The 288358-nt window shown below is 43.3% G+C and overlaps 1 protein-coding gene across 1 annotated transcript; it reads right to left on the bottom strand.

The window, feature by feature from the left end:
- Positions 1-69482: 69482 nt before the first annotated feature.
- TMEM200A (transmembrane protein 200A) lies at positions 69483-228829 on the bottom strand. The gene is made up of 3 exons (XM_040429129.1): positions 228683-228829; positions 227813-228167; positions 69483-73202 (listed from the first exon to the last, which is right to left on the bottom strand). The coding sequence occupies exon 3, from the start codon at positions 73184-73186 to the stop codon at positions 71729-71731; it is 1458 nt and encodes a 485-aa protein (XP_040285063.1). The 5' UTR covers positions 73187-73202; positions 227813-228167; positions 228683-228829; the 3' UTR covers positions 69483-71728.
- Between the last annotated feature and the right edge of the window lie 59529 nt (positions 228830-288358).

Raw genomic sequence — 288358 nt, 5'->3', positions numbered from 1 at the left:
ATATAGATCAGTGTGCAGGGGCAGCTGTCATGTGTATAGATGTAGCAGAGCTGGGTGTGCTGGGGCAGCTGTCATATATAGAGATATAGTAGAGCTGAGTGTGCTGGAGCAGCTGTCATGTGTATAGATGTACACTGGCTATAACAGCTATAACAGAGTCTACAGTAGAAGTCTCATATTTTTTCAGGCAGTGGCTATGTGGCTTTTATAGCTGTGTGGGTAAGTGCTTTGTCTCTGATACAGAAGGTTGTGGGTTCTAATCCCAGCAGACACATCTCTCCCTCTCCTGCTACAACACAGCACAGGCAAGGCATCTGTATTGCTGTCCTGAGGATGGCAATACAGATGACTATGCTTGGGATTTGCCGGATTGGAATCTTGTAAATGAGAAGCGTGCAAGTTGTGACATGAGAAGCGTGCAAGTTGTGTCTATAAAGTACGGTATTAAGGGCGCTGCCGGGAGGCGAGCTGCTGCCGTCCTGCATGTCGTTACAGTGTGGTGTTTCTGACAGCGCCCCGGTCCAAGAAATGTCCCTGGCCGAGAAAATCCATCCCACCTCACAGGTCTGGCATATCAAGGTGCTGATTAGACAGCATGAATATTGCACAGGTGTGGCTTAGACTTCCCACAATAAAAGAACACTCTGAAATGTGCAGTTTGATCACACAGCACAATGCCACAGATGTCGCAACGTGTAAGGGAGGGTGCAATTAGCATGCTGACTGCAGGAATGTCTACCATAGCTGTTGCCCGGGCAATGAATGTTCATTTCTCTACCATAAGCCGTCTCCAAAGGCATTTTCAGAGAATTTGGCAGTTACATCCAACCGTCCTCACAACCGCAGACCAACGTGTAACCACACCAGCCCAGCACCTCCATATCCAGCATGTTCACCTCCATGATCATCTGAGACCAGCCACCCGGACAGCTGAGTGTATGTCCGCAAAAGGAATCCACACCGTCGCATTTACAATCAAGAAATTTGGCACACAGGTACATCAGATGCCCGGGGAGGTTTTAGACCGGGTCTCAGCTCTCTAGGACGTACAGTTCCTGAGATATTCCCAAAAAATGCATTAGCAAATAGAAGCCTGGTCACATGACCCTCATCAGCCAAAAGAAGCTCGCAGGCCCTTAGTCTCCACATGCACACAGTTTTAAACCAGGTTTCCATAACAACCGAGCCATTTTTCTTCACTGCTGCAGGGCGCTGTGGATGACACAGTTAAGGGAGCGGACTGCTGTGGAGGTCACAGTTCAGGGGCAGGTAGGGTGGCCATTCAGTCCACCCTCAAAAGACGGACTTAAAAACCCCGCCCCTTTCCTGCTGAGCCACGCCCTGGCCTGGTTAGGCCACGCCTTTCACTCCACAGCCGATGGGGAGTGAAAAAATAAAGGTAAAAATCAACTTCTGTCAGCTGCAGGGGTGGGAGGGAGGGTAACTTTCTCTCTGCAGCTCACGCTGAGACAGCACAGTGCTGCTGTCTGAGAGTGAGCTGTTCAAAAGGACATCCCTGTGTCCATCCAGGCCCTGCGCCGGACAGAGGACAGGGAGTCTGAAAGCCAGACTGCCCGGCCTAAAACCGGACCTCTGGCCACCCTAGGGGCAGGCTGCTGTGGCGGTCACAGTTAAGGGGACGGTCTGCTATGGAGGTCAGTGTTAAGGGGCATACTGCTGTAAAGGCCACTGTTAAGGAGGCGGGGTGTTGTGGAAATCACTGTTAAGGAGATGGGGTACTGTGGAGGTCACTAATAAATGGGGCGGCTGTTGTGGAGGCCACTGTTAAAGGGGCGGGCGCTGTGGAGGTCTCTGTTAAGGGAGAGGGGAACGGTGGAGGTCACAGTAAGGGGACGGTCTGCTATGGAGGTCAGTGTTAAGGGGCGGGGTGCTGTAGAGGTCACTGATAAGGGGGCGGGGTGTTGTTGAGGTCACATTTTAAGGGAACGGAGCTCTGAGGAGGTCCCTGTTAAGGGGGCGGGAAATTGTGGAAATCTCTGTTAAAGGGGAGGGCACTGTGGAGGTCACTGTTAAGGGAGGAGGGGACTGTGGAGGCCACTATTAAAGGGGCAGCAGGGTACTTTGAGTTCACTGTTAAGGGAGCGGGGAACAGTGGAGGTCACTGATAAGGGAGCGGGGTACTGTGGCAGTCACTTTTAAGAGGCAGTTGCTGTGGAGGTCTCTGTTAAGGGGCCGGGAATGGTGGAGATCACAGCTAGGGGGACTATAACCTATGGTCAGTGTTAAGAGGCGTGTGCTGTAGATGTCACTGTTAAAGGGGCAGGCTGCTGTGAAGGTCAAAGTTAAGGGGGGGCTGCTGTGGACATCCCATTTTAAGGAGACACGGCACTGTGGGGGGGGGGCAGTGTTAAGGGGTGGGGGCTGTGGAGGTCACTGTTAAGAGGGAGAGGTACTGTAGAAGTCACTGTTATAGTGGATACTGTAGATATCTTTTAACAACACACACAAAAATTAAATGAAATAGATGAAATCTTCATACTGTCGCCACTCACAGACATGTGATATTGGATCATTTTCCTCAATAAATAAATGGCCAAATTTAATATTCTTGACTCCTTTGTTAGATTTGGTTATCCTTATATACTTTTAGGACTTGTGTAAAAATCGGTTGTAGTTTTTAGAGATGAGCGAATCGAATTTGACGAAGTGGAATTCGATCCAAATTTCATGAAAAATGTAATTCGTCCCGAAGCCAAATTTCCTCGCGCTTCTTGGTAACGATTCACATTTTTTCTAAAATGGCTGCTGCACATGTTACAAACTGAAAGTAAGAAGCCCAGGAACGAGGGAGCACCCACAATGCCATGCAGACAGCCAATCAGCAGATAGCCAGCCCGTGTGATGTCACAGACCTATAAAAAGCCGCCTCATACCCGGTATCCACCATTTTACAGTGAACTTAGTGCCGGGAGAGACGTTGCAGGCACTAGGGACAGTGTTTAGAAAAGACTTTATACACCAAAAAAATAGCTAGGGCAGTGCTAAAGCCCGCCCATTAGTGCCGGTGAAATCACAGGGCTATCTGCTAGGCTGAAGCCTCTGCCTAGCATTCCTATGGTAAGATACGGGTGAGACACAGATCTGCTGAAAAAGGCTTTTTCCTGCGTGATTCAGCGCAGGGCAAGGGAGAGCATCAGAGCATAGAAAGCTTCGAAGCTCCACTCCGAGGGGCTGCCTGGGTGAAGAAGGGGGTATATTTGGGTTCAGCTCTGAACCTGGGCAACCCCTCTGAGTGTGTTTTGTACTAACATTGTCTTTTATCAATTTTTGTATAGTGCAAAGACATACACTGTTGAATCAAATTATTATGACTACTTCCTACTTTCAATGTTGACACCATGTAGCTCATGTAGGAAGTCATGTGTCGTGAGCTGGCTTGGTTGTATACAGTGGGGGAAATAATTATTTGACCCCTCACTGATTTTGTAAGTTTGTCCAATGACAAAGAAATGAAAAGTCTCAGAACAGTATCATTTCAATGGTAGGTTTATTGTAACAGTGGCAGATAGCACATCAAAAGGAAAATCGAAAAAATAACTTTAAATAAAAGATAGCAACTGATTTGCATTTCATTGAGTGAAATAAGTATTTGAACCCTCTAACAAAAAAAGACTTAATACTTGGTGGAAAAACCCTTGTTTGCAAGCACAGAGGTCAAACGTTTCTTGTAATTGATGACCAAGTTTGCGCACATTTTAGTAGGAATGTTGGTCCACTCCTCTTTGCAGATCATCTCTAAATCCCTAAGGTTTCGAGGCTGTCTCTGTGCAACTCTGAGCTTGAGCTCCCTCCATAGGTTTTCGATTGGATTAAGGTCCGGAGACTGACAAGGCCACTCCATGACCTTAATGTGCTTCTTCTTGAGCCACTCCTTTGTTGCCTTTGCTGTATGTTTTGGGTCATTGTCGTGCTGGAACACCCATCCACGACCCATTTTCAGTTTCCTGGCAGAGGGAAGGAGGTTGTCGCTCAGGATTTCACGATACATGGCTCCGTCCATTTTCCCGTTTATGCGAATAAGTTGTCCTGTGCCCTTAGCAGAAAAACACCCCCAAAGCAAAATGTTTCCACCCCCATGCTTGACGGTGGGGACGGTGTTTTGGGGGTCATAGGCAGCATTTTTCTTCCTCCAAACACAGCGAGTTGAGTTAATGCCAAAGAGCTCTATTTTGGTCTCATCAGACCACAGCACCTTCTCCCAGTCACTCTCTGAATCATTCAGGTGTTCATTGGCAAACTTCAGACGGGCCTGCACATGTGCCTTCCTGAGCAGGGGGACCTTGCGAGCCCTGCAGGATTTTAATCCATTGCGGTGTAATGTGTTTCCAATGGTTTTCTTGGTGACTGTGGTCCCTGCTAATTTGAGGTCATTAACTAACTCCTCCCGTGTAGTTCTAGGATGCTTTTTCACCTTTCTCAGAACCATTGACACCCCACGAGGTGAGATCTTGCGTGGAGCCCCAGAGCGAGGTCGATTGATGGTCATTTTGTGCTCCTTCCATTTTCGAACAATCGCACCAACAGTTGTCACCTTCTCTCCCAGCTTCTTGCTAATGGTTTTGTAGCCCATTCCAGCCTTGTGCAGGTCTACAATTTTGTTTCTGACATCCTTGGACAGCTCTTTGGTCTTTCCCATGTTGGAGAGTTTGGAGTCTGCTTGATTGATTGATTCTGTGGACAGGTGTCTTTTATACAGGTGACTAGTTAAGACAGGTGTCCTTAATGAGGGTGACTAATTGAGTAGAAGTGTCTAACCACTCTGTGGGAGCCAGAACTCTTAATGGTTGGTAGGGGTTCAAATACTTATTTCACTCAATGAAATGCAAATCAGTTGCTATCTTTTATTTAAAGTTATTTTTTCGATTTTCCTTTTGATGTGCTATCTGCCACTGTTACAATAAACCTACCATTGAAATGATACTGTTCTGAGACTTTTCATTTCTTTGTCATTGGACAAACTTACAAAATCAGTGAGGGGTCAAATAATTATTTCCCCCACTGTATATAGGCTGTCTGCACACATATCCTTCATTGCTGTCATGGGTAAAAGGGGCAATTTATCAGCGTTGCAAAATTATTGACTTTCGGACTTAAGACTAGGGATGAGCGAACCCGAACTGTAAAGTTCGGGTTCGTACCGAATTTTGGGGTGTCCGTGACACGGACCCGAACCCGAACATTTTCGTAAAAGTCCGGGTTCGGGTTCGGTGTTCGGCGCTTTCTTGGCGCTTCTTGAAAGGCTGCAAAGCAGCCAATCAACAAGCGTCATACTACTTGGCCCAAGAGGCCATCACAGCCATGCCTACTATTGGCATGGCTGTGATTGGCCAGTGCACCATGTGACCCAGCCTCTATTTAAGCTGGAGTCACGTAGCGCCGCACGTCACTCTGCTATGATCAGTATAGGGAGAGGTTGCAGCTGCGACGTTAAGGCGAGATTAGGCAGATTAACTCCTCCAAAAGACTTCATTCTGTGATCGATCTGCAGCTGTGGATCATTGAAGTGCTATTATTGACTTGCTCACTTTTTTGAGGCTGCCCAGAGCGTTTTTAGATCACTTTTTTTCTGGGGTGATCGGCGGCCATTTTGTGACTTGTGGTGCGCCAGCACGAGCTATCACCATCGATAGTGTGGTTATTTTGTGCTATATCCTACATCAGCTGCAGGCTGAGCCTGTGTCACCGAAGTGCATTTAACCATCAACAGTCTGGTTATTTTTTGGCCATATACTACATCAGCTGCAGGCTGAGCCTGTTTCACCCAAGTGCATTTAACCATCAACAGTCTGATTATTTTTTGGCCATATACTACATCAGCTGCAGGCTGAGCCTGTGTCACCGAAGTGCATTTAACCATCAACAGTCTGGTTATTTTTTGGCCATATATTACATCAGGGGCAAGTTGAGCCTGTCACCCAGCGCCTAAAAAATAGACATGACATTTCTATTCAACCAAATCTGCACAGTTTTAGCTGGTCAAGTTATTTGTAGTGACCGTCAAAGCAGACTTTTTATTCTGGGTTGAAAAAGCATTCCCAAATTTGCCATTCTGAAAATAACTAGTTTGTGGTATTTCAGGCCTACTTGAAATCTATCCCAAAAAGAAAATCTTACATTGAAGTTATTGATAGTATCATTCAGAAAAACCTAAGACACACGCTAGCGTGCTGATAGAAGTGTCATTCTGTGATTAAACCTATAACTGTCACACAGCGCAAAAAAAAACAGGTCTCACATCTCTATTCAACCAAATCTGCACAGTTTTAGCTGGTCAAGTTATTTGTAGTGACCGTCAAAGCAGACTTTTTGTTCTGGGTTGAAAAAGCATTCCCAAATTTGCCATTCTGAAAATAACTAGTTTGTGGTATTTCAGGCCTACTTGAAATCTATCCCAAAAAGAAAATCTTACATTGAAGTTATGGTTAGTATCATTCAGAAAAACCGAAGACACACGCTAGCGTGCTGATAGAAGTGTCATTCTGTGATTAAACCTATAACTGTCACACAGCGCAAAAAAAAACAGGTCTCACATCTCTATTCAACCAAATCTGCACAGTTTTAGCTGGTCAAGTTATTTGTAGTGACCGTCAAAGCAGACTTTTTGTTCTGGGTTGAAAAAGCATTCCCAAATTTGCCATTCTGAAAATAACTAGTTTGTGGTATTTCAGGCCTACTTGAAATCTATCCCAAAAAGAAAATCTTACATTGAAGTTATTAATAGTATCATTCAGAAAAACCTAAGACACACGCTAGCGTGCTGATAGAAGTGTCATTCTGTGATTAAACCTATAACTGTCACACAGCGCAAAAAAAACAGGTCTCACATCTCTATTCAACCAAATCTGCACAGTTTTAGCTGGTCAAGTTATTTGTAGTGACCGTCAAAGCAGACTTTTTGTTCTGGGTTGAAAAAGCATTCCCAAATTTGCCATTCTGAAAATAACTAGTTTGTGGTATTTCAGGCCTACTTGAAATCTATCCCAAAAAGAAAATCTTACATTGAAGTTATTGATAGTATCATTCAGAAAAACCTAAGACACGCTAGCGTGCTGATAGAAGTGTCATTCTGTGATTAAACCTATAACTGTCACACAGCGCAAAAAAAAACAGGTCTCACATCTCTATTCAACCAAATCTGCACAGTTTTAGCTGGTCAAGTTATTTGTAGTGACCGTCAAAGCAGACTTTTTGTTCTGGGTTGAAAAAGCATTCCCAAATTTGCCATTCTGAAAATAACTAGTTTGTGGTATTTCAGGCCTACTTGAAATCTATCCCAAAAAGAAAATCTTACATTGAAGTTATTGATAGTATCATTCAGAAAAACCTAAGACACACGCTAGCGTGCTGATAGAAGTGTCATTCTGTTATTAAACCTATAACTGTCACACAGCGCAAAAAAAAACAGGTCTCACATCTCTATTCAACCAAATCTGCACAGTTTTAGCTGGTCAAGTTATTTGTAGTGACCGTCAAAGCAGACTTTTTGTTCTGGGTTGAAAAAGCATTCCCAAATTTGCCATTCTGAAAATAACTAGTTTGTGGTATTTCAGGCCTACTTGAAATCTATCTCAAAAAGAAAATCTTACATTGAAGTTATTGATGGTATCATTCAGAAAAACCTAAGACACACGCTAGCGTGCTGATAGAAGTGTCATTCTGTGATTAAACCTATAACTGTCACGCAGCGCAAAAAAAACCAGGTCTCACATCTCTATTCAACCAAATCTGCACAGTTTTAGCTGGTCAAGTTATTTGTAGTGACCGTCAAAGCAGACTTTTTGTTCTGGGTTGAAAAAGCATTCCCAAATTTGCCATTCTGAAAATAACTAGTTTGTGGTATTTCAGGCCTACTTGAAATCTATCCCAAAAAGAAAATCTTACATTGAAGTTATTAATAGTATCATTCAGAAAAACCTAAGACACACGCTAGCGTGCTGATAGAAGTGTCATTCTGTGATTAAACCTATAACTGTCACACAGCGCAAAAAAAAACAGGTCTCACAACTCTATTCAACCAAATCTGCACAGTTTTAGCTGGTGAAGTTATTTGTAGTGACCGTCAAAGCAGACTTTTTGTTCTGGGTTGAAAAAGCATTCCCAAATTTGCCATTCTGAAAATAACTAGTTTGTGGTATTTCAGGCCTACTTGAAATCTATCCCAAAAAGAAAATCTTACATTGAAGTTATTGATAGTATCATTCAGAAAAACCTAAGACACGCTAGCGTGCTGATAGAAGTGTCATTCTGTGATTAAACCTATAACTGTCACACAGCGCAAAATAAAACAGGTCTCACATCTCTATTCAACCAAATCTGCACAGTTTTAGCTGGTCAAGTTATTTGTAGTGACCGTCAAAGCAGACTTTTTGTTCTGGGTTGAAAAAGCATTCCCAAATTTGCCATTCTGAAAATAACTAGTTTGTGGTATTTCAGGCCTACTTGAAATCTATCCCAAAAAGAAAATCTTACATTGAAGTTATTGATAGTATCATTCAGAAAAACCTAAGACACGCTAGCGTGCTGATAGAAGTGTCATTCTGTGATTAAACTTATAACTGTCACACAGCGCAAAATAAAACAGGTCTCACATCTCTATTCAACCAAATCTGCACAGTTTTAGCTGGTCAAGTTATTTGTAGTGACCGTCAAAGCAGACTTTTTGTTCTGGGTTGAAAAAGCATTCCCAAATTTGCCATTCTGAAAATAACTAGTTTGTGGTATTTCAGGCCTACTTGAAATCTATCCCAAAAAGAAAATCTTACATTGAAGTTATTGATAGTATCATTCAGAAAAACCTAAGACACACGCTAGCGTGCTGATAGAAGTGTCATTCTGTGATTAAACTTATAACTGTCACACAGCGCAAAATAAAACAGGTCTCACATCTCTATTCAACCAAATCTGCACAGTTTTAGCTGGTCAAGTTATTTGTAATGACCGTCAAAGCAGACTTTTTGTTCTGGGTTGAAAAAGCATTCCCAAATTTGCCATTCTGAAAATAACTAGTTTGTGGTATTTCAGGCCTACTTGAAATCTATCCCAAAAAGAAAATCTTACATTGAAGTTATTGATAGTATCATTCAGAAAAACCTAAGACACACGCTAGCGTGCTGATAGAAGTGTCATTCTGTGATTAAACCTATAACTGTCACACAGCGCAAAAAAAAACAGGTCTCACATCTCTATTCAACCAAATCTGCACAGTTTTAGCTGGTCAAGTTATTTGTAGTGACCGTAAATGCAGACTTATTGTTCTGGGTTGAAAAAGCATTCCCAAATTTGCCATTCTCAAAATTGTGGTGAACGGGAACAATGAGGAAAACATCTAATAAGGGACGCGGACGTGGACATGGTCGTGGTGGTGTTAGTGGACCCTCTGGTGCTGGGAGAGGACGTGGCCGTTCTGCCACAGCCACACGTCCTAGTGAACCAACTACCTCAGGTCCCAGTAGCCAGCAGAATTTACAGCGATATTTGGTGGGGCCCAATGCCGTTCTAAGGATGGTAAGGCCTGAGCAGGTACAGGCATTAGTCAATTGGGTGGCCGACAGTGGATTCAGCACGTTCACATTATCTCCCACCCAGTCTTCTGCAGAAAGCGCACAGATGGCGCATGAAAACCAAGCCCATCGGTCTGTCACATCACCCCCATGCATATCAGGGAAACTGTCTGAGCCTCAAGTTATGCAGCAGTCTCTTATGCTGTTTGAAGACTCTGCTGCCAGGGTTTCCCAAGGGCATCCACCTAGCCCTTCCCCAGGGGTGGAAGAGATAGAATGCACTAACGCACAACCACTTATTTTTCCTGATGATGAGGACATGGGAATACCACCTCAGCACGTCTCTGATGATGACGAAACACAGGTGCCAACTGCTGCGTCTTTCTGCAGTGTGCAGACTGAACAGGAGGTCAGGGATCAAGACTGGGTGGAAGACGATGCAGGGGACGATGAGGTCCTAGACCCCACATGGAATGAAGGTCGTGCCACTGACTTTCACAGTTCGGAGGAAGAGGCAGTGGTGAGACCGAGCCAACAGCGTAGCAAAAGAGGGAGCAGTGGGCAAAATCAAAACACCCGCCGCCAAGAGACTCCGCCTGCTACTGACCGCCGCCATCTGGGACCGAGCACCCCAAAGGCAGCTTCAAGGAGTTCCCTGGCATGGCACTTCTTCAAACAATGTGCTGACGACAAGACCCGAGTGGTTTGCACGCTGTGCCATCAGAGCCTGAAGCGAGGCATTAACGTTCTGAACCTTAGCACAACCTGCATGACCAGGCACCTGCATGCAAAGCATGAACTGCAGTGGAGTAAACACCTTAAAAACAAGGAAGTCACTCAGGCTCCCCCTGCTACATCTTCTGCTGCTGCCGCCTCGGCCTCTTCTGCTGCTGCTGCCGCCGCCTCGGCCTCTTCCTCCGCCTCTGGAGGAACGTTGGCACCTGCCGCCCAGCAAACATGGGATGTACCACCAACACCACCACCTGCGTCACCAAGCATCTCAACCATGTCACACGGCAGCGTTCAGCTCTCCATCTCACAAACATTTGAGAGAAAGCGTAAATTCTCACCTAGCCACCCTCGATCCCTGGCCCTGAATGCCAGCATTTCTAAACTACTGGCCTATGAAATGCTGTCATTTAGGCTGGTGGACACACACAGCTTCAAACAGCTCATGTCACTTGCTGTCCCACAGTATGTTGTTCCCAGCCGCCACTACTTCTCTAAGAGAGCCGTGCCTTCCCTGCACAAACAAGTGTCCGATAAAATCAAGTGTGCACTGCGCAACGCCATCTGTGGCAAGGTCCACCTAACCACAGATACGTGGACCAGTAAGCACGGCCAGGGACGCTATATCTCCCTAACTGCACACTGGGTAAATGTAGTGGCGGCTGGGCCCCAGGCGGAGAGCTATTTGGCGCACGTCCTTCCGCCGCCAAGGATCGCAGGGCAACATTCTTTGCCTCCTGTCTCCTCCTCCTCCTACTCAGCTTCCTCCTCCTCTTCTTCCACCTGCTCATCCAGTCAGCCACACACCTTCACCACCAACTTCAGCACAGCACGGGGTAAACGTCAGCAGGCCATTCTGAAACTCATATGTTTGGGGGACAGGCCCCACACCGCACAGGAGTTGTGGCGGGGTATTGAACAACAGACCGACGAGTGGTTGCTGCCGGTGAGCCTCAAGCCCGGCCTGGTGGTGTGCGATAATGGGCGAAATCTCGTTGCAGCTCTGGGACTAGCCGGTTTGACGCACATCCCTTGCCTGGCGCATGTGCTGAATTTGGTGGTGCAGAAGTTCATTCGCAACTACCCCGACATGTCAGAGCTGCTGCATAAAGTGCGGGCCGTCTGTTCGCGCTTCCGGCGTTCACACCCTGCCGCTGCTCGCCTGTCTGCGCTACAGCGTAACTTCGGCCTTCCCGCTCACCGCCTCATATGCGACGTGCCCACCAGGTGGAACTCCACCTTGCATATGCTGGACAGACTGTGCGAGCAGCAGCAGGCCATAGTGGAGTTTCAGCTGCAGCACGCACGGGTCAGTCGCACTGCGGATCAGACCCACTTCACCACCAATGACTGGGCCTCCATGCGAGACCTGTGTGCCCTGTTGCGCTGTTTCGAGTACTCCACCAACATGGCCAGTGGCGATGACGCCGTTATCAGCGTTACAATACCACTTCTATGTCTCCTTGAGAAAACACTTAGGGCGATAATGGAAGAGGAGGTGGCCCAGGAGGAAGAGGAGGAAGAGGGGTCATTTTTAGCACTTTCAGGCCAGTCTCTTCAAAGTGACTCAGAGGGAGGTTTTTTGCAACACCAGAGGCCAGGTACAAATGTGGCCAGACAGGGCCCACTACTGGAGGACGAGGAGGACGAGGATGAGGAGGAGGTGGAGGAGGATGAGGATGAAGCATGTTCACAGCGGGGTGGCACCCAAAGCAGCTCGGGCCCATCACTGGTGCGTGGCTGGGGGGAAACACAGGACGATGACGATACGCCTCCCACAGAGGACAGCTTGTCCTTACCTCTGGGCAGCCTGGCACACATGAGCGACTACATGCTGCAGTGCCTGCGCAACGACAGCAGAGTTGCCCACATTTTAACGTGTGCGGACTACTGGGTTGCCACCCTGCTGGATCCCCGGTACAAAGACAATGTGCCCACCTTACTTCCTACACTGGAGCGTGATAGGAAGATGCGCGAGTACAAGCGCACGTTGGTAGACGCGCTACTGAGAGCATTCCCAAATGTCACAGGGGAACCAGTGGAAGCCCAAGGCGAAGGCAGAGGAGGAGCAAGAGGTCGCCAACGCAGCTGTGTCACGGCCAGCTCCTCTGAGGGCAGGGTTAGCATGGCAGAGATGTGGAAAAGTTTTGTCACCACGCCACAGCTAACTGCACCACCTCCTGATACGGAATGTGTTAGCAGGAGGCAACATTTCACTAACATGGTGGAACAGTACCTGTGCACACCCCTCCACGTACTGACTGATGGTTCGGCCCCATTCAACTTCTGGGTCTCCAAATTGTCCACGTGGCCAGAGCTAGCCTTTTATGCCTTGGAGGTGCTGGCCTGCCTGGCGGCCAGCGTTTTGTCTGAACGTGTATTCAGCACGGCAGGGGGCGTCATTACAGACAAACGCAGCCGTCTGTCTACAGCCAATGTGGACAAGCTGACGTTCATAAAAATGAACCAGGCATGGATCCCACAGGACCTGTCCATCCCTTGTGCAGATTAGATATTAACTACCTCCCCTTAACAATATATTATTCTACTCCAGGGCACTTCCTCATTCAATACTATTTTTAATTTCATTTTACCATTATATTGTGGGGCAACCCAAAGTTGAATGAACCTCTCCTCTGTCTAGGTGCCGGGGCCTAAATGTGTGACAGTGGCCTGTTCCAGTGGTGGGTGACATGAAGCCTGATTCTCTGCTATGACATGAATACAGATTCTGCGCTGGCATAAGGCCAGATTCTCTGTTACGGGACCTCTCTCCTCTGCCTGGGTGCCTGGGCCTAAATGTGTGACAGTGGCCTGTTCCAGTGGTGGCTGACGTGAAGCCTAATTCTCTGCTATGACATGAAGACAGATTCTGCGCTGACATAAGGCCAGATTCTCTGTTACGGGACCGCTCTCCTCTGTCTGGGTGCCGGGGCCTAAATGTGTGACAGTGGCCTGTTCCAGTGGTGGGTGACGTGAAGCCTGATTCTCTGCTATGACATGAATACAGATTCTGCGCTGACATAAGGCCAGATTCTCTGTTACGGGACCTCTCTCCTCTGCCTGGGTGCCGGGGCCTAAATGTGTGACAGTGGCCTGTTCCAGTGGTGGCTGACGTGAAGCCTGATTCTCTGCTATGACATGAAGACAGATTCTGCGCTGACATAAGGCTAGATTCTCTGTTACGGGACCGCTCTCCTCTGTCTGGGTGCCGGGGCCTAAATGTGTGACAGTGGCCTGTTCCAGTGGTGGGTGACATGAAGCCTGATTCTCTGCTATGACATGAATACAGATTCTGCGCTGACATAAGGCCAGATTCTCTGTTACGGGACCTCTCTCCTCTGCCTGGGTGCCTGGGCCTAAATGTGTGACAGTGGCCTGTTCCAGTGGTGGGTGACGTGAAGCCTGATTCTCTGCTATGACATGAATACAGATTCTGCGCTGACATAAGGCCAGATTCTCTGTTACGGGACCTCTCTCCTCTGCCTGGGTTCCTGGGCCTAAATGTGTGACAGTGGCCTGTTCCAGTGGTGGGTGACGTGAAGCCTGATTCTCTGCTATGACATTAAGACAGATTCTGTGCTGACATAAGGCCAGATTCTCTGTTACGGGACCTCTCTCCTCTGCCTGGGTGCCTGGGCCTAAATGTGTGACAGTGGCCTGTTCCAGTGGTGGGTGACGTGATGCCTGATTCTCTGCTATGACATGAAGTCAGATTCTGTGCTGACATAAGGCCAGATTCTCTGTTACAGGACCTCTCTCCTCTGTCTGGGTGCCGGGGCCTAAATGTGTGACAGTGGCCTGTTCCAGTGGTGGGTGACGTGAAGCTTGATTCTCTGCTATGACATGAAGACTGATTCTGCGCTGACATAAGGCCAGATTCTCTGTTACGGGACCTCTCTCCTCTGCCTGGGTGCCTGGGCCTAAATGTGTGACAGTGGCCTGTTCCAGTGGTGGGTGACGTGATGCCTGATTCTCTGCTATGACATGAAGACAGATTCTGCGCTGACATAAGGCCAGATTCTCTGTTACGGGACCTCTCTCCTCTGCCTGGGTGCCTGGGCCTAAATGTGTGACAGTGGCCTGTTCCAGTGGTGGGTGACGTGAAGCCTGATTCTCTGCTATGACATTAAGACAGATTCTGTGCTGACATTAGGCCAGATTCTCTGTTACGGGACCTCTCTCCTCTGCCTGGGTGCCTGGGCCTAAATGTGTGACAGTGGCCTGTTCCAGTGGTGGGTGACGTGATGCCTGATTCTCTGCTATGACATGAAGACAGATTCTGTGCTGACATAAGGCCAGATTCTCTGTTACAGGACCTCTCTCCTCTGCGTGGGTGCCGGGGCCTAAATGTGTGACAGTGGCGTGTTCCAGTGGTGGGTGACGTGAAGCTTGATTCTCTGCTATGACATGAAGACAGATTCTGCGCTGACATAAGGCCAGATTCTCTGTTACGGGACCGCTCTCCTCTGGCTGGGTGCCAGGGCCTAAATGTGTGACAGTGGCCTGTTCCAGTGGTGGGTGACGTGAAGCCTGATATTCTGCCATGACATGAATACAGATTCTGCGCTGACATAAGGCCAGATTCTCTGTTACGGGACCTCTCTCCTCTGCCTGGGTGCCTGGGCCTAAATGTGTGACAGTGGCCTGTTCCAGTGGTGGCTGACGTGAAGCCTGATTCTCTGCTATGACATGAAGACAGATTCTGCGCTGACATAAGGCCAGATTCTCTGTTACGGGACTGCTCTCATCTGTCTGGGTGCCGGGGCCTAAATGTGTGACAGTGGCCTGTTCCAGTGGTGGGTGACGTGAAGCCTGATTCTCTGCTATGACATGAATACAGATTCTGCGCTGACATAAGGCCAGATTCTCTGTTACGGGACCTCTCTCCTCTGCCTGGGTGCCTGGGCCTAAATGTGTGACAGTGGCCTGTTCCAGTGGTGGCTGACGCGAAGCCTGATTCTCTGCTATGACATGAAGACAGATTCTGCGCTGACATAAGGCCAGATTCTCTGTTACGAAACCGCTCTCCTCTGTCTGGGTGCCGGGGCCTAAATGTGTGACAGTGGCCTGTTCCAGTGGTGGGTGACGTGAAGCCTGATTCTCTGCTATGACATGAAGACTGATTCTGCGCTGACATAAGGCCAGATTCTCTGTTACGGGACCTCTCTCCTCTGCCTGGGTGCCTGGGCCTAAATGTGTGACAGTGGCCTGTTCCAGTCGTGGGTGACGTGAAGCCTGATTCTCTGCTATGACATTAAGACAGATTCTGTGCTGACATAAGGCCAGATTCTCTGTTACGGGACCTCTCTCCTCTGCCTGGGTGCCTGGGCCTAAATGTGTGACAGTGGCCTGTTCCAGTGGTGGGTGACGTGATTCCTGATTCTCTGCTATGACATGAAGACAGATTCTGTGCTGACATAAGGCCAGATTCTCTGTTACAGGACCTCTCTCCTCTGTCTGGGTGCCGGGGCCTAAATGTGTGACAGTGGCCTGTTCCAGTGGTGGGTGACGTGAAGCTTGATTCTCTGCTATGACATGAAGACTGATTCTGCGCTGACATAAGGCCAGATTCTCTGTTACGGGACCTCTCTCCTCTGCCTGGGTGCCTGGGCCTAAATGTGTGACAGTGGCCTGTTCCAGTGGTGGGTGACGTGATGCCTGATTCTCTGCTATGACATGAAGACAGATTCTGCGCTGACATAAGGCCAGATTCTCTGTTACGGGACCTCTCTCCTCTGCCTGGGTGCCTGGGCCTAAATGTGTGACAGTGGCCTGTTCCAGTGGTGGGTGACGTGAAGCCTGATTCTCTGCTATGACATTAAGACAGATTCTGTGCTGACATAAGGCCAGATTCTCTGTTACGGGACCTCTCTCCTCTGCCTGGGTGCCTGGGCCTAAATGTGTGACAGTGGCCTGTTCCAGTGGTGGGTGACGTGATGCCTGGTTCTCTGCTATGACATGAAGACAGATTCTGTGCTGACATAAGGCCAGATTCTCTGTTACAGGACCTCTCTCCTCTGTCTGGGTGCCGGGGCCTAAATGTGTGACAGTGGCCTGTTCCAGTGGTGGGTGACGTGAAGCTTGATTCTCTGCTATGACATGAAGACAGATTCTGCGCTGACATAAGGCCAGATTCTCTGTTACGGGACCGCTCTCCTCTGTCTGGGTGCCGGGGCCTAAATGTGTGACAGTGGCCTGTTCCAGTGGTGGGTGACGTGAAGCCTGATTCTCTGCTATGACATGAAGACTGATTTTGCGCTGACATGAAGCCAGATTCTCTGCTATGGCATGAAGAGACTGATTCTCTGCTGACATGAAGCCAGATTCTTTGCTATGGCATGAAGAGACTGATTCTCTGCTGACGTGAAGCCAGATTCTCTGCTATGGGACCTTTGTCCAATTGATATTGGTTCGTTTTTATTTTTTTAATTTTAATTTTAATTCATTTCCCTATCCACATTTGTTTGCAGGGGATTTACCTACATGTTGCTGCCTTTTGCAGCCCTCTAGCTCTTTCCTGGGCTGTTTTACAGCCTTTTTAGTGCCCAAAAGTTCGGGTCCCCATTGACTTAAATGGGGTTCGGGTTCGGGACGAAGTTCGGGTCGGGTTCGGATCCCGAACCCGAACATTTCCGGGAAGTTCAGCCGAACTTCTCGAACCCGAACATCCAGGTGTTCGCTCAACTCTACTTAAGACCACTGTATTTGTGACCACTGAAGTATTAAAAAAACTGTGCAGTTTGTGAATATCATCTGCTGATGTGGTGAAAGTGTATCATGAGTGGACAATGGCACCATTGTGAATAAGCAATGTGGAAACTACAGAGCACCATGTGCCATTCATGTGACAGTTTAATGTCAGCTACGGAGGTGCGTGAGTGTGGACCAAAACGCTACATTGTAGCAGCTCACCGCCAAATGAACCAGAGGCTACCAGATGTGTGTCTAAAACAACAGTTCAGCAATCCACACTGTATATGGAGTCCCAAAGCAGACAGATGACCACTGCACCACTGCTAATTAAGTTGCATTGGTAGGAAAGGTTAAAATTTTCACTGTAGCATCGGAATTGGACCTCCGCTGATTGGAAAACATTTGGCTTCTTTGGTGAGTTATGCTTCATTGAATGGATAGATGGATGTTGGTGTTTCAGGATAGAAACATCAGAGAACAAACACTCTGCAGCCATTGCTGGAAGAACACAAGCTGGCGGTGGAAGTGTTATGGTCTGTGGACTGTTTTCATGGCCTTGTCTGGGTCCACTTATCCCCATGAAAGGCACTCAAACGATTTGGGCAAGAATACATCCTTGCAGATCACATACACCCATACATGCTGATTGTCTTCCCTGGGGCGGATGGGATCTTCTAGCAAGACAATGGCACATGTCAACCGGCTAGAAATATGTGACATTGGCTGGAAGAGCATGGCCAAGAGTTTCAAGTACTACCCTGGCCCTTTAATTCGCCAGATTTTAACCCAATTGAGTATCTGTGTGATTTTAACCCAATTGAGTATCAATCGATTGTCATGCACGCACCCTCCAGCAGCTTTTTGGATGTACTGCAGTCAGCATGGCTCTAAATACCTGTGACAACCTACCAGCACCTTATTAAAGGGTTTCTGTCATGAGAAATAACGTTATGTAGCTGACTGACATTAGTGATGGGCTAATGTCAGCAGAACATAACTGTATGCTTTATAACTCCCTGCCTGCCACCGTTCTCTTAAAAAACAGACTTTTATAATATGCTAATGAGTCTCTAGCTGCTATTAGGGCGTTGATTCAGCACCTAGAGGCTCAGTCTACGCACCCTTTGGCACGCCCAGGTCCAGTTGATTGACTTTCGAGTTCTCCTTCCTTCGACGCAGGCGCAGTGAGGAAGTCGGCAGCAGGAGCGCGTCCGTCACTCACTGCGCCTGCGCCGAATACTAAATGGGATGGCGCAGGTGCGGGATTTACGGGACGATGAGGAGAACTCGAAAGTCAATCAACTGGACCTGGGCGTGCCAAAGGGTGCATAGACCGAGCCTCTAGGTGCTGAAGCAACAACCTAATAGCACCTAGAGGCTCATTAGCATATTTTAAAAGTCTTTATTTTAAGAGAATGGCGGCAGGCAGGGAGTTATAAAGCATACTGTTATGTACTGCTGACATTAGCACATCGCTAATGTCAGTCAGCTACATAACGTTATTTCTGATGACAGAAACCCTTTAACCACCTCCGGACCGCCTAACGCAGGATCGCGTTCCGGAGGTGGCAGCACTGCGCAGAGTCACGCATATATGAGTCATCTCGCGATGGCCGAGATTTCCTGTGAACGCGCGCACACAGGCGCGCGCGCTCACAGGAACGGAAGGTAAGAGAGTTGATCTCCAGCCTGCCAGCGGCGATCGTTTGCTGGCAGGCTGGAGATGTGATTTTTTTTAACCCCTAACAGGTATATTAGACGCTGTTTTGATAACAGCGTCTAATATACCTGCTACCTGGTCCTCTGGTGGTCCCTTTTGTTTGGATCGACCACCAGAGGACACAGGTAGCTCAGTAAAGTAGCACCAAGCACCACTACACTACACTACACCCCCCCCCCCGTCACTTATTAACCCCATATAGACTCCCTGATCACCCCCCTGTCATTGATTACCCCCCTGTCATTGATCAACCCCCTGTAAAGCTCCATTCAGACGTCCGCATGATTTTTACGGATCCACTGATAGATGGATCGGATCCGCAAAACGCATCCGGACGTCTGAATGAAGCCTTACAGGGGCGTGATCAATGACTGTGGTGATCACCCCATATAGACTCCCTGATCACCCCCCTGTCATTGATTACCCCCCTGTCATTGATTACCCCCCTGTAAAGCTCCATTCAGACGTCCGCATGATTTTTACGGATCCACTGATAGATGGATCGGATCCGCAAAACGCATCCGGAGGTCTGAATGAAGCCTTACAGGGGCATGATCAATGACTGTGGTGATCACCCCATATAGACTCCCTGATCACCCCCCTGTAAGCTCCATTCAGATGTCCGCATGATTTTTACGGATGCACTGATAGATGGATCGGATCCGCAAAACGCATCCGGACGTCTGAATGAAGCCTTACAGGGGCATGATCAATGACTGTGGTGATCACCCCATATAGACTCCCTGATCACCCCCCTGTAAAGCTCCATTCAGATGTCCGCATGATTTTTACGGATGCACTGATAGATGGATCGGATCCGCAAAACGCATCCGGACGTCTGAATGAAGCCTTACAGGGGCGTGATCAATGACTGTGGTTATCACCCCATATAGACTCCCTGATCACCCCCCTGTCATTGATTACACCCCTGTTATTGATCAACCCCCTGTAAAGCTCCATTCAGATGTCCGCATGATTTTTACGGATGCACTGATAGATGGATCGGATCCGCAAAACGCATCCGGACGTCTGAATGAAGCCTTACTGGGGCGTGATCAATGACTGTGGTGGCCAGAGAGCCGGCTCCAGAGGCCAGAGAGCCGGTTTAAAAAGTAAGAAAAAAGAAAAATAACATGCCCAATTTAAGAACAGACCACATAAATAAAAACATATACATAATTTAAACACCCCATATAAGGAGAAGAATGTCAAATATCAAGGAAATGAAAGCAAAATGCAACTCCGGTGTGTTGGATGATGTATATATATGATGTATATGAGGTAACACGTATGCACCATTAGATAGGTCATGAGGGAAAGAACATCTTGATTTATGACCTCCTAACTGAGATACATTAGGAAAAGGAGGATTAACTGGAGAGTAAACCCAAACCTTTAACATACAATTAGGAAAAATGTGGATAGATGAAGACTTTGGCAAGAAAGGTACTAATATAACACTGAAGATATGTACTGAATAGAAATTGAATATAGTACCAGCAGGAAGAATGAATGACCACAGAAATAATGAAAGGCCAGGGTAATCCAGCTAAGAGTCTGCGCCTGCGTGGACAACGCAACAGTATAGAAGCGCACTGTCAAAGCCTAAGTCCACAAGCATGCGCGGATCGGGGAGGTAAAAAACCTAATGACAGTAATGTATAAGTTCTCGCGCATGCGCGAGAACAGCGGAGGTCTCGCGGTGACACAGCAAGGGACGAGCATAGCGACGTGACATGCAAATATAAGTCATGATCACATGATGGGGGCGTGAATAAATTATAATGCGGTGCGGCACGATCCTAGTGACGCGATGAATATCTATGAGTCACTAGCATATGACGGACTGGAGCCAATTAAAAAAGAGGGTGTGAATAAAGGAAACATATGGGTATGACGTACTTGTGAGGGATTGGAGGCTGAAAGCATGTGACCCAGGGCGAGCCTTCAAAGGCTGGACCCCGCCCCCAACACTCACACCTGCATCATCCCCTGAAGACGCTGTGTAACAGCGAAACATGTCGGGATGCAGTGTGTGTGAGAGTTATTTTTTTTAGGCAGTGATATGCGGGAGAAGCTCTAACTACTAGTAAAATAAAGATACTTTTATAGCAGCAGCGTACCATAGGGCTTAGATCTAAATAGATGCAGTTTGCATAGAAGGCAGTGGTTATAAGGAGTGTATAGGAGATGGAGAGAGACTTATATGAAGCGAGAGGAGGAATAAAGTAATAATAGGTGACACCACCAGTGCACCAACACTATACATGTCCCTATATACCTAAGGGAATGATAATAAATAATAGATCCTGACGCTCCGCTAACATATTGTATCCCTTGAGAGGGTAATAAATAACAGAATCACCTCTCCTCACCCTCCCCTCCCCCTGCCCCTCCTTCCCCTGTTCTCATTACGAAAAGGAGAAAAAGAGTCATTTTTTCAAGAAGGTCGCATGAAATGCTATGTACTACTATAAGAATATATATAACCAAGAGCAAAGAATATAGAGCCTTCCCGCATCACTGATATTTTTAAACACGTATTTAGCATAGTAATAATATGGAGATTTGAATAAAAGGTCAGTATTTATTAATAAGACTTAAATAAAAGTGAAGTTTTAAAAAGAAAAACAGTACTTGATCCAAGAACGTAAATAGGTCCCTAGGGACCACTAGCTAGTAAATGTAAAGTCTCAAACGTTGACAAGTACTGTGAGGTCAAAAGCTATAAAAATTTGTAAATGAATAGTGGGACATATCCCAACACAATATAGACCTCTCTAATTACTGCAAAAATTGACAAGCCAGCTAGGTGATATGGCAGGGTTCTTGTCCAATCAGCCTAATAGCCAAAATTATCTCCTAGAAGCAAATAAAGTGTTCTCCACAGAGAGTCTCCCCATCAACACACAGGATATAACCCAGGCATTTAGAGAAATTAATAGAACTTATAAAAAGTACATTAGATCGATTTGGGAAATCACAAGCTTAGAAACCTACCTACAACAAAAAATTGTGTACAGGGGTATGAGAGTGAACATTATTCCCAACTCACATCAGGAAGACGTAGAATTTATTAGAGGTTGGGAGTCATTGCTAACGGAGAACTCACTCCGCATGCAAGCGTACATTTTAGAACACGAGAAAAAACAGCTAATAAAAGTGGTAGCCCAGCTTGAGAAAGAGACACAAGAGATCCAACAACTAAGATCTCAGCCGGAATTCAGTTCCCTGGAAGTTAAATTACAAAAAAACGTTGAAAGCCTACAAACTGAGGTGAAAGAGAGGAAGCACAGGAAGTACATCAGGGATAAGCGAGACTTCGAGACAGGCCAGGTATATAACAAACCAAATAGTCAGTCACTATATACTGGTAGAACTGAGTACAAACAATATACAGATATATCTGAATCTGAAGCGTCTGAGTCAGAAGGAAGTCTCCCCCAGATAAACAGGAGAGGCAGAGGCAGGTATAGGGGGAAATACCAACAAAGGAGAAATCCACAATCAAAAAATAGTAATCAAGAATGGCAGCAGAGCCAATATCGGGTCCAAAATATTCAAGGACCAGATATAAATCCACAAATATCCTCCTATTCATCACAACCTACCTCTGCGTCTACAACCATGTCGCTTCCACAAACAAATATGCCCCAGCTAGTGGCACCTACTGCCCAGGTTCCTTTTTTAATGACGGGGATACAACTCAGAGACCGAGACAAATGGGGGTACAGTCAGAAAATGTAAATAGGAATACGGAAATGCAGATTATAAATAGGTCCTCCGTAGTGTTAAAACCTGAGCACGAATCATTGATACGGAAGGGACTGTCGTACACCCCCACTCCAAAATTTGAGTTCTTTACGTGGGTGAAAGACATCCACCTATTTGCTCGGAAACTAGCTCTACATAAAGAGTTTAAAGACAAAGAGGAACATGGGTATGAGTTGACAAGTGGGGAAAAACAAGCCCTAGAGACCCTAGAAGAACTATCCAGGGAAGGAGCAGGCGAGATAATAAGACCGGTCGCCCCCTTCAGTAAAATGCGACCTAAATCTAGATATACTCCGTCAATAGCTAGATTTGCAAACATTCAGACATTTGTGAACCTTGTAACAGATGATCTAGAAAAGATAGAAAAGAAGAAAAATGAAATGGGGGAAAACCTGTCTCCTGAAGAAAGAAATGCCATCAGTGAAATTACGGAACGACAGGATCTTACAATAAAACCGTCAGATAAAGGGGGAAATATTGTATTAATGAATACAGAGGAGTATATAGGGATGGTGATGAGACTACTAGGAGATAACACCACCTACAAAAAATTAGACAGTAACCCCACAGAAAGATACAATAAAGACCTGAAAAAAATATTGATGGAAGCAAGAGGGAAAGACCTGATTACAAAAGAAGAGTACAAAATCCTCTATAAACCATATCCAACAATAGCGACGTTCTATGCGTTGCCGAAAATACACAAAAAACGGGAACCAATACCCGGAAGACCAATCGTTTCAGGGAACAACAATATATGTGAGGGCATAAGTGCCTACGTAGATGCCATTATAAAACCTTTTGTGCAGACTCTCCCCTCATATCTTAAGGATACGAGTGATACAGTTATGAAATTGCGAGAAATTCATGTGAATGACAACACCTTGATAGCAAGCCTAGACGTTGAGGCTCTATATACAAGTATCAATCACGACCTAGGGATTAAGGCAGTAGAATATTATTTAGGCACGAAAGGCACACAATTCTATGAGCACAATAATTTTGTTATCACTTTATTATGGTTTTTACTTACACACAATTATTTTATTTTTAATGGCCAATATTATTTACAGGTTACCGGCACCGCGATGGGGACGGTATGTGCACCTAGTTTTGCCAATTTATTTTTGGGGTGGTGGGAAGACAAACAAGTCTTCACTGATAAGAATGCACATCACACGGAGCATATAATGTACTGGGCTAGATACATAGATGACATTCTGATATTTTGGAATGGCACCATATCACAGTTTGAGACATTCACTAGAGACCTCAACGTAAATGACATCGGCTTGCAATTCACAAATGAGATAAATAAAAATAGTATTAATTTCCTCGATCTAAAGATCAATATAGAAAATGAGGGTGAAGTGACGACTGAAATATATAGGAAGACCACAGCCAGCAACAGTCTCCTTCACTGGGAAAGCTGCCACCCTAAACCTCTAAAAAGAGGTATACCAGTCGCACAATATCTGAGAGCGAAAAGAAATTGCACAAACGAGACAGCTTTTGAAGAGGAATGCAAGATACTGTATCAGAGATTCCTAGAGAGGGGATACCCTAGGAAGGTGCTCTATAGAGCCTATAATAGGGTCAAGAAGATGGAGAGGGAGAGTTTGTTCAAAAGAAAGGTACCAAAAAATGATAAAACAATAAGATGTATAGGCACTTTTGATTACCAACACCAGAGAATATATGGGATACTGAAAAAATACTGGCATATATTGACCTCAGATAAAGATCTAAAGGAGGTGCTGCCCAAAAACCCATCGGTGACATATAGGAGAGGACAAAATCTAAAAGATATCATGGTTCATAGCCATTTCCAGAAAAAAACGAGCACAAAAAAGAACTGGCTATCCACACAGGGGTCATACCCTTGTGGGGGATGCGTATTTTGTAAATACATGGTGCCAAAGAAAGAGTTTATGAACCCACATGATGGGAAAAGGTACACCATCAGAGAGTACATCAATTGTAAAAGTACTGGCGTCGTATACGCAATACAATGTAGATGTCCAAAAATTTACGTTGGAAAAACGATACAGGAATTGAGGAGGAGGATTTCGAAACATCTAAGTACCCTCAACACTGATGATGACACACCCCTAGTGAGACATATAAATAAATACCACAAGGGAAATCCAGCAGGTCTAGAAATTTGGGGTATACAGAAGGTCAAATTGGGCCCTAGACAAGGAGACGTAGATAATAAACTACAACAGGAAGAGGCAAAGTGGATATACCGGCTGAAATCCCTGTCACCAATAGGAATAAATGAAGGATTTACCTTCCAACCTTTTCTATAAAGCAATTTAGCAGTAAAAAGAAAAAAGTAAAAGAAAAATAATGAACGATAATAGATTCAAAGTATTTCCAGATTATTAACAATAAGGCTATGTATATAGATTAGGTAGAGGGGCAAAAGAAGATCATCCGTGAATAGAAAAAGATGTATATATATATAAATAATAAAAGAAAAGTGAAAAATTTAAAACTTTTAAAAAAAAAGAAATAAAAAAGAATTAGGAAACTTTTTAAAAAATAATTCTAAAAAAATGATTAACAATATAGGATAATACTTACCATACGAACGGATGAAGGGGTCCAGACCTGTGGAGGTTCATCCTGGAGGCTCATCTTGAAGTGGGGGGAGTCCTTGGAGATGAAAGTATGGATGAGGGGTTACGGCCCTAAAATAAATGTGGTGTGAGCATGAGTAGTTAGTGAAATCAAAATAAATGATAAAACATTATACTCCACAAAGTAAACATCTACAAAAGAGACATCAAAACAAGTCCAATACTTCCCCCTATTCCTATGAGTGTATATAGGAATAGATATAGGTATATACATGTACATACATACCATGAGAATGAAATAGTAACCCCAAGGCTCCAGAGGCCAGAGAGCCAGTTTAAAAAGTAAGAAAAAAGAAAAATAACATGCCCAATTTAAGAACAGACCACATAAATAAAAACATATACATAATTTAAACACCCCATATAAGGAGAAGAATGTCAAATATCAAGGAAATGAAAGCAAAATGCAACTCCGGTGTGTTGGATGATGTATATATATGATGTATATGAGGTAACACGTATGCACCATTAGATAGGTCATGAGGGAAAGAACATCTTGATTTATGACCTCCTAACTGAGATACATTAGGAAAAGGAGGATTAACTGGAGAGTAAACCCAAACCTTTAACATACAATTAGGAAAAATGTGGATAGATGAAGACTTTGGCAAGAAAGGTACTAATATAACACTGAAGATATGTACTGAATAGAAATTGAATATAGTACCAGCAGGAAGAATGAATGACCACAGAAATAATGAAAGGCCAGGGTAATCCAGCTAAGAGTCTGCGCCTGCGTGGACAACGCAACAGTATAGAAGCGCACTGTCAAAGCCTAAGTCCACAAGCATGCGCGGATCGGGGAGGTAAAAAACCTAATGACAGTAATGTATAAGTTCTCGCGCATGCGCGAGAACAGCGGAGGTCTCGCGGTGACACAGCAAGGGACGAGCATAGCGACGTGACATGCAAATATAAGTCATGATCACATGATGGGGGCGTGAATAAATTATAATGCGGTGCGGCACGATCCTAGTGACGCGATGAATATCTATGAGTCACTAGCATATGACGGACTGGAGCCAATTAAAAAAGAGGGTGTGAATAAAGGAAACATATGGGTATGACGTACTTGTGAGGGATTGGAGGCTGAAAGCATGTGACCCAGGGCGAGCCTTCAAAGGCTGGACCCCGCCCCCAACACTCACACCTGCATCATCCCCTGAAGACGCTGTGTAACAGCGAAACATGTCGGGATGCAGTGTGTGTGAGAGTTATTTTTTTTAGGCAGTGATATGCGGGAGAAGCTCTAACTACTAGTAAAATAAAGATACTTTTATAGCAGCAGCGTACCATAGGGCTTAGATCTAAATAGATGCAGTTTGCATAGAAGGCAGTGGTTATAAGGAGTGTATAGGAGATGGAGAGAGACTTATATGAAGCGAGAGGAGGAATAAAGTAATAATAGGTGACACCACCAGTGCACCAACACTATACATGTCCCTATATACCTAAGGGAATGATAATAAATAATAGATCCTGACGCTCCGCTAACATATTGTATCCCTTGAGAGGGTAATAAATAACAGAATCACCTCTCCTCACCCTCCCCTCCCCCTGCCCCTCCTTCCCCTGTTCTCATTACGAAAAGGAGAAAAAGAGCCATTTTTTCAAGAAGGTCGCATGAAATGCTATGTACTACTATAAGAATATATATAACCAAGAGCAAAGAATATAGAGCCTTCCCGCATCACTGATATTTTTAAACACGTATTTAGCATAGTAATAATATGGAGATTTGAATAAAAGGTCAGTATTTATTAATAAGACTTAAATAAAAGTGAAGTTTTAAAAAGAAAAACAGTACTTGATCCAAGAACGTAAATAGGTCCCTAGGGACCACTAGCTAGTAAATGTAAAGTCTCAAACATTGACAAGTACTGTGAGGTCAAAAGCTATAAAAATTTGTCAATGACTGTGGTGATCACCCCATATAGACTCCCTGATCACCCCCCTGTCATTGATCACCCCCCTGTCATTGATTACCCCCCTGTAAAGCTCCATTCAGACGTCCGCATGATTTTTACGGATCCACTGATAGATGGATCGGATCCGCAAAACGCATCCGGACGTCTGAATGAAGCCTTACAGGGGCGTGATCAATGACTGTGGTGATCACCCCATATAGACTCCCTGATCACCCCCCTGTCATTGATCACCCCCCTGTCATTGATCACTCCCCCTGTCATTGATCACCCCCCTGTCATTGATCACCCCCCTGTCATTGATCACCCCCCTGTAAGGCTCCATTCAGACATTTTTTTGGCCCAAGTTAGCGGAATTTTTTTTTTTTTTTTCTTACAAAGTCTCATATTCCACTAACTTGTGTCAAAAAATAAAATCTCACATGAACTCACCATACCCCTCACGGAAACCAAATGCGTAAAATTTTTTAGACATTTAGATTCCAGACTTCTTCTCACGCTTTAGGGCCCCTAGAATGCCAGGGCAGTATAAATACCCCACATGTGACCCCATTTCGGAAAGAAGACACCCCCAGGTATTCCGTGAGGGGCATATTGAGTCCATGAAAGATTGAAATTTTTGTCCCAAGTTAGCGGAACGGGAGACTTTGTGAGAAAAAAATTAAAAATATCAATTTCCGCTAACTTGTGCCAAAAAAAATTTTTTTTCTATGAACTCGCCATGCCCCTCATTGAATACCTTGGGGTGTCTTCTTTCCAAAATGGGGTCACATGTGGGGTATTTATACTGCCCTGGCATTCTAGGGGCCCCAAAGCGTGAGAAGAAGTCTGGTATCCAAATGTCTAAAAATGCCCTCATAAAAGGAATTTGGGCACCTTTGCGCATCTAGGCTGCAAAAAAGTGTCACACATCTGGTATCTCCGTACTCAGGAGAAGTTGGGGAATGTGTTTTGGCGTGTCATTTTACATATACCCATGCTGGGTGAGAGAAATATCTTGGTCAAATGCCAACTTTGTATAACAAAATGGGAAAAGTTGTCTTTTGCCAAGATATTTCTCTCACCCAGCAAGGGTATATGTAAAATGACACCCCAAAACACATTTCCCAACTTCTCCTGAATACGGCGATACCACATGTGTGACACTTTTTTGCAGCCTAGGTGGGCAAAGGGGCCCATATTCCAAAGAGCACCTTTAGGATTTCACAGGTCATTTACCTACTTACCACACATTAGGGCCCCTGGAAAATGCCAGGGCAGTATAACTACCCCACAAGTGACCCCATTTTGGAAAGAAGACACCCCAAGGTACTCCGTGAGGGGCATGGCGAGTTCCTAGAATCTTTTATTTTTTGTCACAAGTTAGTGGAAAATGCTGATTTATTTTATTTTTTTCATACAAAGTCTCATATTCCACTAACTTGTGACAAAAAATAAAAACTTCCATGAACTCACTATGCCCATCAGCAAATACCTTGGGGTCTCTTCTTTCCAAAATGGGGTCACTTGTGGGGTAGTTATACTGCCCTGGCATTCTAGGGGCCCAAATGTGTGGTAAGGAGTTTGAAATCAAATTCTGTAAAAAATGACCAGTGAAATCCGAAAGGTGCTCTTTGGAATATGGGCCCCTTTGCCCACCTAGGCTGCAAAAAAGTGTCACACATCTGGTATCTCTGTATTCAGGAGAAGTTGAGGAATGTGTTTTGGGGTGTCTTTTTACATATACCCATGCTGGGTGAGATAAATATCTTGGTCAAATGCCAACTTTGTATAAAAAAATGGGAAAAGTTGTCTTTTGCCAAGATATTTCTCTCACCCAGCATGGGTATATGTAACATGACACCCCAAAACACATTCCCCACCTTCTCCTGAGTACGGCAATACCAGATGTGTGACACTTTTTTGCAGCCTAGGTGGGCAAAGGGGCCCATATTCCAAAGAGCACCTTTCGGATTTCACAGGTCATTTTTTACAGAATTTGATTTCAAACTCCTTACCACACATTTGGGCCCCTAGAATGCCAGGGCAGTATAACTACCCCACAAGTGACCCCATTTTGGAAAGAAGAGACCCCAAGGTATTCGCTGATGGGCATAGTGAGTTCATGGAAGTTTTTATTTTTTGTCACAAGTTAGTGGAATATGAGACTTTGTATGAAAAAAATAAATAAAAAATCATCATTTTCCACTAACTTGTGACAAAAAATAAAAAATTCTAGGAACTTGCCATGCCCCTCACGGAATACCTTGGGGTGTATTCTTTCCAAAATGGGGTCACTTGTGGGGTAGTTATACTGCCCTGGCATTCTAGGGGCCCAAATGTGTGGTAAGGAGTTTGAAATCAAATTCTGTAAAAAATGACCTGTGAAATCCGAAAGGTGCTCTTTGGAATATGGGCCCCTTTGCCCACCTAGGCTGCAAAAAAGTGTCACACATCTGGTATTGCCGTACTCAGGAGAAGGTGGGGAATGTGTTTTGGGGTGTCATTTTACATATACCCATGCTGGGTGAGAGAAATATCTTGGCAAAAGACAACTTTTCCCATTTTTTTATACAAAGTTGGCATTTGACCAAGATATTTATCTCACCCAGCATGGGTATATGTAAAAAGACACCCCAAAACACATTCCTCAACTTCTCCTGAATACAGAGATACCAGATGTGTGACACTTTTTTGCAGCCTAGGTGGGCAAAGGGGCCCACATTCCAAAGAGCACCTTTCGGATTTCACAGGTCATTTTTTACAGAATTTGATTTCAAACTCCTTACCACACATTTGGGCCCCTAGAATGCCAGGGCAGTATAACTACCCCACAATTGACCCCATTTTGGAAAGAAGAGACCCCAAGGTATTTCGTGATGGGCATAGTGAGTTCATAGAAGTTTTTATTTTTTGTCACAAGTTAGTGGAATATGAGACTTTGTAAGAAAAAATAAAATAAAAATAAAAATCATCATTTTCCGCTAACTTGTGACAAAAAATAAAAAGTTCTATGAACTCACTATGCCCATCAGCGAATACCTTAGGGTGTGTACTTTCCGAAATGGGGTCATTTGTGGGGGTTTTCTACTGTCTGGCCATTGTAGAACCTCAGGAAACATGACAGGTGCTCAGAAAGTCAGAGCTGCTTCAAAAAGCGGAAATTCACATTTTTGTACCATAGTTTGTAAACGCTATAACTTTTACCCAAACCATTTTTTTTTACCCAAACATTTTTTTTTTTATCAAAGACATGTAGAACTATAAATTTAAAGCAAAATTTCTATATGGATCTCGTTTTTTTTGCAAAATTTTACAACTGAAAGTGAAAAATGTCATTTTTTTGCAAAAAAATCGTTACATTTCGATTAATAACAAAAAAAGTAAAAATGTCAGCAGCAATGAAATACCACCAAATGAAAGCTCTATTAGTAAGAAGAAAAGGAGGTAAAATTCATTTGGGTGGTAAGTTGCATGACCGAGCAATAAACGGTGAAAGTAGTGTAGGTCAGAAGTGTAAAAAGTGGCCTGGTCTTTCAGGGTGTTTAAGCACTGGGGGCTGAAGTGGTTAAGTTACTCCCAGCTCATCTCGCTGTTATCCATGCTGCACACAGTGGTTACTCTGGATATGAGCTGTTATGCTGTTATTTAATCTGTGATCTACAAGGACACCCAAATCCTTCTCTATAAGTGACTCTCCCAGTGTTACATCACCTAGGAAATATGAAGCACAGAGATTATTACTACCAAGATGCATAACTTTACATTTATCCACATTGAACCTCATTTGCCAAGTTGATGCCCAATCACTCAGGGTGTTCAAGTCAGCTTGTAGTATATGGACATCTTCCATAGACTGTACAGTACTACATAGCTTAGTATCATCTGCAAAAATAGAAATGGTGTTATTAATCTCGTCCTTGATATCATTATAAATAAATTAAATAATAGCGGACCCAGCACTGAACCTTGGGGTACACCACTTACCGTATAACCCGGGACCATTCAGAATATGCATCATTGACCACAACTCTCTGGACGCGGTCCTTCAGCCAGTTTTCAATCTAATTACAAACGATACTTTCCAAGCCTATAGACCTTATTTTACCTATTAAATGTCTATGAGGGACAGTATCAAAAGCCTTTGCAAAACCCAAGAACACTACTCACCTCCTCGTGAGGGTCTAACCAGTATGGTCAGTCGCATATTATTGTGGTGCACCTTTTTTCTGTGATTTATGTATTTTTATATTTTCATCCGTACATTATTTCATCTTGTGTAGGATGCTTTTGTGGTGCATGTGGTCCGCTGCCGGCATCCTCCATTGTATGCATTTTTGCTTGGGATTGCCGTTAGCAATGGATCACATGCAGAGGAATTGTTCCCCCGATTATAAACACGCTACAGTGTTTGGGGTTGAGCATTTTCTCCCATTTAGGCCACTTTATTCAGTGATTTTTCTTTACATGTATTGAATGTGCTAATACTAAAAAAATCTGGTTAGTCTGACAACTTATGTCCTTGATAAACCCATGCTGGTTATGACTTATGATATTTTTTACAGTCACATACTCCTGTATATAATCCTTTAAAGAGGATTAATCTTACCCAACCAGGCATATAGCCTAGTTGGGTTGATGATGCTGACCAAAATTATACCTTTCTTTCTTTCAGGCTATATGCCTGGTAGGGTTGGTGACACTGACATCAATGATACCTTTCCCCTGGTGCTCCATAATGACGCTCCACTACCGTAGTTCATGCTCTCTGCTTTTAGATTGACAGCGCTAGACCCTTTGGTCTAGTGCTGATTCTGTACCTGCGCACCCGTGCCCAGAACGGCGCATGCACACAACATATTCAGCTTTATTCCAGACTTGTAAAGATGCATAGTGCATACACGCCATCACGGCATGGGTGCGCAGGCGTGGGACTTACTATATGCCTTGTAGGGTAGGGTTGATCCAGGTGACAGAGCCTCTTTAAGAGTCCTTCAAACATTTTTCCCACAATAGAAGTTAAACTTACTGGTCTATAATGGCCTGTGAAGGAAGTGGAGCCCTTTAAGAATATGGGCACCACATTTGCCTTGCGCCAGTCACTTGGCACTGGCTCCTCCACTTAGTTTCGCTTTGTAACATGTGCAGCTGTTCTAGGAAAATCTGATTCGTTACCACAAATTGCGAGGAAATTCAGATTCATTGCAAATCAAAGTTTTCCTAAACTTCGGACCGAATTCCACTTGGAATGCTTTGCTTCGCTTAACGCTAAAGACTGCCTTCAGCAACATTGTATCTAAATTCAGTCACTTAATGTGCTGCCTGCCTATAGCCTAAAGCTATGCACATCACTGGTGGCTGGCTGCTGGTGTTCTTGCCTGGCTTGCAGAGCAGAGGTGCGCTTGGAGGTAGCAGCAGCACCAAAAGGAAAAAGAGGAGCTGCTATGCCTCCAGTGTGGTCCTAAAAGATCCAAGAAAATAATCTGAACCCAATGGTCACACACTCTTTTTATGTCATATATTACTACTACACTCACTACTAAGTCTTCTCTGAGCAATGAAAGTCTTGTCCATTTGCCAGTTACCCTTTCTGAGATGAAAACTACAAAGGGTGCATGTCCTCTTTTATTTTTTATATTTTACCTGGTCAAGAAATGCATCCAACTATCCTCATTTTTGTATTCTATTATGGTTATATAGTAATACAGAGATACCATCTATGATTCAGTATAACTAGGTGATTTCTTGCTATTAGCTCAATGTATAAAATAGTATATTTAGACATAGATACACTACTTATAGCTGGCACTCCATTCAAGTAGAATATTATTGTGAAAAATGAACCAACAGGAGCAGAAAACATTTAGAAAGACACAGTTACATATATACATATATAAGCAAGAGGAGAAATTGATGTGGAAGTAAAAAAGAAAAATGCCCAATTTGCATAAAACAGCCTATATTTGCTTAGGGCACAGTACTCAAGGCTAATTTATGGTTGGTATGGGATCCTTTGTAAAACATTAATTGTGTCCCCTCCCAATTTTTGGAATGAACATACACAGATATCATGGGTTTATTTAGCAAAATTCTGTATGGCCTTATTAAGTGGAAAAGTTTTTTGTTTATAGAATTTTTTATTAACAGTTGTATAGATGACTATCCCATTCTAAGTTTATAATACTTCTAGCATTATAGCCCCAACAGCTGCATGCTATTATTAAGATAACTTGTAGTGTGAATAATACATACATATGATTGAGGTGTCTTTCACACGTCAGTGAATCACATACATGTGCTGTGCACACATACCCATTGACTTCAATGTATGTAATCACACATCAGTGGTTTTCCACGGACCATGGGTCCATGGAGACACCATGCACAGTACAGTCTATGGGTCCATGAAAACCATGTTCGCAATACGGATGCCATCCATGTTTGGTCCATGGTTTTCATGGATCGTTGCTAGGAGATGCTCTGGGAATTAATTTCAACCTAGCAGTGTCCACAGAAGATTGATGACAGAGGGCAAAAGGCAAACACACAGATTCTTCACAGACATCTTCACAGATAAACCACTGACCATCTTCTCAATTACAGTTGCAAGAAAAAGTATGTGAACCCTTTGGAATGATAAGGATTTCTGCACAAATTGGTCAAAAATGTGATCTGATCTTCATCTAAGTCACAACAATAGACAATCACAGTCTGCTTAAACTAATAACACACAAAGAATTAAATGTTACCATGTTTTTATTGAACACACCATGTAAACATTCACAGTGCAGGTGGAAAAAGTATGTGAACCCCTAAAATAATGACATATCCAAGAGCTAATTGGAGTGAGATGTCAGCCAACTGGAGTCCAATCAATGAGATGAGATTGGAGGTGATGGTTACAGCTGCCCTGCCCTATAAAAAACACACACTAGTTCTGGGTTTGCTATTCACAAGAAGCATTTCCTGATGTGAATGATGCCTCGCACAAAAGAGCTCTCAGAAGACCTACGAATAAGAATTGTTGACTTGCATAAAGCTGAAAAGGGTTATAAAAGTATCTCCAAAAGCCTTGCTGTTCATCAGTCCACAGTAAGACAAATTGTCTATAAATGGAGAAAGTTCAGCACTGCTGCTACTCTCCCTAGGAGTGGCCATCCTGTAAAGATGACTGCAAGAGCACAGCGTGGACTGCAAATGAGGTGAAGAAGAATCCTAGAGTGTCAGCTAAAGACTTACAAAAGTCTCTGGCATATGCTAACATCCCTGTTAGCGAATCTACGATACGTAAAACACTAAACAAGAATGGATTTCATGGGAGGATTCCACAGAGAAAGCCACTGCTGTCCAAAAAAAATCATTGCTGCACGTTTACAGTTTGCACAAGAGCACCTGGATGTTCCACAGCAGTACTGCCAAAATATTCTGTGGACAGATGAAACCAAAGTTGAGTTGTTTGAAAGAAACACACAACACTATGTGTGGAGAAAAAGAGGCACAGCACACCAACATCAAAACCTCATCCCAACTGTGAAGTATGGTGGTGGGGGCATCATGGTTTGGGGCTGCTTTGCTGCATCAGGGCCTGGACGGATAGCTATCATCTAAGGAAAAATGAATTCCCAAGTTTATCAAGACATTTTGCAGGAGAACTTAAAGCCATCTGTCCACCAGCTGAATCTCAACAGAAGATGGGTGTTGCAACAGGACAACGACCCAAAGCATAAAAGTAAATCAACAACAGAATGGCTTAAACAGAAGAAAATACACCTTCTGGAGTGGCCCAGTCAGAGTCCTGACCTCAACCCGATTGAGATGCTGTGGCATGACCTCAAGAAAGCGATTCACACCAGACATCCCAAGAATATTGCTGAACTGAAACTGTTCTGTAAAGAGGAATGGTCAAGAATTACTCCTGACCGTTGTGCACGTCTGATCTACAACTACAGGAAACGTTTGGTTGAAGTTATTGCTGCCAAAGGAGGTTCAACCAGATATTAAATCCAAGGGTTCACATGCTTTTTCCATCTGCACTGTGAATGTTTACATGGTGTGTTCAATAAAAACATGGTAACATTTAATTCTTTGCGTGTTATTAGTTTAAGCAGACTGTGATTGTCTATTGTAGATGAAGATCAGATCACATTTTATGACCAATTTGTGCAGAAATCCATATCATTCCAAAGGGTTCACATACTTTTTCTTGCAACTGTATGTCAACACAGTGAACAAGGCCTTATAGTGAACTTATTTGTTATAAATTCAATCTTTTTTGGGTTTTGTTTTTACAGTGTTCACTATGCGCTCCATTCTCACAGGGCAGATCGGCAGCCCTTGCAGACTGCTTGTGTGAATAGTGCTGGCTAATCCAAGGGCAGCAGGAAATTTCTTGGGCTACTACAGTGTGCATTGGGTAGTCTGAGAAGTAGATGTCCATCTTTGATGACAGAAGAGGAGCCTGGGAATTGACAGACAAGCAGCTGAATACATGAAAAGGAGGGCCACCAGTAAGTGTCCTGTTCATTCCCAGTTAATGTGATATTTTTTTTTCTTGAACCAGAGGGTTGTTTTAAGGGTTCACAAAAACTACCTTTACACCTTACTTTTTGGTGTGTTTAATTGTAAAAAAAGAAAAGGTTTCTATTCATTTTTATGACTCAACAGACTGTAGAGTAGAGTGTAATGTAGGTTCTTAGTAGTTGCTTGGTCACATGAAGGGGCCTTTGACACGTACCCATTTTTAGAACATAGTAGTAAAAAAAGCAAAGCAGTTACAAATACAGAAGTATCTCCCAATGCAGTTTTGCAATGTGGTGAGGAATTTGTAACAGTTGTCACAAATCCTGTGACCTACAAATAGCCACCTGTTTTTCCTGCAGCAGCTGACTAGATCATGTATACATGTCTATGGAAACATGTCACATGCAGATTCAGAAAAGTAATCTTGACTCAGGAACGGTATTGCCCAAAAAAATAAGTAGAACCTTAAAGGGGTTGTCTCACTTCAGCAAATTGCATTTATAATATAGAGTAAGTTAAAATAAGGGACTTTCTAATGTATTCTGATTGTCCATATCACATTATACACTTCTGGTTTCCATGGTTACAACCACCCTACAATCCAACAGCAGTGGATTGCAGGGTGGTTATAAGGCTACTTTCACACTGGCGTTTCTGGGTCCGCTTGTGAGATCCGTTTCAGGACTCTCACAAGTGGCCCAAAACGGATCAGTTCAACCCCAATGCATTCTGAATGGATAAAGATCCGTTCAGAATGCATAAATTTGGCTGCGCTTGGTCTCAATTCCACTTTTCAGGCTGACAACAAAACGCAGCTTGCAGCGTTTTGGTGTCCGCCTGACGATGCGGAGCCAAACGGATCCGTCCTGACTTACAATGTAAGTCAATGGGGACGGATCCGCTTTCACTGACACAATATGGTGCAATTAAAAATGGATCCGTCCCCCATTGACTTTCAATATAAGTCAGGAAGGATCCGTTTTGACTTAGACTTTTCTTGAAAGAATAATGCAAACGGATACGTTCTGATCGGATACAAGCGTTTGCATTATCGGTGTGGATCCGTCTGTGCAGATACAAGATGGATCCGCACCGAACGCAGGTGTGAAAGTAGCCTAACAATGGAAACGAGCAGTGTATAAAGTGATTAAAAAATTTATCTAGCCAGCAAAGGAAGCAATATGGATAATAACAATACATTAGTAAGTGCCTTTTATTAACTTCTTCTACATGATAAATGCCATTTGCTGAAGGAAGACAACCCCTTTAAAGTGGTTGTGCAAGAATGGGGGAGGGGATTGGCAAACCCCCGCACTTGACGACTTCCGTCTCCTTCGCCTCAAGGCCTGCGATGCTCTGTTGGGCTCCCATCAAGTCAACATCTGGTTTGACATTGCCACAGCTAACCACTGGCCGTAGTGGAGCCCAGACATGCATCATGTGACAACTTGTCATGACGTAAGGGGAGCCGGTGGACCATTGCAGGCCTGGAGGAGAAGGAGCGGAAGTCGTCAAGTGCGGGGGTTTGCCAACCCCCTACCCCATTCTTGCACAACCACTTTAAAGGGGTTGTCTTCCTTCAGCAAATGGCATTTATCATGTAGAAGAAGTTAATACAGGTCCTGCTAAGTGGTGGGGGGGAGGTATTTGAAAAAGTCCACACTTAGGCCCCTTTCACACGGGTGTTGCGGGAAAATGTGCGGGTGCGTTGCGGGAACACCCGCGATTTTTCCGCACAAGTGCAAAACATTGTAATGCGTGTTTGGTACCCAAACCCGAACTTCTTCACAGAAGTTCGGGCTTGGGATCGGTGTTCTGTAAATAGTATTATTTTCCCTTATAACATGGTTATAAGGGAAAATAATAGCATTCTGAATACAGAATGCATAGTAAAACAGCGCTGGAGGGGTTAAAAAAATAATAATATTTTTTTAACTCACCTTAGTCCACTTGTTCGCGGCCCAACATCTCCTTCTGGCTTCATCTGATCTCTGTGCAGCAACAGGACCTTTGGTGACGTCATTCCGGTCATCACATGATCCATCACATGATCTTTTACCATGGTGATGGATCATGTGATGACCGGAATGACGTCACCAAAGGTCCTGTTGCTGCACAGAGATCAGATGAAGCCAGAAGGAGATGCCGGGCCGCGAAAAAGTGGACTAAGGTGAGTTAAATTTGTTTTTGTTTGTTTTTTAACCCCTCCAGCGATGTTTTACTATGCATTCTGTATTCAGAATGCTATTGTTTTCCCTTATAACCATGTTATAAGGGAAAATAATAATGATCGGGTCTCCATCCCGATCGTCTCCTAGCAACCGTGCGTGAAAATCGCACCGCATCCACACTTGCTTGCGGATGCTTGCGATTTTCACGCAACCCCATTCATTTCTATGGGGCCTGTGTTACGTGAAAAACGCACAAAGAGGAGCATGCTGCGATTTTCACGTAACGCACAAGTGATGCGTGAAAATCACCGCTCATGTGAACAGCCCCATAGAAATGAATGGGTCGGTATTCAGTGTGGGTGCAATGCGTTCACCTCCCGCATTGCATCCGCGCGGAATACTCGCTCGTGTGAAAGGGGCCTTATTCTTTCACAACTCCTTTAATATTCCTTTATTTTCATACTATAGTTCACCCATTTGATGGACAAGATGCAAACAAATAAAAAATAAAACAGTTGAAACATCTTTCTGACTTTGAATAGTGTGTATCCAGAATTATTTTATTATAACAAGTTGAGCAGCTTTGCAAATTCTACCGTTTTTCTAGTGCTAGTTTCAGTGCAGAACTCTCCCAGCATCTCTTGATCAGTATGTAGACAGAACTTGCTTCCTTCTACAAAGTGTCATCTTTATACTAGTCATTGTGCAGCAATTTGCTGTAGGAGAAACTGTCTCAGTGCAGTAAGGTCTCTTTCACACGAGCGTGACGGATTGGATGCGTTCCGAGTGCGTTCCGTGAAACTCGCACCATCTTGCAAGCAAGTTCAGTCAGTTTTGTCTGCGATTGAGTTCAGTTGTTAAGTTTTTTCCACGCGGGTGCATTGCGTTTTGATGCGTTTTTCACGCGCATGATAAAAAAAACTGAAGGTTTACAAACAACATCTCGTAGCAACCATCAGTGAAAAACGCATTGCATTGCGGATGCAATGCGTTTTTCACTGAAGCCCTATTCACTTCTATGGGGCCAAGGCTGTGTGAAAAACGCAGAATAAAGAACATGCTGCGTTTTTCACGCAACGCAGAACTGATGCGTGAAAAAAAAGCTCATGTACACAGACCCATTGAAATGAATGGGTCAGGATTCAGTGCGGGTGCTATGCGTTCACATCACGCATTGCACCCGCGCGGAAAACTCGCTCATGTGAAAGGGGCCTAAGGCGTGTGAGGGCCAGACAAGATGCGGGTGCGTTGCGGGAAAATGCACGATTTTTCCACGCGAATGCAAAGCATTTTAATGTGTTTTGCACAAGCGTGAGAAAAATCGACATGTTTGGTACCCAGACCCGAACCCGTACTTCTTCACAGAAGTTCGGGTTTGGGTTAGGCCCCTTTCACACAAGCGAGTTTTCCGCGCGGGTGCAATGCGTGATGTGAACGCATAGCACCCGCACTGAATCCTGACCCATTCATTTCAATGGGTCTGTGTACATGAGAGTTGATTTTCAAGCATCAGTTCTGCGTTGTGTGAAAATCGCAGCATGTTCTATATTCTGCGTTTTTCACGCAGCCCTGGCTCCATAGAAGTGAATGGGGCTGCGTGAAAAACGCATCGCATCCGCAAGCAAGTGCAGGTGCGATGCGTTTTTCACTGATGGTTGCTAAGAGATGTTGTTTGTAAACCTTCAGTTTTTTATCACGCGCGTGAAAAACGCATCAAAACGCATTGCACCCGCGCGGAAAAAACTGAACAACTGAACGCAATCGCAGACAAAACTGACTGAACTTGCTTGCAAAATAGTGCGAGTTTCACTGAACGCACCCTGAACGCATCCAGACCTAATCCGTCACGCTCGTGTGAAAGAGGCCTTAGGTGTTCTCGCAAGCAAGTGCGATTTTCACGCAGCCCCATTCACTTCTATGGGGCCTGCTTTGCGGGAAAAACGCACAATATAGAGCTTGCTGCGATTTTCATGCAACGCACAAGTGATGTGTGAAGATCACTGCTCATGTACACAGCCCCATTGGAGTGAATGGGTCCGGATTCAGTGCAATGAGTTCACCTCACACATTGCACCCGCACGTAATTCTCGCCCGTGTGAAAGGGGCCTAAGGCTTATTTTACATGAGCAATACGGATTGTGCCAGGATCTGTTTAGGGAAAAAGTGACGGTTTTGCAGTGTTTCTGTTTTTTCCGTCCCGATTGTATCTGGATTGCATCAGGGTGCCTTCCATATGTCAGGCAAGCTCCATTCATTTCTATGGGGCCAGGGTTGTGTGAAAAACGCATAATGTAGAACATGCTGCAATTTTTCAAGAACACAAAGATGATGCTTTAAAAATGATGCTCATGTACACAGTCCAATTGAAATAAATTGGTCTGGATTCAGTCCGGATGTATGCGTTTGTTACATGCATTGCATCCGAATGGAGCACTCACTCTGGTAAAGAGGCCTGAGGCTCAGTTCACACCATGTTTTTCCATACAGCTGCCATAGTCTGGAAACAATCTGGGGCTGCTGAACTTTCAAAATAAAAGGATACTCAAAAAATCTATACTTTAGTTTACACAATATTTTAGAACTGAAGTTAAAGGGATTGTCCAGCCGTTTATACTGATGACCTATTGTCAAGATAGATCATCAATATCTGATCGGTGTGAATACGACACACGATACCCTGACGATCAGCTGTTTGACGAAGAGGTGGCGGACAGTCCATGGGAGCACGGCTTCCTGGTCATTACATTACACTATGTCTTGGAAGTACAATGTAATGATAAATACTCGCTCCATTCACAGGAGACGACGCGCAATGTAATGAACAGGAAGCGGTGCTAGCATAAAGCGGCGCCTCCTCGTCAGACAAGACAACCCCTGTAATGGAAGGTTTATGCAAATGTATGAGTATACATTTTAATTTGTGTATATGGTATACATTGTATGGTATTCAGTCAAGTAAGAAAACCAACTGGAAGGATCCTGGTCTGGGAAGGGATTTGATTCCAAAACCCAAATAAATGCATGAAAAGCTAAATAGCCTCACTATTAGCTTAGCCTTTCACTGATAGGCCATAAAAAACCCTTTATTTCACATTTTAAAATCACCAAATGGGTAAATGGGTTAGGGAAATGAGTGCATTGAAATATTTGATATATAAGCAATGCCCTATGTATTCCCTAATTCATTTCACTCGCTTTAAATAACAAAGTCCACTATATGTAATACCCAGGACCTGGGGATCGGATTCACAGCCCCAATATACACTATGTATATTCACAGCAATGGCATGGTATGCTTTGAAACAAAAAATTGCACCACTAGTTTGTTTCACTGATAACATGGCATCATCGGGGCATAGGGCACAGGCGGATCTTGTTATTATGGACTATTAATAAAGAACTGGTTTATGTGAACCCCCTACCTACCCCACACCGTAATAGTAAATCACAGTGAGCTAGTTGGCTGCGTTTTCCGATACAGTTAAAAAAAAATAAGTATATGGACATCTTGAAGCTTGGCAGAGGCCAAAAGCATGTACTGTATATGTGTCAAATATAGGACTCACATGCAGTCTGCACAGAGACTTACTGCCGGCCATAATCATGGACAAGCTTGGCATTTCTGGTGCCTCAAGCAAAGTTATGTCTGGATGCCCTAATCAGGACAGCTAGCCAGGAATTGCTGTTTTTGGCAGCGGTTCCCTGTCTGTCCACAACTGAATCTGCGTCCTTAGGACATATTTACAGTTGAAAGCTGTGGCCAGGGATGATTCTACTTCTAAATGCATATTTAAATTGGACATTACATACAGCACCACATGTCTCTTACATACAGTGATGTCTCCCCTGATGTAGATATTCTATTTCCTTATTTTCTCCATTAGGACCAGACCAAATTATTTTGACCATGTCTCGTCTCTGCACTTTTCCATCATCATCATCCTCCTCATCTTTCTGGTGCCCCAACAGTGTTATCTTGCTGCCACCTACAATACTGTGCCAACTGTGTCCCCAAGCAGTGCCTCTGTATTATTATAAAATCCTCCAGCAGTGCCCCCTGTAATTATAATGCCCCGGAATAATTGCACTGGTATACAAATCCCCATAGGCTTCAGGCCTAGCCCATCCCCCACCATCAAATAGAGCTGACGCCTGTCAGCGGGCCCAGAAGGGCCCCTTACCGGCAGGGGCCTCGCGCAATTGCATGGTTTACGTGATTGTCAAGACCAGTACTAGCCACAATGCATTGCATTACTAAAGTATTACTATGAATTATTGAAGCAATCAGGGTATTGTATCGCATCTTCCAGTCCTAAAGAAAAAAAAAAATAATCAATAAAGCATACAGAAAAATAAAAAAGTATAAAAAAAATAAAGACTGGAAAAACATTTCACCCAGTACAAAATCACTTATTATGGGATAAAGACTAATATAATGTACAAAATGATGCATCATGTATTTTTTTCTTTTGTGTATCCCACCTCCCTTGAAAAGGAATAAAAATAATCAAATACTCAACTGTACCTAAACAAATTATACTGTAAAAAAGAATCTTACATTCGCATAAAAAAGTAAAGCAAAAAAAAAACAACTACGGTATATCAATTTGTTAAAATCATAACGGCCAGTAGAATGTACATAGTCATTCACATCACAAAGTGTTTTTCCCAACCCTCCAAAAAAGATTAATGCTAATCAATACATTAGATGTAGATGAAGTATTGACTATGGAAAAACTTCATTAATACCCTAACAGGTGTAATTCAATACTTATGTGAAAAGGGGGTACAGCTTCCATGTACTTGAAGGTGGAGCAGCACAATAGCAATGTAAGCCTCAAAAATGGATGCAAAAGACTTCCCAACACAGACAATTTACTGGTTTTTATTGTTCTTTTTCACTCCCTGCTTTCTAAGAGTAAAATCCTTTTTACTTTTTTGAGGGACAAGCAGTAGTTTCTAATGTCAACATTTAATATTCCATATGATGTATTGGGAAAATAGAAAAAAATACTAATTGGGTGGAATTGGAAAAAGAAAATAATTGCAACATTGCTTTATACATGTTTATAGTGTTCACTGTGCAGACAAATTGACGGTACATTTTTTTTCCTGCAGGTCACTATGATTAAATTGGCAACATTTGTATAGTTTTTGTTGTTTAATACTTTTAAAATATATACAGTAAAATAGTTTATCTTTACATTGCTATAGTATGACACCCATAACTTTTTTTTTTTTTACATTTTTATCTATTTAGCTGTGTAAGGGCTCCTTTTTTGCTGAGAAATCTGTACTAATTATTGATACCTTTTTGAAATCCAGTGACTTTTGATGACTTTTTATTCAAATTACTTCTGAGGTGAAGCAACCAAAAAACAGCAACTCTGCAATTTTGAATTTTTTTCTATTAACGTGAACTATACAATAGTTCAGGAATTTTTTGGTGTGAAAATACAGAGGCTGTTTATTTTTTTTAATTATTATTTTATTCCTTATTTTTATATGTAAAATGGTAAAAGTGGGTGATATGCATTTTTACTTTATTGTTTTTGTTTTATATTTAAAAAAATAATAATTTAACTTTGTTTTTAGCCCCCCCCCCCCCCTTCCTGAATTGCAAAATTGCTATGTAGGAAAGGCTCAATAAGAATTTTACTATGGCAGGCCTAGGAGCCTTCACACTTTCCACAATCTCCTTGTAGGTGAGCCATTCAGGCATAGAAGGGGGCCACCGCTATTCAAATTACCTCTGAGATACATTGGTTGAAACTGATCATGACATCTGAGGGGTTAAAGGTCTATGATTGGCATTGTCTCTGATTACAGACAAAGAAACAAAACGGTCCTCTGACCAAAAACTCCCTTTAGGGGTCCTAACTATATATGTATCTAAAACTACATCTTTTATTATATTCACTTAAAACTGCTATTATAGAAAAGAAAAAATGTGTATGATTAAAACTATCAGGACTAAGCAGAGGGTCTCAGTTTTAACACCAGTATATGGCAGTACTAAGATATGTGCTTTTTGTTGTAACACTGTGTTTGATAATAAATACTGCTTGTTGAAAACAGAGTGGTGTGTAGTTTATTATTTTTATAATATCAACAACTCCATATATAATCTTTTTGTATATTCACTTTTACACCCTATATGGTATTGCGGTGTATAGTGTAATGTGTTGTTGGTAACAGAAACAATATGTTCTGGGGGTGGTTATTATGGGGGTGGTTATTAGCAGTGTGATTCAACTGCGATATTGATCGTTTGATGTACTATCACCTACACATTTATAATCCACTACTATGTTAGTATAACAGTAGTCCGTTCAGTGCTTTATTTTATAGCACTATTTTGTTAATAAACACTGTTTTCAAGGGACAAACAGTGTGTTATAATTATGTGATATCAACACCCCCACATGTAGCCTTTTAATGTATTGACATTTACAGCCTGTTTAGACTTGCAATGTATGACACATTGTGCTTTGGGGGTGAAAGACTCACAATATAATGCTACTGCAGTATTCACCGCTAAGTGTGTTATTACATGTGCACTGATTGTACACTCTGCTAGTTCACATATGCTATGTGGATTGTGATTTCAAGCACTGAGCGGATTGGTCACATACACAGTTCACTACACACACAACACACTATCCATCTAAATTTTCCTATTAATTCCAATTGGTGCTCTCTGCTATTCCCTGTCTAAAATACAACAGCAAACACTACCCCTCCCGACATGTTTCACCGCTGCTTGCAGCTTCGTCAGGGGAGTGGGGTAATAGCGTTCGCGCGCCTTGATGCGCCCTATTAAATAGCCTACCACCCCTCCCTCTTAGACATTCTCCTCTAATGTGCGCTCCCCATTGGTGTTCGATACAGGCCGCGCGTCATCAATGCTCGCGCACCCTGTCTCCTCCCCCCTGTGTCACTCGCCTCCTCTCCCGCACCTGTCTCCTCCCCTCTCACGAACATACGGCGCCTCCAGCACCGCTGAGAGGGGAGGAGAGATCGCAATCACAAGACCAAGAATGCAATAACACTTGCATTGTCGCCTGTATGCCCTATGTCATTAGATGCTTTGTAACAGTTGGCCATGTAATTATCAACGTCAGAGCTCAGCATCAGAGCCACCAGCCTCATAATAATATTAATAGGGGTAAATTAGAAGAAAATGATTATTTCAGCTCTGGTTCTCAGACTATATGATTACGGTGGCATAAACCTAATATACGACATGAATATAATGGCATGATCCTAATATAAAAATATAAATATAATTATAAATAGCAACCAGTGAATTAAGATATACTATGTCCTAATATACAAATATAAATGTAATTATAAATATTAACCAGTGAATTAATATATACTATAAACATTATATCTAAGTACTACATATGTGATTTGTGACTAAAATTGGGATTTCATTTATATTACAAGCTACAATTTATGAAATTACGTTATTCTATCGTTATTTTATCATCCATTAGTAATCTCTCCACCATTTGATGATATTGTAACAGAATATTATTCTATCCTATTTTGGATCCTTTGTCACTAGCTTTTATGACGATGTCCTTATTCGTTTTTTAATTCATCAAGTGCACATACCTCCTCAGATATCAAGTTTGATGGAATTGCATCTGTTTCTATTCTCAGGTTATTAATCTCCTGAGTCACCATACCCTCAAACGTTTCTATGTTTTAATATTGTGAGAAGGCTGGGGTCCATTTGGATCAAGGCTTTAGATCTGTTAGTGGAGGTTCAATCTCAGATACAAGGCCCTCACTTTCTACATACAGACTCTCCAGAGACCTTATCGTCTGTTGTTCCTTATGGATCAGTTTATTAGTGTCATAAATAGTGCTCAAAAACTGTTTGTGCAGTGCCAACTTTCGTGCAAATAAATTAATATCTTTTACCCAAGTAAATTTATCCAACTGTGGTACCGGTGTGAATGTGAGTCCTTTTTGTAATAATTTGATTTGATTTGTTTCCATTAGTGACATTGTAGAAAAGTTAATCACTTGAGCCCTATTGTATTCCTCAGCCAATATGTTTACAGCACTCACTCCTGTTTGGGGGGTAATATCACCTTGCATGATAGGGCCCCCTCTTCCTAGAGTAGGATAGACCCCCATATTCTCCTCTACTTGGCATTGAATCCCCATTTTTCTTGGTCCCTCAGTTGGACTTCAGTTTGTCCTAAAATAGGGGTGGGGGGACTATGGGTGGTGTTGCAAATAGGCTTGTATTTGTCTGTCCTGCCGCTCCAGGACCCAGATTCTGCTGTGTAGAATTTACCGATGAGCCCACTGCTGTTACTGCTCTAGACCTCCATATATTGATATAACAGCCGAGTAATTTAAACATATATAGATAGTAAGTAGGGGAATTCGAATAATGCTCCATATACATATACTAGTGAGTATATAGTGTAAAATTATGGAATTTTCAAATAAATAAAGAGTGCTGTCCTGTTGCATGACAGCTGTATCACTTAATGAGGACCTATCACCACTCCTGAGATGCCTGCTTTAATAGCTTCATGCATTCCCAATGTAATAACAATGCTGGAACGTCTATTCTTATGTCTCTATGTTATGCTATTCCTTTATTATTTCTACTAGAAGTTATGGATGAATTGCTATTAGTCTTAAGTAAGGGTACAGATGGGTGGAAACCAGATGGGAGTGTGTACCTGCACACCCCCAAATTGCAGGTACACACCCTCAAATTGTTACCTCCCCTCTGTACCCTTACTGAAGGCTAATAACAATTTGTTCATAACTGCTAGTAGAAATAATAAAGGAATGGCATAACATCGAGACATAAGAATATATTCTCCAGAATTGTTATTACACAGGGAATGCATGATGCTATTAAAACTGGCATGTCAGGAATGGTGACAGGTCCTCTTTAACCTCTTCAGGACACACGACGTACCGCCGCCCGGCGGGCGGTCATCGGAACCCGGTGCCTGCTCAAATCATTGAGCAGGCACCATGGCTAAATGCGCGGGGGGATCCCGTGACCCCCCCCCCCCCCCCCCGTGTCGGCAATCGCCGCAAACCGTAGGTCAATTCAGACCTGCAGTTTGCGGCTTTACCTGCGGTTTGCGGCGGCGTGTGGCAGTGCCATCGGGTCCCCATGCGTCTGTAGGGGGGACCCGATGGCATGGAAGGCAGAGCGATTCCTAAGGAAGGCACCGCGCTGCCTTCCGATGACGAGCCTGTGAGATACAGCCCCATGGATCTCACAGGCCGGAAGCTGTGTGAGTAATACAGCCAATGCATTCCAATACAGAAGTATTGGAATGCATTGTAAAGGATTAGACCCCCAAAAGTTCAAGTCCCAAAGTGGGACAAAAAAATAAGTGAAAAAAAAAGTTGAAAAAATAAAGTTTCCCCACCCCAAAAAATTTAAAGTTTCAAGTAAAAATAAACAAAAACATCATTTTCCCCAAATAAAGTAAAAAAAAAGGGAAAAAATAGGGAGAAAAAAAGTATACATATTAGGTATCCGCGTCCGTATCGACCAGCTCTATAAACATATCACATGACCTAACCCCTCAGATGAAAACCGTAAAAAATAAAAAATAAAAACTGTGCTAAATAAATATTTTTTTGTCACCTTACATCACAAAAAGTACAACAGCAAGCGATCAAAAAGGCTTTTGCCAACCAAAATAGTACCAATCTAACTGTCACCTCATCCCGCAAAAAATGAGCCCCTACCTGAGACAATCTCCCAAAAAAAAAAAAAAAAATATGGCTCAGAATATGGAGACACTAAAACATCATTTTTTTTGTTTTAAAAAAGCTGTTATTGTGTAAAACTTACATAAATAAAATAAAAAGTATACATATTAGGTATCACAGCGTCCGTAATAACTTGCTCTATAAAAATATCACATAACCTAACCCCTCAGGTGAATACTGTAAAAAACAAACAAAAAAAAACCGGTGTAAAAATAGCCATTTTTTGTCACCTTACATCACAAAAAGTGTAATAGCAAGCGATCAAAAAGTCACACACACCCCAAAATAGTGCCAATAAAACCGTCATCTCATCCCGCAAAAATCATACCCTACCCAAGGTAATCGCCCAAATAAATTATGGCTCTCAGACTATGGAAACAAAAAATAAATCATTTGGTTTCAAAAAAGAAATCATTGTGTAAAACTTACATAAATAAAAAAAGTATACATATTAGGTATCGCCGCATCCATGAAAACCTGGTCTATAAAAATATCACATGATCTAAACTGTCAGATGAATGTTGTAAATAACAAAAAATAAAAACGGTGCCAAAACAGCTATTTCTTGTTACCTTGCCTCACAAAAAGTGTAATATAGAGCAACCAAAAATCATATGTACCCTAAACTAGTACCAACAATACTGCCACCCTATCCCGTAGTTTCTAAAATGGGGCCACTTTTTTGGAGTTTCTACTCTAGGGGTGCATAAGGGGGGCTTCAAATGGGACATGGTGTCAAAAAACCAGTCCAGCAAAATCTGCCTTCCAAAAACCGTATGGCATTCCTTTCCTTCTGATCCCTGCCGTGTGCCCGTACAGCAGTTTACGACCACATATGGGGTGTTTCTGTAAACGACAGAATCAGGGCCATAAATATTGAGTTTTGTTTGGCTGTTAACCCTTGCTTTGTTACTGGGAAAAATGGATTAAAATGGAAAATTTGCCAAAAAATTGAAATTTAGAAATTTCATCTCCATTTGCCAATAACTCTTGTGGAACACCTAAAGGGTTAACGACGTTTGTAAAAATCTGTTTTGAATACCTTGAGGGGTGTAGTTTCTTAGATGGGGTCACTTTTATGGAGTTTCTACTCTAGGGTTGCATCAGGTGGGCTTCAAATGGGACATGGTGTCAAAAAAAAACAGTCCAGCAAAATCTGCCTTGCAAAAACCGTATGGCATTCCTTTCCTTCTGCGCCCTGCCGTGTGCCCATACAGTAGTTTATGACCACATATGGGGTGTTTGTGTAACCTACAGAATCAGGGCCATAAATATTGAGTTTTGTTTGGCTGTTAACCTTTGCTTTGTAAAAGTAAAAAATATTAAAATGGAAAATCTGCCAAAAAAGTGAAATTTTGAAATTGTATCTCTATTTTCCATTAATTCTTGTGGAACACCTAAAGGGTAAACGACGTTTGTAAAATCAGTTTTGAATTCCTTGAGGGGTGTAGTTTCTTAGATGGGGTCACTTTTATGGAGTTTCTACTCTAGGGGTGCACCAGTGGGGCTTCAAATGCGACATGGTGTCAAAAAAACCAGTCCAGCAAAACCTGCCTTCCAAAAACCGTATGGCATTCCTTTCCTTTTGGGCCTGCCGTGTGCCCGTACAGCGGTTTACTATCACATATGGGGTGTTTCTGTAAACTACAGAATCAGGGCCATAAATATTGAGTTTGGTTTGGCTGTTAACCCTTGCTTTGTAACTGGAAAAAAATTATTAAAATGGAAAATCTGCCAAAAAAGTGAAATTTTGAAATTGTATCTCTATTTTCCATTAATTCTTGTGGAACACCTAAAGGGTTAACAAAGTTTGTAAAATCAGTTTTGAATACCTTGAGGTGTTTAGTTCATAGAATAGGGTAATTTTTTGGTGGTTTCTATTATGTAAGCCTCGCAAAGTGATTTCAGACCTGAACTCTAAAAATTGGGTTTTTGAAAATTTCGAAAAAATTTTAAGATTTGCTTCTAAACTTCTAAGCCTTGTAACATCCCCAAAAAATAAAATATCATTCCCAAAATGATCCAAAACATGAAGTAGACATATGGGGAATGTAATGTAATAACAATTACTATGTATTATAGAAGTAGAGAAAGTATTTTTTTATAAATAAAAATGAATATTTTTTTTACTTCATTTTACCAGTGTCATGAAGTACAATATGTGACAAAAAAAACAATCTCAGAATGGCCTGGATAAGTCAAAGCGTTTTAAAGTTATCACCACTGGTCAGATTTGCAAAAAATTGCCTGGTCCTTAAGGTAAAATAATGCTGTGTCCCTAAGGGGTTAAAGGGTTTCTGTCATGGGAAAAATCTTTATGTAGCTGACTGACATTAGTGATGTGCTAATGTCAGCAGTACATAACAATGTGTTTGTTAACTCCTTGCCTGCCGCCATTCTCTTAAAAAACTGACTTTTATAATATGCTAATGAAGCCTCTATGTGCTATGAGGGCGTTGCAGCAGCACCTAGAGGCTCGGTCGACTCGCCTTTTGGCACGCCCACGTCCACTTGATTGACGTCCTTCTTCTCCGCCTCGTCCTCTTAATCCCGCGCCTGCGCTGTCCCGTTTAGACTGAGCCTCTAGGTGCTGCTACAACGCCCTCATAGCACCTAGAGGCTTCATTAGCATATTATAAAAGTCAGTTTTTTAAGAGAACGGCGGCAGGCAGGGAGTTATAAAACACACTGTTATGTACTGCTGACATTAGCACATTGCTAATGTCAGTCAGCTACATAACGATTTTTCCCATGACAGAAACCCTTTAAACACAGACAGCAATGAAGTAGGGACAGTAGACATATGATCCACGATGCGTATACGCCATTGAATATATATTGTAGAATCACGTAATTTCATAAATTGTAGCTTGTAATATAAATGAAATTTATAGTCAAAAATCACATATGTAGTACTTAGATAAAATGTTTATAGTATATCTTAATTCACTGGTTGATATTTATAATTATATTTATATTTGTATATTAGGATCTTGCCATTATATTCATGTCGTATATTAGGTTTATGCCACCATAATCATATGGTCTGAGAACCAGAGCTAAAATCATCATTTTCCTCTCATTTACCCCTATTAATATTATTATGAGGCTAGTGGCTCTGATGCTGAGCTTTGACTGCCCCCCCCCCCCCCCCCCCTCATATCCCCATACCATGGATAATTACATGGCCAACTGTTACAAAGCATCTAATGACATAGGGCATACAGGCGACAATGCAAGTGTTATTGCATTCTTGGTCTTGTGATTGCGATCTCTCCTCCCCTCTCAGCGGTGCTGGAGGCGCCGTATGTTCGTGAGAGGGGAGGAGACAGGTGCGGGAGAGGAGGCGAGTGACACAGGGGGGAGGAGACAGGGTGCGCGAGCATTGATGACGCGCGGCCTGTATCTAACACCAATGGGGAGCGCACATTGGAGGAGAATGTCTAAGAGGGAGGGGAGGTAGGCTATTTAATAGGGCGCATCAAGGCGCTCGAACACTATTACCCCACTCCCCTGACCAAGCCGCAAGCAGCGGTGAAACATGTCGGGAGGGGTAGTGTTTGCTGTTGTATTTTAGACAGGGAATAGCAGAGAGCACCAATTGGAATTGATAGGAAAATTTAGATGGATAGTGTGTTGTGTGTGTAGTGAACTGTGTATGTGACCAATCCGCTCAGTGTTTGAAATCACAATCCACATAGCATATGTGAACTAGCAGAGTGTACAATCAGTGCACATGTAATAACACACTTAGCGGTGAATACTGCAGTAGCATTATATTGTGAGTCTTTCACCCCCAAAGCACAACGTGTCATACATTGCAAGTCTAAACAGGCTGTAAATGTCAATACATTAAAAGGCTACATGTGGGGGTGTTGATATCACATAATTATAACACACTGTTTGTCCCTTGAAAACAGTGTTTATTAACAAAATAGTGCTATAAAATAAAGCACTGAACGGACTACTATTATACTAACATAGTAGTGGATTATAAATGTGTAGTACATTAAACAATCAATATCGCAGTTGAATCATACTTCTAATAACCACCCCCAGAACATATTGTTGCTGTTACCAGCAACATATTACACTATACACCGCAATACCATATAGGGTGTAAAAGTGAATATACAAAAGGGTTATATATGGAGGTGTTGATATTATAATATAAAAAAAACTACACACCACTCCGTTTTCAACAAGCAGTATTTATTATCAAACACAGTGTTACAATAAAAAGCACATATCTTAGTACTGTCATATACTGGTGTTAAAACTGAGACCCTCTGCTTAGTCCTGATAGTTTTAATCATACACATTTTTTATTTTCTATAATAGCAGTTTTAAGTGAATATAATAACAGATTATAGTTTTCGATACGTATTAAGGCCGATTAATTGGCCTGTATTTGTGGGAGGGGCGCCCTGCCCTATATCTGGCACGCACCTTTCTCCAGAGGGGACGGACGGCAGCAGTGTTCCTGTTACAGCCGGCGGCGTCAGCATCTCCTAGGCGACAGAGCGTCACCTCCGGTCGGCGCTTCCTCCTGCAGTCCAGCGTCCTGTTCCTCCTCGTGCGGCGCGTGAGTAGCTGCTGCCTCAGCGCAGTATCGGCTCCTTAGTCCGGTCGGTGGGGTCGGTCCCTCTAAGGTATGAGAGGGACATCCCCACACCGGAACGGCAGTCTGGCAGCACGCCCCGCTCCCACGTGACTTGCACGCAGGTAGCAGGAGTCAGCGGGACTCTGTTCGTATATTTGCTGGGGCTACTCGCATTAGGCTCTATCTTTCTGCATTGGGGGAGGCTTGTAAGGGAGTAAGGACGGGGGGAGGGGGGGGAATGTCAATGAGGAGGCTAGTCTTTGAGGGCGGAGTTTCAATCTGCCTGATTAATCACAGCCTAGCTGTTTTTAACTTTTCTGTCAAGACGAATTTTGTATAATCACCATGACTGTTATATGGGGGTCAAAGTCTGGCACGGGCCGCCGTGCTGTCAGTTAGGTAGGGGGTTAATGCCATACAGCGTGATGGTGATGAGTTGTTGGGGGTAGTACCCCCAGTAACAGGCGCCCCTAGACGTAGGCCAGCAGGGGCACGCCAGACCCTTCACATTGTATGGCATTTTATTTCATTGTTCTGTTTCAGATGGGCAGGTTTCTCATTTGCCTGTCTTCATACACTTGTCGCAATTTGCTTGCTACATAGATAGCTGTGTTTTTATTTTTGCATATGCACGTCAGCCGTTCAGCCAACTCCGTGAGAACCCCGGCAATCTGACAATCGTGTCTCGTCAACCAGCTTCGGGTCACTTGAACGCAGGCGCAAGCGTTGTTAAAAAAAAAATATATACTTATTCTGCTTAATTCATGCGGATAGGTCTATTTCCACGGTTGGTTCCTTGTGTTCTTCTCATATCAGCATCGTGTCCTGTTTTCGGTAAGGTCCTCCTTCTTTGTCTCCAATTTATTTTCCACTGTCGCACGTCTCCTCTTTCTCCGTACCTCAGCTGTCAGGTGGTCACCAGGGTCAGTTACCTTTGCATGATGGTTTCTGCAGTGGCGGTGGTGGTGTCAAGGCACGGGTGGTAGTCAAATTGTTGCTAAACAGTGGTAGTGACGGTCCGTCTTTTTGCTTGTTTTACAGTCACAGAGAGCATGTCAGCTAGGTTGCCGGAAGACAAGTTGGTTAGGGTCCGCGCAGTCATTCACAGTTTCGTCACTGGTAGGGTCACCACCAAGGTGGAACTGCAGTCGTTGTTAGGCATGTAAATTTTGCGATGCGCGTCATTCCTCAGGGTAGGTTTTCGTAGCCAGATTGTTACCACTCCTCTCAGCAGCCCCCTGTCAGGATAGTCCAGTGTTCCTGGACAGTCAAGCGCAAGCGGATTTGAGCATGTGGGACCACTTCTTGAGTCATTGGAATGGCGTGTCCATGTTTGTCCCGGCGGTCTCGCACAACTCCCCAGTCATATTCTCCAACAGCGGGGTCAGCACTGGTTTCGCTGCTATTTTGGCCCCCATTGGCTAAATGGGGCGTGGCCGGAGGAGATTTGCGAGGCCACGGGAATTTCCAGTCAACGGAGGCTAGGGACCTGTATCCCGTGGTGGCAGCAGCGCATGTTTGGGGTAACCATTGGACAGGCCGTACCGTGGTCTAAATGACCAAGACCTCCCAGTCAGGTCCCCCTACCCAGGTCAAATTCTTCCCCCTCATCTCACAAATGGGGTCCGGTCCACGTCCTGCAGGAATTGTCAGGGGCACTGGCTGGTCGCGGCACTAACACCCCACTGTTACCCTTCGGGACAGCAGCGTTGTCCACCTCCCAATTCATAGCGCATGCGCGTATACTGGTGGTCAATCTAGGTTTTGACCCCCTCACGGTGTCAGGGCATTCGTTCAGGATTGGGGCAGCCTCGGCCGCTTCAGGAATCAGGTGCCAGCACACATTATCTGTAAGTTGGGCCGGTGGCGCTCGTCTTGTTACAGCCGTTATGTTCCGAACCCCGTTAGCGAGATTTCTTGTGCCTTTCAGAATTTGGCGTTGTAATGCGTCAATGAACACGCTTTGTATTTTTATGCTGGGTTTTTGGCCTCTTTCAGGTGTACTCTCGACGGAAGCGGTTATGGCACAACTCAAGCCGCTAGTTCTGTTGGGGCGTACATTAGGGGGTAGGTTCTTTCACACATAGCCCCGACCACAAATATATAGTTAGGACCCCGAAAGGGATTTTTTGGTCAGAGGACCGTTTTGTTTGTTTGCCAGTAATTATCCCGAGGGTCCTAGCAAGGGCCCAAGTGTGTGTCCCTATTTATAGACACTGCCAGTGCTGAGCTCCCGAGTAGGCAATGTCATCTGCTCTTGAATGGGTTGAAAGCCAGACTCCTGACCATCACTTGTAATCATTAATTCCAGAAGACATTTTTTTCACCTAATGCTACAATTCAACTATCAAATTGGCTGTAATGTTGAAACACTACATTATAGTGCCCCCCGGAACAATGCCAGAAGATGCCAGTACCAAATAGGTTAAGAAATGACAAGCTCAGAGTCTTGTCTACAAATGCTCACAGTTTAGAGAATAAGATAAATTAACTTGAGTCTATAATGGCATCTGGGAATATAAATTTTGTGGCTGTTACTGAGAAATGGTTCAATGGGAGTAATGACTGGGATATAACAATACCAGGGTTCTCTCTATATAGGAAAGACAGAGAAGGCAAGAAAGGGGGAGGGGTGGCCCTGTATGTGAAAGATAGCATAAAATCTAATTTAATACAAGTCAGCGAGACTAATTTAGAGTCAGTTTGGGTTACGTTGCAGCTTGATAATCATAAGGTAACTCGTGTAGGTGTGATATATAGACCACCTAGCCAAGTCAAAGAATTAGATGATCTACTAGTTGAGCAAATAGCTAAAATGACATTGAAAGGGGAAGTTATCATTATGGGAGACTTTAATCTTCCTGATGTAAACTGGAAAACCAAAATAGCTAGTTCGGCCAGGAGTACAGATATTCTAAATTCCCTACTAAAATTATCTCTACAGCAAGTAGTTGATGAGCCAACCCGGAAGGAGGCCATTCTAGATTTAGTATTCACAAATGGGAATTTGGTATCTGATATTACTGTAGGGGAAAGCTTGGAATCTAGTGATTACCAGTCAGTGTGGTGTACTATAAGTACAGTGACTGAGTCACACCACACAAAAACAAAAGTTTTAGATTTTAGAAAAACTGACTTTTCTAAAATTAGATTAGTGGTATGCGAATCCCTATCAGACTGGAACAGTTTCAATGGAGTCCAGGAGAAATGGGACTACTTAAAAGTGGCACTATTGAAGGCAACAGATAATTGCATTAGGCTTGTCAGTAAAAGCAAAAAAAGGAAGAGACCACTGTGGTACTCAGCAGAAGTGGACAAAATCATTAAAAACAAAAAGATAGCATTTAGTAATTATAAAAATAAAAAAAAAGAAGATAACAGGCAAATTTATAAGATTAGGCAGAGAGTGGCCAAGCAAGTTCTAAGAGCTTCTAAAGCGCAGGCAGAAGAGAAATTAGCTCAGTCAGTGAAAAAAGGCGATAAGACATTCTTCAGATACATAAATGAAAAAAGGAAACTAAAACAAGGAATTGCCAAATTAAAAACAAAAGAAGGAAGGTATGTGGAAGAAGATAAAGAACTAGCTGACTGCCTCAATGAATACTTCTGTTCAGTTTTTACAAAGGAAAATGAAGGAAAAGGACCTCAGTTAGGAAGGAAGACTAATACATCTTTTGATGCATGTGTCTTTACAGAGGAAGTGGTTCTAAGTCAGCTGTCTAAAATTAATACAAATAAGTCACAGGGGCATGATGGGATACACCCAAAGCTATTAAAAGAGCTTAGCAGTGAACTAGCAAAACCATTAACATATTTTATTTAACCAATCACTGGTAACAGGAGTTTTCCCAAACAATTGGAAATTAAAAAATGTTGTGCCCATTCACAAGAAAGGTAGTAGGGAGGAATTGGGCAACTATAGGCCAGTAAGCCGGACATCAATAGTGTGGAGATTAATGGAAACCCTACTTAAGGAGAAGATTGTGGAACATCTAAAATCCCATGGATGGAAAGATGAAAAACAGCATGGGTTTACCTCAGGGAGATTATGTCAAACTAATCTTATTGATTTTTTTGATTGGGTGACTAAAATAATAGATGGTGGAGGTGCAGTAGACATAGCTTATCTAGACTTTAGTAAGGCTTTTGATACTGTCCCACATAGAAGGCTTATCAATAAATTGCAGTCTTTGTGCTTGGACTCCCATATTGTTGAATGGATTAGGCAGTGGCTGAGGGACAGACAACAGAGGGTTGTAGTCAATGGAGTATATTCAGACCATGGTCTTGTTACCAGTGGGGTACCTCAGGGATCTGTTATGGGACCCATATTGTTTAATATCTTTATCAGCGAAATTGCAGAAGGCCTCGATGGTAAGGTGTGTCTTTTTGCTGATGACACAAAGATTTGTAACAGGGTTGATGTTTCTGGAGGGATACACCAAATGGAAAAGGATTTAGGAAAACTAGAGGAATGGTCAAAAATCTGGCAACTAAAATTTAATGTTGATAAGTGCAAGATAATGCACCTGGGGCGTAAAAACCCAAGAGCAGAATATAAAATCAGTGATACAGTCCTAACCTCAGTATCTGAGGAAAGGGATTTAGGGGTCATTATTTCAGAAGACTTAAAGGTAGGCAGACAATGTCATAGAGCAGCAGGAAATGCTAGCAGAATGCTTGGGTGTATAGGGAGAGGCATTACCAGTAGAAAGAGGGAGGTGCTCATGTCGCTCTACAGAGCACTAGTGAGACCTCATTTGGAGTATTGTGCGCAGTACTGGAGACCATATCTCCAGAAGGATATTGATACTTTGGAGAGAGTTCAGGGAAGAGCTACTAAACTAGTACATGGATTGCAGGATAAAACTTACCAGGAAAGATTAAAGGACCTTAACATGAATAGCTTGGAAGAAAGACGAGACAGAGGGGATATGATAGAAACTTTTAAATACATAAAGGAAATCAACAAGGTAAAAGAGGAGAGAATATTTAAAAGAAGAAAAACTGCTACAAGAGGAAATAGTTTTAAATTAGAGGGGCAAAGGTTTAAAAGTAATATCAGGAAGTATTACTTTACTGAAAGAGTAGTGGATGCATGGAATAGCCTTCCTGCAGAAGTGGTAGCTAGATGGGCCAAATGGTTCTTATCTGCCGACACATTCTATGTTTCTGTTTCTAACACTGGGTGAAAAAAATTATCATATTTTGATATATTCTTTGGACTGCAGTTTCTTCTTTATGAACATGGGTATAAATGTTATACCAACGTAGCCAAAGGGATCCGTCTAATGAACTATTTCCAATGACATTTAGCAGAATGAATACTGCTCGTATTTACACTGTCCTATTCATCTGAATAGGGATTGCAGAAATCCATGTGCTTGTAGCCAAACCAACCCCATTTAAATTAATGGAATTGATTTATAATTACAGAACTTTTTTTCAAAAAATCTACCATATATGAATATACTGTATATATTGGGTTCCTTAAAGGAGTTTTGCCATCCCATACAATTTCGGCATATTGCCAGGATATACCTCAATTGTCTGATAGGTCCGGGTCCTACCTCTGGGACCCACACCTACAACGAGAACGGAGCGGGGAAATTAATGGAGGGAACACTGCGCATGCACATCTGACCTCCATTTATTTCAATGGGGACGCTGAAATAGCTGAGCGCTGGCTCGGCTATTTCTGTCTGCCCCATACAAATGAATGGGAGCAGGGGCCGCGCATGCGCAATGCACTCCCGTTCACTTGTATGGGAGCAACGGGGAGCAGCACCTGGTGGTGGATGGACCCTGGGACTATGCTCAAGACAGGCCATGGTTTCCACAGTGCTGTGTCTGAAGGGAAATGGTTACCTGTCTCGTTTCAATGGCGATGCTAAAGCCTGATGATGGGTCCAATCTGGACCCAAAACGCATTGCAAATTAACTAATAAAAGCACTTTTTGCATCTACACTGTACCCTGATTGCATCTTTGAGGTAGTCCTGTGAACTGAAGTTCCGTTCTTCTCTTCTGAATTCCTACAACTGTAAACTAGAGTATATAGTTGTCATGTCTGGTTGCCTAGTGCCCTTCATTTTTGAAATGTGGCATAAATGTGGAAAAAAAACATTACTTTAAGAAGCATACTGCAAAGTGTAAAGCCACTTGAATCAACTGTAAAGATGCAAAGACTCTCAAGAGTATTAGTAAAATGTCAAATTTGATTAACGAATGATCATGGCATAAATGACAGAAAAACACATATCCCTGGAGACTGAGTTGTTAGTATTTCATTTCTCAATTAGGCAGTGCTTGAATAATAAACTTTCATCATGACATTTTCTGCTATTGATCAACATGCTAATCAAGGCTGTATGCTAAAGGAACTGTCACCAGGAAAGTCACTGGTAAGCCAGGCACAGGTAAGAACGTGATAGAAAGAGTCACCATGAAATTCACTCAAGCAAGTCTTGTAGGGCTAGCTGAGCTGAATGTAATTATACCTTTCACTTAGTAGTCAGTTGCTTCATTCTGGAGAAAAAATACTCCATATGCAAATGTGCAGCAAAATGTACCAAAGGCTGGTCCAAGCTACTGTGTGCACCCTTGCTCTTCCTGCTTCCTTTACTAGGCTGGAAGAGAAAGCAGAAGGAGCAAGGGTGCACAAAGAGGTTTCAGCCTGCACTTGGTTCACTTAAGGCCTATTGCACACGACCGTATGGCTTTTTCCGTGTTTTGCGGTCTGTTTTTCACGGATCCGTTGTTCCATTTTTTCCTTCCGTTGTGTCTCCGTTTCTGTTCCGTTTTTCCGTTCCGTTTTTCCGTATGGCATATACAGTATACAGTAATTACATAGATAAAATTGGGCTCGGCATAACATTTTCAATAGATGGTTCAGCAAAAAACGGAACGGAAACGGAAGACATACGGATGCATTTCCGTATGTGTTCCTTTTTTTTGCGGACCCATTGACTTGAATGGAGCCACGGAACGTGATTTGCGGGCAATAATAGGACATGTTCTATGTTAAAACGGAACGTAATAACGGAAATACGGAAACGGAATGCATACAAGTACATTCCGTTTTTTTTGCGGAACCATTGAAATTAATGTTCCGTATACGGAACGCAAAAAACGGCCAGTAAATGGGAAAAAAAACCCGGCCGTGTGCAAGAGGCCTAACTGCTCACCTGCTTATGGATAAAAATACGTTTTCTCCTGATGGAAGCAACTAATCACTAAATGAAAGGTATTATTACATTTAGCGGAGCTAGTCTACAAGACATTGTGTTTGGACCAATTTCCTAGTGAAAGGTTTTATCATGCACTTTTCCTCAAATAAAAAAAATATATATATATAAAACAAGGTTAAAAATGTGCTTGAAACACATAAAAGCGAACAAAAATCAAAATTATATTTTAAGCTGAAAAAGTGAACATTTACCGTAGACCTAGGGTCTTTTTACATGGGCCAATAAGATACCTTAAAAATTCAACATTGGCAGTATAACCATTTGATTATCGGTCGTTTTCTGGGACTTCACACTGACCAATGCAAACTGAAAGGGTGACAAGTGACTGTTAGCACAATTGTTTTTCCTCATTCAGTTTGCATACTGTGAGCAGCACATCCCCTATTTACATAGGGCAATGTGCTACCTACCAGCAATAATTTTTATGCCTGCATTAAAGACCCGATCCTGGTTGGTGAAGTGTTTAGATGGGCCAATGATCATCCCAATTAACGTTCCTTCCTACAAATGTTTGTTCCAGACCATTGGCCTGTGTAAAAGGGCCATGAGATCTAATGCACATAGGTACATTACCTCCTTGTACGACCTACTAGTTGTATAAAACCGAAATACAACATCCATAGCTGTTTGTGGGGACCTTCTGCACATTTGAAAGCCTCTATTTCCATATGAAGGCCTACAAAGTTTTTTTTTTTTTTTTAAAGAAACAAAGATCATGATAATAATAAATAATAATAATGCTCCACTGGATTCAGGATTATGGCAGCGTTCTTCTCTATAAATAACAGCAATTATGGCAAAAGAGAAAAGGGAGAGGCGCTCATAGGGTGGTAAGCGATGATACGCAGATAACGTGATGAATAAAATGTGCTCAACTTTGGGTGTTGTGCAGGTGTAAGCGCACAACAGGTTTAGACACACAATAGGTTGGGAGGGTGAGGGAGGTCCGTGCTACCGGTACCCGTTCAGTCCCTTTGGATGGAGTTGCCAAAAACTCCTAGGGATTGTAAGGGTTGAGAAGAGTGATTTGTGTCCGAAAACACACAATAGGGTACCTCTTTGGCGCACAGGAACGACCACAGTTTGAATGGTGGTACAAAGATTTGTGTGTTATGTGCTACTGTATGGTACCTCTGTACAGAACTATATTACAGAGGTATGTCCACTAGAATCTTTATTTATAGAGAGTGATTTGTGTCCGAAAACACACAATAGGGTACCTCTTTGGCGCACAGGAACGACCACAGTTTCAGGTTTTTGGGTAAAGATACTATTTATTGTTCAGTTGACAACGCGTTTCGGAGTTTATAACTCCTTTTTCAAGTCTTGGGGGCGCCCACAGCAAGGGGCAACAGGCAGAAGGTGGCCGGGTGGCTGGGAAATCCTTCTGATGTGTGCTGCTGCTGTATCTGGAGCGACGCCAGATACAGCAGCAGCACACATCAGAAGGATTTCCCAGCCACCCGGCCACCTTCTGCCTGTTGCCCCTTGCTGTGGGCGCCCCCAAGACTTGAAAAAGGAGTTATAAACTCCGAAACGCGTTGTCAACTGAACAATAAATAGTATCTTTACCCAAAAACCTGAAACTGTGGTCGTTCCTGTGCGCCAAAGAGGTACCCTATTGTGTGTTTTCGGACACAAATCACTCTCTATAAATAAAGATTCTAGTGGACATACCTCTGTAATATAGTTCTGTACAGAGGTACCATACAGTAGCACATAACACACAAATCTTTGTACCACCATTCAGGCTCCAGGCACTCAGCTCTATGTATGGGGTCATGCACTCAAAGTGTCTTTGGCACATCAATTTCTGATGAAGCTAAGGTATTGTACTAAATAAGAACCTAGGCTGTTTACATGTGTTTATTCCTCAGGTCCCTGAGGTTATCTTTACCATCTCTGTATGTCATGATTCGAAACTGCCTGAACAGCCTGTGCATGAAACACACAAAAAAGACAAAAATACCTCACAGTCACAATTATTTCTGTATAGCTGGAACAATATATTTATTCATATATTTTTCAAAAAAATAGCAAATGTATTAAGAACACAAAACATATGTAGATTGAAATTCTCATTAATAAAATATTAGGCAAAGTTAGTATAATACACCATGCTTTTGTTTTAGCAAATAACAATATGCCTTTGTTTTCACTGGAAATACTGCTGATAAGAAAAATGTTGAATTTAATAAATCAATATAAATCTCATTTTAAATGGTAAGATAAGGTTTTAAAAGGGAAATTGTTACATTTGACTTGTACAGAGTCATAGGAACATGTTTTCATATACGTTTTTACATACAAATATTCCCTTGGCATATGAATATATATTTTCTAAAAGTGAGTACCACATTGGTTCTCAAACTCCCGCTTTAATAAAGCAGTTTTATTTCAAGGCTTTAAAGGCTACCGTATGTATACCATCAGGGCAATTTTCTATTGTATTTTACTAATTTTAAGCTAAAATCTTTTTTTCAATTGGTCTTTATTAAAAAATGTTCAGCCATTTGTGAGATACAGGGTTAATAATTTGTCTGTTTGCAAGTTGTCACTTTTTATGTTTTCTTAAAATCCCGCCATCTGTGTAGCTCTTATGTCTGAATTCCTGACCTTATAAACACTTATTTAAGCCATATTCCTATCAGTTTGATAGGAAATGAGCAATAATGAATGTATATGAGCTCAGGAGATCAGAACCACACATAAGCTGTGAGATGGCGGGATTCAAAGAAAACCAAAAGTAACAGCTTACAAATAGACTGATTTGTAACCCTTGTTGCTAAGAAACGGATGAACATTTTTAATAAAGACCAATTAAAAAAAAGATTTTTAGCCCAAAATGAGTCATATGCAATCATGAAAACACTTACCTTGAAGGAGTCCATAGCCTTTTATTTCAACGGTGACATTATGTGATTTGTATTTAAAAGCAAACCCCATGGCTTCACATTTTTATATAAGTGGTCCTATGGTTTTCTATAAAATAACCAGCAAGCCTCATCTCCAGCAGCAACTCCATAATGTAAAATCAGTACATCCCATCAAACTGATTACAGGTTGAGGTGTAAGATTAAAGCAGTGGAAAATATATAGTTTTTTCTCTTTAAGTTGGATTCGAAAAAATACACATTTCATCATTTTTACACTTTATTTTACTATACTGCTACTGTGTTTTACACTCTTAATTATTAATGCACAGTGTACTCTTTTAATGGTTGTTACAGCATATTTACACAGCCATATTTGAGGTCAGTATTATTATTTTCCATTTGTTTTGTATTTTTGTCCAAGAACTGGATTAAATTCCAACAAATTGAAAAAGATGATGAATATGGGTGTGTAAAAGACCACTAAATACCTGAGCATTTCATGTACAACACTATCAAATACTAAGCAATACAGTATAGGAGTCTCCTTGCTTACCTGTTCTCTGGGCTATACAGATCCTGAGATATCTTGTGCACAACATGATTCTGTGATACTCTGTCATGAGATACCTATCCTAAATGTGTCTATGTGTGGCCAGCCAATGGTTATAATTTGAATTTCTTCCTGTTAAAAGGTTTGTCTCACCTGAGACATTGGGAGCATATCGCTAGACTATGCCCCCAATATCTGATAGGTGCAGGTCCCACCTATCTTTATAACGGAGCCTGCAAAGTGAAGGAGGGCCATTCTCTATTTGTTCCTATTGGAGTGCTGAAAATAGCTAAGTAGGCTATTTTTGGCAGTCCCATTGAAATGAATGGGAAGTGCACCACGTAAGTGTGGCTAACGCTACATTCACCTCTATTGGGCTGATGGAAATAGCCAGGCATGTGCTCGGCAATTTCCCGTGCTCCCATATGAATGAATGGAGGGCAGTCACGAATGCGCGGTGAGCCATCCTTCAATTTGCAGGCTTCTTTCTAAAGATAGGTGCTGGTCCCAGCGGTTGGACCCGCACCTATCAGACATTGGGGATATATCCTATCAATATGCCCCCAATGTCTGAGGTGAGCTAGCAATAGTTTGTTGAATTTGTTTCATGAGAAAAAGGAGTCCTTAACCAAATTAGAGCTAATGTGTAATTAAAGAAAATCATCCATTTGAACCTGCATTAAAGCCCATATTTGACTTTCTTCTGTGAGATATGACAAATTATTTGGGAAGGGTCACTTTGCAGCTGTCCTGCCCAGGTTACTGATGGTTTTCTTTCAGTAACTAAAAAATTGCCGTGCTTGTGGTTGTTCAATGGCTTAAAGACTGTTAAAACAGATGTGCAATATAAGGTCCTCAGTCATCAAACAGTTACAAAAGTCATTATAGAGGCTAATGAGAGCAATATTCTGCCCTTTAGCCACCCACCTCCCATGTATGTATAAATAGGCACATCCTTGCTTTCTCCGTTGATACTTCTTTGCACATTCCTTCCTACCCCTTTACCCCTATACAATGGGCTTTTTCTTGGATCAGTAAAATGGAAAGACATTATACTGAGGTATGCCCACAAGGCTATTAATATAAATTTGTCTTAAGATGCCTATTTAATTCAACAGATATGTTTTTTCTTAATGTGCACCCTGGCTACATCTGTGTAAAATATTTTAAACAAATAACTGGAAATACACTTTACCCTGACATCCATGCAAAAAGATAATGCAATCCCTGAAGTTATAGGTCTATGGTTATTAACTATTTTGTCTGTGTGTCCTTCAATTTCAAGAAACTTACCTGACTATACTGTACTTTAGCAACCAAAGCTGACTATGCACTAAATATTTTGGACAGACAATAAGGAATCAGACCATATTCTGTTGGCAGTTGATTTTTTATGACATGAAGGTGCATGACTCAAGCCATTTAAGGTCAGATTTATCTACAGTTTGATCTGTGTTGAATGTTTTGTATCACTGTTTGGTGCAGTCATTAAAAAGTTGCTTTGTCAAATGTACATTTAAAGGAAATGTGAGGTTCACATGGTATTTTGCAAAAATACTAGAAAGAACATGTTCTTGTATGAAACTTAAAGAAGCATGTGTTAAGAGATCTAGTACAGGAATGTAACAAAGCAAGATGCTTTGAGAAAATATAAATTGGAAATATATTTTAATGCCATAACTAATAGGTGCAAAAGTGAACATTAAACTGAAGGCCTTTGATATTTTTTGGAATGTCCCTAAGACATTGTGATAAAATATCATCAATAAGATCTCCACAAACCAATCTCCTTCAGCTTTCATCTTGAAGGTTCACAGATCTCTAATCATGTTAATTGGTTGAAATTAGTAAAACTCTAATGCATATACAATTTTGCTCAAGGACGACAGTTTGTATATCATACAATATCTACAGATGGGCTTTCACAGTAATATCCTAGCAGAATTATTAGTCTGGTGATGGTCATGATGGTATCTGTGAGCCTATTTGGAGATTGCACAATTGAGTAGATGAATACTGCTCTCCATTCCTTTGCCTATATGACTTATTTTTCAAAACAATTTGGCATTTTAGTGATATCCCAATCACAGTTGTAGAGGGGCCTACAAGAATCCATATGACAAACCTGCAGGGCTAGACAATATCGTATGGTTATTGGTCAATCAAGGGCATAATCAAATTGGACATATTTTGTCATCCAACTTGAGACCATATCTAACCAATTTTTTTTAAATACATGGAATAGTTGCTGTTGATATCATCCTGTCAAATATATTTAAAGGATATAAATGCAGATGCAAACCCTGTATAGAGTAGAGGCACTGTATATACTAAACCTCAGAAAGACAGGCGGCAATATGAAAAATGAAAATATCAGTACAAAGATAAATAAGAAAGAACATATAAAACAGATTAAATAATTTACTAACATTAATGTGCAATTCTTCAAAAAAAATGGTAAAGCTTTTGAAATGAATCCATTAAACCAGTACTATTTTATCAGAGGTTTGGAAATAAACCATATGTAATCAGAGTGATATGCAATAGAGGAGAATTTCATATGCCACTCTTGATCCATTTTGTACTTGCGTGAGAGGTGCTTAATTTTTTAAAAGGCAAAAGCTTCTTATTAAATTAGGTGCATCTCTGGTGTTACAGTAAGTGAACAACCATAAGCTGCTGTAGATTTTTTGCTATATTTGATGCCAGTTACTGGGGTAAATTCAGCAAGATTGCTGAAATACGGAGGCCATGGCCAGACGGCTTAATCTGTTCACAGAATCTGAAAATCTTCTTCAGATATTTTCTAGCAAAGTCTAATTTGGCCTTTCTGTTCTAGAGAGTTACCATTGGTTTCCATTTGCAGCAAAGTCTAAATTGGCCTTTCTGTTCTAAAGAGTTACCATTGGTTTGCATTTGCAGTTAAAGGGCATCTTGTACCTATGAAAGTGGCTGACCTGTTGCATGTGCTTTTGGCAGCTGAAGGCATCTGTGTTCATCCCATGTTCATATATGCCCACATTGCTAAGAAAAAATATGTTTTAATATATGAAAATGAGTCTCTAGGAGCAACGTTGGTATTGCTGTTATTCCTAGAGGCTCTGCATTTTCTGTAACTACTGTACGCCCCTCTGCACATTAACTGAGAGGGCCAAGTCTAGTTTGGAGTTCTTCCAGAGATGGTGGGAAGACACAAGCTGCCCTCTACTGCACACAGAAATTGGAAAAACTAGAGGACAATCTTCTTCCTAACCTTCTCTTATTTCTTATTTACTCAGAAGCAGCGCCAAGATCATAAAGGACATTGCAGAGAGGAACCAACCTGCATGGTTGTGAATAAAGCACCTAGGAAGTTTATATGTCAGCCCATATATCTCTAGAAGTCTGTTTGTCTGTGTGTGCTCCTGCTCACTCTTTCCCCTCCCCTCTACATAGACTTGCATTGACATGTGTAATTTGACCCTCCTGTGGATCTTCTACCATCTAGGACTAAATTAAGGCATTTTTCTAATTGAAAAGCAACTAGTGTTTGTGTGGGGGGGAGGGTAAACATTATAACCAGACATTTCTCACTGATAAGATATATTATAAGGTTTCTTGTGGTAGCTTATACTATTTAGTTATGCAAAGTTGTATAAAAAGTTATTGACCATTTAAAGTTAAGTTAAAACTGAAAATCTACACTTCCCACATATTGATTGCTTTAATTAAAATCCAATATGGTGGTGTACAGAGGGTATATTATGAAAGTTATGTCACAAGCCAAAATTCTTCTGAACCTGCCTGTATTTATGAAAATGCCCAGTAATGGTTTTAAATAATATTACATTTCAAGAAGAGAACAATCTGTGTTTAACCCATTTAAAAATAACCAAATAGACATGTAGCTAAAAATCTGGTACCAGGGTTCAGGGTTCAGTATATAAACTGATCAATAAACACCCTATGACTGCTGAGGCTTTGCTGACCATGTATAAAACATTCCACTCCTTGTACACTAACATGTTGCCTTTAGGTTTTATTGGATTTAAAATAAAGCTTAAACCAAGTAGTTGAACCAGATTTACTTGCACACAAGTACACCTACACATTATTAGTATCATCAACTAGCAGGTGGACAATGTATGGTTGATCTAGTGTACTTAGTTCAGATGTTTTGGGGTTAAATAGAGTTTTTGGGCACAACAACAAGAAAACTTCTAGGCATGGTCTATTAACTGTTATTTTTCTGTTCTAAGAATCTTTGGATAGTGGATAGTGTGTAAATTTTGATTCACTGAAAGACCACTTAAATTTGCTGACCAACCAAGGCCTGATATCACTGACATTGCACATGATGTATCTCCTTAGAACACAGCATTTTAGTATACTTTGCTCACCAAAAGTTAGCTAAGAGCTAAGAAGTATTCAAGTCTTTATATCCTTAAATTAGAGTTTCAATTTGGGCTTTAAAAACAATAAGCTAATATAAAAAAAAAAAAAGTTTGCTCAAAGCATACATGTTAAATCAATGCCCTGAGAACATGTCCCGAAAAGTCACAAAATCAAATGTTTGCTACATATGCGCTCATTGCCGGGGTTACCAGATAGCGCTGCTGCCCCAATTAACAAACAGCATCTCCAACACCAAATGATGAATATGCCCTAAGGCATAAAGCATCTTGTCTTTGCAGATGCCCAACTAGTAAATTTGCAACTTCCTCTCTGCAACTTGTAAACTTACAGTTGATAGACTACATATATTTTGCGCCTGGCCTGCAGTCAAATAGTAGTTTGTAATGTACTACACAATAAGATAAGAATTTGTAAAATACATAAGTAGCAAAATATGTGGGGCCCATTTACACAGGCCGATACACTGGTCATTGCCTTCTAAAATTCACATGCAGCAATAATCACTGCTGTATGGGGATGGATGATCATTTGTCTCTGTACAGTTTCAAGGGCGATATTTTGCCAATAAACAATGATAAATGATTTGATTAGTCAGCAAAATAGTTTTTGCTCATTTGTTACCTGATCAACGCCACAGTTCCAAGGGGCCAGTGTCAGACTGGGGTACCTAGGGCCCACCAGTAAAATTTATTTTGGGGGCCCACTATATGGATAAATTCAAATATAATAAATAATCTAACAAGTTTTTATTATGAACACAGGCTGGTTGAGGTGCTGTACATTGAATATATGTATGTAGTACAGTAAGTCTACTGTGTTATGTACCACTTGTGCAGGAGATAGTAGAGTAGGGGCCCACCTTGCTTAGGGGATTCCCCTGTGCCCCTATGGGCCAGTCCGAGCCTGCATGGGACAATAATTCAAAATGAGAATTTCGTACAAACCCTCATTCTTGATAATTGGCCCAATCATTTGTCCTTGTAAATGCGCACAGATCATTTTACTAAGCCATGGACTGTTCAACATGGAGCCACTAATTATAAAATATTACAGAATTGCTTGCCCACTGCAGTGCTAGGGCTTTTCCCAACAAATGACTAGACCCAGCTGAGAGATTTTTAGTACAGCCATTTTGTTTTGTTAGGTTATCCAAATAATGTATGTGTCTTTTTGTGATGCATGGTGCCTTTCTTCTACCATTGTATGGCATTATTTTTTACATTATTGTAGGTAAAATGTTTTAAAAAGTGTTTGCTTTTATAGTTTTATTTTTAAAATTTGATAAACTAGACTTTAGCGAAGCGATCTTCAGATGCTTATTCAGAAGTCACTTCGTTCAAAACTTCAGAATAATACTGTACGGAGATTCGTCTCCGTACAGTATTAGAATGTCTGGGCTCCAATGAGCCGAAGTAAGTTATTCACAAAGTCATGTGTGACTTCATTGAATAACTTCGGTAGTTGATTTTAAAAGTGGAACACTTGAAACTAAACTTGGCTTTGGTTCCGAGGTAGTAGTTATTAGCTCGCTTCACTCAACTCTAATCAAAACCTTCAATTTAAATCTAAAATAAATAAATGTCTTCAAATAGGTTCCCCATCCCCGTATGATTGTTTTGATGGCTCGTTAAAGGGTGAAGCTAATTTTATGGATTGAACTTTTATACAAATTATACTTATGAATCCGGAGTATTAATTACATTAGTTTCCCTGCAACTGGTGATGCTATAAATTAGTGTTGAGCAAATCAAAGTGAAACAAATTGACTTTGATCGAAATTTCAGGAAAAATTATATTTGCCACAAAGCCAAATTTCCTGGTGCGTCATGACAATGACTCAATCCTGAAATGGCAGGAAAAAAATTACATACTCACTTAATCCATTTGCTCGTGTAGAGGCCATTGCGGCCATTTTGATTGAAGAAAACACACCAAATCTTGCACGCGCCGACATTTGAAGTCATCACGCAGGCCAGGCGCGGTGACGTCATGACGTCACCGTGCCTGGTCAGCGTGATGACGTGGAGACATCACCACATCAGTGCACTCGAGATTTAGTGCGTTTCTTCAATCAAGATAGTCACAGCGGCCTCTCCACGAGAAAATGGATGAGGTGAGTATTTTTTTTAACCCCTGATTAGCCCCTGAAAGTTCTCAATGTTACTGTCAGATATTGCTATCAGCGTGGAACACGGCATCTGGGTGGTTCAATGATGGGGAAAGAGAGGTGCGGCGTGATCGCCATTCCCCCATCATTGCGTCTGCTACATACAATGAAATGCAATCTGTGACAACGTAATTCGTAACAAATCGAAATTCTTTGTGAACTTAAGTGAAGCAGTCATATCAAATTTTTACTAGCTTCACTCATCTCTACTGTAGATACTGTAGATTACATTAGAAACTAATGCTCTTTTTCTTCCATTTTAGAGCCAATCTTTATCTTTTAATACTCAGCAACTATCCCTTATAAAGGGCACATGATCACCAAGACTTGTACTGCAAGCTGTGTATACCACATACTCATACACACAGGAGTAGGAACCATTTCTGATGATAACATGATTTTCTATTTAATTTCCTAATATTTTCTAAAAAGAGACTCCAAATACAAAGCTTCATTTCAAATATTAAAAGTGACATTTTTAATTATAAAAAAAACAACTGTTCATGTATTACATGTAAAGCAATGTGGTCTTAAATGTAAAGCAATGTGGTCATTTGTGATTTAAAAGCAACACTCAATTTCTAAAATTATTCTATATATTCAAATAATTTTTTTATGAAAGTATTTTATTAATATGTAAAAATAATGATATGTAAATATAATGATATTCTTCTATATGAAATGGGTTTTATATAAATAAATTATTTGATATTTCACTACACTATATTATATCTTATGTTCAGGAGATTAATGTTACAGCTTTCTAACCTATATACAACAATATCAGCAGGATATCATCTGAATATAAGTTTTCATACTTGGAGTCATACACCGCTAACTTGACACTCATACATGTTATTTCATATTAGGATTAGATTTCATTATATTGTACTTTTCAATTTTGTTTAATAAAAGCACAAAAGCATTAAAAAGGCAATCTAAAATGAGTCCTTTAGTTTTTCATATCACCAAATGATTGGATTTAGTCATTTCCACATTTGGATACATGGAACTTGTTGCCGTAACAAATTAATCTAAGCAATTCTAGATAATAGTTAAAAACTCCATAAATGTTTACAGTGTGACTTTGGTAAGACGTGTCCATATAAGTAGATGACGATAGTTACAAGATTCCATGGGAACATTTCTTTGGCTTACCCAAACTATATGAATCACTGTCTTATTCATATGATCAATATGTAACATCTACCAGTAGAAAAAAATATAGCTCTACACCAATAGAAAGACTTACATGTATGAATAATAATAAAGGAACACTTGATATAATAAGGTAATATAAACACCCATATAAAAGGATTTGGTAATATCCCCCATTCAATCATTCATAAATATACTAAATATAGGGCCACAGTTCATTGTAGGGATTTCCATTGACCTCATCAACATATTTCTCATGATGCAGCCAGCATAGCAATGAGAAAATTCTCTGAAGACTTTCTGAGGGTAGAAAGTTATGTACCCAAAATGATCAATTAGTTTTGAGTAGTTGGGGGAAATTTAAACTGTAAACCTTTATCTCAAATGGTTGCATGCAACTAAAAAGCCCATAAGGGGTATGTGTGTTGGGACAAAATGTGTTCATGACCAGAACTCCAACATTTGCTGGAACAAATTAGGTGTGTTACAGCCACACTTATGCTAAGATGTTTTCCACTATCCTCTCTAGTGCCACCTATTGGGTGTAACTATCCTATATGTTAATCAACCTTTTAACAGGCCTTGCAACATGATTAAGGATTTAAGCCAAACCAGAATCTTCTCTATAAGAAAAAGAGACCTATAGCATTAGGCATGCCTCTTCAGCTTCTATTAGAGATTTCCATGAGGGACATTGGCATTAGACAAAGTCTATAAAAGTGTTGCATGTTAAAGTTTTCTTTAATTTCTTGCACTCGTGGTCTGCTTATAGTATTGTAAGCAGCATTCAAGAGAGATATATACCTTTACAGTGGTAGATGAACTGTTAACATGTCCTTCCAATTCAATTATCGTGGTCAATCTGACAATAGGCATGGAGAAGCAGAGGGTTCACACTCTGTACATAGGTTCCGTTTGAATTAACAGTACCCAAGACGCTCAATGTATGGCACATTTGCCTTCTAACCTGTTACAACGAACATGTGGCCTGTTCCTCTTAGCAGCCAATGTCAGATCATTCAGTAAAAGTTCTTTGGAGGAACACGTTAACATTTTGGCAGCTGTTAACATTATCAGACCTTTACCATAGTGACAACAGGATACAACTAAAATTAATACTTATAATGATAATAATCGTGTATACATACTTTAAATAAGAATGTTGTCCTCGATCTGATAGCAAAAACATAAATCTAAATGATCTTAACTTCTGTCAAAAAGTTTGAATATTTCCAAATTCCATTTTATACAGGAAAGAAAAATACCTAAACAAAATTCAAAATCTGGTTTCTGATGTACCTCTCTTAAGATTATTACTCAAGAACTCGTCATGTTCAAAACTCAAATTATTGTGTGATCTTGAGATCATAAGAAGTTTCTCCTTGTTGGTGTAGTCCTTTTTTGTTGGTGGTGCTTGGGGAACAATCAACCTGTCCATAGGGTCTTCTTTATTTTCAAGCTTCATATACCCCTTGCTGTTGCTACGGTCAAGTCTAGGCCAGCTTGGATGTTTCCTTTGTTCTGCTTGAACGTTAAGTGTTGAAGGACCTCTATCTAAGTCTAAAGATTTGGAATGTGAAGATAAAATATGTAAGGATGTGTTAGATCCAAATTGCTTTCTAGCTGCTCCTGGAGATAAAAGTTTTCCATTATTAGGTGCGAGAGCTATAGAGTCAGACCTTATTGGTTCCATAATAGAGTAACTTCGTGATAAATGTGAACTAGTGGGCTTATATGATCTATTTCCATCATCTGGCAGTGGAATAGCCAATGAATCCATTGAAACATTTCTAGGTCTGTTGCTACTGATTTCTAAGTCTTCGGTTATATTATCAATATCTGTCTCATCAATAACACAGTTATTCAATTTAATAACTGGCAATGTGAAAGCATTGATTGATGATGACACTATAGATTTTGTTTCACATTTTTTGGAGCTATGGTTTTTCTCTTCTCCTGTTCTGTTGGAGTGGCCATGAAGGCCAAACATGGAGCCTGAGCGCTCCATAAGAAGTGGTGGCAGAAGGTTTGTAAAGCTTTTACTTTCTCGAGGATTGTTGTCTACATCCTCAATAGAACTGCAACTCCTATAGCTTCCAGGAAAGGAGGCAATTGTGTTGGCCGCCAGTTTAGATGCACAAGGGTTGTCAGAATGGCGGTACTCTGTTTCTCCATACAAACCAGTGTAAGCTCCATTGAGATGCTTTTGTTCCTTGATCCTCATGCTGTGAATGTCTATGACAGTTGAATATATATCTCTCATATGAATTACTTTAGTTTCTTTGTCTCGATTTTCATGTAGGATTGCATTTGCACAAATAAAGATAAATATACCAATACCCATAGTAAAGGGGCCCAGCATTTTCATTTTTTCTGAATGTAGATGTTGTTCAAAAAATCTTACCATCATCCTGGTTTCCCTAAGTATTTGTGTTTTATTAACTTCTAATGTAAGCTCTGGTGTTAAAAATGTTTCCTTTTGAGGCCAGTAGCCAAGCACAGCCATTGCTATTCCTGCTACAGATATTAAGACCCCCAAGATAAGGAAAAATCCAGACGGTGAATACAGGCGAATTTTCCCCCTGACAATTACAACATCAGCTCTTGGGCGACGTCTTACAGGCTTCTTCTCTGGAGGTGGCGAAGTTGGTCGAGACAAAAGATGCTGTGATCTTGCCGAATCTTGCCTTTTTAAGGCTGCCAGTCCTGTTATAACTCCTCCAGTTGCTATCATAGTTCCGTCTTAGATTCTGAAAAGAGATAAAGAATAGGCAAAATTTAAAGTAAGGCAACAATATGGACACTACATTATACCATACAATTAACAGTACTATAAGATAAGATATAAGATATAACTTACTATAATTCATGTATTGATTAATTTGTCCGTTTGTAATTTTTTTTATTTGTGCATGGTAGAAAAATAAAGATGTCCTCTCAAAACAACAATCAAGGAGGCTGGCTGCTATTTAGGGTGGGTTCACATCACGTTTTTGTCATATGTTTAACGTTGCCTCAGACAGATGCCATATGGTGGCATCCGTCACCATAGAGTTCTATAATAAAAAAAAAAAGGATACGTTATCGTTAATTTTTAATTTTTTTGCAGAACTCTGCATGGTGTAATGTACCATGCTTTTGCAAAGTCCAGCAAAAAAAATTATGTTTTTTTTTTACAATGGAACTCTACGGTGATGGATGCCACTGCATGGCATCCATCTGAGGAATCCGTTAACATATATATATATATATATATATACACACTCACCTAAAGAATTATTAGGAACACCTGTTCTATTTCTCATTAATGCAATTATCTAGTCAACCAATCACATAGCAGTTGCTTCAATGCATTTAGGGGTGTGGTCCTGGTCAAGAAAATCTCCTGAACTCCAAACTGAATGTCAGAATGGGAAAGAAAGGTGATTTAATCTATTTTGAGCGTGGCATGGTTGTTGGTGCCAGACGGGCCGGCAGAGTATTTCACAATCTGCTCAGTTACTGGGATTTTCACGCACAACCATTTCTAGGGTTTACAAAGAATGGTGTGAAAAGGGAAAAACATCCAGTATGCAGCAGTCCTGTGGGCAAAAATGCCTTGTGGATACTAGAGGTCAGAGGAGAATGGGCCGACTGATTCAAGCTGATAGAAGAGCAACGTTGACTGAAATAACCACTCGTTACAACCGAGGTATGCAGCTAAGCATTTGTGAAGCTACAAAACGCACAACCTTGAGGCGGATGGGCTACAACAGCAGAAGACCCCACCGGGTACCACTCATCTCCACTACAAATAGGAAAAAGAGGCTACAATTTGCACGAGCTCACCAAAATTGGACTGTTGAAGACTGGAAAAATGTTGCCTGGTCTGATGAGTCTCGATTTCTGTTGAGACATTCAAATGGTAGAGTCCGAATTTGGCGTAAACAGAATGAGAACATGTATCCATCCTCTGATGGCTACTTCCAGCAGGATAATGCACCATGTCACAAAGCTCGAATCATTTCAAATTGGTTTCTTGAACATGACAATGAGTTCACTGTACTAAAATGGCCCCCACAGTCACCAGATCTCAACCCAATAGAGCATCTTTGGGATGTGGTGGAACGGGAGCTTCGTGCCCTGGATGTGCATCCCTCAAATCTCCATCAACTGCAAGATGCTATCCTATCAATATGGGCCAACATTTCTAAAGAATGCTATCAGCACCTTCTTGAATCAATGCCACGTAGAATTAAGGCAGTTCTGAAGGCAAAAGGGGGTCCAACACAGTATTAGTATGGTGTTCCTAATAATTCTTTAGGTGAGTGTGTATATATATATATATATATATATATATACATACATATATAATTTTTTTTTTGTATACATTAAACATATGACAAAACATGATGTGAACCCAGCCTAACAGATTTTACTATGATTTCTTTTTTATAAATGATCACCTGTGTGAATATTTGTGTTAACTCGTAAATGTTTAATAAATGAACACCATATAATTGCATCAGAAGTTCTTGTGTCTAAATACTGTACCAAGGAAAGTTTTGAGCCAATCAGTTTATTCATGAGAGTATGCCGTTGTGAAAATAATTTTTTTAATTGTTCTTTATTAAAACATTTCTACCGTTTTTGTCATAAAGGGTTAAAGGGGGTTGTCTCACTTCAGCAAATGGTATTCATCATGTAGAAAAAGTTAATACAAGGCACTTATTAATGTATTATTATTATCCATATTGCCTCCTTTGCTGGCTTGATTTATTTTTCCATTACATTATACACTGCTTGTATCCAAGGGTTATGACCACCGCTGCAGTGCAGATACAAAGTGGTTGGGACAGTAGCATCTGCGCATGCGTGCCTATGTTTGCTCCCATGGTCCTGGCCACCTAATAGGTCAGCTCTTTTTCCTATAGTGTGCATAACCCCTAGGTCAAAATAGGAATTTGAGCTGGGCTTTGGTACCGAGGTACCAGCTAGTACCACTTCGGAAACCTATTACAAAATGTTTTTAAATACGCAGATAGGAATACAGAAGGACTTCACCAAAGTCTTATGTGACTTCATGCAAGACGAAGTTTGGTTCCACTTAGCCAACAGATTTTAATTCTGTAAGGAAACAGCATTAACACCAAAGTTTTTGAACGAATTGACTTAGGATCTATGATCCGAAGCTCGATTCACCCAAGCCTAATGCTAAAGCCAGAGCCTGGGCTATAAATTCAGAATTGATCAGTTTCAGGGAGATACTACATGGTATATAGAGATGAGCGAATCAAATCACATAAGGTGGAATTCGATCCGAATTTCGAATTTCCTTGTGCTTCGTGTTAGCGAATCGATTTAACCTAAAATAGTGTAAAAATCATACTTGCCTCCTCCATTTGCTCGCAACGGGCAGCCAGCCGCCATCTTGATTGAAGATCTCGGCCGAAATCCCGTGCGTGGTGGCGTATGACGTCACCACGCCAGCCGGCGTTATGACGTAATCTTGTGCCGCGCAGATCCAGATCTTCAAGCAAGCAAATGGAGGCGGTAAGTTTGATTGAATTTTTCTTTTAATGTTAACTTCACACTGATTTTACACTGTATGAACATGGCATCTGAGGGGTACAATGAAGGGGTGGCACTATCGCAGCTCCCTGTCATTGTACCAGCTACTTGCAAAAAAATGCGCTTTGTGACTATGTAATTCACTACAAAGCAAATTTTTTTATTTTATTTGGCGAATTAGCCGAATTTAACTTTTCATAAATTCGCTCATCTCTAATAGTATACAATATAGAGTATGTAAATGTAAAGAGTAGTGTTGTGGAAATTTTATTATGCAGACATTTTATCTTAGGATGTGTGTGTGTTTTTATAGATTGTCATCTGTCTCCCTGTGTCAGAATGCTCTAGGAGAGGGTACTTGGGTTGAATCGGGACCAGCGGTAAAACCGTCAGTATGAAAACCTTCTCATGGGCTTGGAGACGTGTTCTCAGTGTGTAGGGGGGGGCGTTTGCCGTTTGTGAGCACTAAGTGCAATGCACTGGGCTTCTTCCCTTCAAATGTCTATACACATTAGAGAAGTGAAGTCTGCATAACGAGAGATACATAATATACCTCTGCTGCAGCTTCGCTATCCCTTTCTGGATACATATCTGCACTTAAGACATGCATATCTGCCTTGTCGGTATACTCGTACCATATACTGACAATAGCCGTAGCAATGTCTCGCAGATAGTCTCAAATCTATAAGAACCAGTAGAATGATCTTCACTAGATACTGGGCACTTTGAGCAGTATTGAATGGGGTCCATGCTGACAGTGATGGGGGATGGGCGGCCACCTGGCTGATCAGACAATGGACATGACTCATCCTTCCTTATACAGGGATGGGGTGTGTGCATTGCACTGTTTGGCCATGTTGATGCCCTCCCCTGTCCTTTGACATGTACCTGTACTTTCTCGGCTGACTGGCTGAAATTGTAAAGCCACCTCCTACTGGGCGTCGTGCTATTGCCTTAATAAAGAAGGAGACTGGGCAGGAGAAGGGAGGAGTGCTTAGCAAGAATTCAAGATGGTAACACCTTTGTCTGACTCTGACTCCAGTTGAGAGATTTACCTTTCCTTACACAAAGTCTGATGCGAGCAGATTTTTTCAACTACAAATATTTCTATACCAGTAGTGATGAGCAGCATAGGCAATATTTGCTTTCGTGATATTTAAAAAAAATTTGGCCTAATGATCATCATAAATTTGGACATTCTAGCATTCGTGATCTCCAGTTATTATTTTCTTGATTGCGAAAATTGGCAATGTATTATGCGCGTATTGCGTACAATACAGGCGTGTCTCATTTTTGCTAAATTTTTCAAGCTGCTAGAAGTTTCCTGAGACTGGAGAATATATTCGCCATCACAGCACAGATAGCAATTCCTATCACACTACCTAACACCCTGCACTGGAACCTATCAGCTACAGTATATCACTATCTAACCTACACTGACTATCTCCCACTAACTATCTGTATTATATATATGAGCTAACTAACTATCTAATGTAATTGGATAAGGATCCAAATAACTCGGCAAAGCACAGAGCACAGCAATGACACTGCTCTCTCTCTCTCTCTCTCTCTCTCTCTCTCTCAGAACTGCAAAAAACAGCAGAAAATGGCTGCTGGGGAGTTTCCTATATAGTAAGGGTTAGGCAACTTTCTTATTCGTTGCTAGGGATATTGCTAAGCTCAGACAAAGATATTGCAGCTATCTCATTGGGTGAGAGGGTACGGATGAAAAAAAATCTAGAATATTCGCGATTATGAAGATATAGCACTATATTCTACATCTTTGCGAATTCTCAAAGTGATGATATTCACGCTAAAAATTTGCGATTAGAATATTCGCGATCAGCACTAGTAAAGAGTAAGAGAGTGTATCAAAATATTTTTTCTATCCAATGTGCACAGTACAATAAGACAAGTAAGTCAAGCTAACATAAACCTGCCAATGTCATCTGGAGCCAGACGTCTTTTGTTATTTCACAATCAGCTTTACCCAGACTGAAGTCTGAAGATATTTTCCTTTATCGACTGTCATTAGGGAATGTGTAAACAACCGGTAGTTTTGTTCGGTGAGGATTTACAGCAGCCTCCATGCCGAGATTGTCACAACCTCCAGTGGAGGATGCCAGGGATTATACAATAGCAGCTCTCACTGTTTCTACTCTTGTTTTCTATTCCTTAACCCCTGTTGTTATAAGTAAGAATCTACAACCAACATTGTCTTTTTACCTACCTGTCCGCTCACTTTATTTTAGATGTCAGCCACCAATGAAATATTGATGCTTTATCATCACATACTAGCAAAAGTGGAAAACTGCTATAAGATTTGTGAAGATTATCTGTAATAGTACTTTGTATAAGTTTTCTATTGTACACATTTAAAATCCCAATTTTGTTCTGTATACTTTATATTCTCTTAAAGGAGTTTTCTGGGATTTACATATTGATGGCCTATCCTCAGAATAACTCATCAATATCTGATTGGCAGGGGTCCAACTTCCGAGACCCCAGCCAAACAGCTGTACAAAGAGGCCACAATGCTCCATGAGTGCTTATGCTTCTTCCCAGGCCATGTGACTTGACGTTCATTGGTCACATGGCCTAGGCGTAGCTCAGCCCCATTCAATTGCAACGCAAAGCCACTATCAAATCAACAACACTGTGCTTTGTAAGCTGCGAGAAGTTAGCGGAGCTCACCAGAGGTCCTGTGTGAGATCATGATTTCCCATCCTGAACTCTGCTTTGCTGTAATGATTTATAGTGCTGTCTGTCCCTGCCTGACATACACTCTAATGATTTGTACTGACAGTATTATGTGAGTACAATTCGTGACAACTGATGTTAGGCAAGGACACACAGCATTATAAATCATTATAATGCCATAAGGTCCTTTTACAAGAGCAGATTTCTGGACGGGAAATCAGCCTCCCACACGAAGAGTGCTCCTCGCAATCTAAAACTGGCCTAAGGGAGATCCATCAAACTGGTGCAAAGCAGAACTGGCTTAGTTGCCCATAACAACCAATCATATTCCACCTTTCATTTTTTTCAGAGCTTCTTTGAAAAATATAAGGTGGAATCTGATTGGTTGCTATGGGCAACTAAGCCAGTTGTACTTTGCAACAGTTTGATAAATCTCCCTCATTGACTCTTTTTTTCCATCATATATAAATCATCAATCCATTTCTTTGTGAGCAAAGCCATACATTGTGGAATAGGTCTGCCTTTTCTAATCCACATCTCCCACCAGGCTTGGACTGGCCAACAGGGGTACAGGTGAATCCCCTGGTAGGCCCCTAGCCTCCCACCCCCTGCACAAGTGGCACATAACACAGTAGACTTACTACACTATATATAGTCAATGTACAGCACCTCAACTAGTTCATATAAAAAACTAGATAGAATATTTAAGAAACTGCACAGTTTATTATTATAGACACGTTCATGTGGCTGAGATGACTTATAGGTACAAAGGCAGGATGGCCAGTGTCCTCCAATCCCAGAGACCTGCTCTCTCAGAGTTACTGCAGGGGTAGGGTGGCCACTGGCTTCACCCTAGAAAGCCGGACTGACCCATACCACACCCACAATGCCCCAAACCACTCCCACAATGACCTAAACCACACCTCCAAACCACATGCAGACACGCCCCCGTATCAGTGAAGCCGCGCCCCCACCATCGGCTGAAAAAGACACTGGGGAGGAGAGGGAAGAACTTTGTGAATGGAAGGTGAACGGGGGCAGCCGGGGTGCTTCTCTCCCCCTCAGTCAGCCACAGGGAGCCATATCTACGGCTCTAGTGACTGACTGGGGGTGAGAGAAGCCTCGGTCAGTTGCTGCAGCTCATGCTCAGACAGCACAATGCTGCTGTCTGAGCGTGAGCCACTGAAAAGGAGGACATCCATGTGTCCGTCCAGGCACTGCGCCGGACGGAGGACAGGGAGCCTGAAAACCGGACTGTCCAGACTAAAACCGGACATCTGGCCACCCTATGCAGGGACCCCATAATCAATCATCTTCTAGCATCTTGCTGCTGTGTGAGCATGTAATATTTGGATGTATGCGTATGGTGGGCCCACAAATGAAACTTTACTGGTGGGCCCTAGACAGCCCAGCTGTATCCCACAGCTTGGAGAGTTAAAGTTAACCCCATCACGACTGCCATACAGCTATATATGTGCTATCTGCACATACCCCGTGCAGATGGCACGTATATAAACATTATGGTAGCTCTTTAATCCAAGTGTTGCAAAGTGCTTGGATTAAAGATTCTGCCCCTGCACTTCCACTGTCAGGGACAGTCCAGAGTCCAGTAATGCCGGCAAGGGACCAATCAGAGAGGTCCCATGTCGGCAATCGCTCCAATTGGTTAGTCTATGCAGACTAACCTATTGGAGTGCGATAGCGTAAAAATGGCGGTTTCAAGCTCTGATCTGCCCTCTGCAGATCAGAGCCTGAAATCAGGCATTAGGCCTCTTTCACACTTGCGTTGTCCGGATCCGGCATGTACTCCACTTGCCGGAATTACACTCCGGATCCGGAAAAACGCAAGTGTACTGAAAGCATTTGAAGACGGAACCGTCTTCAAAATGCTTTCAGTGTTACTATGGCAGCCAGGACGCTATTAAAGTCCTGGCTGCCATAGTAGTAGTGGGGAGCGGGGGAGCAGTATACTTACAGTCCGTGCGGCTCCCCAGGCGCTCCAGAATGACGTCAGAGCGCCCCATGCGCATGGATGACGTGTCCAATGCGATCACATGATCCATGCGCTTGGGGCGCCCTGACGTCACTCTGGAGCGCCTGGGGAGCCGCACGGACGGTAAGTATACTGCTCCCCCGCTCCCCTCTCCACTTTACCATGGCTGCCAGGACTTTAGCGTCCCGGCAGCCATGGTAACCATTCAGAAAAAGCTAAATGTCGGCTCCGGCAATGCGCCGAAACGACGTTTAGCTTAAGGCCGGATCCGGATCAATGCCTTTCAATGGGCATTAATTCCGGATCCGGCATTGCGGCAAGTGTTCCGGATTTTTGGCCAGAGCAAAAAGCGCAGCATGCTGCAGTATTTTCTCCGGCCAAAAAACGTTACGTTCCGGAACTGAAGACATCCTGATGCATCCTGAACGGATTTCACTCCATTCAGAATGCATTAGGATAATCCTGATCAGGATTCTTCCGGCATAGAGCCCCGATGACGGAACTCTATGCCGGAAGACAAGAACGCAGGTGTGAAAGAGCCCTTAGCTGATCAGTGCCCCCATTTGTGCCCCCTGATGTGTCCTCTTCCCCAATCTTTGCCCCTATCTGTGCGCCCTAATGTGTCCTGCCAGCCCCTTCTGTGCCCTGTGCCCGATCAGCGCCTACTGCATATCTGTGCCTCTAACTTTTCCGGCCGTGCTCTGCACGGGCCGGCCCATAGCTCTAACTGTGCCCACCTGTATCCCCCGTTCCATCTGATCCTCCTGCCCCCATCTGTGTCCCCTGTTGTGGTCCTGATGAATGTGATGGCAGCGGCTCAGTTCCTGAGCCACCGCCATCAGCAGCGAGAGTCAGCTGTATGCTGACACTCTGCTATAATCCCTTAGGTGCCGTGGCAGCAGCATCCATGGGATTAATAGAGGGAGGGGGCTCCCCCTCTCAACCATCGGAGTAGCAAAGGCGTCTAGTGTTGCCATCTATTAGGAAACCTGATAGTACTATACTTTGCAATGCATCTACGAGTAAGTATTCCTATACAGCAGAAGTCTCATATATATTTTTTTTATTGTAACTGGCCATGCAGCTCTATAGTGTAGTGGGTAACATTCTGGGCTGTAATGTGGAAGGTTGTGAGTTCGAATCCCTTCAGAAATAGAGACTAAATTTAAACATATATATAAGTTTTTAGCCATAATAAATTTACATGTATTGTTATATATTTAGAATATATAATATATTATAATATATGTAAATATATTATGGCTAAAACATCAGTAGTAGTTTCCCACATATTATGCATTCACATATATCAGAAGTATGATTATACACTGCTCCAAAAAATAAAGGGAACACAAAAATAACACATCCTAGATCTGAATTAATTAAATATTCTTCTGAAATACTTTGTTCTTTACATAGTTGAATGTGCTGACAACAAAATCACACAAAAATAAAAAAATGGAAATCAAATTTTCAACCCATGGAGGTCTGGATTTGGAGTCACCCTCAAAATTAAAGTGGAAAAACACACTACAGGCTGATCCAACTTTGATGTAATGTCCTTAAAACAAGTCAAAATAAGGCTCAGTAGTGTGTGTGGCCTCCACGTGCCTGTATGACCTCCCTACAACGCCTGTGCATGCTCCTGATGAGGTGGCGGACGGTCTCCTGAGGGATCTCCTCCCAGACCTGGACTAAAGCATCTGCCAACTCCTGGACAGTCTGTGGTGCAACGTGACGTTGGTGGATAGAGCGAGACATGATGTCCCAGATGTGCTCAATTGGATTCAGGTCTGGGGAACGGGCGGGCCAGTCCATAGCATCAATGCCTTCATCTTGCAGGAACTGCTGACACACTCCAGCCACTTGAGGTCTAGAATTGTCTTGCATTAGGAGGAACCCAGGGCCAACAGCACCAGCATATGGTCTCACAAGGGGTCTGAGGATCTCATCTCGGTACCTAATGGCAGTCAGGCTACCTCTGGCGAGCACATGGAGGGCTGTGCAGCCCTCCAAAGAAATGCCACCCCACACCATTACTAACCCAATGCCAAACCGGTCATGCTGGAGGATGTTGCAGGCAGCAGAACGTTCTCCACAGCGTCTCCAGACTCTGTTACGTCTGTCACATGTGCTCAGTGTGAACCTGCTTTCATCTGTGAAGAGCACAGGGCACCAATGGCGAATTTGCCAATCTTGGTGTTCTCTGGCAAATGTCAAACGTCCTGCATGGTGTTGGGCTGTAAGCACAACCCCCACCTGTGGACGTCGGGCCCTCATATCACCCTCATGGAGTCCGTTTCTGACCGTTTGAGCAGACACATGCACATTTGTGGCCTGCTGGAGGTCATTTTGCAGGGCTCTGGCAGTGCTCCTCCTGTTCCTCCTTGCACAAAGGCGGAGGTAGCGGTCCTGCTGCTGGGTTGTTGCCCTCCTACGGCCTCCTCCACGTCTCCCGATGTACTGGCCTGTCTCCTGGTAGCGCCTCCATGCTCTGGACACTACGCTGACAGACACAGCAAACCTTCTTGCCACAGCTCGCATTGATGTGCCATCCTGGATAAGCTGCACTACCTGAGCCACATGTGTGGGTTGTAGACTCCGTCTCATGCTACCACTAGAGTGAAAGCACCGCCAGCATTCAAAAGTGACCAAAACATCAGCCAGGAAGCATAGGAACTGAGAAGTGGTCTGTGATCACCACCTGCAGAACCACTCCTTTATTGGGGGTGTCTTGCTAATTTCCTATAATTTTCACCTGTTGTCTATCCCATTTGCACAACAGCATGTGAAATTGATTATCACACAGTGTTGCTTCCTAAGTGGACAGTTTGATTTCACAGAATTGTGATTGACTTGGAGTTACATTGTGTTGTTTAAGTGTTCCCTTTATTTTTTTGAGCAGTGTGTATATATATACAGTACAGACCAAAAGTTTGGACACACCTTCTCATTCAAAGAGTTTTCTTTATTTTCATGACTATGAAGGAATCAAAACTATGAATTAACACATGTGGAATTATATACATAACAAACAAGTGTGAAACAACTGAAAATATATGTCATATTCTAGGTTCTTCAAAGTAGCCACCTTTTGCTTTGATTACTGCTTTGCACACTCTTGGCATTCTCTTGATGAGCTTCAAGAGGTAGTCCCCTGAAATGGTCTTCCAACAGTCTTGAAGGAGTTCCCAGAGATGCTTAGCACTTGTTGGCCCTTTTGCCTTCACTCTGCGGTCCAGCTCACCCCAAACCATCTCGATTGGGTTCAGGTCCGGTGACTGTGGAGTCCAGGGTATCTGGCGCAGCACCCCATCACTCTCCTTCATGGTCAAATAGCCCTTACTTTCAAAGTTTTCCCAATTTTTCGGCTGACTGACTGACCTTCATTTCTTAAAGTAATGATAGCCACTCGTTTTTCTTTACTTAGCTGCTTTTTTCTTGCCATAATACAAATTCTAACAGTCTATTCAGTAGGACTATCAGCTGTGTATCCACCTGACTTCTCCTCAATGCAACTGATGGTCCCAACCCCATTTATAAGGCAAGAAATCCCACTTATTAAACCTGACAGGGCACACCTGTGAAGTGAAAACCATTTCAGGGGACTACCTCTTGAAGCTTATCAAGAGAATGCCAAGAGTGTGCAAAGCAGTAATCAAAGTAAAAGGTGGCTACTTTGAAGAACCTAGAATATGACATATTTTCAGTTGTTTCACACTTGTTTGTTATGTATATAATTCCACATGTGTTAATTCATAGTTTTGATGCCTTCAGTGTGAATCTACAATTTTCATAGTCATGAAAATAAAGAAAACTCTTTGAATGAGAAGGTGTGTCCAAACTTTTGGTCTGTACTGTATATATAGATATTATATTTTTTATTTAATTTTTTAGTAATTATACATTTTTTACAATTACAAAAAAAATATAAAATATATAAATTAAATTTAGCCTCTATTTCTGAAAAGTTTCAGATGGGATTCGAACTCACAACCTTCTACATTACAGCCCAGAATGTTAACTATAACACTATAGAGCTGCATGGCCAGGTATGTTAAAAAAATAAATAAAATGAGACTTCTGCTGTATAGGAATAATAACTACTAGTAAGTATTCCAATACAGCAAAAGTCTCATATTTTTCTTTTTTTTTCTTTTAGTAACTGGCCATGCAGCTCTATAGTGTAGTGGTTAACATTCTTGGCTGTAATGTAGAAGGTTGTGAGTTTGAATCCCGCCAGAAACTTTTCAGAAATAGAGGCTAAATTAGAATTAAATACACAGACTCAAGCACACGCGGTGTTCGAACGAGCTTGCTCGCCCAACACTAATAATGAGGTATCACTATCTGCCTTTAATGCATTGAAAATTAAAAAAAATTCAAAATTTTCTGTAAATTTGGGATTTTTTATAATATAAAGGTAAAAGTTATCGACCCAAATTTACCCCTAACATCAAATACGAGATATCACGAGAAAACAATCTCAGAATGGTTTGGATAAATAAAAGCATTCCAAAGTTATTACCACATTAATTGACACATGTCAGATTTGCAAAATTAAGCCTGGTCACGAAGGGGAAAAATGGCTTGGTCTTGAAAGGGTTAATATTAACTAAAAAGGAATAATTTAATATAATTTGCTGATTAATATAAATTGTCATTTTGTAATCAACATTGGATATAGAATTTTGACTTGACAGCAGAATACTTTACCAAATATCAGAGAATTTCCCTTCTTAAAATATGTTGATGCGATCATTAATAGATTTTATTTATTTATTTTCAGCAACAGGTGCCTGCATTCTGTAATCTGTTTTACATAAGGAGATTTACAGAATTATGTGAAAAGAATCATAGTTACAGGAAATTACTGTGTATGTGAGCACTGGTAGCTGAAGCCTGGGTCATTAGGAATGACAGATGCAGCAGCTGGACTTGGGCACTGCTGTGTCTGTCTTTCATTACAGCCTGGGGCTCATTCCTTGGCTTGTGCTCTCCCCAGCAGTAGGCTTGATGCAGTGATGTCTTTGCAGCTTCTGAGCTGATAAGTAGAGCGCACATGTCAGAGATCTTCCAGTGATGACAGCACAATGTGCTCCGTTCATTGGGAAAATGGGGCTAGGTGAATATTCATTTTTTTAAATTTTATTAACACTACAGGGGAGGCCCTACTGTAAAGGGGGCATTAAGAGGGCATAAATACTGTGTGAGGGCAATAAACGGGCATACTATTAAGTTTGGGCACTGAGGGGGCATGGGGCACTAAGGGAGCATCACTATTGTGAATTGGGCACTAAGAGAGCATTGTACTGTGAAGGTGACATTAAGGGGGAATACCTGCTGTGTGCAGCACTACGAAGGCATAAGGCTACGTCTACACGACGACATTTGTCGCGTGACAGATAGGGCACAACTACACTGCAACATTTGTAGTGCAACATTTTGTTGCACCAATGTCACGCGACAATTTTTATAATGGCAGTCTATGGTGTCGCACTGCAACATGTTGTGACTGCGACGCAACAGTCACAGAAAAATCCATCTCAAATGGATTTTCTGCGACTGTTGCGTCGGAGTCGCAGCATGTTGCATGTTGCAGTGCGACACCATAGACTATAGATTATAAAAATTGTCGCGCGACAAATGTCGTCGTGTAGACATAGCCTAAAGGATCCGGGTGGAATACTTTAAAGTAAACTTTTGACTCTTCCTCCTGTCCAGTTCTAGTAAGCATTTTTTTTTCATATTTTTTACATGACTGAGTGGACTAGCTGCAGGATGAGGGGGTTGTGGGGAAGTTGTTGGGGGCGTTCGGAAATTTTAAATGGGGCCCAGCCATTTCTAGTTATACCCCCTTATTGTAAAATGATAAATAGTATAATAATATAGTATATTTCACTTTCAAGCAGAACCAGAAAGCAGAAAAAAACAAGGGATAAGATCTATATTTATCAACAGAAAATGACCTGGTTCTAAAAACTTTAAAAAAAAATTTTGCAGAGAAACTATTTAGCAATGTCCCTGAAATAAAACTTTACTGGTCACAAAAAAAAACACGGTAAAAATATAAAATGCTATAGCTGTTAAACTACGGGCTCATGCACACAAACTTATTTTTTTTCTTCCTTGTGTGCCGGTTGGATGCGGACCCATTCACTTCAGTGTGGCCGCAAAAGATGCAGACAGCACACTGTGTGCTGTCCACTTCAATATGTCCATTCCGTGGCACCTGCAAAAAGATAGAACATGTCCTATTGTTGTCCGTTTTACATTAAATGCGGAACACACGCAGCCAGTATCCGTGCTTTGCGGATCCCCTTAGTTGTTTACACAGGCACAGTGGCTCTTCCATAAGGGTGTCTGTGTCTGATATTCTGATCTCATTCAAATGAGTAGGACCAAGTTGCAGTACTAGACACAACTACATGTATGTATGGCACTGTACCTGTGTAAACAATGAAGCAGACTGGACAGACCACTCACTACCTATAAAACATTGTGACCTCTTCTAAGGAAAATCCCTTTTAAGGATCAGAGTTCAGTAATTATACTCTTTCAGGCTTAGGCTCCATTCACACATCCGCAATTCCGCTTCGCATTTTGCTGAACGGAATTGCGGACCCATTGCCGCACATTGCCGGAACGCACATTGCCACTGTCCGTGTTTTGCGGATCCGCGGAACAGCAATGCACACACGGAGGTGTGAATGGACTCTTAATCAGACTAATATCATCCCTGACTACATTAATAAGACATTGTGAACAAAAATCAGTTTACTAGAATTGCTTCTTATACAGAAAAATTCCTTCACTTTGACATCCACTAATCCAGAAAGTCTGAAGAACTAGTCTCTATTTTCTGAATATATAGTATCGCAAAACCCGGCACAGAATGATCCGCCAATTAGAAAATTGTGCCAGTTGAGACATTATAGAAGTTGATTTTATGTTAACATTTTGTTTCAAATTTCGCTGTGCATAATACAGTTACATTCCTTTCCATGATTGTCTGATAATACAGAATATTTGATAATCTGGATTAGGTCTCATTGATGTCAGATTAAATGAATTTTATTGAATATTTACAGAAAGCAGAAAAGGAAGAAAAGTCTATTTTGATTTTTTTTCACCAAATATTTACACTTTCCTATTTCAATTGCCAATGCAACATGCTGCGGATTTCCAAGAAAACCTACACAGATTATTTAAGCAGATGTGTTGGCAGCAAATGTAGAAGATTATTCATACTGTATAATACAAGTAGTCATGACTATTTCCTATTCCCTACATGCTAATAATATATATATATAATAGCTCTAGGGGTGGGAGTTTGGGAGGGAACTGGGGGGTCGGGTTCATGGGTATTGAAACTGCAACTTTGATGTATTAATTTAGTGTGGAATTATTATTGCTAATAAAACTATAAAAATAAATAAATAAATAATATATGTTGGAAGGCTGAAATGTCAGCCTGAATTTGTGGGAGGGGCGTCTGACCCCTCTTAAGCGCCGACTCCTCTGGGCGCTTCCTGTTCACATCCGCTGGATAAGAAGCTGCCTCGCCATCTCTCCTGCAGTTCGAATCATCCGCCGCCTGTACACCACCTGTACGCGTCTCCAGGACTGGTAAGATTTCTTCCCTCAGTCCCGTCCCCTCCACAGGGCACCTCCGATCGGCGCCACCGTTTTCCCCATTGTTTTAGCGCTGCTTCCGGTCGCGGGGACGGCGTGCGTTCCAATGTGGAACACATGTTGAGAATCACTGTCGGACATGTGTGCTTTAAATTTTACAGGTGGTGTTCTGGTTATTACATGTCATACCTGCCCAGTCTCACCTGTGCTCGCTCCTCCCTGCTTCTCTATGCTTCATACAGCTGCTTATTGCAAATCAGATATCGCACACACACTGACACCGCTAGAGATATGGGGCTTGCAGCATAAACCAGCACCTCTACATTCCATGTTGTAGTTGATAGGAGCTGGTCATAGTGTGCAAGATCCTCACAATGGAGCGCATGCTGGGCTGTGTTTCCACATGAATGCTACTCACCTGGGAGGAAATACACAGCATTAAGCCATAGACAGAACTAGGCACAGTCACAGCACACTGGTCACTTGCACAATCCCTGCCATCACCAAATACTGATATGCAGATGTAGTAGAGCCGACTTTGTCAGTTTGACTATAGGTGCATGTTAATTTATTTGGGTTCTTATGTTTTTTTTTTGTTTTTTTCCTGCTTCCCCCTGGATCGCCCAGGCTCGTATCTACCTCTGTCTTCCTGGATCGCCCAGGGTCGTATCTACCTCTGTCTTCCTGGATCGCCCAGGCTCGTATCTACCTCTGTCTCCTGGATCGCCCAGGCTTGTTCTACCTCTGCTCCTGGATCGCCCAGGCTCGTATCTACTTCTGTATACCTGGAACGCCTAGGCCGTCCTCTCTTCAGTTGTTAGTCCTTCCGACTCGATCAGTTCTGTCCTCCTGTGAACGTCTACGCTCAGTTTCCTTCTATTGTGTATCCTTCCCCTGGTCCACCCAGGCTCTGTCTATCTCGCTGTCAGTCTCATCCTGGTACGCCCAGGCTCTGTTCTTCCTTGTCTGCCTGGTACATTCAGGTCTGGTCTCCTTGCATGTCTACTGTACCGATTTCCTAGGGTCTGTCGCTGTCGGACGGGTTTGTCCAGGCTTTGGCTCCATCCATGGCAATCTTCCTCCTGATCCACACAGGCCCTGCCCACACTTCCGCTTGGTTCGCCCAAGCCCGTTCCCTTCTGGTTTACCTCTTCCTGGCACTGCCAGGTCTGTCCATCACCGGGCTACGTGGTGCAGTATTTTGGGGTTCCTCATCGTGTCTCCTCTCCTGATTCTCTCAGGCTCAGTCCGTCGTCACTCCTGCTGCTCGGTTCTCGCTTTCCACACTATGCCCTCTCGGATTCCGTTAGGTTCGCTTATGCCCTCCGGGCTAGGCACGCTGAGGTTGCTTTTCACAGGCCGCGTTCACTTGTCACTTTCGTTCGGTCCACTTTGGGTCGCCTTGGCTCCACGGGTCATTGGTCATCGATCTACTCGCGTCACAACCTCCGGTGGTTCTGTTTAGGTCCGGTCACTCTTGTTGCCTATTTTCAAGGTTTTTTGCCCATCTACGGGCCGGTTCCTCTTCCTCCGCCTCATGCTCTTTCATGCTCTCTGCACTCACTCACTTCCCGGCACACTCGGGCTTCGCTCCGTTTTCTTCCTACCGGCCGAGTATTGGTTAGGGGTATGGTTAGTCTGCATGTCCTTTTTCTTCCAGGTTCTAGCCGGTTCCATTTATCTGACACGTTGCTTAGGTCGGTTTCAATAAAAACATCTTCACAGGTCTTCTGCAGCAACTTCAGGTATGTTACTCGGTCTTTCACAAGCCTCTCTCCTCCTGGCGCTGGTCGTTCTACCTTCCGGTCATGCATAGTCATCCAGAAGTGTCTCTTTCTCTGCAGGTTGAGCATGTCGCGAGCTTGGGACGTGGATGACACCATGTCAGTCCCTGAAACTTCAGTTTCAGGAAAGTCCGGCACCATGTCCCTGAGAAGTTGGACGATTCCAAAGCTGGTCGCAGAACTTAACAGAAGGAGGATCCCTCACCCGGCTTCTGCCCGTAAGGCAGAATTGTATAAGCTGCTGATGACCAGCCCATCGGGTGTCCAGTCGGGGATTACGTCCATTCAGCAGTCGCTGTCCCAGTTGCAATCCACTATTGACTCCCTGGTCTGCTCGGTTGCGGACGTTCAGTCCAGGGTGACGGTGCTGGAGTCTCAGGACACCGCGCCTCCCCAAGCGTCATACCCTCCGGCAGTGCCCTTTGCTTCTCCGGTGTCTTTGCCAGGTATTACCAGCCTCACACCCCAAGTGGCTCCTTTCCATTTCATTCCGGATAGCATCAAAAAAGATATTTTGGCTGGGAAGGATGTGAACTTGGCATCTATCCTCATCGCCTCACAAGACGTTCATGAAAACAGGGTCATTAACTGTGGCGATGTCTCTCTCTGGTGCTGAAGGCCAAGGACGCGAGGCTTAATAGGAAACTCTCCGTCCCTGATTCGTGCTGGCATTCAGTCTTTTTAGGGACGTCATTTGTTCAGCTCAGCCTGACTCTTATCTCTACCTTGTCACCGATCTGGGGCACAAGTATGGTGGCTCGTCGTTTTACGACTACCACCGTTCCTTCTCGGCTGCGGCTGCCCTGGTTCAGTTCCAGTTTGTCACCAACTGGGCCAACATCGACATGGAGCTTTTCTGCTGCCAATTTGCTGGTCTCAGGGCTCCTTCATGTACAGGGTGCCAGTCCAAATTTCACTTCTCACACTGGTGTCCTAACTCTGTCAATCCCATTCAGGATAGGTCCCTGCCCGGCCCCTCGGGGTCCCCACTGGCCGCACCCGGGGTTTACAAGTTTAGTCGCCCCATAGTGTACCTGGGTAGAAGTCAGGTCTGTAACAACTTTAATGCGAGCGGTTGTGTCTTCAATGGCTGCAGGGCTCTCCACATCTGCTCATTGTGTTTCAGGGCTCACCCTCGTTCTGCCTGTCCCAAGAGGTGTGCCAAGCAGTCCTGACTAGCCGACATTAATCTTGATCTAATTGGTGTCCTTCTGCAGGATCATCATGACAGAGGGTTCGTGCAATTCCTGTTGTCTGGTTTTGCGGAAGGCTTCCACACGGGCCTTATTGCCCTTCCTCAGACGTCTTGGGAGGGTGATAACTTGCGGTCTGCCTCTGGGGACCCGGCATCAGTTAAAGAGTTGCTCCAGTCAGAGGTTGACAAGGGTTTCCTCATTGGCCCGCTTGAAGTTATTCCTTTTTCTTCCTGGCGTATTAACCATATTGGCCTGGTATCTAAAAAAACATCCAATAAAAAACATTTAATCTATGATCTGTCCGCTCCCCATGCTTCTGCCACACCCAGCCTCAATTCACTCATCCCATCAGAGGAATTCTCGATGCAATATTCCTCTATTGATGAGGCGATTAAGTCCATTGTGATCTCCGGCAGGGGGTCCTGGTTGGCGAAGGCGGATATTGCAGACGCTTTCAAGCTCCTTCCTATTCAACCGCATTTATGGGTATACTACAGTCTTAAGTGGGCTGGTCGCTACTATTTTGCGAATAGACTCACATTTGGTTCTAAGAGTAGTCCATGGTTGTTCGACCAATTTTCCAAGGCTTTGCATTGGATCCTCCTTCATCATGGAGGTTTGCCTACGGTCATCCACTACCTCGATGATTTCCTGATCATCGAGGGTCCACGTGGCGGGTCGGACAATCTGGCTACTCTGCTCCAAATTTTTTCAAGCCGGCAGGTCCCGGTAGCCCATGCTAAGACCGAGGGTCCCGCCAATAGGGTGTCCTTTCCAAGCATTTCTAGGCATCATCTTGGATTCCATCCGGATGGAGGCCAGCCTTCCAGAGGAGAAACTTGCTAGTTGCCGGGCAATGATTTCCCACGCTGTGTCCTCGGGCCACCTTTCCAGGTTTGAGCTCCAATCCTTGTTGGGGCAGTTCAATTTTGCCTCCAGGATCATGCCACAGGGCAGGGCGTTCACCTCCAGGCTGCTCCAGTTTCGCTGCCTTCGGCTCCTGACCAGGACAGCATCGTCCATCTGGACAGCCATGCCATGGCGGACTTGGCCATGTGGTCCCTGTTCCTATCCTCATGGAACGGCATTTCCCTTTTTGTGCCTTCTTGGGGGCCGTCATACCTCACCGTTTTTTCTGATGCAGCTGCGTCCCGCGGGTTCGCAGCTATCTTTGGGTCACATTGGATGGCTGGTCAGTGGCCCATAGAAGTCCGGTCGAACCCCGAAGGTCTGAGCTCCTCTTCCCTCCTAGAACTTTACCCTATTGTGGCGGCTGCCCAAGTTTGGGGACATCAGTGGGCCATCAGTGGGCCAATGCGCCTGTGAAGTTTGTCACCGATAATCAAGCTTTGGTCGACATTATCTTGAAAGGCAGAGCGAAATCACTCAAGATCATGTCCCTCCTCTGCAGACTAGTTTGGCTCTCCCTTTCCCATAACTTTCATGTTGTTTGTAGTCACATCCCAGGAGTCGCGGATGCTTTGTCTCGCTTTATTTACCCCCTTTTTTCCCAGGTGATGCCAGAAGCAGATTCCACAGGGTCCCCTCCCCCAGCCTTCAATTCCCTGTTGATGGACTAGAGTCCCTCCTTTCATACGCCAGGGACCTGGTAAGACATTCCCTCTCCTCCAACACCGCCAGGAATTATCAAGCCGGCCTTAAAATTTATAAGGAATTCTCCAGGTCTCACCTGCAAGGTTTCTTGGACGACATCTCCTACATTTTGGCGTTCATTGCCCATTGTCATCTCCACCTCAGGCTGTCTTATAATACTATTAAGCTGTACTTAGCTGGAATCCAGCACTGCTCCATGCTTCACAGTCCGGGCGGAGGTTCTATTTTTTCGGTAAAAGCAGTCAAGGCTGCACTTAGGGGAATCCAGAAGAGCAGGGATGCCTCTCCTGGCCGAAGACAGCCTGTCTCCGGTGAGATGTTTAGGAGGCTTTCTTCCGCGTTGGATGGGCATCCTTTTGGGCACTCTCCCAGCTTGGTCATTAAGGCAGCTATGTACCTCGGATTTTATGGTTTCCTTAGGCCAGGCGAGTTCACTAGCACCACTTCAAAGCATCAGGGTTTGCAGAAGCAGCAAATGTCCTGGACCCAGGACCATTTTGTCCTCCGGTTACCTTCCACCAAGACCAGCCAGCACGGGCCTCCCACCGAGGTCAAGTTTTTTAGAACCTCCAATGTTTGGTGTCCGGTCACGGTCCTCCAACAATTGCTAGCGCTGCTGCGAGACGCTCCCCCTGATGGCCCGCTGTTGCCTTCCCACAGGGGTTTTCTGTCATCTGTTCAGTTCATATCTCATATCAGGACACTGGCATCAGGTCTCGGTTATAACCCACTGGCCATCTCTGGGCACTCACTCCGCATTGGGGCTGCTTCTGCAGCTTCTAAAAATGGAGTCCCGCCCCACGTGATTAAAAAAATGGGTCGTTGGCGTTCCTCTTGTTTTACGAGGTACATTCCAAACCCAAATGTCGAGATATCCCAGGCTTTTTGTAATCTCGTGCTCTGAGGGGAATTAAATGATTTGTCACTACTCCGGTCTCCTCGCTTCTTTTTGCCCACTGCTAGGCTTACCCTCGCTCCTGACTCCGGGCACAACTCAGCCAGCTTAGGGCAGGGGTAGGTGCTTCTCCTCGTCAGTTGCCTTAGCCTCTCCCACAAGTTGGAAGGCTGAAAATGTCAGCCTAAATTTGTGGGAGGGGCGTCTGACCCCTCTTAAGCGCCGGTTCCCGACTCCTCTGGGCGCTTCCTGTTCACACCTGCCCCCCCCATTTTCTTTTCAAGTTCCATTTAGGGTATGCCCACTGCTAGGCTTACCCTCGCTCCTGGTTCGGGCACAACTCAGCCAGCTTAGGGCAGGGGTAGGTGCTTCTCCTCGTCAGTTGCCTTAGCCTCTCCCACAAAAAATAGCTTTGAACAAATTTATTATAGTCCCAATGCCATGATATTGTTAATTATTTTATTCCATTATATAGCACCTACATATTCCTCCCTCACAGTGGTCCCGATCTCCGTTAGGCCTCAAAATTTAAATTCCAAATTAACCTATAAGTATGTATTTGGAATGTGGGAGAAAACACAGTACACCCACAAAGCCTGGAGTTAACATGCAAATTCTACTCAGATGTTTTGCCCACTCTGCTACCGAATGTCTTTCTCATGCCTTTTTCACATCAGTGAATCATACACGTGTGCTCTCCACAGTGTCCATTGACCACTCATGTATCCATTGGTTTTAATGTGACACCACGGAAGCATGCCCTATGCAGTTTTTTTCCTGAGTATGGATCCCAAAAACATATAGTCTATGGATCTATGAAAACCAGGTACTCAACATGAATGCCATCAGTGTTTGGTCCGTTGATTTCATAGATCATTGCTAAAATATGCTCCGGAAATACATTTTCAGATTAGCAGTGGAATATGGATGACACATAGAAGGAAGAAAAAAACAGACACAAGGACCAAACATGGATCCTTCATGGACATGGTCACAGATGAACCACTGACCATCTTGTAACAAATGTCATCACTTGGGACTGTGAAAAAGCCTTAGTCCTATCCAACAGAGTGGTCACAGCCACATCCAGACCTCTGGTTTGACTTCTAGATTCTCCTTAGGACACGAGCATAAACATTTTGTGGTTCGCAAACTATGGATCTGCAAAGTACGGAAGCGGTCCGTGTGCCTTCTGCAATTTTTTGCAAACCCATTTGTGGCGAAACCAACCTCGCCACTGGGTGCTGGAGAAGCCTGGTTGCCAGCCTCTTGCCCCAGGATTATGGGCCCTCTCATCAGCCCATGCTAAACTTAAACCCCATGGCGATTTGACTGTGTTTGTGGCATCTGAGCGCTGTTCGGATATATTGAGCGCTCAGATCCAAGCCATCTGGGGATATGTTAAATGTCTATGTTTTATGCAATAGCTGCACAGTTAAATATTCTTATGTCTTTTTTTGTCTTTTGCTACCATGTAGATGTGACAAGACCAATCTCGCCACATTGCATTGGAGAAGCCTGGTTGCCCGCCTGCTTTCTTTAGACAATGGCCCCATGTTGAAATGCTTGATTTTCCCCTGCAAAGACTATGTGAAAGAATTTGGCTCCATGGCAATTGAACTGTATTAGTGTAGTCTGAGTGCCATTCACCTAATAATATGCATTCAGACCGGAGCTATCTGGAAATATGTTAAATGTCTATGTTTTATGCAATAGCTGCACAGTTAAATATTCTTATGTCTTTTATTGTCTTTTGCTACCATGTGGCTAATGGAGTTTTGCCTCTGCCCTTGGAGATAAATTGGATTACTTCCCAATTGTCTCCAGGACAGAAGACATTGTGTAAAACTGTGTATTCTCCTGCCTGTGATAATTACATTAACCGTATGGTTATTTTGCCTTCCTTTGGATCAACTTGCAGGATAACAGGCTGAACTGGATGGACAGATGTATTTTTTCAGCGTTATAAACTATGTTACTATGTAAGTCAAGTCCAATCAGAAAACGGCCAAGGAGGGTTAAAGGAACATGGGTGAAGTCAGCAAAAGGAGGATAGTGCAAGACTACAATGAGGGAAGCAATAGGCGAGTGTGACAATAAAATCACATCAAATATTGGGAAAAAATATTTATGGTAATAATTAGAGATGAGCGAATTGAAGCTGATGAAGTGGAATTCAATCAGAATTTCCGGAAAAATTCAATTCGCACCGAATCCGAATTTCCTCATGCTTCGTGGCAACGAATCACATTTTTTCCTAAACTGGCTGCTGCACCTGTGAGGACATGGAGCAAGGAACTCTGGGATGGCGGGATCACCATAATGCCATGCATGCAGCAAATCAGCAGCCAGCCAGCCCTGTGATGTCACAACCCTATAAATAGCCTCAGCCATCTTGGATTCTGCCATTTTCCAGTGTACTTAGTGCAGGGAGAGGCGTCCACAGGCGCTAGGGACAATTCTAGGAAAGACTTCATTGAGCTAAAAAAAAAAGATTTACAAGTGCAGGTAAAGATTATTCAAGGTGTAGGAAAAGGATAGGGAGGAATCATTCCACAGCATTTATGTTGAACAGGGTTCAGTAGAGGAGGTTACAGCCTGGGTAATAGGAACAATCCTATTACACCTTGCTGCACTTACTGGGCACCCAAATTGCCATTATACAGCTCTGTAATTCCAGCAAACCATTTGTGGTATTGTGGTGTTACAGCCATTAACAGGGTTTATTACATGGAAATATTTATATTAGCCGTTGTGTGGTGAAGTGCTAAAATTACAGCACTTTTTGTTGTGTATTAGTGGCAAAAGAAAAATATATTTGCTGTTTAGCGGTGCAGTTATATGTTCTGAAGCATTTTGTGGCGTGTATTAGTGGCAAAAGAAAAATATATTTGCCGTTCAGCGGTGCAGTTATATGTTCTAAAGCCCTTTTTGTTGTGCATTAGTGGCAAAAGTAAAATATATTTGCCGTTCAGCGGTGCAATTATATTTTCTAAAGCCTTCTGTGGCATGTATAAGTGTAAAAAAATAAGGGCCTATTTGCCGTTCAGTGGTACAGGTATATGTTCTAAAGCCCTTTTTGTCGTGTATTAGTAGCAAAATAAAAATATATTTGCTGCTCAGTGGTGCAGTTATATATTCTAAAGGCGGATGCTCAACAGACATGATCAGTTTTTTTGGGGATTATTGTTCTGATGGATCAGAGGAATGGCAAAATAATCAGTGATGTCAACACAAACTTACTGCTGACACCCTCTCCACTCTGTCAGGGGCTCTACTTGTATAAGCGTTTAATAGAACAGGTTCTGTAGACATCTATTTGGAATCAGCTGATGACGGTGTAAAAGGAGTGCTCTTCTTCTTGGCGTTAACATCGACCTGTAAGGCTACATTCACACGACCGTATGTGTTTTGCGGTCCGCAAATTGCGGATCCGCAAAACACGGATACCGGCCGCGTGAATGTAGCCGTCCCTATGATAGAAATGCCTATTCTTGTCCGCGATTGCAGACAAGAATAGGACATGCTCTATCTTTTTTGCGGGGCCGCGGAACGGATCTACGGATGCGGACAGCACTAATTTTCCAAATGATAGTCTTTAGGTGAAGAAACACTGTACAAACCCGCCATAAAAGCCAACCTATGTGAATTTATAGCTTTTCTGATTGTACTGAAGAAAAAAAAGAAAACTATTAAATATTGGTGTTTGTGCAAAGAGTACGACTATACAAATAACAGTGCTTGAGATATTGCATGTGATGTTTATGTTCAGTAGACCACACAAAAGATTAGGGTGTGGAGTGGGCTGCATTGTATGTCCTGAAACATGGAAAATCATGTTCTTATAATTCTAGACTGTCAAATCTCTAATGCTGCCCAAAATCAAGCCCAATATAGTGTTTTAAGATAAACTGATCCCATAACAGTCATTTGCTTGTCAAAGTCAGAGCACCCTAAATCCCTTAAGGGTTGTACACGCATATAGGGCTCTTGTGGGAACCTGATAGAACTTTGAGCTTTCCTTTATTTACTCAGTCTGTACTGAGCAAACAGAAGACCTTTTTTGTAAAGCTGTTGTCCACTTTTTATTGTGATGGCCTGTCTTCGACACACTGTACATCTGCTGATCAGCTGTTCAGTAAAAGCACCAGTACCAGCAAGTTCTGTCTACTTTGCAGTGGATCAAGCTCATCACTGAAGCTTCTTTTATGGTGCCAGAACTATTGTCAATCAGCTGATCTGCGGGGGTTCAGGGTGTCGGACCCTTGTCAATTAGTTTGTGACAGCCTATCCTGAAGGTAGGCCATTACTTAAAGGGGTTGCATCATCTCAAGCATATCGCTAGTATATCCCACCAATGTCTGATAGCTGTGGGTCTCACCTCTGGGAGCCATACCTGTCTCTAGAACAGAGCCCACAAAGTGAAAGAGAGCGGATGGCTATTTCCGTTAGCCCAATAAAAGTGAATGAAATGGTGGTAATGCTTGCACAGTGCCCTTCCCATTAATTTCTATGGGGCTTCTGAAAATAGAAAAGTGCGCCACTCAGCTATTTTCAGAATTCCTATAGCAGTAAATGGAGGGCAGCCGCTCATGCGCAGTCCATTCTCCTTCACTTTGCAGGCTCCGATTTAGAGATAGCTGAGGGTCCCAGAGGTGGGACCTGCAGCTATCAGACATTGGTGGCTTTTCCTAGCGATAGGCCACCAATGCTTGAGATGACACAACCCCCTTAATAAAAGGTGGACAATCCTTTTGAGCTTGTCATAGACATTAGATTAATGCTGATCGAACCTGCCAATTTCAGCAAGACCAACCACCCTTTAGGCAAGTTCCATCTTTTTCCTGGTGGCAGGTGTAGATTGAAAGAAGGATTGGGCTATCATATTGTTGAAATGCCAAAGCCAAATTCATGTGTTTAAGGGTCCTTACATTGTCAAAAGGGACTTGCTCAACAAAATTAACACTTACAGATAAAAGAAAAGGTTTAATAAATAACCCCCAATGAGTGGCATGTGCATTTTAGTAACACTATAAAATAGTACAGCGGGGTTCCCGACATAGAAAGCAGAATAATGATTTTCCGTAACACCTACACTCTCAATTTTCAGCCTCTAATGAGACTAGTTTCCTTTTGGGAATGTCGGGAAACAAAAAATGTTCTCATTTCATGCTTTTGTGTGATCAATACAGTAAAAAAAAAAAATATCTATTATATTTCTGCGTATGTCCCTGTTGCTTATAGTTCTATGTAATGTTGAACTGCCACCCACACACAAAGAACACAGCTAAAAACCTTTATCGTTCTTACCGCCACACATGTGCCCCCCGTCGCTTATTTCTATAAAGACTAACACTTTCAACAAAGAAGCTCTTAAAGTTTAAAAGGAATAATTCTAACCTGAAGAAACAGCTGACCAAGAAAATGACTGTATGTAACATATCTTTTATCATTAACAGTCTAACAAATAATGAAAAGGAGCTATGTGAGATAAAATGCTCTCTTTTTCCTCTCCTTGTCAGGATGACAGGTGTTGCTAGGTAACTCCGGTTCATTTCCCGTCATACCGGAGCACAAAAGCCTCCTTTCTCTATCTTCTCCCTCATATATAAATATGATTGCTGACTCTGGCTATCGGACCCGCTATATTTCACAGAGCCATGCAGAGAAACCTGAACCACCAGTCACAGAAAAAAGGTTTCCAGCAGTGATAGTAATATTCAAGTTACAGCATTGGGGTCATTTTACTTTTTTTCGTACCTTAAGGTCATGTAAGACTGGAATGTATTAAGAGTACTGACTATGCAGTAATACTTAAACAATAAGTATAAAGATATCAAATGCAAATACAGATTTACGGTATAGGTTTTGAGGATTACCACTTCGAGTGATATTTTTAACCTTGTAAATCATATCTGTTTACCTCAGTCTATGGAAACTTATACATTTCCTTTATTGTATGAAAATCCAAAGAGCAGATGAGAGACATAAAGACGTAATAAAGAAATACAGTAGTCCGTAGTTTAGATATTCACTGTAGATGTCGAATACAATCCTATTTTACGAACCAGAGTAGAGTATTAATATAGAAAGAGGCTAAATAAGAAGCTTCTGAAGAGAAGGAACCATCAAGGCTCTGTTCATATTGGCATTATTGGTTTCTGCCAGGAGTTTCATTAGGATTTTCTGTATTTTCTATGGTACGCCCACACAGGACAGATACAATGAGTTTTGTGGATTTGTCAGAGAGTGCCTGAAACGTGGAGGAGATTTTAGCACATGCCACTGAAAAAATCTACTGTGTAAATTGACCTGCGATGCTTATTTTAAATATACAGCATATCAATTTATGCTATGAATTTACACCAGTGTTCATCCTTTGAGATACACAGATCACAACGACTTGCAAATCTGTGGCAACAACTGCAGTGGCGTTTTCTTTTTTTCTTCTGCAAATTACAGGTATGTCCCAGGATGGCCAGAAGCCATCTAAAATAATTTAAAAAAACTTCCCTTCCTGCACCTGCACCTGCTCTGATCCACTGCTCCCTCATATTGTTTGTCTGCAGCAGTGATGCTCTATATACCACTGCAGCCAATCATTGGCCTCAGAGGTTTCACTTCGTACACCACTGAGGCCCGTGATTAGCTGTAGCAGCATATGGAACATCAACAACACTACATCACTGCATGCACAGGGAAGAGACAGAGCAGTGGCGCTGGAGTTTATTATTTTACATGGCTAAAATAAAAATATTGAACAACCCCTTTAACTCCTTCCAGTCACAGCCAGTTTTCACCTTTCTGACATAGTCTCAGGCTACTTTCACCTCTGCGTTTTTGCTGGATTCGTCATGGTTCAGCAGAAACGCTTCCATTAGGTTAATACAACAGGCTGCATCCGTTATGAACAGATCCGGTTGTATTATCTCTAAAATAGCCATGACGGATCCGGCATTGAAACCACTATAAGTCAGTGGGTGCTGGATCTGTTTTCTTTGGTGTCCAAAAAAACAGTTCCGGCACCATTGACTTACATTGTGCTTCATACCGTCTTGCTCTGCATCCCATGACGCACTCAAAACCGCCTCTTCCAGCATTTTTCTGTCCAGGATTGGAATGCAACCAAATGGAACAGAAATCCTTCTGGTACATTCTGTTCAGTTAAGTTTTTTCCCCAGTGACAATGAATGGGGACAAAACTGAAGCGTTTTCCTCAGTTATTGAAATCCTATGATAAATCTCAATAGCGGAAAGGAAAAGTGCAGATGTGAAAGTAGCCTAATTTGCAAATCTAACATGCATCACTTTCTGTGGTAATAACTTAAATGCTTTCACTTATCCAAGCGATTCTAAGATTCATTTTAATGACACATCATACTTCATGTTAGTAAATTTGGGTCAATATATTTTAGTTTAAAAAAAAACTAAGAAAAATTCACTGTTTTCAAAAATGTTGTTTTATCTGCTTTTCAGATAGTGATACCTCACAAAATAGTTATTAACCCCTTAGTGACCACTAGTGTTGATCGAGCACCAAAGTGTTTGTGTGCTGGAGTAGAACACTTTGCGATGCTTGGGTGTTCTACCGAGCACCCGAGCACTATGGAAGTCAATGGGAGAACCCCAGGCACCCCCTGCTCGGGACTCTAGTTCGGCTTAGGAGTTCCTGCTCTGACTCCATATATAGCTATGTCCATATATATGGAGTCAGTGGGGACACCCTAGTGTATTTAAATCTAATTTAGCCTGTATTTCAGAAAAGTTTCTGACAGGATTCAAACTCACAACCTGCTGTATTAGAGGCAAGGCACTTAACCACTCAGCTATAATAGCTGCATAGTAAGTTACTTTAAAAAAATAAAATAAATGAGACTTCTACTGTACTGTACCTTCTACTGAGACCTATACAGCAAAAGTCTCATTTAAAAAAAAATATATATATATATAAGTGACTGGCTATGCAGCTATATAGTGTAGTGGTTAAAGTTCTGGGCTGTGATGCAGAAGCTGTGAGTTCAAATCATGTCACAAACCTTTTCAAAAATAGAGGGTAAATATATATATATATATATATATATATACACACACACACACATATATGTTTTTAGCCATAATATATATTTACACATACTATTATATACTTAATATATATAATATATTATAATATATGTAAATATATTATGGCTAAAACATCAGTATACATTATAAATATATATATATATATATATATATATATATATATAAACAATGAAAGTCTGCAGCACTCCTTGGAAGATGAAAACAATGTGCTATTTATTCACACATATCATATAACAACGTTTCGGTTCTCTCTTAGAACCTTTTCAGAGAACCGAAATGTTGTTATATGATATGTGTGAATAAATAGCACATTTGTTTCATCTTCCAAGGAGTGCTGCGGACTTTCATTGTTTATTCATCATCCTGAATCGAGGGATTACCGCGGGCACCTTTTTTCTCAACTTTCAAGGGAGTGCTGCCTGACTTTTTATGGATATATATATAAATATAAATTTTATATATTTATAATTAAATATTTCTGAAAAAGTTTGTGATGGGATTTTAACTTACAGCTTCTGCATTATAGCCCAGAACTTTAACCACTACACTATATAGCTGCATAGCCAGTCACTAAAAAAAATTAAAATATGAGACTTCTACTGTATAGTTCTCAGTAGAAGTACAGTACAGTAGTCTAATTTTTTTTTATTTTTTTACTGGCTGTGCAGCTATCATAGCTGAGTGATTAAGTGCCTTGCCTCTAATGTAAAAGGTCGTGAGTTTGAATTCCGTCAGACACTTTTCTGAAATAAAGGTTAAATTATATTTAAATACACTGGGGTGTCCCCAAGCACTGACTCCATATATGGACATAGCTATATATGGAGTCAGAGCAGGGAGTTCTAAGCTGCGGACTCACACTGAGGAATTCCCTCACTGTACAGTGATCTTCTGCATAGAAATAGAGGCTAAATTAGATTTAAATACACTGACTTGAGCATCGCGCTAGAACACACGCAGTGTTTGGCCGAACTCCACGATGTGCCGAGCGGTGTTCGGCCGAGCATGCTCGCTTAACACTAGTGACCACCAATATGTGTTTTTACGGCTGTCACTAAGGAGCCTTAGGCGGGCCTCCACTTTTTTATGGCGGCCCAGTCTAAGCGCTGCACGGATCCCCCGTGCAGTGGGGAGTAGGGGCCCGGTTCTCACATGAGAGCCGCGGCCCTGCTCTAACAGCCTGTACCGACAGGAGTGCTGATCCTGGCTGTTTAACACTTTACATGCCTCGTGCAATGGCCCCCGCCGCATGTAAAGTGCTGACAGAGGGTAGCGGACTCCCTCTGTCTCTAATCGGCACCCTGCAAATGTGATCACGGGGTGCCAATGTGTGTGAAACAGGCTGGGGTCTCATGTAGACCCCAGACCAGCCTTGAGTAATTTACAGCAGGCTGTGCCTCTCTGGCGCAGCCTGCTGGTCAATGTCAGAATAGCATTGCCATTAAAATGCAATGCACTATAGGGATAGTGCATTGTACATTTAAAAGCAATGTTTTATTTTTTTTATTTTTACAGCCAAGTGTTTCTAAATTCTGAGAAATGAATGTGGGTTCAAAACACTCACTACACCCATCAGTTAATTCCTTGAGAAGTGTAGTTTCCAAACTGGGGTCACTTTTTGGGGGTTTCCACCACAGAGTTATTTCAGGGTCTGTGCGACATGGCCCGTGAAAAACACTACAGAAAAATCTGCCTTCCAAAAACAATAGGGTGCTCCTTCTGTTCTGAGCCATGCAGCCTGCCCATACAGCAGTTTATAACCGCATATGGGGTATTGCCCTATTCAGGAAAAAATGCTTAACAAATTGTGAGGGGTACTCCTTGTGAAAATGACAAATTTGTTGCTAAAGCAATATTTTCTTCGAAGAAATTAAATTTCTCATTATCACAGTCAAGTATGAAATGTCTTTTGGGTCAAAGCACTCACCTCACCCCTCAAAAAATTCCTTGAGGGGTTCAGTTTCCAAAATGAGCTCACTTTTGAGGTGTTTCTACTATGGGGGTACCTCAGGGTCTCTTCAAATGTGACATAATGCCCAAAATCCAGTCCAGAAAATTCTGACCTTCAAAAACCATATGGTGCTCCCTTTTCTTCTGAGCCCTGCCATGTACCCATACAGCAGTTCACGACCACATATGGGGTATTTCTATAAACAGCATCAGTGTTATAAATGTTAGGATTTGTTTTACTGTTAACCCTTGCTGTGTTACAGGAAAAAAATAGATTAAAATGGAAAATCTGCAAAACAAAAATATTTTTTTAAATTTCACCTCCATTTTACTTTAATTCCTGTGGAACACCTAAAGAGTTAACAAAGTTTCTAAAAGTTTTCAATAATTTGAGGGGTGTAGTAGTTTTTAAAAAGGGGACATTTATGAGTGGTTTCTATCACATAAGCCCTTTAGGCTAGCAATATTCATAGAAATAAATGGGATCACAGAGCTAGTCCCAAAAAATCTAACACTGCTCTTGGAATTCAGTTCTATGGGATCAATACTACTCTACCATACTAGCCACAACAGCTGTCACTAGACCAATGTTGCCATATAGGCCTAACCGTAAAGTCACTTCAAATCTGAATTGGTGCTTAAAAAAAGTCTGTTCTGTATTTTTTTTTCTAACTTAAAAAAAATTGCTTCTAAAATTCTAAGCCTTCACATCCTAAAAAAGTAAAATGCCATTTTGAGCCTATTCACATGACTGGCCTGCCCGTGTTGCAGACCATATACTGCGGGTCCGCAAAACAGGCATCAGCAGTGTAAACTCTGCATTATGGAGATGTGGAGAATGATAGGACATGTTCTATCTTTTGCAGCATGGAGGCACAGACCCGAAAGCTCACGGAAGGGCCTCTGTGTATTTCTGTGAGTTTCTCTGTGCGTGCTTCTGCGCCACAAAAAATGTCCTATCATTCACCATATCTTGCAGATTAAGGACCAATTGAAGTTAATGGGTCCACACCGCGATGAAGAGTTCACACAGCCGATGCTCTGTTTTTTGGTCCCCCAGGTTTGCGGTCCACAACTAGTGATGAGCGGCAAGGGCAATATCAAATTTGCAATATTTCATGAATATTTTGGAGAATATTCGTCATATATTCACGAATTCAAGATTATTTTATTGAATGCGAAAAATTGGCAATGTAAAAATCGCGCAATGCGAATTCGTAACGCAAAATACAGGCGTGATCATTTTGGCTACATTTTTCAAGCTTGTATAAGTTTCCTGAGACTGGAGAAAATGGTTGGCACGGCAGAACATTACAATAGCTTTATATGCAGATAGAGTCAAGTGCTTTAATATAAACGCAATTGCGCTAATCGGCAGTGATTAGAATATTTTTTCGCACTACGCGCAACTTTACATTTTAGCACGTCTGACTGCAGATTACTGATTGGTGCACTAAGTATTGTTGTGAGCTTGACATTGTTTCCTTCTCATTGGCCCACAAGCGAGAAGCAGAGAGGAATCGTGTTCAGATGGAAAAAAATGCTGAATATTCGATATAACGAATATATAGCACTATATTATAAATATTCTCGAATTCTCGAAGTGGTGATATTCATGATAAAAATTTGCTATTTGAATATTCGTGCTCAACACTATCCACAACACAAGCACGGCGGGACTATGGTCTGATGCTAGCATAAACTACAGATATGGTGAGTGTTAATAACTACTGTCATAACAGCAGGGAAATTCACATTTAGAAAATTGCAATTTTTTTTTAATTTTCCAGAAATTTTGTAGGTCTTTTAGCCTGCACGGCCCTTGTGCATAAGTTGCACATATGGTATATCTGCATCTATGAATGCATACAGTAGCACACTAGCTCAGTGGTTAGCTGGAGTCCTAGCTTTGAATCTGACCAACATCTGCATGGAGTGTGTATGTTCTAAGAACTTAGATTTTGAGCTCCACTGGAGACAGCAAGCGTTGGTAATGTCTGTAGTGGAATATGTCAGCGCTATATAATTGAGTAAAATAAAGACAGTACTATATCTCTTTGTGTCTTTCGATTTCATACAATGCCAGATGTTGTATTATGCAAGTATTTTACCATGGCTTTTAGGGGAAAATATGGTATTTCATGAGGGCCCTGTGTATAATATGTTTTGTGACCCTTACTGAAGGAATACTACAGTTTCTAGATATTTGTTGAGTGACTACTTGGTTAGCTCTAAAAAGGCAGCCATGATTAAAAGCCCTTTTATGAGTTATGTAAGTCTGGATGTCTGGGCTTTGTGCAGCGGGCGCCTCCCCCCAGGGCCCTTTAAGAGGAAAGTACTTGTTTTCGTGACGCCAGTTGCAAGGAATCAACAAGGGCACAGGGCTCTTTTAGTGATGTAGTGGATGGTACCCAGGTGTAGGAATTCCAGAGTGGTGTAGGGCAGCCTAAATGTCCCTTAATGTGTTGTGCACGTGTCATGGTGCTCCTACCTGGATATGCTGGACCCTCGGCGTTGGCTCCACAGCAATGAAAAGGGGGTTGTTGATGAAGGGGATGATGAAATAAATTTAGTCCAGACTTTGTGATGAAGTTGATAACAGCTTTACTTTGCATAAACGTTTCTCCAAACAGTTTCAGGCTTTGTCTTGGTTTCCAGCAGGTGTTGGCATTAACTGTGGCAGGCAAACTCCTTTCTGCTACATTTTTTGCTCTCTGGCTCTGCTGTACTAACAGGCTGGCTATAGAACTCAGCTTCTTCCTTAGGCTGTACTTCACTTTCTGTGGTCTGGTCTGTCTCTAGCTTTATCCAGGGGATTTGGCCTCCAGATGCAGCTGAGCTGAAGGTGCTCAAGCTGGCCCAGGCAAGGCTTGTCCAACAGGGACAGGCTCCTGCTGCCTTTCCCTAGAAGGGGGTACTCTATTCTGTTCCTAACTAGCTAAACTCCTCCCCAGAGGGAGAGAATAGAATGGAAAGAAGGTTCCATTCTATGTAAGGTAGCTCTGCCATTTATGACGCCATCTGCTGGTGAACCAGGCATATTACACTTGAACAGTTACATAACAAGAAATATTAATACACATTTTGCAGGATCTGGAAATTAATACAGAGGATGACACGTGGTTAACCATAGGAGATAGTAGAGGGGTGCAAAAGTGGTAATGCACCTCTGGGGTGTTACATATGGGCGATCCTTTCTTTACATGTTTCACCAAAACCAGCACCAAATATACTACAATCTAACCGTAAATTATTATAAAGCATATAGATGCCAAAATATACAGCAATCCAGTCATCTAGCTTGCTTCTATTATGAACTGAGTCTGCCTTAGGGCTCATGCACACAAACATATTTTCTTTCCGTGTCCATTCCGTTTTTTTGCGGACCATATGCGGAACCATTCATTTTAATAGGTCTGCAAAAAAAAGGAAGTTACTCCGTGAGCATTTTGCTTCCTTATGTCTGCATGTCTGTTCCACAAAAAATAGAACATGTCCTATTATTGTCCGCATAACGGACAAGGATAGGACTGTTCTATTAGGGGCCAACAGTTCCGTTCCGCAAAATATGGAATGCACACGGTCGTCATCCATATTTTTTGCGGATCTGTGTTTTGCGGACCGCAAAATACATACAGTCGTGTGCATGAGCATGAGCCCTCTATAGCAGGAGAGCTGCAAACAATTCAGATTTCTGATATAATGAGCTCGAAATAATAGAGTTACAGTATGTTAGAGAAATGCTGTATATATAAAATATAATATATACGAAATGTGGAAAGTGCAAAAAATATAACGAGGGTCTTTTATTTACCTGTTTTAAACAGGTGGGTTACAGGCATAACTTGAAGTTCTTGGGCCCCAATGCTAAATCTTTATCAGAGCTTGCCACCTTACATGTGTGATTGATATTACTGCAGTCATCTTAAGCAGTGTCGGACTGGGGTACATAGGGCCCACCAGTAAAATTTATTTTGGGGGCCCACCATACAGATACATCCAAATATAATAAATAATCTAACACTTTTTTATATGAATATAAGCGGGTTGAGGAGCTGTACATTAAATATATGTATGCAGTACAGTAAGTCTACTGTGTTATGTGCTACTTGTGCAGGGGGTGGGAGACTGGGGGCCCACCTTGCTCAGGGGCCCACCGGGAGATTCCCCTGTACCCCTGTGGGCCAGTCCGAGCCTGATCTTAGGTGTAACTGCTACATCTGCGCGTCCTGTAGCTACATCCCTGAGAGGGATCACATTTATCCTATTACAGTTATATCTTTGGGTAACTTATTAACAACATCATGTTTCCGTGTCACCTCATTGCAAAACATCTGAATCCTTTGTACTGAGTTTAAGTCTTCATAAGAGCAATCTGCAAGAGGTCCCAGCTGCAGCCCAGTCCACAGAGGAGATTCACATTTGGGAAATTGTAATAAGGGCTAATATGGTCAGGGTTATTTCATTTTCACAAAGAGGAAATGTTTTCTGAGGAGCATTTATTCGATGAGTCATTTTAGATTTTCTGCATGGTCAAATGCCTCTCCTGCTTTCACCTCTCTCTTCTGCTACTGAACTGAGAAAGCTGTGAACAAAGGAAGAAGATGGATAGGAGGAAAATCAGCCAGCTAGCATACTCTCTTTGGGAATTATTCTATTGATCAAAAATGAATATATCAACATTTCTGGATTCTTCAAATCAATAATGTATTATCTGCTGGAAATGATCGTGAAGAATACCAAGGGCTGTATGTATCAAAGCTCCCTCAGGGAGAAAAGTGGCCTTGTTGTCCATGGCAACCAATTAAGGTGCAGCTTTCATTCTTCTGGTCCAGCTAAAATGAAAAATGAACTGTGGTCGGTATGGACAACTAGAAAACCTCTTCTCAGAGCTACCTTCTATATAGCATGTCAAAGACAATTAACCCTACAGTATATGGATTACTCAAGTATTTATATGCCTGGCTGAGCTACATATGTCAACTCATGCACACAGCTCTGACACATGCATTACGAATACTGTATATATACTAGTTAAGTATTCCTATGCCTGGCTCTGACATGTTCATCAAACTGCATGACACACTTTATTGTGAACTTTCACTGCTTTTGATGCAACAGTTTCATGGTTTGCGACAAGTTTGTTGCAGATTTGCTTACAAAATTCCCAGAAGAAAATTTCCCTGTATTATAGACTACCCACAGAGGAGATACAGGTGGCAATCTATTACTCATTGAGCACCAGGTAAACATTACACACACTCTATCCATGGGAAAAAATAATGCCATGGTCTCAAATGAAATATTAGGCAGGTCGTTTCCCCAGCAGGGGTGGATTTGGCATTTCTGGGGAGCCAATTAAAATAGTGTCTGGGTCCCCATCATGCCTTGTCATACTGCTAAGCTCCATTTTTGGCCTCCTGAGTCACACTCAGCTTGAGCACTTCTGCTCCTGATATACAGCTGTCAAGGGACCTCCTCCCCCATTGGGTCCTTGTGCAGCTTAAATAACTGCACAGGCTGTATGTCCACCCCTGGTTTAGTGTTTTTATTTGAAAAAAAAAATTGAGCCAAGCTATTGATTATAGAACAATAGAACATATGGAGTCCCTATGGGTCTGTGAAACAGATCAATAGAAACTCTGTGTGTCTCCATGTGCATGTATCCAGCGGTCTTCATCTTTCTGTCTGTCAAAAAGACCAAAAATAGAGCATTCTGAATATTCTCTGAGACCTAGATCAGATAGTGCAGTTCTGCATGCATTTTATATTTAGCTAAAAGCTGGAGTGGATCCTAAACGCTTTGGTGAAAAAGTAATTGCCACACGGGATTGTCAATGAACTAATTGAATGTTGAAGACTGGATTAACCTTAAGGCTCTATTACCCTTTGCTCTCGATAAGTGTGCCAAGTAATTGAGGCCCCAACCAGCCAACAAACGAGTAAACTCTCATTTGTCAGCTAATTGCATTTTTCATTCAGAATTATTGGCATCATATTGCCTTGTGTCACCAGGGTTGTGCTGCTAAGAATGATGGCACTACTATCATTCCTCCTCCATATACTTTGCATCACCCAGTGTAATACACCTATACAAACAAGTTCCATTCGACGTGTTTATCGAAGACCAGCACTTATCTTGCAGGAAGGTTAGGCAGTATAATATAGCTCTTAGGGCCTATTCTCACAAGAGATGTTCGAATCTGTGTCCTGTCTGAGTGCAGAAAAGAGAGCACATGGATGGAATACTGACACATCATAGTCAGTGGGCCAGTTTACATGTCCGCTTTCTGGCATGGACTAAAGTCCATGTAGAGAAAATCACAGTGTGCACTACTTTGGCACAATTCTCCCGCTAAACTTTCAGGTCAATTAGTCAGCAAAAAAATGACTAACTGTTCAATGTTTCAGTACTTTTGGCAGAACTTGCTGTTCTCCAACAACAAGCTTAACAGCAAAATTCACAACAGGTGTTTGATCCATGAGTCCATGGTTCAATTAGAATTGGTACTTAAACAGTCCTCCTTATCATGCTGTTCACATTTTGACATCATGAGACCAAAACAACACCTAACAATTGATCGACAGTACCTTGCCATTAAAGGGCTTCAAGCAAAATGTTCTGAGACGGAAGTGGCCACTGAGCTTAGAGTGTCACAGAGTGTCATCAGCAGGTTGCAATAGAGATACAGAGAGACTGGAAGAGTCACAGAGAGGCATAGAAGTGTACATCTTTTGTCCACATCCCAAACTGATGACCGCTTATTTGTGAACAATGCCCTGTGGAACTGGATGATGAATGCTACACAATTCCAGGCACATTTAAGGGAGGTCAGAGGCACCCAAGTGTCACATCAGACCATTTGAAACTGTTTACATTGGCGTGGTCTGCATCTTCATGGGCGACAAAGCGCCAGCTCATCAAGATCGCATCATTAGGGAACGGCTGCTGGAGCCCAGAGTACCTCAAATGACGTGGCCTGCACTTTCTCCAGACCTGAATCCCATTGAAAATCTATGGGATTAGCTGAGTCTCCTTGTAGAGGCTCGTAACTCTGTACCCTAAGGTGGATTCACATGCTCATTTCCATACTTCAACTGCCTTTAAAGCTGTGATAAGGAGAGAACTGCAGAAAAAAAGGACACACCCCTTGAGCTGCAAGCATGATAAAAATTTAGCAAAGCATTTGGCGCAATAAACGGGGAGATCTCTGGATCCATGAGAGGTATAGGGCTGTTTATCGCTTGGTTAGAGAGATTGTCCTGTAGTATATGATGTTTAATTTTACAATAATCATGGGATAACCCCCTATAACTTTACATTCAATGAAATTAAGAAACACTGGGATTATCTTGATAATATGGTGGTATGGTAGGCCCCTGTGCAGCTTCATAGGCTGCACATATGAGATGTCTACTTGGTTCCAAGGTCAGCTCCAAATAAAATTGTAAGACCTTAGGGGAATTGTTTCATTAGATTTCCATTACTGTGTCAGAGACTGGGCCCACCCGAGGATCCTCTGGTACCCGGATTGGCAAGTCCGGGCCCCTCCTCTGTAGATATGCGCTGTGAAGAGCATATTCCTTGAAAGCAAAAAAGAATGTATCAACACTAATATGAAAATCAGATGTGCAGCTATAAAAAGCTGTTGTTTGCTTAATGTGCTTCTAATTCTAGAGCTACATAGTGAGTGGAATTCAATTACAAGGAAAGGTCCCTCCAAATGAAAACTTTTAGAAGGCCAAATAGAGTAATTGAGGGGCATCACAATAGCAATGTTATTACTTTCAGATGTCCATAGCCTAAAAGTGAGAAATGGGGGAGTTACTTTTCACATTGGTGATTCGAGTTTTGGATTCAATTATGCAATAAATTCTGAAAAGAAATGGTAATTCTGAAACTTAGCTATTTATCCTAATAGTTATGAATGTGGCCATCATCGGTAGTTTAAAAGTAATGGCCTATTCGTCTAGGCAGCTGTAGAATGCCAGAAGCCTATAGTTAGACATACAGTTGCCTATGGACTAGAGCACCTCCATATCAGCTTTGTGGTTTTTGCAGGACACACCGTTACACGTGTAACTGGTAGTGCATTTTAAAAAGTAGAACACATTCAGTATAAAAAAATCAAATGTGATATTAAAATACATCTAGAACGGGGTCAGATACTTTTTTATACTACTGTAGATTTTAAAAAGTATTTGTTAGAATACCATTTTAAAATATTAGGCCCTGCCCATCTACATCCTATTGTTATCATTTTAAATGACTGTGATTTGCTCTGTACATTAATTCCTTTCTTCTCCAGGAGAAGCCTGTATTATACCATTCCATTAATTAATTTTAATTGTAATCTACTCTGTGTCTAATCGGCTGAGGATACAATTTTTCACTCAGTGTGTGACTCAAAGAGGAATGTGTTAAAATTGAGATAAAATGTAAATACCTATATTCAACAAACAGCTGGCATTGACCTACATTCCTTGTATCAGGCGAATACTAAGCATTAGAGCTTCAGGGGATTGTAGAAATACCAGCCTTCATCATTGGATTAAGTCACACCTCCCACTTGGAAAATGATGCATTGAGACTGAGATTTAAGGCTATATTTAGTGTACTTTTTAATTGTACCATATCTGCTCCGTGATGTTAACTTCCATATGTAAGCCAGTGACATTTCATTTGAGAAGATCAGGAAATATATCCTTTTTGTTTTGCTAAGAAAGACATTTTCCCTGGGCCTCATACACAGACCAGTGTGTACAGGGTTTGGATAGCAATGCATGGATCTGCTGTGGTCCTGTGTTACAGAACAGTAGGCACTCCATATGGTACAGTATTCAACCCTTCCATAAAATGGCAGGCGGAGGAACCTGGCAGATTACTAGCTGAACTGGGATAAAAAAGAAAAAGAAAAGTGAGCCTGCATATGTAATCAAAGACATACAAAGATACAGGATAGATCCATAGAATCCTATGGATGCCAAATTGCATGTCCACACAAAACAGATCCATAATACAACCATGGGCTTGAACACTCAGTCTGTTTGTTTTGTGACAGGTCTACTGTCATTGTCACGTTCCAGAAGACAGGCAGACCTCCCGAATGTCTCACAAACATGACAAGACAGATAACAGATCAGGAACACCAACTCAATACTTTAATACACATGTAAGGCCTCTTTCACACTTGCGTTGTCCGGATCCGTCGTGCACTCCATTTGCCGGAGGTGCCCGCCGGATCCGTAACAACGCAAGTGAACTGAAAGCATTTGAAGACGGAGCCGTCTTCAAAATGCGTTCAGTGTTACTATGGCACCCAGGATGCTATTAAAGTCCTGGCTGCCATAGTAGTAGTGGGGAGCGGGGGAGCAGTATACTTACAGTCCGTGCGGTTCCCGGGGCGCTCCAGAATGACGTCACGTCATCCATGCACGTGGGGCACCCTGACGTCACTCTGAAGCGCCCCGGGAGCCGCACGGACGGTAAGTATGCTGCTCCCCCACTCCCCACTACACTTTACCATGGCAAACAGGACTTTAGCGTCCTGGAAGCCATGGTAACCATTCAGAAAAAGCTAAACGGCGGATCCGGTAATGCGCCGAAACAACGTTTAGCTTAAGGCCGGATCCGGATTAATGCCTTTCAATGGGCATTAATTCCGGATCCGGCCTTGCGGCAAGTGTTCAGGATTTTGGCCGGAGCGAAAAGCGCAGCATGCTGCGGTATTTTCTCCGGCCAAAAAACGTTCCGTTCCGGAACTGAAGGCATCCTGATGCATCCTGAAACGATTTCTCTCCATTCAGAATGCATGGGGATAATCCTGATCAGGATTCTTCCGGCATAGAGCCCCGACGACGGAACTCTATGCCAGAACACAACAACGCAAGTGTGAAAGAGCCCTAATAAACAAACATAACAGTAATCACTGGATAAGCAGGCAAGGGTATAGTGGCAGAAACTACCACTGAACCAAGTGCACCGGAACTAAGTGAGCCCCATTCTTCACAGAGCCCCTGGTGGTGGGGATGAACTTGGCCAAGGGCTCACCAGGCCACACCTCTAGGATGATCCCGCTGCACTTGGTCACTCACATGCATAGACAGATGCTGATGCAAGCATCAGTGGTCCAGACAAACAAGAGACTAGACTGAAACCCAGGAACATTAACCCAACCAAGAACACAGGACACTGTACAGACAAGACAAAACGGGAACCAGACAAGACACAAAGCTGGCAGATGACCCTATGAGGACACTGCTACACAGCGGTCCTAGCCAGAGCTGCACACATAGACTAAGAGATCCTCCCTCCGGAGAACCAACATGACTAAAAGACAAGGCAGACTAGGAACATGCTACAGCCTGTCACCGAAGGTTAAACATAAACAGGACAGGATCAGATGCATTTAAGCACTGTCAGGCTATCATGGGCTAGACAGGATCAGAAGCAGTTCAGCACTAACAGGCTAACAAGGACCTGGACACAGAAGACCAGGCTAGACATGGACAAGGGTACAGAGGCAAAACATATTACAGATTAGTCAAACCTCAGACAAGGAAAGATACCAACAGAATATGGCAAGACACGGTCAAACAGAGCAGACAGATATGAATGTGAGGGAAACAACAATGCTTTACCAGGCTACACCATACAGAAGGGGTAGATGGCAAAACCCCCGGGTCAGCAGAAAAAGTGCTGCACCTAGCAAGGCTCAAGATGGAAAGAGACACCATGACCCACATCTCACAGATAGAAATAGCTACATAACAAGGGTATCTGATAAACCACACCCAGGGCTAGACCAGGGAATGTTAAACCCACCAGAACCAGGAGTAACAAGCCTACTCAACAACATGGAGTGACAGAACCGCACTGTGATACAAAAAACTAATAGCATCCATACTCAGACCATGTTTGCATGGCACGCAGCCATCAGGCATCACAGAACCAGCAAACATGGGAACGCCGAAAGCCAGTACACAAAGTGCATGCAGCCAGCCTTCACGGCACTGGAGAAACCTTTTCTATTGGGAATAAAGTGACCCATACTGCCCCTAAATGTCCCTGGTGTTGTAGAGTCCACTGTCTTTGTCATGAGTGGTCCCAAATAAAACCCAATTGGAACTATTCAATAATGACTGGATCAGTCAGACAAAACGTAAGATACATTTCTGACCTTTCATAGTATGTGGACCATCTTTTATATGTTGCTTTTGCCTTTCTTAATGATAGATAATAGATTTTTGTATATCCTAAAAATTTGTACTTTAAATTATTTTGATATAGAGCTTGGACCTAACAAAACATAATTTCTGAAGTAAGAAAATGGAAAAGCCACATTCATACAGTCAGTGGCGTAGAGTGGGTGCGTAGTCAGTGGCATAGTGTTGCTCCGGGTGCAAAATTGCAGGGGGCCGCCAGGCAGCAGGCACTTTAATGAAGGCCACGGAAGTCTATGGCTCCCGTCCCCTCTGTTCTTCCTCATAGGCTTCAGGCTAGTGGCCTGAAGCCTATGAGGCAGTAGAGCGGCGCAGGAGATCGCGATTGCCTCACCGTGACCTCCTGAACCGGGTATCGCGAGATGACGTGATGACGCGGCGCAGGAGGGCATGGTGATGTGTTCGTGACTCCCTGCGCCGGAATGCCCGAACACAGGCTACAAGAGGCGATGGAGAGGTAACAGGTAAGTATTTTTTTTTTTTTTTAATAGGCAGGCCATAATGGGGGCACTATGGAGGTGGGCAGCATTATATAAATGGGAGAAATTTATTATTACAATACTACAGAAGAGGCCATAACTATTACTATAATACAGAGGGGGGCATAATTTTTACCATTATACAGAGAGGGCCATAATTATTACAATACTAAAGAGGGGGCCATAATTATTACAATAATGCTACAGAGGGGCCATTATATATTATAATTATACAGAGGGCATTATACTTATGGGCACTACGGGGGGAGGGGAGGTCTTTTATCTGAGGATGATAGTAAAGTGAGGAATCAAAAAAAAAATTCTGTGAGACTCTGCAGAGACGTGACGCGGCTGAAGGACGGTATCATGGCGGTCTTATCTCCGAATGAGGATGCTGAGGAAACAGTCTATATCACCGGATAAGTCAATGGATGTAAGAGGTATGTGCTGCTGTAGCCTATTGTATATTTCAAAGCAATGTAGGTAATGTCCATCCAAATATCTGTTTCAGGGTAGGGTTGGGGGGGTGGATATAGAATTTGGCCCACACTGTCGAAGCCTGGCCCCAGACTTCAGGTCACACTGTGCATGTTCTGAATTCTGGGGCCTCACACCCATATACATTATCTATACTCAGAGTTATCACCATGTAATTGGTGGTGTTACGTAGGACTGCAGGTGACATCTACTGCATTATCTGTAAAAAGGGGCATGGCCACAGGTTGGGGGTGGGGCGCAATACTTGGCTTGCCCAAGTGCTGGAAAACCACGCTACGCCACTGCATATAGTACAGCTGGCATAAACTGCAAGCCTGAGAGAAAATAATTTCATAATGTTTCGAGTCTAAGGACCCCCATATGTTTTGACACTATGAATTCTAGTATTATCTTATGTTTCCAGTGATTTTTTTTAGTCTTCTGATATGTTTCTGATTATATTCACAGAGCACCTTCACCAGTGTAAAACGTAACCTTTGTTACTAAAAATAACCCAAAATGTGCCAATAAAACACTTTTGACTGGTAGGCTTGGTGAGCTGAGGAAAAGAAAAATATCTTGCCATCACACTTGCCCTACATGCTGATGGCCCCGTCTACAAAAACGGAATGATAACTGGAGCACATATCATATGTCCCAGGTATTTTACTTTGTCCCGACGCATTTCCCTGAACCGTGTAATGGAATCAGTTCATCAGGGGACCACATCACCATAAATATTCTCAACCTTAAACGATAAAGGAAAGATCTATAATGCCCATAGGGTGTTATATCGGATTAAGTGGCCCAAAATAAAGGAAAAACAACAACCACCACTTATGATAGAACTCAATCTATATTGGCTGTGCACATACAGCAGATAATAAAGGCTATAATGCCCATGATATAGCAATGCATGAAGTTAAGCTGATAATAGGAGAAGCGTATCTATATACTCCATTTAAAAAAAAAAAACATTCATGGTATAGGCATATAGCAGATAATAAAGGTGTTAATGATAATGATACCGCAATACATAAGCTTAAACTGAAACTAGTAATCCGGGAGGCAAGTCTGTATGCTCAGTTATAACAGTCACAGAAGAAGATATAGTCATACTTCCCTTATTCCTAGTGTACTGCCAGGTCCAGGCCTAGATAGGTCCAGTGGAGCTTGTAAATCAACATATCAGCATTGGTTAAGAAGTTTTCCATACACCACTAGATAGTTTTCTGAAAACTGTCTTATAGACAATCTTTGCTGACCATAGCAACCAAATACAGCCCAAATTATAATTTCTAATGCCATAATTTAATATTGCATAAAATGTAGTTGAAAGCTGGAAAAAACATTCCAAATGTGGTGGAATTGAGAAAAACAAATGCAATTCTGCGGTAAAACTGACTTGTGCTCTTCATTCTCCGGGTCAGTACAATTACAGAGATACCATATTTGTATGGTTTCTCTTGTGTTTTCATACTGAGTTTTTATTGGTACCTTTTGGGATGTTTTTGACTTTTTGATCACTTCTTATTCAATTTTTTTGTGGGAGGTGAAGTGATGAAAAAACTGAATAGCCCATTTTCTTACGTCATTCACCATATGGGATAAATGTTTCTTATATTTAATAGTAGAGGCATATATCGTTAAGGTTTTTACATTTTTATACATTTTTATTTTAATTTTGGGAAAGGGGATGACTATATATATATATATACACACACAGTTGTGTTCAAAATAATAGCAGTCAGACATCACTAACCTGATTAATCACAGTTTTTGGTAGAAATGATATTTCTACATGGCAAATAATTTACTAGCAGGTGTAGTAGAGTAATAGAAATCCAACAGACCCAACAGTCATGACATGCATGCTGCTGATTCTCTGTAATTCAATCACTTATTGAAAGGGGCATGTTCAAAATAATAGCAGTGTGGAGTTCAATGAGTGAGGTCATTCATTCTTTGAAAAACAGGTGGCAATTATTGCCCTTATTTAAGGAAGGAAGGCAGAAAATGTTGTACATGCTGGTTACAGTGCATTTCTATCTGAAATTCTGAGGAAAATGGGTCGTTCCAGACATTGTTTAGAAGAACAGCGTACCTTGATTAAAAAGTTGATTGGAGAGGGGAAAACATAAAGAAGTGCAGAAAATGATAGGCTGCTCTGCTAAAATGATCGCAAATGCTTTAAAATGGCAACCAAAACCTAAAAGACGTGGAAGAAAGCAAAAAACTACCATTCGAATGGATAGAAGAATAGCCAAAATGGCAAGGACAATCAGCTCCTGGAAGATCAAAGAAGGTCTAAAGTTACCTGTGAGTACTGTTACAATTAGAAGACGCCTATGTGAAGCCAAGCTATCTGCAAGAAGCCCCTGCAAAGTCCCACTGTTGAAAAAAAGACATGTGCTGAAGAGGTTACAATTTGCCAAAGAGCACATTGACTGGCCTAAAGAGACATTTTGTGGACTGATGAAAGTAAGATTGTTCTTTTTGGGTCTAGTGGCCGGAGACAGTTTCTCAGATGACCCCCAAACACTGAATTCAAGCCACAGTACACTGTGAAGACAGTGAAACATGGTGGCACAAGCATCATGATATGGGGATGTTTCTCATACTAAGGTGTTGGGGCTATTGATCGCATACCAGGGATCATGGATCGGTTTGAATACATCAGAATACTTGAAGAGGTCATGCTGCCTTATGCTGAAGAGGAAATGCCCATGAAATGGGTGTTCCTACAAGACAACGACCCCAAACACACCAGTAAACGTGCAACATCTTGGTTCCAGACCAACAAGATTGACGTTATGGAGTGGTCAGCCCAATCCCTGGATCTTAATCCAATAGAAAACTTGTGGGGTGACATCAAAAATGCAGTTTCTGAGGCAAAACCAAGAAATAGAGAAGAACTGTGGAATGTAGTCCAATCATCCTGGGCTGGATGGAATACCTGTTCACAGGTGCCAGAAGTTGGTTGACTCCATGCAACACAGATGTACAGCAGTTCTCAGAAACAGTGATTATACAACTAAATATTAGTTAAGTGATTCAAAGAAGAAAGCAAAATCTTCTAACATTTTTCAGTTTATATAGTGAATGTTTGAGTTTGTAAAAAGAATACAAACACTGCTATTATTTTGAACAGTCTAATATACACTATTCTTCAATTCTTAAATTTTTCTTCGTGTTTTGATTTAGAATAGAATGTGTAGTGTTACCAATGCATTTGTGTGTATGGAAATAAAAGCTATTAGAAGGATTTTGAGCTTTTTATATATATATATATATATATATATATTTATATTTATTTTTTTGACTCTTTTTTTTCCTTTATTTTTAGGCAAGTGGACCCCAACATGCAATCATTTATATAAAGCAATAGAATGTTATGCATTACCTTATACAAAGATCAGTATATTACAATTCAGTACTGCAACCTGCAGTCCTGAATTGTAATATACCAGTAATAAGCCTAGAAGCCTAGCACAGGCTCTGGTTTAATACTGCTATGGAATCTATACCTGCTCCTCAATATAGGCGCACAAACTACTAGATGGTGCGCATAATTTATGCTGAGGCATACGCCTTGTGATGAAGTACTGGCAGCATACGCAGCATGCCTGGTTATCATAGACCACCGTACACATTCTATGATAAATCTGCCTTACAGTTATCTAAATATAGTGGTCGGCTACCTGCTCATTTTGGACATAGGTGTCCAGTGGGCAGTAACAGTCTTCTCTGTTTTAGTGCTGGACCCCTGAACATATAAAAAGAGACGTTTAATTGAATAAAATAGTTTTACTGAATGTTTTCCCACAAAACTTTATTTTAATCTGCTCAGCTCATTTTGCTCTAAAGCATGCTGCCTCTAGATTAAAAATGCATTTTCAATGTTATTGGTTCTCTTTAAAATATTAACTTATTATTAACAAGTCATATGCAATGAATCAATAATATGATGATTTGTATGATTTATGCATTTCGTGTTTATTACCGCTATAAGGTTGTTGTTCTTCCAACATGAGTGGGTTGTGAAATACAGGTAGATTGACATATTTGTCAGTTCCTGTGTGACTTACATATTTTTTTCCTAAAAATATAAAAAGCAGATATTGAGCTATGTTGCTATGATTCAGTGTTTAATTACATCTTCTTCAATAATTGCTATACATACTACTAAACTATTCAGACATGTACATATTATTGCTAGGTATAATTACGTTTTGAAAGCTTCTGTACATGTAACATTGAAATGAAATGAAAAGATGCTTTCTTATCACATTGATAAATCTGATGACCAGCTACTTTTATGCAGAATTTACAAAAACTTCAAAGGAAAAGTGCAAAATATCTCAACCTGTGTTGTCAGTTTTAATACATATCCACATATTCCTGCACTGTTTTGTCAGACAAAGAAGGCATGAATATATCCCTATATTAAAAAAATTAATTAGGTTATGCCACTTTCAGACAAGCAAATAACATGCTCCATGTGGGAGGGTGATTTCCCATCCTGAACTGTGCTTCTGTAATAGTACCTCAAGGCATTATAATAATTTATAATGCTGTGTGTCCCTGTCCAGACATCAGCTGTCATGAATTGTACTGACATAATGTTGTCAAATCAAGTCCATGTTCAGAAAAGCTGTGAACTCGCTTGTCTGAAACTGGTCTAAGGCAAAGTTTCATGGTTTTAGTAACTGCATTTCAATAATATTTAATTACAGTATATGCTCAATATATTACTCCCATTAACCTTATGCTGGATAATGCTGCATCTTATACAATGCATTCGGAAAGTCACTTTTCACATTTTGTGATAAAATAAAAAAAAGTTGAAATTGTTCCCCATCTTTCTGCACTTCGTACCCCATAAAGACACAGTAAAAACAAAATGTTCAAAATCTTTGCTAATTTATTGAAAAGGACAAAGTAAAATCTTGCATTGGCATAAGTATTCAGACCCTTTCACTCAGTACTTAGTTGAAGCACCTTTGGCAGTGATTATAGCCTCCAGTCTTCTTGAGTATGATATCATAAGGTTTGCACATCTGGACTTGGGAATTTTCTGCCATTTTTCTCTGCAGATCCTCTCAAGCTCCGTCAGGTTAAATGGAGACTGTCAGTGGACAGGCATTTTCAGGTCCCTCCAGAGATGTTTGATTGGGTTCAAGAAAGGGCTCAGGCTGGACCAGTCAATGACATTCACAGAGTTGTCCCTAAGCCACACCTGTATTGTCTTGGCTGTGTGCTTAGGGTCACTGTCTTGTGGGAAGGTAAACCTTCAACTCAGTCTGAGGTTCAGAGCACTCTGGATCAGGTTTTCATAAAAAATATCTACATAGTTTGGTGGGGCGGGCAGCTCTCAGAAGTGTCTTGGTTGTTACAAATGTTCTCCATTTAAGTATTATGGAGTCCACTGTGCTCCTAGTAACCTTCGGTGGAGTAGAATTTTTTTTATACCCTACTCCAGATCTGTACCTCCACACAATCATGTCTCTGATCTCTACAGGAAGTACTTTATCCTCATGGCTCAGTATTTGCTGTGATACGCATTTTCAGCTGTCAAACCTTGTATAGATAGAAGTGTGTCTTTCCAAAACATTTTCAAATAACTGTTTCTCACTGGTGCTTACTCCTCTGCTATGTTTCTATCAATGCGGTACCGCAGCAGTATCGCCACTACTGCAAATAGACACAAAATAGTAAAAGTATTGTGGTTCCGCGCAATGCTATCTCACACTATTCAACACAGAAGTGGCCGTGCATACACGGTATTGTTTTCAAGTATGTACACCTGCTTCAACTTCTTTGCGTTTCCTTTGCACGTGCCAAGTTCCTCACTGTTCGGTAGGTGTATTGTCACAGTGGGTAGTGGGGAAAACCCCCCACCATACGATGACTGGGGGATAAGGAAAGCAACTAGGCCTGAACACAAGGATACAGGAGCAGGTCACCTCCTAATGCATCCCTATACCTAGCCCTAACTCCTTACCGTATGAGCGGACCTGTATGGTAGGACGGCCTGGATACCTGAGGCCCTGAGTTGCCCTGAGAATCCGTCACAAAGGAGCTGAGGAGAAGCGCCCTGTTCTTCCAGGACACGGAAGAACAAGAGTCTCAAAAGGCCTAGAAGCAGGGAAAGGAAAATACCATATGCAGCAAGAGAATCGGCAGGTAAGAAAACAAGACAACACACTTACCTGCCGCTGCCACCACAACTGTAACCCGTGAATACGTACCGAAGCCCTAACACCAAACAGGACACCATACCAACAACTCACACAGGTATCCAGCACACCAGACTCCGCTAGGACCCCCATGCCGCAAGGTGCATGGCAGCCCAGGGCGGCACTGCATACAGGCTTGTGGTTTAACAGCAACACGCCAAATCATAACCCCACACCAAACATACAACACATGTAAGGGAGGGAAGACATCGCTGGAGACCTCGATGTCCCACTAGGAGGCCCTCACTCTGGGAGATGAAACATGAAGACCAGGAGCATAACTCCAACACACACCATGGCTGGAGTACCACTGACTCCTGGCCTCTAGCCACAGGTAAGATGAAGCACCTAGTGACCACGCCCAACAAGGTGGTTAACCCCTCCAGCACCGGACAGAGGAGGAAACAACTGAAAGGGGAAGTGCACACACCAGCATAAAAAGCTACACGTTGCCGCAGGCAACAACATGCAAGGCAACCATGTCACGGCACACACCACAAAGGCCGTGACACTGCCCCCGCATGCTGAAACAGCAACACGTTACCACAGGCAACAGCAATCGTGGCATAAGTGTCACAGCGCACACCAAAGGCCGTGACACTCCCACCCCTCAAAGCCCCCCAACAGAAAAAGGGTAAACTAGTGAGGAACCCACAAACAGGGGTGGGGGAAGGGGGGGGAAGTAGCAGAATCAGTGTCAGCGCAAGCGAGTCTCCCCATAACTGCTGCCAGCCCCTGGAGCAACACACAGGAACCAGGGTGCTAGCCACCAAACAGCCAGGAGAGACTGCACTGATCACTGCGTCCACACTCAGACATGATTCACACCAAGTCGTTTCCAGCATGCATCCCCCACCAGCATACACCAAAGCCAGTTCAACAAGAAATGCAGCCAGCCACCACAACACAAGCGACAGAACCACTGAGACATGGAGGAGGGGAGATACAAACACAAGTGCCGGTTCACACTAATTGCAACCACTGTTACAGAGAACCGCACTGTTAACAGGATTTCCCTTTCACCCTCCCTCCGGAGGATAAGCATGTGCGCCAGAAAACGGCAGGCGACACATGCTGCGCCCTCTTCCGAAGACACCGACAGAGGAAAAGGGTCTAGTGGGACATACTGTCACGGGAAGGAGTGGGGAAAACCCCCCACTGTACGATGACTGGGGGATAAGGAAAGCAACTAGGCCTGAACACAAGGATAAGGGAGCAGGTCATCTCCTAATGCATCCCTATACCTAGCCCTAACTCCTTACCGTATGAGCGGGCCTGGATGGTAGGACGGCTCATACCCTGGATACCTGAGACCCTGAGTCGCCCTGAGAATCCCTCACAAAGGAGCTGAGGAGAGTCGCCCTGTTCTTCCAGGACACGGAAGAACAGGAGTCTCAAAAGGCCTAGAAGCAGGGAAAGGAAAATACCATATGCAGCAAGAGAATCGGCAGGTAAGAAAACACACTTACCTGCCGCTGCCACCACAAATGGAACCCGTGAATACGTACCAAAGCCCTAACACCAAACTGGACAACATACCAGCAACTCACACAGGTATCCAGCACACCAGACTCCGCCAGGACCCCCATGCCGCAAGGTGCATGGCAGCCCCAGGCGGCACTGCATACAGGCTTGTGGTTCAACAACAACACACCAAATCATAACCCCACACCAAACATACAACACATGTAAGGGAGGGAAGACATCGCTGGAGACCTCGATGTCCCACTAGGAGGCCCTCACTCTGGGAGATGAAACATGAAGACCAGGAGCATAACTCCAACACACACCATGGCTGGAGTACCACTGACTCCTGGCCTCTAGCCACAGGTAAAATGAAGCACCTAGTGACCACGCCCAACAAGGTGGTTAACCCCTCCAGCACCAGACAGAGGAGGAAACAACTGAAAGGGGAAGTGCACACACCAGCATAAAAAGCTACACGTTGCCGCAGGCAACAACATGCAAGGCAACCATGTCACGGCACACACCACAAAGGCTGTGACACTGCCTCCGCATGCTGAAAAAGCAACACGTTACCACAGGCAACAGCAAGTATGGCATAAGTGTCACAGCGCACACCAAAAGCCATGACATGTATGTAGTAGTGGGATAGGAAGCCCTATGTTCTGTCTTCAAGATGAGCCTGCCCCTGCCGGTGGCAATGCTCAAAGTTAAACTGCTAGTTTGCGCTCGGTTTCGAGCACTGTGTCACATCACTGAACTAGTTATGGATGCCCAGGAGTATCAGAAACCAACGCGTTTCGGATAAAACTTTATCCTTCGTCAGGGATACGATCTCCTGCTTCTGTTGTTCACTATATAGGGTAACTTACTCCTCCCATTTTACTCATACCTATTTGGGTTAATCAAATGCAAATAATTAGATCTCTGAATTCAATCTACTGGTACTAATGTATTTAAGTTGAAGATACAGCATGTTTCTGCTTTAGACATTTTTTTTATAAAATCCCCCCCCTTGTCTTTCCTAACAATTTCTATCCCGCTAAATAAAGTCCCCACACTCAACCCTCCATGTTTTTCCTTATAATGTCGAGACAGTGGATGACCATCATATTTTCTATGTATATTATAAATAGGGATGAGCGAACCCGAACTGTATAGTTCGGGTTCGTACCGAATTTTGGGGTGTCTGTGACACGGACCCGAACCCGAACATTTTCGTAAAAGTCTGGGTTCGGGTCCGGTGTTCGGCGCTTTCTTGGCGCTTTTTGAAAGGCTGCAAAGCAGCCAGTCAACAAGCGTCATACTACTTGCCCCAAGAGGCCATCACAGCCTTGCCTACTATTGGCATGGCTGTGATTGGCCAGTGCAGCATGTGACCCAGCCTCAATATAAGCTTGGGTCACGTAGCGCTGCACGTCACTCTGCTGATACAAGCGTAGGGAGAGGTTGCAGCTGCGACGTTAGGGCGAGATTAGGCAGATTAACTCCTCCAAAAGACTTCATTCAGTGATCGATCTCCAGCTGTGGATCATTGAAGTGCTGATATTGAATTGCTCAGTGTTTTTAGGCTGCCCAGAGCGTTTTTATATCACTTTTTTCTGGGGTGATCGGCGGCCATTTTGTGGCTTGTGGTGCGCAAGCACAAGCTACCACCAAGTGCATTTAACCATCAATAGTGTGGTTATTTTTTGCTATATCCTTCATCAGGTGCAGGCTGAGCCTGTGTCACCCAAGTGCATTTAACCATCAATAGTGTGGTTATTTTTTGGCCATATACTACATCAGGTGCAGGCTGAGCCTGTGTCACCCAAGTGCATTTAACCATCAATAGTGTGGTTATTTTTTGGCCATATACTACATCAGGGGCAAGTTGAGCCTGTCACCCAGCGCCTAAAAAATAGGCCTGACATTTATATTCCTCCAAATTAGTACTGTTTTAGCTGGTCAAGTTATTTTTAGTGACCGTAAAAGCACAGTTTTTGTTCTGGGTGGAAAAACAATTCCCAAATTTGCCATTCTCAAAATTAGTAGTTTCTGCTATATCAGGCCTACTTTAAATCTATCCCTAAAAGGGTATATTAGATTCAAGGTGCTGATAGGGTCATTCTGAAAAACTTAACACACACGCTACAGTGCAGATACAAGTCTAATTCTGTGATTAAACGTATACCTGTCACACAGCGCCTAAAAAATAGGCCTCACATTTATATTCAGCTAAATCTGTCATTACTGGTGTGCCTGTATTAGTGTAATACGGTACCTAAATAGATAGCCAGACAGTGTTAGGTGTCTGTAAAAAAAGGCCTGAATTTTAATTCAATACATTGGCCCGAATAATATTTTTCTTATTGTGGTGAACGGGAACAATGAGGAAAACATCTAGTAAGGGACGCGGACGCGGACGTGGACATGGTCGTGGTGGTGTTAGTGGACCCTCTGGTGCTGGGAGAGGACGTGGCCGTTCTGCCACAGCGACACGTCCTAGTGTACCAACTACCTCAGGGTTTCCCAAGGGCATCCACCTAGCCCTTCCCCAGGGGTGGAAGAGATAGAATGCACTAACGCACAACCACTTATGCTTCCTGATGATGAGGACATGGGAATACCACCTCAGCACGTCTCTGATGATGACGAAACACAGGTGCCAACTGCTGCGTCTTTCTGCAGTGTGCAGACTGAACAGGAGGTCAGGGATCAAGACTGGGTGGAAGACGATGCAGGGGACGATGAGGTCCTAGACCCCACATGGAATGAAGGTCGTGCCACTGACTTTCACAGTTCAGAGGAAGAGGCAGTGGTGAGACCGAGCCAAAAGCGTAGCAAAAGACAAAGAGGGAGCAGTGGGCAAAATTAGAACACCCGCCGCCAAGAGACTCTGCCTGCTACTGACCGCCGCCATCTGGGACCGAGCACCCCAAAGGCAGCTTCAAGGAGTTCCCTGGCATGGCACTTCTTCAAACAATGTGCTGACGACAAGACCCGAGTGGTTTGCACGCTGTGCCATCAGAACCTGAAGCGAGGCATTAACGTTCTGAACCTTAGCACAACCTGCATGACCAGGCACCTGCATGCAAAGCATGAACTGCAGTGGAGTAAACACCTTAAAAACAAGGAAGTCACTCAGGCTCCCCCTGCTACCTCTTCTGCTGCTGCCGCCGCCTCGGCCTCTTCCTCCGCCTCTGGAGGGACGTTGGCACTTGCCGCCCAGCAAACATGGGATGTACCACCAACACCACCACCTGCGTCACCAAGCATCTCAACCATGTCACATGGCAGCGTTCAGCTCTCCATCTCACAAACATTTGAGAGAAAGCGTAAATTCCCACATAGCCACCCTCGATCCCTGGCCCTCAATGCCAGCATTTCTAAACTACTGGCCTATGAAATGCTGTCATTTAGGCTGGTGGAGACAGACAGCTTCAAACAGCTCATGTCGCTTGCTGTCCCACAGTATGTTGTTCCCAGCCGGCACTACTTCTCCAAGAGAGCCGTGCCTTCCCTGCACAACCAAGTATCCAATAAAATCAAGTGTGCACTGCGCAACGCCATCTGTGGCAAGGTCCACCTAACCACAGATACGGGGACCAGTAAGCACGGCCAGGGACGCTATATCTCCCTAACTGCACACTGGGTAAATGTAGTGGCGGCTGGGCCCCAGGCGGAGAGCTGTTTGGCGCACGTCCTTCCGCCGCCAAGGATCGCAGGGCAACATTCTTTGCCTCCTGTCTCCTCCTACTCAGCTTCCTCCGCCTTTTCTTCCACCTGCTCATCCAGTCAGCCACACACCTTCACCACCAACTTCAGCACAGCCCGGGGTAAACGTCAGCAGGCCGTTCTGAAACTCATATGTTTGGGGGACAGGCCCCACACCGCACAGGAGTTGTGGCGGGGTATAGAACAACAGACCGACGAGTGGTTGCTGCCGGTGAGCCTCAAGCCTGGCCTGGTGGTGTGCGATAATGGGCGAAATCTCGTTGCAGCTCTGGGACTAGCCGGTTTGACGCACATCCCTTGCCTGGCGCATGTGCTGAATTTGGTGGTGCAGAAGTTCATTCACAACTACCCCGACATGTCAGAGCTGCTGCATAAAGTGAGGGCCGTCTGTTTGCGCTTCCGGCGTTCACACCCTGCCGCTGCTCGCCTGTCTGCGCTACAGCGTAACTTCGGCCTTCCCGCTCACCGCCTCATATGCGACGTGCCCACCAGGTGGAACTCCACCTTGCACATGCTGGACAGACTGTGCGAGCAGCAGCAGGCCATAGTGGAGTTTCAGCTGCAGCACGCACGGGTCAGTCGCACTGCGGAACAGCACCTCCATGCGAGACCTGTGTGCCCTGTTGCGCTGTTTCGAGTACTCCACCAACATGGCCAGTGGCGATGACGCCGTTATCAGCGTTACAATACCACTTCTATGTCTCCTTGAGAAAACACTTAGGGCGATGATGGAAGAGGAGGTGGTCCAGGAGGAAGAGGAGGAAGAGGGGTCATTTTTAGCACTTTCAGGCCAGTCTCTTCGAAGTGACTCAGAGGGAGGTTTTTTGCAACAGCAGAGGCCAGGTACAAATGTGGCCAGACAGGGCCCACTACTGGAGGACGAGGAGGACGAGGATGAGGAAGAGGTGGAGGTGGAGGAGGATGAAATGAAGCAGATTCACAGCGGGCTGTCACCCAAGCAGCTCGGGCCCATCACTGGTGCGTGGCTGGGGGGAAACACAGGACGATGACGATACGCCTCCCACAGAGGACAGCTTGTCCTTACCTCTGGGCAGCCTGGCACACATGAGCGACTACATGCTGCAGTGCCTGCGCAACGACAGCAGAGTTGCCCACATTTTAACGTGTGCGGACTACTGGGTTGCCACCCTGCTGGATCCCCGGTACAAAGACAATGTGCCCACCTTACTTCCTACACTGGAGCGTGATAGGAAGATGCGCGAGTACAAGCGCACGTTGGTAGACGCGCTACTGAGAGCATTCCCAAATGTCACAGGGGAACCAGTGGAAGCCCAAGGCGAAGGCAGAGGAGGAGCAAGAGGTCGCCAACGCAGCTGTGTCACGGCCAGCTCCTCTGAGGGCAGGGTTAGCATGGCAGAGATGTGGAAAAGTTTTGTCACCACGCCACAGCTAACTGCACCACCACCTGATACGGAACGTGTTAGCAGGAGGCAACATTTCAATAACATGGTGGAACAGTACCTGTGCACACCCCTCCACGTACTGACTGATGGTTCGGCCCCATTCAACTTCTGGGTCTCCAAATTGTCCACGTGGCCAGAGCTAGCCTTTTATGCCTTGGAGGTGCTGGCCTGCCCAGCCTGTCTACAGCCAATGTGGACAAGCTGACGTTTATAAAAATGAACCAGGCATGGATCCCACAGGACCTGTCCATCCCTTGTGCAGATTAGACATTAACTACCTCCCCTTAACAATATATTATTGTACTCCAGGGCACTTCCTCATTCAATCCTATTTTTATTTTCATTTTACCATTATATTGCGGGGCAACCCAAAGTTGAATGAACCTCTCCTCTGTCTGGGTGCCGGGGCCTAAATATGTGACAGTGGCTTGTTCCAGTGGTGGGTGACATGAAGCCTGATTCTCTGCTATAACATGAAGACTGATTCTGTGCTGACATGAAGCCAGATTCTCTGTTACGGGACCTCTCTCCTCTGCCTGGGTGCCTGGGCCTAAATATGTGACAGTGGCCTGTTCCAGTGGTGGGTGACGTGAAGCCTGATTCTCTGCTATGACATGAAGACTGTGTCACAGCCAGACAGCTGAGAAGAGCTCACAGGAGCTTCTCAGATCCTCCTCCTTGAATTTCTTTGTTTTGGTTTAGTTTCTCATCTCGTTACTCTATCTCAGCTGTCATGCAGTTGGACTGATTGCTACCCTTTAAGTTCCTCCCCATAATGCAGTAGTGTGCGGCTGATACAACTTCCTGGAGTGTGTGTGCATGCTGTTCCCAGTTCCCAGTTGTCAGTCGTCTGCAAGATAAGTGCTGTTTATGTATTTATGATTTTATCTTTTCTGGATCCAGGTGACCCTGACTCCCTCCGTGTCAGTGTAGGGAGCCGGTGGTCGTGTCCCTTCACTATTGTAGGGTCTTCAGGTAATAGATAGCCGAGGAACGTGGATATGCGGCCATCCACCTTTGGGGTGTTCGCATAGGCTGAGCAGTGAGGGAGAGCGGCAGGTCTATTGCAGGGGTCTCCCTTTGTTCCTTAGTTGTGGATCCAGAGAGACATTGTTTATATGGTATTGTCTTGTTTCCTGTACACCATCCGTGACATTATCAGCCGCCAAAACCGTCTCAAGCATGGATCCGGTTTCACTTTTGGCTGAACGCCTCCAGGGTCTTTCATTGGAGGTAGCTGATCTCCGTAGGATTTTTTCTCAGTTTCAAGTGACCGGTTCAGCTTGCGTTCATGGAGTTTGTGCTGAGCCGAAGATCTCGCTCCCGGATACGTTCTCTGGGGGTAGTGAGAATTTTGTGCGTTTTAAAGAGGCTTGCAAACTCCATTTTCGCCTTCTTCCCCATTCTTCTGGTGATGAAGAACGGAGGGTGTGGATCATTGTATCGCTGCTCAGGGGTAACGCTCAGTCTTGGGCCTTTTCGCTACCGGAGGGGGCACGGCCCCTCCGCTCAGTGGATGAATTCTTTTTAGCCCTGGGTGAGATATATGATGATCCGGATCGTATTGCTCTGGCTGAGTCTAGACTACGTCTGTTATGCCAGGGTAAACAATCCGCAGAGATATACTGCTCAGAATTTCGGAGATGGGCAGCTGATACTGGTTGGAATGATGCTGCACTCCGAAGTCAATTTTGCCATGGTCTTTCAGAGGGATTGAAAGATGCATTTTCCTTTCATGAGAGGCCTATCTCCTTGGACTCTGCTATGTCTCAGGCCGTTCGTATTGACAGGCGTCTTAGAGAGAGACGAGAGATCTCTCCTTCCTGTCCTACTCAGTCCCGGAACAGTGCAGCAATCTCATTCTGTGCGCAGGAGTCTCAGTCGCTGTCAGCCCCTTCTGAGCAGGAGCCCATGCAGCTGGGGTTGATTGCCTCTGACAATAGAAGATTCAGCCCGCATGGGAGGGTTTGTTTTTGTTGTGGAGGTATAAATCATTTGGCAAATGTTTGTCCCTCTAGGAGATTCAGGCAGTTTTCTGGGAGTAATAAAGAGACAAAAAGGAAAAAATCTTTTAAAAATGTTCCGTCTGTTACTATTGGCAGGGTTGAGGCGGAAATTGAAGGTTTTCCGTTTGCTTGTAGTTCCCGTTTTGTCCTGCCTGCTAGGGTGGCGCTAGAGAGCAAGAGCATTATTTGTGAGATTTTTGTTGATAGTGGAGCAGCTGTCAACCTCATTGATAATCAATTTGCAATAACTCATGGTTTCCAGGTATGCACTTTGGGAAAGGATATTCCTGTTTTTGCTATTGATTCAGCTCCACTTTCTCAGAAATCATTAAAGGGCATAGTTCACAATATCCGTTTAATTGTGAGTGATGCTCATGTTGAGGATGTGTCATGTTTCGTCCTTAGCGGTTTGCCTACTCCTCTAGTGTTGGGGCTACCCTGGCTCACTAAACATAACCCCACCATTGATTGGCAAGCGAGGCAAATAAATGGTTGGAGTAACTTTTGCAGAGAGAATTGCCTCATAACATCTGTTTCTGAGGTTTCTACTAAGACTGTACCACCTTTCCTCTCTGAATTTTTGGATGTCTTCTCTGAGAGTGGAGTTCAGGGTTTACCTCCGCACAGGGAGTATGATTGCCCTATTAATCTGATCCCAGGCGCCAAGCTGCCTAAATCTCGTTTATACAATCTCTCCCAACCTGAAAGGGTCGCTATGCGGGCTTATATCTCTAAGAGTCTGAGAAAAGGACACATACGACCCTCGAAGTCACCTGTTGCCGCTGGTTTTTTCTTTGTTAAGAAAAAAGATGGTTCTTTAAGACCTTGTCTGGATTTCAGGGAGCTGAACAGTATCACTATTCGTGATCCTTATATGCTTCCTCTGATCCCGGACCTGTTTAACCAGGTTGTTGGGGCTAAAGTCTTTTCCAAATTAGACCTAAGAGGGGCACACAACCTGGTTAGGGTCAGAGAAGGAGACGAATGGAAGACAGCTTTCAATACCCCTGAGGGCCATTTTGAGAATTTGGTTATGCCTTTTGGTTTGATGAATGCCCCAGCCGTTTTTCAGCATTTCGTCAACAGCATTTTTTATCATTTAATGGGAAAATTTGTATTAGTGTATTTGGATGACATTTTGATTTTTTCTCCTGATTTTAAGACTCATAAGGAACACTTACGTCAGGTCTTGCTCATCCTGCGGGAGAATAAATTATACGCGAAACTGGAAAAATGTGTGTTTGCGGTTCCAGAAATCCAATTTCTGGGGTTTCTTGTCTCCGCTTCTGGTTTTCGCATGGACCCCGAGAAGGTCCGCGCTGTGCTTGAGTGGGAGCTTCCTGAGAATCAGAAGGCGCTGATGCGTTTTTTGGGCTTTGCCAATTATTACAGGAAATTTATTTTGAATTATTCCTCTGTTGTTAAACCACTCACTGATATGACCAGAAAGGGGGTAGATCTTTCTTCCTGGTCGGTAGAGGCGCGTAAGGCCTTTTCTAATATCAAGGAGAGTTTTGCTTCCGCTCCCATCCTAGTACAACCTGATATTTCGTTACCCTTCATAGTTGAGGTTGATGCTTCTGAGGTAGGGGTGGGTGCGGTCTTGTCTCAGGGTTCCTCTCCTGCCAAATGGCAACCGTGTGCCTTTTTCTCAAAGAAGCTCTCCTCCGCAGAGAGAAATTATGATGTGGGAGATAAGGAATTGTTGGCCATCAAGTTGGCTTTTGAGGAATGGCGCCATTGGCTAGAGGGAGCCAGACTCCCTATTACCGTGTTTACTGACCATAAAAATCTGGCCTACTTGGAGTCAGCCAAGCGTCTGAACCCGAGACAGGCCAGATGGTCTTTGTTCTTTTCAAGGTTTAATTTTGTTGTTACGTTCCGCCCTGGGGTTAAGAATGTGAAGGCAGATGCCCTGTCACGTTGTTTTCCGGGAGGTGGGAATTTTGAAGACCCGGGTCCCATTTTGGCTGAAGGTGTGGTGGTCTCTGCTCTTTTTCCTGAATTGGAGGCAGAGGTGCAGGCAGCCCAGTCAGAAGCTCCTGATCTTTGTCCTCCTGGGAGGTTGTTTGTGCCTGTCGCTTTGAGACACAAGATTTTTAAAGAACACCACGACACGGTCCTTGCTGGGCACCCGGGGGCAAGAGCCACACTGGATCTCATCGCTCGGAGATTCTGGTGGCCTGCGCTTCGTAAGTCGGTTGAGGGTTTTGTGGCAGCTTGCGAGACTTGCGCTCGTGCCAAGGTCCCTCATTCACGGCCATCAGGTCCTCTCCTTCCTTTTCCCATTCCTTCCCGTCCTTGGACACATCTGTCCATGGACTTCATAACGGACTTGCCTCGTTCCTCGGGGAAGTCTGTGATTCTGGTGGTGGTGGACCGTTTTAGCAAAATGGTGCATTTTATCCCTTTTCCTGGTTTGCCCAATGCTAAGACGCTGGCGCAGGCATTTATTGACCACATTGTCAAATTGCATGGGATTCCTTCAGACATAGTCTCTGATAGGGGCACGCAGTTTGTTTCCAGATTCTGGAAGGCTTTCTGTTCTCGCTTGGGGGGTCGGTTGTCATTCTCTTCTGCTTTCCATCCGCAGTCGAATGGCCAGACAGAGCGCGTCAATCAGAATCTGGAGACATATCTGCGCTGTTTTGTGGCGGAGAATCAGGAGGATTGGTGTTCTTTTTTGTCCCTTGCTGAGTTTGCTTTAAATAACCGTCGTCAGGAGTCCTCTGATAAGTCACCATTTTTTGGTGCATATGGGTTCCATCCACAGTTTGGGACTTTCTCGGGAGAGGGCTCTTCTGGTTTGCCTGATGAGGACAGATTCTCCTCGTCTTTGTCATCTATTTGGCAAAAGATTCAGGATAATCTAAAGAGCATGAGTGAGAGATATAAGCGTGTGGCGGATAAGAGACGTGTGCCTGGTCCGGACCTGAATGTTGGTGATCTGGTGTGGTTGTCTACCAAGAATATCAAATTGAAGGTTCCCTCCTGGAAGTTGGGTCCTAGGTTTATTGGGCCTTACAAGATCCTGTCTGTCATCAATCCTGTTGCCTACCGTCTTGATCTTCCTCAGATTTGGAAGATCCATAATGTTTTTCATAAGTCCTTATTGAAACCTTATGTTCAACCTATTGTACCCTCGCCTTTGCCTCCTCCTCCGATTATGGTTGATGGAAATCTTGAATTTCAGGTCTCTAGTATTGTGGATTCTAGTCTTGTCCGCGGTTCCCTCCAGTACCTCGTTCATTGGGAGGGTTATGGTCCTGAGGAGAGGATGTGGGTCCCAGTGACGGACATTAAGGCCTCTCGTCTCATCAGGGCTTTCCATAGGTCCCATCCTGAGAAGGTGGGCTCTGAGTGTCCGGAGTCCACTCCTAGAGGGAGGGGTACTGTCACAGCCAGACAGCTGAGAAGCGCTCACAGGAGCTTCTCAGATCCTCCTCCTTGAATTTCTTTGTTTTGGTTTAGTTTCTCATCTCGTTAGTCTATCTCAGCTGTCATGCAGTTGGACTGATTGCTACCCTTTAAGTTCCTCCCCATAATGCAGTAGTGTGCGGCTGATACAACTTCCTGGAGTGTGTGTGCATGCTGTTCCCAGTTCCCAGTTCCCAGTCGTCAGTCGTCTGCAAGATAAGTGCTGTTTATGTATTTATGATTTTGTCTTTTCTGGATCCAGGTGACCCTGACTCCCTCCGTGTCAGTGTAGGGAGCCGGTGGTCGTGTCCCTTCACTATTGTAGGGTCTTCAGGTAATAGATAGCCGAGGAACGTGGATATGCTGCCATCCACCTTTGGGTGTTCGCATAGGCTGAGCAGTGAGGGAGAGCGGCAGGTCTATTGCAGGGGTCTCCCTTTGTTCCTTAGTTGTGGATCCAGAGAGACATTGTTTATATGGCATTGTCTTGTTTCCTGTACACCATCCGTGACAGACTGATTCTGTGCTGACATGAAGCCAGATTCTCTGTTACGGGACCTCTCTCCTCTGTCTGGGTGCCGGGGCCGAAATATGTGACAGTGGCCTGTTCCAGTGGTGGGTGACGTGAAGCCTGATTCTCTGCTATGACATGAAGACTGATTCTGTGCTGACATGAAGCCAGATTCTCTGTTACGGGACCTCTCTCCTCTGTCTGGGTGTCGGGGCCTAAATATGTGACAGTGGCCTGTTCCAGTGGTGGGTGACGTGAAGCCTGATTCTCTGCTATGACATGAAGACTGATTCTGTGCTGACATGAAGCCAGATTCTCTGTTACGGGACCTCTCTCCTCTGTCTGGGTGCCGGGGCCTAAATATGTGACAGTGGCCTGTTCCAGTGGTGGATGACGTGAAGCCTGATTCTCTGCTATGACATGAAGACTGATTCTGTGCTGACATGAAGCCAGATTCTCTGTTACGGGACCTCTCTCCTCTGTCTGGGTGCCGGGGCCTAAATATGTGACAGTGGCCTGTTCCAGTGGTGGGTGACGTGAAGCCTGATTCTCTGCTATGACATGAAGACTGATTCTGTGCTGACATGAAGTCAGATTCTCTGTTACGGGACCTCTCTCCTCTGTCTGGGTGCCGGGGCCTAAATATGTGACTGTGGCCTGTTCCAGTGGTGGGTGACGTAAAGCCTGATTCTCTGCTATGACATGAAGACTGATTCTCTGCTGACATGAAGCCAGATTCTCTGTTACGGGACCTCTCTCCTCTGTCTGGGTGCCGGGGCCCAAATATGTGACAGTGGCCTGTTCCAGTGGTGGGTGACGTGAAGCCTGATTCTCTGCTATGACATGAAGACTGATTCTGTGCTGACATGAAGCCAGATTCTCTGTTACGGGACCTCTCTCCTCTGCCTGGGTGCCTGGGCCTAAATATGTGACAGTGGCCTGTTCCAGTGGTGGGTGACGTGAAGCCTGATTCTCTGCTATGACATGAAGACTGATTCTCTGCTGACATGAAGCCAGATTCTCTGTTATGCGACCTCTCTCCTCTGCCTGGGTGCCTGGGCCTAAATATGTGACAGTGGCCTGTTCCAGTGGTGGGTGACGTGAAGCCTGATTCTCTGCTATGACATGAAGACTGATTCTGTGCTGACATGAAGCCAGATTCTCTGTTACGGGACCTCTCTCCTCTGTCTGGGTGCCGGGGCCTAAATATGTGACAGTGGCCTGTTCCAGTGGTGGGTGACGTGAAGCCTGATTCTCTGCTATGACATGAAGACTGATTCTGTGCTGACATGAAGCTAGATTCTCTGTTACGGGACCTCTCTCCTCTGTCTGGGTGCCAGGGCCTAAATGTGTGACAGTGGCCTGTTCCAGTGGTGGGTGACGTGAAGCCTGATTCTCTGCTATGACATGAAGACTGATTCTCTGCTATGGCATGAAGAGACTGATTCTCTGCTGACGTGAAGCCAGATTCTCTGCTATGGGACCTCTGTCCAATTGATATTGGCAAATTATTATTTTTTTTTTATTCATTTCCCTATCCACATTTGTTTGCAGGGGATTTACCTACATGTTGCTGCCTTTTGCAGCCCTCTAGCTCTTTCCTGGGCTGTTTTACAGCCTCTTTAGTGCCGAAAAAGTTCGGGTCCCTATTGACTTCAATGGGGTTCGGGACGAAGTTCGGGTCGGGTTCGGATCCCGAACCCGAACCCGAACATTTCCGGGAAGTTCGGCCGAACTTCTCGAACCCGAACATCCAGGTGTTCGCTCAACTCTAATTATAAATATGTTCCCCCACTCCTTTATTAAGAGCTCTTTTAGTATGTCCGATGTATATTTTGTTACAGGGACACGTTAATGAATAGATGACTCCTCGGCTTTTACATGTGATGTAATCTCTTATGTAATACACGTTTGTGCCTTCACTATTTTGCACTTGTGTTTTTTCCCGAATTTTTTTGGTTGTTTTCAACTTTTTACATACCACACATGGGAAGAAACCTTTTATTACTTGTTTTACTTCAGTGATATTGCCTTGCATATTCACACATTTGTTTGATGGTGCTACTATGTTTCCCACATTCCTGGATTTCGTATATATACATTTTGGAACTTTTGGGATATAATCACCTATTGTTTTACCTTCTTTCAGGATGTCCCAGTGTTTTTTTTATTATATTTTCAAACATCTTAGCCTGGCAGTTATACTATGTAATTATTGGTGGCATTTCAAAATGCTCTCCCTCATTATTCTCTCTTTTACCTTCACATTTTTTTATTCTTGAATAACTCCTGCCTTTCCAAATCAGCCATTTCCATTTTTTGTTCTATCAATTTGTCCCTGTTATACCCTTTGGCTTCAAATTTATGTTGCAATATCTCTGCTTCTCCCATTTTGTGCAATTCCTTTTTATTCGCATATATTGACTTTTTGGTATGTTCTCCAACCATTGGGGGAGATAACAGCTGTCTCGAGAAATAAAACTATTCACATCTGTTGGTTTATTATAAGTTTTGGTGCATATTCCATTTTCCACTATGTAAATGGTCAAATCTAGGAAGTTGATCTCCCTTGTGCTAAATGTTGGCGTAAATTCTAGATAAAATAAATTTTTATTTATTTCATTAAAAATCACGTCATCTATAAAACGTTTCCAGAGGACGAGATTCGTCGAGACCTCACCATTGGGGTGGATGGTTTCAAGTTCCACATACAAGTTTGCCAACCCCGGTGCGAATCTCGTCCTTATCGCAGTACCCCACTGCTGTTAAATTTTTCTTCAAGGATAAAATAATTTTTCTTTAAAATTAACATTATACAATCCCCTATAAAATCAATATGTTCTCTGGGTAATTCTCCCTGTTTTTCTAGGAAGTATTTTGCTGTCATAGTAACATAGACATTTGTCCTTGTAGTTCAGCCTGTTATCCTGCAAGTTGATCCAGAGGAAGGCAAAAAAAAAACTGTTAGGTACAAGCCAATTTTCCCCACTTAAGGGTGAAAAAATTCCTTCCCGATTCCATTCAGGCAATTAGATAACTCCCTGGATCAACGACCCCTCTCTAGTAGCTTTCCTTTCTTATTTTCTAGAATGGTATACAGGGATTTGACATCCAATGTACCAATAATGTAATGTGCTTTCTATTCTATTTCATTCAATATTTGCAGTATGTGTTTAATATCTTTCAAGTATGTTGGTAATGTTTGAGCACACGGTTGTAAATGGAAATTAACGTATCTAGATAGATTACTGGTTAAACACTCTATACCAGATATGATGGGTCTCCCAGATGGTTCATTTGTATTCTTATGTATTTTTGGGTTGTGATAAAAGGCTGCAATTCTCGGATGTTTAATTTCAACAAATTCCACCTCTTTTTTGTTTCCTTTTGCATGCGCAAAGGAAACACAACGAAGTTGAAGCAGGTATGCATGTACATACTTGAAAACAATACAGGCCACTTCTGTTTATGGTGTTGAATAGTGTGAGATAGCATCGCGCGGAACCACAATACTTTTACTATTTTGTCGCCTTTCCAAAACATGTCCAATCAACTGAATTTACCACATGTACACTCATAGCAGATCATAAAAGAGATGTTTGGGGCAGCAGCATTTCTGTGGGGCCTGCCCCCCAAAACACCCATATTACACCAAGCACAGCCACAGCAGCAGTGTTACAAGCACACAATTTTTCTACTGCCTCACTGATTGCTAAACTTCCTTACTGCCCACAATGACCACACAACAGTGCTCATGTTATATAATGTCCTAACTAGAGATGATCGAATCCCACGAAGTGGAATTCGATCCGAATTTCAGGATAAATTAGATTCGACACTCGAAGCAGAGTTTCCTTGTGCTTCGTGTAAGCAAATCGATTTAACCTGAAATAGTATAGAAAACAAAAAAAATCATTCTTACCTCCTCCATTTGCTCATGATGGGCCGCCAGCCTCCATCTTGATTGAAGATCTCGGCCGAAATTCCGTGCGTGGTGACGTGTGACTTCACCATGTCGGGCGGCGTGATGACGTAATCTTGCACCGCGTGAGAGTTTGCGCCAGATCTTCAAGCAAGATGGCGACAGCCAGCCCGTCGCGAGCAAATGGATGCGGTAAGTTTGATTACATTTTTTTCTTTAATTAATTTCACACTGTTTCTACACTCAGATGCCGCAATCATCAGGGGTACAATGACGGGGTGCGGCGTTATCACAGCTCCCTGTCATTGCACCCACTACTTACAAAAAGATGTGCTTCGTGACTAAATAATTTGTCACAAAGTTAATTAATAATCGTCAGTACATTCTGTGCAAGGCTCAAATCGGTGCCGCCTCCTCCTGCTATGTCCTCCTATTTTTCCAGCCAGATTAAAAGCAGCAGTGTGGCAAGAGGGAGGAGGTAATACTAGCATTGAGCTTAGCAGAGAAAGTCCTCCTCCTGAAGACCTAACTTACCCAACACTGGTTCACAAGGCATAGGCCATGTTGGGGTATCCTCTACGTTTTCTGCCCTGAGAGATTTATCACTATGTTATCTGTGGTGTTACATAGGACTGCAGGTGACATCTACTACATGATCTGTACTCAGAGATTTATCACTGTGTTATATGTGGTGGTACACAGGATACAGTTAGGGTACATTTGTGATGTGGCTGTATGAAAAAAATAACTATGTGGCGGAACACAGAAGGGAAGATGTCAGGGGAAATAGCCCCTGGCCTATGATGCACTTAATCTGCTGTTTGGGATACATATAAATTTTTTATCACTTGTTATTCTATTATTTGTGAGACAGGGAGGACAAGAAAAACAACAATTCTAGCGTTATATTTTCTCTTTTATTTTTACAGTGTTTACTTTGTCAGATTACATAATGTGTTCCTTTTACTGTGCATTTTATTAAGGATGTGTAGATATCAATTATGTACCGTATATATTTTTTTCCCAATAATAAAGGACTTTGCAAGGGTACATTTAAAAAAAAAATGTAATCCTAATATTGATTTCCCATAATCTAACTTTATTATTTTTTTAATATAACACTATATGTGTTATTGTTTTGGGGCCTTTGCTATGGTCTATGGCTATCGATAGTGTTATCTGACATTGCTTACTTAATTTTAAAAGTTTATTATTATATAGTAATATATAAAAATAAAAAAGTAAATATGTCATAGAGGGTCTTCTTGGCACAGTGCATTTAAGCCAATCCCATTTCACTGGGAGAACCCTAAAACTACAGAAAATTAGCACAGACTACAGCAGTTGTGGGACAGTTTAAAGGATAGTTCTGCAATACTATTAGTAGCTACTATTGGCAGATATGTAGTGATGAGCGAAGTTATGAAAAATTCGATTTGGCTGCTTCACCAAATTTCACAAAGAAATTTGATTTGTCACGAAGCGCATTTCTTGTATGTAGTGGAAGCAATGACGGGGAACGGCAATTGCTCCACCCCCCATCATTGAATCCCTCAGATGCCGTGTTCATTGCTGCCTTTCAGGGGTTAATCAGGGTAAAAAAAAATACTCACCTTATCCATTTGCAAACATAGAGGCCGTAGAGGCGAAATCTCACGTGGTGAGGTGGGCTGATGTGGTGACATCATACGCCTCCCCTCGTGAGATTTTACGCGGTATAATCAATCAAGATGGCTACGACGGCCTCTTCGTGCACAAATGGGTGATGTCAGCATGTATCTTTTTTGTTTTTACCACCATTTCAAGGAAAATTTATTTGTTAACTAGGGTTGAGCGAACACCTGGAAGTTCGGGTTCGCCGGGTTCGGCCGAACTTCGCCGCAAAGTTCGGGTTCGGGACCTGAACTTGACCTTGAACCCCATTGAAGTCAATGGGGACCCAAACTTTGGGGCACTAAAATAGCTCTAAAAAATTCATAGAAAGGGCAAGAGGGCTGCAAAAGGAAGCAAAATAGGAATAAGAGCAGGACAATTGCCCTGAAAACAAATGTGGATAGGGAAATGAATTAAAATACCATAGAATTTTTTTTAAAAAGTAAAAAATTATGATCTTGAACTAGGAGGCAGAGGTCAAAGTGGAGTAGGAGGTTTAGGAGGCGGTGGACGTGGTGGTTTAGGTGGAAGCGGTGGTGGAGAAGGAGTAGGTAGTCAACACTATTTTCACATTGGGAAATATAAAAAAGAAAACAAAGAGAAAGTGCGCTGAAGTATAACAATGGCTGGGTATTGGCTGTGGACAGGCGGCTGCGCTTGTCTATGATCACTTCCCCCCCCCCTGCTATGCTGAACACACACATTTGGACAATACACTGGCTGCAGGGCAGGCCAGCACCTCCAAGGCATAAAGGGCAAGCTCAGGCCATGTGCCCAATTTGGAGACACAGAAGTTGAATGAGGCAGACCCATCAGTCAGTACGTGTAGGCGTGTGCACACACATTGTTCCACCATGTTGCTGAAATGCTGCCTCCTGCTAAGACATTCCATATCAGCTGGTGGTGCTGGTTGTTGTGGTGTGCTAACAAAGCTTTTCCACATTTCGGTCATGCTAACCCTCCCTTCTGAGGTGCGGGCAGTGCCCCAGCTGCGTTGGCGACCTCTTCCTTCTCCTCAGCCTTTGCCTTGTGCTTCCACTGAGCCCCCAGTGTCAGGTGGGAATGCCATCAGCAGCGTGTTGTACTCGCGCCTCTTCCGATCATGCTCCAGTGACGGAATTAAGGATGGCACGTTGTCCTTGTAGCGGGGATCCAGCAGGGTGGCCACCCAATAATCAGCACGAGTTAGAATGTGGCTAACTCGGCGGTCATTGCGCAGGCACTGCAGCATGTAGTCGCTCATGTGTGCCAAGCTGCCCAGAGGCAACGACAACCTGTCCTCTGTGGGCATGCTCCAGTGATGACATGAGTTGCTTTGGGTGCCACCCTGCTGAGAACACGGTTCCTCCTCATCATCCTCCTCCTCCTCCAGAACTGTGCCACTGGACAATTGTGTACCTGGCCTCTGTTGATAACCGTGGAAATGATCCCTCTTCCTACTCCTCTTCCTCCTGTGCCACATACTCTTCCATCATTGCCCGAAGTGTTTTTTCAAGGAGACATAGAAGTGGGACAGTAAAGCTGAGGACTGCGTCATGTTGGTGGAGTACTCGAAACAGCGCAACATGGCACAGACGTCCTGCATGGAGGCCCACTCGTTGGTGGTGAAGTGGTGCTGTTCCGCAGAGCAACTCACCGTGCATGCTGCAGCTGAAACTGAAACAGTCTCTCCAGCATGTGCAAGGTGGAGTTCCACCTTGTGGGAATGTCGCATATGAGGCGGTGAGCAGGAAGGTCGAAGTTATGCTGCAGTGCAGACAGGCGAGCAGCAGCAGGATGAGAACGCCGAAAGCGCGGAAACACGGACTGCACTTTCTGCAGCAGCTCTGACATATAGGGATAATTTTTCAAGGAACCTCTGTACCACCAAATTCAGCACATGCGCCAAGCTAGGCCCAGAGCTGCTATGAGATTTCGCCTATTATCTCACATCACCAGGCCGGGCTTGAGGCTCAGTGGCACCAACCACTCATCGGTCTGTTGTTCCATTCCCGTCCACAGCTCCTGCACAGTGTGGGGTTTTTCCCCCAAACAGATGAGTTTCAAAACAGCCTGCTGTCATTTCCCCCTGGCTGTGCTGAAGTTGGTGGAAAAGGTGTTATGCTGACCAGATGAGGAGGCGGTAGAGGAAAAAGCGGAGTAGGAGGAGGCAGCAACAGGAGGAAAAGAGAAATGTCCTGCAATCCACGGTGGCGGAAGGACATGCGCCAAACTGCTATTCGCCTCAGGATCAGCCGCCACTGCATTTACCCAGTGTGCAGTTAGGGAGATATAACGTCCCTGCTGGTGCTTACTGGTCCACGTATCGGTGGTTATGTGGACCTTGCCACAGATGGCGTTGCACAGTGTACACCTAATTTTGTCCGCCACTTGGTTGTGCAGGGTGGGGGTGGCTCACATGGAAAAGTAGTGGCGGCTGGGAACCACGTACCATGGGACAGCCACCCCCATAAGTTTTTTAAAAGTCTCCGTCTCCACCAGACAGAATGACAGCATTTCAAAGGCCAGGAATTTTGAAATGCTGTCATTCAGGGTCAGGAATCGGGGGTGGGTAGGGGTGTACTTCCTTTTTCTCTCCATTGTTTGGGACATGAACAGTTGAACGCTTCCATGGGACATTGTGGAGATGCTTGGTGACAGACATAGTGGCGTTGCTGCTACATCATCTGTTTGCGGGGTGGCAGCACCTGTCACTCCAGAGGGGGATGAAGAGGCCGAGACTGCAGCAGAAGAGGGACCAACTGGCCATGTTGGTGGAGTACTCGAAACAGCGCAGCACAGCACACACATCCTGCATGGAGGCCCACTCGTTGGTGGTAAAGTGGTGCTGAGATCTTTCGTGGTTTTATTGGTGTTTACTCCACTGCAGCTCGTGCTTTGCATTTAGATGCCTGGTCAAGCAGGTGGTGCTCAGGTTTATGCCTTGCTTCAGGCTCTGATTGCACAGTGTGCAAACCACTCGCGTTTTGTCGTCAGCACATTGTCTGAAGAACTGCCATGACAGGGAACTCCTTGGAGCTGGCTTTGGTGTGCTCAGTCCCTGGGTGCGCTGGGCAGTAGCAGCCCTACTGGCTAGGGACGGCCACTCTGCTTTTGCACACTGCTCCCTCTTTTGCTGTGCGGCTGGTGCTATGTGACCACCACCTCTTCCTCCGAACTGCACACGTCACTCGCATGACCTTGATTCCATGTGGGGTCTAGGACCTCATCATCCTCCACATTATCTTCCACCCACGCCCTCCTTGCCGGTCTGCACAGAGATGTGCTGCGGTGGTCCTCCCATGTCCACATCCTGAAACATAAGTGGTTGGGCATCAGTGCACTCAATCTCTTCTACTTCTGGAGCAGGGTTATGTGGACGGCCCTCGGAAACCCTGCCAGCAGAGTCATCAAAAAGCATAAGAGACTGCTGCATGACTTAGGGCTCAGACTGCTTGGCTGATTTGCAAGGGGGTGAGGTGAAAGACAGATGCCCGTGGGCTGCAGGTGCCAATTCTGCGCTTTCAGCAGGGGACTGGGTGGGAGACAATGTGAAGGAACCCAATCTACTACCACCTCTACTTGTTCTGGCCTCACCATTCATACACGGTATTCGGGCCTACAAAATAACGCTGAACGTTCTGTCGCCTACATACACCTGAGGAAGGTGTTTTATTTGGGCGTGTAGCTGTCACAGAGCGACCACATCCTCTCCCTGCAACAAGAGCTCCACCAACCCCAGCAGCACCACGACCGGGACCACGTCCATTATTTGTTGATCTCCTCATTCTTTGAGATCACCCACTGAACTAACAGACAGATTAACTATATTATTTTCCCTGCTACGTATGCAGTGTTGGTGTACCTCACACAAAAAATGGGTATATGACGCGCACCTAACTAACAGACAGATTAACTATATCAATTTCCCTGTCACGTATGCAGTGCAGGTGTACTTCACACAATAAATGGTTAATGGGTATATGACGCGCACCTAACTAACAGACGGATTAACTATATCAATTTCCCTGTCGCGTATGCAGTGCAGGTGTACTTCACACAATAAATGGGTATATGATGTGCACCTAACTAACAGACGGATTAACTATATTATTTTCCCTGTCACGTATGCAGTGCAGGTGTACTTCACGCAATAAATGGGTATATGACGTGCACCTAACTAACAGACGGATTAAATTTTTTATTTTTGTGTTGTGGGTACAAAGTACAATGTTGCATTGCACCCACAAAAAAAAAAAAATCGCTGTAGGTCACCCACAGAATTAACAGCCAGATTTATGATTATCTTTGTGTGTCAGGGGTGCAAAGATGGCATATTGCACCCACAAAAAAAATATAATAATAAAAAAATAAAAAAATAAAATCACACTAACACTGTCCCTCACTTCAGCTGCCTGCTTTCTGTCCCTTCACTACTGAGAGCTGATGGGCAGTGCTACACGTGATCCAGCTTAGGCCTATTGCACACGGTCGTATGGCTTTTTCAGTGTTTTGCGATCCGTTTTTCACGGATCCATTGTTCCGTTTTTTGTTTCCGTTGTGTTTCCGTTTCTGTTCCGTTTTTCCGTTCCGTTTTTCCGTATGGCATATACAGTATACAGTAATTACATAGATAAAATTGGGCTGGGCATAACATTTTCAATAGATGGTTCAGCAAAAAACGGAACGGAAACGGAAGACATACGGATGCATTTCCGTATGTGTTCCGTTTTTTTGCGGACCCATTGACTTGAATGGAGCCACGGACTGTGATTTGCGGGCAATAATAGGACATGTTCTATGTTAAAACGGAACGGAAAAACGGAAATACAGAAACGGAATGCATACGGAGTACATTCCGTTTTTTTTGCGGAACCATTGAAATGAACGCAAAAAACGGCCAGTAAACGGGAAAAAAAAACGTCCGTGTGCAATAGGCCTTATATAGAGGCTGGGTCACATGATGCACCGGCCAGTCACAGCCATGTCATTAGTAGGCATGGCTGTGATGGCTTCTAAAAGCTTGTTGATTGGCTGCCCTGCAGCCTCTCAACAAGCTTTATTAAATGCCCGAACACCGAACTCGAACCCAAACTTTTCCGGCAAAAATCAAGGTTCGGGTCCGCGTACCAAAAATCGTAAATTTCGGTACAGACCCGAACTTTACAGTTCAGTACGGACCCGAACTTTACAGTTCGGGTTCGCTCAACACTATTGTTAACACAAATTGTGAGGATATTCAGCTTCGCAGTAAATAAAATTTTTCCTGAAATTCGGATCAAAGTCAATTCGTTTGACTTTGATTCGCTCAGCACTATAGATATGATTATGTCTTTACATAACATTATCATGATTTATTAAAAAAGTTATAGCAATTTAGTACATGCCTGGAGAGAAAAGAGAAAATCAGAGGTGGTATTTAATTCCTTACTGCTATAGCAATCACTTTGATATATCCCCCAGGTCACATTCTTATCTGTGATCATAGGTATTTACTATCATTTAAATTGCAGATCCGCAAAACACGAATATCGGCCATGTGCATTCCTTCTTTGGGAAACGCAATGTCCAGGCAATAATGGAACAGTCCTATCCTGGTCTGTAATACGAAGAAGAGGACATGTTCTATATTTTTGCGGTCTCCACAGAACGGACATACGGATGTGGACAGCACACGGTGTGCAGTCTGCATCTTTTGTGGGCCCATTGAAGTGAATGGGTACACATCTGACTTGCAAAAAATGTGGATAGGATGCAGACAAAAAAAATTGTTGTGTGCATCAGCTCTTATGGAGACTGTACTATCAAACTGTATGTCCATTACAGATTGTAAACAAAATGCCATGTCTCATTATTTGTAACTGCCAGGCTGTAAGCCACTGGGGAACATTTACTAAGCATGTTGCACCAGAATTATGGCGTGAAAGAATGGTGTTTTCATTTGCGCCAAATATATCAACAGTTTTCTCCAGAATGCTCACCATAAAGAATGCATCACGCCAGAATTGAGTTATAAATGTCAAAGTGGGCGGGGCTATCAAACTGGCACATATTACTAGTGTTGGGCGTGAATATTCGAATAGAGAATATTAATTGCGAATATCAGCATTTCGAGAATTTCCGAATATTTAGAATATAGTGATAGATTTCGGAATTTCGAATATTGTAGATTTTTTTTTCATCAGTAACCTCCTTTCTTGCTTGTGGGCCAATGAGAAGGCTGCAATGTCTTTGTCTGAGCTTAGCAACATCCCTAGCAACCAATAGGAAAGTTGCCTGCCCCTTACTATTTAAGAACCTCACCAGCAGCCATTTTCTACAGTTTTTTTAAGTTCTGAGAGAGATAGCAGTGTCATTGCAGTGCTCTGTGCTTTACTGTGTCATTACATTAGATAGTTAGTTATTTAGTTAGCATATATATATATTACAGATAGTTAGTGGGAGATAGTCAGGGAGATAGTAGGTTAGATACTGATATAGTGTAGCTGATTGTGCTGTCCATACATAAATGCTACATACATATATACAGTACAGACCAAAAGTTTGGACACACCTTCTCATTCAAAGAGTTTTCTTTATTTTCATGACTATGAAGGCATCAAAACTATGAATTAACACATGTGGAATTATATACATAACAAACAAGTGTGAAACAACTGAAAATATGTCATATTCTAGGATCTTCAAAGTAGCCACCTTTTGCTTTGATTACTGCTTTGCACACTCTTGGCATTCTCTTGATGAGCTTCAAGAGGTAGTCCCCTGAAATGGTCTTCCAACAGTCGTGAAGGAGTTCCCAGAGATGCTTAGCACTTGTTGGCCCTTTTGCCTTCACTCTGCGGTCCAGCTCACCCCAAACCATCTCGATTGGGTTCAGGTCCGGTGACTGTGGAGGCCAGGTCATCTGGCGCAGCACCCCATCACTCTCCTTCATGGTCAAATAGCCCTTACTTTCAAAGTTTTCCCAATTTTTCGGCTGACTGACTGACCTTCATTTCTTAAAGTAATGATGGCCACTCATTTTTCTTTACTTAGCTGCTTTTTTCTTGCCATAATACAAATTCTAACAGTCTATTCAGTAGGACTATCAGCTGTATATCCACCTGACTTCTCCTCAACGCAACTGATGGTCCCAACCACATTTATAAGGCAAGAAATCCCACTTATTAAACCTGACAGGGCACACCTGTGAAGTGAAAACCATTTCAGGGGACTACCTCTTGAAGCTCATCAAGAGAATGCCAAAAGTGTGCAAAGCATTAATCAAAGCAAAAGGTGGCTACTTTGAAGAACCTAGAATATGACATATTTTCAGTTGTTTCACACTTGTTTGTTATGTATATAATTCCACATGTGTTAATTCATAGTTTTGATGCCTTCAGTGTGAATCAGGGGTGGGCTGGGCCGGGGGGCAGGGAGGCAATTGCCCCCCAGGCCGCCCGAAATAAACGGCCACTTTTTTATTTATTTATTTATTTATTTTTATTCTTCAGGGCCGCACCGCCGATCATCACCACAGGCGGCGCGGCCCTGGATGTCATTGCGGCTGTGCTGTGTGCTGTGGGGCAGGGGAGGGAGAGGCGTGTCCCTCCCCTGTTCTTCTGATAGGCCGCAGGCACTAATGCCTGCAGCCTATCAGAGGCCGGCTCAGGCAGAGCAATGACGTCATTATCATTGCGACACCTGAGTCGGGCAGCACACAGCAGGGACACAGGCCAGAAGAGGCTTGCATCGCTGCTGATGGAGGTAAGTATTAGTGTTGTTTTTTTTTTCTTCTTTGCGGGGGGCTGGCACTATGGGGGGGGATCTGGCACTATGGGGGGGGGATCTGGCACTATGGGGGGGGATCTGGCACTATGGGGGGGGATCTGGCACTATAAGGGGGGCTGGCACTATGGGGGGGATCTGACACTATGGGGGGGATCTGACACTATGGGGGGGATCTGGCACTTTGGGGGAGCTAGCACTATAGGGGGAGCTGGCACTATAGGGGGGGCTGGAACTATGGGGGAGCTGGAACTATGGGGGAGCTGGCACTATGGGGGGCTGGCACTATGGGGGGCTGGCACTATAGGGGGAGCTGGCACTATGGGGGGGCTGGCACTATGGGGGAGGAGCTGGCACTATGGGGGGGCTGGCACTATGGGGGGGATCTGGCACTATGGGGGGGATCTGGCACTATGGGGGGATTTGGCACTATGGGGGGGAATCTGGCACTTTGGGGGAGCTAGCACTATGGGGGGGGGCACTATAGGGGTAGCTGGCACTAGTATAGAGGGGGCTGGAACTATGGGGGAGCTGGCACTATGGGGGGATCTGGCACTATGGGGGGGGATCTGGCACTATAAGGGGGTCTGGCACTATGGGAGGGATCTGACACTATGGGGGGGGGATCTGGCACTTTGGGGGAGCTAGCACTATGGGGGGGGGCACTATAGGGGGAGCTGGCACTAGTATAGAGGGGGCTGGAACTATGGGGGAGCTGGCACTATGGGGGGGGGGCTGGCACTATGGGGGGCTGGAACTATAGGGGGAGCTGGCACTATGGGGGGGCTGACACTATGGGGGGGCTGACACTATGGGGGGGCTGACACTATAAGGGGGCTGGCACTATAAGGGGGCTGGCACTATGGGGGGGGGCTGGCACTATGGGGTAGGAGCTGGCACTATGGGGGGAGCTGGCACTATGGGGGGAGCTGGCACTACGGGGGGGGGGGGCTGGCACTATGGGGGAGCTGGCACTATAAGGGGGCTGGCACTATGGGCGAAGTGGCACTATGGGGGGGCTGCCACTATGGGGGGCTTGGCACTATGGGGGGGCTTGTACTATGGGGGGGAGCTGGCACTATGGGGGCATTTCTTGCTGGCACATTATGGGGGGGCACCATGGGGGAGAGGATCACTATGGGGGTATCTGGGGGCTCTAAAGGGGCTTTTTTTTAATTATTGGCACATTCTGGGGGGCACTATAGGGGAGAGCAGCACTATGGGGCATCTGGGGTTACTATAGGGGCATTATTTGGGGGCACTATGGGGAAGTGGGGGCTCTAAAGGGGCCTTTTGTATTGGAACATTATGGGGGGCACTATGGCATTTGGTAGCACTAAGGGGGCATTTTTTACTGGCACATTATGGCAGGCACTATAGGGGAGAGCGGCACTATGGGGCATTATTTGGGGGCACTATGGGGGAGTGGAGCACTATTGGGGCATATGGTGGCACTAAGAAGGGGAATTTTTTTACTGGCACATTGTGGGGGAGAGGAGCACTATAGGGGCATCTGCTGGGGGTACTAAGGGGCATTTTTTTACTGGCATATTATGGGGGACACTATGGGGAAGGGGGAGAGGAGCAGTATGAGTGCATTTACTGGGGCACTATATAGGGGTATTTTATACTGGCATACATTATGGGGACATTAGCTCAACTGCGGGCACTAAGCGGGGGTATTTCATGTACTGTCATATTATAGGGAAAATTAGTACTATGGTATTATGGGGAGCTTTACTACTACTGGGGGGCTATGAGGAACATGATTACTAGGGCACTATAGGGGCATTATTACTACTAAGTGAGCTCTGGCAGAGAATTATTTCTATTGGTGGGATTTTGGGGGGCACTGTTACTTTGGGGGCACCCTAGCACAGTATCAGCTTAGCACTATTATTTTTGGGGGACATTATCTTTATACTATTAGTGTCTGGGCGCAGTTATTTTTTAGAGCACTGTGTGCCAATAATTGTTTAAGGGGGCACTATCTGTGTGGTAGTAGTATTCCCAGGGGGACTGTTTCTGCAGTATAGTATTGGGGGCATAGCGGGCACAGTATTGGGGGCACTATCTGTGTGGTAGTAGTATTCCCAGGGGTACTGTTTCTGCAGTATAGTATTGGGGGCATAGCGGGCACAGTATTGGGGGCACTATCTGTGTGGTAGTAGTATTCCCAGGGGTACTGTTTCTGCAGTATAGTATTGGGGGCATAGCGGGCACAGTATTGGGGGCACTATCTGTGTGGTAGTAGTATTCCCAGGGGTACTGTTTCTGCAGTATAGTATTGGGGGCATAGCGGGCACAGTATTGGGGGCACTATCTGTGTGGTAGTAGTATTCCCAGGGGTACTGTTTCTGCAGTATAGTATTGGGGGCATAGCGGGTACAGTATTGGGGGCACTATCTGTGTGGTAGTAGTATTCCCAGGGGTACTGTTTCTGCAGTATAGTATTGGGGGTGGCAGGAAACTAATGTCTGTTTCTCAATCTCTGCAGAGACGGGAGATGGCTGAAAAATCATCATGGCGGTCTGGTCTGAATGGAGAAGATGAGGAAAAAGAACGTCTACAACAAAGGTGACATTAGATGTAAGAGGTATGGGGTGCTATGTAGTAGAGGAGATGCTCCGGCTCCTCCCCCTGCCATTTGCAGAAGGATGATTCAGAGCTGGGTGAGGACGGCCAAAGGGGGTAGCAGACCACGGGCGGGTGGCAGATGGTGGGGGAACCACAGGCCTTGAGCAGGATCTGGGGAGGGAGGAGAGCGGAGGAGCTTCCTGGCTGTAGCTTGTTATATAAGCAGGCAGTGCAGCCAGGACAGGTCCTCCCCTCTTCGTATGATGTGTAGAGACAGGCCGCAACTATAGAATGTCAGCTGTACAGTGTGTGTTGGGAGTGGCCTATTAAATGTAGGAGGGGTTTTTAATAATGGGCGGGGCTAAAAAATGGGCCACTTGACTGGATTTGCCCCCCAGGACTAAGGCTGCTATCCCTCCCCTGGTGTGAATCTACAATTTTCATATTCAGGAAAATAAAAAAAACTCTTTGAATGAGAAGGTGTGTCCAAACTTTTGGTCTGTACTGTACATACATACATAGTGCTGTGATGTCACAAGTTCATAACAATACTTAGTGCAACAATCACTAATAAGTAGTCAGACCTCTTAAAATGTGAAGTTGCATGTATTGCGCCAAAATATTTGCATCATTAGTGCCGATTTTGCAATCGCGAATATATTGGAGCACTCTATATGCATATAAAGCTATTGTAATGTTCTGTCGTGCCAACCATTGTCTCCAGCCTCAGGAAACTTCTAGCAGCTTGGAAAATGTAGCAACAGTGACCCACGTCTGTATTTCACACGCATTACGTGATCAAGAAAATAATCTGGAATTTGCGAATATATGACAAATATTCTATCACTCATCACTACATATTACACCTCATTTATCATACTCTTATGGGCAGAAATGGCTCAAATTGCTGCAGACATTTAGCCAGCGTATGTGGTGGTGTTTTGTGTAAAAAGTCGCATTTATGAAATTAATATGTGACTTTTTGTCAAAAAGTCACATGTATGAAAAGAAAAGCAACGTGGTGGGAATATAAGTGATAGGTAAGTATTAGAACAAGATCCATTTACTTTTTTTTTTATATGAGCTAAACTGCCGGGTTTTGTCAGTAAACTGACATCCAACAAAAACAAAACAATAACGAAAACGTCCTGAGTCTGAGACAAAAGTCCCAATTTACCAGTGGAAATGTCACAAATATGCTTCAAAGGTTCAGACAAGAAACTGATAATGGCTCTCCCAATTAACCGCCCTGGATTGGTGCTCTGTCTATAGTGACTCACCTAGCCACTAGTGTGCAAAAGAATTCAAATAAATAAATACTAGGCAGGCACTCAATATCTGGTTAATTAAAATAATGTGTTTATTAATCAATAAAAATGTTGTTTATTTTGGTAATGAATTTAAAAAGAATTGGATTAGACTAAAAGGTGATTAAAAGGGTTGGTAAAATAAAAAATTGGTAGGACAAAAAATTCGGATGGGTAGTAGTAGTTCATATATCATTGATTGATGTGTCTTTTAGTGGGTTGGTGGTTGAAGTTCGATCATAAATATGAATACTTAAGGCTTAGTTCACATCAGAGTTATAGGAGCAGGAGAACGGAAAGGACGGATTCGGCACATAACTGAGCCGAACGGAGCCTACGGATCGCATAGACCCACATAGACTAGGTTAGGTTTCCGCTCAGAAGATGATTTTGGAGCGGAGACAAAAGTTGTGCATGCAGGACTTTTGTCTCCGCTCCAAAATCATCTTCTGAGCGGAAACCTAACGGACCACATTATAGTCTATGGGGTCTGTAGGCTCTGTTCGGCTCAGTTATGAGCCGAATCCGTCCTTTCCGTTCTCCTGCTCCTATAACGGAGAATGAGAACGGAAAGGCTGAACGCTGATGTGAACTCGGCCTAATGCGATTTTATTGGTTGCAGGTAAGTGTCCAAGGGAGTGAAAAAAATATTTATAATGATAAATTTTCGCAGATGACACTAAACTGTGTAAAGTAATTAACACTGAAGAGGACAGTATACTACTACAGAGGGATCTGGATAGACTGGAGGCTTGGGCAGATAAGTGGCAGATGAGGTTTAACACTGATAAATGTAAAGTTATGCACATGGGAAGGAATAATGCAAGTCACCCGTACATACTAAATGGTAAAACACTCGGTAACACTGACATGGAAAAGGATCTAGGAATTTTAATAAACAGCAAACTAAGCAGCAAAAACCAGTGTCAGGCAGCTGCTGCCAAGGCCAACAAGATAATGGGTTGCATCAAAAGGGGCATAGATGCCCGTGATATGAACATAGTCCTACCACTTTACAAATCGCTAGTCAGACCACACATGGAGTACTGTGTACAGTTCTGGGCTCCTGTAAACAAAGCAGACATAGCAGAGCTAGAGAGGGTTCAGAGGAGGGCAACTAAAGTAATAACTGGAATGGGGCAACTACAGTACCCTGAAAGATTATCAAAATTAGGGTTATTCACTTTAGAAAAAAGACGACTGAGGGGAGATCTAATTAATATGTATAAATATATCAGGGGTCAGTACAGAGATCTATCCCATCAGCTATTTATCCCCAGGACTGTGACTGTGACGAGGGGACATCCTCTGCGTCTGGAGGAAAGAAGGTTTGTACACAAACATAGAAGAGGATTCTTTACGGTAAGAGCAGTGAGACTATAGAACTCTCTGCCTGAGGAGGTGGTGATGGTGAGTACAATAAAGGAATTCAAGAGGGGCCTGGATGTGTTTCTAGAGCGTAATAATATTACAGGCTATAGCTACTAGAGAGGGGTCGTTGATCCAGGGAGTTATTCTGATTGCATGATTGGAGTCGGGAAGGAATTTTTTATTCCCCTAAAGTGGAGAAAATTGGCTTCTACCTCACAGGGTTTTTTGCCTTCCTCTGGATCAACTTGCAGGATGACAGGCCGAACTGGATGGACAAATGTCTTTTTTCGGCCTTATGTACTATGTTACTATGTTACTAGTGAAAAAATTGTGAAAAATGATAATGAAAAAAATGATAATGAAAAAAATAAAAATAATCAAATGATAATAATAGGTGATGATAGGAATAAGTCCAGGATAGGATAAGATAAAGATGAAGGATATGAAAAGAGCACTTTAGTCGATGAATAGTTGGGTATTCCAATGTCAATTATAGATATAATAGGAGTGATATGCGCCACTGACAATAGCGGACATTGAGCCATAAATCACACAGTGAGTAATAACTAGTCCCTATTACTGTACACTGTTCTTCTGGCATAACCATCACTCACCTTGCTGGCGCATATCACTCCTATTACTAAGCATCTATAACTGACATTGGAATACCCAACTATTCATCGACTAAAGTGCTCTTTTCATATCCTTCATCTTTATCTTATCCTATCCTGGACTTATTCCTATCATCACCTATTATTATCATTTGATTATTTTTATTTTTTCATTATAATTTTTCACAATTTTTTCACTATCATTATATATATATTTTTCACTCCCTTGGACACTTACCTGCAACCAATCAAATTTCATTAAGTATTCATATTTATGATGGAACTTCAACCACCAACCCACTAAAAGACACATCAATCAATGATATATGAACTACTACTACCCATCCTAATTTTTTGTCCTACCAATTTTTTATTTTACCAACCCTTTTAATCACCTTTTAGTCTAATCCAAGTCTTTTTAAAACCATTACCAAAATAAACAAAATTTTTATTGATTACTAAACACATTATTTTAATTAACCAGATATTGAGTGCCTACCTAGTATTTATTTATGCTTCAAAGGTTGCAAATATGTTTCAAAAGTCTCAAGTGTGGTCTGGCAGAGGGGTGGCTGAAATAGCCCATTTTGGTTTAAAAAAGTTGCATTTTAGTGCCATTGGTGTTAAAATGTTGCAAATATAGAGAAAATGGCGGATAATCAAGTTTATATTTTAAAAAGCCACATTTTAAAAGCGGTGTATGCTTTTTCATATATGAGGTGAAACAAATCACCACTTTTGATTTGCAATGTTAGTATTTTTTTGGTGCAAATTACACCATTATTGATAAATGTCCCCTACTGTGTGTAACTATCACATTTGTAGCCCAAACTGGTCTAAAGTTCTGTTCCTTTGACCTGTGCTGTGTATGCCCCATTGACTGTGCCATCAATCCTCAAGTACAGTAGGGTGTTCTTACAATACTAGTTGCATATGTAAGAGAATCAAATTTTATGAAGTCTGATTCTTAACGCTCATGGACAGTGATCGTCAGTTCGCTGTGTTCGCCAACGAACACATACGGGCTGCCATCTTGACTCAACCATCCGGTGATGCACAGGTAAGCCCTTACCTGTGACTGTGCCGGGAGCCGGACTGAAATCAAATGCGGTCGCCGGGAGCAGGCAGTTCCGAAAACAGCCGCCGGGGGCCTTCATCGGGCTGTTCTCGGAACTGCCTGCTCCGGGTGACTGCATTTGATTTCAGACCGGCTCCCGGCACAGCACAGGTAAGGGCTTACCTGTGCATTGCCGGCTGGGTGAGTCAAGATGGCAGCCCACATGTGTTCGCTGGCGAACACTGCGAACTGACCATCACTGCTCATGGACACAGTCATATTACAGATCTGTCTTAAGCCTCTGGCACAAGAACGTATTTTCATTCTGTGTCTGTTCCGTTTTTTAGCAGACCATATACGGAACCATTCATTTCAATGGGTCTGCAAAAAAAAAAACGGAAGGTACTCCGTGTGCATGCCATTTCCGTATTTTCTTTCCGCAAAAAAATAGAACATGTCCTATTATTGTCCGCATTACAGACAAGGATCATACTGTTCTATTACGGGCAAACACGGAATGCACACGGATGTCATCCGTATTTTTTGCGGATACGTTTTTTGTGGACCGCAAAATACATACGGTCGTGTGCAAGAGGCCTTATACAGATTTTGTACAGAAATCGATGGGACCTTACTGTGCTTCCATGTCTTACAAAGCCATGCAAAAACACTACTAAAAAATGCAGCACACATTTCTATTTGCATGTTTTCAAGGAGTTAAAAAGACAAAAAACAAAAGAGGGTCATTATGGCCATCTACGCCAGAAACTGGTGTAAAAAGGCCACACAGCCCTGTTTTGCGACTTTTTGGATTCACATGCGTCTAAAGTTAGGTGAGGGGCAAGATATGGGCATGCCTGAGACAGGTCCACGATCACTGGCAATTTATGCCAGTTTCCTTGTGTAAGTGATGATTGAAATCTACTTCACCTTGGGGCTGGAGTAGATTTCAATTTAGATCCACGGACTGCCAGAGGATGAACCTAATCTATGACGAGGCCAGCACATAATCATAAATTAAGTGCATCCTTCAGCAGATCAGGAGATATCAAAGATTGGTGTAAAACGATCCCTAATGTCTATGGGACAAAAGTACCAGAAAATGAGGGGAAAACACCACACCCTGATCATGATGTGATTTAAGAAAAAAAGCCACTGACCTAAAAAAAAAAAGCAACACAAGTGTCAAAAGACAACGCTACAAAAAAGCAGCACCAACATGCGTTTTACATAATTCACGGAGACATCCATGTAACATCTGAAGGTGGTGTATTTTGCCCAAAAAAATGAAGGAAAAAACACAGTAAAAAACGTACCAAAAAACTGGAGTTTTTTGGTGCATTTCTTAGGCAAAAAAGCCAGCTACATATAAGGCGCAGATGTCCATGACTTAAGGACCAGAGCCGGACATGTACGTCAAGGTGATCAGGCAGGTGCAGCAGATGCGCCAGCCCGATCAGCGGCAGGGGTCCGGCAGTCACTGATAGCTGGACCCCGGCTGCATGCACCAGCATCGGTAATTTCATCGGCGCATTAACCCTTGATGTGCCGCGGTCAGTGCTGACCGTGGCACGTGCGATGTCCATGCAGGGAGGAAGCAGCCATCGGGTGCCCGCGTTGCTGTGACGGGGACCTGATGGCAGGGAAGTCAGCCTAATGCCTTCCTTAGGCATCGTGGCTGCCTTCCATGGCAGCATGTGAGATCTCACAGGCAGGAAGCTGTAAGCACATTCAGTAATACACTTACAGCCAATGATTTACAATACAGAAGTATTGTAAAGCATAGTAAAGGGGATCAGACCCCCAAAGTTGAAGTCCCAGAGTGTGACAAAAAAAGTGTAAAAAAAAGTTTAAAAATAAAGTTTTACAAAAAATTAAAAGTTTCAAGTAAAAAAAAAAGGGTCCTTAAATAGGGAAATTTAAAAAGTAGACATATTAGGTATCGCAGCGTCCGTATCGAATGGCTCTATAAAAATATCACATGACCTAACCCCTCAGATGAACACCGTAAAAAAAAGAAAATAGAAATTGTGGTAAAAAAAAATTTTGGTCACCTTACATCACTAAAAGTGCAATATCAAGAGATCAAAAAGGCATAAGCCCCCCCAAAATAGTACCAATCTAACCATCACCTCATCCCACAAGAAATGAGCCCCTATACCTAAGACAATCGCTCAAAACATATAAAAACTATGGCTCTCAGAATATGGAGAAACTAAAACATGATTTTTTTTTTGTTTCAAAAATTAAATATTATTGTGTAAAACTTAAATAAATAAAAAAAGTATACATATTAGATATTGCTACATCCATAACGACCTGCTCTATAAAAATATCACATGACCTAACCCCTCAGGTGAACAACGTAAAAAAATAAAAAATGGTGTCAAAAGCCATTTTTTGTCACCTTACATCACAAAAAGTGTAATACCAAGCAATCAAAAAGTTATATGCACCCTAAAATAGCACCAATCAAACCATCATCTCATACCCCCAAAAAATTAGCCCCTACATAAGACAGTCGCCCAAAAAATAGCAAAAAACGACGGCTTTCTGAATGTGGGGACACAAAAAAAAATCTGTTTTTTCAAAAATGCTTTATTATGTAAAACTGCTCTACTGTGTGCCAATATAGCAGTTTACAATCACATATGGGGTGTTTCTGTAAACTACAGAATCAGGGAAATAAATATGTTTTGATGGCTGTTAACCCGTGCTTTGTTAGCGGGAAAAAATGGATTAAAATGGAAAATCGGTCAAAAAAGTTAAATTCTGAAATGTAATCTCCATTTTCCATTTAGGCCCCTTTCACACGAGCGAGTATTCCGCGCGGATGCGATGCGGGAGGTGAACGCATTGCACCCGCACTGAATACCGACCCATTCATTTCTATGGGGCTGTTCACATGAGCGGTGATTTTCACGCATCACTTATGCGTTGCGTGAAAATCGCAGCATGTTCTATATTCTGCGTTTTTCACGCAACGCAGGCCCCATAGAAGTGAATGGGGTTGCGTGGAAATCACAAGCATCCGCAAGCAAGTGCGGATGCGGTGCGATTTTCACGCACAGTTGCTAGGAGACGATCGGGATGGAGACCCGATCATTATTATTTTCCCTTATAACATGGTTATAAGGGAAAATAACAGCATTCTGAATACAGAATGCAAAGTAAAATAGCACTGGAGGGGTTAAAAAAAAATAAAAAATAATTTAACTCACCTTAATCCACTTGCTCGCGTAGCCCGGCATCTCCTTGTGTCTCCTTTGATGAAGGACCTGTGGTGAGCATTAACTATAGTTCAAGGACCTGGGATGACGTCATTCCGGTCATCACATGGTACGTCACATGATCTTTTACCATGGTGATTCACCATGGTAAAAGATCATGTGACGTACCATGTGATGACCAGAGTGACGTCATCCCAGGTCTTTAAACTATAGTTAATGCTCTCCACAGGTCCTATACAGTAAAAGAGTCAGACGGAGATGCCGGGCATCTTGAGCAAGTGGATTAAGGTGAGTTAAATGATTTTTTATTTTTTTTTAACCCCTCCAGCGCTGTTTTACTATGCATTCTGTATTCAGAATGCTATTATTTTCCCTTATAACCATGTTATAAGGGAAAATAATACTATTTACAGAACACCGATCCCAAACCCGAACTTCTGTGAAGAAGTTCGGGTTTGGGTACCAAACACGCGCGATTTTTCTCACGCGAGTGCAAAACGCATTACAATGTTTTGCACTCGCGCGGAAAAATCGCGGGTGTTCCCGCAACGCACCCGCACATTTTTCCGCAACGCCCGTGTGAAAGGGGCCTAATTCTTGTGGCACACCTAAAGGGTTAGCGAAGTTTGTAAAATCAGCTTTGAATACCTTGAGGCATGTAGTTTCTGAGGCATGTAGTTTCTAAGATGGGGTAACTTTTGGGTGGTTTCTATTATGTAAGCCTCACAAAGTAACTTCAGACCTGAACTGGTCCTTAAAAAGTGGGTTTTGGACATTTTCTGAAAAACTTCTTAGCCTTTCTAACGTTCCCAAAAAATAAAATAGCATTCGCAAAATGATCCAAACATGAAGTAGACATATGGGGAATGTAAAGTAATAACTATTTTTATAACTATATTTAAATTTGTAAATTACAATATGTGATGAGAAAACAATCTCAGAATGGCCTGGATGAGTAAAAGTGTTTTAAAGTTATCACCACATAAAAAGATTTGCAAAAAATGGCCTGGTCCTTAAAGGGAACCGGGCACCTACAAAATGCATAATAAACCACCAGCAGTACCTTATGGCAGCCTGTAGCATGACTATAAAGGTGTCTGTGTCTTTTCTGTACAATGCGCCAAAAGTCTGAAAAAAGACTTTTATTCAACTCGCCATGCTATGTAAATGATAGTTTTGAAGTCAAGGGGGCAGCAGCTTTCTCGCCTGAAGTCAAGCACGCCCCGCCCCCTTTTCCTCCCCTTAGCATTTGATTGATAGAATTTCCTTCACTACTGGACGCATGAATGTTGTATTGTGCGTGCGCCGTGTCTCTGAAATACTGGCGCCTGCGCTGTGCCTGTTCCACTCTGCTATGAGCTCAATGCTCAGGCACACGAGAGCTTGGGCATGCGTGAGACTACATTCAAGCAACTAGCAGTGAAGGAATCGGGCATCCTATCAATCAAACGCTTTGGGGAGGTAAAGGAGGCCGGGCGGGCTTGACTTCAGGCGAGAAAGCCGCTGCCCCCTTGACTTCAAGACTATCATTTACAGGGCTTCTGTCACCCCACTAAAGTCATATTTTTTTTTTGGGCTACTTAAATTCCTTATACTGCGATATATCAATATATAATGCTCTTACTCATTTTCATTCAGTAGTTTCTTCTAAAAACAGACTTATCATATGTAAATTACCTCTCTACCAGCAAGTAGGGCGGCTACTTTCTGGTAGCAGCCGCATCCTCCTTTCATAAAGACGCCCCCTCCTCATGTTGATTGACAGGGCCAGCGAATGCGCTCGTCCTCTGACTGGCCCTGTCTGCGTTTTAAATCTTGCTCCTTCGCCGTACCGGTCTTCAGTCGGTGCAGGCGCACTGATAGGAGGATGCTCGCTCGGCCGCTCATTCCTCAGTGCGCCTGCGCGGGTGTAGATGTGACATCATTGGCGCAGGCGCATTGAGGATGGAGCGGCCGAGTGAGCGTCCTCCTCTCAGTGGGCCTGCGCCGACTGAAGACCGCCGACTGAAGGCGCGAGATTTAAAACGCAGACAGGGCCAGTCAGAGGACGAGCGCGTTCTCTGGCCCTGTCAATCAACATGAGGAGGGGGCGTCTTTATGAAAGGAGGATGCGGCTGCTACCAGCAAGTAGCCGCCCTACTTGCTGGTAGAGAGGTAATTTACATATTATAAAAGTCTGTTTTTAGAAGAAACTACTGAATGAAAATGAGTAAGAGCATTATATATTGATATATCGCAGTATAAGGAATTTAAGTAGCCCAAAAAAATAAAAAATTACTTTAGTGGGGTGACAAAAGCCCTTTAAGACCTTTGCTGCATTGCACAAAAAAGACACAGACCGCTTTATAATCATGCTGCAGGCTGCAATAAGGTACTGCTGGCGGTTTAATATGAATTTTCTAGATGATAGGTTCCCTTTAAGGTGAAATATGGCAGGGTCCTTAAGGGATTAACTAGAATACAGCTGTTGGCTACTATTGGGGTACCCATACATGTGATGGTAGTGTGCCATGTAGCAAATAACCATGTAGCAAAACTGCATACAGTTTTACTGTGAATTGGCATGGTTTTATGATGCGGTTTTTGGACACATGGCTGGTACCACTAGTTTTAACTGTACAAGCTGCATTGAACAAAAGTGTATTAAATGACTGTAAAGCAGTTTTACAGCATAGTTCTTGACAACACAGCATGCAACCTTTATGTGTACGGTCACCTTTGTGTTGATGCTTATGGTAACACAGTATTTTCTGACATCAATTCAACCTCAGCTGTTATAATGAGCTACATTTCTCAGGGGACTTTCACACAGTGCAGATTTTGTCAGTATTCTGTGTCTGTACTTTTAAGCCAACAGCAGGAGGGCATTGAAAATAGGAAAGCATTATTAATATTTCCTGTATACTTTGTGTGTGTTTAGGCTCCACTCCTAGATTTGACTTTAAAACATGGAAGCACCTTGCTGATCAGCTCCATGGTCTGCAGCCTTAAAATCACCAATATATATACTATACCAATATACTTTTTTAACTACTTAAATTAAAAAGTTTTTACTGTATGTTCTGAACTTCCCGGAAATGTTCGGGTTCGGGATCCGAACCCGACCCGAACTTTGTCCCGAACCCGAACCCCATTGAAGTCAATGGGGACCCGAACTTTTCGGCACTAAAAAGGCTGTAAAACAGCCCAGGGAAGGGCTAGAGGGCTGCAAAAGGCAGCAAAATGTAGTTAAATCCCCTGCAAACAAATGTGGATAGGGAAATGAATAAAAATAAAAATAAAATAAATAACAATTAACTAATATCAATTGGAGAGAGGTCCCATAGCAGAGAATCAGGCTTCATGTCAGCAGAGAATCAGTCTTCATGTCATAGCAGAGAATCATAATTCACGTCACCCAACATTGGAACAGTCCATTGTCATATAATTTAGGCCCAGGCACCCAGACAGAGGAGAGAGGTCCCATAACAGAGATTCAGGCTTCATGTCAGCAGAGAATCAGTCTTCATGTCATAGCAGAGAATCAGGCTTCATGTCACCCACCACTGGAACAGGCCACTGTCAGATATTTAGGCCCAGGCACCCAGGCAGAGGAGAGAGGTCCCATAGCAGAGAATCTGGCTTCATGTCAGCAGAGAATCAGTCTTCATGTCATAGCAGAGAATTAGGCTTCATGTCACCCACCACTGGAACAGGCCACTGTCAGATATTTTTAGGCCCCGTCACCCAGACAGAGGAGAGGTTCATTCAACTTTGGGTTGCCCCGCAATATAATGGTAAAATGAAAATAAAAATAGGATTGAATGAGGAAGTGCCCTGGAGTACAATAATATATGGTTAAGGGGAGGTAGTTAATGTCTAATCTGCACAAGGGATGGACAGGTCCTGTGGGATCCATGCATGGTTCATTTTTATGAACGTCAGCTTGTCCACATTGGCTGTAGACAGGCGGCTGCGTTTGTCTGTAATGACGCCCCCTGCCATGCTGAATACACGTTCAGACAAAACGCTGGCCGCCGGGCAGGCCAGCACCTCCAAGGCATAAAAGGCTAGCTCTGGCCACATGGACAATTTGGAGACCCAGAAGTTGAATGGGGCCGAACCATCAGTCAGTACGTGGAGGGGTGTGCACACATACTGTTCCACCATGTTAGTGAAATGTTGCCTCCTGCTAACACGTTCCGTATCAGGTGGTGGTGCAGTTAGCTGTAGCGTGGTGACAAAACTTTTCCACATCTCTGCCATGCTAACCCTGCCCTCAGAGGAGCTGGCCGTGACACAGCTGCGTTGGCGACCTCTTGCTCCTCCTCTGCCTTCGCCTTGGGCTTCCACTTGTTCCCCTGTGACATTTGGGAATGCTCTCAGTAGCGCGTCTACCAACGTGCGCTTGTACTCGCGCATCTTCCTATCACGCTCCAGTGCAGGAAGTAAGGTGGGCACATTGTCCTTGTACCGGGGAACCAGCAGGGTGGCAACCCAGTAGTCCGCACACGTTAAAATGTGGGCAACTCTGCTATCGTTGCGCAGGCACTGCAGCATGTAGTCGCTCATGTGTGCCATTCAGCCCAGAGGTAAGGACAAGCTGTCCTCTGTGGGAGGCGTATCGTCATCGTCCTGCGTTTGCCCCAGCCACGCACCAGTGATGGGCCCGAGCTGCGTTGGGTGCCACCCCGCTGTGAACATGATTCATCCTCATCCTCCTCCACCTCCTATTCATCCTCGTCCTCCTCGTCCTCCAGTAGTGGGCCCTGTCTGGCCACATTTGTACCTGGCCTCTGCTGTTGCAAAAAACCTCCCTCTGAGTCACTTCGAAGAGACTGGCCTGAAAGTGCTAAAAATGACCCCTCTTCCTCCTCCTCCTCCTGGGCCACCTCCTCTTCCATCATCGCCCTAAGTGTTTTCTCAAGGAGACATAGAAGTGGTATTGTAACGCTGATAATGGCGTCATCGCCACTGGCCATGTTGGTGGAGTACTCGAAACAGCGCAACAGGGCACACAGGTCTCGCATGGAGGCCCAGTCATTGGTGGTGAAGTGGTGCTGTTCCGCAGTGCGACTGACCCGTGCGTGCTGCAGCTGAAATTCCACTATGGCCTGCTGCTGCTCGCACAGTCTGTCCAGCATGTGCAAGGTGGAGTTCCACCTGGTGGGCACGTCGCATATGAGGCGATGAGCGGGAAGGCCGAAGTTACGCTGTAGCGCAAACGGGAGCAGCGGCAGGATGTGAACGCCGGAAGCGCGAACAGACGGCCCGCACTTTATGCAGCAGCTCTGACATGTCGGGGTAGTTGCGAATGAACTTCTGCACCACCAAATTCAGCACATGCGACAGGCTAGAGATGTGCATCAAACCGGCTAGTCCCAGAGCTGCAACGAGATTTCGCCCATTATCGCACACCACCAGGCCGGGCTTGAGGCTCACCGGCAGCAACCACTCGTCGGTCTGTTGTTCTATACCCCGCCACAAATCCTGTGTGGTGTGGGGCCTGTCCCCCAAACATATGAGTTTCAGAATGGCCTGCTGACGTTTACCCCGGGCTGTGCTGAAGTTGGTGGCTGACTGGATGAGCAGGTGGAAGAAGAGGAGGAGGAAGCTGAGTAGGAGGAGGAGGAGACAGGAGGCAAAGAATGTTGCCCTGCGATCCTTGGCGGCGGAAGGACGTGCGCCAAACAGCTCTCCGCCTGGGGCCCAGCCGCCACTACATTTACCCAGTGTGCAGTTAGGGAGATATAGCGTCCCTGGCCGTGCTTACTGGTCCACGTATCTGTGGTTAGGTGGACCTTGCCACAGATGGCGTTGCGCAGTGCACACTTGATTTTATCGGATACTTGGTTGTGCAGGGAAGGCACGGCTCTCTTGGAGAAGTAGTGCCGGCTGGGAACAACATACTGTGGGACAGCAAGCGACATGAGCTGTTTGAAGCTGTCTGTGTCCACCAGCCTGAATGACAGCATTTCATAGGCCAGTAGTTTAGAAATGCTGGCATTCAGGGCCAGGGATCGAGGGTGGCTAGGTGGGAATTTACGCTTGCTCTCAAATGTTTGTGAGATGGAGAGCTGAACGCTGCCGTGTGACATGGTTGAGATGCTTGGTGACGCAGGTGGTGGTGTTGGTGGTACATCCCATGTTTGCTGGGCGGCAGGTGCCAACGTTCCTCCAGAGGCGGAGGAAGAGGCCGAGGCGGCAGCAGCAGAAGAGGCCGAGGCGGCAGCAGCAGAAGAGGTAGCAGGGGGAGCCTGAGTGACTTCCTTGTTTTTAAGGTGTTTACTCCACTGCGGTTCATGCTTTGCATGCAGGTGCCTGGTTATGCAGGTTGTGCTAAGGTTCAGAACGTTAATGCCTCGCTTCAGGCTCTGATGGCACAGCGTGCAAACCACTCGGGTCTTGTCGTCAGCACATTGTTTGAAGAAGTGCCATGCCAGGGAACTCCTTGAAGCTGCCTTTGGGGTGCTCGGTCCCAGATGGCGGCGGTCAGTAGCAGGCGGAGTCTCTTGGCGGAGGGTGTTCTGCTTTTGCCCACTGCTCCCTCTTTGTCTTTTGCTACTCTGTTGGCTCGGTCTCACCACTGCCTCTTCCTCCGAACTGTGAAAGTCAGTGGCACGACCTTCATTCCATGTGGGGTCTAGGACCTCATCGTCCCCTGCGTCGTCTTCATCCCTGACCTCCTGTTCAGTCTGCACACTGCAGAAAGACGCAGCAGTTGGAACCTGTGTTTCGTCATCATCAGAGACGTGCTGAGGTGGTATTCCCATGTCCTCATCATCAGGAAACATAAGTGGTTGTGCGTTAGTGCATTCTATGTCTTCCACCGCTGGGGAAGGGCTAGGTGGATGCCATTGGGAAACCCTGCCAGCAGAGTCTTCAAACAGCATAAGAGACTGCTGCATAACTTAAGGCTCAGACAGTTTCCCTGATATGCATGGGGGTGATGTGACAGACTGATGGGCTTGGTTTTCATGCGCCATCTGTGCGCTTTCTGCAGAAGACTGGGTGGGAGATAATGTGAACGTGCTGGATCCACTGTCGGCCACCCAATTGACTAATGCCTGTACCTGCTCAGGCCTTACCATCCTTAGAACGGCATTGAGCCCCACCAAATATCCCTGTAAATTCTGGCGGCTACTGGGACCTGAGGTAGTTGGTACACTAGGACGTGTGGCTGTGGCAGAACGGCCACGTCCTCTCCCAGCACCAGAGGGTCCACTAACACCACCACGACCATGTTTTCCTCATTGTTACCGTTCACCACAATAAGAAAAATATTATTTGGCCCAATGTATTGAATTCAAATTCAGACCTTTTTTTACAGACACCTAACACTATCTGGCTATCTATTTAGGTACCGTATTACACTAATACAGGCACAGCAGTAATGACAGATTTAGCTGAATATAAATTTGAGGCCTATTATTTAGGCGCTGGGTGACAGGTATACGTTTACGGACAGAATTAGACTTGGATATGCACAGTAGCGTGTGTGTGAAGTTATTGAGAATGACCCTATTAGCACCTTGAATCTAATATACCCTTTTAGGGATAGATTTAAAGTAGGCCTGATACAGCAGAAACCACTAATTTAGAAAATTGCTAGGTTGGGAATTGTATTTCAACCCAGAACAAAAACTGTGCTTTGACGGAGACAAAATAACTTGAGCAGCTACAGCAATAGCCACAGATTTTGCTGAATATAAATTTGAGGCCTATTTTTTAGGCGCTGGGTGACAGGTATACGTTTACAGACAGAATTAGACTTGGATATGCACAGTAGCGTGTGTGTGAAGTTATTGAGAATGACCCTATCAGCACCTTGAATCTAATATACACTTTTAGGGATAGATTTAAAGTAGGCCTGATACAGCAGAAACCACTAATTTAGAAAATTGCTAGGTTGGGAATTGTATTTCAACCCAGAACAAAAACTGTGCTTTGACGGACACAAAATAACTTGAGCAGCTACAGCAATAGCCACAGATTTAGCTGAATATAAATTTGAGGCCTATTATTTAGGCGCTGGGTGACAGGTATACGTTTACGGACAGAATTAGACTTGGATATGCACAGTAGCGTGTGTGTGAAGTTATTGAGAATGACCCTATCAGCACCTTGAATCTAATATACCCTTTTAGGGATAGATTTAAATAACCACACTATTGATGGTTAAATGGACTTGGTGGCAGCTTGCCCCTGATGTAGGATATAGCCAAAAAATAACCACACTATTGATGGTTAAATGGACTTGGTGACAGCTTGCCCCTGATGTAGGATATAGCAAAAAATAACCACACTATTGATGGTTAAATGGACTTGGTGGCAGCTTGTGCTGGCGCACCACAAGCCAAAAAATGGCCGCCGATCACCCCAGAAAAAAGTGACTGAAAAACGCTCTGGGCAGCCTAAAAACAGTGAGCAATTGAATAGCAGCAGTTCAATGATCCACAGCTGTAGATCGATAACTGTTTGAAGTGTTTTGGAGGAGTTAATTACTGCCTAATCTCGCCCTAACGTCGCAGCTGCAACCTCTCCCTACGCTTGTATCAGCAGAGTGACGTGCAGCGCTACGTGACCCAAGCTTATATAGAGGCTGGGTCACATGCTGCACTGGCCAATCACAGCCATGCCAATAGTAGGCATGGCTGTGATGGCCTCTTGGGGCAAGTAGTATGACGCTTGTTGATTGGCTGCTTTGCAGCCTTTCAAAAAGCGCCAAGAAAGAGCCGAACACCGAACCCAGACTTTTACGAAAATGTTCGGGTTCGGGTCTGTGTCACGGACACCCCAAAATTCGGTACAAACCCGAACTATACAGTTCGGGTTCGCTCATCCCTAAACATGAATTGTCAGCCTATTATTCAGCTTAGTGGCCAGTAAAAAAAAAAAAAAAAACTGCAGGATTTTAGGATTAGTCTTAATATAGATAGAGATATGGAAAATAAAAAATAACATCACCAAAAAATCTTTTAAAATATGCTTAACATAAAAGTGATTTAAACAACAAGGCCCCTTTCACACTGTGGTCACACAGCAACTGAGCATGTGCCACTACAATACCGAGTTTGGCAGAGGTGCAGGGACCAAATTATCACAGCCAGGTTCGGCCCATTCAATCAACAGGCAAGTGTGCGCTTATTTACCTGTGGGGACAGTCCCTGAAGGTGAAGAACTATTGCTAATGAGACAAATAGATTTGTTAAAATATATCAGCCCCCACTGGCTGTTTGGGCAGTAACTGCTGCATTTTATGGCTCTTTCACACAAATCATTATCTTCATTCATGCAAATTAAAGCCTCTAGAATATTTCTTCTTTTCTGAAATGTTGATAAGTCATTATATTATGTTGCAATGAATGCCACTTAATGTCATCATAGTCAATACATACTGAATACACGCCAAATAACCCATCAGTATAGTTTTGTAGTTGTGGGAAGAAACCTTACACAAACACAGGGAGAACATACAAACCATCCCCTACCTAAACCATTTTAACCCCTTCCTGACATAGAGATATTCTGTTGTTGCGTTTTCTTTTTTTGCTCCCTGCTTTCCAGGAGCGTGTCTTTTTAAAATTTTTCCTTTTACATAGACATATAAGGGCTAGTTTTTTGCGGGACAAGTTGTACTTTCTAATGCCATAATTTAATATGGCATACAATGTAGAGGGAAGCTGGAAAGAAATCCAAATGGAAAAAAAACAATTCCGTCACAGTTTTATGGGTTTAATTTTTGCAACGTTGACTATGCAGTAAAACTTACTTGTGCTCTTCATTCTCCGAGTCAGTATGATTATGGTGATATCACACAGTTTTTCTTGTTTTAATACTTAAAAAAATATTTTTTTTCTTGTCATTGCTGTATTCTGACCTCCATAACTTTTTTAGAGTTATGTCTACAGAGATGTGTGAGTGCTAATTTTTGCGGGAAGATCTGTAGTTTTTGCTAATACCATTTTGGGGTCGGTATGACTTTTTGATCACTCTTTATTCTTTTTTTTTGGGAAGTAAAGTGATGAAAAAATGGTATGTGATACTTTTTTTAAATATATATATATATATATATATATTTTTTTTTTTTTTTTATCATACAGGCGTTTTCGCACATGGTTATGCCCATGATGTTGTTTTGGTTTTTTTTGGGGGGGAAAGGGGTGATTTGAACTCCAACTTGCAATCATCAGATGGAAATTTGTATAGAATAATGGAATTTGCCCCATTATTCTGTACAGAAATAGGTATATTACAGTTCAGTGCTGCCACCTGCTTGCCAGAAGTAATGAGCCTGGAAGCCTAGTACAGGCTCTGACTCATTACTAGCATAGAATGCTTTCCCTGATATCCATGGGGGAAAGCATTCCTGCCCCAGAAACTCTATCCCTCTCAGATGCTGTGGTCACATTTGACCATTGCATCTGAGGGGTTAAATGTCTGCGGACAGCATTACTGCCAATCGCTGACATTAGCCGCGGGTGTCTGCTGTATGATGAAACAGTAGGCACCCAGAGGCTATGACGCTCGCTCGGCTTCAGAGTGGGTGCCATCTTTAACCACCTCAGCTCCCCTAGCTTAAACCCCCTTAACCCCTTAAGGACACAGCCTTTTTACACCTTAGGACCAGGCCATTTTTTGAAAATCTGACCAGAGTCCCTTTAAGTGCTGATAACTTTAAAACGCTTTGACTTATCCAGGCCGTTCTGAGATTGTTTTTTCGTCACATATTGTACTTCATGACACTGGTAAAATGGAGTAAAAAAAAAAATTTTTTTTGCACCAAAAAATACCTAATTTAACAAAAATTTGAAAAAAATTTGCAAATTTCAAAGTTTCAGTTTCTCTACTTCTGTAATACATAGTAATACCCCCAAAAATTGTGATGACTTTACATTCCCCATATGTCTACTTCATGTTTGAATTGTTTTGGGAATGATATTTTATTTTTTGGGGATGTTATAAGGCTTAGAAGTTTAGAAGCAAATCTTGAAATTTTTCCGAAATTTACAAAAACTCAATTTCTAGGGACCAGTTCAGGTCTCAAGTCACTTTGCGAGGCTTACATTATAGAAACCACCCAAAAATGACCCCATCTAAGAAACTACACCCCTCAAGGTATTCAAAACTGATTTTGCATACGTTGTTAACCCTTTAGGTGTTGCACAAGAGTTATTGGCAAATAGGGAGGAAATTTGAGAATTTCATTTTTTTGTCTAATTTTTCATTTTAACCCATTTTTTCCACTAACAAACCAAGGGTTAACAGCCAAACAAGACTGTATCTTAATTGCCCTGACTCTGCCATTTACAGAAACACCCAATATGTGGCCGTAAACTACTGTACGGCCACACAGCGGGGCGTAGAGTGAAAGGTGCGCCGTTTGGTTTTTGGAAGGCTGATTTTTATGGACTGGTTTATTTACACCATGTCCCATTTGAAGCCCCCTGATGCACCCCTAGAGGAGAAACTCCCTAAAAGTGACCCCATCTAAGAAACTACACCCCTCAAGGTATTCAAAACTGATTTTACAGACGTCGTTAACCCTTTAGGTGTTGCACAAGAGTTATTGGCAAATGGCGATGAAATTTGAGAATTTCATTTTTTTGCCTAATTTTCCATTTTAACCCATTTTTTCCACTAACAAAGCAAGGGTTAACAGCCAAACAAGACTGTATCTTTATTGCCCTGACTCTGCTGTTTACAGAAACACCCCATATGTGGCCGTAAACTACTGTACGGGCACACAGCGGGGCGTAGAGTGAAAGGTGCGCCGTTTGGTTTTTGGAAGGCTGATTTTTATGGACTGGTTTATTTACACCATGTCCCATTTGAAGCCCCCTGATGCACCCCTAGAGGAGAAACTCCCTAAAAGTGACCCCATCTAAGAAACTACACCCCTCAAGGTATTCAAAACTGATTTTACAGACGTCGTTAACCCTTTAGGTGTTGCACAAGAGTTATTGGCAAATGGCGATGAAATTTGAGAATTTCATTTTTTTGCCTAATTTTCCATTTTAACCCATTTTTTCCACTAACAAAGCAAGGGTTAACAGCCAAACAAGACTATCTTTATTGCCCTGACTCTGCTGTTTACAGAAACACCCCATATGTGGCCGTAAACTACTGTACGGGCACACAGCGGGGCGTAGAGTGAAAGGTGCGCCGTTTGGTTTTTGGAGGGCTGATTTTGCTGGACTGTTTTTTTGACACCATGTCCCATTTGAAGCCCCCCTGATGCACCCCTAGATTATAAACTCCATAAAAGTAACCCCATCTAAGAAACTACACCCCTCAAGGTATTCAAAACTGATTTTACAAACTTTGTTAACCCTTTAGGTGTTGCACAAGATTTAATGGAAAATAGAGATACAATTTCAAAATTTCACTTTTTTGGCAGATTTTCCATTTTAATATTTTTTTTCCAGTTACAAAGCAAGGGTTAACAGCCAAACAAAACTCATTATTTATGGCCCTAATTCTGTAGTTTACAGAAACACCCCATATGTGGTCGTAAACAGCTGTACGGGCACACGGCAGGGCGCAGAAGGAAAGGAACACCATATGGTTTTTGGAAGGCATATTTTGCTGGACTGGTTTTTTTGACACCATGTCCCATTTGAAGCCCCCCTGATGCACCCCTAGAGTAGAAACTCCAAAAAAGTGACCCCATTTTAGAAACTACGGGATAGGGTGGCAGTTTTGTTGGTACTAGTTTAGGGTACATATGATTTTTGGTTGCTCTATATTACACTTTTTGTGCGGCAAGGTAACAAGAAATAGCTTTTTTGGCACCGTTTTTATTTTTGTTATTTACAACATTCATCTGACAGGTTAGATCATGTGGTAATTTTATAGAGCAGGTTGTCACGGACGCGGAGATACCTAATATGTATACAATTTTTTTTATTTATGTAAGTTTTACACAATGATTTCATTTTTAAAACCAAAAAAATGTTTTAGTGTCTCCATAGTCTAAGAGCCATAGTTTTTTCAGTTTTTGGGCGATTATCTTAAGTAGGGTCTCATTTTTTGCGGGATGAGATGACGGTTTGATTGGCATCTATTTTGGGGTGCATATGACTTTTTGATTGCTTGCTATTACACTTTTTGTGACGTAAGATGACAAAAAATGGCTTTTTTTACACCGTTTTTATTATTTTTTTTTTACGGTGGTCATCTGAGGGGTTAGATCATGTGATATTTTTATAGAGCCGGGCGATACGGACGCGGCGATACCTAATATGTATACTTTTTTTTTATTTATGTAAGTTTTACACAATGATTTCATTTTTGAAACAAAAAAAATCATATTTTAGTGTTTCCATAGTCTAAGAGCCATAGTTTTTTCAGTTTTTGGGCGATTATCTTGGGTAGGGTATGATTTTTGCGGGATGAGATGACGGTTTGATTGTTACAATTTTGGCGTACATGCGACTTTTTTGATCACTTTTATTACCTTTTTTGGGAAGTAAGGTGGGCAAAATTTCAATTTCATCATAGTTTTTTATTTTTTATTTTTATGGTGTTCACCGTTCGGGTAAAGTAACATGACCGTTTTATAGATCAGGTCGTTACGGACGCGGCGATACCAAACATGTGTAGGGAATTTTATTTTTTTCATTTTTTATCAGTGATAAATGTGTTTTTTGATTTTTACTTTTTTTTTCACTTTTATTCACTTTTTTTTGACCCAGACCCACTTGGTTCTTGAAGATCCAGTGGGTCTGATGTCTGTATAATACAGTACAGAACAATATATATTGTTCTGTACTGTATTTTACACTTGTCTGAACAGATCTATGCTTTTAGCACAGATCTGTTCAGCACCATGGACAGCAGGACGCCTGAGAGGCGTCCTGTTGCCATGGGAACCTTCCCCGTCTGCTCAGAACTTCGCAGACGGGGAAGGGTAAGGAGAGGATCTCTCGGGGGGCTCTCTGGGGGCTCTCTCCCTCTCCATCGGGGGGCTGCAAAGGCACAGCAGCCCCCCGATGGGAGAGGGAGGGAGCTCCCTGCGCTGTTAACCTTTTCCATACAGCGGTCCGTACGGACCGCTGTATGGAAAGGGTTAAACGGCTGACATCGCATCGCAGATGTCAGCCGTTTATACCAGGGTGCCAGCAATGTGCTGGCACCCTGGTATACCCACTAGACACCAACGATTATACAAGGGGAGGCGGGCGGGGGATCGCGATCCCGCCTGCCGCACCGCCCGCCTCCCGCACCGCCCACACCGCCCGCAACCCTCCCCCTGCACCTCCCGCCACCATAAAAATCATTCGGGGGTGCAGGGGGGGGGTGAATAAAACTTTTTTTTAGACATATAAAGTTTCTGATCCCCGCGGTCAGGGACCGCAGGGACCAGAAACTGCAGAAATCGCAGCAAACCGCAGGTCTGAATTGACCTGCGGTTTGCCGCGATCGCCGACATGGGGGGGTCACGGGACCCCCCCGCGCATTTAGCCTAGGTGCCTGCTCAATGATTTGAGCAGGCACCGGGTTCCGATCACTGCCAGCCGCACGGCAGTGATCGAAAATACACAGGGCGTACATGTACGCCCTGTGTCCTTAAGTACCAGGGCACAAGGGCGTACCTGTACGCCCTATGTCCTTAAGAGGTTAATGACCAGACCACTTTTTACACTTCTGCACTACACTACTTTCACGGTTTATTGCTCGGTCCTACAACTTACCACCCAAATGAATTTTTCCTCTTTTTCTTCTCACTAATAGGGCTTTCATTTGGTGGTATTTCATTGCTGCTGACATTTTTACTTTTTTGATATTAATCAAAATTGACATTTTTGCAAAAAAATGAAATTTTTCACCATCTGTTGTAAAATTTTTCTAATAAAACGACATTTCTATATAAATTTTTCTCAAAATGTATTGTTCTACATGTCTTTGATAAAAAAAATGCAATAAGTGTATATTTATTGGTTTGGGTAAAAGTTATAGCGTTTACAAACTATGGTGCAAAAATGTGAATTTACGCACTTTGACTTTCTGAGCACCTGTCATGTTTCCTGAGGTTCTACAATGCCAAAACAGTAGAAACACCCCACAAATGACCCCATTTCGGAAAGTAGACACCCTAAGGTATTCGCTGATGGGCATAGTGAGTTCATGGAAGTTTTTATTTTTTGTCACAAGTTAGTGGAAAATGTTTTTTTTTTTTTCTTACAAAGTCTCATATTCCACTAACTTGTGACAAAAAATAACATTTTACATGAACTCACCATACACCTCATGGAATACCTTGGGGTGTCTTCTTTCTAAAATGGGGTTACTTGTGGGGTATTTATACTGCCCTTGGATTTTAGGGGCCCTAAAGTGTGAGAAGTAGTTTGGAATCTAAATGCGTAAAAATGCCCTGTGAAATCCTAAAAGTACTCATTGGAATTTGGGCCCCTTTGCGCACCTAGGCTGCAAAAAAGTGTCACACATGTGGTATCGCCGTACTCAGGAGAAGTAGGGCAATGTGTTTTGGGGTGTATCTTTACATATACCCATACTGTGTGAGATAAATATCTCTGTGTCGATTTTATATATATATATATATATATATATATAGTCAGGTCCATAAATATTGGGACATCGACACAATTCATTTTTGGCTCAATACACCACCACAGTGGATTTGAAATTAAACTAACAAGATGTGCTTTAGCTGCAGACTGTCAGCTTTAATTTGAGTGTATTTACATCCAAATCAGGTGAACGGTGTAGGAATTACAACAGTTTTCATATGTGCCTCCCACTTGTTACTGGACCAAAAGTAATGGGACAATTGGTTTCTCAGCTGTTCCATGGCCAGGTGTGTTATTCCCTCATTATCCCAATTGCAATGAGCAAATAAAAGGTCCAGAGTTCATTTCAAGTGTGCTATTTGCATTTGGAATCTGTTGCTGTCAACTCTCAAGATGATATCCAAAGAGCTGCCACTATCAGTGAAGCAAGCCATCATTAGGCTGAAAGAACACAACAAACCCATCAGAGAGATAGCAAAAACATTAGGCCTGGCCAAAACAACTGTGAGCTCAGCAACACCAAAAGACCCGAAAGACCACGGAAAACAACAGTGGCGGATGACCGAAGAATTCTTTCCCTGGTGAAGAAAACACCCTTCATAACAGTTGGCCAGATCAAGAACACTCTCCAGGAGGTAGGTGTATGTGTGTCAAAGTCAACAATCAAGAGAAGACTTCACCAGAGTGAATACAGAGGGTTCACCACAAGATGTAAACCATTGGTGAGCCTCAAAAACAGGAAGGCCAGATTAGATTTTGCCAAACAACATCTAAAAAAGCCTTCACAGTTCTGGAACAACATCCTATGGACAGTTTAAAGCGAACCTTTCAACTGGATTTCACTTAATAAACTATCAAAAGTACCTTATAGATCATCCTCATTGTGTTAGCACACGGTCTTGTCCCGCTTTCTGTCATGTATATGCATGGAAAAATCGCTTTATAAAGTACTCTTCTCCAGCTCCACAAGTCACGGTAGAAGTCAAGGGGGTAGCCCTTCCCTCACTCCAGGCTGTAACTCCCCTGCCCTAACCCCGCCTCTATGCAGTCTAATTGACACCCGGCTCAGTCGCCGGGACCGCGCTTGTACAGGCAGCGCATGCGCCGTCGGACTCAAGCGCGATCCTGTAACTGAATCGCGCATGCTCTGTCCCCGATGCCTGCCTGTCTTCTCTTCCTCACGCGCGATTCAGTTACAGGATGGCGCTTGAGACCAACGGCGCATGCGCCGCCTGTACAAGCGCGGTCCCGGCGACTGAGCTGGGTGTCAATTAGACTGCATAGAGGCGGGGTTAGGGCAGGGGAGTTACAGCCTGGAGTGAGGGAAGGGCTACCCCCTTGACTTCTACCGTGACTTGTGGAGCTGGAGAAGAGTACTTTATAAAGCGATTTTTCCATGCATATACATGACAGAAAAGCGGGACAAGACCGTGTGCTAACACAATGAGGATGATCTATAAGGTACTTTTGATAGTTTATTAAGTGAAATCCAGGTGAAAGGTTCGCTTTAAACCAAGATCAACTTGTACCAGAGTGATGGGAAGAGAAGAGTATGGAGAAGGAAAGGAACAGCTCATGATCCTAAGCATACCATCTCATCAGTGAAGCATGGTGGTGCTAGTGTCATGGTGTGGGCATGTATAGCTGCCAATGGAACTGCTTCTCTTGTATTTATTGATGATGTGACTGCTGTCAAAAGCAGCAGGATTAATTCTGAAGTGTTTCGGGCAATATTATCTGCTCATATTAGGCCAAATGCTTCAGAACTCATTGGACTGCGCTTCACAGTGCAGATGGACAATGACCCAAAGCATACTGCAAAAGCAAACAGAGTTTTTTAAGGGAAAGAAGTGGAATGGTATGCAATGGCCAAGTCAATCGCCTGACCTGAATCCGATTGAGCATGCATTTCACTTGCTGAAGACAAAACTGAAGGGAAAATGCTGCAAGAACAAGCAGGAACTGAAGACAGTTGCAGTAGAGGTCTGGCAGAGCATCACCAGGGATGAAACCCAGCGTCTGGTGATGTCTATGCGTTCCAGACTTCAGGCTGTAATTGACTGCAAATGATTTGCAACTAAGTATTAAAAAGTGAAAGTTTTATTTAAGATTATTATTCTGTCCCATTACTTTTGGTCCTTTAACAAGTGGGAGGCACATATGCAAACTGTTGTAATTCCTACACCGTTCACCTGATTTGGATGAAAATACCCTAAAATTAAAGCTGACAGTCTGCAGTTAAAGCACATCTTGTTCGTTTCATTTCAAATCCATTGTGGTGGGGTATAGAGCCAAAAATGTTAGATTGTGTCGTTGTCCCAATATTTATGGATTTGACTGTACACACATATATGTATCTATATATCTATCTATCTATAGCTAATATATATATATATATATATATATATACAGTACAGACCAAAAGTTTGGACACACCTTCTCATTCAAAGAGTTTTCTTTATTTTCATGACTATGAAGGCATCAAAACTATGAATTAACACATGTGGAATTATATACATAACAAACAAGTGTGAAACAACTGAAAATATGTCATATTCTAGGTTCTTCAAAGTAGCCACCTTTTGCTTTGATTACTGCTTTGCACACTCTTGGCATTCTCTTGATGAGCTTCAAGAGGTAGTCCCCTGAAATGGTCTTCCAATAGTCTGGAAGGAGTTCCCAGAGATACTTAGCACTTGTTAGCCCTTTTGCCTTCACTCTGCGGTTTGGCTCACCCCAAACCATCTCGATTGGGTTCAGGTCCGGTGACTGTGGAGGCCAGGTCAGCACCCCATCACTCTCCTTCATGGTCAAATAGCCCTTACTTTCAAAGTTTTCCAAATTTTTCGGCTGACTGACTTACCTTCATTTCTTAAAGTAATGATGGCCACTCGTTTTTCTTTACTTAGCTGCTTTTTCTTGCCATAATACAAATTCTAACAGTCTATTCAGTAGGACTATCAGCTGTGTATCCACCTGACTTCTCCTCAACGCAACTGATGGTCCCAACCCCATTTATAAGGCAAGAAATCCCACTTATTAAACCTAACAGGGCACACCTGTGAAGTGAAAACCATTTCAGGGGACTACCTCTTGAAGCTCATCAAGAGAATGCCAAGAGTGTGCAAAGCAGTAATCAAATCAAAAGGTGGCTACTTTGAAGAACCTAGAATATGACATATTTTCAGTTGTTTCACACTTGTTTGTTATGTATATAATTCCACATGTTTTAATTCATAGTTTTGATGCCTTCAGTGTGAATCTACAATTTTCATAGTCATGAAAATAAAGAAAACTCTTTGAATGAGAAGGTGTGTCCAAACTTTTGGTCTGTACTGTATATATATATATATATATATATATATATATATATTTATTATATTATATTTTTCAGACTATGAGACGCGCCTAGGATTTGGAGGAGGAAAATAAGAAAAAAATATTTTTCATCAGACCTCAGATCAGACCCCCATTCTTCATCAGACCCCATGTCAGACCCCAAAATACGACCACCAAACTCCATCAGACCTTCATAATCTCATCAGACCCCCAAGCTCCATCAGCCGCAGATCAAACCCATAGACCCCCAACCTCCATCAGCCACAGATCATCCCCCCTCAGACCGCCATCCTCAGATCAGACTGCCATCCTCAGATCAGACTCCATCAGACCCCATGGAGACAAACCTGTAGCTGCGCTCTGTTGGGATAGACAACAAGACGTGCTGACCAGGTAGATAGACGATCTCCTCATGAAACACTGCAGAAAGTGAAACCACAACAGCAATCTTCATACCGTCGGAGTGGTAACGTACCAAATAAACACATATATATGTGCAACTATTACTTTCAGTAACTTTTCAACATCATCAACAATATAATATCCTAATGACTACATCTATTTCAAAAATTGGTGGGGATATTTAAGCAATACTTATTGCATATGTCGCATTACTGTTGTATACATACCAGCTATTGTGCAACATTAACAGCATTTTTCTACTAAACATTCTTTTACTAAACATATACCTGGCTCATATATCTGGCCTATTATAGGTCTTATAAGTGGTTGATATATCACCATGTATATTAAATGAAACAAATTGAAACTGCAACAGTACCATCAATAAGGAATGTGTATCAACAATTAACAGATACCGTTCAAGATATGCAAAGAACTCTAATAGACTGTAATAATCCTTAATTCTAAAATATAAAGGCAGAACTCTCCAGGAATAAACACCATAAGGGAGATAAACATTGACAAGCCATACCATACATACTGAAAAACCTGGCATCTGCGATATCGCCGTTATTGCACATCATTCATCCTTTTCTTAACAGAGACACTGCAGTATATATTATTTATCCTATCTATTGAATAGTAATCGGTTTATCGTTGTATTACTACCACATATGCATCATTTTTATGTATCATGCTATATATAGGGGGGATTTATTTTATATTTTATTTTATTTTTTATTATATGTTGAAAGGTGAAAAGTACTAGTAACCTACAAGCACGTGTTCCTAGATATATATATTTTTAATAAACTAGTCTATATAATAGAGACGTATTCCTGTGTTCCACATAGCCCCATATGAGAGTGTTGCCTGCCACACCTATATCTTTCTACATATTCTTTCTTACATGTTTTTTTTGGGTGTACCGGTGACAGGGCACCTCTGTCCATAATACCCAACTGGTGAGCCACGGTAACCTTATTATTCAGTAAAATGAATAGTCTTACTGTTAGTAAGAAGCAAAGCTTAATCTCAGTGAAGGAATGCCAAGCAAAAATCATCCATTAAACCAGGAGCAGGAACTATCACATAGATCAAGGCTGGCCAACCTGCGGCTCTCCAGCTGTTGTAAAACTACAATTCCCACCATGCCCTGCTGTAGACTGATCGCTGTAGGCTGTCTGGGCATGCTGGGAGTTGTACTTTTGCAACAGCTGGAGAGCCGCAGGTTGGCCATCCCTGACATAGATAAATAGACAATGCAAGACCATGGACAATCAGGGGACTCATACACTACCATTAGATACACTGGGGGTGTGACAGATTCTCAATAGGACATCAGTGAATGAAATCATCCTTGATCTCTAGTGAGACACCATTTCTGAGCAATATGAAGCAGAGGTAATTCATAGAAGACTATCTATAAATGGAATAGAAGCGCTACCTATTTTAGTAGCATGGTTAGAGAAAATGTGCTTTTGCATAATTGATTTGCCTAGGGATGTTGAGACTTACTCAAACCACTTTGCCAGTGTCTGCTCCAGAAACAAGGCAAAGAGGCAGGAGAGAGCATTCACAAGCTACCCTTTTCTAGATGCTGAGATGGAGCCAATCAGTTAGATTTGTGTTCTTAAATCCTGCTGTCCTTTTGATCAATTCCAGCTAGCTTTACCCTGGTTTGTCTGTCTGCGTATTTTGTGAATATTCTTGCGTTTACTGACCCAGTTCATTTACCTGACTAGTCTTTTGCCTTCTCCATAGCCTCTGCTACTTTGTATGACCTTGGACTATTTCCTGAATATTCTCCCTCCTTTTGTTACTTTCTCACTTGGATTGAGCAGGCTTGTCTCTGTTGTGGATATTGATTAACGATTTCACATATTCCGTGACTCTGGCTAGTATGACCACTCTACCTGTTCACTTCACCTTCTAGCAGCCACCCTGTAAACATAACCTAGGTTTTCAAACCACCTGCAAGGACTACTCAGGGTGAACTAGTTTAGGTCCCTCTGTAGGATCATCTTATTGGGGCGGCTATTCTGCTGTAGACAGGAGACAATCAGTTGACAAGGGTGTTTCAGGCTAAGTTCTCCATCCCCTAGTCCTTAGCATCAGATCTGGCAGTGGATGTGTGTTTTGCTGGAGAGTTTACCAGTACTTTGGTTGCATTTCGTTGCATTTCCATTTTCAGAGCATTTTTTTAGCAGTTTTATTTCCACATACAATATATATGTGTGGATGTATTCTTCAGCAATATTTCTGTTCCAGGTATTTTAGTCCTATGGTAATATATGAAGTGGATGTGAATATAATAAGAGTGGGCTAGCAAGCAAATAAGTCACATCTGGCACTCAGACTTCTTTTTTATGCATCTCCTACTCACTCTATTGTGTGTGTGATTCAGTGAGACAGTCCTGGATTCCTAGCACTGTCCCAAAAAAAAAACAATTTACTTGTTGTTGACTGCCAGAGTTGAGTGCAATATTGGACTATTTAGGATATTATTGTGTGTGGTATGTGTATTGGCACTGCTGTAGCTGGCACATTTGCATGAATACAGTTGGATGGTAAAAATCCAGGAATCGGGTAGACATCAGTACAGAGAAACACATATAGCATACCTTTACAGGAACTAGCAAGCTAGAAAGCTTACTGCTCATGCACCATCCCATAGTGCAAGGTGCCTTAAAGAGGACCTTTCACCGATTCTTACCCTATGAACTAACTATACAGATATGTAGAGTGGCGCCCGGGGATCTCACTGCACTTACTATTATCCCCGGGCGCCGCTCCGTTCTCCTGCTATGCCCTCCGGTATCTCCGCTCACTAAGTTATAGTAGGCGGAGATACCAGTCCCTAAGTTATGGTAGGCGGAGTCTGCCCTAGCGCTGGCCAATCGCAGCGCAGAGCTCACAGCCTGGGAGGTTATTTTCTCCCAGGCTGTGAGCTCTGCAATGCGATTGGCCAGCGCTAGGGCAGACTCCGCCTACCATAACTTAGGGAACGGAGATACCGGAGGACATAGCAGGAGAACGGAGCGGCGCCCGGGGATAATAGTAAGTGCAGTGAGATCCCAAGGCGCCGCTCCACATGTATGTATACTTAGTTCATAGGGTAAGAATCGGTGAAAGGTCCTCTTTAAATACCCTGTGTGATTTAGGGTGTGTACACTGACCCTTTAAGAACTGCACATACAGGCAGAGAAGAAGAGGCCTTGCCGCCAAGAGCGGGCCAGAACCTGCCAGAGGGGCGAAACAGAAGACTCTGTCTACCTGGCCCACTGTAAGGAAAATGCAGATGACCGGCATGTGGGGCCACTGCAGCAGCAGAGGCAGGGTGAGTGAAGCTTTGCCCATGCCTGGCCAGGGTAGCGGAGTGGCAGCGGGCGTGGGCCCCAATATAAATGCTATGAAGTTAGACAAAAGTGTCTATACAGATGAACCAAATTACTATGATGAATTTGGTGCACAGTGCATTGGTTGTTCGAGAGAATAGTTTACCATGAGAGCCTGCATACTTTCATCTAGAGATGCTACTTTAGTTTCTTTTTTGCCATCGCTCTACTAGAGTGACTTAAATTTTTTTAAAAGTCACAGTGATAAATCTGTAGTAAAACATAACACCGTTTTTTGTTTCCATTGTGTTTCAGTTTCCGTTCTGTTTTTTCATATGGCATATACAGTATACAGTAATTACATAGAAAAAATTGGGCTGGGCATAACATTTTCAATAGATGGCTCTGCAAAAACGGAACGAATATGGAAGACATACGGATGCATTTCCGTATGTGTTCTGTTTTTTTTGCCGACCCATTGACTTGAATCGAGCCACGGAACGTGATTTGCGGGCAATAATAGGACATGTTCTATCTTTCAACGGAAATACGGAAACGGAATGCATACGGAGTACATTCGGTTTTTTTTGCGGAACCATTAAAATGAATGGTTCCATATACGGAACGCAAAAAAACGGAAAAAGAAAAAGGTCGTGTTAAAGGGGCCGAAAACTGCAAAAAGAAATTGTGGCGTAAAACCTATCTATGCCAGTTCTATAGATCTATTTTATACAGTATTTATAAATCTATTTTATGGAATACATTCTCTGGTAATAATCGTTGAATAATTTATAGAACATTGAAACTAAGTCATTGAGAGTCTTAACACCGCGCAACAATGATTTTGCTACTGAGAGAAAAACATGTCATTTATACTAAAATGAGCGTGCTGATTCCAAATATGAACTCGGAATTTGCCTTACACGTCTAGATTTTAAGTTATACATGCAAAGCCTATTCAGTTATAATATTAACCCCTTAGTGACCAAGCCTGTTTGGGCCTTTATGACCAAGCGTTTTTCTTCCTTTTTTTATGGTCTCGTTCCAAGAGCTATAACTTTTTTATTTTTTCGTCTATATAGCTTTATAAAGGGCTTGTTTTTTACGGGACAAGTTCTAGTTTTTAATGGCGCCATTTTGGGGTACACATAACTTTCTGATTAACTTTTATTAACTCTTTCTGGGAGGGAGATGGGGAAAAATAGCAATACTGCCACTGCGTTTTTACATTATACATTTTTTGGCGTTCATTTTTCGGTGCAAATAACATAATATCTTTATTCTCTGGGTCAGTACGATTACAGTGATACTAAATACTTATAATTTTGTTTACGTTTTACTACTTTTTTTTGCAATAAAACACCTTTTATTAACCCCAAAAATTATTTTGCATTGCCACTTCACAAGACCCATAACTTTTTTTAATTTTTTTATATGGAATTGTGTGAGGGCTTGATTTTTGAAAGACGACGTGTATTTTTCATGGGTATGATTTTGGAGTAAATGCCGCTTTTTGATCGCTTGTTATTACGTTTTTTTTCGGTGGAAACTAAGAATAAATTAGAAATTCTGTCTTTTTTTATTTTTTATTTTTTATGGCGTTCACCATAGGGGATAATTTATGTAATATTTATGTAGTCCCGGTCGTTACGGACGCGGCAATACCAAACATATGGGGGATATTTTCTTTTTGCAATTTTTTTCATTGAAAAGCGTATTTTCAATGGAAAAAAAGGCATATTTTTTTATTTTATGTAATTTTTTTAATTTAATAAATGTGTATTTTTTTTCTATTTTTTTTACTACTTAATAGTCCCACAAGGGGACTATAATATACAGTATTTTGATTGCTTTTAAAATGTAATGCATTATCTCTATAATGCATTGCATTTCAATAGCAATGCTATTCGAACATTGACCAGCAGGCTACGCCAGAGAGGCACAGCCTGCTGGAAGTAACTGAAGACAGGCTCGGGCCCTCATCGGAAGCAAGGTAAGCTTCCCAGCACATCAGCACCCCGCGATCGCATTTTCGGGGTGCTGATGGGAGACAGAGGGAGTCCGCTCCCTCTGTCACCACTTTACATGCAGCGGGCGCCATTGCGCCCGGCACGTAAAGGGTTAAACAGCCCGGATCGGCACTCCTGCCGTTCCGGGCTGTTAGAGCAGGGACCCGGCTCTCATGTGAGAGCCAGGTCCGCGCTCCCCGCTGCACGGGGGAGCCGCGCGGCGCTTAAACTGGGCCGCCGTAAAAACGCGGCGGCCCAGCCTAAGGCCCCTTAGTGACCGCCGTAAAAACACGTATGGGTGGTCACTAAGGGGTTAATGCATTATATTGGAGATATTCCAATGGACATGTCCAGACCTGTTCGGATGCACTCAGGCTGATGTCAGCAGTAATATATAAGGCAAGCTGGACAGAGTTTGATAAAGTGATCTGTTATAGTGCTATCAGTTTTGAAACTTTAGATGGATAAACGTAAATGTGTTAATGATCCAGACAATTTCTGCTACATATGTGGCAAATACACTACTTATTATCAGCGCAAGAATCGAGTGCGTCTTGCAGCTTGGGATGCATTTGTGCTAGTAGTGCAGAACTTCCTTGGGAACAGACGAGCTTTAAACTATGCTGAATTAGTAGACAACATGCTTACAGCATATGAACAACTTGGCTGCTGAATGTCATTGAAAGTGCATTTCTTACATTCCCATCTTGACTTTTTCCCACCCAATTTGGGACACGTAAGTGACGAACATGGAGAGCGGTTCCATAAAGATATTTCTACAATGGAGAACAGGTATCAAGGCCGCTGGAATTCCAATATGATGGGGGACTACTGCTGGTTTTTGCAACGGGAAAATATGACCATTCACAAACGCAAAATCAGATGCCTGAAGTACTTCTAACACTACTGGGCCTTGCTCAAGTAAGACTTTAAAACTGAAAAACGAGACTTTTTGAAATTTTGTTATTCCATTACATTTTTATACACTGTTTACTACTCAAACTTTGATGTAGATCAGGTAATTGTTGGGGTAAAACTCGTTCTGTTCAAAATTATTCAATGCTGGGGGCGGAGCTAGCGCCAGCACAGCATGGACGCGTGAGGCTGCAGCTCCGTTATAGTTATCACCACTGAAGCCCTCTATCATAAGCTGGCAAAGCGATCATGGTAAAAATCGGAGGTCCTAGAACCGGAGACCAAGCCACGCAAGACAGAGGAGCTCCCACCACCGGGGAGATGGACAAATTTATAAAAAAAAGCAGCGGTGCTACATGTAACCAGGGAACCTAAGATGGCGCCTTCTAGAACCCTAGAAGAGCAACACCGAGAAGACTCCCTATGGATAAATGAAAATATCTTCACATGGTCTCTCTCATACCCGCCAGATCTTTAGCCATCTGGTGATTAATAATGTTTTTTTCTCTCCCCCAAGTCTATTTTAGGCACTCCTGTGCCTATATTCCAACTAGAAATGTTATTACTATTCTCATTGTTGGTTGCCTCAACGCGACCCTGGTTTTGTTATTGGTTTGTTTTCAGTTTTTGTTTTTCGTTGCTATTTTACAGTCAGAGAGTATTAATGTACTATATATATGGCTATAAGTATGTGGCATATTGGGTCCTGACTCTCCTCGAGGCGGCCTATCACTCCTATATTCCTTCTTTTAGATGGGACGCACAAATCAGCGCTCATACCTCCCTTCACTCCCCATATAATTTCTCATGACAGATTTCAAACTTTCATCCTTCAATGTGAAGGGACTTAGATCTGTCACTACCAGAGCTTTGGGACGTTCTCACAGCTCTGTTTCTCCACCCCTGTGATGATGTCACTACTAGAGCTGGGAGGAGTTCTCACTGCTCTGTTTACTTTTGGTTTCCTTCCTCCCAGCTGTTCCTCATGCGTTTGATTTCCCTCTCTTTATATCACCCCTCCTCCTATTGTAGGGCGTGGATTATAGTTCTCATTTCAGTTGTAGCTCTTGCTTTAGTATCTTCACTTGTAGCTATCAGTTCACTGGACCTGTGTTCTGCTGCAGCAAGCACTCCGGATATTGCCAGCTGTCCTTGGATCCGTCTTCTCTGCGGCTGCAACACCTTCAGCTAAGTGTACAGACATTGTTGTGTACCTGATTATTTTCTGACTGGATCTGAGGTGGCCACGGTTCCCTCCATATACTGAGTAGGGCACCGGTGGCCATGCCCCTTCCACTATTGTAGGGGTTACAGTGGTCATCAGTCTTAGGCACGTGGGCATGCCTCGTTCCGCCATTTGGATCCGGGCATGTGCTTTAGCAGAATAGGGAGAGCTTTGAGGGTCTGACAGGGGTCACCCTTTATCCTCCCTAGTTTGGGTCTGGTCAGTAGCTCTTTTACTCTGTATACTATTGTTGCTCACATACAGCCGTGACATTATCACCCTCTAAAAGATCCCAAGTCCTCTCTCTTCTATGGAAGGAGAGCTGCTCAGTAGTTTTCCTCCAGGAAACCCACTATAAACAGGGTAAATTCCCAGACCTCTCCCACTCCAGATTCCCGGAGTGGTTTCATTGCGGTTCAGATGGCACGGCCTCTAGGGGAGTCAGCATTGGCTTTCGAAGAAACGTCCCATTCCAGTATTCCACCCATATATCAGACCCAGAGGGAAGATATATTATCCTGAAGGGGCTTATTGGCCATAAGATGTTCACTCTAGTGAATGTCTACTCACCTAACTCTGATCAAGTCTCGTGGCTTCTTGAGGTCCTATCTTTGGTGGAGTCAGTCAGGGAAGGTATACTAATTTTAGCGGGTGACCTAAATATCGCTCTACACCCTCCCATAGACACGTCCTCTAAAAAGTTACTGATATCAGTTAAACTTTTGAAAAAGCTTAAATTCAAATTACATGTAACGGGCCTGATAGATATATGGAGATGTATGAACCCTTCTGCTATTGACTATACTTTTTATTCAGCTCCAGGTCACTCATATAGCAGAATTGACTATATCTTCATACCCAAAGACTTCCTGCATCAATCCACAGACCCTCAGATTGGAAGCATTACCATCTCGGATCACTCTCCGATTTTTTGCACCTTCCATCCCCAACCTGGGACTGGTAAGCCCCCCACTTGGAGACTTAATGAGTCCATATTGAGCGACAACGGTCATATAAGTCATTTTACCTCCCTCCTACAACAATATTTTAAGACTAATGACACCCCTGACATTTCCCCACATGTATTGTGGGATGCTCATAAAGCATTTATCCGAGGTCAGTTTATCAGTAAATGCTCATACTTAAAAAAACAAGCAGACAAACAGCTCTCCTCCTTATTAGACCGTATACACACCCTAGAAGTGTTGCATAAACAATCCCTTGATCCTCAACAATCATCGGACCTCTCAGCTCTTAGATCTGAGCTCAAAAACCTACTAAATAAAAAAACTGCCAAGTATTACCTTTCCTCCCAGCATAAATTTTACGCCCATGGCGATAAAGCCTCGAGATTTATGATGAACCGTATTAAACGTAGAAAAAATGCCAGATATGTAACCTCAATTAAATATATTCAAGGTCATCAACTTTATTCACCTGAGGCTATTGTTGAGAAATTTCGCCTCTTCTACAACGACGTTTACAACTTACCTCCCCCACAGCCTCCCAAACCAACATGGATGCAAATCCGCTTAATAAATCTTTTTTAGATACCCTAAAATTGCCATCCTTAACCCCTTCCCAATGCGAAGACCTCTCAAAACCTTTCCCTATTGCGGAACTCACCGTAGCCCTCAAAAGCTCTCCAAAAGGTAAATGCCCCGGCCCTGATGGGCTCTCAACTATATACTACTCTACATTCCAAGCCACGTTACTCCCCTACTTGATACGTGTATGTAACCAAGCCTTACAAAATTGCCCCCTTTCTCCAGACATGACGAAGGCAGTGATTACTATCATACCCAAAGAGGGTAAAGATCCCTCCCAATGCGCCAATTACCGCCCCATATCCCTTTTAAATATGGACTTAAAACTGCTAGCGAAGATGCTTGCCTCTAGACTCAAATCCATTCTCCCAAATCTGATTCATCCTGACCAGGTGGGGTTTGTTAAAGGACGGGAAGGAAAAGATAATACAACCAAAATCCTAGATGCTCTCTATTACACCTGAAACAAAAAGTTGCCTCTGGTTCTCCTGGGCACCGACGCTGAAAAAGCTTTTGACCGCATAGACTGGTCCTACATTAAACTCACCCTACTCAAATTCAACTTTCCTGCCCCATATATACATGCTATTTTCGCAATGTATAATAACGCTTCCACCTCGGTTCTAGTGAACAACCGTACATCCTCCAACTTTTTGATTAAGAACGGAACCCGCCAAGGATGCCCCCTCTTTCCTCTCATCTTTGTCAATGGAAACCCTCATGCAAGCCCTTAGACAGGAGAACTCCATCCAAGGTTTAAAAATTGGATCCCAAGAATTTAAATTAGCCGCCTTTGCTGATGACCTCCTAATTGTCACTACCAACCCCCTTACCTCCATGCCCAAAATACAATTTTAGTTCCCTTTCCAACTTTAAAATTAACCCACAAAAATCTCAAATCCTACATATTGGCCTATCCCCTTCTTCCATCAAAATACTCCAATCTAATTCCCCATTCAATTGGATGGATCAACATCTAACATATTTGGGAATTAAAATAAATGCTCATCTTCCTGACCTCTTCCATCTGAATTATACTTCCCTTTTACACTCCATTACCGCTCAATTGGACTCACTAGAAGGACATTACCTTAACTGGTTTGGCAAGAAAAATATGGTGATGTCGTTGGTCATCCCTAGGCTTACTTATCTGCACCAGGTAATGCCCATCACAATTCCCCTCTCATTTTTCAGAAAACTAAACAGCCTCATACGTCGGTTCTTATGGCAAGGGAAGAAGTCTAGAATTTCTCTCTCCACTCTTATCAAACCTAAACGCTTTGGGAGTATTGGCCTACCTGATCCTGAGTTATACATGAAGGCCATCCACCTTTGTAGAGCGATTGATTGGATTCGCAACCCACCCCCCACAAAATGTGGCTTCACATTGAGAATGCCAACTTTAATTCCCCCCTTAATTCTCTTTTGTTATCAGGCAATCCCCTAACATCCCTACCTCCAATGTCTAACCCCTTGATTTGTTCCACCATTAAAGTATGGAATTGGTTTTCTTCCAACCGCAGGGATCTATTCCCTCTCTCTCCCCTCCTACAAATTAAAGATCTATACTCCCTAGCCCCTATGGAGATTAGATCTTCAGCCCCTCCAAAACTTAAAACATCATCCACCCTTATAACAGACCTCCTCGACAAGGATGGATGTGTCCTTTCTGAGCCAGAACTAGCCTCCACCTTAAATATCCCTTCTACCAACTTTCTCACTCTTAAATTTCTCCTACATGCTAGGTCATTACCCAACACACGCTCCCCTAATTGGTTTGTGAACCTATTGACCACTACCTCCTACCCCCCCCAAATTGATCTCCCTTCTCTACAAAAAGCTAAATCTTCCCTCCGCAAGAGTCAAACCCGCCTTCGTAGGCCTCTGGGAAAAAGACTTAGACAGACAATTTTCTGACAAAGAACTAAATGCACTTCTCAATATCCCGCACAAACTCTCAAGGTGCGTCCGGGTACAGGAGAACGGATATAAAATTTTGTCTAGGTGGTATAAAACTCCTGACAAACTTTCCTGTACCCCGACGTTCCCGATAAATGCTGGAGATGTGGTTCAGAGAGGGGCACCTTTATTCACATTTGGTGGAGTTGCCTTCCAATATCGATATGGTGGAGACAAATCTTCCAAATAAGTAATAGTATTTGCAAATCAAGTTCCCCCTGCACCCCTGAAATTGCCCTTTTATCGTTAGGTATAACAAAATCGGACAAGCAAACAACATTATTATCTTACCTGTTATCAGCAGCCCGCCTCTTGATTCCCAATAAGTGGCGTTCTTCTGAAACTCCCTCCATTGAACAATGGAGAAACAGGGTAGACCAAATTTACCGTCTTGAACAGATTTCTAACTGGGAACTAGGAACAAGAAATAAGTTCCTCTCTACCTGGTCCGCGTGGAGAAAATACAGAAACTTCTCCTAACTACTGTGTACCCAATGATCTCTCCCCTCCATCCTGCTTCCTTATTCAGAGGACAGCTTCCCCTCCCCCCCACCCCACCTGCTCTATGTCACATTCGATATTAGATTGATGTATAATTACTTACTCAATGCATTCTCTGCATACCATATTAATATGCATATTCTGATACCTGCTGAGAATAACTTGTATCCTGCTGTGTCAGGAAATACTAGATACTCATTGTACTGTAATCTTATCCTCTAATCATTGCTTTATTGTTTAAAAATCAATAAAATTGTTTACAAAAAATAAAAAAAATGTATTCAATGCTTTCCAAGTGCTTAATTCATTTAGGCATACCTATGCATAGCAAAATTTTATGACATGTTACAACAATTCTGACTTCGCATTTGTAATCCGCACACTCGATTTAGTATAGGACAAATAGTTTTTGCCCAGTAGCAGACGAAAAGTATTTTTTTTGTTGCGTGGCGTTATCAGTCAGTTGCTAACAACGAAATAGCATTTTGTTTACAAAGGTACACAATAAAATATGGTATATGTAAAGGGCTTGACAACGGGATGACAAAGTCTGCCCCTTCTTTGCCAATCTCTTATGCTAATCTCATGTTTTAACACACTTAGCAACAGAAGACTATAGCAAGGACTATATTTAGATGTCATCCTATCTTCCACCAAATGTAATTTTTCAAGAAGCAATAAATCTGCTAAAAAGAAAAACCGAGCAGTGAGTCATTCTCATTTAATAACCAAGAGAAACCAAAAAGAGCAAAAGAACATTGTGTTAAATTTTTTTTTGTTTCAGAAGGTTTTAACTCCTAGTTGGCCATTTGTAAACCAATAAGCATTGCGAACTCGAATATTAAGGGGCTGTGGCCTCCTCGCAGCTTACTAAGCACAGCGTTGTCTATTTGATACCAGCTGACTTGAACGGGACTTAAATAAGACTGAGCTGTGCCTAGGCCATGTGACCAATAAATTTGATGTCACATGGCCTAGGAAGAGTCCTATGGGCTCAAGGATTCAGCTGTTTGGTGGGGGTCCCGAGAGTCAGACCTCCATCGATGTCATAGTGTAACTATAAAAAAAAAAAAAAGCATAAAAAATAACAGCCATGGCTATATAGGGTGCAAATGTAGCAGTTGCCCCTGGCCTAGTTGGCTAGGGTAGCCCAAAAGCCCCTTTGTCACAAAAAAGACACCTACATTCTGTACCCCACCAAAAATTAGCTTCCAACTGCTTCAGTTAATGTAAAATCCCTTATATTCCAGAGTTAAAGCACAAAAAAAAAAATAATCTCATTATAAACCTTATGCAAACACTGTCTTCAGTGTTCATATTTAACAATGAAAATCTGAAACAGCAAGTTGAAATATCTAGGACTTTCTCATTTGTAATTACCAAAGAACTGCTCAAGTGAAAGAGCCACAGCAAAGACAGAGAAGCCTTCATTAACAGCCTCTGCAAAACGGTCAGACACTTCAAATTACAGCGCAAATTATACAGCCGCCAGTGCTTCTTTAACATGTCAGCAAAGTTTGTCACAAAAGAGGAAACTGCAGTCAAATGAATTATTTATCCGAAATGATGTTTACAGGACTAGGACATGGACTGATTTCTGGCTTCCAGACGGACAAGTTTAGAACAGCCTGTAGATATAATGGCAAGGCACCATATGTCCACCACAGATACATATGAAAAATAATAGACTGGTAACTTAACATAAGGCAATTTGTTTCCAGAATTATTCAAATAAATGATTCAAATAATCATTACTAATAACATATTTTTGCCCTTGCAATTTGCTTAGATCATTGCATTGTGTCAAACAGCAGCATTCAACAGGTAATTATAATAATTTAAAGGTGAACTTAATCCCAGTACTTAAAGGTGTTGTATGAGGCAAGATAAAAGGTCTTACTTTTAGAAATTACACGTGTCTTGTATACAGGCTACGTCTGGTGTTGCATCCCCTTTGATTCAACTCATTGAGGCTTAGCTGTGGTAGTAGACACAGCCCATGGACAAACATGGCAGACCTTTATTTCTACTTTGCCAGGCATTTGTCAGCAGATTATTGTCTATTAAGCTGGCTGACCTGTTGAATGTGCACTTGGCAGCTGAAGGCATCTGTGTTGGTTGCATGATCATATGTGCCCACATTACTGAGAAAAAATATATTTTTTAATATATGCAAATGAGCCTCTAGGAGAAATGGGGGCGTTGTCATTACACTTAGAGGCTCAGCTCTCTCTGCAACTGCCGTGCCCTCTGCACTTTGATTAACAGGGCCTGGTGTGATCACATTTACATTGTGGCCCTGTCAATCAAAGTGGAAAGGGAACAACAGTTGCAGAGAGAGCAGAGCCTCTAAGTGGAATGACAACGCCCCCATTGCTCCTAGAGGCTCATTTGCATATATTAAAACACAATTTTTCTCAGTAATGTGGGCACATATGAACATGGGACCAACACAGATGCCTTCAGCTGCCAAGTGCACATTTAACAGGCCAGTTTCATAGGTACAAATCTGCTGACAGATGCCCTTTAATGGGGCTGTCTGAGATTTTCATATTGATGGCATATCTTTAAGATAGGACATAAATATCCAATCAGTGGGGGTCCGAATCCCAGCACCCCTGCTGATCAGCTGTTTGATAAGGTGTTCTGATGAGCTTCTTCGTAGGCCCATGTCATCAAATTTACACTATGTTCTATTCAAGTGAATAGGGCTGAGCTGCAATACCAAGCATAGCTATCCAATGTATGGTGCTGTGCTTGCTAATCTGTGAGGAGGCTGCGGCGCTCATGGAAGAACAGAGGCACCCTTAACCTCTTGGGGACACATGACGTACTCGTACGTCATGATGTCCTGGTACTTAAGGACACATGACGTAACGGTACGTCATGTGTATTTCCGATCACCGCAGCTCAGCGGGCGGTGATCGGAACTGGGTGCCTGCTCAATCACCAGGCACCCTGTGACCCCCCCCGAATCAGCGATCGTCGCAAACCGCAGGTCGGTTCAGACCTGCGGTTTACGTGGCTATCGGGTCCCTGTGCTGCTGTGACGGGGACCCAATAGCAGGGAAGGCAGCGCGATGCCTTCCTTAGGCATCGGGGGTGCATTCCGGTAAAGAGCCTGTGAGATCCAGCCCCCTGGATCTCACAGGCAGGAAGCTGTATGAGTAATACACGCTGTATTACTCATACAGCCAATGCATTCCAATACAGAAGTATTGGAATGCATTGTAAAGTGAATCAGACCCCCAAAAGTTGAAGTCCCAAAGTGGGAAAAAATAAAGTGAAAAAAAAGTTGAAAAAATATAATGTTTTCCCCGCCCAAAAATTAAAAGTTTCAAGTAAAAAAAAATTGGGAAAAATTAGGCGTATTAGGTATGTCCGATATATGTCCGTATCGACCGGCTCTATAAACATCTCACATGACCTAACCCCTCAGATGAACACCGTAAAAAAATAAAAACTGTGCTAAATAAAAAATAATTGGGCCACCATACATCACTAAAAGTACAACAGCAAGCGATCAAAAAGGCATATGCCCACCAAAATAGTACCAATCTAACCGTCACCTCATCCCGCAAAAACTTAGCCCCTATCTAAGACAATCGCCCAAAAAATAAAAAAATTATGGCTCAGAATATGGAAACACTAAAACATAATTTTTTATGTTTTAAAAAAGCTGTTAATGTGTAAAATTTAAGTAAATTAAAAAAATTATATGTATTAGGTATCACCGCATCCGTAATAACCTGCTCTATAAAAATATCACATGACCAACCCCTCAGATGATCACCGTAAAAAAAATTATAATAAAAACGGTTTAAAAAAAGCCATTTTTTGTCACCTTACAATTACATAAAGAGTAATAGCAAGCGATCAAAAAGTCATATGCACCCCAAAATAGTGCCAATCAAACAGTCATCTCATCCAACAATAAATGAGACCCTACCTAAGATAATTGTCCAAAAAATTATAAAACTATTGCTCTCAGAATATGGAGACACTAAAACATAATTTTTTTTGTTTCAAAAATGATATTATTGTGTAAAAAAAAAGTATACATATTAGATATCTCCGCATCCGTAATAACCTGCTCTATAAAAATTTATCACATGACCTAACCCCTCAGGTGAATACCGTAAAAAAAAAAAATGGTGTAAAAAACGGTGTCACCTTACATTACAAAAAGTGTACTACCAAGCGATCAAAAAGTCATACGCACCCCAAAATAGTGCCAATATAACCGTCATCTCAAACCGAAAAAAATGAGCCCCTACACAAGACAGTCGCCCAAAAAATAAATAAAACTATGGCTTTCAGAATGTGGAGACACTAAAGAATCATTTAAAAATAAAAATAATGCTTTGTTATGTAAAACTGAAACAAACAACAAAAAAAATAAGTCATATTTGGTATTGTCGCGTCCGAGACAACCTGCTCTATAAAAATACCACATGATCTATCCTGTCAGATGAATGTTGTAAATAACAAAAAATAAAAAAACAATGCCAAACGATGTTACCTTGCCTCACAAAAAGTGTAATATAGAGCAACCAAAAATCATATGTACCCTAAAATAGTACAAACAAAACTGCCACCCTATCGCGTAGTTTCTAAAATGGGGTAACGTTTTTTGGAGTTTCTACTCTAGGGGTGGATCGGGGGGCTTCAAATGGGACATGGTGTCAAAAAAACAGTCCAGCAAAATCTGCCTTTCAAAAATGGTATGGCATTCATTTCCTTCTGCACCCTGCCATGTGCCTGTACAGCAGTTTATGACCACATATGGGGTGTTTCTGTAAACTACAGAATCAGGGCCATAAATATTGAGTTTTGTTTGGCTGTTAACCCTTGCTTTGTAACTGGAAAAAAATTATTAAAATGAAATATCTTCCAAAAAAGTTAAATTTTGAAATGTTATCTCTATTTTCCATTAATTCTTGTGGAACACCTAAAGGGTTAACAAAGTTTGTAAAATCAGTTTTAAATACCTTGAGGGGTGTAGTTTTTAGATTGTCATTTTTGGGTGGTTTCTATTATGTAAGCCTCACAAAGTGACTTCAGACCTGAACTGGTCCTTAAAAAGTGGGTTTTTGAAAATTTCAGAAAAATTTCAAGATATGTTTCTAAACTTTTAAGCCTTGTAACATCCCAAAAAAATAAAATGTCATTCCCAAAATTATCCAAACATGAAGTAGACATATGGGGACTGTAAAGTAATAACAATTTTTGTAGGTATTACTATGCATTTTAGAAGTAGAGAAATTAAAACTTGGAAATTTGCTAATTTTTGCAAATTTTAGGTGAATTTGGTCTTTTTTTATAAAAAAATGTTTTACTCCATTTTACCAGTCTCATGAAGTACAATACTTAACAAGAAAACAATCTCAGAATGACCTGGTTAAGTCAAAGTGTTTTAAAGTTATCACCACATAAAGTGACACTGGTCAGATTTGTAAATAATAGCCTGGTCCTTAAGGTGAAAATGAGCCCGGTCCTTAAGGAGTTAAACAGCTGATCAATGAGGGTGCTGGGTGTTGGACCACTGTCGATTTGATGCTGATGACTAGTGCTGAACAAATTGAGCTTCAGATCATGGATCCAAAATGTATTTCTTCAAAAACTTTGTTTTTAATGCAGTTTACGTACAGCATTAGAATGTATTGGCTGCGTGTAGGCAAAATTCATATCGCCCGAGGTCACGCGAGACTTCATTGAATTACATTGGTATTCCTATCTGCATATTTTAAAATAGGAATGTGAAATCGGTTTTGGTACCTCAGTACTGAAGCCGACCTCGGATTCCTATTTTAATATTTTTTAGAAATACCGAAGTCATTCACCTTCGGGCAATATGAACTTTGCCTACGTAGAGCCAATACATTTTAATGCTGTACGGCAACAGCATTAAAAATGAAGTTTTTGAATGAATCTACTTTGGATCTATGATCCGAAGCTCGATTTACTCAAACCTACTGATGACCAGAGGATAGGTCATCAATATTAAACACCCGGACAACCCATTTAACTACCCCTTAATATACCAATTTACATGGGGACACTAAAATTGACAAGGACCTTTCTTCTTCCTCTTCATGACAATGGCCAGTGAAAGGAACTGTTATATATAACGGTTCTCTTGCCCTTGTCACTGCCTGTTAATAAGGTCATCTAAACCTACAGTATGGAGCAGGTTCCAGTAGAGCTCTTCTGGATGCAGCTGCTGTCTAGTCATTTCCCATATGGCGGTACACATGTGAACTGCAGTAAATGAAGCTGATGCTTTCAGTGGTTAGCGTAGTGCACATGCCCGGGCCCCTGCGCAGGCAGGGGATGTCGGCAACAGGGGAGGGTGACATCACATCAATACAGGGCTGGGGAGGAGTTAGCCGCAACAGAAACACTGCCCCTGGGCACTTACGATCAATCATTTGAATATCTTTATAACCTCATTTTTGCAGCTTTACAGGATCAGACAAGGACAACAAAGGTACCATTGCTGTTATGTGTCTGTGTCCAACAGCACAATATAAGCAGTATAAACCTTGGAAAGTTGGTGACAGACTCCCTTTAAGAAATGAACACAACATAACTTTACCATATGCACATAACAGAAGGAGTTAGTGTATGCGATAAATAGTGACTTGGCTTGGACTCATTCATGTCATAAGACAGCTCATCATGCTCTGCTCATTATCAGCCATGGATTTTAATAAATCATAAAATGATTCATTTTTTTATAAGACTTAAAAGAAGTATGTTTCTCTTCCATAAGATGAAGAAATCATTATTTTGGGTCCCAAAGGAGTGGGTAAAAGTCATACAGACTGCTTCCCCAGCAGTGGGAAAACCGTCCCCTTCAGTTTCCAAATACACCACATTTTACACGACTGGAGAGGGAGAAGGAGATAAATAATGAAGAGTTGAACTTTTCAACTTTCCTTTCCTTCTGCTATACTCATTGTTCTAGTAATGCCCACTCACTGAAGTAGCACAGGGAGGTTTGGACGTATGTGACATTTTGCCCATTTCCTCCAACCAACAGGTTCTAAACTTGAAATGTTAAAGAGGTTTTCCGTAAAGATAATAATTAAAAAAAAGGCCAAAAAGGGTTAAAAGTAAAATAAAAAATAAAAAAACAGTCATTACTTGCCCTCACCAATCCCCGGTGCTGCTTTTAATACACTACTTTGGTCGCCACTCCTCTCCACTTCCTGGTGGAAATTCGACACACAGGATATGTGTTGGACTGCCTTCTCAAACACCCACTGCCTGAAATCACTGCTGCAGCCAGAGATTGCTTAGTGGGCATTTCCTGCCTTTTTTGTGTGTTTTTTTTTCCTTAATTTAACTCCCTGGAAAACTCCTTAAACGATTGTACAGAAATAGTAAATAAAAGTATAATCCTTTCGGGATTACTTACTGAAGACCTCTCTTTAAGGGCTTAAGCACACGACCGTATTTATTTTGCAGTCCACAAAACACGGATCCACAAAAAATATGGATGACGTCTGGGTGACATCCGTATTGCACCAATTTTTTTGTGGATCCATTGTAACAATGCCTGCCCTTGTCTGCAAAAAAGACAACAGAATCTTTTTGTGGCCATGAGGACATACAGAAACGGAATGCACACATAGTAATGTCCGTTTTTTTTTTTAAACGAAAGGTTCCGCATACAGGCCGCCAAAAAAAATAATGAACGGACATGTACTAAAAATACATTCATGTGCATGAGCCCTAAAAGAGTTGACAACCTTTTGTGGAAGGAGGGGTTGCCAAACTCCCCTCCTAGCTAGACCTGCAAAAGGAAAGCATACTTACCTGCTCCCCACCTTTGGGTCTCGGTTCCTTTGTTCCCTGTCCTAGGCTGCCTCGGGTCCACCTCTGTCAACATCCGCTATGACACTGCTGCAGCCAATCACTGGCCACAGCGGTAAGCCACTCCCCTTGCTTCAGATCAATTGGTCACGTGATGCAAGGGGGAAAGGTCATCTCAGTGGTCAGTGATTGGCTGCAGCAGTTTAAAAGCAGATGAGAGGCAGCTGAGGATGTGAAGTAAAGGAGCAGGGAGCAAGTAAGTATGTTTAACTTTCAGGTCTGGCCAGGAAGGGGGAGTGCCAACCCCCCCATCCTATTAAAAAGGGATGACCCCTTTAATATAAGTCATCAATATCAGATTGGCTGGTGTCTGACACCTCTGTTTTCACTAGCTTCTGTGGCAAGAACCAGTCATCCAAAGTACACAGCCCCATACACTGTACTGGCTATGCCTGTTTACCGCAGAGCTGCTCCCATTAAAGTGGATGGGATACAAGAAAACTGAGGAGAGGAAAACAATCAGAACATTCAGTAGAGAAGGATTTAATATGTATTATATTTTTACCCGAAATAAATGTGGATTTAATTATTTCATTGGATGGGCATACATTCTGGTAATAACTTTAATTTTGATCAATGTAAAATAATGCACACAGACCACAGTAACTGCTTAAAAAGTAAATGGCATAAAACTAGGGACACCAAAATATAGAACAATGGTTTTCTGGATACATGTAACCTAATCTGCATTGCTCAGTGTCTAGCAGCAACTGCAAAAGCAAATATGATTTTATAATGTATAAAAAGAGAGATATAAGGCTATGATATTTCTACTCTATAAATCCTTCAGAAGAAATAGAGGAAAGGATTCTTTACAGTTAGAGTAGACAGATATCATGTTAGCATTTTAAAAAAAAAGGGGTTAGAGGCTTGTATAATGAACAAATTATATTGAGGGCTATGTAAGTATCTACAGTCGTGGCCAAAAGTTTTGAGAATTACATAAATATTGGAAATTGGAAAAGTTGCTGCTTAAGTTTTTATAATAGCAATTTGCATATACTCCATAATGTTATGAAGAGTGATCAGATGAATTGCATAGTCCTTCTTTGCCATGAAAATTAACTTAATCCCAAAAAAACCTTTCCACTGCATTTCATTGCTGTCATTAAAGGACCTGCTGAGATCATTTCAGTAATCGTTTTGTTAACTCAGGTGAGAATGTTGACGAGCACAAGGCTGGAGATCATTATGTCAGGCTGATTGGGTTAAAATGGCAGACTTGACATGTTAAAAGGAGGGTGATGCTTGAAATCATTGTTCTTCCATTGTTAGCCATGGTGACCTCCAAAGAAACACGTGCAGCCATCATAGCGTTGCATAAAAATGGCTTCACAGGCAAGGATATTGTGGCTACTAAGATTGCACCTCAATCAACAATTTATAGGATCATCAAGAACTTCAAGGAAAGAGGCTCAATTCTTGTTAAGAAGGCTTCAGGGCATCCAAGAAAGTCCAGCAAGCGCCAGGATCGTCTCCTAAAGAGGATTCAGCTGCCGGATCGGAGTGCCACCAGTGCAGAGCTTGCGCAGGAATGGCAGCAGGCAGGTGTGAGCGCATCTGCACCCACAGTGAGGCGAAGACTTTTGGAAGATGGCCTGGTGTCAAGAAGGGCAGCAAAGAAGCCACTTCTCTCCAAAAAAAACATCAGGGACAGATTGATCTTCTGCAGAAAGTTTGGTGAATGGACTGCTGAGGACTGGGGCAAAGTCATATTCTCCAATGAAGCCTCTTTCCGATTGTTTGGGGCATTTGGAAAAAGGCTTGACCGGAGAAGAAAAGGTGAGCGCTACCATCAGTCCTGTGTCATGCCAACAGTAAAGCATCCTGAGACCATTCATGTGTGGGGTTGCTTCTCATCCAAGGGAGTGGGCTCACTCACAATTTGGCCCAAAAACACAACCATGAATAAAGAATGGTACCAAAACACCCTCCAACAGCAACTTCTTCCAACAATCCAACAACAGTTTGGTGAAGAACAATGCATTTTCCAGCACGATGGAGCACCATGCCATAAGGCAAAAGTGATAACTAAGTGGCTCAGGGACCAAAACGTTGACATTTTGGGTCCATGGCCTGGAAACTCCCCAGATCTTAATCCCATTGAGAACTTGTGGTCAATCCTCAAGAGGCGGGTGGACAAACAAAAACCCACTAATTCTGACAAACTCCAAGAGGTGATTATGAAAGAATGGGTTGCTATCAGTCAGGAATTGGCCCAGAAGTTGATTGAGAGCATGCCCAGTCGAATTGCAGAGGTCCTGAAAAAGAAGGGCCAACACTGACTCTTTGCATAAATGTCATGTAATTGTCGATAAAAGCCTTTAAAACGTATGAAGTGCGTGTAATTATATTTCACTACATCACAGAAACAACTGAAACAAAGATCTAAAAGCAGTTTAGCAGCAAACTTTGTGAAAACTAATATTTGTGCCATTCTCCAAACTTTTGGCCACGACTGTAGTTTCTAAAAAAAAATATGAATGCATCACAGGCTTTGTGTAATATGTGTTTTTTTTCCATAATAAACCTTTTTTTAATTAGTCTTTAAGGATTTTAAGCTACAGTAACTGCACATACTTGTACCTAAGCCAGTTTCTTTGTCTGGCACCATTTTCCTAACAATTGTGGCATTGTTTTGTTAACATAGAGACCGGGAGGTACAACGAAAGAGTTTGTTCTACAAAGCAGTGTTATACCAACTAAACACCAACCTGCTACTTATATATTAGGTGGGACAGACATGGGCAAAGCTCAGACTGAAAAGGAAAAGTGAAAGGAGGAATTCCAGGAGGCAGTAAAGTGAATCAAAGTACTGTAACTACAGAAAAAACGCTGCTCTTTAGTTAAGGCTAGTTTCACACTCGCGGCAGAGATCTGGCATTGACGGATAATACTGCCTTCCCGCTATTGACTATAATGAGATCCGGTAGAGATCCCGCAGCTACTCGGCAAATATGCGTAGAATCAGCCAGACAAAAACCGCTGCACACAGTGGTTTTTGGCCAGCCGATTCCCAGCACTATTTGCCGGCCGGAACACATGGATTGAAAGAAGACTAAGATGTGAAAGGCTGCTTTCAAACAATCAGTGTTTGGGCAGTGATTTTCATCAGTAATTGTGAGCCAAAACCAGAGGTGGATCCTTCACACAGATAAAGTATAATGGAAAGATTTGCAACCACTCTGATGTGTGAATCAGGCCTAATTTGAAGCGTTGCCATTACAGTATTTGGGGTATAGTAGATGGCTGCATTACTCCGCAACAACCTGCACCCCTCTGACAGTTTTACATTTCTCCACTTAGTTACTAAATACTTGATACCTTTGCTATCAATGCCTTTACACTTAGGCTGGTATCACAGTGTTTGGTCAGTGTTTCATCTGTGATTTCCACCAGCTATTGTGAGCCAAAACCAGGTGCAGGTCAAAAACACAGAACAGGTGTCAATCTTTCCAATATACCTCACCTCTTTGTAGACTCCACTACAGGTTTTGGCTTACAGTCACTGATAGAAATCACTGATCAAGCACTGACTGTGTGAAAGCAACCTTAGGCGTTGTGAACTCCGACACTGTAATCCGGTCACTGTATCCGGCGTACATGCAGACTTTCAGCCGAACAAAAAACGCAACATTTTTTTGTCGCCATATATGTCAGAAAGCGGCTGGAAACAGTGAATGGAATGGCTGCGCACGGTGGTATCCAGGATATGGTGAATTCGGGAAGAGTGTTCCTCCGCCGGAACAGACTGCCGGAATTCACAGAGCAGATGTGAACCCAGCCTTACTCTCAGACCTTCTATTAAACAGATTTTTCTGTTCTATGGCATTGCCTCTGATAAGAATATAGCTTAAAGAGGACCTTTCATCGGTCCAAACATTGTGAACTAAGTATCATGACATATACAGCGGCGCCCAGGGATCTCACTGCACTTATTATCCCTGGGCGCTGCTCCGTTCTCCTGCTATGCCCTCCGGTATGTTCAGTAACTTGGTTATAGTAGGAGGAGTCTGCCCTTGTTCTGCTGGGTGTCTCCTTCTCCCAGGCTGTAGCGCTGGCCAATCGCAGCGCAGAGCTCACAGCCTGGGAGGTTTTTACTCCCAGGCTGTGAGCTCTGCGATGCGATTGGCCAGCACTACAGCCTAGGAGAAGGAGATGTCCAGCAGAACAAGGGCAGTCTCCTCCTACTATAACCAAGTCCCCGAACATACCGGAGGACATAAACAGGAGAACGGAGCGGCGCCCAGGGATAATAGTAAGTACAGTGATATCCCTGGGCGCCGCTGTATATGTCATGATACTTAGTTCACAATGTTTGGACCGATGAAAGGTCCTCTTTAAATGAGTGTTTATAAGGTCAGGAGATCAAAGATAAGAGCTCTACAAGGTAAATAGAAAGTTATTTATCCGTATCTCAAAAGTCGCTGAAAATTTTTAATAAAGACCAACTGCAAAAATTATCTTTTTAGCACAAAATGAGTTTAATGAAATAATAATAATATAATAATATTATAATAATGCCTCTCGAAGGTGTTTATAGCCTTTAAAGGGATTCTGTCACCTCCTTTTACGATTTTAAGCTGGCACCATCGCTGTGTTGACTAAAGTAGCTTATTTCCAGGACTCTTCTTTTTACTTTATTTCGTTTAGTAGTTTTGATGTAAAAGCGATTTGTATGTTATGCTAATTAGGGTCCAAGGTGCCCAGAGGGACGTTTTTCTCACTCTCCGGTGCCCAGTGACGCCCCCCTGCAGTGCCCAAGACAGCCTCCTGATAGTCAAAACACCTCCCACAGCCCGGCAAACGGTTCCGCCCCCTCCACACGTCATAATCTACCTTATAGATATGCCCCGTCCTCCTTCCTGTCTGCAGCCAGAAAACTCGCGCAGGCGTAGTACCGCCTGCGGCCTACGCGATCATCAACGTCCTGAGGGCAACAGCGCTCAGGTCACATCACTGGGCTCGGCGCATGCCCAGTGAGACTTTTGAGGCTGTTGCCCTCAGGAGGTTGATGATCGCGCAGGCTGCAGGCGGTACTGCGCCTGCGCAAGTTTTCTGGCCACAGACAGGAAGGAGGACGGGGCATATCTATAAAGTAGATTATGACGTGGGGAGGGGGCGGAACCGTTTGCCGGGCTGTGGGAGGTGTTTTGATTATCAGGAGGCTGTTTTGGGCACTGCAGGGGGGCGTCACTGGCTGCAGGGGGGCGTCACTGGGCACCGGAGAGTGAAGAAAAACGCTCCTCTGGGCACCTTGGACCCTAATTAGCATAACATAAAAATCGCTTTTACATCAAAACTACTAAACAAAATAAAGTAAAAAGAAGAGTCCTGGAAATAAGCTACTTTAGTCAACACAGCGATGGTGCCAGCTTAAAATCGTAAAAGGAGGTGACAGATTCCCTTTAAGCCATCATCACAGCTGCAAAAATACATGTACATTATTAAGTCACCCCTTCTGTAGTAAATGTCCGCCATGTCGATTACTATTCTTTCACTACAGTTTGTATTTTAACAGCAACCAGCAATGGTGGAAATAGGAAGTAAAGTAGTAACATATCAGACATCCTGTAAAGAGAGCATCATTTTATTTGAAGCTGTATATCAATGAATAATTCACCTGCAGGTATCTGGAAGGAGTGAGGAGGATTTTGAGTAGATGTGCCATTATGTATGAGATACACCACAAGAGGAATTGGATAAATAGAAATGCAGTGATGCATAAGATATAGCAATGAGGTTTCTGAACAGCACAATGTACAAACTAACAAGAGACACGTGTGCGTGTGTCACAAACTTAGGGCTGGTAGCTTATGTACTAATTGGACTGCCGTGCTTCTGAAGATTGGGTACAGTTACCATTCTGCTAGTACAGGCTATACACATCCAAGAAATCTTAGGCTCTAATACATTTCAATGTGTTATAGAAATAAGAAAAGGAAACTCGTGTTTGAAGCTAAGACGGGCCCTTTAATCCACTGCACTATAAGGTACTATTGCCGCTTTCGGCTGTGATATGAGTAGTATAAAAACATCTGTGCCCTATTTTTATTAAATAGGTCATTTTCTGTATGAATTCTACACCATGGTAGATATTTTTCCATAAGTTATAAGTGCAGTTTAAAACAGAATCCTTGAAACAAGTTCAAAGTCAATGCCATATTTTATTCTTTGTTATAGTTATATAAGCCGGGATCATGAAATATGCAAATATCGCTGATGAAAATGAAAAAATGGAAAAATGAAGTTGGATAAGTGGAAATTCAGAACACATAAGTGACCGAAAGATAAAAAATATGAAAAGGTAATGTTACATGCCACAAATCAGTAATTTATGTGGCCTCCATTCTATTGCTGCAGAGCTGTGTCCTAAGCAATCACCATTTGCACCCTGTCATGGAAATGAATTGCCACTAAGCAAGCAATGAATAATATCTGTGACATATCAGTGGGATGTACACCCCACCCCCTCACGAGCCAGTCTTTAAATTCGAATGAGCCAATCACTTTGGACTAGACAAAATAACAATTCATAGCTAAACATATCCCTGGGCCATTTCTTCTCCCAGGACAACCTTTCTAAGCTATAGGAAAGTCATTTTTGGACCATGCTGAACATTTAGGCCTCTTTCCCACGGGTGTCGCTTGCTAGGGCTGGATAGGATGCGGGTGCGTCGCGGGAAAATCGTGCGATTTTGCCTGGGAGTGGGGTGAGTTTTGTATGCTATTGCGTTCTTCCGTTTTTTCCACGCGAGTGCAATGCATTTTGCACGCGCGTGAGAAAAAACTGAATGTGGTACCAAGACCCAAACCCAGACTTATTCACAGAAGTTCGCGTTTGGGTTAGGTATTCTGTAGATTTTAATATTTTACCTTATAACATGGTTATAAGGGAAAATAATAGAATTCTTAATACAGAATGCTAAGTAAATTAGGGATGGAGGGCTTAAAAAAAAAAAAATAATAATTAAACTCACCTCATCCACTTGTTCGCGCTGCCCGGCTCGTCTTCTTTCTTCTTCTTTGAGGACTTGGGAGGAAAAGGACCTTTGGTGACGTCACTGCTCTCATCACATGGTCCATCACCATGGTGATGAACCATGTGATGAGTGCAGTGACGTCACCAAAGGTCCTTTTCTCCCAGGTCCTCAAAGAAGAAGAAAGAAGACGAGTCGGCAGCGCGAACAAGTGGGTGAGTTAATTATAAAAAAAATTTAACCCCTCCTTCCCTAAATTTACTTAGCATTCTGTATTAAGAATGCTATTATTTTCCCTTATAACCATGTTATAAGGAAAAATAATGACGATCGGGTCCCCACCTTGATCGTCTCCTAGCAACCATGCGTGAAAATCGCACCGCATCCGCACTTGCTTGCGATTTTCACGCAGCCCGATTCACTTCTATGGGGCCTGCGTTGCGTGAAAAATGCACAATATAAAGCTTGCTGCGATTTTCACGCAACGCACAAGTGATGCGTGAAAATCACCGCTTATGTGCACAGCCCCATTGAAGTGAATGGATCCGGATTCAGTGCGGGTGCAATGCGTTCACCTCACGCATTGCACCCTCGTGGAATTCTCGCCCGCGTGAAAGGGGTCTTAGTTTGAGTACATTTCTCTGAGGAATAACATAGCAGTGGCACAACAAAGAGTTTTAAGAAAATATGATCTGCATTAGTTATATAATTAAATTACACTCTCAAGTCCTCTTTAAAGAGTTTATTCCGCGAACATTATTTATCACCTATCTACGGGATCGGTTATATAAATGTAGGATTGCTGGTGGTTCCAACTGCTTGAATGCCCCAGAATTCAAGAATGCATGTATGTGCACCACCATTTTTTCACTTCTATGACAATGAAGTAAAATAATATGACACTAGCAAAAAAGCTCATCTGTCCTACAATTCCCCATTCCCATAGTCTTTCTCAGCTAACATTTGGAGAGGTCCTTTTTTCCTACAAAACACATGAATACCCATATGAGCCAAAAATGTGTCAAAATACAAAGATGGGGAAAACACCAAAAAAAAAAATACTGGATGTGAATCCAGCCCTATGAAAGAAAAAACACTGCTAAAAAAAAGCTATAAAAAGTGTGTGACATGCCGAAAAAGGCATGCAGTATCTTTAGATAATGATCTATTTACACTTGTATATACAATAAATGAAAAAAATCCACGGCACATCCAGGGCGTAAAAACAGCTGTCTGGTGAATAAAAGGAAACTACTTAGATTTTACGCCCTGGATGTGCCATGGATTTTTTTTCATTTATTGATTATTTGGAGGTGGATCGCCCACACAGCCGCTGGCACTCCACATCTACGCCTTGAAACTGCTGTGCTGCCCAGTGTTATTTTGTATCACACTTGTATATACAGATATACTAAAAGTCCAAGGGTAAACATTTTCAGTAATGCATGGCTCATGAGAGGAGATGCCCTTAGCACTGATTTGTCTGTAACCTTACACGGGCTAGCCTCTTAATTAATTGGGTTAATGCACTTTCTGTATTAAACTGAAAATGAAATAATCTCTCTCTGTCCTCTGTGTACTGTCACCTTGATTCCAGTGGTTTTTATCGCCTGCTGTCTCACAAGATCTTCAGAGGTTTTTGCTCATTAGTTTTATTAGGTACTTTCAGACCAATATTATCACACTCCTCAGGAGTCTTACTTGTTATCTCTTAGGCCCCCTGCACACAAACGTGTGCTTCCCGTTGCCGTATTGCGGATCCGCAATACACTGGTGCCGTTCCGTGGGCATTCCACATCACAGATGCGGACCCTGAATGGGTTCGCAAATCCGGAGCTGCGGAACTGAAGCACGGAATGGAACCCTACGGAAGCACTACGCAGTACTTCCGTGGGGTTTCGTCCCGTACTTCCGTTCCGCAACCAAATTGGTGGCATTTTCCCCAAAAACGATGGGGGATATTTATCAAACTGGTGTAGAGTAGAACTGACTTAGTTGCCCTTAGCAACCAGTCAGATTCCACCTTTCATTTTTCACAGCTCCATACACATCCATTAAGAAAAAAATGAATAAATGAAAGTAAACTAAGGTGTAGAGATTTGCAGATGCGTTTTATGCAACCACCTGCTAATGAGAAGGTCTCCTGATTGCAATTAAAATATGATTACATATTAAATTAAAAGGTATAAAAGGAAAATAAATTTCTGTGAACTCCTCAAATAATTCTAGATTTTCAGGGAAAAAGTTCATGTCTTCTATACTATGCTCTTTCATATTTTCATTTATCTTATTACAATGCTACTAACTGTATAATTCTCAAAGTCAAGCATGGGTGAGCGCTGAGGCCTCTTCCTTGTTCACATGCTGTACTTTCAGTCATAGCTGTGCTGAGTATCAGCTTTGTCCCAGTCACTAATGGACCAATGTAAACAATGAATAGGCTGCTGTGGTCCCTACAGTCTTATATTGATGACCAATACTAAGGATAGGCCATTTATTTTAAAACCTGGATAACTAAGGGCTTCATTATTGGCATTCTGTACTTTCAGATTAAATGGGTTTCCAGGGTTTTGCATTGATGGCTTATCCTGCAGAGAAGAGGGCCATGATACTGAAGTTCTCCTGATCCTAGAGGTTCCAGGGATCAGACTGCAAAAATCATACAGCACATTGATGACAAGTGATAAAGAATAAGCCACTGATATAAACTTCTAGAAACCTTCTTTGAGGGTGCTTCACACATAGTTTTTTGTTGCTGTTATTCCTACACTGTTCAACTGATTTGGATGTAAATACCCTCAAATTAAGGCCTCATGCACACGACCGTTGTTGTGTTCCGTGTCCGTTGTTCCGTTTTCCGTGATTTTCTGGGGACCCATTGACTTTCAATGGGTCCGTTGAAAACTCGGATAATGCACCGTTTGTCATCCATGATCTGTGTTTCCAGTCCATCAAAAAAATATGACCTGTCCTATTTTTTTCACGGACAACGGTTCGCTGACCCATTCAAGTCAATGGGTCCGTGAAAAAACACAGAGGCACACAAGATTGTCGTCCGCGTCCGTTTTTTTCCTATCATTTGCAAGGCAAACTTGACTTAGATTTTTTTTTCACTTTTCATGTCTGGTGATCCTCCAAAAATCAAGGAAGACACACGGAAACAAAAACGGAAACGGATCACGGAACAACGGAACAGCTTTTTGCGGACCGCAAAAAAATACTGTCGTGTGCATGAGGCCTAAAGCTGAGAGTCTGCAGTTAAAGCACATCTTGTTCGTTTCATTTCAAATCCATTGTGGTGGTGTGTAGAGCCAAAAATGTTAGAATTGTGTCGATGTCCCAATATTTATGCACCTGACTGTATACTGTATGTTCCCATATCTCAATATATCTCATTGAAAATCTATCTATCCTTCCACATGCTCATATCAAGCATTAGCTTTTGGGCCGATGCAAATTCAGCAGTTGTGGGAGACATGTATTCTTATTTGCTTGCCGGTTCCTTTGGCAGTTGCTCAAGACCAGAGTTTAGTAAATGTATAAATATTTAGATGCAGAAAAAAATAACAGTCCGGCTTGTGCATTTATTTTTTGCAAAAGTAAACCTGTGCTTTGCAATGTGACTAATGTTTCCATCTGGTAATGTGAAGTGTTGCATTTATATATATATTTTTTTTTTTTTACCTTAGGTCTAGTTTACTTAACTGAATAGAAATGTATACCTTCGAAATTTTATTTATCATTTAATAATTTGGTTCTCTAGAGACATGTTTTGGAAAATAGAAAAATGGATACAAAATTTTACGGGAAAGAATAACACAGCTTGGGTCTGCTATTCTTTTGTGTTAAAATACTGTAAAGAAGACGTTTTGGATTGTTCCTTTCAGTTTCACTAAAATAGCATGATCTCTTTCAGAGGAAATATGAATGAGGACTAAATGTTTTGTGACGTCAAACATGCTCTTGCACTTGGAGCAACATGTAAAAACAATACCCTGGTATGCATGACAGCATAAGAAAATAAGATCTATTGGGGGACAACTTTTATAGAGGCTGTAGGGGCCAGGGAAGCACAAGGCCATGGAGACTTATGCTCCCCTTTAAATGGAGTGGCAAACGCGCATGCGGCCGGAGATAACCAGGTGCTTGTAACTAGCTAACTCCAGCAGCCCCATAGAGCTGAATAGAGCAGCAGTACACATGTGTGACCTCTGCTCCATTCAACCGGGGACCACGGGCCCCCATTCTTCTGATTTGCAGGGTCTACAGTAGTCAGACTCCCTCAGATCAGACACTTATACCCTATTCTATGCATAGTGGATAAGCTATGTTAATGGGACAAGTGGAGGTATCGGGACCACGAGACAGGGTCTGAAACTGGGACACCTAAGCTTTCAGTTTATCTAGTGGCAAGCTTTGAATTTTCACTCAGTTCCCTCAGGCAGCTCAGCTGATGTCTCTTTATCTCTGATCTCTGACCTCCTAAACACTCATTATAGCTCAATTCTTATCTTAATGATAAAGATGTAGCTTCAATAAATGTTTATGAACTTTTAGTAATTTAGAGTTAAGGTTTATTAGATGACCGGCACATATTGAAAATAAAATGTTGGATTCAAACAGCTAGAAAAAAAACTGTTAACCCTTTGGGACAGAGTGGCTCAATATTTTTAATAAAGAGCAATTGAAAAAAATATTTTTAGCTTAAAGTGAGTAAAATGCAATATTTAAAAAAAAATGCCCCGAAGGTGTACATAGCCTTTAAAGTATTTCAAGTACTTCCATATTAGCAAAGCTTACAGGGGAGAATTGAGCATGTCTCATATTTTTTCTGTCAATTAACTTGGACTCCAACAGAAAATGAAATTTCTGTATGCTTCATTATGATGGCTCCATATAGCTCTGTTGGTGCCGAATTGCTCAGATGTTGTATGGCGTCATGGTATGGATAAGTACAAGAAATGATCTAAATTATGCCCATTTTAAATGAGATAAAGAAGTCAGAATGTTGAATTGACACTTCTCAAATTTTTACTATGTCTATTTTGAGTCAGTAAAACTAGAACGAAGGAAACTAGCACCCTTCTGCATTTTTTTATATATATGGAAATAATCAATGAGCTAATTCTAAATGCTACGCAGTGAAATGTCATGAGCACTGCCTGAACAATGCAGTCTAGCGTTTGGGTTCATATTTCAGCATCAGATTATTTTCTGCTTAGTGGTTTTCTAAAATATGTTTTCATAGTGCAGCTCATGGCTGCCAGTCTCATCGGAAAGGTGACTGGACTGATGATGAAAATAGGTGAGAAAATGATACTTCTAAACAATCTGGAGCATAACCTGTCTGCTGTAACATACCTTATATTAGTCTTTTTAATGAGAAATTACACAGATCTTTACAGTTCACTTTTTGTTTGAGAATTGTATACTTTTATAATTGCCAAGTTTTCCAGGAACAGATACAAACCATCTAAACACTCATTCATCTACGTGACCTTTAGTGCTGCTTGTAGCAATTTATTAGTGAAAAGCACTGTAAAATCTGACATGTACAAGAACATTCATGACCCTGAGGGAGAAGAATCGAAGGTCAACTTAAGACTAACAGTACTGAAAAATGTAAAAAAAAAAAAAAGGCTAACAATTATAAAACAATGAAGTGACAGAGGGACACAGGGCATATGAGGGTTAAAGGGGTTGTCCAGTCCCTTTATCCTCACTGATCTGACATTTGGCATGAAGAGATGCTACTGCAAACAGGGTGGGGGGCAGTGGCCAAGGCACATGTCTAAAGCCCAGCAAAAATAGAGCATGCATCCTATGAATTAGAATCGGCTCTGTGCTGGCATCCTATTCCAAAACCATTGGTATTAATATGCAGTTGGGCGACCTTTTGTGGCTTTACCAGTCTTCTGGAAAGACTACGAAATTTTGGAGTGTGTCTGTAGGGATTTGTGCCCCTTCTTCTGTGGTGATATTGTAAGTGAACTGAACATTTGATACCATATTTCCAGCAGTTTACAGATGATGGTTTATGGTCCAGCAGCAGTAAACATCAGAAACAGGGCCAGTATTGTCAAAGGATTGTGTCTGGTATTGTAGTCCACTCCTATTTAAAGGGGTTATGCCATGATTGCTGTAAAAATGAAAAATCAGACATCATATAGTACAGGACAATCTCTTTCTAACAAAACCAGAACCAGCCCTATAAATGGATCCAGAGATCTCCACTTCATTGTTTCAATTGTTTTGCTATATTTATTTCAAGCTGGCAGGTCAAAGGGCGTGTTCTTTCTGCTGTACCGCTTTCCCTGTAACCGCCACAGCTTATAACAGAAGATATGGCTGGTGACAGTTGAAGATTTAAACTACAAAAAGTAAAGAAAAGAACACAGGACATCCTGTGATCAGCTCATTATTGAGTGAACACAGGACATCCTGTGATCAGCTAACAGAAGCTTCTAACAGAAGATATAGCTGGTGACAGTTGAAGATTTAAACTGATCATGTGGGACCACCTCTGTGAGGTGGACGAAAAGTATGGAAAAGAACACAGGACATCCTGTGATCAGCTTATTATTGAGTGAACACAGGACATCCTGTGATCAGCTAACAGAAGCTTCTAACAGAAGATATAGCTGGTGACAGTTGAAGATTTAAACTGATCATGTGGGACCACCTCTGTGAGGTGGACGAAAAGTATGGAAAAGAACACAGGACATCCTGTGATCAGCTTATTATTGAGTGAACACAGGACATCCTGTGATCAGCTAACAGAAGCTTCTAACAGAAGATATAGCTGGTGACAGTTTAAGATTTAAACTGATGTGGGACCACCTCTGTGAGGTGGACGAAAAGTAAGGAAAAGAACACACAGCAGATGGCTCTATACAGATACAAACGCAAAAACACAAATGCAATAGCACTCTGCAACCAGCACTCTGCCCTGCCTCTATGCTGGATGTTGAATGAGGCATTGGTGTACATTTTGGCCAAAGCGTAATAAGCCATTCACCACGTCAAGGTCGCCTCTATGGGGGAGGCGTGGCTTGCTAGGCATGTGAGCGGTCGCACGCTGCGAGAGCTCCCGCATCTGCCCGGCCATTAATCCTGAATTTACCCTGATTTCAGCGGAGATATTAAGCCTGAACAGTCGGGGATCAGCGCAGACCAGTGCGGTAACCGAAACTGAGGCTTTGATCAGCGGGAGAAGCAGGCATGTCGAGGAAAAGAGACGGCAGAGGGGCTGATAAGGAGTCCCAAGATGGCGCTGGGCTGAGCACGCCGAAGCGGCGGGATCGCACTGCAGAGTTGCAGAAAGAAACGGCGGTGAAGCTTAGTCAATTTGTGAGATCCTCTCAGGCAGCCAACAACAGACTGCGCCAGGGGAGTCAGGACGAAGTGCTACCAGATCAAGGGAACGACTCAGACCATGAAGAGCGGGTTCCCGCCACTACCACGCGTAGGTGCCATTAAAGAGGACATTTCTATTATAAGACATGACTTCAGAAAATTGGCTGAGCGTACCACAGCTCTAGAGGATAGAGTGGGAGAGGTGGAGGATGAGGTACAGCCTCTAAAGAGGGACACTGCTGAACATTCCAGATTGTTAAATGTTATATTGGCTAAGGAAGACGATATGGAGAACCATCTGCGCCGCAATAATGTACGCATTGTTGGAGTACCTGAGAAGGTGGAAGGGAGGAATCCCACCGAATACTTTGAGGCATGGCTGAAGGAGAAGGTGGGGCAGGACGCACTAACCCCACTGTTTGCAGTCGAACGCGCCCATCGGGTGCCGACAAGGCCTTTGCCTCCAGGAGCACCTCCGAGAACGGTCCTGGCCAAGCTATTACATTACAGAGACCGGGATATCCTCCTGCGCAAGGCCAGGGAGCTACAAGACCATTCCATTGATGGTCACAGAATCTCATTGTTCCCGGACTACTCTATGGAAGTTCACAAAAGGAGGGCCCGCTTTCTAGAAGTTAAAAAGAGACTGAGAAATCTGGGGGTCCCATATTCTATGCTATACCCAGCTAGATTGCGTGTAGTGGCCCTGAATACTACCAGTTTCTTTGAAGATCCTAGGGAAGCGGCAAAATGGTTGGACAGAAATGAACGTCAGATCAAGATGGAGCTTCAACCCCCTACTTAATGGGACTCAGTTTTCATTCTGCAAGTGATTATTTGAATGTCTTTTCTATGTTCTGTCCTCCCTCTCTATCTAAATGTTATCTATAGATCTTCCTTGTTAGGTGGGCTACGGAGAGAAGGGGGGGAAGGGAAATTGATTGATATGCCAAGCTGTAAAGGCCGTATATTGCAGTGAATTTATATGCCGATGCGTTACCATGGATATAGATATGACTGCTTTACCTTGTTTTAAACCCGATTGTTGATCAGGATATCACGGGTAAAGTACTACATTTCCTACTTGTGGTAGTTATGTTATGTCTTCCCGGGTAAGGTGCGGGAAGCTAGAGGGCGATTGGTTATAATAAGAGTGTGAGTAACAGTTTTCAAGTGTTCACATTGATAAAATACTACTAGTAGTCAGTTCTGGCTACGCTCCTCCGGCTAATATGGGTTATTAGCTGGTGTTTTGCTGGACTCACCGACTGGTGCAGTATATTTCCACAGACCTTATACTTGGGCGTGGGGTGGAACCAATCGGTTAGTCCGGGGAACCGTAGTTCTTTATAGTGTTTTGCCAGCTAATGGCAAGTTTACAACCTTGGGGAGGGTTGGGGTATGTTATGAGACAGGGCAATTCTGGTTATGAATGGCAGTATGGCTGGCTGAGTGTGGTATGGATGGGGGTGTGCCTTCCTCTGGGGCAGAGAGAAAAAGATACTGTGGTACAGATTGTGACTCAATCGGTGTACAGGAGATTGTCTTCTAATATTAATGGCTAATTGCATTAAATTCCTTAGCTGGGATGTCCGGGGAATCAAGGAAAAGACTAAAAGGAAGGCGATTCTGGAAAGCGTCTGTCCGTTACATCCTCTCATATGCTGCCTACAGGAGACACACTTTCTGCCGGAGCAGGTACATTTGCTTAAACTGGCCTGGGTGGGGATGGGGTTTCACTCCACGTATTCTACATATGCTAGAGGAGTCAGTATCTTGGTACATAAAAACATACCGTTTTGTTGTATTTCTAGCAAAGTGGATGCTGAACGGTGTTATGTGTGCTTATATGGCACACTCTATAACCAGCCATGTGTGATATGTGGAGTGTATATCCCGCCCCCATACTCTCCATTAGTGATCAGGAAGGTTTTAGCTTTCATGACGGATTTCCCAGGGGTGCCAACTCTCATACTGGGAGATTTTAATAATGTAGTAAGCCCTGACATTGATAGGGTGGGGACAGCGGAAAGGGATTCCTCGGGAGAATATACCACATTTGGGAGACTCATACAGGAAGTGTCCCTAGTAGACATATGCAGAGAGAGAAATCTGCAGGAGAGGCAGTACTCATGTTGTTCTAGTACATTTGGCTCGCTGTCCAGGATTGATTTGGCACTAGTAAATTCTGAAATGGGGAGATTAGTACAAGAAGTTGCTTATCTTCGCGTCGGCTGACGGACCATTCCCCTTTGATGGTCTCCGCTGCTTTTAGGCCCGCTAGAATAGGACAAGGAATGATGTGGGCATTTAACCCCTTTTGGTTATCTGTCCTGCCGGAAGTGGGTAGTATTAAGGAACAACTAGAGGAGTTCTTTAGGATTAATCTGCCTACCACTACAAGGTTAATAGTCTGGGATACCATGAAGGCTTTCATGCGAGGGTTGCTTATAGCTCAAATTAGTAGGAAATTAGCTGAAGCTAATTATGTAAAAACACCGGATGATAGGTGTAGAGAATTATGGAAGGGGGCACAAAAGGAGTTAAATGACAGGCTGCTACTTAATGCCAAAAACAAACAATTCTTCCAAAAACAAGTATACTATGAAGAAGGAGAGAATACGGGAAGAATGCTGGCTCTGGTATCTAGGGCACAGCGACCCCCTAGTTATATAGCGGCCCTCAGGGATCCGACTGGGAATTTGTGTAGTGCTTCGGAGCAAATACTGGAGATTATGAGGGGATTTTACTCTAACCTGTCCCGTTTGGCAGCCTCAGATGAAGAAATAGACTTATTCTTGGATGGGCTTCATATGCCTACCCTTACCTCTGATCAGCGTATTAAATTGGATTCTCCTATAACAATCACTGAGTTGGAGGTGGCGCTATCAAATATGTCTAATAATAAGGCTCCAGGTGGTGATGCGTTACCGGGAGGAGATATACAAACGATTTGCCTCAGTCATGCTGCCTCAGTTGTTAGAGGTCTTCAAGGAGGCGATGATACAGAAAAAACTGCCCCCCAGTATGACTGAGGCGACGATTGTAGTCCTTCCAAAGGCGGGCAAAGATATACAGGAGGCCGAGTCCTATAGACCGATATCACTATTTCAGGTAGACATTAAAATCCTGGCTAAGGTCTTAGCTAATCGTCTGAACCTGATTATATCTAACCTTATTCACCCGGACCAGGCTGGATTTATGCCAAACATGTCTAGGGCAGTTAATATCAGGCGTCTTTACCTAAATATACAGAGTCAGGGACACGCTTTGGATGCGGCGGTCGCATCTCTTGATGCGGCCAAAGCATTTGATAGTGTAGAATGGAAATACTTGTGGAAGGTACTGCGGAAGCTAGGGTTTGGCCAATCTTTCATAGGGTGGATTCAGCTTCTATATGTCAAGCCATCAGCTAGGATTAGGGTGAATGGCAATCTATCAGATAGCTTCACACTATATAGGGGGACGAGGCAGGGTTGTCCCCTGTCGCCTCTGCTATTTGCGATTGCAATTGAACCTCTAGCTGAAGCTATCAGATCTTCTGCAGGGATTAGAGGCTTTACTTATGGCTCCTTGGAGGAGAAAGTGGCACTATATGCAGATGATCTGTTGTTATTTATGGATGATTGGAGAACCTCTCTCCCAGTAGCGATGGAAGTTATTAATGGGTTTGGGAAAATGTCAGGTCTATGTATCAACTGGACTAAGTCCGTGCTCATGCGACTGAAGGAGGGCATGGATGACAGTGACTCTTGGGAAGAGGGCCTACAGGTTGTGCACTCTTTCAAATATCTGGGCATTCAGGTCTCTTGCAATGATCTAGATTTTGAGAAACTGAACATCTCCCCTCTACTCCAGAAGTTTAAACAGAAGGTGAATGCCTGGACAAAACTGCAGTTATCCATTATAGGTAGAACGAATCTGGTAAAAATGATACTGATGCCACAGCTTCTCTATGTGCTGCACAGTTCCCCTGTATGGCTTCCCTTGAGGATCTTCTATGTAATTAATGCTATTTTCAGGGACCTTATATAGAAGAAGGGAACACCTCGCATCAAGTTGGCAACTCTGTGTAGGCCAAAGACTAATGGGGGCCTGGGGGTTCCGGATCCATGGATGTATTATCTGGCGGCACAAATGCAGCATATGGAGGGATGGGAATCGATGGATGGCTTGGGTACTGCTAGTAGGATTATTCAGTCATTGGTAGGGTGTAAAAATTTGAGATTTGCTCTGGAGGAGGGTACTTTCCACGCACTAGGTGGTAAATATCGGATATTGCGCGCCATTCACAATACGTGGTGGAAAGTCAGGGAAATAATAGGGATACAGGGTTACTCCGATATCACTCCCCTCTGGCCAAATTATATGTACGCAGAGGTGGATAAAGTTAAAGGGATCAAGGTATGGGCTGATTCGGGGCTTAAATATATGTGTCAACAATGATGTCCTTAAAGAATTTTCAGGGTTACAGCAGAAATTTGGATTGCAGAAATCCCAATTTAATCTTTATTCGCAATTTAGGCATGCTCTACGTGCTCAAGAACAGGTAGGGGCAGTACGTCCTGCACAGAAAAATTCAATAGTAGACTTGGTAAAATCTGGCGGAGGTACAGCGGGAGTAATATCCCTTAATTATGCATGTCTTATGGAAGCGCAATTTAAAAGACAGGAATTCCCGCTCTATGATAAATGGAGGAAAGATGTCCCTGATTTGACTGAGGAGCAATAAGATACTGTATTGGAGGAGTTTACACAAGTAGTGGTGAGCGAAGCTCAAAGGGTATCGCAACTCCTGTTGCTACACAGAGTATACAAAACACCTGCCCTATTGAAAAGAATGGGGTATAGAGCGGATGACTGCTGCCCAAGGTGTGGTGTGACGAATGCTGACCTTATCCATCTGATGTGGAACTGTCCTAGACTAAGAAGGTACTGGAGTGGGGTAGTGGGGATAGTGAAAATGGTTTTGGATGTTGAACTTAGTATGGATGCTGCGACGTATGTATTGGGGTGCGTGGACGTACCGGGATTGGTGCCTGAAAGGAGACTAGCTATAATAAGAATGCTTTATCAAGCTAGGAAGATAATTGCTTTCCACTGGATAGATGTTCAACCACCATCAGTGGATGAATGGGTAAAAAAGGTGCATGTGCTGATTAGCCTAGAAAACTATGTATACCAAAAGAGGAACTGTGTGAAAAAGTTTAAAAAGATATGGTCACTTTGGATTCAACATTATAATCTACAAACGTAAGGGATTGAATGTGGGATTGAGTGAGGAATGTATGAGAGGTATGCAGGAAGGGGAGGTGAGAGGAGAGATGTAATATAAAGGGAATGTGATATTAAAAGGGTAGTCAGGGAAAATGAGTGCTCCAGGATGAAGGTGTCACATAACATGGGAACCTGAATAGGTGATCTTGTAGAATGTGCCATATTGCTGAAACTATACTATACTGATTTGAAATATTGAAATGTGTAAAATTACTGTACTGTACCGATGTGTCAGACCATATGATGCAAAATTATTTTTATGCTCTTGTCTCAAGGGGTTATGTTGGGGGGAGGGGGGGGATTGGGGGGACAGTGTTCTGTCTGTGTTTAAAATTGAAAATCTTCAATAAAAAGTATCAGATTTTTTTAAAAAAAGGTCGCCTCTGAGTGGTCCCTAACACTAGTACCTACCTGTTATGGGCCATGACAGCCACACAAAGTCCAGAGAGCGCAGGTACAGCACGAACGCCAGGCACACTCTGCTTTTAACCCCGTCTGGTGCCATTACAGCTTTCATCGGATCCAGGGATGCAAGTACCAACATGCACGCTGAGCCCACTATATACTTCTCCTGGAGCCAAATGGCTACTGGTAGGCGCTGTAAAAGTACACTCAGTTTTATACTGACTTTAAAACCAGCCTCCAGGACAGACTAGCTGGTCAGGTTTGCATGACTGCATGGAGATCGCCACGCCTCCAATATATGCTACAAAGAAAAAATGTGGGGGATTCAGTCAGCACAACCCGTATGTAGGTGCACATCGCTATGGCGAAATACACATACAAACGCAAAAACACAAATGCAATAGCACTCTATACAGATACATTATGTTGAATAGCTCATTGAGTATGTTACATTTTTAATTACATGAACACACGCATACGAAAGTATTCAGATCCAGATGCTGATTTGAAAAATGAAGAATATTTTTCGTGGTACAACCACTTTAAGAGAATGGGGCTAGCTGTAAAACTGTACCAGGCACAGCCACACTGTTTCAAGAAAAAAAAAAAAAGAGACCCAAAACCTGGACAACTTCTTTAATAAGGTTAAAAGTGTGGTAAGAAGATTTAGGCAGTCACTAAAGAGGTGTAAGAATTTCAAACCATTATAAGGTTTTTAGAAAATCCAAAGTATTTGAGATTCAGTGATTGTGAAAAAATCCATGTATCAAAAAAATGCTTGACTGGCTTATCCAGTGTTTAGGCTTTAGTGCTTATGCATGAGAGATATGAAGTATTCATCCAAAGCACCACTCGATAATCTGGGCCCAAGGCTTGAAAGGGAATGTAGAACTTGACTACAGATAACAAGCACTTGTGTTCTGGAGTCTTTCTAAACGCTGAGTGTCGGACTTACAATGAATAGGAAAGGAGGCTGCGCATACTGTGCTGCTTTCAGTTACCTGAAGCATTCTCTTCAATCACAGATCTTCTAGTTAACATGACTGCTCAATTCAAACCGTCGCCACAAAATGAAATTGATTTAGCAACCAAAATAGCACAGTCCTACTTTCTGAATCATCAAGTGTCACCTAGATACTTCTGCTATGTACCATGCAGTAGGCTGCCTACCAAATTACACAGCAATCATGTAATTTGTCATTTAAAGAAATGAATGACAATTTGAATATACAGCTGTTTAAAGAGAAAATGCTATAGACTGCAGTGCTGAAAACTCCATCTGCAGATGTATTATAGATGACAAAGCCAAACAGTGCTTTTTATCTACATGCATAATAAATGATAGCAGAACACTATGGCTATGTGATCATGTATATGTATGACGGAGATGCTTCTAAGAAAGGTTTGTGCTTCATAACACTAACCAAAAATACCAAGTTGCTGCCCATTGACAAGGTTTGCACTGTTTCTAGTAAAAATGTGACTCTTTTTTTTCCTAATTTTATGCAACTGCTTTAATAACAGGAGTTTGGGTGATGTTTGCTGCTCTAGTACTCTTAGGCCCCTTTCACACGGGCGTTGCGGAAAAATGTGCGGGTGCGTTGCGGGAACACCCGCGATTTTTCCGCGCGAGTGCAAAAGATTGTAATGTGTTTTGCACGCGCGTGAGAAAAATCACGCATGTTTGGTACCCAAACCCGAACTTCTTCACAGAAGTTCGGGCTTGGGATCGGTGTTCTGTAAATAGTATTATTTTCCCTTATATCATGGTTATAAGGGAAAATAATAGCATTCTGAATACAGAATGCAAAGTAAAATAGCGCTGGAGGGGTTAAAAAATAAAATAAAAAAATGTTTAACTCACCTTAGGGCTCTTTCACACTTGCGTTTTCCGGATCCGGCATGTACTCCACTTGCCGGAATTACACTCCGGATCCGGAAAAACGCAAGTGTACTGAAAGCATTTGAAGACGGAACCGTCTTCCAAATGCGTTCAGTGTTACTATGGCAGCCAGGGTGCTATTAAAGTCCTGGTTGCCATAGTAGGAGCGGGGATCGGGGGAGCAGTATACTTACAGTCCGTGCGGCTCCCGGGGCGCTCCAGAATGACGTCAGAGCGCCCCATGCGCATGGATGACGTGATCCATGCGATCACGTGATCCATGGGCTTGGGGCGCCCTGACGTCACTCTGGAGCGCCCGGGGAGCCGCACGGACGGTAAGTACACTGCTCCCCCGCTCCCCGCTCCACTTACCATGGCTGTCAGGACTTTAGCGTCCCGGCAGCCATGGTAACCACTCTGAAAAAGCTAAATGTCGGCTCCGGCAATGCGCCGAAACGACGTTTAGCTTAAGGCCGGATCCGGATCAATGCCTTCCAATGGGCATTAATTCCGGATCCGGCCTTGCGGCAAGTGTTCCGGATTTTTGGCCGGAGCAAAAAGCGCAGCATGCTGCGGTATTTTCTCCGGCCAACAAACGTTCCGTACCGGAACTGAAGACATCCTGATGCATCCTGAACGGATTACTCTCCATTCAGAATGCATTAGGATAATCCTGATCAGGATTCTTCCGGCATAGAGCCCCGACGACGGAACTCTATGCCGGAAGACAATAACGCAGGTGTGAAAGAGCCCTTAGTCCACTTGATAGCGCAGCCGGCATCTGCTTCTGTCTCCTTTCTTTAGGACCTGGGTAAAGGACCTTTGATGATGTCACTCCGGTCATCACATGGTACGTCACATGATCTTTTACCATGGTGATTCACCATGGTAAAAGATCATGTGACGTACCATGTGATGACCGGAGTGACGTCACCACAGGTCCTTCAACAACGGAGACACAAGGAGATGACGGGCTACGCGAGCAAGTGGATTAAGGCGAGTTAAATGATTTTTTATTTATTTTTTAACCCCTCCAGCGCTGTTTTACTATGCATTCTGTATTCAGAATGCTATTATTTTCCCTTATAACCATGTTATAAGGGAAAATAATAATGATCGGGTCTCCATCCCGATCGTCTCCTAGCAACCGTGCGTGAAAATCGCACCGCATCCGCACTTGCTTGCGGATGCTTGCGATTTTCACGCAACCCCATTCATTTCTATGGGGCCTGCGTTACGTGAAAAACGCACAAAGAGGAGCATGCTGCGATTTTCACGCAACGCAAAAGTGATGCGTGAAAATCACCGCTCGTGTGCACAGCCCCATAGAAATGAATGGGTCAGTATTCAGTGCGGGTGCAATGCGTTCACCTCCCGCATCGCATTCGCGCGGAATACTCGCTCGTGTGAAAGGGGCCTTAATGAAGATGTAATACAAATCAGATACTTAAACAAGATTAAAATAAATTGGATTCATATCTAATTTACCTATATATTATATGCTATTATATGTTTTATGAAATATACAGAATTTTAAAGGGGTCATGCATGATTAGAAAAATATGGCAAGCTTCTGCCAAAAATAGCACCATATCTCTCCGTAGGTTGTGTTTGGTATTGCAGCTCAGCTCTATTGAAGTGACTAAGGCTGAGCTGCAATACTACACACAACCCGTGGACAGGGGTAGCGCTGTAATTGGAATAAAGCAGCTATGTTTTTCTAATTCTAGACAACCCGTTTCAATTGAGTTTTATAGAGAATGGAGAATAGTGTTGAATGATTTGAAGCATCCAATGTGGAATTCGAACTGAAGTTTAGGAAAAATTTGATTCGCAATAAATCCGAATTTCCTTGTGCTTTGTGGTAACAAATGGGTTTTTTACCTAAAATGGTGGCTGCACGTGTTACAAAGTGAAAGTAAGAAGCCCTGGAATGTGAGATCATGCGAGATCAGCTAGCCAGCCCCTGTCAGTTAACTGTGAACTGAGTATAAGGAGAGCTGTGACAAGTGTTAGGGACATTGTTGCTAAAAGCTTTTGATTGTGGAATATTGGATAGAAAGAGTGCAGGAGGAGTGTAGGGAGATCATAGGGAGAGCATAGGGAGACTGCAGGGACAGTGTAGGGACTGTAATCTGAAGCTGAAGAAATCCATATGGAGGCAATGCAGTTTGCATCAATCCCTGTGTAGGGAACAGAGCTATCTAGCTGAATGGTGTTCACCTTGTTTAATAGATAAGAAATTCCTTGCCGAAGCACATACATTTTAATGCTGTACAGAGACAGGTCTCCATACAGCATTAAAACGAGGTTTATGAACGAATCGACTTCGGATCCTTCATGCGAAGCTTGATTCGCTCATTCTTATTCCCCACATTTCTCCTGAGGATCTGTCAGTTTGGATTTTGGAGCCCATCACAAACTGCCACCTAATGGGTGTGTCCACTATTTTATTAATGAATGTATTAAAAATGAATGGTAAAATTTGATATTCCTATTTAAGCAATTGCCATATACATGCAGAAGTTAAAGGTGATACAGCTGAGGGCCCACTAACAAGGCCGATATCACTGGACATAGGAACCCACAAGAGCACTCATAGGGATATTCTTTCCCAACCATTGCCCATTTGTTAGATGCATTTACAAGCAAGTGCAGCGAGCCCCTGAGGAAGTTTATGAGACAAACTGACTTCTGATCTTGGATACAAAAAATTCTCTCACCCCTAGTGGCGAATTTAAAATTTTCTCTATTTCTGTATAACTGAGCCACTCCAAGGCAATAAGTTAAGATAAGGGAGATGCCATATAAGTTTTACTTAACCAGAGCTCACAGACTGCAGATACGACTTTTTTCTCAGTTTGTCAACTCCAGGTTTCTTCACACAAGCTATATATGTATGAAGTCTTGTATTTGTGACCACATTTCATTTCGGGTGTCCAGCTAAATATTGCTGGTCAGTGCCCCTTTAACAGGGGACTGTGCAGTCACCCTCTATTTCTCCTAAGTGGTGAGTAGCAAATTGTTAAAGGGGCTGTGCAGTGTTATGATATTGATAGCCTATTATCAGGAATCAGGATAGGTCATCAATATCACATCTGTGAGAGCCCAACTCTCAGCACCCCCACTGGCAGGGCCGTTTGAAGGAATTTGGGGGCCCCAAGCAAAATAGACATGGAGGCCCCCCCCTCCACGCCCTCCCCACCTTACGCACGCAAAGCCTACAGGAACCACAGTATAGCCATACAGTTTAAGTTCACCCACACTTTATATAAATAAAAAAGGAGGTTTACAGTGCAAATACTGCTGTTGCATTTAATGTGCATGAAATTTGAACATTTTCAACAAATGTCCTACTTACTTTCCCCCTCCCTGTTTTTTTTTTTTTACTCCCTACCCTACCTTAGATAAGTTCCTAAGTTAATTCAGTCCTCCGGCTCCTTCCCTGGACCCTGTAGCGTGGCCGAGCTCCTCGCTGTCTACCTCCAGTCCTGGCTGTCACTCAGTGCGGCCGGGAACCGCGTGGTACAGGTCAGGAGATTCAGTTTCCTGTTCCCGGCCGCGGCCGGACTAAAAGGAAGTGAGCACTCAGTGTACACTTCCTGTCGGACTGAGTGACAGCCAGGAGGTAGAGGAGGAGAGCTCGGCCACGCTACAGAGCAGCAGTCAGCAGAGGAGGAACTCGGGAGGTAACCAGGAGTGCTGCAGCCGCCTGAGCAGGGGCATAGCTAGAAATGCATGGGCCCCATAGCAAAAAAATGTATGGGTCCCTCCCCCGTGCCATCCACAGATCCCCCTCCCCTAAACAGTGCCATCCACAGATCCCCCCTAAACAGTGCCATCCACAGATCTCCCCCCTAAACAGTGCCATCCACAGATCCCCCTAAACAGTGCCATCCACAGATCCCCCCTAAACAGTGCCATCCACAGATCACCCCTAAACAGTGCCATCCACAGATCCCCCCTAAACAGTGCCATCCACAGATCCCCCCTAAACAGTGCCATCCACAGATCCCCCCTCCCCTAAACAGTGCCATCATGGCACTGTTTAGGGGAGGGGGATCTGTGGATGGCACTGTTTAGGGGGGATCTGTGGATGGCACTGTTTAGGGGGGATCTGTGGATGGCACTGTTTAGGGGGGAGATCTGTGGATGGCACTGTTTAGGGGAGGGGGGATCTGTGGATGGCACTGTAGGGGGATCTGTGGATGGCACTGCCATCCACAGATGCCCCTACAGTGCCATCCACAGATCCCCCTCCCCGACGCTCACAGCAGTATATTTATAAACTAATCAGTAACTACTTTAACTTTAATCATTGCTCATTGCTGAGCTCTTTACTTGGATTATTTGGATATCTTACTTTGTCTTAGCTCCGGGCCGGTAATAGCAGGCAGTGTGGGCGCCGCTCACTCACTGATGTCACGCGCCTGCGCCGCCTAGTGGGAGGAGCAGGCGCGTGACGTCAGTGAGTGAGCGCCGCCCCCCGCACTGCCTGCTATTACCGGAGCTAAGACAAAGTAAGATATCCAAATAATCCAAGTAAAGAGCTCAGCAATGAGCAATGATTAAAGTTAAAGTAGTTACTAATTAGTTTATAAATATACTGCTGTGAGCGGAGTGGCCCTGTATATTCTAACCCCCAGGCAAGCGTCCCTGTCACCATGGGAACGCCTGGGGGTTAGAATATACCATCGGATTTGAGTTTTTACGATCTCACTGAGCTCGTAAAACTCAGATCCGATGGTATATTCTAACCCCCAGGCAAGCGTCCCCGTCACCATGGGAACGCCAGGGGGTTAGAATATACTATCGGATCTTCTGAGTTACTCAGCGGCCTGGCTGGAAGTTGGCCCCGGGCCAGCTCGGGGCCCCAAGCAATTACTTGTTTTGCCTGTCTGTTAGCTACGGGCCTGCCCACTGGTCACCTGTTGAAAAAGGCCATGGTGCTTCTGCGAGTGCTTGTGCTCTTCACTGTCTACCTGCACGCTGTCTAGACTGTAGAGGTGGTCCAGTGTAATTACAAATTCTAATAAATAGGAGACGAAGCTGTAATTACATTGACCCACCTCTTTTTTCTTTTTTTTTTTATAAATATTTTATTTTCTTCAGTGATAATTACAAAACTTTTAAACAGAGCAGGAGAGAGAAACACCAAAAAACTTACAAACATATAAAAAGAATATTAATATAATTCTTACATCATCACAGACAATAACATTAAATCCAGCTCTGTAGACTCAAGCAAAATACATTTAATTCCACCTATTCCCCCCCTTCCCTTGGCTGCCGTCGCTGATAGCCCGAACCCCATACCCCCCCATACCAGTCCACATACTCCGCCCATCAAACCGGCATAGTCAATCCACCCCGCTTCTACGAGACAGAGGCATATCGCATGCCTCCCCTTCTCCGCATCCCAACCTCTTCATATAACTTTATTTGGGACATAATCCGTCTCCACTCCACAAATGCGGGAGAAGTGGGGGAACCCCATCTCTTGATTATCCAAACCTTTGCTATCAAGCAGCCCTTCAGCCAGGTTAATTGATGACCGGGAGAGTTAGAATTTTCTGGTATATACAGACCCAAAATCGCAGAAATCATATCCGGAGCACAAGATTGGGGAATATCCCTGCAGCGCTGTAAATACCTGCTCCCAGAACCACTTAATCACACTATACTCCCTTAAAAGATGAATATATCCAACATTGGGACTGCCGCACTTCTGACAGAAAAATTCATGACCTCTGTTCTTAACAAACTTAGCCTGCATTTGCGGTGTATAGTATAACCTGTGCAAAATCTTAAACTGAATCAATCTATAGCTGGTTGCAGATTCTACCTTTTTCATATTTTTAAAAATCTGTGGCCAGGGAAGAGGGGGAGATCTCAATTCCTGCTCCCATTTATGTATACTTTTGAAAGAAATCACCCTGGACAGTGAATCTCGCATTTTCAAATAGATCTGTGCCATTTTAATCCTTTTCCCTAAGTGAACAAAACAGTAAATCAAAAAATTTATGTTGTCTAATAATCATGTATTTTTTATCGGATGTAGTTTCATATGCATGTTTTAAGCGTGCGTACCTAAATCGATCTAAGAAGGAGATGTTTCTGAAATTAAAGTCCCCTAGAGCTTTAAACCGATCTGCAACAAACAAATGTGCCACTCTAGTGATACCCCTACAACTCCAATAAGTGTGATCTATTATTTTCAGAAATTCCAATAAATTCAGATTCTCCCACAACGGGGTGAAATAAAAAGCATGTGACACCTGCAAAATAATTTTCAATCTATCCCAAACCCTCTGCAGAGTCCTCAGGATTAAACATCTAGTGTCCAAAGCTCCAAACTGTCCTGTTTCCAAGTGCATAAAAATATTCTCAAGTGACCTACCTGTTACCCTGTAGATATACTGCCCTAATGCATTCTCTCTAAAACTACAACATCTTTGTAACTGCGCAGAGAAAAAATACCCTTGGAAAAAGGGAAGTGATAGTCCCCCTTCAGCCAACCATAGATACCTCTGCTTTATATGGACCCTCTTCCTCCCCCAAATTAGATCATTTATTAAGGTTTCCAATCAATAAAAGAAAGCATCCTCTATCCAAATGGGGGAGGCACAGATTGAATACAAAACCAAGGTAGTATGATCATTTTTACTAATGGCAGTCGATCAGATTGCGATATTGACAATTTTTGCCAGGCTCTAATTTTCCCCTTCACTTTGTCTATTACCGGGGAAAGATTTAAATCATAAAATCTACTTATAGGGACACCAATCTTTATCCCCAGACATTGACCCACCTCTACAATCTAGATGGCATGCAGGTAAACACTGCAGAAGAAGCCTCTTTGAACAGGGGTTAGGACCCTTGCCAATCTGATATTGATGACCTATCCTGAGGATAGGCCATCAATATACCATAACACTGCACAATCCCTTTAACAAGTCAAACTGTGTCTATCCTGACAATCACTTAGAGCTACTATTAAAGTTATGGAATCAAGTTAATGCTGTTAAACTGTGCAGTAGAACTATGTTTGATACTCCTTAGTTTTTGGTCATACTCTTGTGCTAGGGGCATTCACATGACTATATCCATTTTGTGGTCCGCAAATCGCAGATCTGCAAAATATGGATGAGGTCCATGTGCATCCTGCACTTTTCATGGGCACCATTGTAAGGGGGCATTCACAAGACCGGACCCATTCAATTTTATGGGGCAGCAGAAAATGCAGACAGCCAAGAGGGAAATTATCGAACATGTCCTATTCTTGTCTGTTTTGCGAAAAGCATAGGATGCACATGGTCCACAAAGCAGATACAGTCATGTGAATGCACCCTAACAATGCCTATTCTTGTCCTCAAAACTAACAAGAATAGGACATGTTCTATCTTTTTTGCGGGGTGCCAGCAAGGACATACGGGTGCAAGCAGCACACGGTGTGCTGTCTGCAGTTTTTGCGGCCCCACTGAAATGAATGGGTCCGCATCCGATCCACAATAAATATGGAATGGATGTGGATGAAAAATACAGCTGTGTGAATGGGGCCTCATTCAGTGTATATTTTAGGTACACATTGCATACTTGCAACCAAGGGTAATCCAGAACCATGAAAGGTAGTGGCATAGCAGCCAAGAATAGTTACGGAGGGGCAAAACATTTCCCCTTCGAACTCCGTGAGTAATGTATAGGCAGGGCAAGTTGTGGCAGAGACTAGTCAGTTGTAGACCCACAAAGCCACAGTAGGACATGCTAAGAGACGACAGTCACTTTGGTGCAACCGACTTGGCGGGACCTCCAGAGTACAGTGAAGCCCCCGGACCCCAGTTAAAAACCATTCAGCAAAGTTGTGTCACTGTTAAGTTAAAACTATTTGCTCACCCACAAAGGACTGCATTTTTCTGGGGAACCAACCCTTAGATGAGCTGGTTTATATACTGAACTCTGTAGTCCCTGTGTCATGCGTGCAGTGATGCTCTCACAACATCCTATCAGTCAAAGGACAGTTTCTGAGTTCCTGCTATTCCCGTGGATACGCTCAATCTCTGCTTCTATAAAACATATCACATTATTATGACACAGGCTTAAAAATAAGCTAGAAATATACACTGCCTACTTTATGTTCTTTAAATACAACCCCCTTCTACAATACAACCTAGAAAAAGCCATAGGAGGGGTGATTACTGATTAACCCTGTGCAATCTATTGAGTATCCACTGACAGCTTGACAATGTTCTGTCACTGGAAGATAAGTAGTACATTAATATATTCCACCTCAAGTCTCACTATCAGTATAACCTCCCTACCTCACATAATAAATTGTTAGCATCTGCGGTTAAAAACCTGTAATGTGCAATTCCCTGAATACACCACCACACACGTTCCCCGTCATCTATATATAGCACATTATTATTTCATACCATTTTACCTGAGATAACCACTAATGGGTTAGAAGACAGAATATCACTCAGTTATGTCTGGAAAGCAGCAGCGGCACAACATATACAGTGCTCACACTATGTATGTGAGGTTAGGTTATCTTATTGTGGTCAAGCTCATCCACCTACAGTGAGTATTCATTTCAGAAATAGATGGATCTATGATACATAGTTAAAGAGATAGATATATATATACAGATTTCTTTGATTATACAGTAGATTGATATAACTGGCACTCCCCAGTGACTGTTTACCTACTGGGAACAGTAGGCACCTTGGTGGAAAATAAATTGAACTAAGTTGACCTCCTGTTCACATAGGCAGGGATATAGGAAGTGTAGATGAAGCCAAAAACTCTGTATAAGCCTCTCAACATCATAAAACTTTTTGTAACATAGCACTTATAACTAACGGCATATGTGACAGAATAGTGAAGCCCAGCAAGCTTCTTCTTGTGTATTCTGGTGACATGGTATAGCACTTACGGTAATTAATCACACAATTACAGATTGTCACCGTCCGTGACTTCCCTGACAGGAGCATTCGTCTCACCTGAAAGAGTGACAAAGCACCCTCCACTCAGCTTCTCCTCTCTGGCCTCATGGAGGTGGGAGGCTGGATGGTGAGTTCCTAGGCTGAGCCCTGACACATGTTTCTAGCAGGCATAACATCCAGCAAGTGGTTGCCAAGGCTGAGCCTTCTGACTGTGCCTTCAGCTGGGATGCATCTTTGTGAAACCTTCATTATCCATGATCCAGTGGTCAGCTTTTGTAAGCAGCGGAAAACCAAGAATGCAGATCTTGAACCATCCAGATGTGTCTTCCTAGCAAGAGTTAAAAAGAAGAGGGCCCAGACGACAAGCTGAGTCCGCCGTGCATATGATTATCTCCAGAAAAGGACTATGTTCCTTAGGGACAGAAAACAGGAAATCAGATCTAAATAAAGGCATTCTAACAAGCCCTGCCACTTTTATCACAATCCTACAAGCTGTATTGAATAAACCATGGATTCACACATGAAGACTTCACTAGGTAAAACAATATACAATGGGGGGGGGGGGGGGTCTACAGTAAAACTCATGCAACTACCTGTGCTAGAAATATGTGCTAGATTTCTATAGGTAAAGGCAGTCAGAAATGGGAGTGCCTCTCGTTATACACTATCCACCATATGCATAAAAAGGGGAACCTAACTTCTGAATAAAAAGTGTCCTTCAACATAGGAGTGCATCACGAAGGTGGACGCATGTCTGCGCTGGTTAGCAAGAAATATGATGAATGTTTCACACGTGACCCTCAATGTAATTCTGCTATACAAGATTACAGGTAGAGGCTATCTTAAGCAACACATGGCTAAAGACCAGGTGCCTCTCCTATAACTTTACACCTTGTACAGTACAATACAAAAGTGTGACAAACTCACCTTAGAGGCTGCTGTGGCTCATTCTCAAAAGCTTGTGCTGCTCCCAGTTGTACTTTGTGGTGGCTGCAGGTGGAGCAGATCTTCTCCTCGGTGGATCCACTACACAGTGTACAGTTATAATACAGTGAAGCCTGCCTCTCCCTGCTGTTCATCCCTGCTACTGATCATTGCTCTGCTATCACTAGGAAGAGTGAGGGGGTGGAGAAGGACTGATAGGAGGAGCAGCAGTAGAGGAGGGGTGAACGGGCACCCACACCAAGATAAAACAAAGATGTGCTGCTCTATTTCCTAGAAATTGAATAATACTAATATTCCACAGGAACCACTATGTGAAATAGGACAGAGCTTGAGCCATGGTGGTCAGTAGTCCATGAACAGGGACATTAACAAGATGAAGACTTGTCTGATTTACATTGGAGACTTTCAGCACAATTATATATCTTTCAATAAAAAAGACTGATACAATCTTTGCACATTTTCAGATGTGTTCTACATTTTTCTCTTATCCCCCCTGCGGCATTGAACACATCAAGCACTAATAGTGGTAGCATTATAAGCACAGCAGTTGCATTCTTTTTAACTACAGAAGAAAAGCATACAGTACGGATCCTTCTTTCATTAGGGCTTTAATAGTATCTGTTGCCTAGGTAACTATTACGGCTATGTTGTAAGATACTTAAGTGGGGTTGTGTATATGTGCATCATCTATACATCATAATCGCAAGATAACATAGGTCTCTTTCCATGTTGTAGGTAAAACCATAGCTGTCCTCGTTGCGGTTTCAAGTGTGCTGCAAGATCTCAAACAGGAACAGGTCCACTTCCAATAGTCATCTACAGTCTATTACCAGATCTTTGCCGCTTATTTCACAGAGAAGTGAGTGAGAAGAACTAAAACTCGTTTCCAGTCTTCATCTCCGAGAAAAGAACGGCTTTCCAAATAGTGAAATACCATCACTCCATGGTTCACAAAGACATGCAATTTATTCTACTTACAGGTAGTGTTGAGCGAACTTCTGTTTTAAGTTCGGCGTCTAAAGTTCGGCTTCCGGTTAGCGGAGAATCCCGATATGGATTCCGAATTCCGTTGTGGTCCGTGGTAGCGGAATCAATAATCGGCCATTATTGATTCCTCTACCACGGACCACAACGGAATTCGGAATCCATATCGGGATTCTCCGCTAACCGGAAGCCAAACTTTAGACGCCGAACTTAAAACAGAAGTTCGTTCAACACTACTTACAGGATAAAAACTTTTAAAACCACATATCACAATGAAAGTGTGTTTGCCGGTTTGCTAGGAAAGGAATCCAAAAATGAAAAGGTACGGATCCAGGAAAGTAACACCAGTAATCAATTGCATCCAGAGGGAAGAGGACAAGTGGTGGCAGGAAGGAGTTTTAGTTCTTTTCACTCACTTCTCTGCAGGGCTGCCAACCGTCCAGAAGTTCCTGGACAGTCCATAAAAATAAATAGACAACTTTTTTCCTGTGTCTGTGAAAAAAATAGATGTGTCCATGATTGTTTTGAGGCTGGTGGTATTTGACTAGATTATTTTGGTGGTATTTATCATTTTACAGCTCATAGTAAATGCTGGTAATGAGGTTTATCAGAATAGTGAGCCATAAACAACTACTACTTATAATCTTTATCATTCCTTATTGTTTTCTGATTTGTCCGTAAAAAATGTTCGCTGTCTGTGATTTTGGGATAAGTTGTCCAGATAAAAGAAAAATTCTGGTTGGCAACCCTGCTTCTTTGTGAAGCAAGCGATGCAGATCTGTTAATGGACAGTATGACATTTCTTTCAAGGGGGGGGGGGTCATCCCACAAAAATGGGATAGATTATAAAGATTGGATCCCTAGAACTCCAAGAGATTCCAAGAATGAAAGGTCCTCAAGTGCCCTCTGAGAATCGAGTAGTAGTGTGCATGTTGGTCCATTGCTCTATTCACTTCTATGGGACTGATGCAGCTAACCCTTCATCAGTCCCATAGAAGTGAACAGTAATGGTGGACCAACATGCACACAACCACTCCATTCAGAGAGGGTACATGGGAAGCCCTCATTCTCAGAGAGTCTCAGTGGTTGGATCCTCCCACCATCCTATCTTGTGGATAGTTTATAAATCCTTTAATGGGATAACCCCTTTATGATATCTATTCAATCCCAATTCCTGGACAGCTTAAATTCATATATGTATCACACTGGGTGAAAATTGCACTGAACCAGTAAGATACTTGACCTCAGAATGTACTGATGATGTGGTGTGTACTGTACATGTCTGGATAAAGATCTCAGACAGGCAGGGCAATGGTTACCAGAAATGTAACCAAACTTCCCGATTTGACCCTAAAAGGACAAAGCAATAAAAAGTACTTGCACAATGTGGCTTATGTTATTATTGAAGAACTAAACATTATAAACCAATTTCTGTATTAATAGTAACATTTACTTATGGCACTTAATTGTTTGTTATAATAATAAGTAAAACATGGGGGGCAGTTATCATTTTTAGTGGGCCACTTTTCTGGTGGAAAATTGTCACATGTTTGGATGCACATCCTTTATTGCACCAAATTCTGGGACAGGGTCAGTGTTTAGAAACTTTAGATTTTATTAACGGAGCACTTACTTTCGTAAAAGTTGCAAAAAAAGTTGCACCTCTACGCCAGGCAACACCCTGGAGTACTGTATCACTGACATTGGTGAAATCACAAATTCATTTGGTGCAGCAACACAAACCAAAGACAGACTTAAAAGTGACACAAAAACACTGCAAATTATAAATTTCCCCATAGGATACATGTAGGACTTTTATATAGGTTTATAAGGTGAATGTATTTTAACTACAGATTATCAGAGGTCACTTAAAGTAAGTGGTTATATTTAGAGATGGGCGAGCTTTTGGAAATTCGATTTGTGATGTCATTTTTTTGTAAGTAGCGGGTGCAATGACAGGGAGTTGCGATAGCGCTGCTCCCCATCATTGTACCCCTCAGATGCCGCGTTCATACATGATCATGGCATCTGAGAGTAATACCGTTTAAAATTAACAGAAAAAATAAATAAAATCATACTTACCGCCTCCATTTGCTTGAAGATCTTGAGCGAAATCTCAAACAGCCCGAGAGGACGTCACCATGCACGGGATTTCGGCCGAGGTCTTCAATCAAGAAGGCAGCAGTCTGCCCTTCGCGTGCAAATGGAGAAGGCAAGTATGATTTTTTTTTGGTTTTTTTGTATGAAGCACACAGAATTTTACTTCGTTGGATTTGATTCCTTTATCTCTAATTATATTCCATTTCTATATACAAAAAATATTGTAAATGTACATAATACATAAGTATCTAGCAGATGATGCTGGCTGACACGCTTTGGAAGCTAAGCAAGTTTTTGCAAAACTACATACTGCCACCTACTGGTCAATGTGTCTAATGCAAGTTCAGTAGGCAATCACATAACCAATATTTAGTGGATAATGGAAACCCCTTAATATAACCAGCGGAGGTCAAGCACTCTGAAAGAAATCACCCAAGAGAATTTTCTTCTGTGATACTTTTCCAGGACTATATGAATAAAGCACACTTTAGTTTCCTGACCTGTCCTAGAAAACTGAAGCACATTTTATCTGCACTGGTGTACAGGTACTGTATATACATGAAACACAAAGGGGCAGATTTACAATTTGGCGCTCTAAGAATATAAATCCTAGTTAGAATACTAGAAAACTTGCATTCATTTGGTGTATCATAAAAAAATGCATCAGATTTATACCCGAATTATGTCCACGTGCCAAAACTTTGTCCATGGAGCCAACTACTCACACTATAAACAAAGTAAAGTAAGACTGTAAACTTGTGGACTAGACATAATCTGCACTAGATTTATCACATTGGCTGATGTGAGCTGATAAATCCATTACATCTTAGACTGGCAGGTTTAGACGAGTAGAAAACCGTTATAAATCAAGTTCTAGCGATTCACGTGGGGCGATAATCGTGTAATGTAAATGTATGTGGCGACTGAACGATTGTCCTGAAAATGCTTGTTCAATGCTTATTAAATATTTTAAGTCACTTATAAGAAGAAGCGAGGCGAAACGTCTGGGTCTGTATGTCATATGTCCAGTTTTTACCTTTGACTCTCTCTTTTCACATTTTTGATTTTTTGTTTAGTTATTTCTTTTGTTTCTGCCTGGTCACATCTCAATGCTGAATTATTTGTAAAAGGTGTTTATACCTTAGATTTGAGCTATGTGTTGGGATCTGGCAAAGACAGTCATATTCTTAAGTAGAGATGGCCTTGCGGTTCGCCCGGCGGTCGTTTCGCGGCGAACTTTGCGTGTTTGCGATTCGCCGAACATATGGAGATATTCGCACCCGCCATATTCTTTTACATTGTGAGGAACTTTGACCCATGACACATCCATCAGGTGGTATAGGACAGCCAATTGAGACGTTTCAGCACATGGACATACCCCCTACCTTATAAATAAACCTGATCTGACATTTTACATTCAGTGTTTTGCCAGTGTAGGGAGAGGTTGCTGTGTGGAGCAGGGACTAATAGAGCCACAAAAGTCGTTTTAAGGACTGGTATAGGTGTGCTATCGAATGGTGTGTTGCACAGAGGGGTGCAATATGCTTATAATATACTTTTATAATGAGTCAAAAACACAGATCTATATAGTGATCACCTGGAAGTCAGGGGCCTAGGGGCTAGGGGCTTACTAGGGCCATTTTTATATAGGGTAAGGTTCCGGACGGGGTCGCTCTTATCAGGGCGGGTGGTCTGTGGTTAGGCTATCAGGGCCAGAATAGCACCCCCTGTAGTGCAATATCAGGGACAGATCTTTGCCCACCCTGTCCTTCAATACCACATCATCATCTAGCCCAGGGATAGATGGTTTTTGCTGTCCCTCCGGGATTCATCGATGTGCACTGGAACCCCCCAGATTGTGGTAGGACATATGGTTTCTGATTTAGTGCCGCCGAGCACTTGTTATTGCCTACCACATCTATGCTTTTTGCTTAACTTTAATAATTTAATTTATTTTCATTTTGAGGGATATCTTTTCCATTCACAGGTCCGCAAAATGGGTCCGCATCCGTTCCACAATTTTGCGGAATAGGTGCAGACCCATTCATTTTCAATGGGGCCGGAATGTGCTGTCTGCATCTGCATTTGCGGATCCGCACTTCCGCATCCGTGCTTCCGTTTCCGCAAAAAAATAGAACATGTCCTATTCTTGTCCAATATTGCAGACAAGATTAGGCATTTTCTATTATAGTGCCGGCGATGTGTAGTCCGCAAATTGCGGAATGCACATTGCGGGTGTCCGTGTTTGGCGGATCCGCAAAACACTTACGGACGTGTGAATGGACCCTCATAGTAACATTATTAAAGGTTACGTTTTATCTTCATGTATATTCTAATGGATTGCCTTCCTTGTACAATGTTAGAAAGTATATTATATGTTAGAAAGTATATTATAGTGCATTTGTATTGTTCGGCAGTTGTGTGCGGTTCTGCTGCGATACTGCAGGTATATAGAGGGACAAGCGTTATTGGAACAAATAATTTCTACTGGTGTGATATACCAGTCGTCCCCCAAAAAACGGATACTTTCTTTATAGTGCATTAGGGTACTTTATAGTGCATTTGCGCATGCGCAAAAATTATATTGCTGATATTTCGCATTGAAAAAAATAATGAATGGATATCGCAAATTCGAATAATACATCTGGTATGTCACTGTCCATGTTGTGGGACTATTTGTGCACTTCTAGTAATTATTTCTTAGCTGCAAATATGAGCTGAAGGTTTTTCAGGTTCGCGTGCCATTAAAATGAATGGAACCCGCTGCGAACTTGCAATTCGCGAACATTTGATCGCGTTCGCGAACCGTCCCGCCAGATGTTCGTCCATCGCTATTCTTAAGGCATAGTGCCAAGTGAAGTATTGAATGAAATTATTATCTGGATAAATATTATCTCATTGTATTATTGGCCCATATACTGTATGAAAACAAGGGGAATTTGTAGAGGTATTGTGCAGACCCCTGGTACGGCAGGGCCATTATCGTCTATAGAGCTTAACTGTTTTGCATATTGTAATTTGTCTTGTCCATTTACTGCTTGTCCAATTTTATATAATGTAATAAAGAATGTATTTGTACTTTAAGTGTGGTCTTGTTCGTTTGGTGAGGTATACATGATTACCACACAGTTATTTGTGTATCTATTTGGGTTTCTTACACAAGTTGGTTTCATAAATATGCAGTTAAGCCATGCCGCTTTATTGGGGCTCATTTCCGATAAGTCCTGCTCTCTTATCAGACAAGGCTAGAAAATGGCTAAAACAAATGTTGTGCAAAGCGTGTATGCCAGGTTTTTTTGGCCCAAATTGTGCCAAAAACTGGGAAGATTTCATCAGTAAATCTTCTCAAAATGTCTAAAATACTAGTTCATCTCCATTAAATTAGCATATACTAACCAATAGTATGGAAATGGCGCCACCCAGAGCCCTATTCCTAAAGGTGATGGGCTTATAGGTAGGACCCACACCTATGAGGCATTATGGGATATCCTCTGGAGCTCCAGAGTTAACCTTTACTATAGAATGCAGTAAATTCACACCCCAACACTTGCATATGCAGAAATCTACTGTAAGTAATGCATTCCTCTTTATTTCTTATCGGTCAACATGCAACATGTAAGAATAGCTGCGTCCATGCAATTTTCAGCTGCTAGACACATTGTGAAGCCACCAGTCTGGAGATATCAGTAACCAGCCAAGATGCCAGTGAGAGACCATTAGCATTTGTAACCCCATCTGTTCCGATGGTCTTTTGTCTATTCTAGTGTACAGTGGTTCCATACACCAAAAAAAATATCCCTGGTGCCCTATAAAAGACTTATCTGGCACAATAAATACCTATAGAAATTAATTTAATACAGTACTGGACAAAGAACGGATAGCTACTTAAACTGTGCTCATTTAAGGGATAGTCCGGTCTTAAATATTTACCCATGCATATCCACAGGTTATGCCATAAATGCCTGATAGGTACACGTCCCACTTCTAGGTCTTTCTGTAATACCAATAAACTTCAATAAAAGGTCAGCGAGCAAGAGACACCTCTCCATTAAAGAGTATGGAGGATGCAGCAGCTGGGAATCGGTATGCAGTTATCACCAGGTTCTTTTAATCCCTAAAAAGCAAAAAAATGATATGCTGGTGTGAAAATTAATTTTGAAATAAGTTTATGCAAAGTCCTAGACCACCTTGTTATGCAAAAATGATTTATTAAAGGACTTTCCCAGCAAAATTATTTTACAGTAAGTCAATCAAGTCAAAGAGAGCACAGCAGCTAGAGACCCACTTGATCTCCTGAACCCTCTCTGACTTATGATATTGTGCGTTCAACTATATATTGCATGGATTTCATGTTGAGACTTACTGTAAGAAACATTATATTTCAGCGTGGTGACCTACAGTAAGCATAAGACGGGGGTATCCATGACAACACTAATCATTTGTAAATGCTTCTAGACAACTGCTGTGGAAAATATGATATGTGACCTGGAAAACACGGCTGTGTAAGTAGTAATCAGTAAAGCTCACCTACATATACAGTATAAAGCTTATAGATCATTTACAAAACTCAACTGAACAGTAAGGATCTAGGCACATTACCTGTGCAGTGAACATTGGATAGATGCATTGGGAAATGATCCAGACACTTCTGTTGAACACATCTATGGACATTAGGAATATTCCAAAGATGGGAACAGAAAGTGGCCTGTGTACAGTGCCACACAATTTTTATCCTTATACCCTCCTTCCATTTATATAGGACATATCTCCCATCTACAGCATTTGAATCTCAAAGTGTGAAACATCAGGCCCAGCATGGGAAGGTGCTAGGTGGAGAGGATGCGAGTGGTAGTACGGGCAGTGGCGGTTGATCCCACTAGGGCCGCATGCACAGTGAATGAGTCGGGGAACACCCTGGTTTGGGGTCTCCTGTCTGATGGTGGTTGGGGTGCCCTGTATGTTAACTGAGGTGATAAGGTGCAAAGCAGGAAACCGTGCATAGAAATGCACAATGCTGAGGCAGTTGGTACAGATGTGTTTTCATGAGGAGGCACAGTCTTTTAATGTTGCATAAAACAGTTTCTCAAGGCTGCATATGAAGGGAGACAAACATCACTGTGGTCCTCTCTGAGTCTCTGTCCAGATAAACTGTGCAGTCTTGCCAATTCGGCCAAGGAGGCACAAATTCTTTCTGTCTTTCTATCTGTAATTCTACAATACCCTCTGTGGGGTATAGTTCTTTACCAGATGGCCAATCTGTCCCTTTAGTATGGAAGGGAGACTGAAGCTTCTAACCCCAAAAAATGCAGTGAAGTCCATAGCCAGTTGTAACGGATCTCCTGGCACCCCGACTGGGTACCTCCATTGATGGATGCTCCTAGTGCTTCCTGAGAGCTCCAAGCACTTAACTTGACACTATAACTGTAATGACCGACGACACGCACAGGGAGGAAAACAGGGAAAGCCCTGCCCAAGGGAGAGGGAAAGGTGGTGACCCCTAACTCACCTTGCGGCTGGCACCTGACTGCCCTGACGTCCCTAGACGGGTTCCTCACCCGTGCGGCGATCGCGTGCCTAAACCCTGGCTTTCCCTAATATGAGCCCTGGATAGTGAACAGGCCGGTGGGATCGCTAGTCCACACCACTATCACTAAGAGGGAAACACCAGGGAGAGGACAGACAAAACATACAAACACATACACCCAGGTGGGTGACCACAATAAACCAAAAAGGTCCAACAGGGATCTGGAGGGTAGCGTACTGGACCAACTACCAGCGAACGCAGCAACACAGCTCCAGAAGGTCAGAATAGATGTCCAGGCAGGAAGCTCTATCTCTGGCAACCAGAGAAGTGTGAGAGAGAAATATAAGGAGGTCTGGGAGTGCTGGACAAGGAACAGCTGAGGAGAAGGAGCTACGGATCCCTGAGTGAGCCAAAAGGGTTTGCTAAGCAAACCCAGAAAGCTACCATAAGGAAAACAGCCCTATCTTAAATAGAGCGTGCAGCCAACCGCTGCGACTTCCTGACCCCGGGTATAACGGAGTCAGGCGTGGTCCTTGACACCCTCGTGACAGTACCCCCCTCTCTACGAGGGGCCTCCGGACACTCAGGACCAGGTCTCCCAGGTAGTGATGTCGCGAACATAAAATTTTCAGTTCGCGAACAGCGAACGCGAACTTCCGCAAATGTTCGCGAACTGGCGAACCGGGCGAACCGCCATAGACTTCAATAGACAGGCGAATTTTAAAACCCACAGGGACTCTTTCTGGCCACAATAGTGATGAGAAAGTTGTTTCAAGGGGTCTAACACCTGGACTGTGGCATGCCGGAGGGGGATCTATGGCAAAACTCCCATGGAAAATTACGTAGTGGACGCAGAGTCGGGTTTTAATCCATAAAGGGCATAAATCAACTAACATTCCTAAATTGTTTGGAATAACGTGCTTTAAAACATCCAGTGTGTGTATACGATCAGGTATGATGTTGTATCGATCAGGTAGTGTAAGGGTTACGCCCGCATCACAGACATTGACAGACCAAACTCCCCTTTTAATGCACCGCAAACAGTTCATTTGCACAACCGCAAACTCCCCATTTGCACAAGGTTGGATACCAAGCTAGCCACGTCCCGGTGATGTCATTGAAGGTTTCTTCCTCCACCCAGCCACGTACAACACCAAGGGTCCCCGAAAGGTCAATTGAATTGATTTTTCGAACGGGGAGATGGTTAAAAAAACGCTGGCTCCCTCCCCTTTGTTTTTATCCACGGTGACTGCGTCTGCGCCGTGCAATTTACTGTCACACCCGATATGAGTGGTATTTTCTGTAGTACTATTCTCATCAGTTTAATCCCTCTAACGTCCCCGACTCCCCAATCTGGGGGCCATTTATTAAACAGATTTTTCGGACGGGGAGATGGTTAAAAAAACGCTGGCTCCCTCCACTCTGTTTTAATCCACGGTGACTGCGTCTGCGCCGTGCAATTTACTGTCACACCCGATATGAGTGGTATTTTCTGTAGTACTATTCTCATCAGTTTAATCCCTCTAACGTCCCCAATCTGGGTGCCATTTATTGAATAGATTTTTCGAACGGGGAGATGGTTAAAAAAAACCTGGCTCCCTCCACTCTGTTTTAAACCACGGTGACTGCGTCTGCGCCGTGCAATTTACTGTCACACCCGATATGAGTGGTATTTTCTGTAGTACTATTCTCATCAGTTTAATCCCTCTAACGTCCCCAATCTGGGTGCCATTTATTGAATAGATTTTTCGAACGGGGAGATGGTTAAAAAAACGCTGGCTCCCTCCACTCTGTTTTAAACCACGGTGACTGCATCTGCGCCGTGCAATTTACTGTCACACCCGATATGAGTGGTATTTTCTGTAGTACTATTCTCATCAGTTTAATCCCTCTAACATCCCCAATCTGGGGGCCATTTATTAAATAGATTTTTTGAACGGGGAGATGGTTAAAAAAACGCTGGCTCCCTCCACCGATATGAGTGGTATTTTCTGTAGTATTATTCTCATCAGTTTAATCCCTGTTACGTCCCATATCAGGAATTGCCTTTTATGAAAAAAAATTTAGGCCGGGTACCTTCGACTGCCTTCACAGTGACAGACCAAACTCTCATACACTAAACTGAATTGATTTCAGGAACCGGGAGATGGAAAAAGCAGCTTGGTCGGTCCTCTTACTCCCAAATTGGGGCACTGCGCGTGCACAGAGCAATGTGCTGTGACACCCTATATGAGTGGTGTCTTAACTAGTACTATTGCTATCAGTTTAATCCCTGTTACGGACCCTATCCGGTCGAATTGATTAACCATTGTCGAATCCCCCATTGACATCCCCCTTATAAGCTGTGTAAAGCATATTTTTTAGTTTGGTTTTGAACTGCTGCATCCTTTCCGACTTTTGGTAATTTGGTAACATTTCTGCCACTTTCTGCTTATACCGGGGGTCTAGTAGCGTGGCCACCCGATCGCTTTTGGTCTGACCATAATGAAGCAACGGCCTTATCATCTGGGGTGTGGCAACATTGCCAACACACTTTTATAGAGGTGATGATGATTGCTTCATTGTGATACGCAAGCCCCTTCACCACAACAAGGTAACGATCACGAAGGGGAATTGACACTTGTATGTGCCTTTTTTTTTTGGTTTGTTTTTGCAGCCACAGTGCTGCACCATAGGACAGAAAAATTAGGCATGTACACATGCCTGAAAAATAATGGCACTGTTGCAGACGCTATTGTAGCAGCGGCCGGAAAAATTTATGTTTTCCAGGCAGAAAAGTGACTAAAACATTACGGCTTGAACCCTAGTTGGTGGTGGAGAATTCACGAAAGTCATCCGGTATGCAGACATTAAATACAGCAGCGTGGGGACCATTTTGAGGCCAAGGCATGTAATCAGGCCTTTTGTTAGTCAAACGTATCCCCCACTGTCAGTCCCTTCGGGATCCATGCCTCATTCATCTTTATGAAGGTGAGGTAATCAACACTTTTTTGACCGAGGCGACTTCTCTTGTCAGTGACAATGCCTCCTGCTGCACTGAAGCTCCTTTCTGACAGGACACTTGAAGCAGGGCAGGCCAGAAGTTCTATCGCAAACTGGGATAGCTCAGGCCACAGGTCAAGCCTGCACACCCAGTAGTGAAGGGGTTCATTGCTCCTCAGAGTGTCGATATCTGCTGTTAAGGCGAGGTAGTCTGCTACCTGTCGGTCGAGTCGTTCTCTAAGGCTGGATCCCGAAGGGCTGTGGCGATGAGTAGGACTGAAAAAGCTCCGCATGTCCTCCATCAACAACACATCTGTAAATCGTCCAGTCCTTGCCGCCGTGGTAGGAGGAGGATTACACTCACCTCTTCCCCTGTTAGATTCCCGTTGTGCTGTGACATCTCCCTTATAAGCTGTGTAAAGCATATTTTTTAGTTTGGTTTTGAACTGCTGCATCCTTTCCGACTTTCGGTAATTTTGTAACATTTCTGCCACTTTCTGCTTATACCGGGGGTCTAGTAGCGTGGTCACCCAGTACAGATCGTTCTCCTTTATCCTTTTTATACGTGGGTCCCTCAACAGACATGACAGCATGAAAGACCCCATTTGAACAAGGTTGGATGCAGAGCTTCTCATTTCCCGTTCCTCGTCCTCACTGATGTCATTGACGGTCTGTTCTTCCCCCCAGCCACGTACAACACCATGGGTCCCAGATAGGTGACAACAACGAGCACCCTGGGGTGCCTGCTGTGGTTGGTCTTCCTCCTCCTCAAAGCCGCCACATTCCTCCTCTGACTCCTCTTCCTCATACTCCTCTTCCAGCGTTGCTGCAGGTCCGGCAAGCGATGATGACAAGGCTGTTTCTGGTGGTGATGGTGACCACAACTCTTCCTCTTCCTCTTCACGCTCATCTACAGCCTGATCCAGAACTCTTCGCAGGGCACGCTCCAGGAAGAAAACAAATGGGATGAGGTCGCTGATGGTGGCTTCGGTGCGACTGACTAGGTTTGTCACCTCCTCAAAAGGACGCATAAGCCTACAGGCATTGCGCATGAGTGTCCAGTAACGTGGCAAAAAGATTCCCAGCTCCGCAGAGGCTGTCCTAGCACCCCGGTCATACAAATACTCGTTGACGGCTTTTTCTTGTTGGAGCAGGCGGTCGAACATTAGGAGTGTTGAATTCCAACGTGTCGGGCTGTCGCATATCAAGCGCCTCACTGGCATGTTGTTTCGCCGCTGAATATCGGAAAAGTGCGCCATGGCCGTGTAGGAACGCCTGAAATGGCCACACACCTTCCTGGCCTGCTTGAGGACGTCCTGTAAGCCTGGGTACTTAGACACAAAACGTTGTACGATGAGATTCAACACATGTGCCATGCACGGCACATGTGACAACTTGCCCAAATTTAATGCCGCCAACAGATTGCTTCCATTGTCACACACCACTTTGCCGATCTCCAGTTGGTGCGGGGTCAGCCACTGATCCACCTGTGCGTTCAGGGCGGACAGGAGTGCTGGTCCTGTGTGGCTCTCTGCTTTCAGGCAAGTCAACCCCAAGATAGCGTTACACTGTCGTATCCGGGATGTGGAATAGCCCCTGGGGAGCTGGGGGGAATCAGTTGATGTGCAGCCAGACGCCGCAGCAGAAGAGGACTCAGCCGAGGAGGAAATTAAAGAGGATGGAGTAGGAGTAGAGGAGGTGGCAGTAGGTCTGCCTGCAAGTCGTGGTGGTGTCACCAACTCCGCTGCAGAGCCACGCATTCCATGCTTGTCAGCCGTCAGCAGGTTGACCCAATGCGCAGTATACGTGATATACCTGCCCTGACCGTGCTTTGCAGACCAGGTATCAGTGGTCAGATGGACCCTTGCCCCAACACTGTATGCCAGAGATGCCATGACTTCCTTTTCAATGACATGGTAGAGGTTTGGGATTGCCTTTTTTGAAAAAAAATTTCGTCCGGGTACCTTCCACTGTGGTGTCCCAATAGCGACAAATTTTTTGAAGGCCTCAGACTCTACCAGCTGGTATGGTAAAAGCTGGCGGGCTAAGAGTTCCGTCAAGCCAGCTGTCAGTCGCCGGGCAAGGGGGTGACTTTGTGACATTGGCTTCTTATGCTCAAACATGTCCTTGACAGACACCTGACTGTGGGCAGATGAGCAGGAACTGCTGAAGGTGAGAGATGGAGTGGCGGGTGGTTGAGAGGGGGCAGGGAGGACAGCAGTGGTTGACGTGGCTGAAGATGCAGGACCAGGAGGAGCATGGTGGCTTTGAGTTTGTGTGCTGCTTGTACTCATGTGTTGATCCCATAGGCGTTTGTGATGTGAGATCATGTGCCTTCGCAAAGCAGTTGTACCAAGGTGGGTGTTGGACTTCCCACGACTCAGTTTCTTTTGGCACAGGTTGCAAATGGCATTGCTTTTATCAGAGGCAGACACACAAAAAAAATGCCACACTGCTGAGCTTTGCAATGACGGCATTCTAGTGGTGGCAACAGCATGCGTTGACTGGCGTGCTGTCTGGCTGACCCCAGGTGCCGATACATGCTGTCTGACTGTGCCACTAACTCCTTGCGACGACCTCCCCCTGCTTCCAACTCGTCTCCTCATTCTCTCTGTCTCCCCTTCAGAACTTTCCCCCTCTTCTTCTCTTCGAGCAGGCACCCACGTGGCATCCGTGGACACATCGTCATCATCAACCGCTTCACTTGTATCTGACACCTCAGCAAAGGAAGCAGCAGCGGGTACAACATCATCATCATCACACTGTACGTCCATGTGTGTAATCCTGCCTGACTGAGACATATCCCCGTAATCTACATCATCTGGCAATAATGGTTGCGCATCACTAATTGCATCCAACTGATGTGTAAATAACTCCTCTGACGGATCAAGTGAAGCGGCTGTGGTGGCTGTGGTGGTAGTGGCGACGGGCGGGTGCGTGGTAACTTGAGAGCAGGTGACCGAAGCTGAGTTGGAGGAGGATGGTGCGTCAAGGTTCTTAGCGGAAGCTGTTGAAGATTGGGTGTCCTGTCTAAGCCAGTATATATTACCAAATGATCCACTAACCCAGGATATTAATTAATTTATTCCAATAGCCTACTGGCTATAATTCCCGTTTCTGGTCCTATTAAAAAATAACTTTTATTTGTCTTTTAATAACTATATTCCAACACAGAAAAAACACACACTTTTTAAAAGGTATATGGAGGACATGGACCTGTGGGCTACGAGGATTGTTATATTGTTCAGGGACTTGCTCTTTCCCACATATGTATCGCACATAGGCTACTAGTATTCAGCCCATGTAATTGCGCTTGGGTATCTATAGGTGTCGCCTATTGTCAGGTCTTTGACCCGCAATACCGCACTTGCTGATTATTATGTTTTAGGCTTAGCCCATATGATATGTCCTATACTGCCTATTTACAGGCTGCTTGTCATATTAGCACTCTGGCCCTCAGGGGGATACGGCGTCTGCAGATCGCCGTTCCCTATCCATTCACAGCCCTACCAACTAATTAAAATTGTTGAAGACACAGCTCCCACAGCTGTGTCTTTAACAATTTTAATTAGTTGGTAGGGCTGTGAATGGATAGGGAACGGCGATCTGCAGACGCCGTATCCCCCTGAGGGCCAGAGTGCTAATATGACAAGCAGCCTGTAAATAGGCAGTATAGGACATATCATATGGGCTAAGCCTAAAACATAATAATCAGCAAGTGCGGTATTGCGGGTCAAAGACCTGACAATAGGCGACACCTATAGATACCCAAGCGCAATTACATGGGCTGAATACTAGTAGCCTATGTGCGATACATATGTGGGAAAGAGCAAGTCCCTGAACAATATAACAATCCTCGTAGCCCACAGGTCCATGTCCTCCATATACCTTTTAAAAAGTGTGTGTTTTTTCTGTGTTGGAATATAGTTATTAAAAGACAAATAAAAGTTATTTTTTAATAGGACCAGAAACTGTCTAAGCCAGTCAACTACGTCCTCTGAATTTTTCGGGTTCAGGGTACGTGGCCTCTGAAAACTGGGCATTATTCCAGGGACAGTGGAAATCACAGCACCACGACCACGACGGCCCCTGCGGGGTGGCCTGCCTCTGCCTGTCATTTTTTTTTTAGATAAGTGGTACTACGCGTGCTAGGTACTGTGCCACCCGGTATGAGTGGTTGGCACTGGCAGTGGGCACACTACAGTCTGTGGAAGTGGGCCTGACACACACTGGCAGCAGGCAAGCAACTGAATTTAGACTACTGTCTAAAAATTAAATGCCTTATTTATCGGCAAGCTACTGTGCCACCCGGTATCAGTGGTTGGCACTGGCAGTGGGCACACTACAGTCAGTGGAAGAGGGCCTGACACACACTGGCAGCAGGCAAGCAACTGAAATTACACTAAAGTGTAAAAATTAAATGCCTTATTTATCGGCAAGCTACTGTGCCACCCAGTATGAATGGTTGGCACTGGCAGTGGGCACACTACAGTCAGTGGAAGAGGGCCTGACACACACTGGCAGCAGGCAAGCAACTGAATTTAGACTACTGTCTAAAAATTAAATGCCTTATTTATCGGCAAGCTACTGTGCCACCCGGTATCAGTGGTTGGCACTGGCAGTGGGCACACTACAGTCAGTGGAAGCGGGCCTGACACACACTGGCAGCAGGCAAGCAACTGAAATTACACTAAAGTGTAAAAATTAAATGCCTTATTTATCGGCAAGCTACTGTGCCACCCGGTATGAGTGGTTGGCACTGGCAGTGGGCACACTACAGTCAGTGGAAGAGGGCCTGACACACTGACTGGCAGCAGGCAAGCAACTGAATTTAGACTACTGTCTAAAAATTAAATGCCTTATTTATCGGCAAGCTACTGTGCCACCCGGTATCAGTGGTTGGCACTGGCAGTGGGCACACTACAGTCAGTGGAAGCGGGCCTGACACACACTGGCAGCAGGCAAGCAACTGAAATTACACTAAAGTGTAAAAATTAAATGCCTTATTTATCGGCAAGCTACTGTGCCACCCGGTATCAGTGGTTGGCACTGGCAGTGGGCACACTACAGTCAGTAGAAGCGGGCCTGACACACACTGGCAGCAGGCAAGCAACTGAAATTACACTAAAGTGTAAAAATTAAATGCCTTATTTATCGGCAAGCTACTGTGCCACCCGGTATGAGTGGTTGGCACTGGCAGTGGGCACACTACAGTCAGTGGAAGAGGGCCTGACACACTGACTGGCAGCAGGCAAGCAACTGAATTTAGACTACTGTCTAAAAATTAAATGCCTTATTTATCGGCAAGCTACTGTGCCACCCGGTATCAGTGGTTGGCACTGGCAGTGGGCACACTACAGTCAGTGGAAGCGGGCCTGACACACACTGGCAGCAGGCAAGCAACTGAAATTACACTAAAGTGTAAAAATTAAATGCCTTATTTATCGGCAAGCTACTGTGCCACCCGGTATGAGTGGTTGGCACTGGCAGTGGGCACACTACAGTCAGTGGAAGAGGGCCTGACACACACTGGCAGCAGGCAAGCAACTGAATTTAGACTACTGTCTAAAAATTAAATGCCTTATTTATCGGCAAGCTACTGTGCCACCCGGTATCAGTGGTTGGCACTGGCAGTGGGCACACTACAGTCAGTGGAAGCGGGCCTGACACACACTGGCAGCAGGCAAGCAACTGAATTTAGACTACTGTCTAAAAATTAAATGCCTTATTTATCGGCAAGCTACTGTGCCACCCGGTATCAGTGGTTGGCACTGGCAGTGGGCACACTACAGTCAGTTGAAGTCGGCCTGACACACACTAGCAGCAGGCAAGCAGCTGAAATTACACTAAAGTGTAAAAATTAAATGCCTTTTTTATGCAAAGTCCTGTGCCAGCCGGTATGAGTGGTGGGCACTGGCAGTGGGCACACTACAGTCAGTGGAAGTCAGCCTGACACACACTGGCAGGCAACTAACCTTAGATTAAAGTGTAAAAATTAAGTGCCTATTTTTTAAGCAAAGTCCTGTGCCACTCGGTATGACAGGGGTGGGCACTGGCAGTGGGCACACTACAGTCAGTTGAAGTCGGCCTGACACACACTAGCAGCAGGCAAGCAGCTGAAATTACATTAAAGTGTAAAAATTAAATGCCTTTTTTAAGCAAAGTCCTGTGCCAGCCGGTATGAGTGGTGGGCACTGGCAGTGGGCACACTACAGTCAGTGGAAGTCAGCCTGACACACACTGGCAGGCAACTAACCTTAGATTAAAGTGTAAAAATTAAGTGCCTATTTTTTAAGCAAAGTCCTGTGCCACTCGGTATGACAGGGGTGGGCACTGGCAGTGGGCACACTACAGTCAGTTGAAGTCGGCCTGACACACACTAGCAGCAGGCAAGCAGCTGAAATTACACTAAAGTGTAAAAATTAAATGCCTTTTTTATGCAAAGTCCTGTGCCAGCCGGTATGAGTGGTGGGCACTGGCAGTGGGCACACTACAGTCAGTGGAAGTCAGCCTGACACACACTGGCAGGCAACTAACCTTAGATTAAAGTGTAAAAATTAAGTGCCTATTTTTTAAGCAAAGTCCTGTGCCACTCGGTATGACAGGGGTGGGCACTGGCAGTGGGCACACTACAGTCAGTTGAAGTCGGCCTGACACACACTAGCAGCAGGCAAGCAGCTGAAATTACATTAAAGTGTAAAAATTAAATGCCTTTTTTAAGCAAAGTCCTGTGCCAGCCGGTATGAGTGGTGGGCACTGGCAGTGGGCACACTACAGTCAGTGGAAGTCAGCCTGACACACACTGGCAGGCAACTAACCTTAGATTAAAGTGTAAAAATTAAGTGCCTATTTTTTAAGCAAAGTCCTGTGCCACTCGGTATGACAGGGGTGGGCACTGGCAGTGGGCACACTACAGTCAGTTGAAGTCGGCCTGACACACACTAGCAGCAGGCAAGCAGCTGAAATTACATTAAAGTGTAAAAATTAAATGCCTTTTTTAAGCAAAGTCCTGTGCCAGCCGGTATGAGTGGTGGGCACTGGCAGTGGGCACACTACAGTCAGTGGAAGTCAGCCTGACACACACTGGCAGGCAACTAACCTTAGATTAAAGTGTAAAAATTAAGTGCCTATTTTTTAAGCAAAGTCCTGTGCCACTCGGGATGACAGGGGTGGGCACTGGCAGTGGGCACACTACAGTCAGTTGAAGTCGGCCTGACACACACTGGCAGGCAACTAACCTTAGATTAAAGTGTAAAAATGAAGTGCCTTTTTTTTAAGCAAAGTCCTGTGCCACACGGGATGACAGGGGTGGGCACTGGCAGTGGGCACACTACAGTCAGTTGAAGTCGGCCTGACACACACTAGCAGCAGGCAAGCAGCTGAAATTACACTAAAGTGTAAAAATTAAATGCCTTTTTTATGCAAAGTCCTGTGCCAGCCGGTATGAGTGGTGGGCACTGGCAGTGGGCACACTACAGTCAGTGGAAGTCAGCCTGACACACACTGGCAGGCAACTAACCTTAGATTAAAGTGTAAAAATTAAGTGCCTTTTTTTAAGCAAAGTCCTGTGCCACACGGAATGACAGGGGTGAGCACTGGCAGTGGGCACACTACAGTCTGTGGGCCTGCAGCTCCTCACACACAGGCAGGCCAGGCAACTGCAATATGTATATAAAGGAAAAAAAAAAAGCAGACTAATGTTGCAGCCCTAAAAAGGGCTTTTTGGGGTGCTGTCAGGACGCTGTCCTTACAGCAGAGATCAGATGAGTCTTTCAGGACTGGAGTGGACACTGAATTCACTAGCCTAGCTATCGATTTCCCAATTAAATCAGCAGCAGTTACAGTCTCCCTCCTCTCACTAAGACTGCAGCTTCAGAATGAATCTAAAATGGATGCTGTGCAGGAGGTGGGAGGGTCTGGGAGGGAGGGTATGCTGCTGATTGGCTGGAATGTGTCTGCTGACTGTGAGGTACAGGGTCAAAGTTTGCTCAATGATGATGTATAGGGGGCGGACCGAACATCGCATGTGTTCGCCCGGCAGAGGCGAACGCGAACAAGCTATGTTCGCCGGGAACTGTTCGCCGTCGGATAGTTCGGGCCATCTCTACTCCCAGGATGAGAGGCATGAAAAACCCGAACTAACCTGTCGGCGTTTACCTCAGACGCAGGAACCCACATTCTTTCCTCGGGACCGTAACCTCTCCAATGCACCAGATATTGAAGAGAGCGGCGGACCCGACGAGAATTAACAATTTTGGATATCTGAAATTCTAGGTTACCATCCACGACAACAGGAGGGGGTGGCAGCGTTGATGGTTCTAGAGGTGGAACATATTTTTTGAGTAATGACTTATGAAAAACATTATGAATTTTAAAAGTCTGAGGTAACTCCAGGCGAAAAGCCACGGGGTTGATGATGGCTACAATTTTGTAAGGGCCAATAAACCTAGGACCCAGTTTCCAAGAGGGAACCTTCAATTTAATATTCCTAGTAGACAACCACACATAGTCATTCACTCCTAGGTCCGGACCTGGCGACCGTCTCTTATCAGCCATGCATTTGTATTTACCTCCCATATTTTTCAAGTTAGCTTGCACCTTCTGCCATACCGATGAAAGAGATGACGAAAACCGTTCCTCTTCGGGAACCCCAGAAGACCCCCCCTCTTTGAAAGTACAGAATTGGGGATGAAAACCATATGCACCAAGAAATGGTGACTTGCCAGTGGATTCCTGACGACGATTATTTATGGCAAACTCAGCTAACGGTAAATATGATGACCACAACTCTTGGTTTTCAGACACAAAACATCTTAGATATGTCTCAAGGTTTTGGTTGGTACGCTCAGTCTGTCCATTCGACTGAGGATGGAAAGCAGAGGAAAAGGACAAGTGTACCCCCAAACGAGAACAAAAAGCTTTCCAAAATTTAGAAATAAACTGGGTACCCCGATCCGAAACAACATCGGAGGGGACCCCGTGAAGCTTCACGATTTCACTGACGAATACCTGAGCAAGAGTCTTAGCATTAGGTAGTGCGGGTAACGCAATGAAGTGTACCATTTTACTAAACCTGTCCACTACTACCAAAATAACTGTTTTACCCGCAGACAAAGGTAAGTCAGTGATAAAATCCATTGACAGATGTGTCCACGGTCTATTGGGAATGACGAGTGGTAATAGAGACCCTGCAGGACGTGTATGTGAAACTTTTGCGCGCGCACAGGTAGAACAAGAAGACACAAAATCCAATACATCCTGACGCAACCTTGGCCACCAAAAACGACGAGACAATAGTTCCAAGGTTGCTTTACTACCCAGGTGCCCAGCAAGTGCCGAATTATGATGTTCCTTTAATAATTCGAAACGTAAGTTCAACGGTACAAACAATTTCTCTGAGGGGCAAGAGACCGGGGCGTCCCCCTGGGCCTCTAACACCTTCCCCTCCAAAACAGAGTGTACCGCAGAAACAACCACTCCTCTTTGAAGAATGGGTACCGGATCACTCACATTACCCCCTCCAGGGAAACAACGAGATAGTGCATCAGCCTTGGTGTTCTTTGCCCCAGGACGATAGGTAATCACAAAGTTAAACCTGGTAAAAAATAGCGACCACCTAGCCTCTCTAGGGGTGAGACGCTTAGCTGATTCGAGGTACAGAAGATTTTTGTGGTCCGTAATTACAGTGACGGGGTGGACTGCCCCCTCTAAGAAATGACGCCACTCCTCAAACGCAAGTTTAATAGCTAATAGTTCCCTATTGCCAATATCGTAGTTCTTTTCTGCTGCAGATAGTTTTTTAGAAAAGAAAGCACAAGGGCGCCATTTGCCAGGAGACGGACCCTGAGACAGCACTGCCCCCACTCCCACCTCTGACGCATCGACTTCAACAATAAAAGGCTGAGAGACATTAGGTTGGACCAGTACAGGTGCTGAGGTAAACCTCTCTTTTAGAGAGGAAAAAGCAACTTTAGCGGCGTCAGACCATTTAGAAAAATCAGTCCCCTTCCTAGTCATGTCAGTAAGCGGTTTTACAATAAGTGAATAATTTTTAATGAATTTCCTATAGAAATTCGCGAAGCCCAAGAACCGTTGTAGTGCTTTGAGGTTCTCAGGAAGATCCCAATCTAAAATTGCCTGGACCTTCCTAGGATCCATACGGAAACCTGACGCAGATAAAAAATAACCCAGGAATTGTATCTCCTGAACGGCGAAGACACATTTTTCAATTTTAGCATATAATTCATTCGTCCGTAGGACCTGCAGTACTTGTCTGACATGCACCTCATGTGTTTTCAGATCGGACGAATAAATTAAGATATCATCTAGGTATATTACCACAAACCTGCCGATTAGATGACTAAAAATGTCATTAACGAAATGTTGAAAGACGGCAGGAGCATTGGTCAGACCGAAAGGCATAACTAGATTTTCATAATGCCCCTCAGGGGTGTTAAAAGCTGTCTTCCACTCATCCCCTTCCTTAATACGAATCAGATTGTAGGCACCCCTAAGATCAAGTTTGGAGAACCACCTAGCACCCGCAATCTGATTAAACAGGTCAGGAATGAGAGGAAGAGGGTATGGGTCTCGGATGGTTATCTGATTTAATTCGCGAAAATCTAAGCAAGGACGCAGGCCCCCATCTTTCTTTTTAACGAAGAAAGAGGGTCTGATGTGTCCCTTAGCCAAGCTCTCGGAGATATAATCTTTCATGGCTTGTCTCTCTGGACCCGAAAGATTATACAACCTGGACTTGGGTAATTTTGCGCCGGGAATAAGGTTAACCGGGCAATCATAAGGACGATGAGGTGGTAACTTCTGACAACCCTTTTCAGAAAAAACATCCTCAAAGTCCGAAATAAATGTAGGTAGGGTAGTTATGGAGGCGACTAAGCAATTGCTATTTAAGCAATTTTCTCTGCACTGCTCACTCCACTCCAATATCTCCCTGGCCTGCCAATCCACCACTGGATTGTGCGCTACCAACCAGGGAAGACCCAGCACTACCGGAGTGGGAAGCCCCTCCAGAACATAACCTGAAAGCATCTCGTTATGGTGGTCCCCTACCCGAAGGTGTAAATTATGAACCATGTGCGTGAGGTTTCTCTGAGACAGGGGAGCAGAATCAATAGCGAATATGGGAATGGGTCTCTGTAAAGTACAGAGAGACAAACCCAAAGTGCGGGCAAAATGGGCATCTATCAAATTTACCCCTGCTCCACTGTCTAAAAAGAAAGAAATAGTCTCCGTCTTATCACCAAAAATAATAACCGCTGGCAACACAAATTGCGATGTACGTATGGAGGAAAACAGGGAAAGCCCTGCCCAAGGGAGAGGGAAAGGTGGTGACCCCTAACTCACCTTGCGGCTGGCACCTGACTGCCCTGACGTCCCTAGACGGGTTCCTCACCCGTGCGGCGATCGCGTGCCTAAACCCTGGCTTTCCCTAATATGAGCCCTGGATAGTGAACAGGTCGGTGGGATCGCTAGTCCACACCACTATCACTAAGAGGGAAACACCAGGGAGAGGACAGACAAAACATACAAACACATACACCCAGGTGGGCGACCACAATAAACCAAAAAGGTCCAACAGGGATCTGGAGGGTAGCGTACTGGACCAACTACCAGCGAACGCAGCAACACAGCTCCAGAAGGTCAGAATAGATGTCCAGGCAGGAAGCTCTATCTCTGGCAACCAGAGAAGTGTGAGAGAGAAATATAAGGAGGTCTGGGAGTGCTGGACAAGGAACAGCTGAGGAGAAGGAGCTACGGATCCCTGAGTGAGCCAAAAGGGTTTGCTAAGCAAACCCAGAAAGCTACCATAAGGAAAACAGCCCTATCTTAAATAGAGCGTGCAGCCAACCGCTGCGACTTCCTGACCCCGGGTATAACGGAGTCAGGCGTGGTCCTCGACACCCTCGTGACAATAACCATCACAGACCCCACGAACCGCCACAGCTTGGTTGGGGTCTCACCGTCCTCCACCCACGCTGGACCCAAGACCGGGCTTCAGCTTCCAGCGGGTAAACCTCTCCTAAATCCTGAGAGCAGGAACCATGAACAAGCTCTTACAAGAGCTTATACTCAGGGGAGTATTGTGATATAGCAATCGCCAAGAGTGTAGTTATCCCATCCCCCAAACATGAGCCAAAACTTCATGAAGGGGTAAAGCAGGTCTCTTTATTGTATAAAAAAGCATTGACTTAGATACACATTTTCCAACAAGGGTACCACCCCCGTGGACCTGGTTGGGAACTGAGAACATAACATAGAAGCCAATCCTTTACAGTTTAACCTGCTCAGGACCGCCGTACGCAGGATTGCGTCTTTGCGGCGGTCCTGTTTGTGGCAAAATTTAAAGGACAAGTTCGTCATCAACCTGCCAGCCAATGATCGTCGCTGGCAGGTTGATGATTTTCAAAAAAACGAATCAGAAGCAACCTAACACATTATATTAGTAAATATGATGTGTTAAATGGCTTCTGTGCTCCTCTGCTGGTCCTTTTCGTCGGTTGATTCCAGCAGAGGAGCACACATCACTGTGAGTACCCACCAACACCACACTTAGCCCCCAGATCACCCTCCATCACCCCCAATTAAGCCCTTGATCACCCCTTGATCGCCCCTGTCAATCACCTAGTGAAAGGGAAAAAAGTGATCAGTGTAAACTGTCACTTTTCTTTTTTCACTGGTATTGACTTATAGTTTTAGGATAGTTTAGGCCCCTTGGTTAGGTAGTTAGCGATCGTTTAGCGCCCAGTCCACCGCACCGCAGTCACTGATTCGCTGATTAGCGTATCGCTAATCAGCATTTGTACTTTTATAGTATCTGTAAGTGATCAAAACTGATCACAGTCAGATCTATAATAGTATTAGTGCCACCTTAGCTCGCCCTCCACCCAAAACGCAGTGTTTGCGTCGCCCACACGTGCGTTCACCCACGCCCGCCCCGCCGCAGTGACAAATTTTTTTTTTGTTTTTTGATCACTGCACAATCACTTTACAAGCGCTGCGGCGATAAAAAAAATCCGTTTTGATATTTTTTATCAATCGCAGCGGCCTCCGGTACTTCACTAGCCTCCCCTTTGTAAGACAGGCTTGCTTTTTTTCTTGGGTAGTCTCAGGGAATACCCCTAAATGTAGTAGTCCAAATGTCAAACAGGGGGTATTCTTCTGAAGAGGCCTACAGGCTTCTGACCCAGTCGGATGAGGAATGGGAACCCTCATCTGACGAATCTAGCGGGTCAGAATATGAACCTGTAGAAAGCAGTGGCAGTCTGACCCAAAGTTCGGACGAGGAGGTTGAGGTCCCTGATAGCACCAGGCATACCCGGCCCCTTGTTGCTAGACCACAGGTTGTGCAGGATCCGTTTCAAGGGCAGCAGAGTGGGGCTGGCACTGCCGGATTACGTGGTGAGGCATACACCAGCAGCGCAGCCCATCCTGGACCTAGTACCAGCACTGCCGTACAACATGGTGAAGTGGCGAGCACCAGAAGGGCAGTTGAAGCTGGTACGGTGGCACGTGCAATAGTTACCCCGTCGCAGCCACCGCACAGACAGGTCCGTAGAGCCCCTAGAGTCCCTGAGGTGCTGGCAAACCCTGATTGGCAGTCCCCAACTTCAGCCGCACCTGTAGTTCCCCCTTTCACTGCCCAGTCTGGAGTTCAGGTTGAGACAGCTCAGATCGGTTCGGCCCTGGGATTTTTTGAGCTGTTCTTGACTGCGGAGCTCTTGGACTTAGTCGTGGCAGAAACAAATCGGTATGCCACTCAATTTATAGCCGCCAACCTGGGAAGCTCTTATGCCCAGTCTTTCCGGTGGAAACCCGTCCAAGTTTCCGAATTTAACATTTTATGGGCCTTCTCCTGAACATGGGTCTAACCAAAAAGCATGAATTGCGGTCATATTGGTCCACAAACCCAATTCATCACATGCCCATGTTCTCTGCTGCTATGTCCAGGACACGTTTTGAGACCATCCTGCGTTTCCTGCACTTTAGCGACAACACAACCTCCCGTCCCAGATGCCACCCAGCTTTTGACCGGCTCCACAAAATTCGGCCCCTCATAGACCACTTCAACCAGAAATTTGCAGATTTGTATACCCCTGAGCAAAACATCTGCGTAGACGAGTCCCTAATACATTTTACCGGGCGCCTTGGCTTCAAACAATACATCCCAAGCAAGCGCGCCCGGTATGGGGTCAAATTGTATAAGCTCTGTGAAAGGGCCACAGGCTATACCCACAAATTTTGGATCTATGAGGGAAAAGATCAGACCCTGGAGCCGGTCGGTTGCCCTGACTACCTGGGGAGCAGTGGGAAGACAGTCTGGGACTTGGTGTCACCCTTATTTGGCAAGGGGTACCATCTTTATGTGGACAATTTTTACACAAGTGTGCCCCTCTTCAGGCATTTGTTCCTAGAACAGATTGGCTGCTGTGGCACCGCGCGACCTAGTCGCCGGGGCTTCCCCCAAAGGCTCGTTACCACCCGTCTTGCAAGGGGGGAGAGGGCTGCCTTGTGTAACGAAGAACTGCTCGCGGTGAAATGGAGAGACAAGCGTGACGTTTACATGCTCTCCTCCATTCACGCAGACACGACAATCCAAATTGAACGGGCAACCAGTGTCATTGAAAAGCCCCTCTGTGTCCACGACTATAATGCGCTCATGGGAGGGGTGGACTTCAATGACCAGATGTTGGCTCCCTATTTAGTTTCCCGACGCAACAGACGCTGATATAAGAAGGTGTCTGTATATTTGATTCAATTGGCTGCATATAATAGTTTTGTTCTCTACAGTAAGGCTGGGAGAACAGGATCCTTCCTCAAATTTCAGGAAGAGATCATCGCGAACCTCCTGTATCCAGGAGGTTCCGTGGCCCCAACCAACAGTGTAGTGAGCCATCTACACGAGCGACATTTCCCCAGTGTCGTTGCTGGTACCTCAAACCGACCGCCACCCCAAAAAAAATGTCGTGTCTGTAGCAGGAGTGGAATAAGGTGTGACACCTGCTATTTCTGTCCTGACTGCCCTGACCACCCTGCCCTATGCTTTGGAGAGTGTTTCCGGAAGTACCACACACAGGTACACTTAACATAGGGATTGCATCTCACAGGACAGGCACACAGGGCTATTAGGGCCCTTTCACTCACAGCTGCTGCAAACCTCTCCTTTCACCTGGGATAAAGTGCATAATGTACTTCGCCACATCTTTGGGCGATTTGCGCTTTGCACATTGTCCCATGGGGAAGGAGAGGTTTGTCCTATAAAGGTAAAAAAAAAAAAAAAAAAAAGTTAACGTTCAGTTCAAAAAGTTAAATAAAGTTTATATGTTCCGTTCAAATTTTATTATAAAGTTAATAAATTTATTGCGTTGCGGCCTGGTTTTTTCTTTTTTTTTTTTACCTTCCAGGTGGACCAACCGATCGACTAGCTGCAGCACTGATGTGCATTCTGACAGAAGCATTGCGCTGCTGTCAGATTACACAAAAGTCGGTGTATGCGGCGCTGCAAGACGAGATTTCTCCTCTGCAGTAAAAGATACGTTTGCCGAGGCATATGAGCTGAGGAGGCGGCGGTGTTCAAATGCTTTGGCAAACACTTTGTATATAAAAAAAATATATAAAAATCCCGGCAATGATTTATTCATTCACATCGATTGATGTGAATGGAGAAATCTGGTTTGCCAGGGCATACGGGCTAAGAGGGTATGGATGTTGGGTGGAGCTCCTATGCTCCTATGTTCCCCTCCTTTTTTTTTTTTTGGGCAGAGATTTTTTCATCCACATTGATCGATGTGAATGAATAAATCTGTGCCGTTCATTTTTTTTTTCAGCCCAGAGGCTGAACGGAAAAAAAAAATATCATTACCCGTATGCTCAATATAAGGAGAATAGCAGAAACTCCTAATGCTGGCCATACATGTAATGATTGCAGAGACCCTCAAATGCCAGGGCAGTACAAACACCCCACAAATAACATCATTTTGGAAAGAAGACACCCCAAGGTATTCACTGAGGGGCATATTGAGTCCATGAAAGATTTAAATTTTTGTCCCAAGTTAGCGGAAAGAGAGACTTTGTTAGAAAAAAAATAATAAATTTCCGCTAACTTGTGCCCAAAAAATTTTTTTTATATGAACTCGCCATGCCCCTCATTGAATACCTTGGGTTGTCTTCTTTCCAAAATGGGGTCACATGTGGGGTATTTATACTGCCCTGGCATTTTAGGGGCCCTAAAGTGTGAGAAGAAGTCTGGGATCCAAATGTCTAAAAATGCCCTCCTAAAAGGAATGTGGGCCCCTTTGCGCATCTAGGCTGAAAAAAAGTGTCACACATGTGGTATCGCCGTACTCAGGAGAAGTTGGGCAATGTGTTTTGGGGTGTCATTTTACATATACCCATGCTGGGTGAGAGAAATATCTTGGCAAAAGACAACTTTTCCCATTTTTTTATACAAAGTTGGCATTTGACCAAGATATTTATCTCACCCAGCATGGGTATATGTAAAATGACACCCCAAAACACATTTCCCAACTTCTCCTGAGTATGTAAATACCACATGTGTGACACTTTTTTGCAGCCTAGGTGGGCAAAGGGGCCCACATTCCAAAAGAGCACCTTTCGGATTTCACCGGCCATTTTTTGCAGATTTTGATTTCAAACTACTTCGCACGCATTTGGCCCCTAAAATGCCAGGGCAGTATAACTACCCCACAAATGACCCCATTTTGGAAAGAAGACACCCCAAGGTATTTCGTGATGGGCATAGTGAGTTCATGGAAGTTTTTATTTTTTGTCACAAGTTAGTGGAATATGAGACTTTGTAAGAAAAAAATAAAATAAAAAATCATCATTTTCCGCTAACTTGTGACAAAAAATAAAAAGTTCTATGAACTCACTATTCCCATCAGCGAATACCTTAGGGTGTCTACTTTCCGAAATGGGGTCATTTGTGGGGTGTTTGTACAGTCTGGCCATTGTAGAAGCTCAGGAAACATGACAGGTGCTCAGAAAGTCAGAGCTCTTCAAAAAGCGGAAATTCACATTTTTGTACCATAGTTTGTAAATGCTATAACTTTTACCCAAACCATTTTATTTTTACCCAAACATTTTTTTTTATCAAAGACATGTAGAACAATAAATTTAGAGAAAAAATTATATATGGATGTCGTTTTTTCTGCGAAATTTTACAACTGAAAGTGAAAAATTTCATTTTTTTGCAAAAAAATCGTTAAATTTCGATTAATAACAAAATAAGTAAAAATGTCAGCAGCAATGAAATACCACCAAATGAAAGCTCTATTAGTGAGAAGAAAAGGAGGTAAAATTCATTTGGGTGGTAAGATGCATGACCGAGCAATAAACGGTAAAAGTAGTGTAGTGCAGAAGTGTAAAAAGTGGCTTGGTCATTAAGGGTGTTTAAGCTAAGGGGGCTGAAGTGGTTAAACACAAAAACTATACATTCAACAAACACAATGGCATTGTCTGTGACGCAATTAACAAACACAATGGCATTGCCTGTGACGCACTCAATAACAGAATAGGCATGGTCTTTGTTGCAATCAACAAAATACAATTACCAAAACACAATGGGCTCTGCCTGTGATACAATTACCAAACATAATGGGCTAACTTAATCACTCACAGGCCGAAAACACAAATTTGTCCCCAAAACACAGAAACAACCTCAAAACTCGACATATCCCCATAATTTATACATCCACGGATAGCTCTGATCTGGGTGAACAACATATCCAAAAATCACCCAGACCCGAGCAGGGGTTCCCGAATTCCATGGAAGTCACATTTGGCCGACCGCAAGCATGGCTTTCCTGCCCAAAACAGTTTCACAGATTTAGGCTGTGCGGCCGGTCTGTCTTCTTCAAAGTTAGTATATGGGCCATAATCCTGAGGCAAGAGGCTGGAAAACAGGCCCCTCCAAAACCCAGTGGCGAGGTTATTTTCGCTACACCAGTATCTGTGCATTACCTTTCCTCGTCTATATTTCCAGCACGTCAACCTTCTTTTAGGTTCTGTTCTCTCCCTCAGAGTCTGGGACTGGATACTTTCTCTTCTCATTCCTTTCTCTGCTCAAGGATCACCCCCTTGACTTCAATCAAACAGAATTAGCAGGAATTTTAATGAATAAATTACATGTTTTACTGAATCTTTCCTCATAACATTATATATCAACCTGCTCAGACCCCCTGCTCTATAACATGCTGCCTGCAGCTCAAACAGCATGTTCAATGTAACAGGTTCCATTTAATAATATGTGTCCCGTTTGCTCTTATCATGTCCCTTTTGCACCAATGAAAAAAAACTAACAAAAAAAAAAAACCTGATCCTAATCACCTAATCCTAATGACTTAAGCCTGTTCCGAAGACCAGCAGCTGGGCAAGCGGTCCACTTCCTACATCCTGCTGTCCTTGGCCCGGCGCAGGTGGCACAATGCAGTCATGTCATCAAGCAATCTGATGTCCTCTGTGTTAGCCCGACCTGTAGCAGGCAACAAGCCTAAAGCAGCTTTCTGCTTATCAGAGGAGGTGGCAGAGCAGGGAGTCAAAGGCTCTCTGCCCCATGGTATTTGTGACTGGAATTTATCCTGACTAGATATACCTTTTGTTTCACTGGAGAGATAAGTACAAACTTTTGTGCTTTCCTATGGAGCAAGGCACTGCAAAAATAAAAACATTTAACACATGATTTTTTAATACAGTCTATAGGCAACATATGCAAGTGGTTTGCACACCACATTGGAAACCATTAAACATCTAAACATCAAATGGATTGAATAGACATTGTTCCACCAGATCCTGATACTTTTAGACCATGTTCATACAGAGTTATTGCAGATATTCAGTGCAGGCTTTTTAAAATGCCATTGACACATAATATGATTTCTGGTTACATTTTCACTACATCCTAATTCTTCTGGTTATTTCTGTCGCTACGGAAAAAGAATAATATAAATGCGGATGGGTAAATACATGTAGCATATGGTTCTCGGTATCTGTTTGGTGCGCTCCTATGCCTTGAGCTGTAGTTAGTTATTATTTTTACAGGTTTTTTTGCTACAGTTTTGCATTTTTTACAGGAGAATATAATGTATCACAAAGATATTTTGCATCTCCATATCAATAATAATACATACAATAGAGTAATACCTGAAGGCAGGAAATTAAATAAAATGTACTATTCCCGTAGCCAGAATAACCTTACTCAGACAATGCACCAAGACTGGATGATAAATTTGGTGCATGGCTAGACACATTTGTGTAACGTACACCACTTATTGATTGTCTTATTTCGCAACAGAATTTCTTGCCAAAATTTTTGTGCGCAATTTTACATCTTGGGCTATCCCCCTTTCCCCAAAAATTGTTCCATTAATTTCATTCATGCAAGTGATTTCAGAACTAGAAATGTGACTTTTCTATTTATTGATCTCATTTAGATGGATCTGCAGTATTGCACATAGTATGGTGAGGCAATGTTTAAAACAGTAACCAAGCAACAACAGATGTTGCTAAGACAACAATGCATTTCTTTGTATTTGTTTGATGTCAGATTCGAAGTACTGAGAATACATAGACACCATCTACAATGCTGCTAGGAATGATCTACAATATCTATATTTTGCAGTAATTGATAATACATTTCAATACACAATGACAAACGTTTTACTGGCCTATATGTACATGTGACTTGCATCTTCTGTAATATGGTTTTAGATATCCAACTACATGACAAATGGCTGTATGACTGTAACATCCCTGGTGCCGAGATTTTCACGGACATGTTATGAGTACAACATATAACACCATACAAGTCAAATAAAACCACTGTAGAGAGTCCTCGTAAATAATATAGTCATACAGTAGCTGACAACTCCACATACTAGATAATAAAAACATCCATACAACATATATTTATTAGGGCAGGTTCGCATTGGCGTTATGGAATTCCTTTGTAGGTTCCGTTATAAAAGAGTTATAACGGGATATAAAGTAATTTTAGGACGGAATGCAAAACGGAAGCCTTCAGGTGTTTTGGCACAGTTATATTATATCAGTGGATTGTTTTGCAATTCCATCCAATTGTGAGTTGTCTTTCGCCTAGTTGTCCAGTTGTTATTAAGTGACTAGATGATTTACGTGCAAGTACAGTACATATACCAGTATCACACCGTGTCCAGGGGTTCCTACTCCCTTCATTTTTCTAACCTGTTTCCTGTATATTGTTCTGGGGGGAATGTAATGTTTGTATTTTTAATTATATATATATTTAATAAATGAATTTTTATGGGAATATTTGGAGCTCTTTATCATTTCTTTTTTCTTTAATACAAATATGGAAAGCCGTACCCAGTTACAATTATGTTATTAATATTACGACTAGTGGTATCCTTATTTGCAATTACCTCCTGCCTGGTGGTGACAGGACACCATTGATTGCTTATGCGCCATTAAACAAAATTCATCCATATCGAACCAGAAAAGATTCAGGTTTGATTCTCTGCCTAAAAAATCGTTCTGAATCTCTGAATAGATTCGCTCATCTCTACCTAACATCGTAAAATGATAGAGATTTATATATCTACTATTGAGTTCTATTGTAGCCCTATAAATTCATGTGCTGAGCTCCCCCTAGTGGTGGCTGCAGAGAGTCGAGCTATATCGTTTAACAATATAATATAGAGTTCACTGGGACATATTTTTTATTTATTTTTCTAAATAATATCATAGTATACCATCATCGTCATCCTTTATATTATTGAAAGAAAAACAAAATACATCCTCCCGAGTGGGTAGAGAGCCCGAGTGGAGAAGAGAAAAAAAAAAAAATGACCCCATAATCATATCCAGAAATTTTGCAATTGTTTACTTTACTGTGAATTATTCCAGTGACACTAAATAAGAAATACTTGGAACCGAATTAATAATAGTCAGGCTAAAGAGAAGATTTTTAAAATTCCACCTATTTTCTGACTGAGATTCTTATTTTCAGCTTCAAAACTTAGGATTGCTGTTATAGGGTCTGGTACCCACTGAATGCTTTTGGTTTATTATATCATAAACATGCAACCAATAATCTATACTTTAGGACATGGCCAAATAATAATAAAAAAATAATAAGCCTCTGGAAATTAACATCTAGGGCACTTAGAGTCAGCCCATTTTCCCATCCTTTCCAGTAACAAAGTAGAGTAATAAAGACCATGAAGAATATTAAATTTAACAATCTGAAAGTTATCATTCCTGGAGACTTTATGAAGACTTAAGAATAGTAGGCCTCTCTATATCATCAATGTCTCTAACATCCTTCCACCATTTCTCAAAGCTATTAAACTGACATCTCTCAAAATGTCTACACATTGTGGGGGATTAGCTCTCTTTTGGGGGTCATTCTCACAGATATCTTCGTCAGACACCAAGTTTAGGTCCAAACACTGTGCTTTATTGAGGCACATCCGCGTAAACATAACATAACCTAGTCCCTGACTTAAAGGGGTTCTGCGCTTTGTTTTAACTGATGATCTATCCTCTTAATAGATCATCAGCTTTGGATCGGCGGGGGTCCGACACCCGGGACCCCTGCCGATCAGCTGTTTGAGAAGGCAGCGGCGCTCCATCAGCGCCGCGGCCTTCTCACTGTTTACCGCCGGCCCACTAACGTCACGACTAGTATCAACTAGCGTGGGCGGGGCTAAGCTCCATTCAAGTGAACAGAGCTTAGCCCCGCCCACGCTAGTTGAAACTAGTCGTGACGTCAGTGGGCCGGCGGTAAACAGTGAGAAGTCCGCGACGCTACTGGAGTGCCACTGCCTTCTCAAACAGCTGATCGGCGGGGGTCCCGGGTGTCGGACCCCCGCCGATCCGAAGCTGATGATCTATCCAGAGGATAGATCATCAGTTAAAACAAAGTGCAGAACCCCTTTAACTACAGGTTACAGTTCATACCTTGCATCAGATCCGGCTTTTCGAGCCTAACAGTTCCCCAGGCTCCCGGCTGTACAAGTACGAGTCATTTTGGGGGATTGGGATCCAGCAGTTCTCCCGACTCTGACCTAGTGACCCTAGTACCACAGGCGTCACTGCGTCCCACAAAGTCCAGGCTATCACCTAGCCTCGTGGCCCCTCAGCCAGCCCGGCTGACACCACTCTTACAGAGCCTCCAGCAGGACTCTGTTGCACAAAGTATTTCCCTCTCTTTGACTGACAGTCTGGGCTGGGCTCTTATCCCAGACTAGTTGTGGCACCTGGTGCTGCCTTAGACCTGATGACTGACGGGGAAGAGACAGAAACTCCTGCCATGAATCTTCCCTAGCAGCTATGAGGCCTGTCACTGCCTCACAATATATAATAACTTTTTAACCGCCTTGAGGTTGAGAATTCTATAAAAGTCCTTACTAGGAGAAGATTATATAATTGGTAGTAATAACATCTAAAATGCTCAAGTAGATTATACTCAGACTTCAAACTGTCAAATTCCCTCAACTGACCTGTATGAAATATCTGAGACATAAATATATATTGTGGGGTTTCGCTCTGGTAGGCAGATTAGCAGACGCAGTACAGAGGCAAAAACAAAGTAACTTAAAAAGTTCTGTGTTTATTCACACATAAACAAAATGACAGTTCACTGTCTTGGTGTTCATTCACACCATGGCAAGATCACAGAACAAAAAACATTCACCTTGTCAGTGGTTTTGTCAGCAGCAGTCCACAACAGGCTTTAGGGCCTGCTTCCCAGCAATGCAGCTTTAAGCCCTTTAGCACGGCACACATTATGCAGATCTCAAAACACAGAGACTCCACAGCTTTCCTGTCAGATGAAGGATAATCCACACCACCTGACAGTGTTGCCTGTGCTTTTATATCCCAAACCAAGACCCGGCCTGGAGCGTGTGGAGAAGCCACCCACCCAACACTTTGGCTACTCCCAGTAAGAGCCATCCCGGATCGGCTTTGCAGCCATACTAAACAGTAAACAGTGTCAATCAGCACTAGCTGCCGCTGACACTTGAAACTACCGGCTCTTACCTCACCGAGGCCAGGAACCTCGGTGACACAATGACGGACCCTTGCGCCTTCCTACAATATACAGATATTAATTCTTATCCATCTTCCCACAACACTAATTTATAATAATTCTTTAAAATTATGATTATACCGCAGGAGAGATTTTTTTTTTGACCTATTACCCCCCCCCCCCCCCCCCAACATTCCACACACACACCAGAGGTGTAGCTAGATTTTCCTGCACCTGGGTCAAGGAAAAGGAGAGGTGGTAGTTAAGCGGCGCATACAGCACAAACATTTTTTTTACACTAAGCCACTCCTCTAACTTCGCCCAATGCATAACTACAATCACCCAGTGCCACCTAATAAAATCTATCATAGGGTATATGGCGGTACCAATACTCCTTGCAATAACCAAAAGACCCAACTGGTCCTACCTCATCCAGGGTGTCGCTGGTGTGTCGGCTTGATGTCCTCTGGGTCCAGAACAATGTCCCTGTGGTGATAGAGAAAAAAGAATAATCACATAAGAAAGGGATGGTGACTGTACCTGGCAAATTCCTACAAGGGGCGCTGCGCTGGTCCTGTAAGACAGAGCCATCCCAATGTAAAACAAGGTAATCTAAGGCATTTCCCATTAGTGCTACCACACAGTCCTAAAGTCTACACTGTGCCCCCTCACAGTAATTATGCCCACCTTGTGGCCTCTTCATAATAGTTCTGTCCTCCTTGTGGCCCCTCACAGTAGTTATGACCACCTTTGTGCCCCTTCACAGTAGGTATGTCCTCCTTGTGGCCCCTCACTGTAGTTATACCCACCTTTGTGCCACCCACAGTAGTTATGCCAGATTAGGTCCCCCTCACAGTAGTTATGCCATATTAGGTGCCCCCTTACAGTAGTTATGCTAGATTAGGTGCCCCCTTACAGTAGTTATGCCAGATTAGGTCCCCCTAACAGTAGTTAAGCCATATTATGTGTCCCCTCACAGTAGTTATGCTAGATTGGATGCCCCTCAGAGTATTTATGCCAGATTAGGTGCCCCCTCAGTGGGGTTATGCCCACTTTTGTGCCCCTTTCCTCTAGTTGTGCCCCCCCCCCCCGCTCCCTGCTTCACTATGAAAACGGATGGCTCCCTGCTTCACTAGGAGAACGAACTTTCCAGCAGTGACAGATCCCCCTGCCCCCTCGCCTATGCACCTGGGGAAAATGCCCCATCTGCCCACCCCCATGCTAAGCCTCTGCCACACACACACAAAAAACATAACCCAAATCCATAACTTTAATTAAAGAACCAGATTCATATACAGTAACTTAAAAATATTTGCATACCCTTGAAATTTAGTTGTAACGAAAAAACACAAAATCAGGGAATCAGCTCTGGTAGAGGCAGGATTGGTCAGCTTGCGAACAGTCAGAGACAGTGACACACAGGATGAAGTCCAAAGAAAGTCCCACTTTATTGTGGTTTCAAATAGCAAAAACAAAAGGCCTTTACGTTTTAGGCAAAAACACAAAACAAAATCTGCTCGTCTGAGCACTATCTATACAGTGTTTCACTAACTGTCCTAAACATGGTATTGTCAGCCTTGTAGTTCATCACAGCGAGCTACTCACACGCACCAGCATATCAGATCCAGGTCTCTCTCAGCTCACTCTCTGACCCAGCGTTTTTATGAAAGTGCTACAGGTGTAGCTAATCAGGCAGCAAGCTAGATCTCTTGTCAGAAGTGGACTGCGGATTGGGGAACCCGCCCAACTCTTCCCCAGTCCAAAACTCCAGGCCCTATGTTGGCTTTTTACAAAGCCACCTCAGGAAAGCTTGGGCTTTCCACTACATACTGGGCATTCCCTGGAGCTTAAAGAGGACCTTTCACCGATTATTACACTATGAACTAAGTATACAGACATGTAGAGCGGCGCCCGGGGATCTCACTGCACTTACTATTATCCCCGGGCGCCGCTCCGTTCTGTCGCTATGCCCTCCGGTATCTCCGCTCAGTAAGTTATAGTAGGCAGAGATTTCAGTCACTAAGTTATGGTAGGCGGAGTCTGCCCTTGTTCTGCTCTAGCGCTGGCCAATCGCAGCGCAGAGCTCACAGCCTGGGAGGTTATTTTCTCCCAGGCTGTGAGCTCTGCAATGCGATTGGCCAGCACTACAGAAGAACAAGGGCAGACTCCGCCTACCATAACTTAGTGAACGGAGATACCGGAGGACATAGCGGGAGAACGGAGCGGCGCCCGGGGATAATAGTAAGTGCAGTGAGATCCCCGGGCGCCGCTCTACATGTCTGTATACTTAGTTCATAGTGTAATAATCGGTGAAAGGTCCTCTTTAACCACCTCAGCCCCCAGTGCTTAAACACCCTGAAAGACCAGGCCACTTTTTACACTTCTGCACTACACTACTTTCACCGTTTATTGCTCGGTCATGCAACTTACCACCCAAATGAATTTTACCTCCTTTTCTTCTCACTAATAGAGCTTTCATTTGGTGGTATTTCATTGCTGCTGACATTTTTACTTTTTTTGTTATTAATCGAAATTTAACGATTTTTTTGCAAAAAAATAACATTTTTCACTTTCAGTTGTAAAATTTTGCAAAAAAAACGACATCCATATAGAAATTTTGCTCTAAATTTATAGTTCTACATGTCTTTGATAAAAAAAAAATGTTTGGGTAAAAAAAAAAAAAAGGTTTGGGTAAAAGTTATAGCGTTTACAAACTATGGTACAAAAATGTGAATTTCCGCTTTTTGAAGCAGCTCTGACTTTCTGAGCACCTGTCATGTTTCCTGAGGTTCTACAATGGCCAGACAGTACAAAAACACCCCACAAATGACCCCATTTCGGAAAGTACACACCCTAAGGTATTCGCTGATGGGCATAGTGAGTTCATAGAACTTTTTATTTTTTGTCACAAGTTAGCGGAAAATGATGATTTTTTTTTTTTTTTTTTTTCCTTACGAAGTCTCATATTCCACTAACTTGTGACAAAAAATAAAAACTTCTATGAACTCACTATGCCCATCACGAAATACCTTGGGGTCTCTTCTTTCCAAAATGGGGTCACTTGTGGGGTAGTTATACTGCCCTGGCATTTTAGGGGCCCAAATGTGTGGTAAGGAGTTTGAAATCAAATTCTGTAAAAAATGACCTGTGAAATCCGAAAGGTGCTCTTTGGAATATGGGGCCCCTTTGCCCACCTAGGCTGCAAAAAAGTGTCACACATCTGGTATCTCCGTACTCAGGAGAAGGTGGGGAATGTGTTTTGGGGTGTCTTTTTACATATACACATGCTGGGTGAGATAAATATCTTGGTCAAATGCCAACTTTGTATAAAAAAATGGGAAAAGTTGTCTTTTGCCAAGATATTTCTCTCACCCAGCATGGGTATATGTAAAATGACACCCCAAAACACATTCCCCACCTTCTCCTGAGTACGGCAATACCAGATGTGTGACACTTTTTTGCAGCTTAGGTGGGCAAAGGGGCCCATATTCCAAAGAGCACCTTTCGGATTTCACAGGTCATTTTTTACAGAATTTGATTTCAAACTCCTTACCACACATTTGGGCCCCTAGAATGCCAGGGCAGTATAACTACCCCACAAGTGACCCCATTTTGGAAAGAAGACACCCCAAGGTATTCCGTGAGGGGCATGGCAAGTTCCTAGAATTTTTTATTTTTTGTCACAAGTTAGTGGAAAATGATGATTTTTTTTTTTTTTTTCATACAAAGTCTCATATTCCACTAACTTGTGACAAAAAATAAAAACTTCCATGAACTCACTATGCCCATCAGCGAATACCTTGGGGTCTCTTCTTTCCAAAATGGGGTCACTTGTGGGGTAGTTATACTGCCCTGGCATTCTAGGGGCCCAAATGTGTGGTAAGGAGTTTGAAATCAAATTCTGTAAAAAATGACCTGTGAAATCCGAAAGGTGCTCTTTGGAATATGGGCCCCTTTGCCCACCTAGGCTGCAAAAAGTGTCACACATCTGGTATCTCCGTACTCAGGAGAAGGTGGGGAATGTGTTTTGGGGTGTCATTTTACATATACCCATGCTGGGTGAGATAAATATCTTGGTCAAATGCCAACTTTGTATAAAAAAATGGGAAAAGTTGTCTTTTGCCAAGATATTTCTCTCACCCAGCATGGGTATATGTAAAATGACACCCCAAATAAAAAATTCTAGGAACTCGCCATGCCCCTCACGGAATACCTTGGGGTGTCTTCTTTCCAAAATGGGGTCACTTGTGGGGTAGTTATACTGCCCTGGCATTTTCCAGGGGCTCTAATGTGTGGTAAGTAGGTAAATGACCTGTGAAATCCTAAAGGTGCTCTTTGGAATGTGGGCCCCTTTGCCCACCTAGGCTGCAAAAAAGTGTCACACATGTGGTATCGCCGTATTCAGGAGAAGTTGGGGAATGTGTTTTGGGGTGTCATTTTACATATACCCTTGCTGGGTGAGAGAAATATCTTGGCAAAAGACAACTTTTCCCATTTTTTTATACAAAGTTGGCATTTGACCAAGATATTTATCTCACCCAGCATGGGTATATGTAAAATGACACCCCAAAACACATTCCCCACCTTCTCCTGAGTACGGCGATACCAGATGTGTGACACTTTTTTGCAGCCTAGATGCGCAAAGGGGCCCAAATTCCTTTTAGCAGGGCATTTTTAGACATTTGGATACCAGACTTCTTCTCACGCTTTGGGGCCCCTAGAATGCCAGGGCAGTATAAATACCCCACATGTGACCCCATTTTGGAAAGAAGACACCCCAAGGTATTCAATGAGGGGCTTGGCGAGTTCATAGAAATTTGAATGGAGCCTTACAGAGGGTGATCAATGACAGGGGGGTGATCAATGACAGGGGGGTGATCAATGACAGGGGGGGTGATCAATGACAGGGGGTTGATCAATGACAGGGGGGTGATCAATGACAGGGGGGTGATCAGGGAGTCTATATGGGGTGATAACCACAGTCATTGATCACGCCCCTGTAAGGCTTCATTCAGACGTCCGTATGCGTTTTGCGGATCCGATCCATCTATCAGTGGATCCGTAAAAATCATGCGGACGTCTGAATGGAGCTTTACAGGGGGGTAATCAATGACAGGGGGGTAATCAATGACAGGGGGGTGATCAGGGAGTCTATATGGGGTGATCACCACAGTCATTGATCACGCCCCTGTAAGGCTTCATTCAGACGTCCGTATGCGTTTTGCGGATCCGATCCATCTATCAGTGCATCCGTAAAAATCATGCGGACATCTGAATGGAGCTTTACAGGGGGGTAATCAATGACAGGGGGGTGATCAGGGAGTCTATATGGGGTGATCACCACAGTCATTGATCACGCCCCTGTAAGGCTTCATTCAGACGTCCGGATGCGTTTTGCGGATCCGATCCATCTATCAGTGGATCCGTAAAAATCATGCGGATGTCTGAATGGAGCTTTACAGGGGGGTAATCAATGACAGGGGGGTAATCAATGACAGGGGGGTGATCAGGGAGTCTACATGGGGTGATCACCACAGTCATTGATCACGCCCCTGTAAGGCTTCATTCAGACGTCCGGATGCGTTTTGCGGATCCGATTCATCTATCAGTGCATCAGTAAAAATCATGCGGACATCTGAATGGAGCTTTACAGGGGGTTGATCAATGACAGGGGGGTGATCACCACAGTCATTGATTATGCCCCTGTAAGGCTTCATTCAGACGTCCGGATGCGTTTTGCGGATCGGATCCATCTATCAGTGCATCCGTAAAAATCATGCGGACATCTGAATGGCGCTTTACAGGGGGGTGATCAGGGAGTCTATATGGGGTGCTCACCACAGTCATTGATCATGCCCCTGTAAGGCTTCATTCAGACGTCCGGATGCGTTTTGCGGATCCGATCCATCTATCAGTGCATCCGTAAAAATTATGCGGACATCTGAATGGAGCTTTACAGGGGGGTAATCAATGACAGGGGGGTGATCACCACAGTCATTGATCATGCCCCTGTAAGGCTTCATTCAGACGTCCGGATGCGTTTTGCGGATCGTATCCATCTATCAGTGCATCCGTAAAAATCATGCGGACATCTGAATAGAGCTTTACAGGGGGGTGATCAGGGAGTCTATATGGGGTGATCACCACAGTCATTGATCATGCCCCTGTAAGGCTTCATTCAGACGTCCGGATGCGTTTTGCGAATCGGATCCATCTATCAGTGCATCCGTAAAAATCATGCGGACATCTGAATGGAGCTTTACAGGGGGGTGATCAGGGAGTCTATATGGGGTGATCACCACAGTCATTGATCATGCCCCTGTAAGGCTTCATTCAGACGTCCGGATGCGTTTTGCGGATCGGATCCATCTATCAGTGCATCCGTAAAAATCATGCGGACATCTGAATGGAGCTTTACAGGGGGGTGATCAGGGAGTCTATATGGGGTGATCACCACAGTCATTGATCATGCCCCTGTAAGGCTTCATTCAGACGTCCGGATGCGTTTTGCGGATCCGATCCATCTATCAGTGGATCCGTAAAAATCATGCGGACGTCTGAATGGAGCTTTACAGGGGGGGTAATCAATGACAGGGGGGTAATCAATGACAGGGGGTGATCAGGGAGTCTATATGGGGTGATCACCACAGTCATTGATCATGCCCCTGTAAGGCTTCATTCAGACGTCCGGATGCGTTTTGCGGATCCGATCCATCTATCAGTGGATCCGTAAAAATCATGCGGACATCTGAATGGAGCTTTACAGGGGGGTAATCAATGACAGGGGGGTGATCAATGACAGGGGGGTGATCAGGGAGTCTATATGGGGTGATCAGGGGTGATCAGGGGCTAATAAGGGGTTAATAAGTGACGGGGGGGGGGGGTGTAGTGTAGTGTAGTGGTGCTTGGTGCTACTTTACTGAGCTACCTGTGTGCTCTGGTGGTCGATCCAAACAAAGGGGACCACCAGAGGACCAGGTAGCAGGTATATTAGACGCTGTTATCAAAACAGCGTCTAATATACCTGTTAGGGGTTAAAAAAAACACATCTCCAGCCTGCCAGCGAACGATCGCCGCTGGCAGGCTGGAGATCAACTCTCTTACCTTCCGTTCCTGTGAGCGCGCGTGCCTGTGTGCGCGCGTTCACAGGAAATCTCGGCCATCGCGAGATGACGCGTATATGCGTGACTGTGCGCAGTGCTGCCACCTCCGGAACGCGATCCTGCGTTAGGCGGTCCGGAGGTGGTTAAGCTGCATATGACAGGATTCTGGGGGAAAAATACCTGCCATCAATCACTGTACCTGTTACTGTCTCACAGTGTGTATCTATACCTTCTGTCTACAACAATTATAAGATAATGTATGTGGGGGCACTAACCGGCATTCGTACTGTTAGGGCCCACTCAGATGGCTGTATGTGCATTTTGTGGAAAGCACACGGACAGTCCTATGGTAAAAATGCCAATTCTTGTCCGCAATTGCAGACAAAAATAGAACATGTTATATTTTTTTTGCTGGGCCATGGAACAGAACAGAACAACGGATGCGGACAACACATGGTGTGCTTTCCGCATCTTTTGTGGCCCCATTGAAATGAATTGGTCTGCACCCATTCCAAAAAATTGCGGAATGGATGTGGACCCAGAAATGGCCGTCTGAATGAGCCCTTAGGGGGCACTAGGTGGGCAAAACTATTAAAGGGCACTATGGATTCCTCCTTGGGCTTTTCAGAGGTAGGAGAGTGTGTCTGCCCCTCAGCGCTGACACCTTTTGGCCTTTATTTTGTGATGTAGGTGCACACTGCTGCAATGTTCTACAGATGCCAGTCTGCCTCTGGGTCTGCACCCCCCTATACTGTGCCTCATTGTCACCGCCCCCCTATACTGTGCCTCATGGTCTGCACCCCCTACTGTGCCTCTTCTGCCCAGGCCTGCATCTGTGGAACATCACACACACACCATACACATTACAAAAAAGCGCAGAATGGTGAGATAGGTAACCAGTAGTTTCTTGCCCACTATTCGGAGCATTTTTTGTGACGCAGGTGGTGGACATGATATTCCTCAGATACAGGTCTTGCCAGAAAAGGCCAGACCTTCAAGAAATATTAGAACCATGGACAGATGAGTATGGTTATAGCATAAGGCACTTTATAGGCGGGTGCAGACCATGAGGCACTATAGAGGGGCACAAGGCATCAGACATTACATAACGGAGGCACAGGTGCTGGCACTACAGTTGGCACAATGTGTGTCGCGCTATATACAGGGGGAACAAAGTATGAATCTATATATACTGTACATGGGGCACCAAGGGGGAACCTTGATTAAAGGGGTTGTCTCATGTCAAATGGCATTTATCATAGAGAGAAAGTTAATACAAGACACCCACTAATATATTGTGATTGTCCATATTGCCTCCTTTGCTGTCTTGATTCAATTTTCGATCCTGTTAGACACTGCTCATTTCCATGGTTACAACCAACCTGCAATCCAGCAGTTGTGGTCATTTTTGCACACTATAGGAAAAGGCTCCAGCCTCTGTATGCTGGGACCGTAAGAGTGCACATAAGCCAGTGTTTTTTCCTATAGGGTGTAAGCACAACCATGGAAATGAGCAGTGTATAACATGATAGAAAAATTACGGTAATCAAGCCAGCAAAGGAGGCAATATGTACAATCACAATACATTAGTAAGTGTCTTGTATTAACTTTCTCTACATGGTAAATGTTGACGTGAGGCAACCCCTTTAAGAGCGCTATGTGTGGTGTTTTATTTTCAGGGGGCACGATATATGACATGACTGTATTCAGGGGCACAGCATGTGGCACTAAGAGGAGTTTGTGTTGGGGGCGGAGCTAGCGCCTGAACTGCATGGCAGCGTTCGGCTAGAGCTCCCGCTTACAACCTGCTGTGGGGACGGCAATCTTTAGCCTAAGGAGCAAAAAATGGTGAAATACGGCAGCCAGAAGCAAGGGGATGCTTCCCTGCAAGCTAAATCGTCGCATGCCGTATCAGACATGACAAAGTACCTGAAAAAACAACCGGCAACGGGCCCGGCCAAAGATTCCAAGATGGCCGCGGCTGCTGGCGGTGCTTCACGAGGACGCACATCCAGTCAATCTGAAGGGGAAGATGAAGCGGAAGACCCCGGTGAGTCGCATAACCTTCCGATTTCACGCCGCTTTATCAAACAAGCTTTAGAAGAAGCTATGCACCCCATTTACTCCAAACTGCAGGAGGTGGCGCAGGATATACAACAAATAGGCCACAGAGTGGACTCACTTGAGGCTATCCAGATTGCGGCGCTGGATCATAGCACCGCAGTTACTCACTCATTGTCAGCCTGCCAAGCTCACGTAAACCAGCTTTACGCTTCCATGGAAGACCAGGAAAACCGAAGCAGGCGAAACAACCTCCGGTTCAGAGGGATCCCAGAGTCGGTGTCAGCCTCTGAAATTCCGAGCGCCATCATGAAAATAGTCGCCTCTCTGCTAGGCGATTTTGATCCGGCTATGCTTATAATTGAACGGGCACACAGAGCCTTACGCCCGCGGCCTAAGGACAATGAACCCCCCAGGGACATCATATGCCGTTTCTTGAACTTTCAGGATAAAGAAGCGATTCTGAAAGCGGCTAGAATTGCTCCCACGATCCTCCTGGAGGAGGCTCCTATACAAATATTCCAGGACTTATCACCGTCAACCTTACAAAAAAGGAGGCTTTTTAGACCTCTTACTTCTCTCCTCAAAGAGAAGAAGATCCTTTATAGATGGACCTTTCCGTTTGGGATTTCCTTTATGCTAGCTGGAAATAGGATCACCATTTCCTCTTATCCAGATCTCTTGAAAGCTTGCAAAGCTCTGGACTCCCCTCCATTGGATATCCCGGACTGGGACAAAGCTCAGGATATCTCTACTTTGCCTCCTCTGCCTACCTTACAGCCTTGGGAGGTTTCGGCGACTCCTAAGAAGCAAAAATCCAAGAAATCCAAAGATCCATCAACAACACCTAAGAAGACCCTCTCCTTTCAAGATGGTTCCTGAGGACTTTGTTCTTACTCCAATTTATATGAGTGATAATGCTTTCTAATTTGGCTCTCACTTATCTCCTTCATGTGCAGGATACTGTCCCTCACTCTCTTACTTAGAGTCCCAGCTGTGGACTCTTCTCATTTCTCTCTATATTTACCTATGTTTGTCTCCTTTCTCGTATTTTATTTCTTTTACCCATTTGTCATCCCCACCTAGATGCAGGTTACTAGTGAATCAGAATTCACTTTCCCCCTACTTGTTACAGGTTGCTGTACGTACAACCTTTCTATATGTTGTTTTTCCACGTAAAGTGGATTCAAGTTTCAGTTCTCTCCTTATATTGTTATAATGTTGGGCTATTTGAGCTTGTCACGCTATCCGCTTGCAGCTACACTAAACGTCTTAAGATAATAGAAATATGTCAGACTTAAATATAGTTTCATACAATGTGAAGGGTTTGAGGTCCCCATCCAAGCGTAGCCAAATATTTTCTCTCCTTTGGAAGGAGAGAGGCTCTGTGATATTTTTGCAGGAAACTCATTTCAAGCATAACAAATATCCAGATTTATCCTTCTCTAGGTTTCCCGTATGGTTCCACTGTGGCGCTAATGGGGCGGCCTCTAGGGGGGTCAGCATTGGTTTCCGCAGAGGCATCCCTTTCTCTTACATCAGTCATATCCAGGACCCGGAAGGTCGCTTCATCATTTTAAAAGGTAAAATAGGCCAAACACTCTACACCTTTGTAAACGCCTATGCCCCCAGTGCTGACCAACCTAGATGGCTTGCTGATCTCCTCTCCTTGGTGGAGTCACACAGAGAAGGTATTCTCATTCTTGCAGGTGATCTAAACATGGCTCTCAACCCCCTGATAGATACTTCCTCGAAAAAATCAGCTATTTCTGCAAAGGCAATCCGCGCTACTCTGGCTAGACTATATAACTTAGGGCTTACTGATGTTTGGAGATGTCTCAATCCTAATACTATTGATTATTCCTTTTTCTCCTCAGCTAACAATTCCTATAGCAGAATCGACTACATACTGATCTCAAAGGAATATCTACAGCTTTGCTCCTCTGCAAAAATTGGGAACATGACACTCTCAGACCACTCGCCAATCCTCTGCACATTTCGTCCTCCTCTAGATCTGGGTAAGAAGACAGGTTGGAGGTTCAATGAGTCTGTCTTAAATAATACAACACACAAGAAACGTATATCATCCCTATTAGAAGAATACTTTCTTTTAAACCAATCCCCTGACACCTCCCCAAGCATCTTATGGGACGCCCACAAGGCTTTCATCAGAGGGCAACTAATTAGCCTTGGTTCACATCTAAAAAAGGAATCTGAAAAGAAATTAAACTCTCTTCTCTCCAAAATTAATACATTAGAAAAGACCCACAAAATATCCCTACTCCAATCGCACTTATCAGAACTATTAATCCTAAAAACTGAGCTAAAAAATATGCTAAACGAGCGTTCTGCTAAATTTTTCCTGAACTCACAACAAAAAATCTTCGCTCATGGGGATAAAGCCACCAAATACCAAATCCAGAGAATCAAACAGAGAAAAATAGCAAGCTATGTGCAAAGTATAACTTCCCCTCATGGCGACAAATATCTTAAATCTGAAGATATTGCGGAACAATTCAGACTTTTCTATGAATCCCTTTATAACCTCCCCTCTCCAACACTTCCACACCCTGAATTAGATAAAAGTCAAAATATATCTCTCTTTCTTAATTCCTTAAAGCTTCCAGCCCTCACTAAAGAACAACATGATCTCCTCGCTGCCCCCTTTACCTTAACAGACATTCAGTTAGCATTAAAATCCTCTCCTACGGGAAAAAGCCCAGGCCCGGATGGTCTTCCTGTATCCTACTACAGAGCGTTTTCAGATATACTACTCCCTCATCTTCTCCCAATATGTAATAACGCCCTTCTGAATTCCCCGCTATCACCTGACATGTCCAAAGCTACAATCACAATTATCCCTAAAACGGGGAAGGACCCCTCATTATGTTCTAACTACCGGCCCATATCGCTGCTGAATTCAGATTTAAAATTACTGGCTAAAATGCTAGCAAATAGGCTACAATCATTCCTCCCCTCCTTAATTCATTCAGACCAGGTAGGTTTTGTTAAGGGTAGAGAAGGGAAAGATAATGTCATGAAAGTATTAAACGCCTTGTTTCTCTCCTCCCTTAAGAAGATCCCTATAGTTCTTCTGGGTACTGATGCTGAGAAAGCATTCGATAGAATAGACTGGGATTTTATTAGCCTTACTCTTTCCAAGTTCAATATTCCAGGACATTTTTCCAATGCGATAGCAGCTATGTATCATTCTTCCTCAGCATCAGTATCAGTAAATGGTATCTTATCCCCTAGCTTCCGTATACAAAACGGTACGAGACAGGGCTGCCCTCTCTCTCCCCTTATATTTGTGCTAGTTATGGAAACACTTCTACAGGCCCTGAGACAACAAAAAGACATTTTAGGACTCCAAGTAGGGGAACAAGAGATCAAACTTGATGCTTTTGCGGACGATCTCTTGATTCTCACAACCAATCCAAAAAAATCCCTCCCATCTATCATATCCCTACTGGAACTGTTTGGTTCCCTATCAAATTTCAAGGTCAATCCCACTAAATCCCAACTCATACATAAAGGTCTCTCTCTTCCTGAAATTAAATCCCTCAAACATCAATCACCATTCAATTGGTCCACACAGCAACTCACCTACTTAGGGATAAAAATCTCTCCTAACATGGCGGATTTATACAAACTCAACTTTGTACCCCTCCTACAATCCATTATTGCTCAGATAGACTCATTGGACCTCCCATACCTTTCATGGTTCGGTAGAAAAAACCTGATATCTGCTCTAATCTTACCCAGACTAACATATGTCATGCAAACCCTCCCTATTAAGCTTCCGAAATCTTTCTTCAATAAGTTCAATGGGGCGGTTCGTAAGTTTATTTGGAAAAATCGCAGACCTAGAATCTCCTTTGACACTCTTGCAAAGCCCAAACATCTAGGAGGCATTAATCTTCCTGACCCTGAAAAATATTCAAAAGCTATACATCTAGCCAGAGTAGTGGACTGGATTAGAGCTCCTCCTCATAAGCACTGGGTTGCGATGGAAGGTCTTTTTCTTCCCTCTTCTCCCAGAGCTTTACTTCTTGCAGGTAAACCCTTCCCTTCACCCCAACATATTCAAAACCCATTAATTAGATGTACGTTAACAGTATGGGATTGGTTTCTCTCGTTTTAATAAGGTATTGACCACTCCTTCACCGCTCATCACCCTTAAGGATATTGTAGACCTGGCTCCTTCAGATTTAAAAGAGACATGTCACCCTAGGATTAGTCGCTCAGACTTACCTATTGCTGACATTCTGAATACAGAGGGTAAAGTTCTCCCTCTTTCATCTCTCTTTGCGGACCTGAAGGATTCCTTGTCTCTCTCTTTCACTCAAAAGTTCCTCATGTCTGCAACTACATCTATATTTGATACCTCTCCTCTGCAACAGCTTTCCACCTGGTTTGATATTTTAATAGGTTCAAAACTTCCACCACAAAGAATCATTTCATCCCTATATAAACGGTTAAAAACGCCAGGTTCTTTTGTCAAGCCAGCTATTGTTGGATCATGGGAAAAAGATCTTGATCGTTCATTATCACCCTTAGAAATCAAACTTATGTTCTCTATACCTCACAAAATCTCTAGATGCGTCCGCATTCAAGAAAATGGCTACAAGGTTATGATGCGATGGTATAAGACCCCAGAAAACATTGCTTTATACTTTCCTGATGTTTCTAGTGTGTGTTGGAGATGTAAGGCCTCGAAAGGCACCTTTTATCATATATGGTGGAGCTGTCACATCATCAAGGATTGGTGGATTAACATAATAAATAAATGTAATGGCATCTGTAACACAGTCCTCATGTGCTCTCCTGAATTGACTCTACTTAGTTTGGGACTAGGTAAGGTTTGCAAAAAAGTCAGGTCTCTGTTTCTTACGCTATTAGCTGCTGCTAGGATTCTTATTGCTACGGCTTGGCTCTCCAGTGAGGCTCCAGCTGAAGCCGCATGGATCCAAAAAGTAGACCAGATTTATAGACTAGAGGAACTCTCCCATTGGGAAGCACATTCACGCTCTGTTTTTGTGGATGTGTGGTCCCCATGGAAGAGCTTTAGGGGTTTCTCTTGATTCCCCTCTTCTTCCTATACCCTCCCCCCTTAATTTCCCCTTCATACTTCTGATCCCCCCTTCACATCGAGAATTATACTTGGATTATATGTAAAATGTAGCTTTTCACTGATGGCTAGACTCGTTATTTAAGAGCATAGTTGCCCACACTTTTGGTTTATTTAGGTTCTTATTTAGTTCTTAATTGCAAAATTTTTCTCCAAAAAATATGTCATTGAATATGAAGCATCTATAACTGCCTTCAAATGCTCACTTTATGATTGTATTCATCTCATATTGATATTCCTTTGATTCCCTTTTGTATATCATACTTGTATGCTATATCAGCACATCATTTGATTGTAAGATTTTATTATTTAAAACAATAAAAATTGTTAAATATAAAAAAAAAAAGAGGAGTTTGTGTTAGTATATAGGGTGCAGATGTGTTGTTAAAGCAAGAAGCTGAAGACATTGTGGCAAGGAGAAGTCATCATGGTGTCTGAACCGGATGGAAAGAGAAAGAAGGGCTAACCTCACTAGAGTTGTCATGATAGCAGAATCTTGAGTTTGATTTAGATACCAAGAAAAGTATTGTGATACTCAATACCGATGCCACGTTAAAAAAATACAAAATTAAAATCAGCACACATTAAACCAATGTTGTTGGGCAACATGGGGTTAATTGTGAACTAAGTATTGATTTCCAAATATGTGAGGAGGTGACTTTCACTATTAATGACACTTATAGAGGTTCTAAAATAATAATCCTTTGTGCCTCACATTAATAGTAAGTGACCCCCATCATTTATCTCACATAAGGGCAACATTGGGGTTAATGAGTCGCATTAATTCCAATGTTCACCAATGAGCAGTGCAGGTTTATCAGAAGCAAGTGGAACCCTCGCACTTCACACCATTCTCCCTCCCTGACATTTACCCCTCAGCCCTCATATTTATTTTCCTGCCTCCCATGTGTCACAGGTCAACTATTCTGCCACTCATGTGTCAAAGGTCAAGTATAGTGTCCCCCCATGTGTTAGAGGTCCACTATTTTGCCAACCATGTGTCAGAGGTCACGTACTCTGCCCCCTCCCATGTGTCAGAGGTCAAGTATACTGCCCCCATGTGTCAGAGGTCCACTATTCAGCCTCCCCCCGCCTCAGATGTGTCAGAGGTCCACAATTTGGCTCCTGTCCCCATGTGGCAGGTATTGTATTCTGCCCCCCTTCCTCGCACAGTTTATTAGTGGGCTACTTTTCAGCCTCCCCAGAGGCACCTAAGTTACAGAACAACAATCCATGGAGGTGGACACAGATACCTTGACCTCTCCGCACTGGACAGTGGCAGCAGAGCTCAGTCCCCCAGGCAGTGGGCTTCACTGTATAGGGATGGTGGGAGCCCAAGGGCATGTTAGGCAGCTTTCATATTTCCCCCTCAGCCCGCTCTCATTTTCAGTGGTGGAAGTGGTATCAAAGAATTGAAAAAAGTATCTAGACCTGACTATGCAAATTATATCTGTATTTGGGCTGGTGCTGTGTTTGTGTCTTGTGCTGTATTTATGTAATGAGCTTGGTTCTGATGCTGTACTTATGCAATGAGTAGTGTTGACTGAGCACCAAAGTGCTCGGGGGCTCAGGGCGAACACATCGGGTTGTTCGGGTACTCGACCGAGCACCTGAGTATAATGGCAGTCAATGGGAGAACCCGAGCATTAAACCAGGTACCCCCTGCTCTGAAGAGGGGAGGGTGCCTGGTTCATAGGAAAATGACAGAAATTTATGGAAACACCACTGAAATGGTTCTGTCACAGCATGGGAAGGATGTATGGATGCATCTTGGACTCACAGGTCACTGCTAGGAACAATGTTGTCCGAATAGTATGCCACTTTTACAGACTGACAATAATATGCACAAAACCAAATAAAAAATCGATTTTAGAGTTAAAATTGAAAGGAAACATTCTTTCCTGTATATTTACTTGTATATAAAGTGCAAGTGCTGCTAAAAATTACAAGGAAATGGCACTGCGATACACCCTTTATTACACATAAAGGAGGGCATCATACACACCCTTGAAAAATGATGATTTATGGCCTGCTGGTTACCCTCAAAAAGATTTGGAGCAAGGGCCTGCTGATCTGACCATCTAAAACCTTAGGGGCAAGGGCCTGCTGCTGCTTTGGTGACTCTAGTTAACCTGGGGCCGATCACATGTCCCCGTGACGGCGAGGATCCATTCGGATGTCTGGCCTATCAACTTTCAATGTTATTGTCAGCGCAAACCATGGTGACTACGGGTAATGGGGAATCAGTGTTTGATTCAGGAGAGGGAGCCTGAGAAACGGCTATGGCTACCACATCCAAGCAAGGCATCATGCGCGCACATTACTTATTAGGTATAATTAGGTGAGGGCCTGCAGGTGAGCTGACCTAGTAACATATTTTAGGTACGGGCCTGCAGGTGAGCTGACCCTGTAAAAGATTTTAGGTGCGGGCCTGCTGGTCAGCTGACCCTGTAAAAAATTATATGCGAGCACCTGCTAGTGAGCTGACCCTGTAAAACATTATATGCAAGGGCCTGCAGGTAAGCTGACCCTCTAAAAAATTATATGCGAGGGCATTCAGATGAGCTGACCCTGTAAATGAATTGAGGTGCGGGCCTGCAGGTGAGCTGACCCTCTAAAAAATTAAATGCGAGGGCCTTCAGGTGAGCTGACCTTGTAAAAGATTTGAGTTGCGAATCTGCTGATGAGCTGACCCTGTAAAAGATTTGAGGTGCGGGCCTGCTGGTGAGCTGACCCTGTAAAAGAATTGAGGTGTGGGCCTGCTGGTGAGCTGACTCTGTAAAAGATTTTATGTGCGGGCCGGCTGGTGAGCTGACCCAGTAAAATATTGTAGGTGAAGGCCTGCAGGTGAGCTGACCTCTAAAAATTAAAATGCGAGGGCCTTCAGGTGAGCTGACCCTGTAAAAGATTTGAGTTGCGGGCTTGTTGGTGAGCTGACCCTGTAAAAGATTTGAGGTGCGGGCCTGCTGGTAAGCTGACCCTGTAAAAGATTTGAGGTGAGGGCCTGCTGGTGAGCTGACCCAGTAAAAGATTGTAGGTGAAGGTCTGCTGGTGAGCTGCCGATCTAAAAAAATATATGCGAGGGCCTGGAGCTGAGCTGATCCTCTAAAAAATTATATGCGAGGGCCTGCAGCTGAGCTGACTATCTAAAAAATTATATGCGAGGGCCTGCAGGTGAGCTGACACTGTAAAACATCATATTTGAAGGGCATATGTATATGCGAGGGCATTATATGTGACGAATAAGCATATTAATATGATGGAAGAGGAGGAGGAGGATGAGAAAAGGAAGATTCAAACATATACCCTTGTTTGTGGTGGAAGGGGTGCATGGGAATACAGTCTACATTACATACAGTGTACATTATAAACAACTCATATAAAGTGCCTCTATGTTCAGCCGCTTTTATCTGGTGGAGTCGAGAAGTCATGGTCAATCCAGGCATTGTTCATTTTTATAAGAGTCAAACTGTCAGCATTTTCAGTTGACAGGCAGATACACTTATCTGTTATAATGCCACCAGCAGCACTAAATACCCGCTCAGACAAAATGCTGGCGGCAGGGCAGGCCAGCAACTCCAAGGCGTAGAGCGCCAGTTCATGCCACGTGTCCAGCTTGGACACCCAGTAGTTGTAAGGCACTGAGGGATCATTGAGGACGCTTACACGGTCTGCTATGTACTCCTTCACCATCCTCCAAAAAATTTCTCTCCTTGTGACAGTAGGCCGTGCATCAGGGTGAGGGTGCTGGCGGGGTGTCATGAAACTGTCCCAGGCTTTGGAGAGTGTTGCCCTGCCTCTGTTGGAACTGCTGTGTGTTCCCCTTGTCTCCCCTCCTCGGTTGGCCAAGGAACTTTTTGGAGCAATTATCCAACAAGGATCTTCTGGTATTGCACCGTTTTGCTCATCCTCTCCACTAGAGGAATGAGAGATGAGAAGTTCTCACTGAACAACCAGTAATCCGTTTTGTCTAAAATGTGTGTAACGAGTGGGTCGAGGGAAAGGCAGCCTAACATGAAGTCAGCCATGTGTGCCAGAGTACCAACAGGCAAGACTTCCCTGTCGTCATCAGGAGGATCACTCTCAATCTCCTCATCCTCTTTCTCCTCTTCTGCACACCCACGCTGAACAGATGGAATTAAACTTCCATGGGTACTACCCACTGTAGCGGAGGCAATGTCTCCTGCTCCTCCTCCTCTTCCTAATCTTCATTGTCCAATTTGCGCTGAGAAGATGAACTGAGGGTGGTCTGGCTATCACCCAGTGTAATTTTTTCCCCCATTTCCACCTCTTACACATGCAAAGCGTTGTCCTTAAATGTCAGCAGCGAGCATTTGAGTAGACACAGAAGTGGGATGGTTACGCTGATTATAGCGTTATTGCCGCTCACCATCTGTGTTGATTCCTCAAAGTTTCTTAAATCCTCACAGAGGTCAGACATCCATGCCCACTCCTTGCTTGCGAATAGCGGAAGCTGACTGGGAAAGGTGACCACCATGTTGCAGCTGGTATTCCACTACTGCCCTCTGCTGCTCACAAAGCCTGGCCAACATGTGGAACGTGGAGTTCCAGAGCGTGCTCACATCGCACAACAGCCGGTGAGATGGCAATTTCAAGTGCTGCTGCAGCGTTGACAGACCGGATGAAGCTGTCGATGACTTGCGGAAATGTGCACACAGCGGCGCACCTTCACCAGTAGCTCAGGCAAATTGGGGTAGGTTTTGAGAAACCACTGAACCACAAGGTGGGCTAGGCATGGGATGTGTGTGAGCTTCCCGAGTTCCAAAACCACCACCAAGTTACAGCCATTATCAGACACAACCATGCCTTGTTCTAAGTTGAGTGGCGAGAGTCAAAGCTCAATCTCGTCTCTTATCCCCTGCCACAGCTGTGCGGCGGTGTGCTGTTTGTCCCCTAAGCATATCAGCTTCAGCACGGCCTGTGACCGCTTCCCCACTGCAGTGCTACACTGCTTCCAGCTACCGACTGATGACTGACTGGTACTGCACGTATATAATTTGGAGGTAGAAGTGGAGGAGGAGGCGGAGGAGAAGTGGGGGTTGTAGCCACTAACGTAGATGCTGGCGGAAACCCTGATCGACGTAGGGCCCGCAATCTTTGGCGTTGGTAGCACCTGTGCCATCCCAGGGTACGACTCGCTCCGAGCCTCCACAACATTCACCCAGTGTGCCGTCAGGGAAATGTAGCGTCCCTGGCCGAATGCACTTGTCCATGTGTCCGTGGTTAAGTGGACTATCCCAGTAACTGCGTTGGTGTTACGGGACACATGCTGGTGTAAGGCGGGCACGGCACACCTTGAAAAATAGTGGCGGCTGGGGACTGCGTAATGTGGGACGGCCGCCGACATCAGGCTGCGGAAGGCCTCAGTGTCCACTAGCCTAAATGGCAACATTTCCAGGGCCAGTAATTTAGAAAGGACTGGAGATGGGTGGCTGGGTATGTTTGCTTTAGTTCAAAGGCCTGGGGTAAGGACATTTGGACGCTGCACTGGGACACGGAAGTGGATGTGGTCGCTCATGGTGCTTACGAAGTTCCAGGTGCAGGTCGGGAGGCAGGGGATTGGCCAGCACGTAAGGGAAGAGGAGGCAGTGGTGTGACCCGCAGACACAGATTGTGGACCCAGGCGTTTGTCCCACTTATTACGGTGCTTGGATGCCATGTGGCTGGTCATGCTGGTGGTGGTGAGGTTGCTAGTTTTCACGCCCAGCTTATTTTCGTATGGCATAGGTTGCAAACTACTATTCTTTTGTTGTTCGCAATTTCTTCAAAAAAGCGACAGACTGTGGAACATCTACTCCTTGGTAAGGGAGATTTCCGCAAGGGAGTGCTCTGTGGAACAGTTGCGGGCCTGTTTGGTGTGGCCCGCCTTCTCCCTTTTGTCACCCCACTGCCGCTCCCAGCCTGTTGCGGTGCTGCAGATCCCTCCCCCTCTGTACTGCTCTCCTCGCTTGGCTTGCCACTTTCCCAGATTGGGTCAGTGACCTGATCGTCCAACACCTCCTCTTCCACTTCCTCACTCTGATCATCCTCCTGATTTGTTGACCTAACCACAATCTCAGTGATTGCCAACTGTGTCTCATCCTCTTCATCAACCTCTTGAGACAGTAATTGCGGTTGACTCATTGGCAACTGTGTCTCATCATCATCTACCTCATTAAACTCTAATTGCCGTTCACCACCGTCATGTTCTTGTGACTGTGGATGCTCACGAGGTTGGAAATCAGGGCACAATATCTTATGTCCATCTTCAAGCGTGCTTGGGGAGAGGGCCAAATCAAGTAATGATGCTGAAAAGAGTTCCTCTGAATATCCGAGTGTGGGATCACTTATTTGGTTGGCCACACTGTAAAGGGTGGGAGGAAGGAGGATCAGGGTGAGGATTGTGTGGACCAGACTCCTGGCTAGTGAGACTGGACTTGGTGGAAGACAGCGTGGTGCTTAACCGACTGGAAGCATTATCTGCTGCAATCAAACCAACCACCTGGTTGCACTGGGATGACTTCAAGAGTGGTGTCCTGCGCCGCCCTGTAAACTGGGACATGAAGCTAGGTATCTTGGATGATTGTTTTTCTTGTGCTCTGGCAGCAGGCACAGTTTCTCCGCGCCCAGAGCCAGTGCACCATCAGCATCACGGCCCCTTCCTCGTCCCCTACTGCTCGCCTTCTTAATTTTAAATGTGATATATTTTTAAAAGTATGTCACACGTACAATAGCGTAGGATTTGGAAATGTATGTGCAAAAAAATTTACAACAGTATTTGTGATGAGGAAACGCTATACAGGACAGGTAACACAGGTAATGTCACAGTTCACAGTGTCTACAGAAAAACTGCACTGGATGTCACTGATATTTTAGGAATGCGCACACTTTAAACAAGAGATGTGGCACAGATAATTTAATAATCCGCAGCGAACACCGTCTACTGAAAAACTGCACTGGATGTCCCTGATATTTTAGGGATGCGCACACTTTAAACAGGAGTTGTGGCGCGGATAATTTAATAGTCCGCAGTGGACACCGTCTACTGGAAAAATGCACTGGATGTCACTGATATTTTAGGGAAGCGCACACTTTAAACAGGAGATGTGGCGCGGAAAATTTAACAGTCCGCAGCGGACACCGTCTACGGAAAAACTGCACTGGATGTCACTGATATTTTAGGGCTGCGCACACTTTAGACAGGAGATGTGGTGCGGATAATTTAACTGTCCGCAGGGGACACTGTCTACGGAAAAACTGCACTGGTTGTCACTGATATTTTAGTGATGCGCACACTTCAAACAGGAGATGTGATGCGGATAATTTAACAGTCCGCAGCAGACACAGTCTACTAAAAAACTGCACTGGATGTCACTGATATTTTAGAGATGCGCACACTTTAACCCCTTCACGACTGCCATATGGCTATATACGTGCTATTTGCACATACCCCGTGCATCTAGCACATGTATAGACGTCATGGCAGCTCGTTAATCCAAGCGCTGCAAAATGCTTGGATTAAAGCTTCTGCCCCTGCACCGCTGCTGTCAGGGACAGCATACAGTCCAGTAATGCCGGCAAGGGACCAATTGGAGTGGTCCCTTGCCGACGATCGCTCCGATTGGTTAGTCTATGCAGACTAACCAATCAGAGCGCGGCACTGTAAAAATGCCGGTTTCAGGCTGTGATCTTCACTCTGGAGATCACAGCCTGAAATCAGGTAAGACACTCATTGTGCCCCCATGCCCCTGCCATTTATATTAGCCCCTTATGCCAGGTTTGCCCTCCCGTGTGACCCCATGGCCCCCCTTATGCCCCCTGCAGCGATCTCCTCCAGCCAGCCAGTGCGATGGCAGCAGCTCAGGAACTGAGCCGCTGCCATCAGCAGAGAGTGTTAGCTTTAACTTACAGCTAACACTCTGCTGCAACGGGCGAAATCGGTGCTGGCACCGAACAGACGCTTAACCCCATAGATGCCGCGGTAAGCAGCCGCCTGCGGCATCCATGGGTTTAAGAGGGAGCTCCCTCTCTCTTGCATCACGCCGCCGCTGCTCCAATTGCAACAGCTCGATGGTTGCTATGGCATGCCTTACAAAGGTGTCAGGGCTGCCATGTATCTAAGGCTTCTCAAACCCTGAGGGTCTGATTAGCCTTAGTGTAAATGTAGCACTGACAATACAGTGCATTGCAATAGATGACTATTGCAATGCATTATATAGTGATTAGGCCCACTGGATCTTCAAGATCTAGATGGGTCTTGATAAATAAATAAAAAAGTGTAAAAAAAAAAGTGAAAAAAAAAACATTTAAAAATGTTAATAAAAATTGTCTTTTCTCATATCAGTTCATTTATGTCATAAATAAAAAAAACTACACATATTAGGTATCACTGCATCCAAAATTACCGGCTCTATCACATGATCCACCCTGTCCGATAAACACCATAAAAAATAAAATTTAAACTGTAAAAAAAGCAATTTTTGTCACCTTACATCACAAAAAGTATAGCACCTAAACAATCAAAAATACCAATAAAACTGTCAGCTCATCCCGCAAAAAATTAGCCCCTACATAAGAAAATTGCTTAAAAAATAAAAAAAACTATAGCTCTTAGAACGTGGAGATACTAAAACATCTTTTTTTTTTCAAATATGCTATTATTGTGTTAAAGTTAAATAAATTTTAAAAAGTAGACATTATTCGGAATCGCCACATCTGTAGCCACCAGCTCTATAAAAATATCACATGACCTAACCCCTCAGCTGAACACCGTAAAAAATGTAAAATAAAAACAGTGCCAAAAAAGCAATCAAAAAGGCATATGCCCTCCAAAATAGTACCAATCTAACCGTCACCTCATCCCGCAAAAAAAAGAGAGCCTAACTAAGACGATTGGCCAAAAAATAAAAAAGCTATGGCTCTCAGACTATGGAGACACTAAAACATTTTTTTGTTTTCAAAAATGATATTATTGTGTAAAACTTAAATAAATAAAAAAAAGTATACATATTAAGTATTGCCACGTCCGTAATGATCTGCTCTATAAAAATGGCACATGACCTAACCCCTCAGATGAACGCTGTAAAAATAAATAAATAAAAACTGTTCCAAAACTACCGATTTTCTGGTCACCTTGATGAATGATCAAAAAAGCATATGTACCCAAAAGTGGTACCAATAAAAATGTCAACTCTTTCCGGAAAAAAATGAGCCCCTGCACAAGATGATCGGCAGAAAAATAAAAAAAATAAGGCGTTCAGAAAATAGAGACACTAAAACATAATTTTTTTTTCAAAAATGCTTTATTATGTAAAACTGAAACAAACAAACAAAGAAAGTAGACATGTTTGATATCATTGCATCCGTAACAATCTGCTATATAAAAATAGCACATGATCTACTCCATCAGATGAATCTTGTAAAAAATAATAAATAAAAATGGTGCCAAAACAGCCATTTTTTGGTTACCTTGCCTCACAAAAACGTAATATAGAGCAAATAAAAATCATATGTACCCCAAAATAGTACCAATAAAACTGGCACCTTATCCCTTAGTTTCCAAAATGGGGTAACTTTTTGGGAGTTTCTACTCTAGGGGTGCATCAGGGGGGCTCCAAATGGGACATGGCATCTAAAAACCAGTCCAGCAAAATGTGCCTTCCAAAAACCATATGGCGCTCCTTTTCTTCTGCGCCCTGCCATGCGCCCATACATCAGTTTACGACCACATGTAGTGTGTTTCTGTAAACCGCAGAATCAGGGTAATAAATATTGAGCTTTGTTTGGCTGTTAACCCTCGATGTGTTAAATAAAAAAAATTGATTAAAATGGAAAATCTGGCAAAAAAGTAAAATTTCATCTCCATTTTCCTTTAATTCTTGTGGAGCACCTAAAGGGTAAACAAAGTTTGTAAAATCAGTTTTGAGTAACTTGATGGGTATAGTTTCTACAATGGGGTCATTTATAGGGGGTTCCCACTATATAAGCCTCACAAAGTGACTTCAGAATTGAACTGGTCCTTAAAAAGTGGGTCTTTAAATTTTCTTAAATATTTTAAGAATTGCTTCTAAAATTCTAAGCCTTCTAACGTCCTAAAAAAATGAAATGACATTTACAAAATGATGCCAACATGAAGTAGCCATGATGGGGAATGTTAAGTAATAAATATTTTATGAGGTATCACTTTCTGCTTTAAAAGCAGAGAAATTGAAATTTTTTCAATTGCTAATTTTTCCCAATTTTTGGTAAATTTGGGATTTTTTCACAAATAAAGATGAAATATATTGACTCAAATTTATGACTATCATGAAGTACAATGTGTCACGAGAAAACTCTCAGAATGGCCTGCATAAGTAAAAGCGTTCCAAAGTTATTACCACATAAAGTGACATATGTCAGATTTGCAAAATTGGACGTGGACATGGTGGCATCAATGACCCTTGGTTATGAAAGGGTTAAACAGGAGATGTGGCGCGGATAATTTAACAGTCTGCAGCGGACACTGTCTACGGAAAAACTGCACTGGATGTCACTGATATTTTAGGGATGCGCACACTTTAAACAGGAGATGTGGCACGGATAATTTAATTGTCCGCAGCGGCCTATTACACGGTATTTAGTGCAGGATGCGCTAAAAATATATATTGCTGCTGTCACACACAATAGTCCTTAAAAGGACTTTTGGGTCTCTGAAAAGTTTTTTGTATAAAAATCTTCCTATTACACT

The sequence above is a fragment of the Bufo bufo genome, chromosome 4 (genome assembly GCF_905171765.1).
Source record: "Bufo bufo chromosome 4, aBufBuf1.1, whole genome shotgun sequence".
NCBI lineage: Eukaryota > Metazoa > Chordata > Amphibia > Anura > Bufonidae > Bufo > Bufo bufo.
This window is presented reverse-complemented; position numbering and strand designations above follow the sequence as displayed.

Coding starts and splice junctions, on each gene's coding strand:
- TMEM200A (XM_040429129.1), bottom strand. CDS start 73,186: ATGATAGCAACTGGAGGAGTTATAACAGGACTGGCAGCCTTAAAAAGG.